The sequence below is a fragment of the Ranitomeya variabilis genome, chromosome 4 (genome assembly GCF_051348905.1).
Source record: "Ranitomeya variabilis isolate aRanVar5 chromosome 4, aRanVar5.hap1, whole genome shotgun sequence".
Taxonomy (NCBI): Eukaryota; Metazoa; Chordata; class Amphibia; order Anura; family Dendrobatidae; genus Ranitomeya; species Ranitomeya variabilis.
Genome location: NC_135235.1, coordinates 711,347,240 through 711,635,597, shown reverse-complemented (window position 1 = coordinate 711,635,597; position 288,358 = coordinate 711,347,240). Strand labels below are relative to the sequence as shown.

Sequence of the window (288,358 nt, the reverse complement as noted above, 5' to 3'; positions counted from 1 at the left end):
ATTTATGGGAATAATTTTTTTTTTATTATTATTATTTATTTAGGAATTTTTTTTATTTTTTTTTACACATGTGGAAATTTTTTTTTTTACTTTTTTACTTTGTCCCAGGGGGGGACATCACAGATCGCAGATCTGATAGTGTGCACAGCACTCTATCAGATCCGCGATCATACTTTCATCGGAGCAGGCTGCAGCTTTCATCTGCTGCCTGCTCCGACCCAGAAGTGCTCCCTGCAGGACCCGGATACAGCCCCTCGGCCATTTTGGATCCGGGGCCTGCAGGGAGAAGACGTTCGGTACGAGGTGAGTACATCACCTTGTACCGATCGTCTCAGGGAAGCCCGCAGGGAGGCCCCTCCCTGCGCGATGCTTCCCTGTACCGCCGGTACACCGCGATCATGTTTGATCGCGGTGTGCCGGGGGTTAATGTGCCGGGGGCGGTCCGTGACCGCTCCTGGCACATAGTGCCGGATGTCAGCTGCGATATGCAGCCGACACCCGGCCGCGATCGGCCGCGCTCCCCCCGTGAGCGCGGCCGATCGCGTATGACGTACTATCCCGTCGGCGGTCATGGGGGCCCACCCCACCTCGACGGGATAGTACGTCAAATGTCGGGAAGGGGTTAAATAAGATCACTGTTAAATTTCAGTATCCTTTGCCGCTGTTGTCTGACTTGTTTGCCCGGATTAAAGGTGCCAAGTGGTTCACCAAGATAGACCTTCGTGGTGCGTACAACCTTGTGCGCATTAAGCAAGGTGATGAATGGAAAACCGCATTCAATACGCCCGAAGGTCATTTTGAGTACTTGGTGATGCCTTTTGGGCTCTCCAATGCGCCTTCAGTTTTTCAGTCCTTTATGCATGACATTTTCCGGAAGTATCTGGATAAATTTTTGATTGTTTATCTGGATGATATTTTGTTTTTTTCTGATAATTGGGACTCGCATGTGGAGCAGGTCAGGTTGGTCTTTAAAATTCTGCGTGAAAATTCTTTGTTTGTCAAGGGCTCAAAGTGTCTCTTTGGTGTACAGAAGGTTCCCTTTTTGGGGTTCATTTTTTCCCCTTCTGCTGTGGAGATGGACCCAGTCAAGGTCCGAGCTATTCTTGATTGGACTCAGCCCTCGTCAGTTAAGAGTCTTCAGAAGTTCTTGGGTTTCGCTAACTTCTACCGTCGTTTTATCGCTAATTTTTCTAGCATTGTGAAACCTTTGACGGATATGACCAAGAAGGGCTCCGATGTAGCTAACTGGGCTCCTGCTGCCGTGGAGGCTTTCCAGGAGTTGAAACGCCGGTTTACTTCGGCGCCTGTTTTGTGCCAGCCCGATGTCTTACTTCCCTTTCAGGTTGAGGTGGATGCTTCAGAGATTGGAGCAGGGGCCGTTTTGTCGCAGAGAGGCCCTGGTTGCTCTGTTATGAAACCTTGTGCCTTTTTCTCTAGGAAGTTTTCGCCTGCCGAGCGAAATTATGATGTGGGCAATCGGGAGTTGTTGGCCATGAAATGGGCATTTGAGGAGTGGCGTCATTGGCTCGAGGGTGCTAAGCATCGTGTGGTGGTCTTGACTGATCACAAAAATCTGATGTATCTCGAGTCTGCTAAACGCCTTAATCCGAGACAGGCCCGCTGGTCATTGTTTTTCTCCCGCTTTGATTTTGTTGTCTCGTATTTACCAGGTTCAAAGAATGTGAAGGCCGATGCTCTTTCTAGGAGCTTTGTGCCTGATGCTCCTGGAGTCGCTGATCCTGTTGGTATTCTTAAGGATGGAGTTATCTTGTCAGCTATTTCTCCGGATCTGCGACGTGTGTTGCAGAGATTTCAGGCTGATAGGCCTGAGTCTTGTCCACCTGACAGACTGTTTGTCCCGGATAGGTGGACCAGCAGAGTCATTTCCGAGGTTCATTCCTCGGTGTTGGCAGGTCACCCGGGAATTTTTGGCACCAGAGATCTGGTGGCCAGGTCCTTTTGGTGGCCTTCCTTGTCAAGGGATGTGCGGTCATTTGTGCAGTCCTGTGGGACTTGTGCTCGAGCTAAGCCTTGCTGTTCTCGTGCCAGCGGTTTGCTCTTGCCCTTGCCTGTCCCGAAGAGACCTTGGACACATATCTCCATGGATTTCATTTCTGATCTTCCGCTATCTCAGGGCATGTCTGTTATCTGGGTGATATGTGATCGCTTCTCCAAGATGGTCCATTTGGTTCCTTTGCCTAAGCTGCCTTCCTCTTCCGATCTGGTTCCTGTGTTTTTCCAGAACGTGGTTCGTTTGCACGGCATCCCTGAGAATATTGTGTCAGACAGAGGATCCCAGTTCGTTTCCAGGTTCTGGCGATCCTTTTGTAGTAGGATGGGCATTGATTTGTCGTTTTCGTCTGCTTTCCATCCTCAGACTAATGGACAGACGGAGCGAACCAATCAGACTTTGGAGGCTTATTTGAGGTGTTTTGTCTCTGCTGATCAGGACGATTGGGTGACATTCTTGCCGTTGGCTGAGTTTGCCCTTAATAATCGGGCTAGTTCCGCCACCTTGGTTTCGCCTTTTTTCTGCAACTCTGGTTTCCATCCTCGCTTTTCTTCGGGTCATGTGGAGCCTTCTGACTGTCCTGGGGTGGATTCTGTGGTGGATAGGTTGCAGCGGATCTGGAATCATGTGGTGGACAACTTGAAGTTGTCACAGGAGAGGGCTCAGTGCTTTGCCAACCGCCGCCGCGGTGTGGGTCCCCGACTACGCGTTGGGGATTTGGTATGGCTTTCTTCCCGCTTTGTTCCTATGAAGGTCTCCTCTCCCAAATTTAAACCTCGTTTTATTGGTCCTTACAAGATATTGGAAATCCTTAATCCTGTATCTTTTCGTCTGGATCTTCCTGTGTCGTTTGCTATTCACAATGTATTTCATAGGTCCTTGTTGCGGCGGTACATTGTGCCTGTAGTTCCTTCTGCTGAGCCTCCTGCTCCGGTGTTGGTTGAGGGCGAGTTGGAGTACGTGGTGGAGAAGATCTTGGATTCTCGCCTCTCCAGGCGGAGGCTTCAGTACCTGGTCAAGTGGAAGGGCTATGGTCAGGAGGATAATTCCTGGGTGGTCGCCTCCGATGTTCATGCGGCCGATTTAGTTCGTGCCTTTCATGCCGCTCATCCTGATCGCCCTGGTGGTCGTGGTGAGGGTTCGGTGACCCCTCACTAAGGGGGGGGTACTGTTGTGAATTTGCTTTTTGCTCCCTCTAGTGGTTACTAGTTTTTTGACTCTGGTTTTTATGTCATTCCTTTTATCCGCACCTGGTCGTTAGTTAGGGGTGTTGCTATATAAGCTCCCTGGACCTTCAGTTCAATGCCTGGCAACGTAGTTATCAGAGCTAATCTGCTGTGCTCTTGTCTACTGATCCTGGTTCCGGTTATTTCAGCTAAGTCTGCTTTTTGCTTTTTGCTATTTGTTTTGGTTTTGTATTTTTTGTCCAGCTTGTTCCTAATCTGTATCCTGACCTTTGCTGGAAGCTCTAGGGGGCTGGTGTTCTCCCCCCGGACCGTTAGACGGTTCGGGGGTTCTTGAATTTCCAGTGTGGATTTTAATAGGGTTTTTTGTTGACCATATAAGTTACCTTTCTTTATTCTGCTATCAGTAAGCGGGCCTCTCTGTGCTAAACCTGGTTCATTTCTGTGTTTGTCATTTCCTCTTACCTCACAGTTATTATTTGTGGGGGGCTTCTATCCTGCTTTGGGGTCCCTTCTCTGGAGGCAAGAGAGGTCTTTGTTTTCCTCTACTAGGGGTAGTTAGATTCTCCGGCTGGCGCGTGTCATCTAGAATCAACGTAGGAATGATCCCCGGCTACTTCTAGTGTTGGCGTTAGGAGTAGATATATGGTCAACCCAGTTACCACTGCCCTATGAGCTGGATTTTTGTATTCTGCAGACTTCCACGTTCCTCTGAGACCCTCGCCATTGGGGTCATAACACAGACTGCTAACAGGCAAGACTCCCGTGTCCTCATCAACAGGACGACTGACGATGCTGTCCTCCTCCCTGTCCTCAGGTCATCCCCACTGAACAGAAGCTAATACAGATGTGTTTGTAGTACCATCTATAGCACATGAAAGTAGCTCCTGTTCTTCCTCCTCCTCCTGATTGCCTACCAATCCACGTTGAGAAGACATGAGGCTGGGCTGAGTGTAATCCCCCTGTATGTTTCCTTGCTCCATGTCCTCGTGCTCCGCCTGCAATGCATCCTCTTTGATTGTGAGCAGAGAGTTTTTCAGAATGCTGAGAAGCGGGATAGTGATGCTAATTATGGCATCATCGCCACTCGCCATCTTAGTGCAGTCCTCAAAGTTTTGGAGGATGTTACATATGTCTGACATCCATGTCCACTCCTGAGGTCTTATGTGTGGAGTCTGACCTGAAATTCGACGGCCTTGTTAATGTTGGTAGTCAACAACAGCCCTCTTCTGCTCACAAATCCTTTCCAAGATATGCAGCGTAGAGTTCCAGCGCGTGGGGATGGGGGACATCACACAATAGTCAGTGAGCTGGAATCTGAAAATGCTGCTGAAGCACGGCAAGGGCGGCTGAAGCTGTAGCTGACTTTCTAAAATGGTCAGACAGACGGCGTACTTTCACTAGCAGATCCGGCAGCTCCGGGTAGCTTTTCTGAAAACGTTGAACCAAGAGATTAAGCACATGGGCCAAGCAAGGTACGTGTGTGAGCTCACCTTGCCTCAGAGCCGCCACCAGGTTACGGCCATTGTCACACATGACCATGCCTGGCTGTAGGTTCAGCGGTGTCATCCAAACATCTGACTGCTCTTTTAGCGCTGTCCACAACTCTTCTGCATTGTGCGGTTTGTCACCTATGCAGATTATCTTCAGCACAGCCTGTTGCCGCTTGGCTGAGGCAGTGCTGCAGTGCTTCCAGCTTCTGACTGATGTGTTGATTTCAGAGATGGAGGATGAATAGGAGGAGGAGGAGGAGGAGGTGCAGGAGCTGTAGACTGAGGGGGCAACCCTGATTGACATAGGGCCAGCAATCCTCAGCGTGGGGAGGATGTGTTCCATCTCAAGGTCCAACTGGGTCCCGGCTTCCACTATGTTAACCCAGTGTGCCGTCATTGAGATGTACCGTCCCTGCCCACAAGCACTTGTCCACGTGTCCGTGGTTAGGTGGACTTTCCCGGTAACAGCATTGTTGAGGGCACGGGTAATGTTGTGGGGCACATGCTGGTGTAATGCCGGTACGGCACACCAGGAGAAATAGTGGCGACTGGGGACCGAGTACCTTGGGGTGACCGCCCCCATCAGGTTGCGGAATGCTTCCATCTCAACTAGCCTAAAAGGCAGCATTTCTAGCACAAGCAGAAGAGAAATATTAGAATTGAGGACTGTGGCCTGTGGGGTGTTGGCTGGGTATTTCTGCTTGTGTTCCAAAGACTGGGTTATAGACAACTGAATGCTGTGCTGGGTCAAGGACGTGGACGGGCTTGCTGATGGTGCTGCTTGACTGTGGGCCACAACAGGTGCAGGGCTAGAGGCATCTTCACATGCACGGTGTACTAGGGATTGGCTTCTATGCAAAACAGTGGAAGAAGCAGTGGTGTGACCAGCATGCAGTGGTCCTCGAGCCTGGGGTTCGGCCCACAAAGTCAGGTGCTTTGCTTGCATGTGCCTGATCATGCTGGTGGTCAGGCTGGTTGTTTTGCTACCCCTGCTGAAGCAGGCATGGCAGGTGCTGCAAATGGCCTGTTTAGGGTTATCGGCAGAGTCTTTAAAAAATAGCCAGACTCGGGAAGATCTCACAGGTGGAATGGCAACTTCACTCATGTTGGTGTTACAGGGAACGGATGCACGCCTTCTGTCTGTGGCCACCACACTGCTTCTTCCTGCCTGTTGGGGGATATGCCTCCTTCCCCATTTGTGCTGCTGTCCTCGCTACGCATGTCCTCCTGCCAGCTTGGGTCATTTACTATGACATCCACCACCTCGTCTTCCACATGTGCACCTTGCTCCTCCTCCTGACTTTCTATAAATTAGGTCTCATCATGGTCCACCTCTTGTGACACTTTCCCACCATTGCCTTCGTGTGACTGGGGCTGGTCAAAGCTTTGGGCAGCTCTACATGCGATCTCATCTTTCCCCACTTCAAGTTGACCTGCAGAGATTTCTGAATCTTGAAATGGAAAACTGAACAGCTCTTCAGAGTGTCCAAGTGTGGGATCAGTTGTCTCAGGGCACTCGGCATGGTGGGAGGAAGGAGGATCAGGGTGAGGAATATCCTGGCCTCACTCACGGCTACTCAGACTTGACCGTGTGGAAGACAAGGTGGTGGTGGTGGTGGCTAAGGGTACCGTCTCACTATACGATTTACCAACGATCACGACCTGCGATACGACCTGGCCGTGATCGTTGGTAAGTCATTGTGTGGTCGCTGGGGAGCTGTCACACAGACCGCTCTCCAGCGACCAACGATGCCGAGGTTCGCTGGTAACCAGGGTAAACATCGGGTAACTAAGCGCAGGGCCGCGCTTAGTAACCCGATGTTTACCGTGGTTACCAGCGTAAAAGTAAAAAAAAAACAAACAGTACATACTGACCATCTGATGTCCGTCAGGTCCCTTGCCGTCTGCTTCCTGCTCTGACTGAGTGCAGCCGTACAGTGAGAGCAGAGCGCAGCAGTGACATCACCGCTGTGATCTGCTCTCACTTTCCGGCCGGCAGACAGACAGAGCGGGAAGCAGACGGCAAGGGACCTGACGGACATCAGATGGTCAGTATGTACTGTTTTTTTTTTTTTACTTTTACGCTGGTAACCACGGTAAACATCGGGTTACTAAGCGCGGCCCTGCGCTTAGTAACCCGATGTTTACCCTGGTTACCAGCGAACGCATCGCTGGATCGCTGTCACACACAAAGATCCAGCGATGACAGCGGGAGATCCAGCGATGAAAGAAAGTTTCAAACGATGTGCTACGACGTACGATTCTCAGCAGGGTGTCTGATCGCAGTAGCGTGTCAGACACTGTGAGATCGGAACGATATCGCTAGAACGTCACGAATCGTGCCGTCGTAGCGATAAAAATGCCACTGTGTGACGGTACCCTAAGTGACTGGAAGCATTATCCGCTATCCAACCAACAACCATTACACACTGCTCTGGCTTCAATAGTTGTGTGCTGCGGTCCACTAGAAACTGGGACAGGAATGTCGAGCGAGAAGATGTGGGTCTTTGTTGTTGCCCACTTTCACCTTGCCCACGGCCTCATTCTCTGGATGCACCATCACGTCCACTTCCCCGTCCTTTGCCCCTTGCCTTAACCATTTTAAATGGACTACTGCACTATTTCAAATGCTCAACACAAATGTCTTTATTAGTAGCGAAATAATATGTGATCAGTATGCCTGCAAATCTATGATTTTTCAAACCCAAACACCAGGCAGGCCTCAGCCTGACCTAACAGACTGTATTCATTTTTTTTTTTAAGTTAATTTATGCAAAATAGTGCTGTATTGAATTGGAGTATCACACAGCCAAAAAATAAGTACACCAGCCTCCAATGCCCAAACTTGGAGCACAGAGATATATGACCGCTGTAACGGAAACACCACACTGGCAAATCTGTGGCCTTTGAATTTTTTTTATACGAAATAGTGCTGTATAGAATTTGACTATCACACAGTCAAAAAATAAGTACACCGGCCTCCAATGACCAAACATGGAGCACGCAGATATATGAGGCCTTTTTCAGTGAATTTAAAACACCAAAAAAAAGGGGCACAAGGGTCGCACAGACAACTATGCTACGTATGCCTGACAAACTATAACTTTTCAACAGGCCTCAGTATGACAGAACAGACTGTATTTTTTTTTTGGGGGGGGGGGGGAATTTTTGAAAAAAAAAGAAGGAAAAATAAATATATAGACAGTAAATAAGCTGCAGCTGCAGGCAGTTATGGAGCTTTGGGAGGGATGCAGTGGGAGCAATGGACGCACATACAGTGCCTGCAGGCCTTGCACTGATGTGGATATGCTGTGCCCTGCCTGCCTAGTGCTGCAATATCGGGACCCACAAATTAGCCCTAAAAAGGACTTTTGGTTTCTGAGGAGTTGTGGATGTAAGAGTTGCAGACCTACACTAACTCTAAAACCACGATTCTGACGCTATCTCGGCAGCAGCTCTCCCTATTCTCGCTGAAACAGGAACAGAATGCGGCGAGCAGGACGGCGCTAGGTCTCTTATACTCGGGATGATGCTGTATGGCCCAGCCAAACACTGCACGACACAACAAAGATGGCTGCCGCATTTCATGGCCTGGCAGACAATCCCTGCACCGTGATTGGGTCTCTAAAGTCCGCTAAAACTGCTGGGTGGAGACTGCAGTTACCGCCGAATAATACCAGAAATGCTCGCTGCTCGCCGAGTACCCCGATACTCGGGCGAGTAACGAGTAGTGGCGAGCACGTTCACTCATCACTATTTCTGAACTCTTCCTGAGTTAAAAAAATTAGTGCTGTTGTTTCTAAATGATTATGAACTTGTTTTCTTTGCATTATTTGAGGTCTGAAAGTGCTGTTTTTTTTTAATTTTGACCATTTTTCTTTGTTAGAAAAAAATACTAAATTTATTGCTTGAAAATTCTGAGACATGTCAGTAGTTTATAGAATAAAAGAACAATTTACATTTTACTCAAAAATATACCTATAAAGAGAAAAATCAGACAAACTGGACATTTTGCAGTGGTCTCTTACTTTTTGCCAGGGCTGTAAGTATAATTACCACTGTGATTTGTCAAAAATCACAGCCGACATCAAGCCCAGGGTTAGTAATAGAGAGGTGTCTATGAAACACCCCGTTTACTAACACTGTAAGTAAAAATAAAGAAACACAGATTAAAAACATGTAAATAAAATATAAAAACAGACACCCTCTTTCACCCATTTACCAAAACAAAAACACCTGCAGGTTCAATGAGATCCACAAGGTCCAGCGTAATCCACATCGAGGTCCCAAGATGATCCCCTGCTCCAATACATACAGAAGCCACAGTGACATCATAAAACGTGACCCTCCCCGTGTCCGCCGTACACACTAAGGCTGGCATGGAAGCCGCCACCTCTGAGGTCACTGGAGATTACAGTTTGCGGTTATCACAGTACCCTCCGAGCTGTCACTGGAGGTGAACCTAAGAAGCACAGTGACGGGCAATACGCATAACCTGGCGGAAACATTGTAGTAGGTTGGATTGCCGGACTGCCCCCAGCGTGACACAGCGGCACTACAGTACGGAAGTCCGACAGTGAACCAGTGGGATCATTACAGTGCATCAGATTGGTGAATCACTGTTGGACTGCGCTGCCCACTAGACTTCGTTATATACAGCAAGCTAAATCTAAGTGGGCAGAAGGACCTGGTGTTTTAGCTTACTAAGTCTGGTATTAAACCACTCCAAGGGACCTGGTCCTTTATCCCACTTGGATTTAGCTTTCTCCCAAAGAGCAGGCTAAATCCAAGTTGGCAGAAGGACCTGGTCCATTTGGCCAATAATTATAGTATTAACCCCTTCACAATGCATGATGCAGTTACATCATATATCATAAAAATATAAGAAAAAAAAATATTGCTTTTGCTCAATTAAAAAAATACACAAATTTGGAATTGACGTATTCAGAAAGGTCTGACCAATCAAAATGTAAAATAATCTGATCAGTAAACGGTATAACGAGAAAAAACTCGAAATGCCATAATGACTTTTTTTTTGTCGCTGCAACATTGCAATAAAATGAAATAAGAGGTGATCAAAACATGGTATCCGCGCCAAAATGGTATCAATAAGAACGTCCCGCCAAAATAAAAAAAATTCCCAACGGCGATGTGGATGGCAAAATAAATAAGTTATGGGAAGGAAAAAAAAAAAAAAAAAAAAAAAAAGGAAAATCGCCCGAGGGATAAAACACTCCTAGGTGCATGCATGGAAAAAAATCTGTGGTTGTGTGATCTACAAAAATGATCAGCAGTAAGTAAAACGGGAAGCGGATGAGATTGGCGCAGAATATTGTACACACTGGGATTAAGGGGAAAATTCATGTGTATAATTGTCACATAGAAATAAATGTGTAATCAGATGTCATATCTAGTCTGCGGCTCAATATTACTGTAAAAAATAACATGACAGGATTCATATATATCTGTATACAATAAGGGTCCTTCTGTCTACTGGGATTTAGCATTCTTATATAGAGCAGGCGAAATCCAAGTCGGCTAAAGGACCTGGTCCCTCTGCCGACTGGGAAATAGCTGACTGTGTGAGAAAGCTAAATCCCAGTGCACAGAAGGACCTGGGCCTACAGCCGACTGGGATTTAGCCACAACCCTGATTTATCACTTGGTTGTGAAGATAATATTACATTTGTTCTGAGGCGCAGCGAGGGGTTCAGCTCAGGGGGAAACATCTGAGTGGGCTCCTACCCAGGTGTCACGGTGGTACCTCACCTGCCCTCTCAGCGCCTCCCTACTCACTATGGTCACCACACAGCTTCTCAGCATGTTGCTTCCATTTGGCCTCAGGGGGGATTGGCCAGTCTCTACAGGAATATAACCCTGCTGTGTCCTTCAGAGATTAGGTTCCCCAGCCTATCCTGTGCAGGTCCTATATTAGGCAGCTCCACCCACCACTCTGCTGAATGTTGGTTCCTAGGCAGTTCATGCTGCTAGTGGTTGGGCTGTGTTGCCTGTTGTACCTCACACTTGTGTCTCTGACCCCCGATCAGCTGCTCCAGTCCTGGGGACTATCGGCTGTCCAGCCTGTCCTCTCCACCAGTAGCTCTAGCGAAGACCTGGTGGACACCTAGTAATATAGACGCAAACAGGGACCAAATAACAGCAAAAAAGGGAACTATAAAGGGATGAAAGACGTAGGCAAAATACCGGGTGAAAAGGGTTAAGGATGAGAAGGGGGAGGGAAATATGGTTTATTAAGGAAAATTGGGAAAATGAAAAAGATTGGCCTGTACAGGATAGGCAGGGGAAGGGGTTACTGTACATATATAAGATCTTCTATATAAAACATTTAAGAGGCCGTAGGGGAAGAAAAGGAACAGGAAAGGCAAGGAAGAACATCTGTAACAGGCGGAGGGACGACATATAGAGAAATACTGACTGTTACATAATGTGAGATACTGAGTGCTGGATCCTAATAGCGGCGCAGTTCTCATGGAATCTCATCCACTTTGCTTGGACAGTTAAATAGCAGAATTTTAATTAAAAAAATCAGCAGAAAATCTGCAGCATTTACTCTACATGTGAACATGATCTAAATTTCACAGCAGAGTGGTCTTGATTCCATGAAATCTCCACTCTCTGTGGCCTGAAGACGCTGCTGAACTCTGGGGTTTGATGCATTTTTTCTCTAAAAGCTTCTTCTGAAAAAAACGTAAGAAGAGAAAAAATGTATGAAGAGAAAAAAACGCCGTTACATTTTTAAGCCCAGAATCAAAGCTTTTCTGTACTATTAATAAAGTGTTAAATGCGGCTTCATATCTGCCCCAAAAACACATCAAATATGGGGGGAAAAAATCTGGTGCGGACACATGCCGAAAAAAGCAGAAGAAAGAACTCGGCATTTACGCTATGTGTGAACACGGCCTCAGCGTTACAGTTTTATTACAGTATTTTATGGGTTTAATAGAGAAAAATATCAATTATGCCTTTTTTCCCCCATAATTTACCGATTCCTGTAAATAATCTGATCGCTGTGTTGTGCGGGTCGTTACGGTTATATTGACACAAACATGTCCGGGTTATTTACTGATTTGTTATGCTTATTATCATAAAAAAAAGCATTATAAATGACATTATTCTTTCACTATCAAGTGTTTTTCATTATTTTTTTACTAATTTTATAGGATGAAAAAATCTCTTGTTCTCCTCTAGGACACAGAAACATCCATTGTACACAGCAGTGTATTTCTATCAGTATAATCTGCCTGTAGTCAGAGCCTGGAATATGGATCAAGTACACAGAATTCTGCCAGAGCCTTCACCAGAGCTTGTGGCTGAGCAGCTGAAACTACCTGTCAGTAATGTTGAGGCCGCGGGTTCAAGATCTGGGACCCTAAGGCCGGTTTCACACGTCAGTGGCTCCGGTCCGTGAGGTGACAGTTTCCTCACGTACCGGAGACACTGACACACGTAGACCCATTAAAATCAATGCATCTGTTCAGATGTCATTGATTTTTTGCGGACCGTGTCTCCGTGTGCCAAACACTGAGACATGTCAGTGTTCGTGGGAGCGTGGAGGGTCACGTGGAGCCGCCGTTTACACTCATGAATATATGGCTCCACCTCCAATAGGGGTGGAGCCGCCTATTCATGAGTGTAAATGAGCGGCCCCACGTGACCGCATACACTAGAAGCCGCGGCCAGACCAGGAAGCAGCGAGGGAGGCGGGTAAGTATTTTCTGACCAGCGGGGGGGCGCACAGGGGGTGGGAGGGCGGCGGACAGATAGATCTGTCTTTTAAACACTATTATTCATATCTTCTCTGCAGCAAACGCTGCTGGAGAGAAGATATGAATCGCAGCTTCAGCACCAGATGCTGGTACGTGTGGTACCCAGCACGGTGCGTGTGGTACCCAGTGGGCACACGGGCGGCACACGTGTGCCACACTGATATACACAAGAAACGTAGGGGCACACGGACACGGATAATTCCGGTACCGATTGTTTCCGGTACCGGAATTATCTGGACGTGTGGGACAGCCCTAAAGGAAAAAAAAGCATTTTTGTAATTGCTTATTATTTTTAATACTTTTATAGGAACAAAAAATGTATTTTTCTACACATCCATAGCAATACATTGTGTATACAGTTGTGCTCAAAAGTTTACACACCCTGGCAGAATTTTCTTGGCCTTTTTTCAGAGAATATGAATGATAACAAAACTTTTTCTCCACTCATGGTTAGTGGTTGGGTGAAGCCATTTATTGTCAAACTACTGTGTTTTCTCTTTTTAAATCATAATGATAACCCAATACATCCAAATGACCCTGATCAAAAGTTCACATACCCTGGTGATTTTGGCCTGATAACATGCACAGAGGTTGACACAAATGGGTTTGAATGGCTACTAAAGGTAACACCCTCACCTGTGACAAATGCCAGGAAAATTGTTCGGGATGCAAAGAAATACCCACAAATAACATCAGCTGAAATACAGGACTCTCTGAAAACAAGCGGTGTGGCTGTTTCAAGATGCACAATAAGGAGGCGCTTGAAGAAAAATGGGCTGCATGTCAAGTCACCAGAAGAAAGCCAAATGACCCTGATCAAAAGTTCACATACCCCATTTCTTAATACCGTGTATTGCCCCCTCTAACATCAATGACAGCTTGGCTTGCGATAGTTGTGGATGAGGTTCTTTATTTCCTCAGATGGTAAAGCTGCCCACTCTTCTTGGCAAAAAGCCTCCAGTTCCTGTAAATTCCTGGGCTGTCTATCATGAACTGGGTGCTTGAGCTCTCCCCAGAGTGACTCTATGAGGGCACCTTTCCACTTGCGAGAAACTCGTCCGTATCTCGCATGTGGAAACCAAGCTCTGGCGCCGACACTTTGGAGCAGAGCTGTGCAGCCACATAGGAACACATGGAGCTGCACAGCTCTGCTCCAAAGTGTCGGCGCCAGAGCTTGGTTTCCACATGCGAGATACGGACGAGTTTCTCGCAAGTGGAAAGGTGCCCTGATATTGAGGTGAGGAGACTGAGATGGCCACTCCAGAACCTTTACTTTGTTCTGCTGTAGCCAATGACAGGTCAGCTTGGCCTGGTGTTTTGGGTTGTTGCCATGTTAGAATTTCCAAGTAGGGTTGAGCGAAACGGATCGGACATTTTTAAAAATCGCTGACTTTCGGCAAAGTCGGGTTTCGTATGACGCTTTCAGCGCCATTTCTCAGCCAATGAAGGTGGACGCAGAGTGTGGGCAGCGTGATGGCATAGGTCTCGGTCCCCACCATCTTAGAGAAGGGCATGACAGTGATTGGCTTGCTTTCTGCGGCGTCACAGGGGCTATAAAGGGGCGTGCACGCCGACCGCCATCTTACTTCTGCCGATCTGAGCATAGGGAGAGGTTGCTGCAGCTTCGTCAGAAGCAGGGATATTGTTAGGGAGGAAATATTAACCCCCAAACCGCTTGTGCTGTAGCGATTTCCACTGTCCAACACCACCTTTTCTTTGCAGGGACAGTGGAGGCTAGATTTCTGTGCATCAGCTCTGTAGCTTATAAGGCTCCCTGATAGCGCCTTTGCTGTTTGTACGTCGCTGTGGAAACCAACTGCTTTTTTAAAAGCAAAAGTCCTGTTGCTCCTTTCTGCACAGTTCTATTGTTTATTTGTCCACACTTTTGTGTGCAGCAGTCCTTTTTATTGCTGGCTGCCACACTTGTCCTGAGATCATTGTAGGGAGATTGTTATTGTAGTACAGTCTATATACACTCACCGGCCACTTTATTAGGTACACCATGCTAGTAACGGGTTGGACCCCTTTTGCCTTCAGAACTGCCTCAATTCTTCGTGGCATAGATTCAACAAGGTGCTGGAAGCATTCCTCAGAGATTTTGGTCCATATTGACATGATGGCATCACACAGTTGCCGCAGATTTGTCGGCTGCACATCCCAAAGATGCTCCATACAAGGCAGGATGGATCCATGCTTTCATGTTGTTTACGCCAAATTCTGACCCTACCATCCGAATGTCGCAGCAGAAATCGAGACTCATCAGACCAAGCAACGTTTTTCCAATCTTCTACTGTCCAATTTCGATGAGCTTGTGCAAATTGTAGCCTCAGTTTCCTGTTCTTAGCTGAAAGGAGTGGTACCCGGTGTGGTCTTCTGCTGCTGTAGCCCATCTGCCTCAAAGTTCGACGCACTGTGCGTTCAGAGATGCTCTTAGGCCTACCTTGGTTGTAACGGGTGGCGATTTGAGTCACTGTTGCCTTTCTATCAGCTCGAACCAGTCTGCCCATTCTCCTCTGACCTCTGGCATCAACAAGGCATTTCCGCCCACAGAACTGCCGCTCACTGGATTTTTTTTCTTTTTCGGACCATTCTCTGTAAACCCTAGAGATGGTTGTGCGTGAAAATCCCAGTAGATCAGCAGTTTCTGAAATACTCAGACCAGCCCTTCTGGCACCAACAACCATGCCACGTTCAAAGGCACTCAAATCACCTTTCTTCCCCATACTGATGCTCGGTTTGAACTGCAGGAGATTGTCTTGACCATGTCTACATGCCTAAATGCACTGAGTTGCCGCCATGTGATTGGCTGATTAGAAATTAAGTGTTAACAAGAAGTTGGACAGGTGTACCTAATAAAGTGGCCAGTGAGTGTATATATATATATATATATATATATATATATATATATATATCTTCCAGCCACTTTCTGCCACTTATACTGTGTAGTGTAATACAGTGGGCCTGAACTTTGCAGCAGTGTCCCACATATAAAAAGGGAGATTTATATTGCCACTAAGTGCATCTGCGTCCCTTCTGTTTGGCGTATATCTGCCAGCCACTTTCTGCCACTTATACTGTGTAGTGTAATACAGTGGGCCTGATTTTTGCAGCATTCTCCCACACATATAGAAAGGGAGATTTAAATTCATAACAAGTTTACATACACCTTCTACCTTGTTTTGTAGCGCCCGCAGGGCCGAGGGGTACCCGGTACTGGGCCTCTGAGTCTCTGCTCTGGGGTTGTCACGGTGGCTAGACCCGGTCCGTGACCCTGCTGAGGGGCGTACAATGAAGGTGGAGGTAGGGGATGACGATGTTATGGTGCGGTGCAGTGCTGGTCACAGTAAATAATGAGGACACCAGGTTGCAGTCTCTTTACTGAAGGCTTCAGGGTCCTCAGTCCGGAATATGGTTAACCAGGCTGCGCAAGTCCTGCCGGTCCGATGTGGAAATCTGTGCCTACCTTCTAGCGCTTGTGTGTTGTGGTCCTTCCCTGCTTTGCTTACGGGATAGTCACCACAACTGTTGTGTCTGTTTCTCGTGTTCCCTCACAACTGGATTCTGATGTTCTTCCACGTCCCCCATTTCTTATGGTTAGGACGCACCCGTATGACGGGGAGGCTCGGAGCTCTTCCGGGACTCTAGCGTCGCCCCACTCCTGTTGTTACCCCCCTGTGTCTTCCTAGGTCAATTGGGTGAGACAGCCCGCCTATAACTGACTGTCCTGCCGTAGGTTTGAAGTTTGGCCTGGAGCTCTATACTTCCTCGGCGTTCCGGCCACCGGTTACGCACCTCAGTAGGATGTTGCCTCGTCTTACAGCACGACTCCTACTGGTATTCTGCTTGTTGCGTTGATCTCGTTTCTCACTCAGCACAATAAACCTCGCTTCTTGTCCTTTCTTGGGGTACCACCGCTATATCGTGCAGGCGCGGTCCCGTAACGTTCTCTCTGGTTGCTAGGCCTCTGTCAGGATCCCACCCCTGACAGGGACCCCTCTGAATCTTCCCCCACAACACCCTCTGCCACAAGGTGTTGCCTGGTTCCAACCCAGTCAGCTTTCTGATCTAACTTCCTATCCAACCCCCAGTTTTACCAGACTGTGAGGAGTGGCCTAATGCATAGTGCCCTTAGCTCCCCCTGGAGGCCAGACTGTGAAATGTATTGGTGTCTGTGATACCTGGTCAGATGAACTCCTTCAGTGCCATCAGACATACCATAGCCCCCCTTAGTGGCGGAGCAACAGTACTGCAACGACCAGGACTCTGGGGCGCTGCACTCCCCCCCCCCGGTTAAATCCAGTACCCCTGGGAAGAAAACAACAATACATGTCAGCAAAAAGACATACAATTTTTAAAAGGCAATAACAAGTAAACTTTGACAGAGCTTCCCTTTATGGGAGGTGAGAACACTTGAACGTTACAAACATGGTTAAATATTTAAGTAGCATACTATAAATAACTTCTTTTACCCAACCGGGTATTCTACTAAGTGCAAATTTTTGAACAATAATTTAACATTGCCTTTAAGGACGTACACACTGAATCCACTAAAGACCTTCTTATAAAACACTATAAGGCTAATCAACCTTTCTGCATTCTCCTTCTTTACATCTGCAGGACCGCCTGTCCTATCTGCTCCAGGCCTACTGCCTCTCCTTTCTGTTACAGGACAGCCCCTTTCCGCCCGGGCCTACTGCTTTTCTACTACTATACACGGTATAGAACTTATCATCCATCTTTCAGTTCAGGATTACTGAGCCATCTCTGTATGGCTCCTAGGAGGACTCACTGACTAACCCTGTACGGGTTCACTTTCTGTCCTCATTCTTCTATCAACATCATTAAACATTTCTCACAATCAACTAGCTAGCTACATTTAACTTCTTCTTTCAAGACATTATTGCCATTTAACCATCTTAAGGCAACACTGTTCATAAGTGCAATATGTGAACATCCCCTTTAAGAGGGGACCAAGTCTCTATGAGGTAGTGCAACTTCTCAAGCTGCAAGTCTGTTCGCAGTAAGGACTCCGGTGCTGGTTCCAAGACCAGTGTCTTCGCAAAGAGTCCTTTCCTTGTGTAAAACCAGTAGAGAGCACCTTTAAGAAGGTGCAAACTATATACAAAAAGTTTGTAATCATGCATTGTTCATGATTCAGCAGTTCTTTCAATGATGAATAAACAGGAAACAAAAACAAAAAGCAGAAGAAGGGATCCCGGGTAAACAAAGGGATCCCTTTAAGAGTTAACCCTGATCGGGTTGTGTTAAATATTAATTAATTGACTTATTCTTGGTCTTGATGCAGTATAGAGCATATTGTTTCATGCTGACGTTACAAAAGCTATGTATATAGGAGCTCAGAGCATAAGTCCACTCCATATACAGGCAACACGTGATCTGTAGAGAAGATATATAAGTGTCTCTTAGGAGGGTGTGGGGGTCTTTTGTCACGTGGGACTGTCACCTCCCATCTTCTTCATCATTCTCCATGGATGTCCAAGAAGGAAGGAACAACAGCTGTTAGCTGCCATGATGACCTTCAAATTCAGACACACAGACCGATGGTTTCCATTCAGGACTTGGGAAAGAGGGGTAACTAATGCTGTTCTCTACACATAGACAATCCGTTCGTAACTATTTTCATCTGTTTTATGTTTTTGCTGCAAAGTGATTTTTCTATGGACAATCAATAAACCACTATACTTTTTATGAGAATATGACATTATTCTTTTAAGAATAACGCACCTGGTTAAGTCTTGATTTAAATAAATGTGCAGAATAAGCATATTTAACATTGCCGAAGCCAGCCAGTTTTGATTTTTGTGCTATTTTTTTCCGTGAATTTCCTTCATTTTTGCACACGGGGGGAAGACAGAAGAGTTTGCAAGATTTTGTGCAAGTATTCAGAAATTTCACTTCAAAACTTCAAGTCACAAAGATCTCAAGAAGAACCTATGACTTTGTAAACGAACAGAGACTAACAGGTGTTAGTTGAATTGACAAGTAGTAGGAGTACTACAAGTGCCGGACGTGTTGAAAATAGACGTGCTAAAAATAGCCGTGGTCAAGTGAAGTTTGGAGCCCAGCAAAAGAACTACAAGCTGAGATTTCAAGGTAAGAACAATGGATTTGATTAATTCATTTGCTAAATCAAGTCAGATAGAATTTGTAAGTTTATACAGATCTAGTGTAGAAATATTTTGGTTATCTTTATATGCGGAATGCAGAATCGCAAATATGAAGTTAGATTCTAAACTAGTATCTAGGAAAAAAGAAAAAGAGCAACTGAAAAATATATTACATATGGTTAATGTATTTCATGAGTTTGTTACAGAAAAGTTCAAAAAAGATTGTGTAGAAAGAATTTCTAAGGAAAAGGAAATGAATGATGTCCCCAAGATTGACTGTAAAGTAAAGAGTGAGGAAGATGAAGAGGTGACGCACGTGTCTGTTATGACCACCCAAGGTGACCTTGACTTTGTGCCTCATGATGAAAAACAAGATGGAGGACACGTAGGAGACCTGACAACTGACAAAGATGATATACAAGGGCCACTAAAAATAGAAGACGGTTCAGAGGCCCAACTCCAAACTAAATCTAGGAAGACCTTGTTAAAATTATGTAAAATCATTCCTGCATATGATGACAAAATCGATGTGTGCAGAAATTCAGAGATATTTGAAAGTTTTGCCGATAAGTATGATCATTACCCAGAGACTCCAGTACAAAAGCCTAACCATGACATACAAAGCCATCCACACCCTGTCTCCTCCATACATCTGTGACCTCGTCTCCCGGTACTTTCCTGCACGCAACCTCCGATCCTCACAAGACCTCCTTCTCTACTCCCCTCTTATCTCCTCTTCACACAATCGCATACAAGATTTCTCTCGTGCATCCCCCCTACTCTGGAACTCTCTACCACAACATATCAGACTCTCGCCTACCATCGAAACCTTCAAAAAGAACCTGAAGACCCACCTCTTCCGACAAGCCTACAACCTGCAGTAACCACCAATCGACCAAACCGCTGCATGACCAGCTCTATCCTCACCTACTGTATCCTCACCCATCCCTTGTAGATTGTGAGCCCTCGCGGGCAGGGTCCTCTCTCCTCCTGTTCCAGTTGTGACTTGTATTGTTCAAGATTATTGTACTTGTTTTTATTATGTATACCCCTCCTCACATGTAAAGCGCCATGGAATAAATGGCGCTATAATAATAAATAATAATAATCTGACTAATCAGGAGAAAAATAAATTATTTAAAATTTGGCTACCAGTAAGTTTCTCCAGGAAATTCTCACTAAACATGCAGAATGAAGAATTCCATGAAGAAATGACTGATGTAGAGAGATTAAAAATTTTGATATTTTGTGGACTAAAAGAAAATTATCCAGATCTTGATATTCTTCTAAAATTGAGGATTGGCCGGAAAGAATGTACTTTTACATTCATGTCCATTTTTGAAAGGGTTTACAGGATGATCAGTACTAATTCCAGTAAAAAATCAATGATAAGTTGTTTTGTGAACAAATTTCGATTCCTAAATCCTGTATCTCGTGATATTGCTTCACAAAAAGGTTCATTATATGAATGTGCGCAGTCCATTGAATTTTTTAGAAAACATGAGAATCTTGAAAGGAAAACAAATCATACTAAGGTTTTTAAATCAGACAGAATTATATTTTATCAGAAGCCAAAATCAAAATCTCCAAAACTGACCCAAAATCAAATCTATGAAGAACGAAGAAAATTACATATTTGCTACAAACCCTATGAGTCTTCCACTGAAGCTGCACTGAAAGGGTTAAAAGCTGCAGGGTCGGATCTGTCTGTAAAAATGGCGGAAATTGACAGACAGAAACAAGTGGTGAGTATCCCCGGGCCTGCTCAACTGAACACTCCATTATCTCAGTTCATAAGTTTAAAGATGATTTTATTAAATGGTGTTTACCAACAGATTATTGACAGAGAGGTAAAATTTGGGTTAGGAATTGGCTGAAAACAATTATATGATGTATAACTGAGTTATACAATGTATTATTTATTAATATGTAATTATTTTATACAATATATTTCTGCAGTTATATATATGTTAATATAGTATACAGTAAGTACTGTAGCATATTTATAAAAGTAGAGATTATAGTAACTGTATTTATGTGTATATGTATATATATATGTAGGTATATATGTATAGTGAAATAATTAGAATTTATTCCAGTAATACTTAGAATTACATTAATTACATATATTAAATATATGCATATGTATAACAAATTTAAATTATTTTGTTTTCAAATAAATATGAAATTAACCTTTATCTTTTATTTTTCCTTAGAGCTTTCATTTCAAAAACAGGAATTGAACAAAAAAACCTTTTTACATGAATTTATGTTTTATTTACACAGGAAGCTATAATAACTGCATGATTGTATATATTTAACACTTAAAAAAAAATAATACATAACTAATAAACTAAAAACTTGTTTTTTTCCTTTGCATGGAAATAATGTAGTTTTTTTCCTCCACTGCATGGTGCATGATGTGAACAGCTGTGAGTTAAAATATCATATATCCTTGTTTTAGTGTAAGGAGAATTTGAAGCTCCTCAGCCTTTACATTCAAACTGATTCAGTTGCAGACCTGTACTAAATATAACTGTACAACAAATGCACACATTTCATATGGAAGAGTCCTATCTATAGGTTAGAACATAGTGTTAAGTTAGATAGTGTTAGAGAATTATATTTGGGGAATATTAAAAAAAATATTAGAATACTAAATTTAATAGTATACAATGCGCATTGATTGATAATTAGGACACAATATTTTGGGTTAATATATGTGTATTCTTTTTTGTATGTAAAATATGTAGTGTCAACTTATATGTGAGTCATAGTTTGAGTGACATATGACAGATGAGCAGCTGCTAAGTGCACTTAACGCAAGAATGAAGTGTAACGTAAGGAGCGTGGAGCGTGGTACGTGCAGTATGTAAGAGGCCTCATGATTTATGGTATGTGGAGAGAAAGAAAGAAAATAACAAAAAATTTGTGTGTATGAAAATAAGATTCAGTTAAATTGCAAATGTTAAGATATATATTGAAAAAATTATTTACTCAACATATATTTACATATATTTCTTTAATTATTATTTCTTGATTTAGTAATAGTGAATAAGTGCAATCACACATCAATATGGTTTATCAAGTCTACATTTAGAATAATTTTCCCAAATTATAATTTTTTCATATTCAATGTTTTTATTGATTACATAAATGGATACCCATTTTCAAACAAATATATGGCACAAGCTGATCTGACAGTTCTAAAATTAATTATTTTTAATTTTGGTTTTTACAAATTAATTTTTTCATAAAATAATATTTTTTGATATTAAGGGGGAAATGTGTTTTTGATACAGATTACATCATCACATTTCATCAATACCTCTTTTTCACACATTTTAATAAAAAAGAAATATTAATAAGGTATTATTGGGTACAATACAATAAGTATTATAAAAGTCATTTTTTTCTCTAATGAAGGTTATTATATGCAAAGTTGCATAATTTCAATATTTTGGTAATCCAAGGTTATGACAACATCTAGATAATGGAAATATTAAAGGGAATGTGTTATTGAGACATAACCTCTGCATTTATCATCAATATGTAAAGGCCTTATTTTTATTTTTATTTTATTCTCATTTTTCACTATTTCTTATTTTTATTTGTTTATCATTTTTATTTTTCATTTTTCATTTTATCTTCAATTTTTATTCTCAATTTTTATTTTTCATTTTTCACTTTTTCTTCAATTTTTATTCTCAATTTTCATTTTTTATCTTAAAAAAAAAGAAAAATCAATATTTAATAAAGTAATGTCTAATACAAGTATATTGCTTTATCAAATTTAATGATCATATGGTTTCATTATATAAGAAATGTTTTAATTCTGAGTTAAATACAACAATTCTTTCACTTATTCATATATATATATTCTTATTTTGGTTCATGGCTACACATTCTTATATATTATTGGTTATAGTTTATTAATAAAGTTTTAGTAATATCAGCACTTGTTACATAAAAGACACACTGACATCTATGGGTTCAAAAAAAGAAATTACACCCATGACATAAAAATGTCCTATCACATGAAGAAGATGGTTAATAATATATTATCATTTTTCATTATCATTATTATTATTATTTTATTTTTCCAAATATGAGTTCCATATTAATATTCTGATAATAATTATATGGATATTATTGATTGCTATGGTAAGCTATGATATTATAAGTTAGGAAAATTACCAGATTTGGTATAGAATAGGGAATGAAGACTTCAATCAAGATACTAAAGTTACGTTAATAAAGACTTTTCATATTTTTATATTCAATTAAAAGTTGCAAGAAGAAAAAACGTTATCCAGAGTTCCACAAGGTAACAATGCTATGATTTCTGAGTAATAATAGACTGTGTCGAATACAATTCATGTCACCATTCACAACTACAGCATCCATCACTGACAAGTATGAGTACAATATCCTACCTGCCAACCACGGAGAGGACGATGATCCTATGACGCTAAGATGAACTGTGTTATTATGTTCCAGTGGTTTCCTATCACCTATAAGACTTCCATGAAAGCTGGTGAACAGGCGATTGTCAGGACGCTACAACCCTGACATGTGCCCAGTGCACTAAAGACTGGTCATGGTGCTATATTTAGCAGGGAAGAGTCAATTTAACCCTTGCTGTGCTGACCAAAAACACCTATTCCAAGACCACTACGGATGATCTGGAGATTCCAGATGATTTCCAAGGCGAGCCAATGTAAGTCCAGGTTTTTAAAGGTGACACTACACAGATATTAAAGCTACATTTCATCTATGAACTTTGTTTTCTTATCAACATTTGAATTTATGGACTTTGATTGACACATGACAGACAGTCTCTACAATATCTACATGCTATCATCTATTTCATAAGAATTATGAAAAAGATTGTCTAAAAAGAACCAAGGAGAAGACATCAAAATGAAGACCAGATGACATCAGATGACATCAGACCTGAGATGCTTCAAGTAGATATAGGGAAGTATAATCATATATATTTTATATGAATATTGGTCACGGCTTACCATAACATGAATTTACATATCATTATATTATTGAATACGTAGAACAATATTATTATTATTATTATTGATATTATGAACACTAAATTATTTTGCTAAAGAAGAAGAAAAGAAGAAAGAAGATTTTATTAATTTGAGGGTTCCAATCAATGAATGTCTGTCACCCTCAAAAGGGGGAATTGTTAAATATTAATTCATTGACTTATTCTTGGTCTTGATGCAGTACAGAGCACATTGCTTCTTGCTGACGTTACAAAAGCTATTTATGTATATAGGAGCTCAGAGCATAAGTCCACTCCATATACAGGGAACACGTGATCTGTAGAGAAGATATATAAGCGTCTCTTAGGAGGGTGTGGGGGTCTTTTTGTCATGTGGGACTGTCACCTCCTGCCTCTACCATCATGGACGACAGACGAAGAAGGAACAACTGGTAGCAGCCATGATGACCTTCAAACTTCAGACACACAGACAGATGGCTTCCATTCAGAACTTGGGAAAGAGGGGTAACTAATGCTGATCTCTACACATGGACAATCCGTTCGTAACTATTTTCATCTGTTTTATGTTTTTGCTGCAAAGTGATTTTTCTATGGACAATCAATAAACCACTATACTTTTTATGAGAATATGACGACATTTTTCTTTTAAGAATAACGCACCTGGTTAAGTCTTGATTTAAATAAATGTGCAGAATAAGCATATTTAACAGGTTGTAGCAGCAAAAACATCAGAAGGACAAACAGTTAACTATTTACACTTTATAAAGCATTCTTGCTTACTCAATTTCTGGCAGCGCAGGGGGCGGTCTCCTTCCAGGCCTCACCCGGCCAACGGGGCCCGGACCTCCTGAGATTCCGCGGGGACGGGTTCCGCCACCTTCCCTGCAGGAGGCTCATCCTCAGACGTTCTGGCAGCAGCCTGGAGCGCGACACACTGCTGGACGCCCCGAGCCATCCAGCCGACCTCCCTCCACCGGGTATAGGTCACTGCGTCGCCAGGCTCCAGGTCGCAATCGTACCTTCCCCCGCAGGGCTCCACTTCTTCTCGGTCAACACGGACCTGTAGTGGCTCCCCGATCTCTTGAATAACTCCCCTTCCTTTCCGGGAGTTGAAGGACACCACAACACCCCAGTGTGACGGCGGGGTCTCTTCGACGCTCGTCAGATCGACCTGGGCTGCAGGCTGGGGTCTGTTCCGCCATGCTGTCATCAGGCACTGCAGGTGTTCTGCCTCTGGCAGGATCCTCAGGCCCTGTGCCTGCAGCTCACACTCTGCCGCTGCCGGGATGGAGGAAGCAGGGGACACCGGAGTTAGGCGGACCTCCGTAGGCTGACCCAGCCGAGCGATCACACGAGCGTCGGCCTCAAGGCGGCGTGCTATCTGCCGGGCCTCGGCTGTGGCCACACATTCCTCAGACGGCGGCCAGTTAGGTCTGCCCATCGGTAACTCCGTAAGGGCCAGTCCCTGCAACGATGGGGCATCTGGGGCTTTGTCGGGTGGTGCAGCCTCATGCTGGGTCGGGTCGTTCCCACGCGGTACTCCCGGCGTCACCATCTTTGCTCCTTCTCCAGTGTCTTCTTCCCGCGGTCTCTTTCGTGGGTGGCCCCGTCTCCATGGTCTCCACCCTCCAAAGAGGATGAGAAGGCGGACCTCGGCTGCTGACGGACACGGCCTCAGGATGCAAAAATGTTTAGACTGGGCGGCCATTGTCTTTCGCGCTCTTCAGCTGGTCCACGCCCACTCCACGCCCCTCTTCTTCTCCTGCCTTCTCCTCAGGGCGTTGTAATGGCAGATTTTGGTGGTAAATGGCAACACACAGTCCTTGCAATAAAATCAGTCCAAGCACAGTAAATCACAGTTCCAAGGCACACATGACCTGATTCTTCAGGCTTAAGTAGATCCTGTTCGTGACGCCAAGTTGTAGCGCCCCCAGTGCCGCAGGGCCGAGGGGTACCCGGTACCGGGCCTCTGAGTCTCTGCTCTGGGGTTGTCACGGTGGCTAGACCCGGTCCGTGACCCTGCTGAGGGGCGTACAATGAAGGTGGAGGTAGGGGATGACGATGTTATGGTGCGGTGCAGTGCTGGTCACAGTAAATAACGAGGACACCAGGTTGCAGTCTCTTTACCTCTTTACTGAAGGCTTCAGGGTCCTCAGTCCGGAATACGGTTAACCAGGCTGCGCAAGTCCTGCCGGTCCGATGGCACCTCCAGAGTTCCCTTTGCAGGTGGAAATCTGTGCCTACCTTCTAGCGCTTGTGTGTTGTGGTCCTTCCCTGCTGTGCTTACGGGATAGTCACCACAACTGTTGTGTCTGTTTCTCGTGTTCCCTCACAACTGGATTCTGATGTTCTTCCACGTCCCCCAGTTCTTATGGTTAGGACGCACCCATATGACGGGGAGGCTCGGAGCTCTTCCGGGACTCTAGCGTCGCCCCACTCCTGTTGTTACCCCCCTGTGTCTTCCTAGGTCAATTGGGTGAGACAGCCCGCCTATAACTGACTGTCCTGCCGTAGGTTTGAAGTTTGGCCTGGAGCTCTATACTTCCTCGGCGTTCCGGCCACCGGTTACGCGCCTCAGTAGGATGTTGCCTCGTCTTACAGCACGACTCCTACTGGTATTCTCCTTGTTGCGTTGATCTCGTTTCTCACTCAGCACAATAAACCTCGCTTTTTGTCCTTTCTTGGGGTACCGCCGCTTTATCGTGCAGGCGCGGTCCCGTAACGTTCTCTCTGGTTGCTAGGCCTCTGTCAGGATCCCACCCCTGACAGGGACCCCTCTGAATCTTCCCCCACAACACCCTCTGCCACAAGGTGTTGCCTGGTTCCAACTCAGTCAGCTTTCTGATCTAACTTCCTATCCAACCCCCAGTTTTACCAGACTGTGAGGAGTGGCCTAATGCATAGTGCCCTTAGCTCCCCCTGGAGGCCAGACTGTGAAATGTATTGGTGTCTGTGATACCTGGTCAGATGAACTCCTTCAGTGCCATCAGACGTACCATAGCCCCCCTTAGTGGCGGAGCAACAGTACTGCAACGACCAGGACTCTGGGGCGCTGCAGTTTTACAGTACCATATCACGGTTGTTAGTTTGGTTACATTTTGCCAAGAATGAGGAAGTCTGGTGGAAGAGGTCGAGGCCGTGGGCGGTCATTGCCAGCTGGTAATGATGGTGGTGGTGGTAGTGGAGCATCTGGTGGTAGTGGGAAAAGCAAAATAGCACCTAAGGCTCGAGTTGTTGAGCCAGCGTCATCGTCTGCCTACACAAGGCCTCGAACGCTCCCTTTCCTGGGAGTAGGAAAACCACTTTTAAACCTGGAGCAGCAGGAAAAAGTTTTGCCTTTCCTTGCTGACTCAGCCTCTAGCTCTTTCGCCTCCTCTTCAGAAAGTTCAAAATTTAAAAGCAGCGAGTCGTCAGTGGATGCTCCTGGTCAGGAACAAGTCCCTGCCTTGTGTCCTTCACAAAGAACAACAGTGAAGGATGCGTCAGGCGACACAACAGGTTACTCCATGGAGCTCTTTACACATACCGTGCCTGGGTTAGAAAGGGAAATAGTTAACAGCCCATTACAAGATGAATCGGACATGGAGTGCACAGATGCACAGCCACAGCTAGATTATTATGCTGTTCCATTGACTCAGATCACAACATTGCCCTCGCAGTGTACTGAGCCAGAACCTGACCCTGATGAGACTATGGTGCCCCATCCCGAACGCTATAGCACCTTACACGGTGACACAGAGGAAGGTGCACAGGACATTGAAGAGGAGGTGATAGATGACCCAGTTGTTGACCCCGATTGGCAGCCATTGGGGAAAAAGGGTGCCGCTGTCAGTTGCTCTGAAGTGGAGGAGTATGAGCCGCAGCAGGCATCAACATCGCAACAGCTTTCATCTGGCAGGCCCGTATCTGGCCAAAACTGTGTGTCAAAACCAAAAACAGTTTTAGGACAGCGTGGCCATCCCGTGAAAGTAGCACAGCATGCAATGCCTGAAAAAGTATTCGATAGTAGAAAGAGTGCAGTCTGGTAATTTTTTTACCAAGATCCGAATGATCAGTGCAAAGTTATCTATAAGAAATGCTCAAGGACCTTTAGCAGAGGGCAGAATGTCAAAAATGTAAATACAACTTGCATGCGTAGACATTTAACCAGCATGCACTTGCAAGCCTGGACTAACTACCAAACGTCCTGTAACGTAGGTGCACCCGCTCTGCATGAAGCTAGTCAGCAACGCTACATTGCTTCCCTCACTGTAAGCCCACCGTTTAGGACACCACCTGCAGCAAATGTGGAGGTATCGCCCCAAGGCCAAAGCAGTCAGGGAATCACCAGGTTGTTGGTAGGAAACACTGTATGTAGGCCAACAGCAAGAATACCCTCACCAACCCTCTCTCAATCTGCCATGTCCACAATCACCCCCGCTAGTTCCACCATATGCAGCTCTCCAGTCCAGCTCACCCTACAAGAGAGACTCTCGTTAGGAAAAGGAAGTACTCATCATCTCATCCGCATATACAGGGTTTGAACGCCCACATTGCTAGACTAATCTCGTTAGAGATGATGCCCTACCGGTTGGTTGAAAGCGAAGCTTTCAAAGCCCTGATGGCCTATGCAGTACCACGCTATGACCTACCCAGTCGACACTTCTTTGCGAGAAAAGCCATCCCAGCCCTCCACCAGCATGTCAAAGACCGCATTGTCCATGCACTCAGGCAATCAGTCAGTAGAAAGGTGCACCTCACAGCAGATGCATGGACCAGTAGGCATGGCCAGGGACGTTACGTGTCCATCACGGCACAATGGGTTTATGTGGTGGATGCAGGGTCCACAGGGGACAGCCATAGTGGGACAGTTCTGCCTAGCCCACGGTCTAGAAACAGTTGGCTGTAGGCATTCGCCACCCCTCCTCTTCCTCCTCCTCCAGCAGAAGCGAAAGCTCGTCCACAGAGCGCAGTCGCACGACCACTCCATCCGCAGCTGCCAGTGTTGCACACTAGGTGTCCCATTATGGAACAGCTAGTGGTAAGCGTCAGCAGGCTGCGTTGGAAATGAAGTGTTTGGGCGACAACAGACACACCGCGGAAGTTCTGGCCGAGTTCTTGCAGCAAGAAACTCATTCATGGCTGGGCAGTGTACATCTTGAGGCAGGCAAGGTAGTCAGTGATAACGGAAGGAATTTTATGGCTGCCATAGCCCTTTCAGAACTGAAACACATACCTTGCCTGGCTCACACCTTGAACCTGGAGGTGCAGTGCTTCCTGAAAAGTTATCCGGGGTTACCAGCCCTGCTCCTGAAGGTGCGAAGACTTTGCTCACACATCCGCCGGTCGCCCGTACACTTCAGCCATATGCAGAACCATCAGCGATCGTTGAAGCTTCCCCAGCACCGCCTAGTAATCGACGCTGCAAGAAGGTGGAACTCCACACTGCACATGCTTCAGAGGCTGTGCGAACAGAGGTGTGCTGTAATGTATTTGTGGGAGGATACACATACATACATACATACATACATACATACATACATACATACACGGGCAGGCAGTTGGATGGCAGACATGGAGGTCAGGTGTGCAGTGGTCGAAGCTACAAGACCTCTGTCAAGTCCTTCAGTGTTTTAAGGAATGCACACGGCTAGTAAGTGCACACAACGCCATCATAAGCATGAGCATCCCAGTAATGCGTCTGCTGATGCAAAGTTTGATGCACATTAAGGAGCAGGCGTCTGCAGTCGAGGAAGAGGGAAGCCTTCATGACAGTCAGCCATAGTCTGCTCAGGGAACTCTCCCGGACGAGGTGGTGGACGAAGAGGAGGAGGATGATGGGGATGAATATTTATGGGAGGAGGAAGCTTCTCAGGGGGCAATAGAAACTGGTGGCGTTGCAAGGTCAGGTACAGGGTTTTTGTGGGAGACAAGTGATATTGATTTGCCAGAAAGTGCTCCTCAACCCAGCACAAGCAGTGATTTGACACCTGGAACATTGGCCCACATGGCTGATTATGCCTTGCGTATCCCAAATAGGGACCCCCGCATTATCAAAATGATGATCGATGACGATTACTGGTTGGCCTGCCTCCTGGATCCACGCTATAAAGGGAAATTGCAAAATATCATGCCACATGAGAACCTTGAGCAAATATTGGCTACCAAACAAGCAACTCTTGTAGACCGTTTGGTTTGGAGGTGTTAGGCTAGTTTCACATTTGCATCTAAATCCGCAGTGTTTAAAACGCATCCGCAAGTGGTGGAAAAAACGCATGTAAACGCGTACAAACGCGGTGTTTTTTTGACGCATGCGTTGACGCATGCATTTAAAAAAACGCCACGTTTGTACGCGTTTACATGCGTTTTTTCCTGCGTTTGCGTTTCTGGTGCGCATGATGAGAAATTTCACAAGAGAAAAATAAAGATAACCAGACACCGCCAATGGGACTACAGAGGGCGTGTGTTATGGAATCTCTATATATAGACCCTAGGGCTACTGAAATTTTTACAGTTTGCTACTGTATCCTGTGTCATGATGGATATTCGCATGGAGAGCTTTTAGTTCAACCTGGATTTCAGCTTCAAGTTGTTTCTTGCCTGTGCTTTCGCTTGGGAGCCAGACAGAAATCGCCAAAGCTGGAGGAGACAACGTAGGCGTTTTTGGAGGCACCCCATTATCGAACTACGTGAGAGCCGTGGAGCCTACCACACGCTCTATGCTGAGCTTAATGCCAACCGGAGAAATTCCAGGAATACACATGAATGTCGCAAGACTCATTCCTGGATTTGTTGTCTCGTGTCCAAGGAGCCATACGGCGACAGGACACCCAGCTCCGTAAAGCTATTCCACCCGAGGAGCGTCTGCTGGTTACATTAAAGTACGTTCAAATTCTAAACCAATGACAGTCCAAATTTAGTGTTTTCTGACATGTATTTTTGGGGTATTTTCCTTTCTTTCTTGAGCATAATCACACCATAAAAAGAATAGATTGTAATGGTTTTTGTGTTTGTTTTTCTTACAGATTTCTGGCCACCGGAGAGAGTTTATCATCCCTCCACTTCCAATACCGGTTTGGTATATCCACCCTGTCTGGAATAGTTGCGGACACCTGCCGGGCTTTGTGGAATGTACTCCGGGAAGAATTTATACCCCTACCCACCTTGGACATGTGGCTAGAAATTGCAGAGAAATTCTGGAGTGTGTGTGATTTCCCCAACTGTTTAGGAGCGGTGGATGGAAAGCACATCCGCATTATCAAACCTGCCAGAACAGGATCGGAGTATTTCAACTACAAAAAATATTTTTCTGTTGTGCTCACGGCAATATCCGATGCGAACTGTCGCTTCATCGCCGTGGACATTGGAGCTTTTGGCCGTGGCAGACTTTCAAGAACTCGGATATGGGCCGCCGTGTGTATGGCAAAAATTTAAATTTTCCCCCACCACAACCTCTTCCCAACACTCAAGGACCACTGATGCCATTTGTTATGGTTGGGGATGAGGCCTTTCAGATGTGTGAAAACCTACTGAAGCCCTATTCCAGTCGGGACTTGAACCACACTAGAAGGATCTTTAACTACAGACTGACCAGGGCCCGAAGAACTGTAGAGTGTGCCTTTGGCATTCTGGTCGCTAAATCGCGCATTCTTGCATCAGCCATAAATCTAAATGTGGAAACAGTCGACGAGGTGGTCAAAGCCTGTGTGGTCCTGCATAATTATATAATGGTTAAGGAGCAACCCCACATTGAACTTGATGAACCAGTTGCACACCCACTGCCCGATTTCCAGCATCACCCGTTGCGGTCCACAGCAGCAGTTGGTCAAATGCGGGACCAATTTGCGGCCTTTTTTGATTCAGATATTGGACGTGTGTCATGGCAGGACAATGTAGTGTAAATGTCCTGTTGTAATTCGATCTGTACCAGTTATTTTCTACAATGATAATAATATATCTCATTAATAAACTTTATAATATTTCTCATTAATAAACTTTAGTTTTGGTTGAGTTGACCGTGTCTCCTATCTTTTTCCTCTCCAAACCCAGGGTGTCTTAAACTTCCAATATTTGATCTGTATTTAATATCAGTTTTTGTAATCCAAAACCAGGAGTGGGTGATAAAAGCAGAAGTGCTAGTTATGTTAATATCATAATTTAACTCTAATGGTTCCACTCCTTGTTTTGGCTTACAAATACTGATATACAACACTGGCCACATACTGCTAGTAGTGGCAGCCATGTTGCTTTATTGGTAAGCTTGTTGACGTCATTGCGTCATGATTCTCTTCTCCTGTATCCATTGGACACAAGATGAAGAGAATCACTGTCACACAATCTATACTCATCAAGTCAGGTGTCAGAAATAATGAATTCATGATAAACATATACAGGCTCATGAATTCACTATTTCTGACACCTGTGCAGGTGAGCATAGACCACCATTGTCCCTCAAGTTGTGTGTAATATAAGAAGAGAAAATGGTGGTTATACAAGGTATTTCTCTAACTAACAGGTCAGGTGTCAGAAATAAAGAGTTTTTGACACCTGACCTGTTTAGTAGAGGTCTGCACTGTATTTCCACCATTTTCTCTTCAGAGTGGCAAACTAAGCACAGACCAAAAGAGATTATGGAGATACATGTAATATTTTTTGGGCCACCTTATATCTGTATACTAAAGACACATAAAGCTGCTGTCTTTTTATTTTTAACTAGTGGAGATATGATGTGGCCCCAAAAAATAGTGTGTGGCGAAGTTTCATGGTGCACGGTGTGTGTTGCTGGCGGCAGAAGACACAATAAACCAAACATAATTGTGGCAAATCAAACTTTTTTTATTTTGTTAACTGAAAAAAAATTATTCTTTACTGCGCCGGCTTGGGGTAGTGTTGTGAACTCTGTTCTCGAACTCCCTCTTGTGGTCAGGAATGGTATTTCTGTGAGTTCTGTTGTGAACTCCGTTCTCGGACTCCCTCCTGTGGTCAGGAATGGTACTTCTGTGAGTTCTGTCCGTGGACTCCCTCTGGTGGCTGAAAGTGGAGCTGCTGGTCTGGAAGTAGCTTCCTCAGCTGTATCGTTTAGGACTGGGCTGGTTCCTCTATTTAACTCCGCTCAGATCATTACTTGATGCCGGCTGTCAATGTATCAGTACTGGTTCAGATCTCTCCTGGATCTTTCTGATGTCCTGTTCACTTCAATTGAAGCTAAGTCCCTGCTAAGCTCATTTGTTGTTCATTTATGTACTGAATATATTCCTTAGTACCTGTTAAGTTTCTGTCCAGCTGGTTATCATGATTTTGTTTTGCTAGCTGGAAGCTCTGGGTAGCAGAGGGGCACCACCGCACCGTGAGTCGGTGCGGGGTCTTTTTGCTCTCTCTGTGTGGCTTTTGTAGATTTTTGTGCTGACCGCAAAGTTCCCTTTATCTATACTCTGTCTATTTAGTAAGACAGGCCTCCTTTGCTGAAACCTGTTTTTCATCTCTGTGTTTGTACCTTCCTCTTAACTCACAGTTAATATATGTGGGGGCTGCCTTTTCCTTTGGGGAATTTCTCTGAGGCAAGTGAGGCTTTGTTTCTCTTTAGGGGTAGTTACCTCTCAGGCTGTGAAGAGTCGTCTAGGCAGAGTCAGGCACGATCCACGGCTAATTCTAGTGTGTGTGATAATAGGATCAGGGCTGCGGTCAGCAGAGCTCCCACTTCCCAGAGCTCGCTCTATTTTGCAGTTTTGACTATCAGGTCATTCCAGGTGCTCCTAACCACCAGATCCATAACAGGGTAGAGTGATGTAAACGGGGGGTGTGAAGTACTGAGGCCTGGGTAACCGTGGACGATGCAGAGGTGGCAGGAGAAGGGGCAATGAAACTAGACGGGTCTGGAAGTTCGGGGATGGGGCTTGACACATGAGAGACTTCAGACGCACTGGAAGGGTGAGACAAACCTGACATTACAGACACATTGGGAGGTGAAGGGTGAGGAATGCTAAGAGTCCTCAGTTTTTTAATTTTTGGTCCTTTTTTTTGGCTTGCCTGGTTGTGGGAGGTCTTGGTGGGCTCATATGGCATGGCGTGGTGGCGGGTGACCTGTCAGGGTCCGGCTGCACTGTGCCAGAGTCCATACCGCTCGTAGAGGGTGCAGCCATGCCAGAGTCCCTAGCGCTCGTAGAGGGTGCAGCCATGCCAGAGTCCATAGCGCTCGTAGAGGGGAAGGACATGCCAGGGTCCTGCTGCATCGTGGAGGAGGCGGTACGAAATGCCATGCCAGGGTCCTGCTGCATCGGGAAGGAGGCGGTACGGAATGCCATGCCAGGGTCCTGCTGCATCGTGGAGGAGGCGGTACGGAAGGCCATGCCCGGGTCCTGCTGCATCGTGGAGGAGGCGGTACGGAATGCCATGCCAGGGTCCTGCTGCATCGTGGAGGAGGCGGTACGGAAGGCCATGCCAGGGTCCTGCTGCATCGTGGAGGAGGCGGTATGGAAGGCCATGCCAGGGTCCTGCTGCATCGTGGAGGAGGCGGTACAGAATGCCATGGAAGGGTCCTGCTGCATCGTGGAGGACGCGGTACGGAATGCCATGCCAGGGTCCTGCTGCATCGTGGAGGAGGCAGTACGGAAGGCCATGCCAGGGTCCTGCTGCCTCATGGAGGAGGTCCAAGCAGGAGCAGCAGATGTCATGGTGGTGGCGGTGGGATGTCCAACTGCACTCGGCATGGTTGTGGTACTGTAGTGGTGTCCGGCTGTGGAAGGAATTGAGGTGGCCATGCAGTGGGATGCAGCAGAGGTGGACATCAAGCGTGACAGTGAAGGCACAGGTGGATATGCCCCCACTGTCTGCTGAAAATACCGACTCTGCTGCATAGCCTGCACGTAAGCAGCATTGCAGGCCTGCATGACACTCAGCTGGAGATCAGGAGTAAGCTGTTCCGACATGCCCTGCTCAATTTGATTAAAAAAATGATGTGCTGGCCTCTGGAGATCGGCTTTCACTTGGATCAAGGCTTTTGCTGACCTCCTGGATACGTGCATTTAAGAGGTTATGCAAAACATCCATTCGGTCACCCAAAGCCTTGATCGCATCGTGTAAGACCGAGCTCAAGTGCAAAAACTCGAGCATGAGTGACCTGTCCGAAGCCCTCTGCCGCTGCCGGGATGAGCCCAAAAAAAAGGGGGCAGTGGAAGAGGACTGCGAAAGGGGAAGACCTGATGGACCAGCTCCCTGGTCTCCAGTTAGTGTGGAAGGCCCACTTGCTGCTGCGCTGGCGGATGGCTGGGACAGGTCCATGGCTGTCGGATGAAGGACCGCTCCAGAACCTGGGCCGACAGTCGTCCTGTATGTGCTGTGAAAAAAGGAAAAAGATAATTAATATCAAAAAAATTACCAGACGCAATATTCTGTGGAATAAAAAAATACAGATTATGGCAATACAACACAACCTAATGCACGTGATAAATACTTACGTTCTCTGGGCAAGGACCGGTCTTAAAAATGCCAGAACTCGATGGTATTTGTATCTTCTGATCCTTGCTCCTGAACCACTGGGAACACGGCTCTCTTGACGCAGGTCCTTGTTGAAGCGGTCCTTCATTGAACGCCAACTTGTTTTGACTTTGGATACTGTAAAAAAAAAAATTGTGGTCAGAAAAAGGACTTTTGGTCGTACTCACACAACTGTGTGTGCTGAGAGAAACTCCTGAGAGTTTCTTTCATCACACACAGTCGAGTGAGCACGACCAAGGTCTCTGCTGCTTCACACTGCAGTCCAATACTTACCAAATGCAGCTCGGACCCGTGTCGGGGCGTTGTCCCAGCCATCCCACATCGCTTGGGCCACCTCATTCCATAACCGCCGGATCGTGATGTTGTTCGAGTGCAGTGGATCCCGGGTGTCCCACAACGGGACTCGCTCCTGGACCAGGGTGATAAGGAAGTCATTTTCGATTAGGTCATCCTCCCGTTGTGAAACCTAAAAATTAAAGAAAGTCATTAAAGTTTGCTCAATTTACATAAGCAAAAGAAAGAAAAAAGATGCTGAGAAATGGCATGAATAGGAAAGTCAACATACAAAAGGATTTCAGAAGAAAAAAGTAAAGAAATATGAGTGTAAAGAAAGGAAGATTCAAGAATAATACACGGAGGACAGTCAGCCTTGTATACGTACCCGCTGCCGCCTTTCCACCGGACCTTGACTCCGCTGCTCCTGCCCTGTCTCAGCCACAGTAGAAGAGCTCTAAAAAACAGAAAATATCAAATTGTCACATGTGTCGATGTGACAGTGAATACTTACCAATCTGACGAGGCAAGTACTCACCTCACTGAGGACATGCTCCACTTCCTACTGTCCTGGCCGAAACTCCTCACCAGATGAAGAATCCGAAGAAGATATTCTGATGCATGTAGAAAGAAAGAAATGGCAGAAATTAGGACATGTAGAGACAGAAAATAGAAAATGAAGGCATTGGATAGGATATACTCACATAGTTCAGTGTCTTTGTTTCCTCCAAGGATGTAGCCTGAGTCTCGTCTGCTTCAGTGTCTGGTGAGAAGTGACCTGCAACTGTCCACACCCTCCCTTTTATCACCTTGATGGTGGGGGGTGGCTTATCAGTGTCTAGACATGTTTTTCTCAATTGAAACGCATGCGTTCAAAAACGCAACCAAACGCATGTGCAAAAAAAATGCATGCGTTTACATAGACAGCAATGCGTTTTTTTGTCGCAATCGACTGCATGCGTTTCCTGGCGGCAAATAGATGCCTCTAGAAATTACTACATGTTGTATTTCCGCGCCAAGCCGCAAACGACGAGACGACGCATGCGTCGTCAAACGCGGCAAAACGCGAACAAAAAAAAGCATGCGTTTTTAATGTTAAATATAGGAAAACACGACGCATGCGTTTATATGCGGTACAAACGCTGCGGCAACAAACGCAAATGTGAAACCAGCCTTAGAGATGCACAAATCAGAAGTGGCGTTGGACAGAGGGGTTTTATGACCAGGTTGTGGATTGATTTCACAATGGCCGCAGACACGACAGGTACTGCTGCATCAATTCAAAGTGACAGGAGACATTTTTCCAGTATGGTTACGAACTATTTTTCCTCCCTTATCGATGTTCTCCCTCACACGTCATTCCCCTTTGATTACTGGGCATCTAAAATAGACACCTGGCCTGAATTGGCAGAATATGTATTACAGGAGCTCGCTTGCCCAGCTGCTAGTGTGCTATCAGAAAGAGTATTCAGTGCTGCTGGTTCAATACTGACCGAAAAAAGGACTCGTTTGGCTACCTAAAATGTTGATGATCTAACCTTCATTAAAATGAACCAATCATGGATTTCTAATTATTTTGCCCCACCTTCCCCTGCTGACACGTAGCTTTCCTGTAAAAAGGTCTTGCTTTTGGCCTCCTCTTACTGACTGCTCCAATTCCTCCATTTGCAGCTGCTGAATGTCCACCATAGGCCGTTTTTACACCTCCCTAAATGGGCTGACCTCCCCCACGGGGCCGTGGTCACCACTTGGCGCAAGCACCCGTGCGAGTGCCGTTTGTCTGGACAGGTGGGTGTGCCCACTTTTGGCCGACGGCACTGGCACAGGGTCCCTCATAGTACAATGAAGTGTTTCTGGCGGTGGTGGTGCACACCCAACATCAGACACACCGTCGTAATATGAGGGGCCCTGGGCCAGTACCGCCGCCCACAAGAGAGTGTTCCCCCCAGCTCAAACAGTGCTCCACCACTTGCAAAACTTACCTCTCACTGCTCCACCACTGTTTAGTCTGTGCTGTTAAATCCTTCAATGGCACTGCCAATACAAATTTGTTGAAATGATAGATGATCGTAAAAATATACAGGGGCCCTGCCCTCCATTTAGACCTGTGAATACTTTGTGCGAACTACCACTGTCTTCTACTCAGCAGAGGAACCCACCCCTGTGCCTAGCTTTGCCACCTGTTTATTTAGGAACATTTTTTTTGCAGACGTTTAGCTTACTTTACTATTTTGGCCAACTTACTGTGTCAGCCACTTCTTCCAGTTGTCCTCCACCGAACAAACCAATGCTGCCTGTGTACCCCTGTAACCCATTTTAAACTGCATTGAGCCTACTTTTCTATTTTAGGTCTAGTAAGTCTGCGCCACTCCTTGTAATCGTCCTGCGCTGACCAAACCAATGCTGCCTGTGTACCCCTGTAACCTATTTTAAACTGCATAGAGCCTACTTTTTCATTTTAGGCCTAGTAAGTGTAATAATTATAGGGGATAACTCAGCAGACTCTTTGCGTGGAATAAGACAACTACAGGACACAGTTTTATAAGTGGTAAAGTCTATATTATCACACGGTGATTCAAACAGGTGCAGAGAGAAACTCAAGTCCACAACACTTGGTGTAAATATTAAAAGCAGCTTAGCAGTCTATAGAAAACTTCAGAGGAAAATGCAATCAAGTAGAAAGTCTATGAAGCATAGTTATTCTTGAGGATACTTGACACGAATAAATCCTTGTCTTAGTCCAAACACAGATGGATAAGCTTATAAGGCAGTTCAAATCATATCTTAGCTCAACCAGGGAGGCCTGGTTAATAATCTCAGGTCTTTGCAGAGCAGAAACAGCTTACATGTCCAGCAAATGCAGATGGAAGTAAACACAAGCAGCAGATGAAGGAAGATTACTGGAAACTGGTGTTTGCAGCAGGAACTCAGAGCAGAGTAGCAGGATCACCACACATGTTCACAGGAGCAGGTATATAGCCAGGGAGTAATCAGAGGTCAGGAGCTGGGTGCAAGGCAGAATACTGTAGCACAGACTGAAGGCTGGGGTGGAGTTTTATAGCAGGAAGACACAGTGCACATGAGACCAAAGATGCCATCCTGGAAAAGGGCAGTAATGCACAAAAGGTAAAAAATGTTCAGAGTCCTGACAGTAAGTCTGCTCCACTCCTTGCAATCGTCCTCCTCTGACCTAACCAATGCTGCCTGTGTACCCTTGTAACTTATTTTAAACTGCATAGAGCCTACTTTTTTTACTTTAGGCCTAGTAAGTCTGCTCCACTCCTTGCAATCGTCCTCCGCTGACCTAACCAGTGCTGCCTGTGTACCCCTGTAACCTATTTTAAACTGCATTGAGCTTACTTTTTTATTTTTGGCCTACTACTTGTGTCTGTCTGCGCCACTCAATACAGCTGTCCTCCACTGAACAAAGCGGAGCTTCAATGTTCAGGCTTTCGGCCTATATTTTGAATATGAAACTGCATTTTGCCTACTAGTTTGGTTGGGCCTACTAACGGTGTCTGCCGCTCCTTGGTGTTCTCCTGTGCTTTTCTCCTGTGCTTCAATTTTCAGGCTTTCGGCCTATATTTACAATATGAAACTGCATTTGGCCTACTTGTTTGGTTGGGCCCTACTAACGGTGTCTGCCGCTCCTTGCTTTTCTCCTCCACTGAACAAAACTGAGCTTCAATCTTCAGGTTTTCGGCCTATATTTACAATATGAAACTGCATTTGGCCTACTTGTTTGGTTGGGCCTACTAACGGTGTCTGCCGCTCCTTGCTTTTCTCCTCCACTGAACAAAGCTGAGCTTCAATTTTCAGGCTTTCAGCCTATATCAGATATTTAACTGCATTTGGCCTACTTGCTTGGTTGGGCCTATTAACGGTGTCTGCCGCTGCTTGTTGTTCTCCTCCACTGAACAAAGCAGTGCCGGCTGTTTACTCCTGTTACCAATTTTGAACTGCATTTGGCCCACTTTATTATTTGGCCCTACTAACTGTGCCTGCCACTCATTACAGTTGTCTTCCACTGAACAAAGCAATGCCGCCTGTTTAGTCCTGTTACCATATTTGAACTGCATTTAGCTCACTTTATTATTTGGGCCTACTAACTTTGTTTCCTTCTCATCCTGCCCATTGCCCAGCCACTGCTAGAGGAGTCTGCTGGTACATTGACCCAGACCACTACATTCCCCTTGCACTCTACACAGCCTGAATCTGACACTGCTGAAACTCAGGTTCCCCTTCCCGCATACTATACCACCTTACACAGGGCCCTCATAGTACGCAAAAGTGTCTCTGCTGGTGGGAGGCACCCCCGCCGTCCAACACACCGCCGTACTTTGAGGGGCCCTGTGCCAGTGCCAATGTGAACGAGTGAGCCCCCCTGCTTATTCAGGATCACAGCACTTGCAAAGTTGAAATACTTACCTCTCCCTGCTCCACTGCCGTGACGTAGTCCGCATTTCCTGGGCCCATGGAAAACTTGAGCCAGCCCTACCCCCCCACAACTTTAGCCAAATGACCCCCAATTTTCAATGCCTAACTATTATTATAAGGCAAATTAAGATTGACAAGCTTAAGTAACAAGAATTGATGTTTTTGGCATTAAAATGGGCCCTGTAGGTGTTTTCCTGTCCTCCACTCACTGCCGACTTTGCTTCCCCATTGACTTGCATTGGGTTTCATGTTTCAGTCGGATCCCCGACTTTTCGCAATAATCGGCCGATTTCACCCGACCCGACTTTTGACAAAGTCGGGTTTCACGAAACCCGACTCGATCCTAAAAAAGTAAAAGTCGCTCAACTCTACTTCCAAGTACGTCTCCAGTATTTGCTGACGTGTTGCATTCATCTTTCCTTCAACTTTAGCCAAATTTCCTGTGTCTTTGTAGCTCACACATCCCCAAAATATCAGCGATCCACCTCTGTGCTTTACAGTAGGAATGGTGTTCCTTTCATCATAGGTCTTGTTGACCTCTCTCCAAATGTAACGTTTATGGTTGTGGCCAAAAAGTTCAATTTTGGTCTCATCCGAGTTACCTTGTTCCAGAAGTTTTCAGGCTTGTCTCTGGGCTGTTTTGCGTATTGTAGGTGAGATACTTCGTGGCATTTGCGCAGTAATGGCTTTCATCTGGCAACTCAGCCAGACCATACAGCCCATTTTTCTTCAAGTGACTCCTTATTGTTCATCTTGAAACAGCCACACCGCTAGTTTTCAGAGAGTCCAGTATTTCAGCTGATGATATTTGTGGGTTTTTCTTTGCATCCTGAACAATTTTCCTGGCATTTGTCACAGGTGAGGATGTTACCTTTAGTAGCCATTCAAACCCATTTGTGTCAACTTCTGTGCATGTTACCAGGCCAAAATCACCAGGGTATGTGAACTTTTTATCAGGGACATTTGGATGTTTTGGGTTGTCATTATGATTTAAAAAGAGAAAACACAGTAGTTTGACATTAAATGGCTTCACCCAACCACTAACCATGAGTGGAGAAAAGGTTTTTGTGTTATCATTCATATTCTCTGATAAAAGGCCAAGAAAGCAAAAATTCTCCTGGGATATGTAAACTTTTGAGCACAACTGTATACACAATGTATTGCTATGGATGTGTATACTCTGCTTCTGAGTGCATTGCCGGCAATATAGAGGTCAATATGACCAAATTTTTCCATCTCCAGCATTGTGAGCTTTGGCTCACTGGTAAAGCAACAGCCTGCAGATACTGAGATGGAAGTTCATAGTTCTGGAGAGACCAATCACTAGAGGGAGAGTGAATATTACATATAATGTATGCGCTCAGCAGAGAGAAGCAGCCCCACCCTCCAAGGAGGAGGACCTATGGAAGAAATGAAAATGTCAGAGAGGTGAGTATAGAAGTTGGGAGAACAGCTGAGATGTGACAGGATAGTCCAGCTGAATCCGGGACGATTGGGAGCTATGCGATTGAGATGTGTCATGAGCTTAAAAAGGCGGTTCATGCTCGGAAATTCAACAAAGATGAGTGGCCAAAATAACTCCAGAAACTCATTGCCAGTTATCGCAAACGCTTGTGAGTCTCCCACCAGGGCCGTGGGGTACCAGTTACGGTGTTCACAGGGGGATGTCACGGTGGTGACTCGGTCCGTGGCCTTGGGCGCCCATGTAAAAGGGAAATTGATTAAAGTTTGTATTCGTGAAGCCACCTGTGGTATTCGGTCAGTGGGGACTGATGCTGCTTTAAGAGGTCCTCTGGGGTGATGTTATGGCAGCTAGATGGTATAACTTCCCACAAGTGAAGTATTCCCCAGGGCTCCCGGTGTGAAGATGGAAGATGGTGAGTGGTGCAGTAAAGAACGAGGACACAGGTTTGCAGTTTCTTTACCTGGTATATTGAAGACTTCAGGCAGCCACAGTCCAGGTCACAGGGCAGGCAGGGTCCGGCTGGCTTGGAAGCGAATCCAGAGTCCCTTTTACTAGGTGGAGTTAAAAGCCTTCCTCATAGCGCGGTGGTCCCTTACTGCCTATGGCTTCTGATAAGGTCCTCACAGTTGTGTCTGTCCTCCATGAAGGTGGGACATAAACCCGTATGACAGGTGAATCGAGCCTTTTTACAGGATCTCTATCATGACCCGGGCTCTATGTGTCACTGTGCCTCCTGGGTATTAGGGTGAACAGGTGATATATAATCCATTTGTCCTGCCGGTTTCTGCTGTCAGTCTTAGAGTCCCTCACAACCTCGGTGTTCCGGCTACCGGTAATCTGCACGAGCCAGGGAGGTAGCTAATTCACTGCTCTGCTCCACTGGTATCACTCTCCTGTGCTTCGCTCTCCTGCACGATCACTGCAATCTGTTCTGCTTTTGGTATAATCTCTGTCCAGGAGCTGCAGCACTTTTTTGTGGCTGCACGGCCCCTCATATGTTCTTCCTGCCTCAGACTGCTCCAGTCTGCTGTCCGGCACTATCTGACTCACTTTCCCTGCAAACCACAATATATATACAGGGGAGTCACCTAGAAATAGGATCAAAAGCTCCCCCTTGTGGCCTGGAGTGTGAACATGTTGTGTGTATTGTGATTACCTGATAAAAGATATCCTTCATCGCTTCCAAGCGTGACATCTCTCCCCGTGAGGAAAGCAATGCCACTGTAACAACCAGGACCCTGTGGTGTTACATCCCCCCGTTAAATCCAGTGTTCCCGGACTAGGAAAAGAAGAACAACAATATAAATTAGCAAAAAGACATACAAATTTTTAAATGCTGTAAACAGATGAAACAAGTTAATTAATGTAAACTTTGGCTTCCCTTTATGGGAGGATTTGATGCTTGAACGTTACTAAACATATATAATAATAATAATAATAATTTTATTTATATAGCGCCAACATATTCCGCAGCGCTTTACAACTTATAGAGGGGACTTATACAGACAATAGACATTACAGCATAACAGAAATCACAGTTCAAAACAGATACCAGTAGGAATGAGGGCCCTGCTCGCAAGCTTACAATCTATGAGGAAAAGGGGAGACACGAGAGGTGGATGGTAACAATTGCTTTAGTTATTCGGACCAGCCATAGTGTAAGGATCGGGTGTTCATGTAAAGCTGCATGAACCAGTTAACTGCCTAAGTATGTAGCAGTACCGACACAGAGGCTATTAACTGCATAAAGTGTATGAGAACATGATGGAGGAACGTGATTATGTTGTTGTTTTTTTATTAATAGGCCACACAGGGATAATTAGGTTAATGCGTTGAGGCGGTAGGCCAATCTGAACAAATGAGTTTTTAGGGCACGCTTAAAACTGTGGGGATTGGGGATTAATTGTATTAACCTAGGTAGTGCATTCCAAAGAATCGGCGCCGCACGTGTAAAGTCTTGGAGACGGGAGTGGGAGGTTCTGATTATTGAGGATGCTAACCTGAGGTCATTAGCAGAGCGGAGGGCACGGGTAGGTTGGTAGACTGAGATATACATTGTATGCATACTTTCAAAAAGAACTTATCCTATAAATGGCAACTACCCTTATGGGTATACTATCTAGATTTCTCTTTACTCAAAGTGCAAAACTGAACATTAGCTTTATTTTCAATTTTTAAAACTTTTTGCTATAATATTTAACCCCTTCACCCCGAAGCCTGTTTTCAACTTCCTGACCAGGCCATTTTTTCAATTCTGACCACTGTCACTTTATGAGGTCATAACTCTGAAATGCTTAAACAGATCCTGGTGATTCTGAGACTGTTTTCTCGTGACATATTGTACTTTATGATAGTGGTAAAATTTCTTAGATTTGACTTGCGATTATTTGGGGAAAAAATGGAAACTTGGTGAAAATTTTGGCAATTTTGCAATTTTTAAACGTTGTTTTTATGCCCTTAAATTAGAGAGTCATATCATACAAAATAGTTAATAAATAACATTACCCACATGTCTGCTTTACATTACCACAATTTTGGAAACATAATTTTTTTTGTTAGGAAGTTATAAGGGTTAAAAATTGACCAGCGATTTCTCATTTTTACAACAAAATTTGCGAAACCATTTTTTTTGGGACCACCTCACACTTGAAGTGACTTTGAGGGGTCTATATGACAGAAAATGCCTAAAAAAAAGTGACACCATTCTAAAAACTGCACCCCTCAAGGTACTCAAAACCACATTCAAAAAGTTTATTAACCCATCAGGTGCTTAACAGGAATTTTTGGAATGTTTAAAAAAAATTGAACATTTAACTTTTTTTCACAACATTTTTGCTTCAGATCCAATTTGTTTTATTTTACCAAGGGTAACAGGAGAAATTGGACAACAAAAGTCATTGCACAATTTGTCCTGAGTACGCTGATACCCCATATGTTGGGGTAAACCATTGTTTGGGCACATGGCAGAGCTCGGAAGGGAAGGAGCGCCATTTGACTTTTCAATGCAAAATTTGCTGGAATTGAGATCGGACACCATGTCGTGTTTGCAGAGCCCCTGATGTGCCTAAACAGTGGAAACCCCCCACAAGTGACCTAATTTTGGAAAGAGGACCCCCTAAGGAACTTATCTAGATGTGTGGTGAGCACTTTTAACCCCCGATTGTTTCACTAAAGTTTATAATGTAGAGCTGTGAAAATTAAAAAATCATTTTTTCTTTCCACAAAATGATCTTTTAGCCAGCAATTTTTCCCCCAAGGGTAACAGTTGAAACTGGTCCACAAAAGTTGTTGTCCAATTTGTCCTGAGTACGCTGATACCCCATATGTGGGGGGAACCACTGTTTGGGCGCACGGCAGAGCTCGGAAGGGAAGGAGCGCTGTTTGGTATGCAGACTTAGATGGATTGGTCTGCAGGCATCACGTTGCATTTGCAAAGCCTCTGATGTACCTAAACAGTAGAAACCCCCCACAAGTGACCCCAGGTTGGAAACTAGACCCCCCCAAGGAACTTATCTAGATGTGTTGTGAGAACTTTGAACCTCCAAGTGTTTCACTACAGTTTATAACACAGAGCCGTGAAAATAAAAAATCTTTTTTTTTTTCCACAAAAATTATTTTTTAGCCTCCGGTTTTGTATTTTCCCAAGGGTAATAGGAAAAATTGGACCGCAAAATTTGTTGTCCAATTTGTCCTGAGTACGCTGATACTCCATATGTGGGGGTAAACCCCTGTTTGGGCACACAGGAGAGCTCGGAAGGGAAGGAGCACTGTTTTAGTTTTTCAACGCAGAATTGGCTGGAATTGAGATCGGATGCCATGTCGCGTTTGGAGAGCCCCTAAAGTGCCTTAACAGTGGAAACCCCCCATTTCTAACTGAAACCCTAACCCAAACACACCCCTAACCCTAATCCCAACCATAACCCTAACCACACCCCTAACCCTAATCCCAACCGTAAATGTAATCCAAACCCTAACTTGAGCCCCAACCCTAACTTTAGCCCCAACCCTAACACCAACCCTAGCCCTAACCCCAACCTTAGCCCCAACCCTAACCCTAATGGGAAAATGGAAATACATTTTTTAAAATTTTATTATTTTTCCCTAACTAAGGGGGTGATGATGGGGGGTTTGATTTACTTTTATAGCGTTTTTTGGCGGATTTTAATGATTGGCAGCTGTCACACACTAAAAGTCGCTTTTTATTGCAAAAAATAGTTTTTGCATCACCACATTTTGAGAGCTATAATTTATCCATATTTTGGCCCACAGAGTCATGTGAGGTCTTGTTTTTTGCGGGACGAGTTAACGTTTTTATTGGTACCATTTTTGGGCATATGACATTTTTTGATCGCTTTATATTCTGATTTTTGAGAGGCAGAATGAACAAAACCCAGCAATTCCTGAATTTCTTTTAGGGGGAGCGTTTATACCGTTCCACATGTGGTAAAATTGATAAAGCAGCTTTATTCTTCAGGTCAGTACGATTACAGCGATACCTCATTTACCGTATATCTTTATGTTTTGGTGCTTTTACATAATAAAAACTATTTTATATAAAAAAAATAATTGTTTTTGCATCGCTTTATTCTGAGAGCTATAACTTTTTTTATTTTTCTGCTGATGATGCTGTATGGTGGCTTTTTTTCTGTGGGACAAGATGACGTTTTCAGCGGTACCATGTTTATTTATATCCGTCTTTTTGATCGCGTGTTATTCCACTTTTTGTTCGCTGGTATGATAATAAAGCATTGTTTTTTGCCTCACTTTTTTTTTTTTTTTTTTGCGGTCTTCACTGAAGGGGTTATCTAGTGGGATAGTTTTATAGAGCGGGTTGTTACGGACGTGGCGATACCAAATATGTGTACTTTTAGTGTTTTTATTTTTTATTTACATAAATAAATGGATTTATTGGGAATTTTTTTTTTTTTTTTTTTTATTTGGGGATTTTTTTTTATTTTTTTATACATTCTATATATTTTTTTTTTACTTTCTAACATTGTCCCAGGGTGGGACATCATTATATTATATCAGATCGCTGATCTGACACTTTGCATAGCACTGTGTGAGCAGGCGCCGGCTAGCCACTTCACTTCAGGACCCGGAAGGAGCCATCTTGGATCCGGGGACTCCTTCCAGAACACCGGAACAACGCGATCTTCAGGTCTCTGTAAACAAATCAATATTCAAGGCAACATTTGAAACAGTTCTTTCAAAGCTTCTTTGTAAAACCAGTAGAAAGCACCTAAATAGGTGCCAACTATATACAATAAAGTTTGTGAATCATTCACTGTCCATGATACGAATGTCCTTTAAACAATTGAACTCTTTAGTGCAAAAACCTTGGCCAGGTAAAACGAACTTTCAAACAGTTAACTTATTCACAGTCATATTCAAGCTTATCTATTTTGGCTGCTTCCAAGACAACACTTGGCACTGGTTACTTCCTGGCCTGGGAAGATCATAAGTCAAGGTTACGCCTGGTGACAGGTAGACATCATGTGTCTTGTATTCGTGTACAGTCAGGTCATGTCCTGCAATAGGAGTTTGCATGGCCTGGGTACACGTGATCACTGGTACTGTAGCCACTGCTGTTTCAGTTGTGGTAATGGTACGCACTGTGGTCTTGGTGAAGGCTTTAGGGGTTGGTGTTGAAATTGGAGCAGTAGTGGTGACCACTTTGGCTCTAGGTGGCACTGCTGGTGTCTTAGGTTGGGTACCCTTTAAATTAGAAGCTGCGTCTTTGTTTCCTTACGCTTAAGGCATACCATCACTTGTCACCAAAATGCCGAGTGAAAGTTACAGTGTCCCCTGGATATAAGTCCCTGTCCGAGTGTCCTTCTCTGAGGTGAGATTCCACATCTCCCCGGTTGACAAACACCTCAGCATACAAGCCTGGCTCCTTGATGAACCCCCAACCTCTTTTTAGCTTAAAGGCCACAACAGTGCCCTGCCTCAGCGGGGGCCTGGTTAGTCTGTTTGTCCTTGCGGGCCTGAGCCTTAGCGCATAGATCTTTTATCAAATGCTTTGCGCCCACCTTGGTATGCCTTGTCCTTTACTTCCACTTATAGGCGAGCTGCTGCTGATACTCCTCCCAGCTATGGACCTCCATTATTTCTCCTTCTTGCCTTTCTGCCCCGGGGAACCCCATTAGACCTGTCCCAGGGTTCTCCCAGTGATACACTGTCTGTTCGGCGTATTATCTCACCTGGCATACTGGTGGGTGGGATCGGGGCTCTCATAAGGCTTTCCATCCCATTGGCCTGGTCCCATTCCCCCAGGATCTGAATCTGTAAGGATCCATAACATGGTGGTGCAGCTAGCGGGCCCACTAGGAGTTCCTCGGCTAATGGGTCACGGTCGGTCTCCTTACCTGCTGCTGTGGTGTCTCCGGTGCCGGTCTCCTCTGCTGACATCAGGGGCCGCCGGATAGGACGCTGCTCCTACAGTTTCAATCCCAGCGCCACCTTCCATTTGGTCTTGGCTCTCAGCTGCATCCGCAGGAGTTGGTCGCTCAGCTCCTTCACCTCCTCTTTCAGGAACTCTGGGACTTCTGGTGACAGCTCGCCGCGGCTTCCATCCTGGTGGCTGGGGGAGTCCTCACCTTCCAGCCCACGCTCCAGGTCCGGTCTGCTCGCCATGTCATCCTTCATGTTCCTTGCTGCATCCTCATCTGGTTCCCGCTCTCTCCTTTGGGGGCGGAGCTTCATCTTCCTCCTGCCATTCAGGATCAGGAGGCGGATCTGAGTTGCTGACGGGCATATCCTCATGGTGCAAAATTATTTGGAGTGGGCGGCCATTGCTTTCGTGCCCCACAGCTAGTCCCCGCCCATGATGGCTCACCTTTCTTCCCCAGCACTCCTCGTGGCGCTATAATGGTGGCAGTTTTGGCAGCAATTCACAATTAACAGTCTTTCAGCACAACACAGTCTCTTAGGCACACATGACCCGATTCTCAGGGTTGGTCCATCCTGTTTGTGATGCCAAAATGAGTCACCCTCCAGGGCCTTGGGGTACCTGGTACCAGGTCCGGTGTTCACAGAGGGATGTCACGGTGGCGATCCGGTTCGTGGCCCTGGGCGCCCATGTAAAAGGGAAATTGAAAGTTCATATTCGTGACACCACCTGTGGTATTCTGTCAGTGGGCACCAACGCTGCTTTAAGGGGTCCTCTGGGGTGATGTTAGGGAAGCTAGATGGTACAACTTCCCACAGGTGAAGTATATCCCCAGGGCTCCCGGTGTGTAGATGAAAGATGGTAAATGGTGCAGTAAAGAACGAGGACACGTTTGCAGTCTCTTTACCTGGTTTACTGAAGACTTCAGGCAGCCACAGTCCCTTACTGCCTATGACTTCTGATAAGGTCCTCACAGTTCTCTCTGTCCTCCATGAAGGTGGGACATAAACCCATATGGCAGGTGACTCGAGTCTTTTTACAGGATCTCTATCATGACCCGGGCTCTATTTGTCACTGTGCCTCCTGGGTATTAGAGCGAACAGGTGATATATAATCCAGGTGTCCTGCCGGTTTCTGCTGTCAGTCTTAGAGTCCCTCACAACCTCGGTGTTCCAGCTACCAGTAATCTGCGCCAGGCAGGGAGGTAGCTAATTCACTGCTCTGTCCACTGGTATCACTCTCCTGTGCTTCTCTCTCCTGCACGCTCACTGCAATCTGTTCTGCTTTCAGTATAATCTCATTTAATCCCGTAGAATGTAAAGGTACCTTCACACTAAACGATATCGCTAGCGATCCATGACGTTGCAGCGTCCTGGCTAGCGATATCGTTGAGTGTGACAGGCAGCAGCGATCAGGATCCTGCTGTGATATCGCTGGTCGTTGAAGAAAGTTCAGAACTTTATTTGGTCGTCAGACCGGCGTGTATCGTCGTGTTTGACACCAAAATCAATGATACCAGCGATTTTTTACACTGATAACCAGGGTAAACATTGGGTTGCTAAGCGCAGGGCCACGCTTAGTAACCCGATGTTTACCCTGGTTACCAGTGTAAAAAAAACAAACACTGCACACTCACCTTCGCGTCCCCCGGCGTCCGCTTCCCACACTGACTGACTGCCGGCCGTAAAGTGAAAGCACAGCACAGCGGTGACGTCACCGCTCTGCTGTTAGGGCCGGCGCTCAGTCAGTGCAGGGAAGCGGACATCGGGGGATGCGAATGTGAGTATGTACTGTTTGTTTTTTTACATTTTACACTGGTAACCAGGGTAAACATCGGGTTACTAAGCGCGGCCCTGCGCTTAGCAACCCGATGTTTACCCTGGTTACCCGGGGACCTCGGCATCGTTGGTCGCTAGAGAGCGGTCTGTGTGACAGCTCTCTAGCGACCAAACAGCGACGCTGCAGCGATCGGCATCGTTGTCGATATCGCTGCAGCGTCGCTTAATGTGACGGTACCTTAAGTCTGCAAGGACAGGGTCCTCTCCCCTCTGCACTAGTCTGTCATTGTAAATTTGTTTACTATAAACGTTATCTGGAACCCCTTTTCTCATGTACAGCACCATAAAATTAATGGCACTATATAAATAAACAATAATAATAACCTCTATCCAGGAGCTGCAGCACTTTCTCGTGGCTGCACGGCCCCTCATATGTTCTTCCTGCCTCAGACTGCTGTCCGGCACTATCTGACTCACTTTCCCTCCAAACCACAATATAATATATATACATACAAACATACATACATACATACATACAGGGGAGTCACCTAGAAATAGGATCAAAAGCTCCCCCTTGCGGCCTGGAGGGTGAACATGTGTGTATTGTGATTGCCTGATAAAAGATATCCTTCCTCGCTTCCAAGCGTAACATCACTCTCCCCGTGAGGAAAGCAATGCCACTGTAACAACCAGGACCCTGGGGTGTTACACTTGATTGCAGTTGTTGCTGCTAAGGGCTGCCCAACCAGTTATTAGGTTTAGGAGGCAATCACTTTTCACACACGGCCCTGTAGGTTTGGATTTTTTTCCTGTAATAATAAAGACCTTCATTTAAAAACTGTATTTTGTGTTATCTTTGTCTAATATTTACTTTTGTTTGGTGATCTGACACATGTAAGTGTGACAAACATGCAAAAGAATAGGAAATGTGTGTGCATATGTCTATGTATGTATATATGTATATATGTATATATATATATATATATATATATATATATATATATATATATAGAAAATGGAGAAGACGTGCTAAGTGCTAGCTCACAGGCCACTGCAACGCATGATGGAGCTTGTAGTATTAGAAAACAGTACGCCTGGGGACAAGAAGTGATTTAAAAACATCAGAGTTGCATCTGGCAGACACCAAGTGATGCTATCTGCATGATAAAGGTATATATCTATAATAGGAGTATGGATGCATTTACTGGCCAAATAATAGATTAATGAATAAAAAATGAAACGAATTAGGGTAGTAGATAACGTTTTAAATATTTGGTACAGAAACCTGTGTTTGAAATAACAGAGGTCAGACATTTCCTGTAGTTCTTGACCAAGTTTGCACACACTGCAGCAGGGATTTTGGCCCATTCCTCCATACAGATCTGCTCCAAATCTTTCAGATTTCAGGGCTGTTGCTGTGTAACATTGATATTCAGCTCTCTCCAAAGATTTTCTATTGGTTTCAGGTCTGGAGAACGGTTAAGCACACCAGGACCTTGAAATGCTACTTACAGAGCCATTCCTTAGTTGCTCTTGCTGTGTGTTTTGAGTCATTGTCATGCTGAAAGACCCAGCCACGACCCATCTTCAATGCACCTACTGAAAGAAGGCCAAAATCTTGCGATCCATGACCCATTCATCCTCACTTCAATATAGTGCAGTTGTCCTGTCTGCTTTGCAGAAAAGCACCCCAAAGTATGATGTTTTCCCCACCATGCTCCATGGTTGGAACAGTGTTCTTGGAGTTGCACTCATTCTGCTTCTTCCTCCAAATATCCAAATATCGCGAGAGGAGTTGATAGCAAAAAGTACTATTTTGTCTCATCTGACAACATGATCTTCTCCCTTGCCTCCTGTGGATCAATCAGATGGCCATTGGGGAACTTCTAACGGGCCTTGACATATGCTGGCGTGAGTATCAGGACCTTGCGTGCCCTGAAAGATTTTAATCCATGACGGCGTAGTGTGTTTGTAGTACTACTACTGGCACTCCTGCATGGTGTCCCCTTCCCCCTCCATGCAGGGACACCGGCTTACTCACTGCCCCAGACCCTCGGCAAATCATCTGCATTTTCCTGCTTCCTGGTTGTGTGAGTGCTGCAGCGGCGCACCTAGTACACACATGTGCACACTCCTTCATTCTTAAAGGGGCAGCACAAGCATATACTGAATACCCTCCAGCTTGTTTTTCAGAGCTATTTAGTATAATTACTACACCTGTAAGATGGCTTCCAGCCAATTGCTAGGAGTTATCCTGTTGAGACCTTAGCAATAATGTAAAACGTGTAGGACAGAGGAGAGACTGTTTGGGATAAGGGAATACTCTAATTTTACCCCATTATGGCAAAATCAGCGACTGGTGGACTTTGACAAATTTACTGGTTTCAGAGGTTGGGAATCAAGGGGAATTCAGACTTTAGATCAGTTAGTAGGAAATGGAACACTTAAAAGCTTTAACAAACTACAAAAAGAGTTTGCATTGCCTCACGGCCTCTTCTTTCGATACCTACAACTTAGATCTGCATGCATAACTCATTTTAGTGCTGTGGCACCGGATATACGAAATATTTACTAGAGACTCAATAGCAGCGGCAAAATACACCACCGGCTTAATTTCAAACATCTATCAGAAACTCTCTCAGTCTCACATGGGAGACCATCCCTTGACCGCTACATTAAAATAGGAAGCAGAGGTGATGCGGATTATGGAAGTTTTGAATCCCCAATGGCTGTAGATCTTTTGCGAACATTGTATCAAGCTTACAAACTTATTGCACAACATTGGCCAGATGGTCAACCACCGACAGTTAATGAGTTAATAAATAAGCAAAACCATATTATTTGGTTGGAAATTTGACAACATCTGGGGAACCTGGTTGAATGTTCCATGTCTACCATCTAGAGTACTCCAGAGAAATAACATATGGCAATTTCTGGCTTCATGAACACTTGTAGTATCATCAATCCAGGTTAAATGAGATAAGTAGGGCGAGTACACATGCAAACTAATTATGATAACTGAATGGCAGATATTCTAATGTATACACACCACAAAAAAAATAATATGAATACAGATTTCTCAGAAGTATTATCGGGGAGGGATGGTTGTATTAGTTTGAATGAAAAAAATAAATAAATAAATCGAATCCTTGGAAGATGACAACTTTATTATATTTTATGTAGAACAATAACATATAATGATACCATGTAACATTGAAAATATTTGTCCTACTGATGTCTCTTTGTAAAAACTATTGTGTAATTTTCTTAATAAAAATTATCTAATAAAAAAGTGTGTATTATAGACCATGAAATATAGTAATTTCCCTTTCTCATTCAATAATAAGTCTGTCTTTTATATGTTTTTGTACAATTTGTCAATAATGTATATAGTTTCTGAGTTATTTTTGATGGTCAACAAAATACTATTTTCCAGTAATTCATTTTTCACACTCTAGGTATGATAATGTCATTTCCTCTGTGTGGGATTTTGACTTCTCATTCCTCATGTTTGGTCCTGTTAAAATATAAACACTTCTGTAAACCTCCCATGCTGGCGCGGTTCCAGCAGTGTCAGCACTTGCAATTCGGGGGCTCAGGTTTTTATGTCATATGAGCCCTGCTTCCAATTAGCGCTGGCTTCACTGTTCTCACCTTCAAACAAATCGAACAATAAGAGGAAGTCAAAGAGAAGTCACAGCACTGGCTTCTAGGGTTGAGCGACTTTTACTTTTTTAGGATTAAGTCGGGTTTCGCGAAACCCGACTTTCTCAAAAGTAGAGTCGATTGAAATCGGCCGATTATCGCGAAAAGTCGGGGATCGACCGAAACACGAAACCCAATGTAAGTCAATGGGAAATCAAAGTCTCTCTCTCTCTCCCCTCCGTGCAAAGCATTGGTTGTGTTGGACTGTGGAAATCGCTACATTCCAAACGGTAATATGGCAGTTATACCCCCTGTGACGCCGCAGAAAACAAGCCGGAACCTGTCATCACGTTGCCCACACTCCTTCATTGGCTGAAAAAATGGCGGGGAAAGCGTCATACGAAACGCAACTTTGGCGTGAAGATCGCCGACCGCATGGCCAAACCCACAGTGGGATCGGGTCGGGTTTCATGAAACCCGACTTTGCTGAAAGTCGGCGATTTTTGAAAATGTCCGATCCGTTTCGCTCAACCCTACTGGCTTCATGTTCAATACATCGAGGGCGGGGACAGTGAAGCTGGGGCTGATTGGGCACAGGGCTTGTGTGATGCAACAACCTCATGAGCCCCAGGAATGTGAGTGACGATACCACTGGAACAGCACCGGTACGGAAGGTGAATATGATTTTTTTTTTTATTTTAACAAGGCAAAACATGATGACAACTCCTTTAAGAAAATACAATTTCCGTTTAAAACATTTCCCACATTAAGAACATGAAAAAGGCTTTTCCCCTGTGTGAATTCTCTGGTGCTTAAGCAAATCTGATTTCCGGATAACACATTTCCCACATTCTGAACAGGAAAAAGGCTTCTCCCCTGTGTGGGTTCTCTGGTGGTAATCAAGAACCGATTTCCAGATGAAACATTTCCCACATTCTGAACAGGAAAAAGGCTTCTCCCCTGTGTGAATTCTCTGGTGCTTAAGCAAAACTGATTTCTGGCTAAAACATTTCCCACATTCTGAACAGGAAAAAGGCTTCTCCCCTGTGTGAATTCTCTGGTGCTTAAGCAAATCTGATTTCTGGCTAAAACATTTCCCACATTCTGAACAAGAAAAAGGCTTCTCACCTGTGTGGGTTCTCTGGTGCTGATCAAGATGCACTTTCAGGTTAAAACACTTCCCACATTCTGAACAGGAAAAAGGCTTCTCACCTGTGTGGGTTCTCTGGTGGTGATCAAGAGACGATTTCTGGATAAAACATTTCCCACATTCTGAACAGGAAAAAGCCTTCTCCCCTGTGTGAATTCTCTGGTGCTGAAGCAGAGATGATTTCTGGCTAAAACAATTCCCACATTCTGAACAGGAAAAAGGCTTCTCCCCTGTGTGAATTATCTGGTGCTTAAGCAGATTTGATTTCTGGCTAAAACATTTCCCACATTCTGAACAGGAAAAAGGCTTCTCCCCTGTGTGAATTATCTGGTGCTTAAGCAGATTTGATTTCTGGCTAAAACATTTCCCACATTCTGAACAGGAAAAAGGCTTCTTTCCTGTGTGAATTATCTGGTGCTTAAGCAAATCTGATTTCTGGCTAAAACATTTCCCACATTCTGAACAGGAAAAAGGCTTCTCCCCTGTGTGAATTATCTGGTGCTTAAGCAAATCTGATTTCTGGCTAAAACATTTCCCACATTCTGAACAAGAAAAAGGCTTCGCACCTGTGTGGGTTCTCTGGTGCTGATCAAGATGCACTTTCAGGTTAAAACACTTCCCACATTCTGAACAGGAAAAAGGCTTCTCACCTGTGTGGGTTCTCTGGTGGTGATCAAGAGACGATTTCTGGATAAAACATTTCCCACATTCTGAACATGAAAAAGGCTTCTCCCCTGTGTGAATTCTCTGGTGCTTAAGCAAATCTGATTTCTGGCTAAAACATTTCCCACATTCTGAACAAGAAAAAGGCTTCTCACCTGTGTGGGTTCTCTGGTGCTGATCAAGATGCACTTTCAGGTTAAAACACTTCCCACATTCTGAACAGGAAAAAGGCTTCTCACCTGTGTGGGTTCTCTGGTGGTGATCAAGAGACGATTTCTGGATAAAACATTTCCCACATTCTGAACAGGAAAAAGCCTTCTCCCCTGTGTGAATTCTCTGGTGCTGAAGCAGAGATGATTTCTGGCTAAAACATTTCCCACATTCTGAACAGGAAAAAGGCTTCTCCCCTGTGTGACTTCTCTGGTGCGTACGCAAATCTGATTTTTGGTTAAAACATTTCCCACATTCTGAACATGAAAAAGGCTTCTCCCCTGTGTGAATTCTCTGGTGCTTACGCAAATCTGATTTCTGGCTAAAACATTTCCCACATTCTGAACAAGAAAAAGGCTTCTCACCTGTGTGGGTTCTCTGGTGCTGATCAAGATGCACTTTCAGGTTAAAACACTTCCCACATTCTGAACAGGAAAAAGGCTTCTCACCTGTGTGGGTTCTCTGGTGGTGATCAAGAGACGATTTCTGGATAAAACATTTCCCACATTCTGAACAGGAAAAAGCCTTCTCCCCTGTGTGAATTCTCTGGTGCTTAAGCAAACCTGATTTCTGGCTAAAACATTTCCCACATTCTGAACAGGAAAAAGGCTTCTCCCCTGTGTGAATTCTCTGGTGCTTAAGCAAATTTGATTTATGGTTAAAACATTTCCCACATTTTGAACAAGAACATCTGTTCTCTGCTGTGTGAATTGTTTGATGTTTAAGAAAATGCTTTTCAAGCGGAAAGCTATTTCCATATTCGGGAGGTGAAAACGGCTTCTTTGATTTAGGAGCAGTTTGTTTTTTAATGCTTATTTTATGACTTTGATTTTCCTTAGTAGTTGGTAAGGAATCAGAAGACAGGACCCATTTCAAAGGATCAGATGACAGATCTTTGCTGTGAAGGCATGATGGTATATCTGGCGTAATGACATTCACTTCAATTGTATCCCGTGTGATCTCAAGATCCTCTGATTTGAAAATTGAAGATGAAAGCTGCCCCTCTGATCTCCTGGTACAGTAATCTGCTAAGAATAAAACCAATTATTTTTCCACGAAATATCAACAATTTAATATTTTTTGAACATTTCTACTTAAACGGTCATTAAAAATGGCAACTTATGTAATATATTTGAATTATTCACCAACAAAATGACAGTTCACAGTCTAATAGAAAACATCATAGGATGAACCAGTGGAGCGTGGGGTTCAACAGTCAGTTTGTTCATGCTGCCTCCCAAATATGGAATAAAAAGCCACCAAACAATGTTATGTAGACAAAATAATACCAATGAAAAGTTCTACTCATCTTACAAAAAACAAGTCCCCTCTCAGGTCCATCATCTGTCAATGGAAAAAAACAGAGGTTTCTACATTATTAGTGGCTTGAAAAGCAACATCACTTCCATAAACCAATCTAGCAATATCCACTCTCCAAAGTTAAATCTCCCCCTCGCTTACTAGCCTTGCAGTGTGCTCAAACCACATTTAGCATCCATGTATTTGGCATTACTATAGCGAGAAGAACCCACTTAATTTATGGTGCGTGTGTCTTCTGGAGCACAATCTTGGCACTATGTGTTGGGTAATAAAACGGTAAATTTTCCATTTTTACTCTCCAACATCCACTGTGCGCTAATTAACGGAAAGTGGCTGTGGAGTCAAAATTGTCACTACTCCTAAAGATTAATTCACAGAGGGTTATACTGTCCAAAATGGAGTCACTTTATAGGGATTTCTACTGCTCTGGTTTTCTGACATTTTGTCATATTAGGGCTTTTACAAATGCTCTGTCCCAGCTTCTCTGGGATCTGCTCTTATGCCGTCTGCTTATTCATTCTATAGGCGGCGCTGGTAATGGAGGAGACATAAGAACCAGAAGCTCTGGGGGGCGCAGACTGTCGAGCCACCAAGTTTAAGTTGCCTGCAACCTGTGATACCATCCATTCTGGCAGGGGTACCATCCATGGGTTTGGGTGTGCACGCTGTCCAGCTAGAGTAATCTGCTCCTTACTTCAGCCAACTGGAAAGCACCACACCCCACTAAAGCTTGAAGCATATTGCTGGAAGCTGCGAGATACAGGCTGGTTCTCCTCTGGTTCAGTCCTCTGTACTCAGCTCCCAGCTTGGGTATTTGTTTCCTGTTGTGACTCCGGCCTGTTTACTGACTACTCTTGTGTCTTTTGATTTTGTATTTTCTCTTCCCTCACGGTTGTAGCCAGACTACCTGACTATTCTTCTTGTCATCTCATACTACTGAAATGCAAATATCAATGTGGTCCAAGCCTAGGGGTCTGTGTGTAAATCCAGATGTAAAGGGGTTAAAGAAGTTAAAGGATGATGGGCAAAACTGCAACTATATAACACACCTACTGAAATAATCAAGCTGAACAGTCTTTTTAAGTATAAAAAGAAACAATGAGTAACTAACGGCAAAACCTCGTCGGGGTAATTAGAGTATGGAACTCAGTGGCTCTTAGAAAATATTGGCCTTTACGATAGCAATATAAACTATCACATTAATTTCAACAAGAAATATACTTTTAAATAAAACTATATATAAGGCTGTGTGCGCACATTGCGTATTTGCTACACGGTTTCTGCATCTCTTGGCAGAAAAACGCAGCTGACAATACACGTGGTTTTATGCGTTTTTGCATATCCAAAGAGCTAAATAAAGATATATTTAAAAAAAAAAAATTATAATTGTGATGTAATTTCCTTGTTCAACAAGATATCCTCATTAATATTAAATAAAGACACACCAGCCTATGTAGGAGCATTAACATAATTAACCTACATATGCTGTAACAAAAAAGCAATTGTCAGAAATCTGCATGAAATGCAATATCTGTTTTATTATTCAAAATATTTTTTAAAAAATTGCCCGGGCTCCCGCATAGTTTTCATAACCAGCAGAGGGAAAGCCGACAGCTGATGTAAATATTCTGGGAAGGAGCCAAAAGCCAAAGATTTGCAGGCTACGAGTATAAATATCAGCTCACAGCTATTTGCTTAGCCTTTACTGGCTAGTTTACAGGGAAACCCCAGAAAAAAAATTGACATGGGTTCCTCCTATAAGCTCGAACCAGCTAAGGCTTGACAGACAGCTGCAGGGTGTTATTAATAGCCTGGGAAGGGACCATGGATATTGGCATCCCCCAGGTTAGAAACTTCAGCTCTCAGCCACCCCAGAAATGGCACATCTTATAGATGCGCCAGTTCTGGCACTTAGCCTCGCTCTTCCCACTTGCCCTGTAGCGTTGGCAAGTGAGGTTCATATCTGTGGGGTTGATGTCGCCTTTGTATTATCAGGTGACATCAAGCCCACAGGTTAGTAATGGAGAGACTTCTATAAGACACCTATCCATTACTAGCCCTAATGATATTGTATAAAACACAGACACCCAGAATAAAGTCCTTTATTTGAAATAATCACAGACTCCTTTATTGAATCAAAATGTACCATATTTACTGAATGCCTAATCTCCAACTCCCTTGTCTCCCGCAAACAATCAAAACAATAATAAACGAACATATACTATCCTGTCCGCCGTAGTCCATTTAATATCAAGTGTCCCACGGCGATCTCACGTGTAGAGCAGTCACATCAGGAGATGTGACTGCTATACCTGGCCTCCAGTGATACATTGACAGGAGGTAATTATTCCCGCAGTGTAACACTGCGCTGCTGTGAGAGTTCACTGGAGTTCATCAGCTGATCAGCTGCGATTCTCTCACTTAGGGCACTACCGCTGTGTGAGAACTTTCCCATACAGCGATGCCGTAAGTGAGAGCACCGGAGCTGATCAGCTAATCAACTCCAGTGAACTTTCACGGGGGCTCAGTGGTACACTGCAGTAGCGACTACCTCCTGTCAAAAGATGTAGCCAGATGGGAGTAGTAGTCCCATCAGACGACGCCTGGGTATACATGTCCGTCGCTTGAGTACAGACACACATTCTCCGCCCACACACAGAGACACACACGCACGTATTCTCCGCTCACACACAGAGACACATGCATATTCTCCGCCCACACACAGACATACATATTCTCCGCCTACACACTCTTCCTCCTTTTGACAGTATTTCCCTTTGACAATTTGCAGCGTTTTTGACAGCAAATCTGAAGCTAGTCCGCAAACCTTTTTACATCTGTGTTTTAGCTGCAGATTTGACTGACTCAGTTGAAGTCAAAGAGTCAAAAACGCAGCAGAAACGCAAAAAGAATTGGCATGCTGCAGAAAATAAAACAATACAAATACGGACAGAAATTTACTGATAATGTGCAGTACACTTCAGGATTGTCTTTGATTTCCCTTGCTTTAGTATTCCATTGCATTTTTGGAGCATTTACAGACGTAAAAAAAAATGCCACGAAAATGGATTGTGTGCATATAGCCCAATAGTGTAGAGCAGACGTTTGATAAATTTAGATCTCAAGCATTTGGAAAAGGGAATGGAGACCTTTTTAACCCCTTAACGACCAGAGGTATTTTTGGTTTTGCATTTTCATTTTTTGCTCCACTTCTTCCCAGAGCCATAACTTTTTTTTATTTTTTGTTAAATATTGTAATGTGAGGGCTTGTTTTTTGTGGGTTGAGTTGTATTTTTGAACGAGAGTTTAGTTTTAACATATTGTTTACTGGAAAACGGGAAAAAAAATTCCAAGTGCAGTGAAATTGGAAAAAAAAGGGCAATCCCACAGTTTTTTGTCTTGCTTTTTTACTATATTCACTAAATACTAAAACTGACCAGCCAGTATGGTTCTCCAGATTACCACAAATTCATAGACACCAAACATATCTACGTTCTTTTTTATCTAAGTGGTGAAAAAAGAAATCCAAACTGTGTTAACCCCTTCATGACCCAGCCTATTTTGACCTTAATGACCTGGCCGTTTTTTGCAATTCTGACCAGTGTCCCTTTATGAGGTAATAACTCCGGAACGCTTCAACGGATCCTAGCGGTTCTGAGAATGTTTTTTCGTGACATATTGGGCTTCATGTTAGTGGTAAATTTAGGTCGATAATTTCTGCGTTTAACCAACAAAGAATTATCACACTGGCGCTCGTGACAAACTGGGAAAAAAGCTGCTGATACCAGACAGGTGCCCTGCCTCCCCTGTCACACCCACAGGTGAACCAAAATATTCTAAAGAAATGAGGTATCGCGCTAAAACTACTATAGACAACTTGTGCTACAAGTTGTGTGATAAACCTATTTTACCCACAGTAGATTAGACTGTCAAAATTGGTGACAGGCACATGTGAAAATGAAAAATAAACATAGGCACTTACTGCGTCATGGAGGATAGTGCCGCTAGGTGTACTGATCTGCGGATGTTGATACTGAAGGTTTCAGACCACAGGACGACAGGAGACTTGCTCTTTTGTGTGAAAAGCCCGCAGAGCCAGAAGCACCCCGGCCGGTGGTGATCCTGGATGCGCGGCTGAAAAAATGGCCGACGCTGCTGAACTATGCAGCGTGTGATGTCACAAAGGCTACGGAGCTAGAAAGGGGCCAAAACTAACCAACGCGTTAGTTGGTTGACGAAGAGGGACGCAGTCCCTAGAAACGCGTTGGTTAGTTTTGGCCCCTTTCTAGCTCCGTAGCCTTTGTGACGTCACACGCTGCATAGTTCAGCAGCGTCGGCCATTTTTTCAGCCGCGCATCCAGGATCACCACCGGCCGGGGCAGCTTCTGGCTCTGCGGGCTTTTCACACAAAAGAGCAAGTCTCCTGTCGTCCTGTGGTCTGAAACCTTCAGTATCAACATCCGCAGATCAGTACACCTAGCGGCACTATCCTCCATGACGCAGTAAGTGCCTATGTTTATTTTTCATTTTCACATGTGCCTGTCACCAATTTTGACAGTCTAATCTACTGTGGGTAAAATAGGTTTATCACACAACTTGTAGCACAAGTTGTCTATAGTGGTTTTAGCGCGATACCTCATTTCTTTAGAATTTCTGCGTTTATTTGTGAAAAAAATGGAAATTTGGCGAAAATTTTGCAATTTTCACATTTTGAATTTTTATTCTGTTAAACCAGAGAGTTATGTAACACAAAATAGTTAATAAATAACATTTCCTACATGTCTACTTTACATCAGCACAATTTTGGAAACAAATTTTTTTTTTTGCTAGGAAGTTATAAGAGTTAAAATTTGACCAGTGATTTCTCATTTTTACAACAAAATTTACAAAACCATTTTTTTTTAGGGACCACCTCACATTTGAAGTCAGTTTGAGGGTTCTATATGGCTGAAAATACCCAAAAGTGACACCATTCTAAAAACTGCACCCCTCAAGGTGCTCAAAACCACATTCAAGAAGTTTATTAACCCTTCAGGTGTTTCACAGCAGCAGAAGCAACATGGAAGTAAAAAATGAACATTTAACTTTTTAGTCACAAAAATGATCTTTTAGCAACAATTTTTTTATTTTCCCAAGGGTAACAGGAGAAATTTGACCCCAAAAGTTGTTGTCCAGTTTCTCCTGAGTACGCCGATACCCCATATGTGGGGGTAAACCACTGTTTGGGCGCACGTCAGGGCTCGGAAGGGAAGTAGTGACATTTTGAAATGCAGACTTTGATGGAATGCTCTGCGGGCGTCACGTTGCGTTTGCAGAGCCCCTGATGTGCCTAAACAGTAGAAACTCCCCACAAGTGACCCCATTTTGGAAACCAGACTCCCAAAGGAACTAATCTAGATGTGTGGTGAGCACTTTGAACCCCCAAGTGCTTCACAGAAGTTTATAACGCAGAGCCGTGAAAATAAAAAATCATTTTTCTTTCCTCAAAAATAATTTTTTAGCCTGCAATTTTTTATTTTCCCAAGGGTTACAGGAGAAATTGGACCCCAAAAGTTGTTGTCCAGTTTCTCCTGAGTACACTGGTACCCCATATGTGGGGGTAAACCACTGTTTGGGCACACGTCGGGGCTCGGAAGGGAGAGAGCACCATTTGACTTTTTCAACGCAAGATTGGCTGGAATCAATGGTGGCGCCATGTCGCGTTTGGAGACCCCCTGATGTGCCTAAACAGTGGAAACCCCTCAATTCTAACTCCAACACTAACCCCAACACACTCCTAATCCTAATCCCAACCCTAACCCCAACACACCCCTAACCCTAGTCTTAACCCTAATTCCAACCCTAACTCTAAGGCTATGTGCCCACGTTGCGGATTTGTGTGCGGATTTTTCCGCAGTTTTTGAAAAATCTGCAGGTAAAACGCACTGCGCTTTACCTGCTGATTTACCGCGGATTTCCAGTGTGTTTTTGTGTGGATTTCACCTGCGGATTCCTATTATGGAGCAGGTGTAAAACGCTGCGAAATCCGCACAAAGAATTGACATGCTGCGGAAAGTACAACGCAGTGTTTCCCCGCTGTATTTTCCGCACCATGGGCACAGCGGATTTGGTTTTCCATAGGTTTATGTGGTACTGTAAACATGATGGAAAACTGCTACGAATCCGCAGCGACCAATCCGCTGCGGATCCGCAGCCAAATCTGCACCATGTGCACATAGCCTAATTCTAACCCTAATTCCAACCCTAGCCCTAATTCTAACCCGATCCCTAAGTGCAGCCCTATCCCTAAGTGCAGCCCTATCCCTAAGTGCAGCCCTATCCCTAAGTGCAGCCCTATCCCTAAGTGCAGCCCTATCCCTAAGTGCAGCCCTATCCCTAAGTGCAGCCCTATCCCTAAGTGCAGCCCTATCCCTAAGTGCAGCCCTATCCCTAAGTGCAGCCCTATCCCTAAGTGCAGCCCTATCCCTAAGTGCAGCCCTATCCCTAAGTGCAGCCCTATCCCTAAGTGCAGCCCTATCCCTAAGTGCAGCCCTATCCCTAAGTGCAGCCCTATCCCTAAGTGCAGCCCTATCCCTAAGTGCAGCCCTATCCCTAAGTGCAGCCCTATCCCTAAGTGCAGCCCTATCCCTAAGTGCAGCCCTATCCCTAAGTGCAGCCCTATCCCTAAGTGCAGCCCTATCCCTAAGTGCAGCCCTATCCCTAAGTGCAGCCCTATCCCTAAGTGCAGCCCTATCCCTAAGTGCAGCCCTATCCCTAAGTGCAGCCCTATCCCTAAGTGCAGCCCTATCCCTAAGTGCAGCCCTATCCCTAAGTGCAGCCCTATCCCTAAGTGCAGCCCTATCCCTAAGTGCAGCCCTATCCCTAAGTGCAGCCCTATCCCTAAGTGCAGCCCTATCCCTAAGTGCAGCCCTATCCCTAAGTGCAGCCCTATCCCTAAGTGCAGCCCTATCCCTAAGTGCAGCCCTATCCCTAAGTGCAGCCCTATCCCTAAGTGCAGCCCTATCCCTAAGTGCAGCCCTATCCCTAAGTGCAGCCCTATCCCTAAGTGCAGCCCTATCCCTAAGTGCAGCCCTATCCCTAAGTGCAGCCCTATCCCTAAGTGCAGCCCTATCCCTAAGTGCAGCCCTATCCCTAAGTGCAGCCCTATCCCTAAGTGCAGCCCTATCCCTAAGTGCAGCCCTATCCCTAAGTGCAGCCCTATCCCTAAGTGCAGCCCTATCCCTAAGTGCAGCCCTATCCCTAAGTGCAGCCCTATCCCTAAGTGCAGCCCTATCCCTAAGTGCAGCCCTATCCCTAAGTGCAGCCCTATCCCTAAGTGCAGCCCTATCCCTAAGTGCAGCCCTATCCCTAAGTGCAGCCCTATCCCTAAGTGCAGCCCTATCCCTAAGTGCAGCCCTATCCCTAAGTGCAGCCCTATCCCTAAGTGCAGCCCTATCCCTAAGTGCAACCCTATCCCTAAGTGCAACCCTATCCCTAAGTGCAACCCTATCCCTAAGTGCAACCCTATCCCTAAGTGCAACCCTATCCCTAAGTGCAACCCTATCCCTAAGTGCAACCCTATCCCTAAGTGCAACCCCATCCCTAAGTGCAACCCCATCCCTAAGTGCAACCCTAAGTGCAACCCTATCCCTAAGTGCAACCCTAAGTGCAACTCTTTCCCTAAGTGCAACCCTAAGTGCATCCCTAAGTGCAACACTATCCCTAAGTGCAACCCTAAGTGCAACCCTAAGTGCATCCCTAAGTGCATCCCTAAGTGCATCCCTAAGTGCATCCCTAAGTGCAACCCTAAGTGCAACCCTAAGTGCAACCCTAAGTGCAACCCTACCCCTAACCCTACCCCTAATCCTAACAGAAAAACAAAAATAAATATATTTTCAGTATTTTATTATTGGCCCTACCTATGGGGGTGATAAAGGGGGGGGGGGTTATTTACTATTTTTTTATTTTGATCGCTGTGATAGAACCTATTGCAGCGATCAAAATGTGCAAAGAACGAATCGGCCGGCGCACTGCGCATGCCATTTTCCAAGATGGTGGCGCCCATGCGAGAAGACCGAGGACACCGGGACTAGGTAAGTATGGGGGGGGGGGTTGCGATCGGACAACAGGGGGGGGCAGAGGGGAGGGTGGGGAGTGTCGGATGGGAGAGGAAGGCGCTTAGGACAGGACGGAGGGGTACGGAACACTGACGGCGGCTGCAGTTCGCCGCCATCAGTCGGTGGGGTGGGCAGTTCGGGGTCTCCAGCCATGGCTGATGCTATTGCAGCATCGGCCATGGTTGGATTGTAATATTTCACCATTTTCATAGGTGAAATATTACAAATTGCTCTGATTGGCTGTTGCACTTTCAACAGCCAATCAGAGCGATCGTAGCCACGGGGGGGGGGGGGGGGCGAAGGCTAAAGTACCACTCCCCCTGTCCCTGCATGTCGGGTGAAACTGGAGTTAACCCTTTCACCCGGCCTGCAGGGACGCGATCATTCTGTGACACAGCATATGCGTCACAGGTCGGATTGGCACAGACTTTCATGACGCCTACGCTGTGTCACAGGTCGGGAAGGGGTTAAAAAATAAATAAATAAATAGCACCATTTTCCGATACCCGTAGCTTCTCCATTTTTCGTGATCTTGGGTTGGGTGAGGGCTGATTTTTTGCGCACTGAGCTGACATTTTTAATTATACCATTCTGGTGCATATATGATGTTTTGATCGTCAGTTATTGCATTTTAATGCAATGTCATGGAGACCAAAAAAAAAGAAAGTAATTCTGGCACTGACTTTTTTTGTCGCTACGCCATTTAGCAATCAGGTTAATTCTTTTTTAATATTGATATATTGGGTGATTCTGAACTCGGCGATATCAAATAGGTTTATGTTTGATTTTTTTATTGTTTTAAATAGGGCAAAAGGGGGTGATTTGAACTTTTATATTTTTTTATATTTTTATAAAAAAAAAATTCTACTTTTGGCATGCTTCAATAGTCTCCATGGACACTTCTATTTTGGACTAGAAGCTGCCATAACCCAATCGGCTCAGCTACATATAAGCGATGATCAGATCACCTGGATGTAGCAGGATTACTCACTTGTATGTGCTCCCACCACGTGCAAGCCAGCAGTGACAACCATAGAGGTCTCCAGGAGACCTCTGGTGGTCATGCCAACCCATCGGTGACCCGATATCGGAAAGGGGTTAAGGACTACCACGGAGTTACAGATTCAGATAACTGAGGCAGGGTGATCCCACCACAATCAAAATATCATACAGATGAACAGGTAAAAAATAGACTTTTTATTCTATGATACATCCCCAACAACAACGTATGTATGAGGGGAGAGCTCAAACACTAAACCAGAGCACCCATTTATGGTGAACCACTGGAGAAATTATGAGAGTCCTGTCTAGAAGAGTGGAGAAAGTATTAGTGCCCCCCATTTCAGGAGAGATTGTACATTAATCAGAATTATTGAGGATTGAAAGCCTAATGTACCGCATATACTCGAGTATAAGCCGACCCGATTGTAAGCCGACCCCCCTAATTTTGCCACAAAAAAAACTGGGAAAACTTAATGACTCGAGTATAAGCCTAGGGAGGGAAATACAGCAGCTACCGGTAAATGTCAAAAGTAAAAATAGATACCAATAAAAGTAGAATTAATTGAGACATCAGTAGGTTAAGTGTTTTTGAATATCCTTATTGAATCAGGAGCCCCATAAAGTTTATGATGGCCCCATAAGATGCTCCATATTAAAATATGCCCCATACAATTCTGCATAAAGGTTAATAATGGCCCCATAAGATGCTCCATACAGACATTTGCCCCATATAATGCTGCACAAACTTTGATTATGGCCCCTTAAGATGCTCCATAAAGATATTTGCCCCATACAATGCTGCACAAACGTTACGGCCCCATAAGATGATCCATACAGACACTTGCCCCATATAGTGCTGCACAAATGTTATGGCCCCATAAGATGCTCCATACAGACACTTGCCCCATTTGCTGTTGCTGCGATTTAAAAAACAAACAAACAAACAAAAAACAACATACCTCTCCGTCGCTCAGGCCCCCGGCACTTTCAATATTCACCTGACTTCGATCCGGCGCCACTCCATGTCATCGCGCCCTCTGACCTGAGCGTCACTGCAGAAGACGCTGAAGACGGAGCGGCGCCCGGAACGGGGAGGTGAGTATCGCGCAACGCTGCGCTCCCCGTTATACTCACCTGCTCCTGTCCCTGTTTCCCCGGCGCCGCAGCTTCTTCCTGTACTGAACGGTCACCGTTACCGCTCATTACAGTAATGAATATGCGGCTCCACCCCTATGGGAGGTAGAGCAGCATATTCATTACTGTAATGAGCGGTACCATGTGACCGCTCAGTACAGGAAGAAGCTGGGGCGCCAGGGACCTGCAGGGACCGCACCAGGAGCAGGTGAGTATAATTAGACGCCACCGCTCCCCCTCCCCTGCCGACCCCTGGGTATGACTCGAGTATAAGCCGAGAGGGGGACTTTCAGCCCCCAAAAATGGGCTGAAAATCTCAGCTTATATTCAAGTATATACGGTAATTTATGATGTGGAGTGAATCCATGAAACCAGGGCTCGAGCCATGCCAACACATCTCCTGCAGGGGTGAATAAATGTACAGTACAGACCCAAAGTTTTGACACACCTTCTCATTTAAAGATTTTTCTGTATTTTCATGACTATGAAAATTGTACATTCACACTGAAGGCATCAAAACTATAAATAAACACATGTGGAATTATATACTTAACAAAAAAGTGTGAAACTACTGAAAATATGTCTTATATTCTAGGTTTTTCAAAGTAGCCACCTTTTGCTGTGATGACTGCTTTGCACACTCTTGGCATTCGCTTGATGAGCTTCAAGAGGTAGTCACCGGGAATGGTCTTCCAGCAATCTTGAAGGAGTTCCCAGAGACGCTTAGCACTTGTTGGCAGTTTTGCCTTCACTCTGCGATCCAGCTCACCCCGAACCATCAATTGGGTTCAGGTCTGGTGACTGTGGAGGCCAGGTCATCTGGCGTAGCACCCCATCACTCTCCTGCTTGGTCAATTAGCCCTTACACAGCCTGGAGGTGTGTTTGGGGTCATTGTCTTGTTGAAAAATAAACGATGGTCCAACTAAACGTAAACTGGATGGAATAGCATGCCGCTGCAAGATGCTGTGGTAGCCATGCTGGTTCAGTATGCCTTCAATTTTGAATAAATCCCCAATAGTGTCACCAGCAAAGCACTCCCACACCATCACACCCCCTCCTCCATGCTTCACGGTGGGAACCAGGCATGTAGAGTCCATCCGTTCACCTTTTCTGCATCGCACAAAGACACGGTGGATGGAACCAAAGATCTCAAATTTGGACTCATCAGACCAAAGCACAGATTTCCACTGGTCTAATGTCCATTCCTTGTGTTCTTTAGCCCAAACAAGTCTCTTCTGCTTGTTGCCTGTCCTTAGCAGTGGTTTCCTAGCAGCTATTTTACCATGAAGGCCTGCTGCACAAAGTCTCCTCTTAACAGTTGTTGTAGAGATGTGTCTGCTGCTGGAACTCTGTGTGGCATTGACCTGGTCTCTAATCTGAGCTGCTGTTAACCTGCGATTTCTGAGGCTGGTGACTTGGATAAACTTATCCTCAGAAGCAGAGGTGACTCTTGGTCTTCCTTTCCTGGGGCAGTCTTTATGTGAGCCAGTTTTTTTGTAGCGCTTGATGGTTTTTCCCACTGCACTTGGGGACACTTTCAAAGTTTTCCCAATTTTTCTGACTAACTGACCTTCATTTCTTAAAGTAATGATGGCCACTCGTTTTTCTTTACTTAGCTGCTTTTTTCTGGCCATAATACAAATTCGAACAGTCTATTCAGTAGGACTATCAGCTGTGTATCCACCAGACTTCTGCACAACACAACTGATGGCCCCCACCAAGGCAAGAAATCCCACTTATTAAACCTGACAGGGCACACCTGTGAAGTGAAAACCATTTCCGGTGACTACCTCTTGAAGCTCATCAAGAGAATGCCAAGAGTGTGCAAAGCAGTCATCAAAGCAAAAGGTGGCTACTTTGAAAAACCTAGAATATAAGACATAACAAAAAAGTGTGAAACAACTGAAATTAAGTATATAATGCCACGTGTTAATTCATAGTTTTGATGCCTTTAGTGTGAATGTACAAATTTCATAGTCATGAAAATACAGAAAAATCTTTAAATGAGAAGGTGTGTCCAAACTTTTAGTCTGTACTGTATATTACAGCCATCAGCGCCACACAGCTTAGAGATATATCATGGCACAGGTGTAATGTTTTTTATGTAGTTTATCACAATTCTCCTTGAAGTTATTTGGTTTTAAAAGAAAAGCCGGATTACTTACCGGTAATGCCCTTTTAATGAACCACGAAAGCACCCACTTGAGAGAGGGACCCGCCCATAGGAACAGGAAACCTACAGAGATAAAAAGGGTCCCCCTCTCCTCCTCAGTTGTTTTTCAGAGTACGAGAGGAACCGCCGTTGTTAAATTAATATATGTCCGTAAACTTTTGTACGTTTTATCTTATTTATATTCACCCATGAACAAAATATACCGTATATGTAACCATACATAGCAACTAGGGTGGGAAGTGACAGGGTGCTGTCGTGGCTCATTAAAAGGGCATTAACTGTAAGTAATCCGGCTTTTTACCCTTCGCCACGACAGCACCCAATTGAGAGATTTACAGAGAACCTTCACCTGGGTGGGATCACCGTGCTGAGGACAGCTCTCCCGAATGCCAAGTCAGATGTAGAAGATAGATCAAGTCTATAATGCTTATAAAAGGTCAAGGGTGACGACCAGGTTGCGGCCTTACATATGAGCTCGATGGAGATGTCTTTATTCTCTGCCAACAAGGATGATACAGCCTGGGCCGAATGTGCTTTCACTCCTTCTGGAGGATTTTTGCTTTTTGATAAGTAGGCCAGACAGATGGCATCTCTGATCCAGCGGGACAAGGTAGCCTTCGTAACCTCGTGGCCTTTTCTGTGACCCTGAAAACATACAAACAGAGCCCTACTCTGTCTGCAGGACTGGGTTCTCTATTTGTAATTTAAGACTGCTCTTTTCACATCCAATATACAGTGGGGCAAAAAAGTATTTAGTCAGTCAGCAATAGTGCAAGTTCCACCACTTAAAAAGATGAGAGGCGTCTGTAATTTACATCATAGGTAGACCTCAACTATGGGAGACAAACTGAGAAAAAAAAATCCAGAAAATCACATTGTCTGTTTTTTTATCATTTTATTTGCATATTATGGTGGAAAATAAGTATTTGGTCAGAAACAAACAATCAAGATTTCTGGCTCTCACAGACCTGTAACTTCTTCTTTAAGAGTCTCCTCTTTCCTCCACTCATTACCTGTAGTAATGGTACCTGTTTAAACTTGTTATCAGTATAAAAAGACACCTGTGCACACCCTCAAACAGTCTGACTCCAAACTGCACTATGGTGAAGACCAAAGAGCTGTCAAAGGACACCAGAAACAAAAATGTAGCCCTGCACCAGGCTGGGAAGACTGAATCTGCAATAGCCAACCAGCTTGGAGTGAAGAAATCAACAGTGGGAGCAATAATTAGAAAATGGAAGACATTCAAGACCACTGATAATCTCCCTCGATCTGGGGCTCCACGCAAAATCCCACCCCGTGGGGTCAGAATGATCACAAGAACGGTGAGCAAAAATCCCAGAACCACGCGGGGGGACCTAGTGAATGAACTGCAGAGAGCTGGGACCAATGTAACAAGGCCTACCATAAGTAACACACTACGCCACCATGGACTCAGATCCTGCAGTGCCAGACGTGTCCCACTGCTTAAGCCAGTACATGTCCGGGCCCGTCTGAAGTTTGCTAGAGAGCATTTGGATGATCCAGAGGAGTTTTGGGAGAATGTCCTATGGTCTGATGAAACCAAACTGGAACTGTTTGGTAGAAACACAACTTGTCGTGTTTGGAGGAAAAAGAATACTGAGTTGCATCCATCAAACACTATACCTACTGTAAAGCATGGTGGTGGAAACATCATGCTTTGGGGCTGTTTCTCTGCAACGGGGCCAGGACGACTGATCCGGGTACATGAAAGAATGAATGGGGCCATGTATCGTGAGATTTTGAGTGCAAACCTCCTTCCATCAGCAAGGGCATTGAAGATGAAACGTGGCTGGGTCTTTCAACATGACAATAATCCAAAGCACACCGCCAGGGCAACGAAGGAGTGGCTTCGTAAGAAGCATTTCAAGGTCCTGGAGTGGCCTAGCCAGTCTCCAGATCTCAACCCTATAGAAAACCTTTGGAGGGAGTTGAAAGTCCGTGTTGCCAAGCGAAAAGCCAAAAACATCACTGCTCTAGAGGAGATCTGCATGGAGGAATGGGCCAACATACCAACAACAGTGTGTGGCAACCTTGTGAAGACTTACAGAAAACGTTTGACCTCTGTCATTGCCAACAAAGGATATATTACAAAGTATTGAGATGAAATTTTGTTTCTGACCAAATACTTATTTTCCACCAGAATATGCAAATAAAATGATAAAAAAACAGACAATGTGATTTTCTGGGTTTTTTTTCTCAGTTTGTCTCCCATAGTTGAGGTCTACCTATGATGTAAATTACAGACGCCTCTCATCTTTTTAAGTGGTGGAACTTGCACTATTGCTGACTGACTAAATACTTTTTTGCCCCACTGTATGTAGCTTCTCTTCCCTCTGGATTTGATGGATTGTCATAAAAGGAAGGCAACACGATCTCTTGAGATCTATGGTAATAGGATGCTACTTTGGGAAGATATGATGGATCAGGCTTGAGAACCACCCTGTCCTGGTATATCATTAAGAAAGAAGGGTCTATGGAGAGAGCTTGGATGTCCCCTACTCTTCTGGCCGAGGTCAAGGCTATCAATAAGGCTACCTTATACGTGAGATTTTTTAGAGGAATAGAATGTAAGGGCTCAAAAGGGGGTTCACTTAAAGCATCAAGAACTAGATTCAAGTCCCAGGGAGGTAAACGTGGGATATGTACTAGGGTACATCTTTTGCATGCTCTAATGAATCTTGCTATCCACCTGTCCCCCGCTATGTTAGCACTATAGAGGGCTCCTAAAGCGGACACCTGAACCCTTAACGTATTGACTGACAAACCCAATGCATGGCTTTTTTGTAGGAACTCTAGGATGGCTTTAATAGGAACCTTGCTAGAGAAGGGTTTTGTATAGAAAGTCAGGAACTTTTTCCATACTCTACTGTATATTAAAGTTGTAGATTTCTTCCTGCTTAACATTAAGGTGTTAATTAGTTCTTGAGAAAACCCTCTTAATGTCAGTATTTGCCTCTCAAGTTCCACGCAGTTAGGTGAAGACCTTTCACTTGTGGATGGTAAAATGGACCCTGAGACAGTAGGTCTGGGATCACTGGCAGAATCCAGGGATTGCAAACTGACATCGCTCGAAGACAAGAGAACCAAAGCCTTTTTGGCCAGAATGGTGCTATCAGAATGATCCTGGCCTTTTCTTCCCTTATCTTCTTGATGACCAACGGAATCAGCATCATTGGAGGAAAGGCATAGGCTAGGTCATAGTTCCACGGGTACTGGAGCGAGTCTATTATGTCTGGATGATCTACTACATTTAAGGAGGCGAACATCTGCACTTGTCTGTTTTTTTCTGGTGGCGAACAGGTCTATTTGTGGAAGACCCCATATCTTCACTATGCTCCTGAATATTTGAGGATTGAGAGTCCATTCTCCTTGGCGGAGTGCATGGCGGCTTAGGAAGTCGGCATTTGAATTTTCTACTCCTCTAATATGGAGAGCCGTGAGTGACAGAAAATTGGGTTCTGCTAGGTTGAAAATGTTTGCCGCTGAAGACAGACTTCCTGATCGTGTTCCGCCTTGACGATTTAAATATGCGACGGATGTTGTGTTGTCTGATAGGATTCTCATATGGGATCCTTGGAGCTGAGGAAGGAAAGCATTTAAGGCATAATTAACCGCTTTTAGTTCCTTCCAGTTGGAGGACTGCTGAATCTCTACCGTATTCCAGCAACCTTGAGCTATATTTTTACTGAAATGGGCTCCCCACACCTCTGGGCCTGCGTCAGTGGTGACTATTTTAGAGGGGATTATTGTCCATGAGACACCTCTGGAGAAATGATTTTTATCTAACCACCAATGCAGTGAATTAATCATGTCTTTTGATAGGGTAATTTTTGTATTTAAAGGACCCTGACAGTGTGATTGTGCATACAGAATCTCATGTTGCAAGGCCCTAGTATGATATTGGGCCCATTGAACCGCAGGGATGCAGGAGGAGAGTAAGCCTAAAAGAGACATGGCAGCTCTTAGGGACATTTGAGGATTAGACCTTGCCATAGTAACTTTTGAAATTATGGTTAATTTTTTGGATTCTGGTAAGAAACATTTTTGACTTAGAGAGTCCAAGATTAGTCCTAGGAAGGACTGAAGTGTTTCTGGTTGAAGCCTGGATTTTTTGAAGTTCACAATTCAACCTAAAGCCTGCAAAGATGAAATGGTATTAGCCAAACGTTCTTTACATTGCGAGGCTGAATTTGCAATTATTAAAAAGTCATCTAGGTAAGGTACGATTAACGTATCCTGATGACACAGATAAGCCATCACCACGAGCATGACTTTTGTGAAAACCCGAGGAGCCATGGAAAGGCCGAATGGCATAGCCGTAAATTGGAAGTGACGGATCCGGCCCTGTAGGTTGACCGCCACTCTGAGGTATTGTTGATGTTCTGCATAGATGGGAAGATGGTAGTACGCATCCTTCAAATCTAGACCAGTCATGAAACATCTAGGAAACAAAAGTTTAACAGTGGACCTTATTGACTCCATCTTGAAGGTGTGGTCATGCAAAAAGGAATTTAATCTTTTTAGGTTAATTATAGTACGAAAAGAACCATCCGGTTTAGGAACCAGAAACAAAGAGGAATAAAATCCTCTCCCTTCCTGATGCTTTGGTACTTCTATAAGAACATTCTTAGCCAAAAGACTCAGAATTTCTGACTGAAGCGCTTCTTGCTGTTCCGGCGCTCTCAGTGATGTTACAATAAAATTATCCCTTGGTAGTTGGGAAAATTCTAATTTTAGTCCGGATTTTACTAGACGAAGGATCCACTGGTTTGAAGTTATGCATTCCCATTTGTGGTGAAAATATTTCAGTCTTCCACCCACTGGGATTTCATTACTGATGGTATCTACCACGTCTGGATGTTTCGGGATTACTAAATAAGGCACCTTTCTGTTTTGTTTCCTTTGTTTCCCAGCGATCCCTTTGTGGCTCATACGGCCTTTTCCTGTTAAATGGCCGTCTTCTAAGCGCTCTCCTATAAATAAACATCACAAAAACGCAGTTAAATGCTCCCATAAAATGTATAAGTTTATTTAGAAACCAATAAAACATATCAAAACAGAGGACAGATTAATGGACAACAATGAGGGGAAATGAAGCACTATGTGGTGGTACAAGTTGCCCAAGGACTACAAGGCCCCATCCCTGCACAACCATACCAATGATTATAATTACCTTATATACTCGAGTATAAGCCGACCCAAGTATAAGCCTACCCCCCTAATTTTGCCACAAAAAACTGGGAAAACTTAATGACTCGAGTATAAGCCTAGGGTAAATGTCAAAAGTAAAAATAGATACCAATATAAGTAAAATTAATTGAGACATCAGTAGGTTGTGTTTTTGAATATTCATATTGAATCAGGAGCCCCATATATTGCTCCATGCAGTTTATGATGGCCCCATAAGATGTTCCATATTAAAATATGCCCCATATAATCCTGCATAAAGGTTAATAAAGGCCCCATAAGATCCTCCATAGACACATTTGCCCAATATAATGCTGCACAAATGCTGATTATGGCCCCATAAGATGCTCTATAAAGATATTTGCCCCATATACTGTAGTGCCCTACAAACGTTAATTATGGCCCCATACAGACACTTGCCTCATATAGTGCTGCACAAACGTTATGGCCCCCATATAGTGCTGCACAAATGTTATGGCCCCCATATAGTGCTGCACAAACGTTATGGCCCCATATAGTGCTGCACAAACGTTATGGCCCCATATAGTGCTGCACAAACGTTATGGCCCCATATAGTGCTGCACAAACGTTATGGCCCCATATAGTGCTGCACAAACGTTATGGCCCCATATAGTGCTGCACAAACATTATGGCCCCATATAGTGCTGCACAAACATTATGGCCCCATAGATGCCCATACAGATATTTGCCCCATTTGCTGCGATAAAAAAAAAAAAAAAAAATCACATGCTCACCTCTCTCCGTCGCTCAGGACCCCGGCACTTTCAATAGTCACCCGCACCTCGTTCCGGCGCCACTCCATGTTCAGCACCGACGTTCAGCAGAGGGCGCACACTAACTACATCACCGCGACCTCGGACCTGAGAGTCACTGCTGAAGACAGAGCGGCGCCCGGAACGAGGAAAGGTGACTATCGCACAGCGCTGCGCTCCCCTCCCCGTATACTCACCTGGTCCTGGCGCTGTGCAGTCCCTGCTTCCCCGGCGCTGCAGCTTCTAACTGTACTGAGCGGTCACCGTTACCGCCCATTACAGTCATGAATATGCGGCTCCACCCCCATGGGAGGTGGAGCCGCATATTCATTTACTGTAATGAGCGGTACCATGTGACAGCTCAGTACAGGAAGAAGCTGAAGCTGCTGCTGCCAGCGCCGGGGAAGCCAGGGACCGCGCCTGGACTAGGTGAGTATTTTTAGACAGCCCTCGCTCCCCCTCCCCTGCCGACCTCTGGGTATGACTCGAGTATAAGCCGAGAGGGGGACTTTCAGCCCAAAAAAGTGGGCTGAAAATCTCAGCTTATACTCCAGTATATACGGTAATAAATAAACGACCCATGGCCATATCAAGTAGAAAGGATCAATATCCCTATGTATGGAAGCATAATAGCAATACACAAATCATGGCCACATGCATCTAAATATGCAACAATAATAATACCTGGTATGTGTTACAGCGGGAAGCCTAGAGTCCACCCCGGACCCCGGTGTATTGCTATTATGCTTCCATACATAGGGATATTGATCCTTTCTACTTGATATGGCCATGGGTCGTTTATTTATTAATTATAATCATTGGTATGGTTGTGCAGTGATGGAGCCTTGTAGTCCTTGGGCAACTTGTACCGCCACATAGCGCTTCACTTCCCCTCATTGTTATCGATTAATCTGTCCTCTGTTTTGATATATGTTTTATTGGTTTCTAAATAAACTTATACATTTTATGGGAGCATTTAACTGCGTTTTTTGTGATGTTTATATATGGAGTTTTGGCACTTTTCCTGATTATAGTCCTGACATGCATGCAGGTGACATTCACAGTAAATTTTCTTCTGATAGAATATTGATTATATATTCGTACATGTAAAATGTTTGTGACTACTCTATTAACGCTCTCCTATAAGAAGGAAGAAACTGTTTAGGAAATCCCTTCCTTCTTTCTCCTGCTTTATTGAGTAGGTCGTCAAGAACCTTTGCAAACAGGAACTCACCCAGGCACGTGATTGTACATAGTCTGGATTTTGACTGTGCATCCCCCTTCCATCCTTTCAGCCAGAGGGCTCGACGAACCGCATTGACCAGGCCTGCTGATCTCGCTGCCAGACGGAGAGAATCCGCTGAAGCGTCCGCTAAAAATGCCGCAGCACTTCTGATCAGTGGAACTGTCTGGAGAATTTTTTCTCTTGTGATCTTGCCTTTTACCTGTTGCTCCAGCTGGTCTATCCAACTAATAGTGACCTAGCTGTGCATGTGCCTGATATGGCCGGTTTAAAGGCTCCCGTGTTCGTCTCCCAAGATCTTTTAACCCCTTCCCGACCCATGACGCCACGTAGGCGTCATGAAAACCCGTGCCAATCCGACCCATGACGCCTATGTGGCGTCATGGAATGATCACGTCCCTGCAGATCGGGTGAAGGGGTTAACTCCTATTTTACCCGATCTGCAGAGACAGGGGGAGTGGTACTTCAGCCCAGGGGGGGTGGCTTCACCCCCTCGTGGCTACGATCGCTCTGATTGGCTGTTGAAAGTGAAACTGCCAATCAGAGCGATTTGTAATATTTCACCTAAAAAAATGGTGAAATATTACAATCCAGCCATGGCCGATGCTGCAATATCATCGGCCATGGCTGGAAATACTGAAGTACCCCCCCCCACGCCCACCGATCGCCCCCCCCGTCCTCTGTTATGGGGTCCGGTCCCCTCCGTCCGCCTGCCGGCTCCCCCGTCCTCCTGTCCGCTCCCTCCTTGCCCAGACCCACCCCCCCTGTGCTCCGTTCCCCCCCCCCCCCGTGCTCCGATCCACCCCCCCACCACCCCTTCATACTTACCGATCCTCCCGGTGTCCGTCCGTCTCCTCGCTGGGCGCCGCCATGCTGGAAAATGGCGGGCGCATGCTCAGTGCGCCCGCCGAATCTGCCAGTCGGCAGATTCCTTACAGGTACATTTTGATCGCTGTGGTAGGTTCTATCACAGCGATCAAAATAAAAAAAATAATAAATAACCCCCCCCCCTTTATCACCCCCATAGGGACAATAATAAAATAAAGAATTTTTTTTTTTTTTTTTTTTTTTCCTCTAGGGTTAGGATTAGAACTAGGGTTAGAACTAGGGTTAGGGTTAGGGTTAGGGGTAGGGTTAGGGTTACGGGTAGGGTTAGGGTTATGGCATGTGCACACAGAGCGGATCGGCCGTGGATCCGCAGCGGATCGGCAGCGGATCGGCAGCGGATCCGCAGCGGATCGGCAGCGGATCCGCAGCGGATCGGCCGCGGATCCGCAGCGGATCCGCAGCGAATGGGCCGCGGATCGGCAGCGGATCCGCAGCAGATTGGCAGCGGATCCGCAGCGGATTGGCAGCGGATCCGCAGCGGATTGGCCGCGGATCCGCAGCGGATTGGCCGCGGATCCGCAGCGGATTGGCCGCGGATCCGCAGCGGATTGGCCGCGGATCCGCAGCGGATTGGCCGCTGCGAATTCGAAGCAGTTTTCCATCAGGTTTACAGTACCATGTACACCTAAGGAAAACCAAATCCGCTGTGCCCATGGTGCGGAAAATTCCGTGCAGAAACGCTGCGTTGTATTTTCCGCAGCATGTCAATTCTTTGTGCGGATTCCGCAACGTTTTACACCTGTTCCTCAATAGGAATCCGCAGGTGAAATCCGCACAAAAAAACACTGGAAATCTGCTGTAAATCCGCAGGTAAAACGCAGTGCCTTTTACCTGCAGATTTTTCAAAAATCGTGCGGAAAAATCTCACACGAATTCGCAACGTGGGCACATAGCCTTAGAGTTAGGGTTGGAATTAGAGTTAGGGTTGGAATTAGGGCTAGGGTTTGAAATAGGGTTAAGATTAGGCTTGTGGTTAGGGTTACGGATAGGGTTAGGGGTGTGTTGGGGTTACAGTTGTGGTTAGGGTTGGGATTAGGGCTACGGTTGGGATTAGGGTTAGGATTAGGGTTGGAATTAGGGTTACGGGTGTGTTGCGGTTAGGGTTGTGGTTAGGGGTGTGTTGGGGTTAGGATTGTGATTAGGGTTATGGCTACAGTTGGGATTAGGATTAGCGGTGTGTTGGGGTTAGTGTTGAAGTTAGAATTGAGGGGTTTCCACTGTTTAGTCACATCAGGGGTCTCCAAACGCAACATGGCGCCACCATTGATTCCAGCCAATCTTGCATTCAAAAAGTCAAATGGTGCTCCCTCCCTTCCAAGCCCCGACGTGCGCCCAAACAGTGGTTTACCCCCACATTTGGGGTACCAGCGTACTCAGGACAAACTGGGCAACAACTGTTGGGGTCCAATTTCTCCTGTTACCCTTGCAAAAATAAAAAATTACTTGCTAAAACATAATTTTTGAGGAAAGAACAATTATTTTTTATTTTCACGGCTCTGCGTTATAAACTTCTGTGAAGCACTTGGGGGTTGAAAGTGCTCACCACACATCTAGATAAGTTCCCTTGGGGGTCTAGTTTCCAAAATGGAGTCACTTGTGGGGAGTTCCTACTGTTTAGGCACATCAGGGGCTCTGCAAACGCAACCTGATGCCGGCAGAGCATTCCATCAAAGTCTGCATTTCAAAACGTCACTACTTCCCTTCCGAACCCCGACGTGTGCCAAAACAGTGGTTTACCCCCACATATGGGGTATCAGCGTACTCAGGAGAAACTGGTCAACAAAATTTGGGGTCCAATTTCTCCTATTACCCTTGGGAAAATAAAAAATTCTGGGCTAAAATTCATTTTTGAGGAAAGAAAAATTATTTTTTTATTTTCACGGCTCTGCGTTATAAACTTCTGTGAAGCACCTGGGGGTTATAAGTGCTCACTATGCATCTAGATAAGTTCCTTGGGGGGTCTAGTTTCCAAAATGGGGTCACTTGTAGGGGAGCTCCAATGTTTAGGCACACAGGGGCTCTCCAAACGCGACATGGTGTCCGCTAACGATTGGAGCTAATTTTCCATTCAAAAAGTCAAATGGGACGCCTCCCCTTCCGAGCCTTGCCATGCACCCAAACAGTGGTTTACCCCCACATATGAGGTATCGGCATACTCAGGAGAAATTGCCCAACAAATTTTAGGATCCATTTTATCCTGTTGCCCATGTGAAAATGAAAAAATTGAGGCTAAAATAATTTTTTTGTGAAAAAAAAGTACTTTTTCATTTTTACGGATCAATTTGTGAAGCACCTGGGGGTTTAAAGTGCTCACTATGCTTCTAGATAAGTTCCTTGGGGGGTCTAGTTTCCAAAATGGGGTCACTTGTGGGGGAGCTCCAATGTTTAGGCACACGGGGGCTCTCCAAACGTGACATGGTGTCCGCTAAAGATTGGAGCCAATTTTTCATTCAAAAAGTCAAATGGCGCTCCTTCCCTTCCGAGCCCTGCCGTGCGCCCAAACAGTGGTTTACCCCCACATATGAGGTATCAGCGTACTCAGGACAAATTGGACAACAACGTCCGTGGTCCAGTTTCTCCTTTTACCGCTGGGAAAATAAAAAAATTGTTGCTAAAAGATCATTTTTGTGACTAAAAAGTTAAATGTTCATTTTTTACTTCCATGTTGCTTCTGCTGCTGTGAAACACCTGAAGGGTTAATAAACTTCTTGAATGTGGTTTTGAGCACCTTGAGGGGTGCAGTTTTTAGAATGGTGTCACTTTTGGGTATTTTCAGCCATATAGAACCCTCAAAATGACTTCAAATGTGAGGTGGTCCCTAAAAGAAATGGTTTTGTAAATTTTGTTGTAAAAATGAGAAATCACTGGTCAAATTTTAACCCTTATAACTTCCTAGCAAAAAAAAAAATTGTTTCCAAAATTGTGCTGATGTAAAGTAGACATGTGGGAAACGTTATTTATTAACTATTTTGTGTCACATAACTCTCTGGTTTAACAGAATAAAAATTCAAAATGTGAAAATTGCGAAATTTTCAAATTTTTTGCCAAATTTCCGTTTTTTCACAAATAAACTCAGAAATTATCGACCTAAATTTACCACTAACATGAAGCCCAATATGTCACGAAAAAACAATCTCAGAATTGCTAGGATCCGTTGAAGCGTTCCTGAGTTATTACCTCATAAAGGGACACTGGTCAGAATTTCAAAAAACGGCAAGGTCATTAAGGCCAAAATAGGCTGGGTCATGAAGGGGTTAAGGAGAGCTGCAGTCTTACGATCTAGTGGATCTAGTAAGATTCCTGCATCTTCTACCGGAAGGGAAGATTGCTTTGAGGTGGATGCTACCGCTGCATCTACCTTAGGGACTTTAGACAACACTGCTAATTCCTCATCACTAAAAGGGTAACGCCTTCTGGAAGATGATGGGAGAAACCCTTTGCCCTGTTTGTACCATTCTTTTTTGACAAGGTCAAATGCGGAAATGACTGGAAAGGCACGCAGTTTTTTCTGACCTAGTCCTGCAAACATGATGTCCTGAACCGACCTGACCTCCTTAGTATCTGGACACCCCATAGTGTTCCTAACGGATTTTATAAGGTTGTCTATACTGTCGACTGGAAAACATGCTCCGCCTTCATCCTCAGAAGAGCTGGGAGATGATCCTGAGGTATTGAAGGATCAGATTAAGCCCTCTTCAGACTCTGAACTGGAAACGGGAGAAAGGCGCTTACTTCCATGTTTCTTTAGGGATTTTGATCCCAGATACTGGATCACCTGCCTTTTTATGGCTCTGATATTTGTGGTCGTAACAGCCGCCTCATCCTGTAAGGTCTGATCTATACAGCTTTGACACAACCTTTTAAGATACGTGTCGGGCACGGGTTGCATACACAGGGCACACTCCTTATACTTAGATTTATTGGTCTTCTTAGCCTAAGGGGAGAGGCAGAGAAGGAAGGGATCAGCTTATAGGTAGAGGATCATAAACACTCACCCAGTGAAGCTATCATCTTCATCATCATCATACCGGTTCTGGAGGTGGACACACTGTGTGGGGTCTGAGTAGATCTGCATCTCTACTCCTCGTTTTACTTCTCATGCGAGTGTCAGATCCTTCCATGGAACGACAACTCCTTTTTGCCGATGATTTTGAGCCCTTAGTGCTGATTTTGACAGCGCTATCTTGCTCCACCACTGGTGGATGCTCATCATGCGCCGGGGACAGCCATTTGAATTGCGCGGTCATCTGCAGCGCGCCGCCCGCCGCGAACCGGAAGTGCTCCGACCACTTCCGGTTCAATGAAGCAGCATGGACTTACCCGTACGATGCAGCCTCCGCCGCCTTCTAGCACTGCACTCCACCGCTGGTAACTGGAAGATCGGCCCCACACACATGCCTCCTCCATAGGCCGGGCTTTGTTGTCCGGAACCTGCCGAATGGTGAACAGACGAGGGGGGAGGCTGCATGCAGTGGCTCCCCCGCCGCTACTACTGATGCCGCAGCCCCTGCTGTCATCGAGAGGACCACACAGGCAGGTGCACAGGCTCAGGTAATCTGGAGGTGCTCCAACCACCTCCATCTGTAGGAATCCAGGGATTTCTGATAGGAACAGGAAACCAACTGAGGAGGAGAGGGGGACAGCCCTTTTTATCTCTGTGGGTTTCCTGTTCCTATGGGCGGGTCCCTCTCTCAAGTGGGTGCTGTCGTGGCGAGAGGTAAAATTGAAAATTCAGTATAAAAGGGAAACTGTTAAGGTAAGTGTCCACGTTCAGGATTGCATCAGGATTTGGTCAGGATTTTCCATCAGTATTTGTAAGCCAAAACCAGGAGTGGGTGATAAATGCAGAAGTGGTGCATATGTTTCTGTTATACTTTTCCTCTAAGTGTTCCACTCCTGGTTTTGGCTTACAAATACTGATGTAAAATCCTGACCAAATCCTGATGCAATCCTGAACGTGGACACATACCCTTACAGTACAGAAATTCACACTAGGCCCTCACTGCACATTTAATGTTGTCGATCATAAAAGCAAAGTTTGTCCAGAAAGACTGGACCTGGTCTTGTGGGGACCATATGAGCACATTCAGCAGCACAGAAGGGGAAGAAGGTAAATTCATCCAATAAAATAACAGGTTATAGGAAGCCAACAGCATCATTACCCTCCAATTTCTCTTACAGGCCCATCATAGTATTTTTCTTCAAGTGATTTTCTAACTTGTCAGCACATTCTACGTACACTGTCATTTGAGTTTACAGATCTGGGCAGGTTATGACCATCGTCTCCTAATTTCAGGGTGTAGGTTGGCCCTCCAGGCTATATATTCTATAGAAAAGGGCTTTTAAAGTCCAAAGTCATTTGAACAGTTTTGGGTGGAGGAGAATGTTGTGGTCTCGAGGCAAAATGGTGATCACACGATTGTGATCCAGCCAGACTACACCACCGATAAAGCAGCCACAGACAGTGGCTGAGAAGAATCTGTGACTTCTCTGCATTTAGTGGTTGCTACTCACCTGGGTAGTCATATGTAGGAATCTCCTCTTTACACCACTCGTCATCACCCCTCACATACGTCTCTGTAGTATTAATACGGGTCAGATCTTCACACTGAAACAAATATTGTAAAAGTCACAGACAGATGGAGAAGTCACATCTATGATCAGCTCTAATCCTGCCATCTCCACCGTTCTTATTACAAACTGGATAAACCGGATTACTTACCAGTAATTGTATTTTATGGAGTCCACGATAGCACCCACTGAGAGAGGGGATCCACTCCCAGGAACAAGAAGCCTACAGATAAAAAGGGGTGGTCCCCCTCCCCTCCTCAGTTGGATTACAGAGTACAAGAGGAACCGCCAAGAAAACATTAGAACATCTTCATAAAAACTACTCAATATGTATAAACATATACTTCAATGTATACTACCATCACCCGGAGTGAAATACATACACATCTCTATTATGTGCTACTAAGGGAGGGAAGTGGGTTCTGTCGTGGACTCCATAAAATACAATTACCGGTAAATAATCTTTTTATTCTCGCCATGACAGCACCCACTGAGAGACTTACAGAGAACCATCATCTGGGAGGGACCACTGTATTGAGGACAGGTCTCCCGAAAACAAAGTCAGATGACAAATTGAGTCTATAGTGGCTGTAAAAGATAGATGGTGAAGACCATGTTGCAGCATTACATATCAGATCAATCGAGATGTCCGCCTTCTTAGCCCAGGAGAATGCCATAGCCCGTGCCGAATGTGCCCTTATTCCATCCGGAGGACCTTCACCCTTTGCTGAGTAAGCCAGACAGATTGTATCTGTGATCCAACGTGATAAAGTGCTCCTTGTGACTCCAAACCCTTTCCTGTGGCTCTGAAAAGACACAAACAGAGCCGTACTCTGCCTTCAGGGATATTTAATATGTACTTTAATGATATGTACTTTCATGCGACAAGACAGAAGACGGACCTATCAGGGCATCAAGGACCAGATTCAGGTCCTAGGGAGGCAAGCGAGCAATGTGTACAGAGTCGCTACGCTCACACGCTGAAATAAACCGTGCAACCCATCTATCTCCTGCAATATTACGACTAGATAGGGCTCCCAAAAGCTGATATCTGATCCTATAATGTGTTAACTGAAAAACCCAGCTCCCAACCCTCGAAAATTGCAGCAACTGGAACCTCACTAGAGAAAGGCCCAGTATGAAAATTAAGGAACTTCCTCCACACTCTACTGTATATCTTGGTCGTGGATTCTTTCCTACTCTGCAGACTGGTACTAATCAGGTTGTCAGAAAACCCCCTTAATTTCAACAACTGCCTCAAGTTCCACGCCGTCAAGTGGAGACCTCTCACCCAAGGATGACAGAATGGACTGCAAGAGAGCAGGCCCGGATCTGATGGGAAGATCCAGGGGTCAGATATGGACATGGCTCTGAGCCATGAAAACCAAGGTCTCTTGGGCCAGAAAGGAGCGAAGAGAATTACCCTTTCTCTCTCGTCCCTGATCTGCCTGATGACTTGTGGAAGCACCATCATTGGAGGAAACACATAGGCCAGACTGAAGCGACAAGGGAACTGGAGGGAGTCGACCAACTCCGGCTGATCTGCTCTGTCCAGGGAGGCAAATCTTTGGACCTTTCTGTTGTCCCTGGTAGCAAACAAGTCTATTTTCGGAAGTCCCCACAAGTCCACTAAATTCCTGAATACTTGGTGACTGAGACCCCATTCTCTCTGATATAACGTATGACGACTGAGGAAGCCGCTTTAAGATTTTCCACTCCCCTGATGTGAAGGGCTGAGAGGGACAAGAGATGGGCTTCGGCCAGATCGAGAACATCCACCACAGTAGACATCAGCAATTTTGATCAAGTTCCGCCTTGCCAATTTACGTATGCAACTGACATGGTATTGTCCGACAAAACTCTCACATGCGTCCCCCGCAGCTGTGGGAGAAAGCGATGTAAAGCATGACTGACTGCCTTTAATTCCTTTAGATTTGAGGAGTCAAGAGCCTCCTCTATGGACCTCTGCCCCTGGGCCAGGTTATCGTCCATATGAGCTCCCCATCCATCAGGGCTAGCATTCGTAGTAACTATCCTGGACGTGCCGGGGATCTAAGAGAGGTGATGACAAAGGAATCTGAGGGGATTCGACAAAACTCTAGTTTCAACCCCGATGTTACTAAGCTCAGGGTCCAGGGATTAGAAGTGATCTCCCGCCATCTGTGGCAAAACATTTTTAACCTGCCGCCCACAGGAGGTCAGGGTCAATGGAATTTATTACTCTTCCTGGGAGAGGATCCGCTAAAATGGGCACCTTTTTGTTTGGTCTCCTTTGTCTCCCAGCGTTTTCATAAGGCCACCTTCTACCGAATCGTCACTTTCTGAAGGCCCTCCTGTAGGACGGAACAGACTGTTTAGGGAACCCCTTCTTTCTCTTTCCCGCCTTGGTGAGGATCTAATCGAGCACACTGCCAAACAGGAACTCACCTTGGCATGGAATTGTGCACAATTTAGACTTTGTACAATTTTATCCAGAACATGTACAATTTTTGTACATGTTCTGGATATAGCCGGTCTAAAGGCTCTGGTGCAGGACTCCCATGATCTTTTAAGTAATGTCTCTGCTTTGCAGTCTAGAGCAATGTTTCTCAACTCCAGTCCTCAAGACCCACCAACAGGTCATGTTTTCAGGATTTACTTAGTATTGCGCAGGTGATAATTTCATTACCTGCTCAAGCATTAATTCCATCAACTGGGCAATACTAAGGAAATCCTGAAAACATGACCTGTTGGTGGGTCTTGAGGATTGGAGTTGAGAAACACTTGTCTAGAGGGTCAGATAGGACCATAAAATCTTCTACAGGCAGGACAAAATGTCTAGAAGTCGAGGCCACTGCGGAGTCCACCTTGGACCAAGCTGTCCGGTCATCTTCCTCAAAGGGACAAAGGGATACCTCCTCCTGGAAGATGAAGGGAGGAACCCTCGCGCTGTCCCTGCTTGCTCCATTCCATCCTGACCAAATCCTTCACCACACCAATAACCGGGAAAGCTCGTCTTTTTCTGCGAGAGACCTGCAAACATAATTTCCTTTGTAGATCTAACCTCTTTCACCTCTAAAAGCCCCATGGTATTTCTAACTATTTCTAACTGATTTCACCAGGTTATCCATACTCTCTATGGGAAAAAAAAAGATAGCCCTTCTTCACCAGATGACAATGAATCAGAAGCACCAGAGAATCCAGCCTGGTAACTACTGGAAGCAGAACTGGAGACAGGGGTAACACTCCTTGCTTTAGACTTATGTTTCTTATGCCTGTTTAAACATCCTAAGGACTGAAGTTCCTCTCTTATTAATCATATATCAGCGGATCTAACTGAGGACTCCTCCTCTAAAGTCTGGCTGATACAACTCTGACACAGTCTTTTAAGATAGAGGTCAGGAAGGGGTTGTGAGCACAAGGCACATTCTTTGTGCTTGGCTTTTTTAGTTTTCTTAGCCTGATAGGGAGGTACACAGAAAGAAGGTGAGTCAGCTTAGTAGGCAGAGTCATGTAACACTCACCCAGTGAAGCTGTCATGTGGTACCGGTTCTGGAAGCGGAGGCACAGCACGAGTTCTAGATGGTACAGCTTACTCCGTACACTCTTGTTAGTGGAGTTGCCCTCTTGGGAGCGCCCACTGCTGTTATTGGGATTGCTGTCCGGCTGCACTTCCACCACCTGTGGGTGCACCTCAGATTCTCCTGGAGAGGACATCTTTGGGACACATTGGCAGCAGGAGGCCGCCGGATCTTATACTTACAGCCCGTCCATCTCCGGAACAAGCCTCCCCGGAGACCCCTGGAAGTGAACCCAAGCAATTTCAGTTCAGTAATGTTGAATGGGCAGTGCGCATGCATGGGCCTTAACCCGAAAGCACTGCCCGATGGAAGAGAAGGGCAGCCGATGCACGCATCCCGCTCCACAAGATGAGTGCCGGTCTGGTCCTACTGCACCGCGTGAGCCAGGACAGCCTCTTCCGGATCCTGGCCTCACATCATCCACCATCAGACGAGGGTGAAGACTGACAGGCAGGGATCTCCAGACACTGCTTCTGGTGCCGCAGCCCCTGCCGTTCCCCAGACACCTCACAGGTGGCAGGCACAGGCCCAGGTAACCTTTCCTGTGCAGGTTCCCGCAGGAACAAGAAACCAACTGAGGAGGTGAGCCCCTTTTCATCTGTAGGTTTCCTGTTACTGGGGACGGATCCCTTCTCTCAGTGGGTGCGATCAGCGATAATGAAAAAAAAAAAACAAAATAATGGTGGATAAAACAAAACTGAGCACAAACCATTCACAGTTGTCTACACATCATAGGGGAGATCTAATGACACCTCTCTATCTACCTGATGATCCCGAGGAACATTGGGATCTTCTTGTTTACAGTCCTGTGGAAGAAGAGGATGGGGACATCTCTCTGGTGTTGTCTTCCTACTGGATAGATCTGGAAGAAACACATACAGGGACTGAATTTATTCTTTACATACAGATAATTATAGGCCGTCTGTATTTAGTCCAGTCCATTACCTGGTGATTTTAGGGGCTGGGGAACCTCAATCATGATGTCCTTGTACAGATCTTTGTGTCCTTCTAAATACTCCCACTCCTCCATTGAGAAATAGACGGAGACATCCTGACACCTTATAGGAACCTGACACATACAATGATACCGTCATCCCCCCGATCCCTTCATAGCGTTACTGTATAATGTCCCAGCATTCCCAGCAGTATCACCTCTCCAGTCAGCAGCTCAATCATCTTGTAGGTGAGTTCTAGGATCTTCTGGTCATTGATGTTCTCATGTATCAGGGGGTGAGGTTGAGGTCCCGTGATTGGGCTTAGGGGTCTTCCCCGTCCCTCAGACACAGGGTCCTGACAGCGCTCACTAGAGGTCTTCTTCACTACTGTGTAATCCTGGTTATGGAGAGACACATTAATAAATCTCACTACAGACATTTCCAGAGTCCTCCCCTCTCCTGTTCTGTCCATCTGTTATTCCCATAGATAAGAATGATGTAATGTGACGTCATCAGAACCTCTTACCTCTCCAGTAAGCCGGAAGAGGATCTCTAGGGTGAAGTGTAATATCCTCTCTGCCATCTTGTCTCTGTCCATATCCATCTTTGATGGGTAAATCAGGAAAATTCTCTTCTATAGTAGATCTTCACAGAGGATCGGATATTGTAGAGACCTGAATGAAAAAAAGATGAGCCGATGTAACATCATAAAAATCCTGGCGATAATAAGGGGAAACACATAAAAAGATAAAACTTGTAGATGTTGTATTCTCTAGTCTTGTATGGACTGGAACGTAAGTTGAATTGCTGACTAAGACATCTCCTCCATGCTCCCAATCACTGCCTAGGTTACTCACTGCTTTGGTGACTGATTGGCTGTAAGAATCATAACTTCGTTAGGACTGAGCAGAAAATACAGAGACTGGCGGGGACCCAAGCAGCAATGGTATATTTGCTATTTTACAGTGTTTAGTTTTCTTCTTTCCATCTACTAATAAACCCTATATATTTAGGCCACAGACAACAAGCAGTTTCTCCCTCGGAGTCGGCAGCTGAAAACGATTCTCATAGACTCATCTTCCATATCGCTAATTCTCGTCTCATTTACCGACCCTGGAATCGGCATTAGCAATACTGCAGGAGATATTCATTACACGTGACAGGAGAAATAACGACTTCATGGTGAGGACGACATCTTCATCTTCTACTACGGCTCTAGAAACAGATTTGTCCAGAGTTCATCACTGACTCCATCCCCACCGGCCTCTATATGAAGGTTTCCCGACAATACTGTGTGGAGGCCCCGTACTATGAGAGTAATACATGTTTCCTTGGTTCCTGTCTTTCATATTTTGGTCGTTTGTATCTATCAGAGAAAAGGAACAAAACCACTGTGATTCTTATAAGGAGACAACACAAAACACCCTAAATATAACATTTTACAACAACCCCACAATCTGACTCTTCAGGGTAAATCGCTCTCTCACCATTGGATTAGAGCTGATACTATGGAGCTAAAGTGACTAAACAGACTTTGTCACCTCCATAAAGGGGCACTTTTCCGTGTTTGTCAGAACTGTCCGAGGATTATTAGAGATGATAGCTTCCCCTCCAATTAGAAGGGACACATGTGGATATTGGGGTCTTTACCTGCTACAGTTCTGGTGTGGACCCTCCACCCACAGAGCCGCACTCCACATATAGAATAATAAAGCCTCCAGCACCGACCTCCACCCGCAGAGCCACACACCACACAAAGAATAATGGGGCCTCCAGCACTGACCTCCACCCGCAGAGCCGCACTCCACATAGAGAATAATGGAGCCTCCAGCACCGACCTCCACCCGCACTCCACATAGAGAATAATATAATTGGTAACATAAAAGGTTGCCTCGACCAATCAGCGACGGGCACAGTCTGCCGCGAATTCTGGAATCATCATTGTCCATATGCTACGGGGACATGCATATTCTAGAATACCCGATGCTTTAGAATCGGGCCACAGTCTAGTAGAGAATAATGGAGCCTCCAGCACCGACCTCCACATAGAGAATAATGGTAAATGCTAGAGTGTATGGGCTCCTTCCAGGTGTGACGTCATTTCCAGGGGCGTGTCCTATCGTGAGGGGGCGTGTTCTGAGTTCACATCATGGGCGTATTCTCTTTTTACCAAGGCGGCAAATGAAGGCAGCATGATAGCTTGTGGACGCCATGGAGGTTAGTGGTTTCAGGGTGAAAAAATGCTACTTGCTGATCGCTATTGGGGGGAGGCCCTGTGGTGGTCGACCTACTTGTCTGTGTGGGGAGCGACCTGCGGTGGGATTTTGGGGGGCTCCGCTGCTGCTGGCTATTGTGGGAGACCCCTGCGGTGGGATTTTGGGGGGCTCCGCTGCTGCTGGCTATTGTGGGGGACCCCTGCAGTGGGATTTGAGGGCGGCCTGTTTGTGGGGTGCGACCTGCTTGTCGTGGAATGTGGGGAGGCGACCTGCTGCTGGCTATTGGGGGGGATCCCGTGGTGGGATTTGGGGACGACCTGCTGATTACGGATAGAACCCTTTTATTAGGGGGTGACCTGCTGCTTACTGGGGGATACCTTTTATTGGGGGGCAACCTGCTTATGGGTTGGCTTTGGGGGGCTGAAGAGGGTTTAAGCCTGGTGGGAAGTGGACATCCGAAGGGGGTGTGTGCTGGGTGGGAGGTCTGCATCTGGGGGTTTGTGCTGGGTGGGGGGTCTGCATCTGGGGGTTTGTGCTGGGTGAGGGGTCCACGTCTGATGGGGGTTTGTGGGGGTTGGACATCCGATGGGGGTTGGACGTCAGATGGTGGTTTGTGGGGGTTGGACATCTGATGGGGTTTGTGGGGGTTGGACATCCGATGGTGGTTTGTGGGGGTTGGACGTGGGATGGGTTTGTGGGGGTTGGATGTCCTCCGATGAGAGTTTAAGCTGGGGTGGCGTTCGATTGGGGGGGGGGGGGGGGTGTCTGATGGGATTTATGGTTGGGTCAGGGGGCATCATATTTGGATTTACGCTTGGGGGAGGGAATGTCTGGTGGGCTTTGGATTTATCCTGTGGGGTCCGCTGGTTAATGTGAGGTGGAGGTTTCTGACTGGGGGAGCGAGGTTATGCTGTGTGGCCATCTGGTTGATGTGGGGGGGGGGGCTAATGCTTCATTGGGGTACACCAAAAAAAATATGAGTGTATGCTGCTTATGCTATGCAAAAAAAAAAAATTTAGGTATTTCCCTGTAGAGTAGGCTACACCACCAACTGGCACGAAGCTAATCCTTTTTAGCTTAATGTCAGTAGGAGGCAGACATGGGTCTGGACCGCCCAGCCCAGTTTCTGACTTAGGATTTGGGGTTTTTTTTTTATTAACGATTTTCCTTTTTCTTTTAATTTTTTTTTTTTTTTCCAGATACGGCTTTTGAGGGCGATAGTGGAATTGTCACTCTAATCTCCCACCTAGAATTGTCACTACCGTATCATCTGTGGTCTACGAGGCAAGGCCCTAACACATCAAGAGTGTTTGTGGTTCCCCAGAGGACGGTCCATGCCACGAATCCCCCTACCCTCTCGCCCCCCCAGAGCCAGATAGAGTAGGGAGGGAAGACGAATCCGTTATGTGCCAGCCGCCGAAAGGTCTGCGTCCAGGTTATTCCATGCCCATCTTCATCATCGGTCTGCAAAGAATGATGTGTGATCTTCAGGACAGGTATATCCTACCAGGCAGTGAGGGGGCTACTTTAAAAAAAAAAAAAAAGAAAAAAAATGGAAAGGACAGGAAAAATATGTCCTAGTTTGCCCCTGAGCAATATGGACGTCTCCTGAGGAAACCTTCCTATTCATGCAGCCTCCATGTTTTCCAGAGGCTCCTGTGACCCTGCTCTTAAAATATCCAGGCTTCGGTCTAGGCCTTCTCTGGTGGCCGGTCCACACCACCAGTGCCCTGAACAATCATGCACGCCAACTTTCTAGTGCATCCTACTCTGCACCTATCAGTTTAAGAGTACTTTGCTTCTGCAACAGAGGACTAAAGTCTGCCTCCCAAGAGATCTGCTGTTCAATTTTGGTTGTTTTGGAAATGTTCTGTCCAAAAAACCGACGGGACAACTCTCCGACCCACCAGGAAAAGACGAGACCTTCCTTTAGGCCAGCCCCCTTCTGGCATCCATGAACCCACCAGCACTGGTCTGCTAGGCCTGGATCTAGCAGACTCTTCGACATGATGGGGCTTTCCCACCTTGGATGTTTCTCAGGGTCGGCTGCCGTGTCCTTCACAATTCAAGGCCGGTATTATGATCTCTGGTCTGGGACACCGAAACCTCAGACACCGGAGGAAGGCCTGGGGGGGCAGAGCCACATACCAAACCAACAGTCCAGCCCGCATGCACCAACAGCATATTACAGTTTTACAATACTTTAGAAATGCATAAAATGAAACAAGCAAAGGCATAAAGTTATTCAATGCAAAATAAATGCAGTTTTATAAAATTAGAAATGTTTCTATATCTTATGGTAAAATGATATTTATCCAGTATTTCTATAAGTAAAAGTCTGAGATTTCTGTGGGAAATGGTCATTTGTTCCTCTTAAACCAGTTCTGAATGTAAATAAAACATTGCTCTGATGAAGTCTCCACATTGTATTTTAGCCTGTCATTTCAGGCGTAGGGCAGGACAAGCCCCTGATGTATCTGTGTAAGGATTCACTCGCTCAGGTGCGTTGGAGGAAACAGGAGACACATTCTCTAGCGTTCATGTAGGTTTATTCACTCCATAAACCACATAGCAACATGAACAACGGGTAAACAGTCCGTACATCAGGCCAACATAACATAAAAGTCCATAGAAGATCTCTGCTCTTCTCAGGCCTGTGGGCACACAGGCTGTGCAATGTCCAGCACTCAGGCTCTATCTGAAGCCTTAAACACACTGTGGAGGCTCTCTCCTCCACACACACAGACTCCTGTCTGTAGTGTCCCACCTGGACACAGGGATCTCTGTCCACCAGGACAGAATCCCTAAGGCTATGTGCACACTTTGCGGTGTGCTCTGCGGGTTCTCCCGCAGCGGAATTGAGAAATCTGCAGGGCAAACCCGCTGTGGTTATCCCTGCAGATTTATCGCGGTTTGTTCCGCGGTTTCCGCTGCGGGATTACTCCTATACTATTGATGCTGCATATGCAGCAATATGCAGCATCAATAGTAATGTAAAAAATAATAAAAATTGGCTATACTCACCCTCTGACGTTGCGATCTCCTCGGCGCTGCAAGCGGCTGTGCCGACAAGGACCTTCGTGACGTCACGGTCATGTAACCGCGGCGTCATCACGGTCATGTGACCGCGACGTCACCACAGGTCCTGTTCGCACAGCAACTGAGACCGGACGCCGCGGGCAGCGCTGAGAGGTGAGTATAGCATGATTTTTTATTTTAATTCTTTTTTTTTTTTACACCCAAATATGCTTCCCAGGGCCTGGAGGAGAGTCTCCTCTCCTCCACCCCGGGTACCACCCGCACATTAACCGCTTACTTCCCGCAACGTGGGCACAGCCCCATGCGGGAAGTAAGCGGTTCAATGCATTCCTATGGGTGCAGAATCGCAGCGATTCTGCACAAAGAAGTGACATGCTGCGGGTTGTAAACCGCTGCATTTCTGCGCGTTTTTTCCCGCAGCATGTGCACTGCGGTTTGCGGTTTCCATAGGGTTTACATGTTAATGTAAACGCTATGGAAACTGCTGCGGACCCGCAGCATCAAAATCGCGGCGGTTCCGCGGTAAAAACCGCAAAGTGTGAACATGGCCCAACACTCACTCTGGAGGCTAGCATTAGGCTTTCTTTAATAGGTCTAACCACACCCAGAACCCATCACATGATCAGACATGTGGTTGTGACCCCACCACAGGTCCTGACACACATACTGACAGCTATGGTTACATCACAGCGGTAAGCCATCTATGTGACACATATCTCCCGTCGATTAGACACCCTTTAGCCATGCTACACTGTGTAACACATGTAAGGTGCTATAATAACAGCCTTAGGCTGGTTTCACACCAGCATTCGGCAGGGATGCGGATGGCAGCCTTCTTCCTCCGTTAAGGCTACTTTCACATTAGCGTCGTGTGAGGCATGTCTCATTGCGTCGTTTTGGAGAAAAAACGCATCCTGCAAAGTTGCCTGCATGATGCGTTTTTTCTCCATAGACTTTCATTAGCGACACACTGGGACGGATTGCCACACGTCGCATCCGTCGTGTTTTGGCGGACCGTCGGCACAAAAAAAAGTTCCATGTAACGTTTTTTTTGTGCGTCGAGTCCGCCATTTTCGACGCTGAAACGCCGCCCCCTCCTCCCCGGAACTCACAATGGGCCAAGGATGCGTTGTAAAACTGCCTCCGCTGCCCACGTTGTGCTACATAAAACACACTGTCCGTCGGGCCGACGGACTTGTGGGAAAGTAGCCTAAGCCCCGCTCACTGCCACAACTCTTCATTCAGTTCCGCCTATGTCTGCATGCGTCCTGCATACCCCATCTTTAACATTGGGTACGCAGGCCAAGCGGATGCCTCCGCATGTGTTTTAACGCTGCGCCGACCGCAATAAAATGCAACATGTTGTGTTCGACGCAATTCAGCGCATCGTCAAAATGAGGCATGCCTGCGTACCCAATGTTAAAGATAGGGGACGCATGCAGACTTAGGCGGAGCTGAAGGAAGAGGTGCAGCAGTGGGGGGGGCTTAACGGAGGAAGAAGGCTGCCGAACGCTGGTGTGAAACCTGCCTAAGACAGGTAAACCACTTTTGAAACAATGTTCACTTGTACAAGCACTTAGCCCCTTAGTGACGGGGCCAATTTTTTTAAAATCTGACCAGTGTCACTTTATATAGTAATAACTCTGGAATGCTTCAACATCCCATTGCTTTTGAGATTTTTTTTTTTTTCGTGACATATTAGACTTTATGATAATGGTAAACTTGGGTTGATTTGTTTTGCTTTATTTTGTAAAAAAATCAGAAATTTTACAGATTGTAAAAAATAGGAATTTTGAATGATTCTCCCTTGAAGGCCAGAGTCAAACTAGAGAGGAATACGGACGAGTGCTATGCGAGAAAAAAAATCGCATAGCACTCAGACCAATGTTAATCTCCCATCACTTTTTTTTTTTTTCACGGCCGTAATATATGTGCGAGTGAAATTGCAGTATGCTGTGATTTGCACCATATATCAGCCGAGACTCGCCAATGAAAGTCTATTTGTGCAAGAAAAACTCACACCACATGGGCCATCAGTGTGACTTGCGATAAATACGCAACGGTGTCCTATGAAAGGCCAACAATTCAGGTGAAGTGTACAGTAAAATCACACTGACAGGTTACAATAGAATAGATATATATACACACAGTATAGGTGTATATAAAATCTAAAGAGATACACTACAGACCAAAAGTTGGACACACCTCATTTAAAGATTTTTCTGTATTTTCATGACTATGAAAATTGTACATTCACACTGAAGGCATCAAAACTATGAATTAACACATGTGGAATTATATACTTAACAAAAAAAGAGTGAAACAACTGAAAATGTCTTATATTCTAGGTTCTTCAAAGAAGCCACCTTTTGCTTTGATGACTGCTTTTGACACTCTTGGCATTCTCTTGATGAGCTGCAAGAGGTTGTCACCGTAAATGGTTTTCACTTCACAGGTGTGCCCTGTCAGGGTTAATAAGTGGGATTTCTTGCCTTATAAATGGGGTTGGGACCATCAGTTGTGTTGTGCAGAAGTCTGGTGGATACACAGCTGATAGTCCTACTGAATAGACTGTTCGAATTTGTATTATGGCAAGAAAAAAAGCAGCTAAGTAAAGAAAAACGAGTGGCCATCATTACTTTAAGAAATGAAGGTCAGTCGGTCCAAAAAATTGGGAAAACTTTGAAAGTGTCCCCAAGTGCAGTGGCAAAAACCACCAAGCGCTACAAAGAAACTGGCTCACATGAGGACCGCCCCAGGAAAGGAAGACCAAGAGTCACCTCTGCTTCTGAGGATAAGTTTATCCGAGTCACCAGCCTCAGAAATCGCAGGTTAACAGCAGCTCAGATTAGAGACCAGGTCAATGCCACACAAAATTCTAGCAGCAGATGCATCTCTACAACAACTGTTAGGGCTTGTTTCCATTTGCGAGAAAAATATCCGTATATCGCATGTGGAAACCAAGCTGTGGCGCCGGCACTTTGGAGCGGAGCGTGCAGCTCCATGTGTTCGTATGCAGCCGCACGCTCCGCTCTGGAGTGCCGGCGCCACAGCTTGGTTTCCACATTCGAGATACGGACGTGTTTCTCGCAAATAGAAACAAGCCCTTAAGAGGAGACTTTGTGCAGCAGGCCTTCATGGTAATATAGCTGCTAGGAAACCACTGCTAAGGACAGGGAACAAGCAGAAGAGACTTGTTTGGGCTAAATAACACAAGGAATGGACATTAGACCAGTGGAAATCTGTGCTTTGGTCAGATGAGTCCAAATTTGAGATCTTTGGTTCCAACCACCGTGTCTTTGTGCAACACAGAAAAGGTGAACGGATGGACTCTACATGCCTGGTTCCCACCGTGAAGCATGGAGGAGGAGATGTAATGGTTTGGGGGTGCTTTGCTGGTGACACTGTTGGGGATTTATTCAAAATTGAAGGCATACTGAACCAGCATGGCTACCACAGCTTCTTGCAGCGGCATGCTATTCCATCCTATTTGCGTTTAGTTGGACCATCATTTATTTTTCAACAGGACAATGACCCCAAACACACCTCCAGGCTGTGTAAGGGCTATTTGACCAAGAAGATGAGTGATGGGGTGCTACGCCAGATGACCTGGTCTCCACAGTCACCAGACCTGAACCCAATCGAGATGGTTTGGGGTGAGCTGGACCGCAGAGTGAAGGCAAAAAGGGCCAACAAGTGCTAAGCATCTCTGGGAACTCCTTCAAGATTGTTGGAAGACCATTCCCGGTGACTACCTCTTGAAGCTCATCAAGAAAATGCCAAGAGTGTGCAAAGCAGCCATCAAAGCAAAAGGTGGCTACTTTGAAAAACCTAGAATATGAGACATTTTCAGTTGTCTTACACTTTTATTAAGTATATAATTCCACATAGTTTTGATGCCTTCAGTGTGAATGTACAATTTTCATAGTAAAGAAAATACAGAAAAATCTTTAAATGAGGTGTGTCTAAACATTTGGTGTGTGTGTGTGTGTGTGTGTGTGTGTGTGTGTGTGTGTGTGTGTGTGTGTGTGTGTGTGTGTGTGTGTGTGTGTGTGTGTGTGTGTGTGTGTGTGTGTGTATATACATATAATCTATCACACGGACAGCAGAATAGCCGATAGTTAATTTGTTGGCTTCTGTCAAATCATTGCAGAGGCTGACAGGATAGGAGACATGGTTTACATACAGCAAACCATTGCAGAACAGTTAGACTTATATAGGTCAGTGACTAATACGGTTAGTAGTGTGTGTGTGTGTGTGTGTGTGTGTGTCTGTGTCTGTAAAATTTGGGGCCTGTGTGTATTTAATAAAAATGCTTCACTGAAAAAACTGGCGTGGGCTCCCGCACAATTTTCTGTGCCACAGAGGGAAAGCCAGTGACTGAGGACAGATATTATAGCCTAGAGAGGGACCATGGTTATTACCACCCCAGAAAAGGTGCATCTGTATGATGCGCCAAATCTGGCACTCAGCCTCTGTCTTCTCACTGCCCTGTAGCGGTGGCATATGGGGTAATAAGGGGTTAATGTCACCTTTGTATTGTAAGGTGACATTAGGCCAGCGTAGTAATGGAGAGATGTCTGATAGATGCCTCTCCATTACTAACCTGTGGGCTTGATGTTACTTGACAATAAAAAGGTGATATCAACCGCACAAATATGAACCTCACTGCTACAGGGCAAGAAGGAAGAGCGAGGCTAAATGCCAAAATTGGCACATCTATAATATGCGCCATTTCTGAGACGGCTGAGAGCTGATGGTTTTTAGCCTGTGGGGCTGCCAATATCCATGGCCTCTTCACAGGCTATTAATATCAGCCTACAGCTGTCTGCCTAACCTTTGCTGGTTGGATTTGATAGAGGGACCCCATGTCAATATTTTGTGTCTCCCTGTAAAATAGCCAGTAAAGGCTAAGCAAACAGCTGTGAGCTGATATTAATAGCCTGGGAGCCTTTATGGTTATTGGCTCCTTTCCAGAATAGTAACATCAGCTGTCAGCTTTCCCTCTGCTGGTTATGAAAATTATGCGGGAGCCCATGCAGGTTTTATTTTAATTTTTTGAAAAATAAACATTGCATTTCACGCAGGTTTCTTAGTTGTTTTTTTACAGCATATGTAGGTTAATTATGTTAATGCTCCTACAAGAGAGTGAGAGTGTGTGTGTGTGTGTGTGTGTGTGTGTGTGTGTGTGTGTGTGTGTGTGTGTGTGTGTGTGTGTGTGTGTGTGTGTGTGTGTGTCTTTAGTTAATATTAATGAGGGTATCTCATGAAGAGTTTGAATAAATACAGGAATTGTGATGCATTTTCCTTATTTTTTTTTTTTTTTAATATATATTTAGCGCTCATGATTTATAGAAACGCATCAAATCCGCATAAAAAAGTACAGAATTTCCACTGCGTTTTCTGCTAAGAGACGCAGTAACCATGCAGAAATTTCCTCAAGCAAATCTGCAACGTGCGCACATAGCCTTAACCATTTAGGTGCTTAAGTCACTTGACAGCAGCATTTAAGGGGTTTAAACAGCCAAGGTCAGTGCCAACACTGATTGTGGCTGATGCAGCATTTTGTCAGCTATATTGTACAGCAGGGGTGTCAAACTGCATTCCTCGAGGGTCGCAAACAGGTCATGTTTTCAGGATTTCCTTGTATTGCACGGGTGACAATTTAACCACCTGCACAGATAATGATTCCAGCACTTTGTGCAATGCTAAGGAAATCTTGAAAACATGCATGGTTTGAGGCCCTCGAGGAATGCAGTCTGACACCCCTGTTGTACAGCCAACAGCTGCAGGGTTGCCACCTGTCTGGGGATGGTATTCTCTTAGATCTTACATTTTAGATCAGTAAAAAAGGTGTATTGGTCATTAAGGAGTTAAAGGGAATCTGTGACCAGGTGTTTGCATGCAGCGTGTAAGTACACATTCACACTGGCCTCTTGTCACGATTCACACCGTGACCGTCACCCCTACTGTTGTGAATTCCGTTCTTGGGCCCCCTCCTGTGGTTGTGAATGGGACTTTTGTGAGTTCTGCCCTTGGGCTCCCTCTGGTGGTTTCGAGTGGAACTGCTGCTCCTTGAGTTTAGCTTAGCAGCTGCTTTCACTCATTGTCTCTCCTGGCTTTGCTATTTAACCTGGCTCTGGTCTTCAGTTCTTGCCAGCTGTCAATGTTTTCTGGGTTGGATTCAGATCTCTCCTTGGATTTCTCTTATGGCCTGTCCATTTCAGCAAAAGATAAGTTTTTGCTAGTTCTCTTGTTGTCCATTTGCTGTGGACTTATTGCTCTGCTCATGTTATGTTTCTTTTTGTCCAGCTTGTCATTATGATATATTCAGGCTAGCTGGAAGCTCTGGGGAAGCAGCTTTGCCCTCCACACCGTGAGTCGGTGTGGAGATCATTTTTGTAAACTCTGCGTGGATTTTTAGTTTTTAATACTGACCGCACAGTATCCTTTCCTATTCTGTCTATTTAGATTAGTATTGGCCTCCTTTGCTAAAATCTGTTTTCATTTCTGTGTATGTCATTTCCCTCTCCACTCACAGTCAATATTTGTGGGGGGCTCTTTCCTTTGGGGGTTTTCTCTGAGGCAAGATAGTTTTCAGTTTCCATCTTTAGGGGTAGTTAGTTCTCAGGCTGTGACGAGGTGTCTAGGGAGTGACAGGAACATCCCACGGCTACTGCTAGTGTTGGTGTTAGGATTAGGAACTGCGGTCAGTACAGCTACCAGAGCTCGTCCCATGTTGTTCTTTAACCACCAGGTCATATCAGTGTTGCTCCTTAACCACCAGGTCATAACACCCTACGTCACGGATCAGGGTGACTTTAGGCCAATAGACGGCTATCACATGCACAGGGGGGCTTATCCTAGTTATCCCTCCACTGCTACAATGTGATGAAAAAACACACACAAGGCTATTGACCTCTTCGTTTACAGCAGGGGCTTATTTTAGTTATCCCCCTGCTCTTCAATATACCACGAACTGCAGGGATTTATGTATATCCTGCTTTACAGTTACGCTTGAACTTGCAGCTCTCTGGCGCCCCCCTTAACCTCAGGTCAGGTTAGGTACTGCACCTAGGGTAATTAGTCGCCAGAAAGGCTGCCTGCTTTGTACTGGCTATTGGGCAAGCTGCAGCGAGGCGATATAACTACTCCCACTCAGGCAGGAACAATAATTATCAACGCTGCCATCGCTAAGGTGACTCCCAAAGGCACAGAACAAAGGTATGCTGCCACCAGCTTCGATTAAACAGGTCCGAAGCTAACCCAAAACAGTAGCGTAACTCCCTTCAGAAGACTTAGGGTACGTTTTAGAACAGGAGAACGAAACTAGTATTTAGATATTTTACTCCGTAAAAAATTAATGCAGTGTTTACAAAAAGGCATATAAAGATGTTACAATATGAGACAATTGAAAATATGTACAAGGTAATTATAAAAATAACAGGGGATAAATGAGACATTAACACTTACATGTATTCAGGGCATTGCAGGCAACCAGGCTAGTGGGCGGAGTTCCCATATGTCCCAGTTCATCAGGGCTAGCAGTCAGGGCTCCTCAGGTAAAACCAACTGCTGGGGGCCTGCCAGAGACTTATAGACTGCAGCCCGTGACATCACCAAAAGGGCTGGCTTTCCCAGTCCGTCCTCTCCCTTCAAACTTACCAAATTTAACTCTAATTCTTATAAGTCTCGTATTTTCATTCCCAAACATGTCAGAATCATAACACACCCAGCATTCTTCTTATTCTAAAATTGGCTTTCTAATGATACTAAATTCGGGCTCGTTTTGACACCCGGTTCCGGAGAAATCTGTACTCTGTCCCTGTTTGAACTAGAGGCTCATGCTTACAGTGTTTGACAGATCCGCCGATGGACCTTAGCAATATGTACTTATTATTTTCCTAGGCCAAATTGTTGGCCCAATATCTTACAGTATTGGAACAAAGGACTTCATGGATTTTGGGAAATTCTATACCAGTTCTAGCTGATTATAGATGGGAGGAGGGATGAGTAAGTTGCCCAGAGCCTGGAATTTACAGCTAGCAATAAAAACTTTTATACACGTCCACATCTCAGCAAACACAAACACAGAGAGAAGGGGGGGTTTTAGCATGCAGCATGGGTCTGACAGGCAAAGCTACAAAATCATATTACATCATATTACATGTCATACAATATCGTGACACCTCTGAACAGATAAAAAAACAGACTGAAACATGATTGAATACCCTGCAGTAAATAAATAGCATAGTGCATGAAAATAATATAGGGTATTTAGTTAAAAAAAAGTGTTATGTAACAAAAAAAAAAAAAAAAGCCGAAGCCATCCCACCACTCCACGGTGACCGTAATTTGGACAGTCCTAAGTCTAAAATTAAAAACACTATTTTGTCATGTGACATGCATGTGGATAAGGGATGAGAAGGATTGGGCCCACCTACTGGACACAGCAATGGAAAACCACATCAATATACACTGCTCAAAAAACTAAAGGGAACACTTAAACAACAGAATATAACTCCAAGTACATTAAACGTCTGTGAAATCAAACTGTCCACTTGGGAAGCAACACTGTTTGAAAATCAATTTCACATGCTTTTGTGCAAATGGAAAATACAACAGATGGAATTGATTGCCAATTATCAAGACACTCAATAAAAGGAGTGGTTCTGCAGGTGGGGACCACATATCGGTAACAATGCTTTCTGGCTGATGTTTTGGTCACTTTTGAATGCTGGTTGAGCTTTCACATTCGTGGTAGCATGAGACGGACTCTACAACCCACACAAGTGGCTCAGGTAGTGCAGCTCATCAAGGATGGCACATCAATGCGAGCTGTGGCAAGAAGGTTTGCTGTGTCTGTCAGCGTAGTGTCCAGATGCTGGAGGCGCTACCAGGAGACAGGCCAGTACACCAGGAGACATGGAGGGGGCCGTAGGAAGGCAACAACCCAGCAGCAGGACTACTACCTCAGCCTTTGTGCAAGGAGGAACAGGAGGAGCACTGCCAGAACCCCGCAAAATGACCTCCAGCAGGCCACAAATGTGCATGTGTCTGCACAAACGGTTAGAAACTGACTCCATGAGGATGGTCTGAGTGCCCGACGACCACAGATGGGAGTTGTGCTCACAGCCCAACACCGTGCAGGACGCTTCGCATTTGCCACAGAGCACCAGGATTGGCAAATTCACTACAGGCGCCCTGTGCTCTTCACAGATGAAAGCAGGTTCACACTGAGCACATGTGACAGACGTAACAGAGTCTGAAGACACCATGGAGAGAGATCTGCCTGCAACATCCTTCAGCATGACCGGTTTGGCAGTGGGTCAGTAATGGTGTGGGGTGGCATTTCTTTGGAGGGCCACACAGCCCTCCATGTGCTCGCCATAGGTAGCCTGACTGCCATTAAGTACCGAGAGGAGATCCTCAGACCCCTTCTGAGACCATATGCTGGTGCATTGGGCCCTGGGTTCCTTCTGATGCATGACAATGCCAGACCTCATGTGGCTGGAGTGTGTCAGCAGTTCCTGCAAGATGAAGGCATTGATGCTAAGGACTGGCCTGCCCGTCCACTAGCCCTTAATCCTATCGCGCACATCTTTGACATCTTGTCTTGCTCCATCCACCAATGTCACGTTGCACCACAGACTGGCCAGGAGTTGGCGGATGCTTTATTCTAGGTCTGAGAGGACATCCCTCAGGATAACATCCACCGCCTCATAAGGAGAATGCCCAGGCATTGTAGGGAGATCATGCACGCACGTGGAGGCAACACACATTACTGAGCATCATTTCCTTGTCTTGAGACATTTCCGCTGAAGTTGGATCAGCCATAACTTAATTTTCCACTTTGATTTTGAGCATCATTCCAACTCCAGACCTCTGTGCTATATTAGTTGTGATTTACGTTGTTCTTTTTTTAGCTTTTATTGTTCTCAACACATTCCACTATGTAATGAATAAAGATTTACAACTGGAATATTTCATTCAGTGATATCTAGGATGTGGGATTTTAGTGTTCCGTTTTTATATTTTTGAGCAGTGTATATTAAGGTTTTTAATATTAGTTAGGACTGTCCCAATTAGGTTCACCATGAAGTGGTGGGATTGCTTTTGCAATTTTTTTTTAATCAAACAAACGTGTTAACTAAGTACCCTATATTTTCTTGCACCATAGCCGTTTACTTAGTACAAGTTATTCAATCATTGTTTCTGTCCCCCCCCCATATAAAGTACAGCCACCATCTATATGCACGTATATACAGCATTCTAAAATGCTGTGTATATATAGTAGGCCAACTGCCTGTATACCCTTATATACAGCATTTTATAAAGCACAACCACTATCTGTATGCCCTTAAGATAGTGGCATATTAGACTTGCCTAGCCCCATCCAATGGGCTTCGCTAGTCTTAATCCGGTGCCTTCTCTTCTATCACCATCCTTCTTTCTTTGAGTCGATGACGTGTCCTATGTCATCCACATCGTATCTTCCATCGCGCTCCTTTGCAAGTGCACTTCTTTCTGCCCTTTGCAGTACTTTGCTTTGTGCTCAGCAGAGAAATGTTCCTGCACAGAAGCGTGATGAGGGAGGGAGTGTGGATGATGTAGAACACATCATCCATGGGAAGGACTGCACCGGATGAAGACCAGCACCAAACATAACACCGAACCGCCCCGTAGGTGAGTATAAGAAGTTATTTACATTATGCACATTGGCTTACAGACATACAGTATATACTCGAGTATAAGCCGGTCCGAGTATAAGCCGACCCCTCTAATTTTGCCACAAAAAACTGGGAAAACTTATTGACTCGAGTATAAGCCTAGGGTGGAAAATGCAGCAGAAACCGGTAAATTTCAAAAATAAAAATAGATACCAATAAAAGTAAAATTAATTGAGACAGCAGTAGGTTAAGTGTTTTTGAATATCCATATTGAATCAGGAGCCCCATATACACTCACCGGCCACTTTATTAGGTACACCTGTCCAACTTCTTGTTAACACTTAATTTCTAATCAGCCAATCCCATGGCGGCAACTCAGTGCATTTAGGCATGTAGACATGGTCAAGACAATCTCCTGCAGTTCAAACCGAGCATCAGTATGGGGAAGAAAGGTGATTTGAGTGCCTTTGAACGTGGCATGGTTGTTGGTGCCAGAAGGGCTGGTCTGAGTATTTCAGAAACTGCTGATCTACTGGGATTTTCACGCACAACCATCTCTAGGGTTTACAGAGAATGGTCCGAAAAAGAAAAAAAATCCAGTGAGCGGCAGTTCTGTGGGCGGAAATGCCTTGTTGATGCCAGAGGTCAGAGGAGAATGGGCAGACTGGTTCGAGCTGATAGAAAGGCAACAGTGACTCAAATCGCCACCCGTTACAACCAAGGTAGGCCTAAGAGCATCTCTGAACGCACAGTGCGTCGAACTTTGAGGCAGATGGGCTACAGCAGCAGAAGACCACACCGGGTACCACTCCTTTCAGCTAAGAACAGGAAACGGAGGCTACAATTTGTACAAGCTCATCGAAATTGGACAGTAGAAGATTGGAAAAACGTTGCTTGGTCTGATGAGTCTCGATTTCTGCTGCGACATTCGGATGGTAGGGTCAGAATTTGGCGTAAACAACATGAAAGCATGGATCCATCCTGCCTTGTATGGAGCATCTTTGGGATGTGCAGCCGACAAATCTGCGGCAACTGTGTGATGCCATCATGTCAATATGGACCAAAATCTCTGAGGAATGCTTCCAGCACCTTGTTGAATCTATGCCACGAAGAATTGAGGCAGTTCTGAAGGCAAAAGGGGGTCCAACCCGTTACTAGCATGGTGTACCTAATAAAGTGGCCGGTGAGTGTAATGCTCAGTACAGTTCATGATGGCCCCATAAGATGCTCCATATTAAAATATGCCCCATATAATGCTGCACAAATGTTAATGGCCCCATGAGATGCTCCATAGAAACTTTTGCCCCATACAATGCTGCATGAAGGTTGATGGCCCCATAAGATGCTCCATAGATTATGCCCCATGAGCTGCTCCACTGATTATGCCCCATACGATGCTCCACACATTATGCCCCATAAGATGCTCCATAGATTATGCCCCATACGATGCTCCACACATTATTCCCTATATGCTGCTGCTGCAATTAAAATAAAAAAAAATCACATACTCACCTCTCTTCGCTCAGGCCCCCGGCACTTGCGATAGTCACCTTCCACATTCCACCGCTGTGCGCTGCTCTGTCTTCCATCCTCTGCACTGACTGTTCAGGCAGAGGGCGTCGCGCACACTAACTACGTCATTGTGCCGTCTGACCTGAACAGCCATAGCCAGAGGACGGAAGACAGCAGCGCCCTGCGTTGGAACGGGGAGAGGTGAATATCGCACAATGCTCACCTCCCCCCGTCATACTCACCTGCTCCCGGCGCGGTCCCTGGCAGCTTCTCACTGTCAGATGGTCTCTGGGAGCCAGCAGCGTCTTCCTATGTTCAGCAGTCATGTTCCGCTCATTAAAGTAATGAATATGCGTCCATATTCATTACTTTAATGAGCGGTACCACGTGACCGCTGAACACAGGAAGAGCTGCCCAGAGACCATAGGACATGCAGGGACCGCGCCAGAAGGTGAGTATGTGACAGCCGCCGCTCCCCCGCCGACAATGACTTGAGTATAAGCCGAGAGGGTCACTTTCTGCCCAAAAAAGTGGGCTGAAAATTTTGGCTTATACTCGAGTATATACGGTACAGCACTCTAGAAGGGTCTGTATAAGGGCATATAGGTGCTGGTGGTACTATATATGGGGAAAACCTGGTGACAGGTTCCCTTTAAGAAACCTATTGAACTAGGTTTTGGATGGTGAAAAACTTGTAATTTAAATATTGATGGTGGCTGAACTGCAGGTGGTCTGTGTCGCTTCATAAGTTTAAGGCTGGGGTCACACTAGCGTAGAATACGGACGAGTGCTATGTGAGAAAACATCGCATGGCACTCGGACCAGTGTTAATCTATGGGGCAGATCACATCTGTGATTATTTTTACATGCCGAATCAGCATACGAGAACAATCGCAGCATATATACCTGACAGGGGCCCATACATTCTGATATTATCAGTAATATATACCTGACAGGGGCCCATACATTCTGATATCATCACTACTGTAATATATACCTCACAGAGGCCCATACATTCTGATATAATCCGTAATATATACCTGATAGGAGCCCATACATTCTGATATCATCAGTAATATACACCTGACAGGAGCCCGTACAATCTACAGTATATCTACAATAATGTATGCCTGACAGGAGCCCGTACAGTCTATATCTAAAATAATATATACCTGACAGGAGCCCGTACAGTCTATATCTACAATAATATATACCTGACAGGAGCCCGTACAGTCTATATCTAAAATAATATATACCTGACAGGAGCCCGTACAGTCTATATCTACAATAATATATACCTGACAGGAGCCCGTACAGTCTGTATCTACAATAATATATACCTGACAGGAGCCCGTACAGTCTGTATCTACAATAATATATACCTGACAGGAGCCCGTACAGTCTGTATCTACAGTAATATATACCTGACAGGAGCCCGTACAGTCTGTATCTACAATAATATATACCTGACAGGAGTCCGTACAGTCTATATCTACAATAATATATACCTGACAGGAGCCCGTACAGTCTGTATCTACAATAATATATACCTGACAGGAGCCCGTACAGTCTGTATCTACAGTAATATATACCTGACAGGAGCCCGTACAGTCTGTATCTACAATAATATATGCCGGACAGGAGTCCGTACAGTCTGTATATACAATAATATATACCTGACAGGAGCCCGTACAGTCTGTATCTACAATAATATATACCTGACAGGAGCCCGTACAGTCTATATCTACAATAATATATACCTGACAGGAGCCCGTACAGTCTATATCTACAATAATATATACCTGACAGGAGCCCGTACAGTCTGTATCTACAATAATATATACCTGACAGGAGCCCGTACAGTCTATATCTACAATAATATATACCTGACAGGAGCCCGTACAGTCTATATCTACAATAATATATACCTGACAGGAGCCCGTACAGTCTGTATCTACAATAATATATACCTGACAGGAGCCCGTACAGTCTGTATCTACAATAATATATACCTGACAGGAGCCCGTACAGTCTATATCTACAATAATATATACCTGACAGGAGCCCGTACAGTCTATATCTACAATAATATATACCTGACAGGAGTCTGTACAGTCTATATCTACAATAATATATACCTGACAGGAGCCCGTACAGTCTATCTACAATAATATATACCTGACAGGAGCCCGTACAGTCTATATCTACAATAATATATACCTGACAGGAGTCTGTACAGTCTATATCTACAATAATATATACCTGACAGGAGCCCGTACAGTCTATGTCTACAATAATATATACCTGACAGGAGCCCGTACAGTCTGTATATACAATAATATATACCTGACAGGAGTCCGTACAGTCTAGTGTCTTCACTAGTGAGCCGGCTAGACTGTATGGGCTGCAGTCAGGACCTGGCAGGAGCCCATATATTCTGCTGGCATTAATAATTTATACCTTGAAGGAGCACATACATTCTAGTGTCATGTATAGGCAGCAGTCAGGGCCAGGCAGCAACCTATAAAGTCTGCTATCTTCAAGAATATATACCTGGAAGGAGCCCATACAGTCTAGGCTCAACCAGAGAATAATGGAGCCTCCAGCACCGACCTCCACCCGCAGAGCCGCACTCCACATAGAGAATAATGGAGCCTCCAGCACCGACCTCCACCCGCAGAGCCACACTCCACATAGAGAATATTGGAGCCTCCAGCACCGACCTCCACCCACAGAGCCGCACGCCACATAGAGAATAATGGAGCCTCCAGCACCGACCTCCACCCGCAGAGCCGCACTCCACATAGAGAATAATAGAGCATCCAGCACCAACCTCCACCCGCAGAGCCGCACTCCACATAGAGAATAATAGAGCATCCAGCACCAACCTCCACCCGCAGAGCCGCACTCCACATAGAGAATAATGGAGCCTCCAGCACCGACCTCCACCCGCAGAGCCGCACTCCACATAGAGAATAATGGGGCCTCCAGCACCGACCTCCACCCGCAGAGCCGCACTCCACATAGAGAATAATGGAGCATCCAGCACCAACCTCCACCCGCAAAGCCGCACTCCACATAGAGAATAATGGGGCCTCCAGCACCGACCTCCACCCGCAGAGCCGCCCTCCACATAGAGAATAATGGAGCCTCCAGCACCGACCTCCACTCGCAGAGCCGCACTCCACATAGAGAATAATGGAGCCTCCAGCACCGACCTCCACCCGCAGAGCCGCACTCCACATAGAGAATAATGGAGCCTCCAGCACCGACCTCCACCCTCAGATCCGCAGTCCACATAGAGAATAATGGAGCCTCCAGCACCGACCTCCACCCGCAGAACCACACTCCACATAGAGAATAATGGAGCCTCCAGCACCGACCTCCACCCACAGAGCCGCACTCCACATAGAGAATAATGGAGCCTCCAGCACCGACCTCCACCCACAGAGCCGCACTCCACATAGAGAATAATGGAGCCTCCAGCACCGACCTCCACCCGTAGAGCCGCACTCCACATAGAGAATAATGGAGCCTCCAGCACCGACCTCCACCCGCACTCCATATAGAGAATAATGGAGCCTCCAGCACCGACCTCCTCCGCAGAGCCGCACTCCACATAGAGAATAATGGAGCCTCCAGCACCGACCTCCACCCACAGAGCCGCACTCCACATAGAGAATAATGGAGCCTCCAGCACCGACCTCCTCCGCAGAGCCGCACTCCACATAGAGAATAATGGAGCCTCCAGCACTGACCTCCACTCGCAGAGCCGCACTCCACATAGAGAATAATGGAGCCTCCAGCACCGACCTCCACTCGCAGAGCCGCACTCCACATAGAGAATAATGGAGCCTCCAGCACCGACCTCCTCCGCAGAGCCGCACTCCACATAGAGAATAATGGAGCCTCCAGCACTGACCTCCACTCGCAGAGCCGCACTCCACATAGAGAATAATGGAGCCTCCAGCACCGACCTCCTCCGCAGAGCCGCACTCCACATAGAGAATAATGGAGCCTCCAGCACCGACCTCCACCCTCAGAGCCGCACTCCACATAGAATAATGGAGCCTCCAGCACCGACCTCCACCCGCAGAGCCGCACACCACATAGAGAATAATGGAGCCTCCAGCACCGACCTCCACCCTCAGAGCCGCACTCCACATAGAATAATGGAGCCTCCAGCACCGACCTCCACCCTCAGAGCCGCACTCCACATAGAATAATGGAGCCTCCAGCACCGACCTCCACCCTCAGAGCCGCACTCCACATAGAATAATGGAGCCTCCAGCACCGACCTCCACCCGCAGAGCCGCACTCCACATAGAGAATAATGGGGCCTCCAGCACCTACCTCCACCCGCAGAGCCGCACTCCACATAGAGAATAATGGAGCCTCCAGCACCGACCTCCACCCGCAGAGCCGCACTCCACATAGAGAATAATGGGGCCTCCAGCACCGAACTCCACCCGCAGAGCCGCACACCACATAGAGAATAATGGAGCCTCCAGCACCGACCTCCACCCTCAGAGCCGCACTCCACATAGAATAATGGAGCCTCCAGCACCGACCTCCACCCTCAGAGCCGCACTCCACATAGAATAATGGAGCCTCCAGCACCGACCTCCACCCGCAGAGCCGCACTCCACATAGAGAATAATGGAGCCTCCAGCACCGACCTCCACCCGCAGAGCCGCACTCCACATAGAGAATAATGGGGCCTCCAGCACCGACCTCCACCCGCAGAGCCGCACTCCACATAGAGAATAATGGAGCCTCCAGCACCGACCTCCACTCGCAGAGCCGCACTCCACATAGAGAATAATGGAGCCTCCAGCACTGACCTCCACTCGCAGAGCCGCACTCCACATAGAGAATAATGGAGCCTCCAGCACCGACCTCCACTCGCAGAGCCGCACTCCACATAGAGAATAATGGAGCCTCCAGCACTGACCTACACCCGCAGAGCCGCACTCACATAGAGAATAATGGAGCCTCCAGCACCGACCTCCACCCGCAGAGCCGCACTCCACATAGAGAATAATGGAGCCTCCAGCACCGACCTCCACCCTCAGAGCCGCACTCCACATAGAGAATAATGGAGCCTCCAGCACCGACCTCCACTCGCAGAGCCGCACTCCACATAGAGAATAATGGAGCCTCCAGCACTGACCTCCACTCGCAGAGCCGCACTCCACATAGAGAATAATGGAGCCTCCAGCACCGACCTCCACCCTCAGAGCCGCACTCCACATAGAGAATAATGGAGCCTCCAGCACCGACCTCCACCCGCAGAGCCGCACTCCACATAGAGAATAATGGAGCCTCCAGCACCGACCTCCACCCGCAGAGCCGCACTCCACCTATATGGTAAAGGTAAATGCTAGAGTGTATGGGCTCCTTCCAGGTGTGACGTCATTTCCGGGGGCGTGTCCTATCGGGAGAGGGGCGTGTTCTCCAAGGCGGCAAAGGAAAGCAGCATGACAGCTTGTGGACGCCATGGAGGTCAGTGGTTTCAGGGTGAAAAATGCGGGACATACTAAAAAGAATGAAGAAAAGGAATAAATAAAAAGAATGAACATAATAACTTTTAGGTCCAAAGAGATGGAGAGGTGTTATAGATTTCTTATGCATCTTGGATATGAAATGAACACGAAATATATGTAGAATATTAGGAAATCAACATATCCCATAAAAACAGATGTATATTATATTCCCTGTGCCTGATAGGTGGGGAATGAACATGAAATATATGTAGAGAATAGGAGAATGAACGCATATCCCATATAAACAGGTGTATATTATATTCCCTGAGCCTGATAGGTGGGGAATGAACAGGAAATATATGTAGATAATAGCAGAATGAACGCATATCCCATATAAACAGGTGTATATTATATTCCCTGTGCCTGATAGGTGGGGAATGAACATGAAATATATGTAGATAATAGCAGAATGAACGCATATCCCATATAAACAGGTGTATATTATATTCCCTGTGCCTGATAGGTGGGGAATGAACATGAAATATATGTAGAGAATAGGGGAATGAACACATATCCCATATATACAGGTGCATATTATATTCCCTGTGCCTGATAGGTGGGAATGAACATGAAATATATGTAGATAATAGAGGAATGAACACATATCCCATATAAACAGGTGCATATTATATTCCCTGAGCCTGATAGGTGGGGAATGAACATGAAATATATGTAGAGAATAGGGGAATGAACGCATATCCCATATAAACAGGTGTATATTATATTCCCTGAGCCTGATAGGTGGAGAATGAACATGAAATATATGTAGATAATAGAGGAATGAACACATATCCCATATAAACAGGTGTATATTATATTCCCTGTGCCTGATAGGTGGGGAATGAACATAAAATATATGTAGAGAATAGGAGAATGAACACATATCCCATATAAACAGGTGTATATTATATTCCCTGAGCCAGATAGGTGGGGAATGAAGATGAAATATATGTAGAGAATAGGAGAATGAACAAAAATCCCATATAAACAGGTGCATATTATATTCCCTGAGCCTGATAGGTGGAGAATGAACATGAAATATATGTAGATAATAGAGGAATGAACACATATCACATATAAACAGGTGTATATTATATTCCCTGTGCCTGATAGGTGGGGAATGAACATGGAATATATGTAGAGAATAGGAGAGTGAACACATATCCCATATAAAAAGGTGTATATTATATTCCCTGAGCCAGATAGGTGGGGAATGAAGATGAAATATATGTAGAGAATAGGAGAATGAACAAAAATCCCATATAAACAGGTGCATATTATATTCCCTGAGCCTGATAGGTGGGGAATGAAGATGAAATATATGTAGATAATAGAGGAATGAACACATATCCCATATAAACAGGTGTATATTATATTCCCTGAGCCTGATAGGTGGAGAATGAACATGAAATATATGTAGAGATTAGGGGAATGAACACATATCCCATATAAACAGGTGTATATTATATTCCCTGAGCCTGATAGGTGGGGAATGAAGATGAAATATATGTAGATAATAGAGGAATGAACACATATCCCATATAAACAGGTGTATATTATATTCCCTGAGCCTGATAGGTGGAGAATGAACATGAAATATATGTAGAGATTAGGGGAATGAACACATATCCCATATAAACAGGTGTATATTATATTCCCTGAGCCTGATAGGTGGAGAATGAACATGAAATATATGTAGATAATAGAGGAATGAACACATATCCCATATAAACAGGTGTATATTATATTCCCTGTGCCTGATAGGTGGGGAATGAACATAAAATATATGTAGAGAATAGGAGAGTGAACACATATCCCATATAAAAAGGTGTATATTATATTCCCTGAGCCAGATAGGTGGGGAATGAAGATGAAATATATGTAGAGAATAGGAGAATGAACAAAAATCCCATATAAACAGGTGCATATTATATTCCCTGAGCCTGATAGGTGGGGAATGAAGATGAAATATATGTAGATAATAGAGGAATGAACACATATCCCATATAAACAGGTGTATATTATATTCCCTGAGCCTGATAGGTGGAGAATGAACATGAAATATATGTAGAGATTAGGGGAATGAACACATATCCCATATAAACAGGTGTATATTATATTCCCTGAGCCTGATAGGTGGGGAATGAAGATGAAATATATGTAGATAATAGAGGAATGAACACATATCCCATACAAACAGGTGCATATTATATTCCCTGAGCCTGATAGGTGGTGAATGAAAGAAATATATGTAGAGAATAGGGGAATGAACACATATCCCATATAAACAGGTGCATTTTATATTCCCTGTGCCTGATAGGTGGGGAATGAACATGAAATACATGTAGAGAATAGGAGAATGAACACATATCCCATATAAACAGGTGTATATTATATTCCCTGAGCCTGATAGGTGGAGAATGAACATGAAATATATGTAGATAATAGAGGAATGAACACATATCCCATATAAACAGGTGTATATTATATTCCCTGTGCCTGATAGGTGGGGAATGAACATGAAATACATGTAGAGAATAGGAGAATGAACACATATCCCATATAAACAGGTGCATATTATATTCCCTGAGCCTGATAGGTGGGGAATGAACATGAAATATATGTAGAGAATAGGGGAATGAACACATATCCCATATAAACAGGTGTATATTATATTCCCTGAGCCTGATAGGTGGGGAATGAACATGAAATATATGTAGAGATTAGGAGAATGAACACATATCCCATATATACAGGTGTATATTATATTCCCTGAGCCTGATAGGTGGGGAATGAACATGAAATATATGTAGAGAATAGAGGAATGAACACATATCCCATATAAACAGGTGTATATTATATTCCCTGTGCCAGATAGGTGGGGAATGAACATGAAATATATGTAGATAATAGGAGAATGAACACATATCCCATATAAACAGGTGTATATTATATTCCCTGAGCCTGATAGGTGGGGAATGAAGATGAAATATATGTAAATAATAGAGGAATGAACACTTATCCCAAATAAACAGGTGTATATTATATTCCCTGAGCCTGATAGGTGGGGAATGAACATGAAATATATGTAGAGAATAGGGGAATGAACACATATCCCATATAAATGGGTGCATATTATATTCCCTGAGCGTGATAGGTGGGGAATGAACATAAAATATATGTAGAGAATAGGAGAGTGAACTGTGACGGGGTGTACGGCAGAGCAAGAAGGGACAACAGGCCAAGGGATGATTCAACAGATTTATTATCAAGAACGCTGGAACAACACATGCAGGTAGATCTACAGAGTCCACAATTAGTCCAACGGAACCGGTTCGGGGGCACCTACCGATAATCCTTGTGCCAGCTAACAAAACAATAGTCCACACGAGTCCAAGGGATCTCAAAACAATCCCACGAACGACGAGATATGTCCTCAACTCAATTCTCGCCCCGTTCGTTTCCACAGTCCCAGATGGACATGAGGTCTTGCCTCAGCTAAGAATCCCCACTCCTTCTCTTCCAGTCTCCAACACACATCTGATCTCAAAATAAGAATGGACTGTCTGAGCTCCTGGGATCCGCCCCTGAAGGGGGTAGGGGTCACACCTTCTATTCAATGGCTGAGTCCACCAGAAGATTCTATTCTGGTCGGCTCCACTTAGTCTAGGTCTTAGGTACATTTGACTAGCCCCCTGCTGAGAGGAAGAATGGCTATTCCTTCACTAGTGTTGACAAAGCTTAATTACATTATAGCTTAGGGCTGCAAGTATTGGGGGAAGGAGACATATTGTTACAGGTGAACTCCCAGCACAAGAAAATACATAAATTACAGCTAATAGAAACCAGAGAACAGTTACATACATCAAATGGCATATTATTCAAATACAGGACAGGGCAAAAGTACATATCATGACAATATTCCCTGAGCCTGATAGGTGGGGAATGAACATGAAATATATGTAGATAATAGGAGAATGAACACATATCCCATATAAACAGGTGCATATTATATTACCTAAGCTTGATATCTCTTCAAATGTAACATGTTTGGCAAGAAAAAACACAATACGACATGCCAAATTATCCCCTGTGTATAATGGCCAAAGTAATGGCACCTAGCCCTTTTAAGATACAACACTAACAATTCCCTAATCCAGTGTTTTTCCAGTTCTAGTTGCCTCTTGGGATTAGTCACCTTGTTGTGCAGAGGTTCTCACATCCTTCTCTGCTTAGCCCCATTTTATATTCTTATGAAAGTGTGGAATAAGGTTACTGAAATTGTGATTTTGAATTGTTTGTAATATTGTATATAAGTGAGGCCCCTTGCAGAGAGGATTAAAGACACACATAAGGTATCTTCACACGAAGCGACGCTGCAGCGATAGCGACAACGATGCCAATCACTGCAGCGTCGCTGTTTGATCGCTGGAGAGCTGTCACACAGACCGCTCTCCAGCGACCAACGATGCCGAGGTCCCCGGGTAACCAGGGTGAACATCGGGTTGCTAAGCGCAGGGCCGTGCTTAGTAACCCGATGTTTACCCTGGTTACCAGCATAAAAGTAAAAAAAACAAACAGTACATACTCACCTGCGCGTCCCCCAGCGTCTGCTTCCTGACACTGACTGAGCTCCGGCCCTAACAGCACAGCGGTTACGTCACCGCTTTGCTTTCACTTTCACTTTAGGGCCGGCGCTCAGTAAGTGTCAGGAAGCAGACGCTGGGGGACGCGCAGGTGAGCATGTACTGTTTGTTTTTTTTACTTTTACGCTGGCAACCAGGGTAAACATCGGGTTACTAAGCGCGGCCCTGCGCTTAGTAACCCGATGTTTACCCTGGTTACCCGGGGACTTCGGCATCGCTCCAGCGCCGTGATTAACGACGCTGGAGCGATAATCATACGACGCTGCGACGTCACGGATCGTGCCGTCGTAGCGTCCAAAGTGTCACTGTGTGACAGTACCCTTACAGTAGTGTTCAAAATTATAGATGAGCGAATATTTCAATGTTCGGTTCAGATAGCGCTTGCAAAATTTGCAATATACGCCGATAAATTCTTTGAATATTCGCTGAACATAGCCAAATGCCATTCGCGTCCAGTGGCAGGCAAAAACAAACTCATGCACAACACCTTAGAACGGCCCCAAGGACAGACACCAGGAAAGTGGCCTCAATTCACCCACAGTACAAATTGCAGCATGGAACTGCAGCAATCTGCCAGACATGAGGTATAAGATCTGGGATAACATTTAAAGCTTTCCAATGAAAGTAACAGTAAGACGAGGTGGGTGAGGGATTGGTGTAGGGCCCCTTTTCTTGGAGACCTGACACCACATTCATCACCTCAACCTGCTTTCATGCTAAGCCACACTCATGTGGACCAAATATCAGTTTTCTAGACTAACATTGTCAGAAAAATGTAAGGATAGTAACAAGGGTAGTTAAGTCCAAGGAAGTGGGGGCCTGACGGTCTTGGAGGCCTACTGCTACAGGCAACACGCATGAAGGAGACCCAACAATGGGTGTTCACATTTTCAAAAATTATTACCAGACACCACCAAAGTGGCATCAATTTCACCACAGTAGAAATAGTAGAATAGGAACCAACAGGTTTTTCTCTACACCCAATCCAGCAGATGGACGCTCAACCATGAGTGTTCACTAGTGATGAGCGAATATACTCAATGCTTGGGTTTTTCCATCGGGTGATCTCCATTTATTTGTTAGTGTTCGGAGATTAAGTTTTCATCGCGACAGCTGAATGATTTACAGCTACTAGCCTGCTTGATTACATGTGGGGATTCCCTAGCAACCAGGCAACCTCCACAAGTACTCATCCTGGCTAATAGCTGTAAATCATTCAGCTGAGGTGATGAAAACTTAATCTCCAAACACTAAAAAATACTCTGAGATCACCCGAGCGTGCTCGGGAAAACCCGAGCAATGAGTATATTCGCTCATCAGTAGTGTTCACATTTCCAAAAATTATTGTCAGACACCACTCAGCTGTGTGCCTCTATGTTCACACCAACTGGGATTTAACACATCATCATCATCCCCTGGGTTATCACATTCCTTGCGATTGAAGTCACACTCCTCCTCTTCTTGCCCTGACAGCAGAGCACAGTCCGCGTGAGCCTCAGATATCTGAGTCTCATAAGGATCACACGCCCCCCAAGGGGTTAACGTCTGATGAGGAGGGTCAGGAGTCTGTTCGGACCGGACTTCTTCCTGCCCCGTATCCAAGCTAAAAAAAAATTAGGCATCGGTGCAGATTTCCTCCTCTTGACTCTGCAAAGCTTTTGTGTACACTTCTGATGAACATGGCATAGAATATGTGAACAGCTCTTCAGACTCACCCATCTGTGGCTCCGTACAGTCAGTTGAACGTTTGGATATTTGGGACGCAGGGGGAAGCAAGGGGAATTTGGGTGCCACATCTGTAGACTGTACTGGGTGTGATGTTGAGGTGGAGGAAGAGGAGGAGAGGCCACTTGAAGCTGCATTTGCCATCTATTCGAGTACATGCTCTTTTGGGGCATCATCGACATGGTGTACCGCTGTGTGCTGGCCAAAGAAAGGTAGTGGTGTAACCTGTCCAGTAACATAAGTTGTCAGTTTTCTTTGCATAGATGTTGCTTCTCTGGTGCTTTCACAAACATTACCATCTACCCCACGTTCAGCAAGCATAATTCCCCTTCCACCACGACCTTGCTTTTTCCCAGCCTTGTTGCTCAGATAGTTTGGTAGGAGCACAGTATTAACAACCAAAAATTATATTTTAACCCCTTCATGACTCAGCCTATTTTGACCTTAATGACCTGGCCATTTTTTGCTATTCTGACCAGTGTCCCTTTATGAGGTAATAACTCAGGACCGCTTCAACGGATCCTAGCGGTTCTTTTTTTCGTGAAATATCGGGCTTCATGTTAGTGGTAAATTTAGGTAGATAATTTTTGCATTTATTTGTGAAAAGAATGGAAATTTGGCAAAAATTTTGAAAATTTCACAATTTTCAAATTTTGAATTTTTATTCTGTTAAACGAGAGTTATGTGACACAAAATAGTTAATAAATAACACTTCCCACATGTTAACTTTACATCAGCACAATTTTGGAAACAAAATTTATTTTTGCTAGGAAGTTATAAGGGTTAAAATTTGACCTGCGATTTCTCATTTTTACAACAATATTTACAAAACCATTTTTTTAGGGACCACCTCACATTTGAAGTCAGTTTGAGGGGTCTATATGGCTGAAAATGCCAAAAAGTGACACCATTCTAAAAACTTCACCCCTCAAGCTGCTCAAAACCACATTCAAGAAGTTTATTAACCCTTCAGGTGCTTCACAGCAGAAGAAGCAACATGGAAGGAAAAAATAAACATATAACTTTTTAGTCACAAAAATGATCTTTTAGCAACAATTTTTTTATTTTTCCAAGGATAAAAGGAGAAACTGGATGGCAAAAGTTGTTGTACAATTTGTCTTGAGTACACCGATACCCCATTTGTGGGGGGGAACCACTGTTTAGTCGCACGACAGGGTTCGGAAGGGAAGGAGCGCCATTTGAATTTTTCAATGAAAAATTGGCTCCAATCTTTAGCGGACACCATGTCGCGTTTGGAGAGCCCCTGTGTGCCTAAACATTGGCGCTCCCCCACAAGTGACCCCTTTTTTGAAACTAGATATCCCCTGGAACTAATCTAGATGTGTGGTGAGCACTTTGAACACCCAAGTGCTTCACAGAAGTTTATAACGCAGAGCCGTGCAAATAAAAAATCATTTTTCCTTCCTCAAAAATTATTTGTTAACAAGCAATTTTTTATTTTCACAAGAGTAACAGGAGAAATTGAACCCAAATTATTGTCCAGTTTGTCCTGAGTACGCTGATACCCCGTATGTGGGGGGAAACCACTGTTTGGGCGCATGGCAGAGCTCTGAAGGGAAGTAGTGACGTTTTGGAATGCAGACTTTGATAGAATGGTCTGCGGCATCATGTTACGTTTGCAGAGCCCCTGATGTGCCTAACCAGTAGAAACCCCCCACAAGTGACCCCATTATAGAAACTAGACCACCCAAGGAACTTATCTAGATGTGTGGTGAGCACTTTGATCCCCCAAGTGCTTCACAGAAATTTATAACTCAGAGCCGTGAAAATAATAAAAAAAAATTTCTGCAACAATAAGTTTTTAGCCCCCCATTTTTTTTCCAAAGGGTAACAGGAGAAATTAGACCCCCAAAGTTGTTGTGCAATTTTTCATGAGTACGGCGATAACCCATATGTTTGGGTAAACCACTGTTTGGGCGCACGTTGGGGCTCAGAAGGGAGGGAGCACCATTTGACTTTTTGAACGCAAGATTGGTTGAAAATTAATGTTGGCCCCATGTCGCGTTTAGAGACCCCTGATGTGCCTAAACAGTGGAAACCCCTAAATTCTAACTCCAACACTAGCCCCAACACACCCCTAACCCTAACCTGTCATGGTTCCCAATGGCAGGGACATAGGCAAAAACAGGACTAGCTCTAGGAAGATGGAATCTAAGCTGACCGCAATGCTGAACCTCACGCACAACTACCAGTAGCCGGGGAACGTGCCTGCGTTTTATCCCTAGACGTCTCGCACCAGCCGGAGATCTAGCTACCCCTAGTAGAGGAAACACAGACCTGGCTTGCCTCCAGAGAAAACCCCCAAGTGATAGTAGCCCCCAACATATAATGACGGTTAGTTAAGAAGAAAACACATACGTAGTATGAATACAGGTTCAGCAAAGAGAGGCCCACTAACTAGATAGCAGAAAATACAAAAGTGGACTTCGCGGTCAACTCAAAACCCTACAAAATACCATCCTGAAATGACTTTAAACTCCGGTATCAACTCATGACACCGGAGTGGTCATTTCAGTTCGCTAGAGCTTCCAGCAGCAAGATTCATATAAATGCACGCTGGACAAAAGGTACAAATGATCCAAATGAACGCTGGACAAAACTTTCACAAAAAGTACAGATGATCCAACTTATCTGAATCAGCAGACTTGGAGCAGGTAGCAAGTAACAGAGGAGCTCTGGTAACATTGATAGCCGGCAAGTAAATGACTGAGAAGCCAGACTATATAGGAAACTCCCATTTCCTGATGGGAACAGGTGCACTGGAGATAAAAGACAGAAGTCAACCAGTACCACCAGTAGCCACCAGAGGGAGCCCACAAACAGAATTCACAACACTAACCATAACCCTAACCACAAGCCTAACCCTAACACCAACACACCCTGAACCCTAATTTTAACTACAGATGAGCGGTGTTCGAGTCGAACTGTTCACCAATTTCAAATTCGAACTGTTTTGGGCGGTGTTTGAGTCGTTCGACGAACCCGAACAATTTGCTTAAAATTCTGCTGTTCAAGTTTCTGTTCGATAACTGTTCGTTCACCAAAAGCCTAGCTTGATTTGCACATTAAAACGGTTTATCATTGTTAATGGACTGTTTCAGTGTATAGTGGGCGGGGGATAGATCTGTGCTGAAATAACGCCAATCTCCATTTTATTTTCTTTCCCGCATTTACAGAGGGGCGGTGCAGTCTCCCAGCCTATCAGCAGTGCGCACACACACAGCAATGTGCATGGGATGCAGACAAGCAAGGGCATGTGTCATTGGCTGTGTATGTCACATGTCACTCCTTGCCCAATGAGAACCAGCCATTTGCCCCGTCGCCACTAGTGTTGAGCATTCCGATACCACAAGTATCGGGTATCGGCCGATACTTGCGGTATCGGAATTCCGATACCGAGTTCAGAGACTTTTGTGGTATCGGGAATCGGTATGGGAACCATATTAATGTGTAAAATAAAGAATTAAAATAAAAAATAGGGATATACTCACCCTCTGACGCGCCCTGGTTGTAACCGGCAGCCTCCGTTCCTAAGAATGAGCGCTTGAAAGACCTTAGATGACGTCGCGGCTTGTGATTGGTCGCGTGGCGGTCACGTGAGTAGCCCGCCTGTGAAGCTAGCTACACCGCCTGTGTATCTCAATTTTTACGGCATCTAACCCAGTAAATCGTTTTGGGCTTAGTAGCAGTGTCTGTACGTCAGCAGAGTAGCCCGCGCCTGTGAAACAAGCTATACCGCCTGTGTATCTCTATTTTCACTGCATCTAATCCAGTTGATAGTTTTGGGCCTAGTAGCATTGTCTGCACGTCAGCAGAGTAGCCCGCCTGTGAAGCTAGCTACACCGCCTGTGTATCTCAATTTTTACGGCATCTAACCCAGTAAATCGTTTTGGGCTTAGTAGCAGTGTCTGTACGTCAGCAGAGTAGCCCGCCTGTGAAACAAGCTATACCGCCTGTGTATCTCTATTTTCACTGCATCTAATCCAGTTGATAGTTTTGGGCCTAGTAGCATTGTCTGCACGTCAGCAGAGTAGCCCGCCTGTGAAGCTAGCTACACTGCCTGTGTATCTTAATTTTTACTGCATCTAACCCAGTAAATCGTTTTGGGGTTTTGGGCTTAGTAGCAGTGTCTGCACGTCAGCAGAGTAGCCCGCCTGTGAAACAAACTATACCGCCTGTGTATCTCTATTTTCACTGCATCTAATCCAGGTGATAGTTTTGGGCCTAGTACCACAGTTTGGCCACTCAGTTGTGCTCGGTTTTCATCCATCGGTTGTTGTGCCAACAACTTCAGATACAGAGTTGCCAATTAATCACTAAAATGAGTGGCAAAAGGCCTGCTGCTGGTGGAAAGAGGAATAGGCGTGTTGGAAAGGGAAAAAAATGTTGTGTCCGTGGGGTAGGTGGTAAAGCAACAGTAAATTCTGCAGAAGAAAGACCATCTTCCAGCCAAAGTAAGATGTCTACTTCTTTTCGTGGACAATCTGATATGATCCCTTTCTTACGACCATCGCTACAAGCATCGCCAAAAATTCCAGATGAGGCACATAAACAGCAGGTGCTGTGATATCAAGTGCTCGGTCAAGTGGGCTCTCCTCCATGTCAACTTCAACATCACAACTACGCCAGTCCTCAGAGTTGTCACCCCAATCGCACTTGCTTCCTCACAGCTCCCAAGTCTCCAGCTGCCCGTCTGAGCATGGGGTAGCACACATGGTTGAGTCTGTAGAGCTGTTTACGCATACTATAGCCTGGGAATCAGAGGTCTGCTCCAGAGCTTCTGTGAATCCAGACGAGGAAATGATCTGCACTGATGCCCAGAATCTTTGTGAGTCTGATCCAGGCCCAGATGAAGAAGGTTCTGAGTATAATGTAGACCCTCGTTCCCAAACTGTAACTCCTGTTGGTGGAGACAATGAGGAAGATGATGATGAGACTGAGATACCTGATTGGAACGAAAACTTGACTTTTCGGTCGGGGCAGAAAGAGGTTGGCTCAGAGGACGACGGGTGTGAGAACACACAGGATGATGATGACGAGGTTGTAGACCCCACTTACTGTCAACCCCCAGTCTGCCAGTCCATGAGGTCAGCAGAGGAGGTGGAGGAGGATGCTAGTGACGAGTCTAACTACGAGGTAATGGTGCGCCTTCCTGGACAGAGACGGAGTACTGGAAGCACGTCAACAACGGCATCCTCAACCCCAGTTGTGCCTCAGACCAGAAGTCGTGGTGGCTCTTCAGGTCGCACGGGCTCAAAGCCTTGCATAGCCTGGGCATTTTTTGACATCGCAAAGGATGACCCAACTCATGTTGTCTGTAAGATTTGTCAACAAAATCTCAGTAGAGGCCAAAAAAACAGTATCTTGAGTACTTCATGCATGAACCGTCACATGGATATGAGGCATAACTTGCAGTGGGAAGCTCACTGTGCTACAATGTGGCCTAGTGGGCCGGGTCAACCACCGTCTGCCCCATCAAGTGCATCCGTGTCCTCTTCATCCTCTGTGACTGTGGGGACAGCAGTCGCACATGGTTTTGGAAGCAGACCTTCCACCTCTTTACCCGCAACAGCCAGTGTGATTGGCAGGTCGTCAGGACATTTGCAAATGGAAACACCTGCTGGTGTTGAGCGCTCTCCGACATCGACACCACATTTTGATCAATGCAACAAAACATATCCGCCTGCACCTTCCTCACAGACCAGCAGTTTGCCAGGGACACCCTACTCAACTCCGTCTAAGCACGGCAGCCAGCCCTCAGATGTGGACAAGTAAAAGACCATTTCATCCTATCCATGACAAAGCTAAGAGATTGAATTTCTCCATCTGCAAGCTGTTGGCTACAGAAAAGCTGCCTTTCCACCTGGTGGACACAGAGGATTTTTGAGACCTTATGTCCGTCGCAGTGCCCCAGTACCAGATGCCCAGTTGCCACTACTTCTCAAAGAAAGCTGTGCCTGCGCTACACCAGCATGTCGCACACAACATCACCGCTTCCTTGAGAAACTCTGTGTGTGACAGGGTGCATTTCACCACAGACACTTGGACAAGTAGACATGGACATGGGCGTTACATGTCGGTGACTGGGCACTGGGTAACTACGGCGACATCAGGAGAAGGGGCTGCTGTCCAAGTCTTGCCGTCCCCACGAGTTGCTCGTTGCTCATCGATCCTCTGTATCTAGAAGTTCCTCCACTGCTTCTGCCTCCTCAACCTCCTCTGCCACCCGCGTTGTAACTGCGCAGAAGGAATCCTGCACACCTCCTCACTATGCTGTCACCAGGGCTCAACGGCATCAGGCAGTGTTTACATTGAAATGTCTGGGAAATGTGAGTCACACAGCTGAGGAGTTGTGGACAGCTCTGGAGACCGAGTTCCATCAATGGTTGTCTCCACTCAACCTGCAGCCAGGGAAGGCCGTGTGAGACAATGCTGCAAACCTGGGTGCGGCCCTTCACCAGGGCAATGTCACACATGTGCCTTGTATGGCTCACGTTCTGAATCTGGTTGTCCAGCAATTTTTATCCCACTATCCCGGACTAGATGGGCTTCTGCAGAGGGCACGGTCGCTGTGTGCTCACTTCCGCCGTTCTCATCCCGCAGCTCGACGACTTGCAACTCTACAGAAGTCGTTGGGCCTGCCAGTTCACCAGCTGAAATGTGATGTACCCACACGGTGGAATTCGACTGTGCACATGTTGCCGCGACTGTGGCAGCACCTACGAGCCCTGGTGCTATACGTTATGACGTATAGCCTGGGCCAACGAGATCAAGAGGTGGTGCAAATCACACTGCAGGAGTGGTCTCAGATCAGGGACCTATGCACCCTTCTGCACAGTTTTGAAATAGCAACGAAGATGTTTAGTCGTGACGATGCCATTATCAGCATCACCATTCCGGTGATTTACATGCTGGAGCACACCTTAGGCTGGTTTCACATTTGCATTTGTGGCTGCAGCGTTTGTACCGCATATAAACGCATGTGTCGTGTATTCCTATATTTAACATTAAAAACGCATGCGTTTTTTTTTTCGAGTTTTGCCGCGTTTGACGACGCATGCGTCGTCTCGTCGTTTGCGGCTTGGTGCGGAAATGCAACATGTAGTAATTTCTAGAGGCGTCTATTTGCCAGCAGGAAACGCATGCGTTCGATTGCGCAAGGATTGTGACAAAAAACGCATTGCTGTCAATGTAAACGCATGCGTTTTTAAGCACATGCGTTTTGTTGCGTTTTTGAACGCATGGGTTTCAATTGAGAAAAACATGTCTAGACACTGATAAGCCACCCCCCACCATCAAGGTGATAAAGGGAGGGTGTGGACAGTTGCAGGTCACTTCTCACCAGACTGAAGCAGACAAGACACAGGCTACATCTTGGAGGAAAACAAGACCCTGAACAATGTGAGTATATCCTAGCCAATGCCTTCATTTTCTATTTTCTGTCTCTACATGTCCTAATTTCTGCCATTTCTTTCTTTCTACATGCATCAGAATGTCTTCGGATTCTTCACCTGGTGAGGAGTTTCAGCCAGGACAGTCGGAAGTGGAGCATGTCAGTGAGGTGAGTATTTGCCTCGTCTGATTGGAAAGTATTAACTGTCACATCGACACATGTGACAATTTGATTTTTTCTTTTTTTTAGAGCCCTTCTACTGCGGCAGAGACAGGGCAGGAGCAGCGGAGTCAAGGTCCGGTGGAAAGACGGCAGCGGGTACGTATACAAGGCTGACTGTCCTCAATGTAATATTCTTGAATCTTCCTTTCTTTCCACTCGTATTTCTTTACTTTATTCTTATGGAATCATTTTGTATGTTGACGTTCCTATTCATGCCATTTCTCGGCATCTTTTTTCTTTGTTTTCCTTATGTTAATTGAGCAAACTTTAATGACTTTCTTTAATTTTTATGTTTCACAACGGGAGGATGATCTGATAGAGAATGACCTCCTTATCACCCTGGTTCAGGAGCGAGTCCCGTTGTGGGACACCCGGGATCCACTGCACTCGAACAACATCACGATCCGGCGGTTATGGAATGAGGTGGCCCAAGTGATGTGGGATGGCTGGGACAACGCCCCGACACGGGTCCGAACTGCATTTGATAAGTATTGCACTGCAGTGTGAAGTAGCAGAGACCTTGGCCGTGCTCACTCGACTGTGTGATCAAAGAAACTCTCTGGAGTTTCTGTCATCACACACAGTTGTGTGAGCACGGCCAAAAGTACTTTTTATGACGAAAATTTTTTTTAAACAGTATCCAAAGTCAAAACACGTTGGCGTTCGATGAAGGACCGCTTCATCAAGGACCTGAGTCAAGAGAGCCGTGTTCCCAGTGGTTCAGGAGCAAGGATCAGACGCTACAAATACCATTGCGTTCTGTCATTTTTAAGACTGGTTCTTGCCCAGAGAACGTAAGTATTTATCACGTGCATTAGGTTGCATTGTATTGTCATAATCTGTATTTTTACATTCCACAGGATTTTGCGTCTGGTAAATTTTTAATAGTAATTTTCTTTTTCCTTTTTTCACAGCACATACAGCACTACTGTTGGCCCAGGTTCTGGAGCGGTCCTTCATCCGACAGCCACGGACCTTCCACACTAACTGGAGACCAGGGAGCTGGTCCATCAGGTCTTCCCCTTTCGCAGTCCACTTCCACTGCCCTTTTTTTTTGGGCTCATCCCAGCAGCGGCAGAGGGTTTCAGACAGGTCACTCGTGCCCGAGTTTTTGCACTTGAACTCGGTTTTACAAGACGCAATCAAGGCTTTGGGTGACCGGATGGATGTTTCACATAACCTCTTAAATGCACGTATCCATGAGGTCAGCAAAAGCCTTGATCAAGTGAAAGCCGACCTCCAGAGTCCAGCAAATCAATTTTTTAATCAAATTGACCAGGGCATGTTGGAACACCTTACTCCTGATCTCCAGCTGAGTGTCATGCAGGCCTGCAATGCTGCTTACGTGCAGGCTATGCAGCAGAGTCGGTATTTCCAGCAGACAGTGGGGGCATATCCACTTGTGCCTTCACTGTCACGATTGACCTCAATGTCGACCTCTGCTGCATCCCACTGCACGGCCACCTCAATTCCTTCCACAGCCGGACACCACTACAGCACCACCACCATGCCGACTGCAGTTGGACATCCCACCGCCACCACCATGACATCCATTGCTCCTGCTTGGACCTCCTCCACTGACACCACGATGCAGCAGGACCCTGGCATGGCCTTCCGTACCGCCACCACCACGATGCAGCAGGACCCTGGCATGGCCTTCCGTACCGCCACCACCACGATGCAGCAGGACCCTGGCATGGCCTTCCGTACCGCCACCTCCACGATGTAGCAGGACCCTGGCATGGCCTTCCGTACCGCCACCTCCACGATGCAGGAGGACCCTGGCATGGCCTTCCGCTATACAAGCGCTATGGACTCTGGCATGGCTGCACGCTCTACGAGCGCTATGGACTCTGGCATGGCTGCATGCTCTACGAGCACTATGTACTCTGGCATGGTTGCATGCTCTACCACTGCTATGGACTCTGGCATAGCTGCATGCTCTACGAGCACAATGGACTCTGGCATGGCTGCACGCTCTATGAGCACTATGGACTCTGGCACAGTGCAGCCGGACCCTGACAGGTCACCCGCCACAACGCCATATGAGCCCACCAAGACCTCCCACAACCAGGCAAACCAAAAAGAAGTTAAAAAAAAAAAAACAGAGGACTCTTAGCATTCCTCCCCCTTCACCTCCCAATGTGTCTGTAATGTCAGGTTTGTCTCATCCTTCCAGTGCGTCTCAAGCCTCTCATGTGTCAAGCCCCATCCCCGAACTTCCAGACCCTTCTAGTTTCATTGCCCCTTCTCCGGCCACCTCTGCGTCGTCCACGGTTAGCCAGGCCTCAGTGCTTCACACACCCCGTTTACATCACTCTACCCCAAGCCGGTGCAGTAAATAATATTTTGGGTTGTTACAAAATAAAAAAAGTTTGATTTGCCACAATTATGTTTGGTTTATTGTGTCTTCCGCCGCCGGCAACATACACCGTGCGCCAAGAAACTTCGCCACACACTTAATTTTTGGGCCACATCATATCTCCAGTAGTTAAAAATAAAAAGACTGCAGCTTTGTGTGTCTTTAGTATACAGATATGAGGTGGGCCAAAAAATATTACATGTATCTCCATAATCTCTTTTTGTCTGTGCCTAGTGTGGCAGTCTGAAGAGAAAATGGTGGAAATACAGTGCAGACCTCTACTGAACAGGTCAGGTGTAAAAAAACTCATTAGTTATGACACCTGACCTGTTGAGTAACACCTGACCTGTTGAGTAGAGAACTGCCTTGTATAACCACCATTTTCTCTTCTTCATACATAATCTAAACACACAACTGGAGGTACAATGGTGGTCACACACTACATATCTATGCTCACCTGCACAGGTGACAGAAATAGTGAATTCATGAACCTGTATATGTTTATCATGAATTCATTATTTCTGACACCTGACTTGATGAGTATAGATAGTGTGACAGTGATTGTCTCTTCAGTTTGTGTCCAATGGATACAGGAGAAGAGAATCATGACGCAATGACGTCAACAAGCTTACCAATAAAGCAACATGGCTGCCATTACTAGCAGTATGTGGCCAGTGTTTTATATCAGTATTTGTAAGCCAAAACAAGGAGTGGAACAATTAGAGGTAAATTATGATATTAACATAATAAGTAGCACCTCTACTTTTATCACCCACTCCTGGTTTTGGATTACAAAAACTGATATTAAATACAGATCAAATACTGCCAGTTTTAGGACAGCCTTGGTTTGGAGAGGAAAAAGATAGGAGACACGGTCAACACAACCAAAACTAAAGTTTATTAATGAGAAATATTATAAAGTTTTTTAATGAAAAATATTATTATCATTGTAGAAAATTACTGGTACAGATCGAATTACAACAGGACATTTACACAACATTGTCCTGCCATGACACACGTCCAACATCTGAATAGAAAAAGGCAGCAAATTGGTCCCGCATGTGACCAACAGCTGCAGTTGACCGCAGCGAGTGATGCTGGAAATCGGGCAGTGGGTGTGCAACATGTTCATCCAGTTCAATGTTGGGTTGCTCCTTAACCATTATATAATTGTGCAGAACCACACAGGCTTTAACCACCTCGTCGACTGTTTCCACTTTTAGATTATGGCTGATGCAAGAATGCGCCATTTAGCGACCAGAATGCCAAAGGTACACTCTACAGTTCTTCGGGCCCTGGTCAGTCTGTAGTTAAAGATCCTTCTAGTGTGGCTCAAGTCCCGACTGGAATAGGGCTTCAGTAGGTTTTCACACATCTGAAAGGCCTCATCCCAAACCATAACAAATGGCATTGGTGGACCTTGAGTGTTGGGGAGAGGTTGTGGAGGGGGAAAATTGAAATTTTTGCCATACACACGGCGGTCTATATCAGAGTTCTTGAAAGTTTGGGAATCGTTGCCACGGGCAAAAGCTCCAATGTCCACGGCGATGAAGCGACAGTCCGCATCTGCTATTGCCACGAGCACAACAGAAAAATATTTTTTGTAATTGAAGTACTCCGATCCTGTTCTGGCTGGTTTGATAATGCGAATGTGCTTTCCATCCACCGCTCCTAAACAGTTGCGGAAATCACACACACTCCAGAGTTTTTCCGCAATTTCAAGCCACATGTCCAAGGTGGGCAGGGGTATAAACTCATCCCGGAGTACATTCCACAAAGCCCGGCAGGTGTCCACAACTATTCCTCACAGGGTGGATATTCCAAGCCGGTATTGGAAGTGGAGGGATGATAAACTCTCTCCAGTTGCCATAAATCTGTATGATGTGGTTACGCTAACGAAAGAAAGGAAAATACCCCCCCAAAAATGTCAGAAAATACTAAATTTGGACTGTCATTGGTTTAGATTTTGAACGTACCTTAATGTAACCAGCAGACGTTCCTCCGGTGGAATTGCTCTACGGAGCTGGGTGTCCTGTCGCCGTATGGCTTCTTGGACACGAGAAAGCAAATCCCGGAACGAGTCTTGCAACATCCTAGTGTATTCCTGGAATGTCTCTGGGTTGGCATTAAGCTCGGCATACAGCATATGATAGGCTCCACGGCTCTCACGTAGTTCAATTATGGGGTGCCTACAAAAACGCCTACGTTGTCTCCTTCTCCATCTTTCACGATTTCTGTCTTGCTCCCAAGCAAAAGCACAGTCAAGAAACAGCTTGAAGCTGAAATCCAGGTTGAAATAAAAGCTCTCCATGCGAAGATCCATCATGACACAGGATACAGTAGCAAACTGTTAAAATTTCAGTAGCCCTAGGGTCTATATATAGAAATCCCATAATACACGCCCTCTGTAGTCCCATTGGCGGTGTCTGGTTATCTTGATTTTTCTCTTGTGAAATTTCTCATGATGCGTACCAAAAACGCAAATGCAGGAAAAAACTCATATAAACGTGTACAAACGCGGCGTTTTTTTTAACCGCATGTGACAACGCATGTGTCTATAAAACGCCGCGTTTGTACGCGTTTATATGCGTTATTTCCACCACTTGCGGATGCGTTTTAAACGCTGCGGATTTAAACGCTAATGTGAAACTAGCCCCACACAGTGTTCGGAGTCAGGTGGTGCAACAAGAGGAGGAGGAGGAGGAACAGGAGGAGTCGTATGCGGAAGGGATCATATCTCCAAGGTCAAGAAGGTTGGCAGCACCAATGCGGCTGGCATTGGAGGTGTCATGTCGGACGCCGTTCAGACCAGGTCGTCTGACAGACAGCGGTAGTTCCGCTTTTGACCACTACGTGCTCATTGGCGTTGGCTAGATTTTGTCTAGCTGTTCGGGGGTTAATTTACCTGATCCTCGGATTGGTAGCTGGGCCTTGCCCATTGCCTTTAAATATTTCTCCTGGTCATTGGGTGTCGCCGATTATAGCTTCTGTCTTGCGCATTTGTTATCTCGCTTTGGAGTGGAGAGCTGGTTGTTGGAGATTCGTTGCTGGTGGTGTATTTTCCTTTGTCTTATTTACTCCTTCCTATATTTGTGTTTATTTTGCCCTGCACATTTATAGTGTATTCATGAGTGACTGCAGCGTGGTGTATATTTTCCTTTATCCTTGTCTGTGCTAACTGTGGGTATTGGTGTATTGCATTCACTGGGTGGAGGGGGGAGGTTTCCAGCTCAGGGTTGAGTCAGCAGGCAGGGTGAGGTTCGAGGCCTGAACATGCACACCATCAGTGTAAACTTCAGGTAGAGGGTCAGTCAGTATTCCCCTAGTCTGAGGGAAATTGCAGGGGCCCGGGTTATTAGCTCTTGCTCACCTAGTCCCCCGTTACAGGAGGCTGGGGGAGAGGGATTACCGAGGGCGCATGGTAGCAAGCCAAACTGTTGAGGAAGGTGCAGGAGGCGAGGAAGAAGTGGAGGACGAACTGGCGCTGGGCATGGAAGACTCATCAGATGAGGGAGACCTTGATCAAATTTACCCTGGTTACCAGTGTAAATGTAAAAAAACCCAAACAGTACATACTTACATTCCGGTGTCTGTTTCCCGGCCTCAGCTTCCCTGCAGTGTCTCAGCGCCGGCCCTAACAGCAGAGCGGTGACGTCATCCCCGGTGCTTTACGGCCGGCCAGCGCTCACAGTCAGTGCGGGAAGCTGACGGCGAGGGGACAGACACCGGAATGTGAGTATGTACTGTTTTTTTTTTTTTACATTTACAATGGTAACCAGGGTAAACATCGGGTTACTAAGCACGGCCCTGCGCTTAGTAACCCGATGTTTACCCTGGTTGCCAGTGAAGACATCGCTGAATCCGTGTCACACACACCGATTCAGCGATGTCTGCAGGAGATCCAGCGACGAAATAAGGTGCTGGCCTTGTAGCTCCGACCAACAATTTCACAGCAGGATCCAGATCGCTGCTGCGTGTCAAACACAACGATATCGCTATCCAGGAAGCTGCAACGTCACGGATCGCTAGTGATATCGTTGTTAAGTCGCTCAGTGTGAAGGTACCTTAAGGAAAGGGTTCTGAATGGACCCGCTGCCATTCTACCTAAAGATATATATATTTTTTTTTTTTCAAGACGTCTGGGTGTTTAGATTTTTACTCCAGCCTTTCTTAACTTTAGAAGGGCATGACATGCCTATATCTGTGTCTCCTCTTCCTTTCACTCCTCCACCTCTTTTCTTTTCGCATGACTATGTGTAGTTGTGACTTTTCCATGTGTTTGTTGTGTCTTCTGAGCAGTTTGTCAGCTTTTAGACACCTTTTAAGGTGTTTTCTATGTGTTTTCCATGTGTTTGTATGTGTTTGTGTTTGCCTGCCATTGGTTTCAATGGGGTTCGATGGTGTTCGTCGAACAGTTCGACGAACAGTTCGGCGAACATCTCCCTGTTTGACGAACCGAACCCGAACACTAGGGAGGTGGCTCATCTCTAATCTTAACCCTATTTCTAACCCTAACCCTAATTGCAACCCTAATCCTAAGGCTATGTGCCCACGTGTAATAATTATAGTGGATAACTTAGGAGACTCTTTGCGTGGAACAAGAAAACTACAGGACACAGTTTTATAAGTGGTAAAGTCTATATTATAACATGGTGATTCAAACAGGTGCAGAGAGAAACTCAAGTCCACAACACTTGGAGCAAATATCAAATGCAGCTCAGCAGTATATAGGAAACTTCAGAGGAAAATGCAATCAAGCAGAAAGTCTATGAAGCACAATTATTCTTGAGGATACTTGACACAAATAAGTCCTTGCTTAGTCCAAAACACAGATAGATATGCTTATAAGGCAGTTCAAATAATATCTTAGCTCAACCAGGGAGGTCTGGGTAATAGTCTCAGGTTCTTGAAGAGCAGCAACAGCTTACATGTCCAGCAAATGCAGATGGAGGTGAACACGAGTAGCAGATGAAGGAGGATTACTGGAACTGGTGTATGCAGCAGGAACTCAGAGCAGAGTAGCAGGATAACCACACAGGTTCACAGGAGCAGGTATATAGCCAGGGAGTCACCAGAGGTCAGGAGCTGGATGCAAGGCAGAATACTCTACCACAGACTGAAGGCTGGGGTGGAGTTTTATAGCAGGAATACACAGTGCACATGAGACCAAAGACGCCATCTTGGAAAAGGGCAGTAATGCACAAAAAGGTACTAAAAATGTTCAGAGTCCTGACACCACATTGCGGATTCATGTGAGGATTTTTCCGCACAGTTTTTAAAAAATCCACAGGTAAACTGCACTGCTTTTTACCTGTGGATATACCATGGATTTCCATAGTGTTTTGTGCGGATTTCACTGGTGGATTCCTATTGAGGAACAGGTGTAAAACGCTGCGGAATCCGCACAAAGAATTGAGTGCAGAAAATACAACGCAGCATTGCCGCGTGGTATTTTCCGCACCATGGGCACTGCGGATTTGGTTTTCCATAGGTTTACATGTTCCTGTAAACGTGATGGAAAAATGGAAAACTGCTACGAATCCGCAGAGGCCAATCCGCACAGTGTGCACATAGCCTAATTCTAACCGTAATTCTAACCCTAGCCCTAACCTTAGCCCTAGCGCTAACCCTAGTCCTAGCCCTAACCCTAACACTAACCCTTACTCTAACCATAACCATAGTTCTAACCCTAACCCAAGTTCTAACCCTAACCCTAGTGGAAAAATAAAAGTAAATATTTTTTCTTTATTTTATTATTGCCCCTACCTATGGGGGTGATAAAGGAGGGGGTTATTTATTATTTTTTTATTTTGAACGCTGTGATAGAACCTACCACAGCGATCAAAATGTACCTGGAACGAATCTGCCGGCTGGCAGATTCGGCGGGCGCACTGCGCATGCGCCCGCCATTTTGGAAGATGGCGGCGCCCATGGAGCAGATGCACGGACACCGGAAGGGATACCGGAGGTCGTTAAGTATGAGGGGGGGATCTTACAGTGGGGGGGAAATCAGACTGCAGGGGGAGCGGACAGGAGGACGGGGGAGCGGAGGATGGCAGATGACTGGATGTAGAACGGTGGGGAGACCGATGGCGGGGGGCAAGTCGTGATCTCCAGCCATGGCTGATGCTATTGCAGCATCGGCCATGTCTGGATTGTAATATTTCACCAATTTTCATTGTTGAAATATTACTATCGCTCTGATTGAAAGTGAAAATGAAATGTCACTTTCAACAGCCAATCAGAGCAATCGTAGCCACGGGGGGGGGGGGGGGGGGGGCGAAGCCACCCCCTCTAGGCTCAAGTATTACTCCCCATGTCCCTGCAGGTCTGGTGAAATTACAGTTAACCCTTTCATCCGGCCTGCAGGAGCGCAATCCGACCATGACACATATGCTGCGTCACAGGTTGGATTGGCACAGGTTTTTATGATGCATATGCTGCGTCAAAGGTCGGGAAGGGGTTAAAGTCTTTACCACCTCTGCAAACAGCTGATTTTCAGAGACAACAAAAATCCAAAGTAAATTCAAAGTAGAAATATGGCGTGCTGTATCATGTTAGTCACAGAAAATATATTTTATTTTTGGACGAAGGATCAGGCCTCTATAACACACTAGATGCTACAAACTATTTTTAAAACTCATGTCCCTTACTGTAGGATGTTACTAACAGAAGAATTTGTTTTTGGCCTATGTATCAGGCCTCTATAACACACTAGATGCTACAAACTATTTTTAAAACTCATGTCCCTTACTGTAGGATGTTACTAACAGAAGAATTTGTTTTTGGCCTATGTATCAGGCCTCTATAACACACTAGATGCTACAAACTATTTTTAAAACTCATGTCCCTTACTGTAGGATGTTACTAACAGAAGAATTTGTTTTTGGCCTATGTATCAGGCCTCTATAACACACTAGATGCTACAAACTATTTTTCAAGTCAGGACCCTTACTGTATGACATAAATAACAGAAGAAATTGTTTGTGGCCTATGTATCAGGCCTCTATAACACACTAGATGCTACAAAAAATGTTTCAACTCAGGTCCCTTACTGTATGACGCTAATAACAGAATAATTTGTTTTTGCCTCCTGAATCAGGCATCTACAGCTTAATCTCAACACAAACAAATGGGAAATTGTGTGATACAGCGGGTTGTCTAATTTTTTGCAACTGAAAAAAATTTTTTTTTCAATGTGCCTTAGGTTTGCAGACAGTTTCATATCACCGCCACAAAATGGCTACGTAGGATACAGCAGGCTGTTTCAAATTTCGCAACCGAAAAAATTATAACTTTTTTTTTTATGTGCCTTAGGTCTGCAGACAGCACCACAGCACTAAATTACAAGGGGGGATACAGCCGGTTATTTTTTCACTAGCATCATAGAACTAGAATGCTATATTCATGCATGGATCACAATAGAAACAGTGCACAACACGTGCCCTGCTGTATTTGTCTGGCAACCTCAGTATGACCCCCCCCCCCAAAAAAAAAAAAAAAGGTTGAAAAGTAAATTTAACAGCCACACTGGACAATAGGTACCAACGGTGTCTGACTGATATGCAATTACCCATCTAACTAGCTAAAATGTGGGATACAGCAGGCTTTTCTACATTTAGCTACTAAAATAATATACCATATATACTCGAGTGTAAGCCAACCCGAGTATAAGCCGAAACCCCTAATTTTTCCACAAAAAAATGGGAAAACTTATTTATTCAAGTATAAGCCTAGGGTGGGAAATGCAGCAGCTACTGGAAAATTTAAAAAATAAAAATAGATACCAATAAAAATAAAATGAATTGAGACATCAGTAGGTTAAGTGTTTTTGAATATCCATATTGAATCAGGAGCCCCATATAATGCTCCATACAGTTCATGATGGGCCCCATAAGATGCTCCATATTAAAATATACCCCATATAATGCTGCATAAAAGGATAATGATTAGTGATGAGTGAGTGTACTCGTTGCTCGGGTTTTCCCAAGCACGCTCGGGTGACCTCCAAATATTTATGACTGCTCGGAGATTTATTTTTCATCGCAGCAGCTGAATGATTTACAGCTACTAGCCAGGCTGAGTACATGTGGGGGTTGCCTGGTTGCTAGGGAATCCCCACATGTACTCAGCCTGGCTGTACATAATTCAGCTGCCGCTATGAAAACTAAATCTCCGAGGAGTCATAAATACTCGGAGGTCACCCGAGCCTGCTCGGGAAATCCCGAGCAACGAGTACACTCGCCCATCACTAATAACGATGGCCCCATAAGATGCTCCATAGAATATTATGCCCCATATAATGCTGCACAAAGGTTGATGGCCCATAAGATGCTCCATAGAGTAATATGCCCTGTATGCTGCTGCTGCGATAAAAAAAAATTACATACTCACCTCTCGTCGCTGAGGCCAGGTCCCCAGCACTTGCAATATTTACCGGTACCCATTCCACCGCGGCGCGCCACTGTCTTCTGTTATGATCTGGTGGCCTAGGAGCAGCATGAGACGTACTCTGGAGAAGGTGGTACCTGTACTGACCGCGGACCCTGAACCTAACACCGCAACTAGAAGTAGCCGTGGGATGTTCCTGTCACTCCCCAGACACCTCGTCACAGCCGAAGGACTAAATACCCCCAGAGAGAGAAACGGAAAAACTATCTTGCCTCAGAGAAAATCCCCAAAGGACAGACAGCCCTTCACAAATATTGACTGTGAGAAGAGAGGGAATTAACATACACAGACTGAAATCAGGATTTAGCAAAGGACGCCATTCTAGCTAGATAGAAAGGATAGGACAGAGTGCTATGCGGTCAGTATTAAAATACTATAAAATATCCACCACAGAAAATACAAATCTCCACATCTAACTAAAGGTATGGAGGGTATATCTGCATCTCCAGAGATTCCAGCTTGGCTGAGCAAGTCCTTATACAGACCAAGCTGGACAAGACAAAACATAGAAATGCACTGAACTATAAGGCCCACAGCATGTGGACTGCAAAAACAAAGCCAGAACTTATCTTTGTTGCAATGAACAGCAAAGCAGGAGAGACCAGACAGAGATGTGAATCCTCCAGGAACAATGGACAACTGGCACTGACTAAAGGGTGAGGCAAAACTAAATAGCCCAGTGGATTGCATTAAGTGGACACACCTGATGAAATGCTGCGATTGAAGACAGCAGTGCTACCACTTATAACCACCGGAGGAAGCCCAAGAGCAGAATTCACAACAGTCTTCCAGGTCTCTGCAGTGATTGTTCAGGCAGAGGGCGCGCACTCAGACCTGAACGTCACAGCCAGAGGACACAGAAGGGAGAGCCCGGCGGTGGAAGGGGGACTGGTGAATATCGCATGGCTCACCCTCCCCCGTTATACTCACCCTCCTGGTGCACGCCGGCAGCTTGTTCCTGTGTTCATAAGTCTCATGGTACCGCTCATTAAAGTAATGAATATGTGCTCCACGCCTATGGGAGTGTAGTGGCATCCATATTAATTACTTTAATGAGTGGAACCATGTGACCGCTGAACAAAGGAAGAGCTGCGGGCGCTGGAGACCATTGGAGAAGCAGGGAAGTGCAGAGACTGTTTTGGGAGCAGGTGAGAATGATGTGACAGCTGCCGCTCCCCCTCCCCCGCTGACCCCCTGGGACATTGACTCGAGTAGAAGACAAGAGGGGCACTTTTAGGCCAAAAAATGGGCTTAATATCTCAGCTTATACTCGAGTATATACAGTAATTTACAATGCTATACCCGTGCATGTAGAACTATAGAATCAGCGCACAACAAACTTGTAGGACATGTGCCCTGCTGACTTTGTCTGTTGACCTCAGTAATGGCCAAAAAAAGCGCTGGAAGGTAAATTTTGCAGCCACCCTGGACACAAGCTACACTATCTGACTGATATACACCGCCGAACTAAATAGCTGAAATCTTGTTAGTAACAGTGGCAGTGTCAGGAGCAGCCTCTCTGTGCTGTGTCAGTGTCAAAATGGCGCTAAAACAAGATTTCCGCTATGTATATGGAGAGGAACATGTGATTTCACCAGCCAATTACATAAGCCGTAGTGTCAGTACATTATGAGTGTTTCCTGCACCCTGATTGGCTAACCGCAATGTGCACACATAGTCAGGGGGAAAAAAAATTAATGCTGTGCTGTGCTTCAAAGAACGCCGCACCTCTGAGCTCTGCATACCCCCTCCCCTCATCAAACACATGCCAAACTCTGAAAAAACACCACCATTATCGTTGCTAAAGTGCTGAAAATATGTTTGTGGCAATGCAAATATTTTCCCGCTCTTTTACCAAATGTTAAAGATTTTTACAAAATTTTGCTCGGGTTTCCGATCACGAATCCGAATGTGCCATATTCGTGCAGAATTATGTTTGGCGATCATTATCCAAACAAATTCACTCATCTCTATTCAAAATACTAGAAGTCCAATATTACTAACCAGATTAATCACTTGTTTTTGGTATAAATTATATTACTTGAATAATTAATTGAAAGGAGGTGAGTTCAAAATAATAGCAATGTGGAGTTCAATTGATGAGGTCAATCATTCTGTGAAGAAACAGGTGTGAATCAGGTGCCCTTATTTAAGGCTAAAGCCAGGGCATGTTGTACATGCATTTCACCTTGAAAGCCTGAGAAATATGGGGCGTTCAAGACATTGTTCAGAAGAACAGCGTACTTTGATTAAAAAGTTGGAGAGTTGATTAAAAGTTGATTAAAAGTTGATTGGAGAGGGTAAAACTTATAAAGAAGTGCAGACAATGATAGGCTGTTCAGTTAATATGATCTCCAATGTTTAATAATGTAAAGCCAAACCAGAGAGACGAGGAAGAAAATGGAAGACCACCATTCAAATGGATGGAAAAATAACCAACATGGCAAAGGATCAGCCACTGATAGGCTCCAGGATGATCCCAGACAGTCTCAAGTTACCTGTGAGGACTACGACAGTTAGAAGACGCCTGTGTGAAGCTAATCTCTTAGCAAGAAGTCCCCGCAAAGTCCCACTGTTAAAAGAAAGACGTGTGGATACAATGTGCCAAATAACACCTCAACTGGCCTAAATAAAAATGGAGAAACATTTTGTGAACTGAAGAAAGTAAAATTGTTCTTTTTGGGTAAAATAGCCACAGACAGTTCGTCAGATGACCCCTAAATTCTGCATTCAGGCCACAGTACACTCTGAAGACAGAGAAGCATGGTGGTGCCAGCATTATGATATGGGCAGGTTTCTCTTACTATGGTGCTGGACCTTTTTACTGCATACCAGAGATCATGGACCAGTTTGCATATATTAAAATACTTGAAGAGGTCATGTTGCCTTATGTTGAAGAGGACATGGCCTTGAAATCGGCGTTTCAACAAGACAACGACCCTAAACATACCAGTACACGAGCAAAATCTTGGTTACAGTCCAACAAAATTGATGTTTTGTAGTGGCCTGCCCAATTCCCGGACCTTAATCCGATAGAATACTTGTAGGATGAAATCAAAGATGCCGCTTCTGAGGCAAAGCCAACTAATACCAAAAAATTGTGGGATGTAGCCCAAGCATCCTGGGCTTGAATAACAAGTGACCGGGGCCAGAAGTTGGTTGACTCTGCATAGATAAGAAGATGTGATAGATGTGAAGCAGTCATAAAAAAAATGTGTTTATACAACTAAATATTAGTTAGTGATTCTCAGGAATGCTAAATCCAAGCAGACACTGCTATTTATTTAAACTGCCTAATGTAATTTTTTAGTTATTTTCTGTAAATTAGTTAAAAGTTATATACATTTGTCGTAATATTTTGAATTACAAAACAATGTGCAATCTTCCCAATGCATGGAAATAAAACTAGTATAAAGATTTTGTGATTACCTAAGACACTGCTATTATTTTGAACACTACTGTATATGCAGCCCGAGAACCACTGTCAGTACAAGAATACAGCACAAGAACCACCGTCAGTTCATGAATGCAGCATCATAACCACCATCCGTACATTTAATAAATCACCAAGTTTGGTACACCAATCAAATGCAATGTCGTGTCAGCCCCTTGTACAATTGTTTCACAAATCCATGTATGTCTTTAACAATGTTGAGGAGATATTGGGAGTTGGTAACAGTCATCATCAGACAGTGGACCATATAAGAAACACAGCACCGAGGAGACGTAGCCAGGATCACAAATAAACGTTTACTTACATGTGCCTTATATTTGACATTTCTTTGATTGAATTTTTCCCTATCCTTTTTTGTCTACTTGTAGCACAGATGCCATGATGACATTTCACGCCGAGAGCTCATCTCTGCAGCCTTCCCTCTTCTCCAGTCTTTTGTAGCACTTCCCATCATGGTGCCCTTAAAATAGAAATATTGTTAAACTGCCCCATGACATGAATTATAAATAACTCCCATGCTGTGCCCCTGAATAAATAATTGTCCCTCACTGTGCTTCATGCACAAAATTTCCCCTCACACTGCCCTACTCAAAATATCCTCTGCACACTGCATGTCTGTAAAATATCGCATGCACTGTCCCTTCCTAAAATATTCTCCCACCATCCTTCTCCCAAATATCCCCCACACACAAACATACTGCCTCTCTGAATAAAGTAACCCCCATCACCACTGCCTCTCGCAAAACTGTGCCCCCTTTCACAATTGTCACCCCATTATGTGCTCTCACAGCAACATTAATCCCCTCCCCCTTATCCACAACGATAACTCATTTAATCTTCAGATCCTTCATGGACCGCTTAGTGTTGCCCTTGATGTCTCTACTTCTCTGCAGCCCGTCGGTGCCGGCAACAGTGTGATAAAGTCAGCAGCGTGCTGACCTCATCATGCCTCTGCAAGTTGGGGCCAGATCAGACTTACGCTCCTTTGCTCCAGTTCCCGCACCACAGTGTTAAAATGTATTCACGTCCAAAACATGTGAATAGTGAATACATTTGAAGAGAGGAAAAAGGGACCAGGGCATCCAGAACAGCTCCGCAGGCAGCACGGCATCCTTTGCAGGTCACATGTAGACTGCAGGCCATATGTTGTACATGCCTGCTTTAGAACTTCATTCCAGTGATTATGACATTGTGCTCCCCCTACCCCAGAATCCTTGGTGGAAAGCTTGGCTGCCCCGATCAATGCCATTATGGCTTGTAAGTTTGAAAGCCTGAGGTTCAAAGTGGTCCAATAGTGTTGACACTGGGGTACTTTAATGTACTGGCCTTGGAAACACAAGAACTAAGGCACATTTCCACAAGCCTTTACTTAATACTTGTTTTGCACATACCCTTAATCCGGACCTCCTGGCAAGGTTCAGGGAATGTTTAAATTCCCATTTGCAAGGTACAGCCAAAATTACCATACTTTGGAAAATTCGTTATTTTTTTCACTATTTTGCATGTTTCACTTTTCCCTTGTGTCCGTTACTAGTATTTTTCATATGCAGTCCCCTTATGGATTCCCTCTGATGGTCTAGGGGTGTACTGTGTGGCTATCAGGTTCTGTTCCCCCCATGACCCCTAACTCTTCTATCTCAGTGGTGGAGTCGACAGTCGATGGCTCCTAGTTTTCACTCAGGTGGCAGCTCAAGCAGATGCTCGGATTAAGATTGGGTTTCCCTTGGTTTTGGCTAGGGGAAGCTACTTGGCTCTGACACTCACTGTGGCCTTCTGGCTTGGAGAGTCAGGGAATGATTTTTGGAGCCCTTTTCCTGTTGGAGAGGGTTTCAAGTGACTGCATATTAGTGCACTTTTTTAGTGGCACCATTAGTCTCCTTTTCAGAACACTCGGGTGAAGAGCATGATCTTGGTCTTTAAAAAAAAAAAAATGGGGATCATTGGCCACGTGATGTTATATGGTCTTGCCCACCCTGCTGGATTTGGATTACCAGATGGTACCCCTGGACTTGTGAATGGCACAGGGAATATAATATACACCTGTTTATATGGGATATGTGTTCATTCTCCTATTCTCTACATATATTTCATGTTCATTCCCCACCTATCAGGCTCAGGGAATATAATGTACACCTGTTTATATGGGATATGTGTTCATTCCTCTATTATCTACATGTATTTCATGTTCATTCCCCACCTATCAGGCACAGGGAATATAATATACACCTGTATATATGGGATATGTGTTCACTCTCCTATTCTCTACATATATTTTATGTTCATTCCCCACCTATCAGGCTCAGGGAATATAATATACACCTGTTTATATGGGATATGTGTTCATTCTCCTATTCTCTACATATATTCCATGTTCATTCCCCACCTATCAGGCACAGGGAATATAATATACACCTGTTTATATGGGATATGTGTTCATTCTCCTATTATCTACATATATTTCATGTTCATTCCCCACCTATCAGGCACAGGAAATATAATATACACCTGTTTATATGGGATATGTGATCATTCCCCTATTATCTACATATATTTCATGTTCATTCCCCACCTATCAGGCACAGGGAATATAATATACGCTTGTTTATATGGGATATGTGTTCATTTCTCTATTATCTACAAGTATTCCATCTTCATTCCCCACCCATATAGCACAGAAAATATAGTATACACCTGTTTATATGGGATATGTGTTCATTACTCTATTATCTACATATATTTCATGTTCATTCCCAACCTATCAGGCTCAGGGAATATAATATACACCTGTTTATATGGGATATGTGTTCATTCTCCTATTCTCTACATATATTTCATGTTCATTCCCCACCTATCAGGCACAGGGAATATAATATACACCTGTTTATATGGGGTAAGTGTTCATTCTCCTATTCTCTACATATATTTCATGTTCATTCCCCACCTATCAGGCACAGGGAATATAATATACACCTGTTTATATGGGATATGTGTTCATTCCCCTATTCTCTACATATATTTCATGTTCATTCCCCACCTATCATGCATAGGGAATATAATATACACCTGTTTATATGGGATATGTGTTCATTCCCCTATTCTCTACATATATTTCATGTTCATTCCCCACCTATCGGGCACAGGGAATATAATATACACCTGTTTATATGGGATATGTGTTCATTCTCCTATTCTCTACATGTATTTCATGTTCATTCCCCACCTATCAGGCACAGGGAATATAATATACACCTGTTTATATGGGATATGTGTTCATTCCTCTATTATTTACATATATTTCATCTTCATTCCCCACCTATCAGGCTCAGGGAATATAGTATACACCTGTTTATATGGGATATGTGTTCATTTCTCTATTATCTACAAGTATTCCATCTTCATTCCCCACCTATCAGGCTCAGGGAATATAATATACACCTGTATATATGGGATATGTGTTCATTCTCCTATTATCTACATATATTTCATGTTCATTCCCCACCTATCAGGCACAGGGAATATAATATACACCTGTTTATATGGGATATGTGTTCATTCCTCTATTATTTACATATATTTCATCTTCATTCCCCACCTATCAGGCTCAGGGAATATAATATACACCTGTTTATATGGGATATGTGTTCATTCTCCTATTATTTACATATATTTCATCTTCATTCCCCACGTATCAGGCTCAGGGAATATAATATACACCTGTATATATGGGATATGTGTTCATTCTCCTATTCTCTACATATATTTCATGTTCATTCCCCACCTATCAGGCTCAGGGAATATAATATACACCTGTTTATATGGGATATGTGTTCATTCCTCTATTATTTACATATATTTCATCTTCATTCCCCATCTATCAGGCTCAGGGAATATAATATACACCTGTTTATATGGGATATGTGTTAATTCCTCTATTATCTACATATATTTCATGTTCATTCCCCACCTATCAGGCTCAGGGAATATAATATACACCTGTATATATGGGATATGTGTTCATGTCATGATATGTACTTTTGCCCTTTCCTGCATTTGAATAATATGCCATTTGATATATGTAACTGTTCTATGGTTTCTATTAACTGTAACTTATGTATTTAATTGTGCTAGGAGTTTACCTGTAATAATGTCTCCTTCCCCAATACTTGCAGCCCTAAGCTTTAATGTAATTAAGCTTTGTCAACACTAGTGAAGGAATAGCCATTCTTCCTCTCAGCAGGGGGCTAGTCAAATGTACCTAAAGGCCCCGTCTCACTAAGCGATTTACCAACGATCACGACCAGCGATACGACCTGGCCGTGATCGTTGGTAAGTCGCTGTGTGGTCGCTGGGGAGCTGTCACACAGACAGCTCTCTCCAGTGACCAACGATCAGGGGAACGACTTCGGCATCGTTGAAACTGTCTTCAACGATGCCGAAGTCCCCTTGCAGCACCCGGGTAACCAGGGTAAACATCGGGTTACTAAGCGCAGGGCCGCGCTTAGTAACCCGATGTTTACCCTGGTTACCAAAAAAAACAAACAGCACATACTCGCCTTTCGGTGTCCAGGTCCCTTGCCGTCTGCTTCCTGCTCTGACTGAGATCCGGCCGTACAGTGAGAGCAGAGCGCAGCGGTGACGTCACCGCTGTGCTCTCACTTCTCACTGTACGGCGGCAGTCAGTGAGAGCAGGAAGCAGGCGGCAAGGGACCTGACGGACACCGAAAGGCGAGTATGTACTGTTTGTTTTTTTTTACATTTACGCTGGTAACCAGGGTAAACATCGGGTTACTAAGCGCGGCCCTGCGCTTAGTAACCCGATGTTTACCCTGGTTACCAGTGAAGACATCGCTGGATCGGTGTCACACACACCGATTCAGCGATGTCAGCGGGGCCTCAACGACCAAAAAAAGGTCCAGGCCATTCCGACACGACCAGCGATCTCGCAGCAGGGGCCTGATCGCTGGTACGTGTCACACATAGCGAGATCGCTATGGAGGTCGCTGTTGCATCACAAAACTTGTGACTCAGCAGCGATCTCGCTAGCGATCTCGCTAGCGATCTCGCTATGTGAGACGGGGCCTTAAGACCTAGACTAAGTGGAGCCGACCAGAATAGAATCTTCTGGTGGACTCAGCCATTGAATAGAAGGTGTGACCCCTACCCCCTTCAGGGGCGGATCCCAGGAGCTCAGACAGTCCATTCTTATTTTGAGATCAGATGTGTGTTGGAGACTGGAAGAGAAGGAGTGGGGATTCTTAGCTGAGGCAAGACCCCATGTCCATCTGGGACTGTGGAAACGAACGGGGCGAGAATTGAGTTGAGGACATATCTCGTCGTTCGTGGGATTGTTTTGAGATCCCTTGGACTCGTGTGGACTATTGTTTTGTTAGCTGGCACAAGGATTATCGGTAGGTGCCCCCAAACCGGTTCCGTTGGACTAATTGTGGACTCTGTAGATCTACCTGCATGTGTTGTTCCAGCGTTCTTGATAATAAATCTGTTGAATCATCCCTTGGCCTTTTGTCCCTTCTTGCTCTGCCGTACACCCCGTCACAGTTCACTCTCCTATTCTCTACATATATTTTATGTTCATTCCCCACCTATCACGCTCAGGGAATATAATATGCACCCGTTTATATGGGATATGTGTTCATTCCTCTATTCTCTACATATATTTCATGTTCATTCCCCACCTATCAGGCTCAGGGAATATAATATACACCTGTATATATGGGATATGTGTTCATTCCTTTCTTCTCTACATATATTTCATGTTCATTCCCCACCTATCAGGCACAGGGAATATAGTATACACCTGTTTATATGGGATTTGTGTTCATTCCTCTATTCTCTACATATATTTCATGTTCATTCCCCACCTATCAGGCACAGGGAATATAATATGCACCTGTTTATATGGGATATGTGTTCATTCCTCTATTATCTACATATATTTCATGTTCATTCCCCACCTATCAGGCACAGGGAATATAATATGCACCTGTTTATATGGGATATGTGTTCATTCCTCTATTATCTACATATATTTCATGTTCATTCCCCACCTATCAGGCACAGGGAATATAATATGCACCTGTTTATATGGGATATGTGTTCATTCCCCTATTCTCTACATATATTTCATGTTCATTCCCCACCTATCAGGCTCAGGGAATATAATATACACCTGTTTATATGGGATATGTGTTCATTCCTCTATTCTCTACATATATTTCATGTTCATTCCCCACCTATCAGGCTCAGGGAATATAATATACACCTGTTTATATGGGATATGTGTTCATTCCTCTATTATTTACATATATTTCATGTTCATTCCCCACCTATCAGGCTCAGGGAATATAATATACACCTGTTTATATGAGATATGTGTTCATTCATCTATTATCTACATATATTCCATGTTCATTCCCCACCTATCAGGCACAGGGAATATAATATACACCTGTTTATATGGGATATGTGTTCATTCTCCTATTCTCTACATATATTTCATCTTCATTCCCCACCTATCACGCTCAGGGAATATAATATACACCTGTTTATATGGGATATGTGTTCATTCTCCTATTATCTACATATATTTCATGTTCATTCCCCACCTATCAGGCACAGGGAATATAATATGCACCTGTTTATATGGGATATGTGTTCATTCTCCTATTATTTACATATATTTCATCTTCATTCCCCACCTATCAGGCTCAGGGAATATAATATACACCTGTATATATGGGATATGTGTTCATTCTCCTATTCTCTACATATATTTCATGTTCATTCCCCACCTATCAGGCTCAGGGAATATAATGTACACCTGTTTATATGGGATATGTGTTCATTCCTCTATTATCTACATGTTTTTCATGTTCATTCCCCACCTATCAGGCTCAGGGAATATAATATACACCTGTTTATATGGGATACGTGTTCATTCTCCTATTATCTACATATATTTCATGTTCATTCCCCACCTATCAGGCACAGGGAATATAATATACACCTGTTTATATGGGATTTGTGTTCATTCCCCTATTCTCTACATATATTTCATGTTCATTCCCCACCTATCAGGCTCAGGGAATATAATATACACCTGTTTATATGGGATATGTGTTCATTCTCCTATTCTCTACATATATTTCATGTTTATTCCCCACCTATCAGGCACAGGGAATATAATATACACCTGTTTATATGGGATATGTGTTCATTCCCCTATTCTCTACATATATTTCATGTTCATTCCCCACCTATCAGGCACAGGGAATATAATATACACCTGTTTATATGGGATATGTGTTCATTCTCCTATTCTCTACATATATTTCATGTTCATTCCCCACCTATCAGGCACAGGGAATATAATATACACCTGTTTATATGGGATATGTGTTCATTCCCCTATTCTCTACATATATTTCATGTTCATTCCCAACCTATCAGGCTCAGGGAATATAATATACACCTGTTTATATGGGATATGTGTTCATTCTCCTATTCTCTACATATATTCCATGTTCATTCCCCACCTATCAGGCACAGGGAATATAATATACACCTGTTTATATGGGATATGTGTTCATTCCCCTATTCTCTAGATATATTTCCTGTTCATTCCCCACCTATCAGGCTCAGGGAATATAATATACACCTGTTTATATGGGATATGTGTTCATTCTCCTATTATCTACATATATTTCATGTTCATTCCCCACCTATCAGGCACAGGGAATATAATATACACCTGTTTATATGGGATATGTGTTCATTCCCCTATTCTCTACATATATTTCATGTTCATTCCCCACCTATCAGGCACAGGGAATATAATATACACCTGTTTATATGGGATATGTGTTCATTCTCCTATTCTCTACATATATTTCATGTTCATTCCCCACCTATCAGGCACAGGGAATATAATATACACCTGTTTATATGGGATATGTGTTCATTCCCCTATTCTCTAGATATATTTCATGTTCATTCCCCACCTATCAGGCTCAGGGAATATAATATACACCTGTTTATATGGGATATGTGTTCATTCTCCTATTATCTACATATATTTCATGTTCATTTCCCACCTATCAGGCACAGGGAATATAATATACACCTGTTTATATGGGATATGTGTTCATTCCCCTATTCTCTACATATATTTCATGTTCATTCCCCACCTATCAGGCACAGGGAATATAATATACACCTGTTTATATGGGATATGTGTTCATTCTCCTATTCTCTACATATATTCCATGTTCATTCCCCACCTATCAGGCACAGGGAATATAATATACACCTGTTTATATGGGATATGTGTTCATTCTCCTATTCTCTACATATATTTCATGTTCATTCCCCACCTATCAGGCACAGGGAATATAATATACACCTGTTTATATGTGATATGTGTTCATTCTCCTAATCTCTACATATATTTCATGTTCATTCCCCACCTATAAAGCACAGGGAATATAGTATACACCTGTTTATATGGGATATGTGTTCATTCCCCTATTCTCTACATATATTTCCTGTTCATTCCCCACCTATCAGGCTCAGGGAATATAATATACACCTGTTTATGTGGGATATGTGTTCATTCCTCTATTATCTACATATATTCCATGTTCATTCCCCACCTATCTGGCACAGGGAATATAATATACACCTGTTTATATGGGATATGTGTTCATTCCTCTATAATCTACATATATTTCATCTTCATTCCCCACCTATCAGGCACAGGGAATATAATATACACCTGTTTATATGGGATATGTGTTCATTCCCCTATTATCTACATATATTTCATGTTCATTCCCCACCTATTAGGCACAGGGAATATAATATACACCTGTATATATGGGATATGTGTTCATTCCTCTATTCTCTACATATATTTCATCTTCATTCCCCACCTATCAGGCTCAGGGAATATAATATACACCTGTTTATATGGGATATGTGTTCATTCCTCTATTATCTACATATATTTCATCTTCATTCCCCACCTATCAGGCACAGGGAATATAATATGCACCTGTTTATATGGGATATGTGTTCATTCCCCTATTCTCTACATATATTTCATGTTCATTCCCCACCTATCAGGCTCAGGGAATATAATATACACCTGTTTATATGGGATATGTGTTCATTCCTCTATTCTCTACATATATTTCATGTTCATTCCCCACCTATCAGGCTCAGGGAATATAATATACACCTGTTTATATGGGATATGTGTTCATTCCTCTATTATTTACATATATTTCATGTTCATTCCCCACCTATCAGGCTCAGGGAATATAATATACACCTGTTTATATGAGATATGTGTTCATTCATCTATTATCTACATATATTCCATGTTCATTCCCCACCTATCAGGCACAGGGAATATAATATACACCTGTTTATATGGGATATGTGTTCATTCTCCTATTCTCTACATATATTTCATCTTCATTCCCCACCTATCACGCTCAGGGAATATAATATACACCTGTTTATATGGGATATGTGTTCATTCTCCTATTATCTACATATATTTCATGTTCATTCCCCACCTATCAGGCACAGGGAATATAATATGCACCTGTTTATATGGGATATGTGTTCATTCTCCTATTATTTACATATATTTCATCTTCATTCCCCACCTATCAGGCTCAGGGAATATAATATACACCTGTATATATGGGATATGTGTTCATTCTCCTATTCTCTACATATATTTCATGTTCATTCCCCACCTATCAGGCTCAGGGAATATAATGTACACCTGTTTATATGGGATATGTGTTCATTCCTCTATTATCTACATGTTTTTCATGTTCATTCCCCACCTATCAGGCTCAGGGAATATAATATACACCTGTTTATATGGGATACGTGTTCATTCTCCTATTATCTACATATATTTCATCTTCATTCCCCACCTATCACGCTCAGGGAATATAATATGCACCTGTTTATATGGGATATGTGTTCATTCTCCTATTATCTACATATATTTCATGTTCATTCCCCACCTATCAGGCACAGGGAATATAATATACACCTGTTTATATGGGATTTGTGTTCATTCCCCTATTCTCTACATATATTTCATGTTCATTCCCCACCTATCAGGCTCAGGGAATATAATATACACCTGTTTATATGGGATATGTGTTCATTCTCCTATTCTCTACATATATTTCATGTTTATTCCCCACCTATCAGGCACAGGGAATATAATATACACCTGTTTATATGGGATATGTGTTCATTCCCCTATTCTCTACATATATTTCATGTTCATTCCCCACCTATCAGGCACAGGGAATATAATATACACCTGTTTATATGGGATATGTGTTCATTCTCCTATTATCTACATATATTTCATGTTCATTCCCCACCTATCAGGCACAGGGAATATAATATACACCTGTTTATATGGGATATGTGTTCATTCCCCTATTCTCTACATATATTTCATGTTCATTCCCCACCTATCAGGCACAGGGAATATAATATACACCTGTTTATATGGGATATGTGTTCATTCTCCTATTCTCTACATATATTTCATGTTCATTCCCCACCTATCAGGCACAGGGAATATAATATACACCTGTTTATATGGGATATGTGTTCATTCCCCTATTCTCTAGATATATTTCATGTTCATTCCCCACCTATCAGGCTCAGGGAATATAATATACACCTGTTTATATGGGATATGTGTTCATTCTCCTATTATCTACATATATTTCATGTTCATTTCCCACCTATCAGGCACAGGGAATATAATATACACCTGTTTATATGGGATATGTGTTCATTCCCCTATTCTCTACATATATTTCATGTTCATTCCCCACCTATCAGGCACAGGGAATATAATATACACCTGTTTATATGGGATATGTGTTCATTCTCCTATTCTCTACATATATTCCATGTTCATTCCCCACCTATCAGGCACAGGGAATATAATATACACCTGTTTATATGGGATATGTGTTCATTCCCCTATTCTCTAGATATATTTCATGTTCATTCCCCACCTATCAGGCTCAGGGAATATAATATACACCTGTTTATATGGGATATGTGTTCATTCTCCTATTGTCTACATATATTTCATGTTCATTCCCCACCTATCAGGCACAGGGAATATAATATACACCTGTTTATATGGGATATGTGTTCATTCCCCTATTCTCTACATATATTTCATGTTCATTCCCCACCTATCAGGCACAGGGAATATAATATACACCTGTTTATATGGGATATGTGTTCATTCTCCTATTCTCTACATATATTTCATGTTCATTCCCCACCTATCAGGCACAGGGAATATAATATACACCTGTTTATATGTGATATGTGTTCATTCTCCTAATCTCTACATATATTTCATGTTCATTCCCCACCTATAAAGCACAGGGAATATAGTATACACCTGTTTATATGGGATATGTGTTCATTCCCCTATTCTCTACATATATTTCCTGTTCATTCCCCACCTATCAGGCTCAGGGAATATAATATACACCTGTTTATGTGGGATATGTGTTCATTCCTCTATTATCTACATATATTCCATGTTCATTCCCCACCTATCTGGCACAGGGAATATAATATACACCTGTTTATATGGGATATGTGTTCATTCCTCTATAATCTACATATATTTCATCTTCATTCCCCACCTATCAGGCACAGGGAATATAATATACACCTGTTTATATGGGATATGTGTTCATTCCCCTATTATCTACATATATTTCATGTTCATTCCCCACCTATTAGGCACAGGGAATATAATATACACCTGTATATATGGGATATGTGTTCATTCCTCTATTCTCTACATATATTTCATCTTCATTCCCCACCTATCAGGCTCAGGGAATATAATATACACCTGTTTATATGGGATATGTGTTCATTCCTCTATTATCTACATATATTTCATCTTCATTCCCCACCTATCAGGCACAGGGAATATAATATACACCTGTTTATATGGGATATGTGTTCATTCTCCTATTCTTTACATATATTTTATGTTCATTCCCCACCTATCAGGCTCAGGGAATATAAAAAACACCTGTTTATATGGGATTTGTGTTCATTCTCCTATTATCTACATATATTTCATGTTCATTCCCCACCTATCAGGCTCAGGGAATATAATATACACCTGTATATATGGGATATGTGTTCATTCTCCTAATCTCTACATATATTTCATGTTCATTCCCCACCTATCAGGCTCAGGGAATATAATATACACCTGTTTATATGGGATATGTGTTCATTCCTCTATTATTTACATATATTTCATCTTCATTCCCCACCTATCAGGCTCAGGGAATATAATATACACCTGTTTATATGGGATATGTGTTCACTCTCCTATTCTCTACATATATTTCATGTTCATTCCCCACCTATCACGCTCAGGGAATATAATATACACCTGTATATATGGGATATGTGTTCATTCCTCTATTCTCTACATATATTTCATGTTCATTCCCCACCTATCAGGCTCAGGGAATATAATATACACCTGTTTATATGGGATATGTGTTCACTCTCCTATTCTCTACATATATTTCATGTTCATTCCCCACCTATCAGGCTCAGGGAATATAATATACACCTGTATATATGGGATATGTGTTCATTCCTCTATTCTCTACATATATTTCATCTTCATTCCCCACCTATCAGGCTCAGGGAATATAATATACACCTGTTTATATGGGATATGTGTTCATTTCTCTATTATCTACAAGTATTCCATCTTCATTCCCCACCCATATAGCACAGAAAATATAGTATACACCTGTTTATATGGAATCTATGTTGATTTCCTAATTGTCTACATATAATTCAAGTTCATTTCATCTACAAGATGCATAAGAAATCTGTAACACCTATCCATGTCTTTGGAGCTATAAGTTATTATGTTCATTCTTTTTATTTATTCCTTTTCTTCATTCTTTTTAGTATGTCCCGAAAAATGCTACTTGCCGATCGCTATTCGCTATTGGGGAGTGACCCGTGGTGGGATTTTGGGGGGCTCCGCTGTTGCTGGCTATTGTGGGGGGATCCCTGCGGTGGGATTTTGGGGGGCTCTGCTGCTGCTGGCTATTGTGGGGGACCGCTGCGGTGTGGTTTTGGGGGGCTCCGCTGCTGCTGGCTATTGTGGGGGACCGCTGCGGTTTTGGGGGGCTCCGCTGCTGCTGGCTATTGTGGGGGACCCCTGTGGTGGGATTTTGGGGGGCTCCGCTGCTGCTGGCTATTGTGGGGGATCCCTGCGGTGGGATTTTGGGGGCTCCGCTGCTGCTGGCTATTGTGGGGGATCCCTGCGGTGGGATTTTGGGGGGCTCCGCTTCTGCTGGCTATTGTGGGGGACCCCTGCGGTGGGATTTTGGGGGGCTCTGCTGCTGCTGGCTATTGTGGGGGACCCCTGCGGTGGGATTTTGGGGGGACCTGCTGCTGTTGGCTATTGTGGGATTTTCTGGGGGGGGACTGCTGCTGGCTGTTGTGGTGGACTTCTGTGGTAGGCGACCTGCTTGTGTGAGGGGGGCTGCAGGCTATTGGGGGACCCCTGACCTGCTTGTGGGGGGGCGACCTGCTGCATGCTATTGGGGGTGACCCATTTTAGTGGGGGGGTGACCTGCTTGTGGGGGGGGGACCTGCTGCTGGGGGGGGGACCTGCTGCTGGCAATTGGGGGGACCCCTATGGTGGGACCCCTGTGGTGTGATTTGGGGGCGACCTGCGTGCGGGGGACCCCTTTTAGTGAGGGTGACCTGCTTATGGTTGGGTTTGGGGAGGCGACCTGCTTGTTGCGGGACCCCTTTAGTGGAGGCGACCTGCTTGTGGAGGGGTGACCTGCTGATGGCTATTGATGGGCCCCTGTGGTGGGGTTTGGGGGTGACCTGCTGGCTATTGAGGGGGACCCCTGTGGTGGGGTTTGGAGGTGACGTGCTGCTTACGGGGTGGACCCCTTTTAGTGGGGGCGACCTGCTGCTGGCTATTGGGGAGACCCTGGTGGTGGGGTTTGAGGGCAACATGCTTGTGGTCGGGTTTTGGGAGGGCATGACCTGCTGTCTATTGTGGGAGACCCTTGTGGTGGATGTGGGGGGAGACCTGCTGCAAGCTATTGGGGGACCCCTGTGGTGGGATGTGGGGGTGACCTGCTTGTGGTGGGATGTGGGGAGGCGACCTGCATGTGAGGGGTGACCTGCTGCAGGCTATTTGGGGGACCCCTGTGGTCAGATTTGAGGGCGACCTGCTTGTGGGGAGGCGACATGCTTGTCGTTGAATGTGGGGAGGCGACCTGCTTGTCGTTGAATGTGGGGAGGCAACCTGCTTGTTGTTGAATGTGGGGAGGCGACCTGCTTGTCGTTGAATGTGGGGAGGCGACCTGCTTGTCGTGGAATGTGGGGAGGCGACCTGCTTGTCGTGGAATGTGGGGAGGCGACCTGCTTGTCGTGGAATGTGGGGAGGCGACCTGCTTGTCGTGGAATGTGGGGAGGCGACCTGCTTGTCGTGGAATGTGGGGAGGCGACCTGCTTGTCGTGGAATGTGGGGAGGCGACCTGCTTGTCGTGGAATGTGGGGAGGCGACCTGCTTGTCGTTGAATGTGGGGAGGCGACCTGCTTGTCGTTGAATGTGGGGAGGCGACCTGCTTGTCGTGGAATGTGGGGAGGCGACCTGCTTGTCGTGGAATGTGGGGAGGCGACCTGCTTGTCGTGGAATGTGGGGAGGCGACCTGCTGCTGGCTATTGGGGGGATCCCGTGGTGGGATTTGGGGACGACCTGCTGCTTACAGATGGAACCCTTTTATTGGGGGGTGACCTGCTGCTTACTGGGGGATCCCTTTTATTGGGGGGCGACCTGCTTATGGGTTGGGTTTGGGGGGGGGCTGAAGAGGGTTTAAGCTGGATGGGGGGTGGACATCGAAGGGGGTGTGTGCTGGGTGGGGGGGTCCACGTCCGATGGGTGTTGGACGTCCGATGGGGGTTTGTGGGGGTTGGACGTCCGAAGGGGGTGTGTGCTGGGTGGGGGGGTCCTTAACCATTATGCGTCCATATTCATTAATGAGCAGAACCAGGTGACCGCTGAACACAGGAAGAGCTGCCCGGAGACCATTGGACATGCAGGGACCGCGCCAGGAGCAGGTGAGTATGTGACAGCCGCCGCTTCCCCGCTGACAATGACTCGAGTATAAGCCGAGAGGGTCTCTTTCTGCCCAAAAAAATTTTGGCTTATACGCGAGTATATACGGTACAGCACTCTAGAAGGGTGTGTATAAGGGCATATAGGTGCTGGTGGAACTATATATGGGGAAAACCTGGTGACAGGTTCCCTTTAAGAAACCTATGGAACTAGGTTAAAATTAGCATTTTTTTGGATGGTGAAAAACTTGTAATTTAAATATTGATGGTGGCTGAACTGCAGGTGGTCTGTGTCGCTTCATAAGTTTAAGGCCGGGGTCACACTAGCGTAGAATACGGACGAGCGCTATGTGAGAAAGCATCGCATGGCACTCGGACCAGTGTTAATCTATGGGGCAGATCACATCTGTGAATATTTTTTCATGCCAAATCAGCCTACGAGAACAATCGCAGCATGTATACCTGACAGGGGCCCATACATTCTGATATCATCACTAAAATATACCTGACAGGGGTCCATACAGTCTGATATCATCACTAATATATATACCTGACGGGCCCATACATTCTGATACCATCACTAATATACACCTGACAGGGGCCCATACATTCTGATATCATAACTAATATATACCTGACAGGGGCCCATACATTCTGATACCATCACTAATATATACCTGACAGGGGCCCATACATTCTGATATCATCACTAATATATACCTGACAGGGGCCCATACATTCTGATATCACCACTAATATATACCTGACAGGGGCCCATACATTCTGATATCACCACTAATATATACCTGACAGGAGCCCATACATTCTGATATCATCACTAATATATACCTGACAGGAGCCCACACATTCTGATATCATCACTACTGTAATATATACCTGACAGAGGCCCATACATTCTGATATTATCACTAATATACACCTGACAGGAGCCCACACATTCTGATACCGTCAATGATATATATACCTGATAGGAGCCCATACATTCTGATATCATCACTTATATATACCTGACAGGAGCCCGTACAGTCTACAGTATATCTACAGTAATATATACCTGACAGGAGCCCGTACAGTCTGTATCTACAATAATATATATCTGACAGGGGCCCGTACAGTCTGTATCTACAATAATATATACCTGACAGGAGCCCGTACAGTCTGTATCTACAATAATATATACCTGATAGGAGCCCATACATTCTGATATCATCACTTATATATACCTGACAGGAGCCCGTACAGTCTACAGTATATCTACAGTAATATATACCTGACAGGAGCCCGTACAGTCTGTATCTACAATAATATATATCTGACAGGGGTCCGTACAGTCTGTATCTACAATAATATATACCTGACAGGAGTCCGTACAGTCTGTATCTACAATAATATATACCTGACAGGAGCCTGTACAGTCTATATCTACAATAATATATACCTGACAGGAGCCCGTACAGTCTGTATCTACAATAATATATACCTGACAGGAGCCCGTACAGTCTGTATCTACAATAATATATACCTGACAGGAGCCCGTACAGTCTGTATCTACAATAATATATATCTGACAGGAGCCCGTACAGTCTATATCTACAATAATATATACCTGACAGGGGCATGTACAGTCTGTATCTACAATAATATATACCTGACAGGAGCCCGTACAGTCTGTATCTACAATAATATATACCTGACAGGAGCCTGTACAGTCTATATCTACAATAATATATACCTGACAGGGGCATGTACAGTCTATATCTATAATAATATATACCTGACAGGAGCCCGTACAGTCTGTATCTACAATAATATATACCTGACAGGAGCCCGTACAGTCTATATCTACAATAATATATACCTGACAGGAGCCCGTACAGTCTATATCTACAATAATATATACCTGACAGGAGTCCGTACAGTCTGTATCTACAATAATATATACCTGACAGGAGCCCGTACAGTCTGTATCTACAATAATATATACCTGACAGGAGCACGTACAGTCTGTATCTACAATAATATATACCTGACAGGAGCCCGTACAGTCTGTATCTACAATAATATATACCTGACAGGAGCCCGTACAGTCTGTATCTACAATAATATATGCCTGACAGGAGCCCGTACAGTCTGTATCTACAAGAATATATACCTGACAGGAGTCCGTACAGTCTATATCTACAATAATATATACCTGACAGGAGCCTGTACCGTCTGTATCTACAATAATATATACCTGATAGGAGCCCATACATTCTGATATCATCACTTATATATACCTGACAGGAGCCCGTACAGTCTACAGTATATCTACAGTAATATATACCTGACAGGAGCCCGTACAGTCTGTATCTACAATAATATATATCTGACAGGGGTCCGTACAGTCTGTATCTACAATAATATATACCTGACAGGAGTCCGTACAGTCTGTATCTACAATAATATATACCTGACAGGAGCCTGTACAGTCTATATCTACAATAATATATACCTGACAGGAGCCCGTACAGTCTGTATCTACAATAATATATACCTGACAGGAGCCCGTACAGTCTGTATCTACAATAATATATACCTGACAGGAGCCCGTACAGTCTGTATCTACAATAATATATATCTGACAGGAGCCCGTACAGTCTATATCTACAATAATATATACCTGACAGGGGCATGTACAGTCTGTATCTACAATAATATATACCTGACAGGAGCCCGTACAGTCTGTATCTACAATAATATATACCTGACAGGAGCCTGTACAGTCTATATCTACAATAATATATACCTGACAGGGGCATGTACAGTCTATATCTATAATAATATATACCTGACAGGAGCCCGTACAGTCTGTATCTACAATAATATATACCTGACAGGAGCCCGTACAGTCTATATCTACAATAATATATACCTGACAGGAGCCCGTACAGTCTATATCTACAATAATATATACCTGACAGGAGTCCGTACAGTCTGTATCTACAATAATATATACCTGACAGGAGCCCGTACAGTCTGTATCTACAATAATATATACCTGACAGGAGCACGTACAGTCTGTATCTACAATAATATATACCTGACAGGAGCCCGTACAGTCTGTATCTACAATAATATATACCTGACAGGAGCCCGTACAGTCTGTATCTACAATAATATATGCCTGACAGGAGCCCGTACAGTCTATATCTACAATAATATATACCTGACAGGAGTCCGTACAGTCTATATCTACAATAATATATACCTGACAGGAGTCCGTACAGTCTATATCTACAATAATATATACCTGACAGGAGCCCGTACAGTCTGTATCTACAATAATATATACCTGACAGGAGCACGTACAGTCTGTATCTACAATAATATATACCTGACAGGAGCCCGTACAGTCTATATCTACAATAATATATACCTGACAGGAGCCCCTACAGTCTATATCTACAATAATATATACCTGACAGGAGCCCGTACAGTCTATATCTACAATAATATATACCTGACAGGAGCCCGTACAGTCTGTATCTACAATAATATATACCTGACAGGAGCCCCTACAGTCTATATCTACAATAATATATGCCTGACAGGAGCCCGTACAGTCTATATCTACAATAATATATGCCTGACAGGAGCCCGTACAGTCTGTATCTACAATAATATATACCTGACAGGAGCACGTACAGTCTGTATCTACAATAATATATACCTGACAGGAGCCTGTACAGTCTATATCTACAATAATATATACCTGACAGGAGTCTGTACAGTCTATATCTACAAGAATATATACCAGGAAGGAGCCCATACACTCTAGCATCTTCAGTAGTGAGCCGGCTAGAGTGTATGGGCTGCAGTCAGGACCTGGAAGGAGCCCGTACACTCTAGGCTCAACCCTCAGTGTATGCAGGACTCTGCTGTGCTGGTTGTCATGGTGCTGGATGAGGGGAAGTTTATGTGTGGGGTCAGGAGGAGTTTACAGTGTGGATATAGCAGAGCCTTGTGTGTACGGGGTGTACGGAGCGGAGCCGTGTGTGTTCAAGGTGTACGGAGCGGAGCCGTGTGTGTTTGAGGTGTAAGGAGCGGAGCCATGATTATAATTGTGGTTGTTTAATGGAAATTGGTGTTTTTTTATTATCTGGTTGTGATGTATTTCTGGCGTTATGATGGCGTTTCATTGTCTCCGACCTTGTTGGTTTTATTGTACAGTATGGTGGTTTATCCAGGATTGACTTTTCTTTTCCCTTTTTTTTTTTTTTTTTTGGGGGGGGGGGGTTCGCTTTTTGGGTTGTTCTGTAATTGCATGCGGTGGTTCCACTGTGGTTTTTCTTTATATGATTTTTTTTTTATTCCGTTTCTGGGGTTTATGGTTTCTGGGGTTTTAATTCTGGTTTCTATTTCTGGGGTTATATGTAACCGTATGGCTTTTTCTTGGCTCCTGTCTTGTTGTTTTTTATTGTAAAGTATGGCGGTTTATAATGGATTGCCTTTTCTTGGCCCTTTCTGAAAAAAAATGTATTTTTTTAAAAAAAGGTATATGCGTCTTTTTTTGATTTGTACATAGGGGGCAGTTGCTTATTATTTGTTTTGTTATCTTTTCTGGGACTGTTGTATTCTGCTTTTGCTATACTCTGGCATTGTGTCGTCTCTGCCATTGATTTTTATTTCAATGTATGGCGGTGTGGTTTGCTCAGCGCTTGTTCAGTTGGCATTGTCCTATGGGTGCACTGTTCGTTGTGGTCGTAATGTTATGTATGGTATTTTTGATATTTTCTTCTATGTGGCTGTATATTGGGCATTCTGTTAATGTAATAATTTTTTCAATTTCTCCTTGCAGAATTTATCGTGGTAATGGCCACAGACTCAAGCCACACAACGCCGCAGGGGAGTTCGGAGAGTACATGATCTACTGTCGCTTACTATTCGTTGTATTTGTACACGTGTCACTAATTTTTAAAAAAATATTTTCCAGGCTTCTTCAAGTGAGGAGGAAGAGACCCAGCAGGAGCAGCGACCTCGGGGCCAAGCTGTGGTGGCAAGACGGCGAGTAAGTATATTTTTTTCAAACAACATTAGGATTGGTTTGTTTTTTTTTATTTCATTTTTTTTTTTTTGGGGGGGGGGAGGGGTAGCTATTTTTATGTAGCTTGAAACCATTAATGTTTTTCAATTATTCTAGGTTTAACAACGGGACCAAGATGAGGGGATTGACGTTGATCTCATGGTCACCTGTATCCAAGAGCGAGGCCCGTTGTGGGACAGCCATGACCCCACGTGGACCAGGTCGTGTTGAGGAGTATGTGGGCTGAGGTGGCCAAATCGCTGTGGGATGGCTTTGACAGTGCTTCATCCACGGACAAAGCTAACTTTGGTAAGTATTGCTGAAACGCCGTTCTGACCCATCAGGCCAGGATAACACAACCATGTGTGATGTGATCAATTCCTGCAAGTTTGTTGCATCGCACACGGTTGTGTTATCATTTGAAAATGTTCAATCTGTAACCTTTTTTATTTTTTTGCCTTTTTCACAGTCAAAAAATTGAAGACAAGATGGTGTTTGTTGTGACCTCTATTTTTGGGCTCCCTCTAGTGGTCACAAGTGGTACTGTGTAGTGTTGTCTTTCTGCAGGTTGGCAGCATCAGCTGGTTCGTTATCCTTGGTTGGTTTCCTATTTAGCTCACCTGGATACTCAGTTCCTTGCCTGCTATCAATGTATTCAGTGCTCTTCAGATTCCTTGTGTCTACCTTGCTCCCAGTCTCTCCAAGTCAAGCTAAGTTTTTGTTTGATCATTTTTTGATTATCAGCGTTCATTATGTTTTTAGTCCAGCCCGCTAAAATGTGATTTCCTCGCTTGCTGGTTGCTCTAGGGGACTGAGTTTCTCTCCCCACACCGTTAGTTGGTGTGGGGGTTCTTGAAATCTCAGAGTGGATATTTTGTAAGGGTTTTTTTACTGACCGCATAGATTCCCTTTTCTATTTTCTGCTATCTAGTATTAGTGGGCCTCATTTGCTGAATCTGCTTTCACCCCTGTGTATGTGCCTTCCTCTTACCTCACCGTTATTATTTGTTGGGGGCTTCTATATCTTTGGGGATTATTTCTCTGGAGGCAAGAGAGGTCTTTCTTTCTCTCTAGGGGTAGTTAGTTCCTCAGGCTGGCTCGAGACGTCTAGGATTTTTAGGCACGTTCACCGGCTACTTCTAGTGTGTTTGGATAGGTTCAGATTTGCGGTCAGTCCAGTTTGCCACCTCCCTAGAGCTTGTCCTATGTTTGTTACTTAGCTGGAGAAATTTGTGATCCTCAACCACTAAGGATCATAACAGGTGTTACATGAACAACCGTTTCAATCAGGGCCTGCGGAAGGAGGAGGAACAGGCTCGAAGTGGTGCTGCTGCGGCAAGGACATCAACGTATAAGTACACACGACTTCTACAGTTCCTGAGACCAATCCTTGGCCGCCGAGAGTAAGTATTTAGTACCTATTCCAACACATCGGGTATTGTACAACATGCATGTTCACGTAGTATATTGGCCAGCCACGTACAATATTTCATAGTGGCGTAGTATAATGCCCATCCAGGTTTGTCACAGTTTAAAAAAAAAAATAAAATTCCTCGAGAGACCTTCTAGTTCACGGCAGTTTCCGTTCCCAGGGTTTGTCTGATCGCAGGACCTGTGATGACGTCTCGGTCACATGACCGTGACATCATGGCCGGTCCGGCGATAAGCGTAAACGATGGCGGCCATCGCAAACGGCTACGGAGGGTGAGTATAGCATGGTATTTTTTAAAATCAAATTTGTTAAATTTTTTAATATTGATGCGGCATAGGCAGCGTCAATAGTAAAATGTTGGTGACACCAAGGTTTAACGGTGGCAACGGATTGCTTAACCCGCGGCATAACGCGGTGCGTTACCGCCGGCCTGTGTTTAGCGATGACAGAGGGGAGTATGCGGGCGACAGGCATTGACTGCAGGGAGTAAGGAGCGGCCATTTTATTCAGGACTGTGCCCGTCGCTGATTGGTCACGTCAGCCATGACAGGCAGCTGGCGAGAACAATCAGCGAATGAATAACCGTGAGAGAATGACAGACAGACTGACAGACGAAAGTGACCCTTTACAATTATGTTAAATTATTTTATAGTGTTGTGTGATGTAATGTTAACTTTATATTACACAGGAGATGTGAAATGTTATATTTTGTATACTAATGTTTTCCTTATGTTTTCACAGAACACACAGCAGCATCCTCGAACCTGTTCGGCCATCTGGAGCGGTCCTTCATGAATCGCCATCTGAGCAGTCACAGCCATCCCACAGCGAGAGCAGGCATGCACCACCATCTGGAGAACCGGCAGCCGGTCCATCTGGTGTTCCCCTGGCCGAGGCCTCAGGCGCTCCTTCTTTCGGGTATTCCCGACAGCGTCAGCGGGCCTCAGACAGGCCGCTAATGCCCGAATATTTTCATTTGGGCACGGTTTCCAAAATTGTTTCAAGGTGCTGGGAGATAGAATGGACACTGCTCTGTCCAATTTCGACCGGCGCCTTGAATCAATGGAATCCGAGCTCATGAAGCCGGCGAAACATTTTTTTAGTGCCATTGCTAAGGGTATGGTGGAACACCTTACACCGGAACTCCAGATTTCGGTGATGCAGGCCTGCAACAACGCCTATGTGAGTGCTCTGTAGCAGGCTAGGATCATGCAGTCAGCGACTACAATGCCAGTTGTACCAACGCTGGCAAGCATGACTCCTAGTTCTGCTGCACAGCAACTCTACCATGGTCCGGGTGCTGAGGGATGCTGCCACCGACACCATCGCACCGAGCCGCCGAGTCCTGCTCCTGCCAGGCCATCAAGTTCCAGAAGACGGCATGCAGAGGAACACCCAGAGGGAGAGAGGAAAAAACGAAAAACCTGGACAGCTACGGCGGCTCTGGCTGCTCCAATACCCACACCGAACTCTCAGCCGGGGTCAAGCCGGAGCAGGAGTAGCCAGAGCCAGTCAACAGTCACTCGTCGACTGGTCGTGCCTCCTCCCTCCCCTCCTGCATTGGCAATCTCACCACCGTCGGCCACAGGGTGGTCTGAGATACCGTCCAGCATTCTTGAGTACGGTTCCTCTTCCTCCTCCTCCTCCTACTCTTCCCACTCCCAAACCGGTGGATATCAGTCGTCCTTAATTGCCGACGTAGATACCCCTTAAGAATTTTTCCCCCTTTTTTTTTTTGTTTCCCCCAATAAAAATGTTATGTTGCAAACTCAATTTCTTTTTATTGTTCTAAAATTAGTTGCCGTGTACACAAATCTTTTGTTTTTCACACCTCATATCTGCAATGTCAGACACTATTTTATCCATTTTTTAATCTCCTTTTTTTTCATGTCTCTCATTGTACTATGAGGTGTTACAAACACAAAGAGGATTAAAAAAAAATATTACAATTTTTAAACATACTTTAAGGTAATGGGTTAGGTGAGGTGGTAGCAATGGTCACGTCGCCAAGTGTTGCCACTATTTGACACAGGATGTTTTCCAGCATCCTGAGTTCAATAGTGTTAACTCACTAGAGTTGAGCGAACATGATCGGCTCCCTCCTTGGCAAGCTATAACACTTACCGACTACTAGCATATGGAACCCGGCTTCCTGGAGTGCGGATTATGATCTGCATTTTTCCTCCACCGCAACCGCATGTTCCGAGGCTGTGTGACAGGCAGAACACATGCACAACCCAGGCCTATTTGTTGGCCTCACCATGCATGTGTAGAGCCTGTCACACAGCCGCGGCACATGCAGCTGCCGTGGCTGAAAACTGCTTCAGCCAGCGCACTATGTGAACATAAGTGGGGTGGTTTGGCAGAGTCTATTTGGGAACTGGTGATCACCTGAGTACATTTTTTGTGGTACACACAGTTGGTACTAAAATGGACATTGGAATAGTTTTAAATTTTTTTTATTGACAACAAAATTTTTTTAAAAATGAGCAGTTTTTATAAAGGAAAGGCACAATAAAGTACGTTTATTCAAAACACAACACAGTACAAAATCTAGGAACATTACAAAATTGAAAGAACATTACATTAGGCACCTAGTTACATTTAAAGGACACAATAGTGTTAAAATCTTTAAATGTCAGTATTTTCTTTGATTTTAAGCACAATAAATTTATGGTAAGTTAAAAGCAGGATAAAGTATAACTGTTAAACATAAACACTACACCATTTGATCTTGCCATGACACACGGCCAACATCAGAAACAAAATAGGAAGCAAATCGATCCCTCATCTGCCCAATTTCAACAGTTGTCCTCAGAGGATGATCTTGGTAATCGGGCAATGGGTTTGATATGGGTTCATCTAGTTCCACGTTCAGTCTCTCTTTAGCAATAATATAATTGTGGAGAACCACACAAGCCTTCACCACCTCATCCACTGTCTCAATTTTCAGATTAATGGCGGATCCTAAAATACGCCATTTGGAGACCAGGATCCCAAAGGCGCACTCCACAGTTCTTCTGGCCCTGGACAGTCTATAATTAAAAACACTTTTGGTGTGGTCCAAGCCCCGACTGGAGTAGGGTTTCAGTAGGTTGGCACACATTTGAAATGCCTCATCCCCAACCACAACAAATGGCATTGCTGGGCCTTCGGTGTTGGAAAGAGGTCGTGGCTGGGGCAAATTAAAATTGTTCCCATATAACCTTCGGCCCATATCTGACTCTTTAAATGTCCACGAGTCATTTGTCCGGCCAAACGCTCAAATGTCCACGGCGATAAACCTGCAGTCCGCACCTGCAATTGCCATGAGCACTGTGGAGAAGTATTTTTTGTAATTAAAGAACTGAGATCCAGTTCTTGCAGGCTTTGTAATCCTAATGTGCTTCCCATCCACAGCTCCAATGCAGTTTGGGAAAGAACAAACTTGTTCAAATTTTTTGGCGTTGGACTCCCATAATTCAGTAGTAGGGAGGGGTAAAAATTCATCACGGAGATTGTCCCACAAAGCGCGGCATGTGTCGGCAACAATTCCGGAAAGTGTGGAGACTCCAAACCTAAATTGGAAATGCAGGGATCTTAAGGTCTCTCCGGTAGCCAGGAAACTGCCAAAAAGATAAATAAAAAAATTTAATTAAGTACATTGAAAAAAACAAACAAATAAATAATAAAAAAGAAAATTACATTGCTGAACATATGCCAGGCGTTCACATTGCAAGATAACGTACCGTAGAGTCACCAGCAGCCGTTCCTCTGCAGAAATTGATCTCCGTAGCTGTGTGTCCTGCCTGGTAATGGATCCTTCCACAAGACGCAGCAGATAGCGGAAGCTGTCTTGTGACATCCTGGTATATTCAAAATATTTTTCCAGATTGTCATTCAGCTCACCAAATAAGCAATGGTAGGCTCCACGGCTCTCACGGACTTCAAGTATTGGGTGTAGCCAAAAGCGCCGATGACTCCTCCGTTTTTCTCTTTTCCTTTGTTCATGAAAGGCAATAGCATAAGCATTAGCCAAGGCAAAATCCAACTTCATATTCATGTAGATACTCTCCATGGGACGCTGCATCTTGATGCTGTAACCACAAGCAAAATGGGAGGAATTCATCTCTGCCAGGGTATATATACACAAATTCCATTACACCCAACCTCTTCTATCCATTGGTGGTCTTTATCTAGTGTCTAGACAGTAAGTGGGTCTTTTTTACCTGCAATTGGCAGCGTTTTTTTTTTTTTACAAAAAACGCAAAGTAAATTGAAAAAAGCGCAGCGTTCTTCGACACATGCGTTCAACGCGTGCATCAAAATATGCTGCGTTTTGCGTGCGTTTTCAGTGCATCATGCATTGCGTCGACGACGCTGCGCCCAAAGACAAATGTGAGCCTAGCCTAACAAAAAACACCTGCAAAAGGCTTCCTAAGCGTTTAAAAAGATCCCATAGTCTGTTTCAGTAGGCTCCACAATCATGGGGAAGACTGCTGACTTGACAGATGTCCAGAAGGCAGTCACTGACACACTCCACAAGGAGGGTAAGCCATAAAAGGCCATTGCTAAAGAAGTTGACTGACAGAGTGCTGTATCCAAGCATATTAATGGGAAGTTGAGTGGAAGAAAAAAGTGTAGTAAAAAAAGGTGCACAAGCAATGGGGATAACCACAGCTTTGAAAGGATTGCTATGAAAAGGCCACTCAAAAAATTGGGGAAATTCACAAGGAGTGGACTGCTGCTGGAGTCATTGCTTCAAGAGCCAACACACACAGACATATCCAGGACATGGGCTACAAGTGTCGCATTCCTTGTTTCAAGCCACTATTGACCAATAGACAACGCCAGAAGAGTCTTACCTGAGCCAAGGAGAAAAAGAGCTGGACTGTTGTCAGTGGTCCAAGGTGTTGTTTTCAGATGAAAGTAAATTTTGCATTTCATTTGGAAATCGAGGTCACAGAGTCTGTAGGAAGATTGAAGAGGCCACAATCCAAGCTGCTTGAGGTTTGGTGGGAAGTTCCACAATTAGTGATGGTTTGGGGAGTCATGTCATCTGCTGGTGTAGGTCCACTGTGTTTTATCAAGACCAAAGTCAGTCCAGCCGTCTACCAGGAAACTTTAGAGCATTTCATGCTTCCCTTGCTTTTTGGAGATTAAAATTTAATTCTCCAGCAGGACTTGGCACCAGTCCACACTGCAAAAAGTACCAATACCTGGTCTACAAACAACAGTATCACTGTGCTTGATTGGCCAGCAAACTCGCCTGACCTTAGCCCCATAGAGCTGAGCTGTGGAGTCGATAGTTTTGACTTGAGATGTGTATACTGTATATAGATTTTTAAACAAGTCTTTCCCTCTTGCGGGCAGCATGTGCAGATGGCTGTGTGTATCCTTTGTAGACACCCATATATTTTGCGATTAATATCTTATGATGTGTGTATGCATCTATATATTCATCTTTTGAAGTGCAGGCAGTATTTGCATATCGATAATTTGCATATTTTACTTACATTTTCTGCTGCATTAAAGGGACACAAAAGCCTCTCAGTATAGCTTGTTACCAGTCCCCTTTGTTACAGCTGCGAACGCAGATGCATCCACGTCGCCAGACCACAATGACGTGGGGTGAGTGTCCCAGGTGGGAATGGAATGTGGACCCACTGGACCACAGAAGGGAACCTGGACCTACCCAGACTAGGGAAGGGCAGCGAGCAGGGTCTGTGGCAGCTGAGCTTGTGGACAAGATGGTGACATGCAGAACTAGATAACACCGCACAATTTCAGGTAAGAAGAAAGATAAAGTTTACTCTAACAAAATCACAGTACATAAACAGAACATAACTATGCCAGGCTCCCGATTACTCATGTCAAGAAAGGGTACATGTCTCAGGGAAACAGACGAAGGCAGGAGGACATCACGGATTGATGCAGTGCAGGGTTATCTGGCACGGGCATACTAGGATGGCCTCTCTCTCAGGCTTCAGCCATAGCACAGGATCAGTGGGAGAACATCAGACACCGACCTCGGACAGACATCAGACAATAGCATGGGTCATCACAGGCTGATGTAGTCCAGGGTCATCTGGCACGGCATACTAGGATGGCCTCTCTATCAGGCCTTAGGCATAGCACAGGCTCAGTAGGATAACATCAGACACCGACCCAGGACAGACATCACAGTGTGGACCCCGGGGTACCGGCGGGACATCGTAACACAGGCAGAACATCTGGACACAGGCTGGACATCTGGACATCTGAACATCAGGGCACAGGCTGGACATCAGGACATTGGACACAGGCAGGACATTGGAGCACCAGCATGACATTGGGACACCGGTGTGCTGGCCTAGGTCATCGGCTGGGACACGGATGGCACAGAACCAGTCAGCGGTGGTTGGTCTCCGGGAACCAGACAGCAGTCGCCAGTCTCTGGACATCGGACACCATCTCCAGGCAGTGGCTGTCAGGTTTCTAACTATGGCCGTCAGGCTCCGGGAATCGGACCTAGGAAGGTACTCAAGCTGGATGGTGCCAGCACCGCCGAGTTGGACTGGGGCCAGACTGAGCTAGTACTGCATAGCAGGCTGAGCACAGCATAGTAAACGCTCAGCAAAAACACCGGATTCCATCTTTAAAGGACGAACCCAGGTTAGTTCACAGTCACTGGGTACAGGGTTTCAGACACTGAGGGACTTCAGGAACATAACACAGAGGACACAGTTCAGACAGGGTCAGGTAGAGGAATGGAAACAGGATCAAGGGTTCGGACCTGAGAATGCAGCCCTCAAGGAGGCAGGAAACAAAACACAACAGAAACGGGCCTGGATTTGCAGCCTCCAGGAAAGGCGGATCTGGGTACTCAGCCCCCAGAGCAGGCAGAAAAACAAGACACAAACAGAAACGGATCTGGGGACTCAGCCCCCAGAGCAGGCGGAAGAACAGGGGTCAGCTTTCCCAGAACTGAATGCAGGCAGAACAGGAGCTGAACACCGCACACACATGGCAAGACTCAGACTTATTGTAAAGCTCTGGCAACGCCCAACAGGAAAGATGGAGTTTATATAGGAGCTGCCCCTCAGCAATAGGCTGGGGAAGGCAACTCAGGTGCACACACTAACCCTAATAAAAGCAGGGAAGGTGTGACCACGCCCACCCTAAGCACAAACAGAAACCATTACAGAACAGTTAAAACAGGAACTGAGGCTTAGGGCACCTGACAGCGGCTGCAAGCCTGGACACGTGGAAAGTCATGCACCAGCTGCAGAGGACCTTGCAACCCGTGGATAGCTTCCACAGTGGCAGCTAGGAACCGCACATGCGGATGGTCATGCAGCAGAGCAAAGCCATCACAACACATGTACAGCTACACAGAGGAGCTGGGAACTGAGCTGCATCCATACAGGTAACAGACAACAGTATCCCTGCTAGTTAGGCGGAGAGGAGCAAAGGGTTAAAGCAGAGACATGCAGAGTAACACCGGAGAAACAAGGTACAAACCCACCGGTATTATGTCCTCTAAAGAAGGAAATCGAGTTTTCCAAAACGTGTAAGGACTAGGACTGGTGTATCGCATCGGCTTTCTTGCTCCGTTGACTATGTGACATCACATGCTGCTGTACCTGTGCCCGCATTGCCTTGGTTTTTGTGTTCAGACACGTCACCGTCCAGGCCCGCCTGTTCGCTACATTGCAGCTCTACTTGCTTCTTTATTTTGCCAAGGACCTCTGTACAGCACCGAGTGTGGCTCTTATTTCAAGTGGATGCAACTAAGAACTTTGCTGGACTGCATAGCGGGGAATGGGGTAATTACATACTTCATTACTGTATAGTGTTTCCTCTGTTTGTTGAGGTTTTTAATGTGTAGCTGAATGCATATTGGCACATACGCTACGATGGCAGGGCGGGCAGATTAGGCTGATCTCCATACTTTAAATCACCTGTTTGCAGCCTGGTTTGTCACTACCCCAAAGTGTGCTATTCGGTGTACAGTGCACACAAACTACCTCATATTGTATTTTTATTGGTTTTCATTTACATATATTCCTATTGTGCTGTTGATGTACTGTATACATAAAGTTTTTTTACAATTTAGCATACTCTCTGTGAGTCCTACGTGTTCCTGGGACCAGGGCCGGACTGGCCATCGGACACTTCTGGCAAATGCCAGAAGGGCCGGTGCCAGTAGTGGGCTGCTTGATCCGCCTCCCCCCGCCAGCGCAGACTCACCCCCCCGCCATCACATTCAACTATACCAGCATCTATGACGCCGGTACAGTTGAATGCAATGATGGATGAGACAGCGTCTACAGACGCTCCCCCTCCCATCATTCCCCGCTCTGCCTCTGACACTGCGGGTGCGCGATGACATCATATCATCGCGCACCTGCTGTGTCCCGGGCAGACTGCAGCCGCCAAGACAGGAGCAGGGAGCAGCGCAGGCAAGAGGAGAGATGAGGAGTGTGTTGTTGTTTTTTTGCTGGACTGTGGGGCCATTCTCGGGGGGGAGGAGGAGAAGAGATGCGGGCTGTGCTGTATATACTACTGTGTAGGCTGTGCTGTATATACTGTACTTCTGTGTGGGCTGTGTTATATATACTACTACACGGGCTGTGCTGCATATACTACTGTGTGGGCTGTGCTGCATACTACTACGCGGGCTGTGCTGTATATACTACTGTGTGGGCTGTGCTGTACATACTACTGTGTGGGCTGTGCTGTATATACTACTACGCGGGCTGTGCTGTATATACTACTGTGGGCTGTGCTGTATATACTACTGTGTGGGCTGTGCTGTACATACTACTGTGTGGGCTGTGCTGTATATACTACTGTGTGGGCTGTGCTGTATATACTACTGTGTGGGCTGTGCTGTATATACTACTGTGGGCTGTGCTGTATATACTACTGTGTGGGCTGTGCTGTACATACTACTGTGTGGGCTGTGCTGTATATACTACTGTGTGGGCTGTGCTGTATATACTGTACTACTGTGTGGGCTGTGTTGTATATACTACTAATAAATAAAGAAAATTGGCGTGCACTCAGGATAATAAGGGAGCGAGGTGCAGGTGTAGTGGGCTGTAAAAAGCCCCACGTACATAGAAAATATAATACACCGCACACTCTTGTATATGTTTTGCAACGGTGAAGATTTATTAACAAGACAACTATATGATGTGAAAGCGACCAGAGGTAATTATGACGTTTCGGCCCTCCCAGGGCCTTAATCATATAATCGCTAGGGAAAAAAAACATAAATAAAATACATAAGTATACAGTATGTATAATAAACAGTACTCAATAAAATAAAACAGAAATTAACAGATTCCAACGTGGATGGAAAAAGCAAAGAAAAATAAAAAAAAGTCATACGTAGTAACTGTGAAAACATGCAATGCATAATAAAGAGAACACCGCGCACAACTGCAGAACAGGGGGTATAAGCATTATCACAATCACTGGGGAAGAAAAGGCTAGGGTACCAGGTCACATGACTGTCTGCATATAAGTAAAAGACATTTTTTACCTTTATTGTGCAGAGAAGAGAGGATAGAGATCCTTGAAGGAAGAGGCATATACTGTAGGAAAAACGGTGGAAGCATATAAGTATAAGGAGGTACATAGAGGACATAATAGGCATGGTGGAGTAGTGTGTAATGTACCTTAGGTGCCAGATTGCTGCGGACATAAAGTCACTTAGACTGCCCTGTTGTGGGGGTCTGTAGATAAATCAGAGCGTGGGGAGGTAATGAGTATATAGTAATAAAATACACAATGGCGCCCATGCATGTAGGTGGTGGTGGCCGGGTATATGGGGTGAGGGAGCCAGATTACCTTATGGAATAAGCTGTTTAAGCGGGGCTCCCGCGCCCTGCTGCCAGAATGTAGCGTGACCGGCGGTACTGTGTCTTAACAGCGCGTACCGGAAGTGGGGCCATGCGAGACCGGAAGTGATGTCGGCAGTGTGGAAATGTTACTGCGCATGCGCGGCCGGCGCTCCTGTATATGCCTGGTTGCTAGGGAACCCAGGCGCTGCACTAAGAGAGCGGTGCGGGGTATCATTACTGTAAACGTGGTGGGACAGTGTGCGCCTTGTTGCTAGGAAGTGCAAAACGCTGCAATGCACAGCACCTAGGTCAATTAGAGTATTGCTCAGCCTGTATACCTGTATGTATGGGAATAATACTAATAGCCAGCGCTATCTAGGTCCTAGTGCTATAATGAATGGGAAGCCTGTAATGAAATGTGTAAATTAATAAACAGACCACGTATAAGTAAATAGGTATGGTAATTAAAAATGACTACGTCTGCAATATGGCAACAGGTCCAGGTTTATATAATACCAATATGTTAGTGGCCAGTATAGGGACTATGTGGGGTTATGTCAGATAATTGATGTTTTTAAAGGGACGGTAGTTAATGAAGTATAACTATATACAGTGGGGCAAAAAAGTATTTAGTCAGTCAGCAATAGTGCAAGTTCCACCACTTAAAAAGATGAGAGGCGTCTGTAATTTCCATCATAGGTAGACCTCAACTATGGGAGACAAACTGAGAAAAAAAAATCCAGAAAATCACATTGTCTGTTTTTTTATCATTTTATTTGCATATTCTGGTGGAAAATAAGTATTTGGTCAGAAACAAACAATCAAGATTTCTGGCTCTCACAGACCTGTAACTTCTTCTTTAAGAGTCTCCTCTTTCCTCCACTCATTACCTGTAGTAATGGCACCTGTTTAAACTTGTTATCAGTATAAAAAGACACCTGTGCACACCCTCAAACAGTCTGACTCCAAACTCCACTATGGTGAAGACCAAAGAGCTGTCAAAGGACACCAGAAACAAAATTGTAGCCCTGCACCAGGCTGGGAAGACTGAATCTGCAATAGCCAACCAGCTTGGAGTGAAGAAATCAACAGTGGGATCATAATTAGAAAATGGAAGACATTCAAGACCACTGATAATCTCCCTCGATCTGGGGCTCCACGCAAAATCCCACCCCGTGGGGTCAGAATGATCACAAGAACGGTGAGCAAAAATCCCAGAACCACGCGGGGGGACCTAGTGAATGAACTGCACAGAGCTGGGACCAATGTGACAAGGCCTACCATAAGTAACACACTACGCCACCATGGACTCAGATCCTGCAGTGCCAGACGTGTCCCACTGCTTAAGCCAGTACATGTCCGAGCCCATCTGAAGTTTGCTAGAGAGCATTTGGATTATCCAGAGGAGTTTTGGGAGAATGTCCTATGGTCTGATGAAACCAAACTGGAACTGTTTGGTAGAAACACAACTTGTCGTGTTTGGAGGAAAAAGAATACTGAGTTGCATCCATCAAACACCATACCTACTGTAAAGCATGGTGGTGGAAACATCATGCTTTGGGGCTGTTTCTCTGCAAAGGGGCCAGGACGACTGATCCGGGTACATGAAAGAATGAATGGGGCCATGTATCGTGAGATTTTGAGTGCAAACCTCCTTCCATCAGCAAGGGAATTGAAGATGAAACGTGGCTGGGTCTTTCAACATGACAATGATCCAAAGCACACCGCCAGGGGAGTGGCTTCGTAAGAAGCATTTCAAGGTCCTGGAGTGGCCTAGCCAGTCTCCAGATCTCAACCCTATAGAAAACCTTTGGAGGGAGTTGAAAGTCCGTGTTGCCAAGCGAAAAGCCAAAAACATCACTGCTCTAGAGGAGATCTGCATGGAGGAATGGGCCAACATACCAACAACAGTGTGTGGCAACCTTGTGAAGACTTACAGAAAACGTTTGACCTCTGTCATTGCCAACAAAGGATATATTACAAAGTATTGAGATGAAATTTTGTTTCTGACCAAATACTTATTTTCCACCAGAATATGCAAATAAAATGATAAAAAAAACAGACAATGTGATTTTCTGGATTTTTTTTTCTCAGTTTGTCTCCCATAGTTGAGGTCTACATATGATGTAAATTACAGACGCCTCTTATCTTTTTAAGTGGTGGAACTTGCACTATTGCTGACTGACTAAATACTTTTTTGCCCCACTGTATCTACAATGAACTCACCAATGGGTTCAACGGATCTGTAAGGGAAAAGGAGAGAATTAGTAAAAGATTGATTAAAGTAGCCAGTCAATTTCCCTGTTGAGGCCCCTGGGTGCGAGGGTATCTAATGTGTAAATCCAATACGTTTCCCTGGCCCTCGATTGTTTAACGTGGTTGCCACCCCGTCTGGGGCGTGGAACTTGTTCTAATATTTGGAATTTTAATTGAGCCACCGAGTGTCTAGCCCTGGAGAAATGGTCAGGAAGGGGAAGCCAGGTTTTGTTGCACCTGATCGTGGATTTGTGGCTGGCGATCCTGTCTCGTACGTGCTGGGTGGTCTCACCGACGTAGAGCAAGCCGCAGGGGCATTTAATGACATAAACCACAAAATTCGTATCACAAGTGTAGAATCCACGGATGGTGTACGATTTCCCAGTCCTTGGGTGAGTCACATTGTCCGACTTGATCACGTTTGAGCAGGAGGCACAGTTCAGACAAGGGAACATACCGTTACGGCGTGAACTTAGAAATTGTTGAGTCGGTACTCGATGTGTGCTACCCATATCTGCCCTGACTACTTGGTCACGGATGTTAGGGGGTCTCCTGGTGCTCATGAGTGCAGGTACCCTGAAGGATGCAATCTCTGGGTGGGCTCTACCAAGAAGGGGCCAGTGCTTTTTAATGACGGAATACACCTTCGTCATGAAAGGATGGTGGGTGTGCACAAATGGGATCTTCTCTTGGGGTTGGCGTGGTATTGGGCTCACAGGAGGACCGGAGAACCTATTGAGTTCTTGTGCCAAGAGGGTGGAGGGGTAGTCCCTGTCACTGAACTTCTGTGCCATAGTGGCTAGCCTGATTTTACATGTTTCAGGATCCGTGACAATGACGTAGTCATTTTTAATTACCATACCTATTTACTTATACGTGGTCTGTTTATTAATTTACACATTTCATTACAGGCTTCCCATTCATTATAGCACTAGGACCTAGATAGCGCTGGCTATTAGTATTATTCCCATACATACAGGTATACAGGCTGAGCAATACTCTAATTGACCTAGGTGCTGTGCATTGCAGCGTTTTGCACTTCCTAGCAACAAGGCGCACACTGTCCCACCACGTTTACAGTAATGATACCCCGCACCGCTGTCTTAGTGCAGTGCCTGGGTTCCCTAGCAACCAGGCATATACAGGAGCGCCGGCCGCGCATGTGCAGTAACATTTCCACACTGCCGACATCAATTCCGGTCTCGCATGGCCCCACTTCCGGTACGCGCTGTTAAGACACAGTACCGCCGGTCACACTACATTCTGGCAGCAGGGCGCGGGAGCCCCGCTTAAACAGCTTATTCCATAAGGTAATCTGGCTCCCTCACCCCATATACCCGGCCACCACCACCTACATGCATGGGCGCCATTGTGTATTTTATTACTATATACTCATTACCTCCCCACGCTCTGATTTATCTACAGACCCCCACAACAGGGCAGTCTAAGTGACTTTATGTCCGCAGCAATCTGGCACCTAAGGTACATTACACACTACTCCACCATGCCTATTATGTCCTCTATGTACCTCCTCATACTTATATGCTTCCACCGTTTTTCCTACAGTATATGCATCTTCCTTCAAGGATCTCTATCCTCTCTTCTCTGCACAATAAAGGTAAAAAATGTCTTTTACTTATATGCAGACAGTCATGTGACCTGGTACCCTAGCCTTTTCTTCCCCAGTGATTGTGATGCTTATACCCCCTGTTCTGCAGTTGTGCGCGGTGTTCTCTTTATTATGCATTGCATGTTTTCACAGTTACTACGTATGACTTTTTTTATTCTTTTTTTATTTTTCTTTGCTTTTTCCATCCAGGTTGAGATCTGTTAATTTCTGTTTTATTTTGAGTACTGTTTATTATACATACTGTATACTTATGTATTTTCTTTTTGTTTTTTTTCCCTAGCGATTATATGATTAAGGCCCTGGGAGGGCCGAAACGTCATAATTACCTCTGGTCGCTTTCACATCATATAGTTGTCTTGTTAATATATCTTCACCATTGCAAAACATATACAAGAGTGTGCGGTGTATTATATTTTCTTTGTATATACTACTACACGGGCTGTGCTGCATATACTACTGTGTGGGCTGTGCTGTATACTACTACGCGGGCTGTGCTGTATATACTACTGTGGACTGTGCTGTATATACTACTACGCGGGCTGTGCTGTATATACGACTGTGTGGGCTGTGCTGTATATACTACTACGCGGGCTGTGCTGTATATACTACTACGCGGGCTGTGCTGTATATACTACTGTGTGGGCTGTGCTGTATATACTACTACACGGGCTGTGCTGTATATACTACTACACGGACTGTGCTGTATATACTACTGTGTGGGCTGTGCTGTATATACTACTACGCGGGCTGTGCTGTATATACTACTGTGTGGGCTGTGCTGTATATACTACTACACAGACTGTGCTGTATATACTACTGTGTGGGCTGTGCTGTATATACTACTACGTGGGCTGTGCTGTATATACTACTACGTGGGCTGTGCTGTATATACTACTGTGCGGGCTGTGCTGTATATACTACTACGTGGGCTGTGCTGTATATACTACTATGTGGGCTGTGCTGTATAAACTACCGTGTGGGCTGTGCTGTATATGCTACTGTGTGGGCTCTGCTGTATATACTACTGTGTGGGCTGTGCTATATATACTACTACGCGGGCTCTGCTGTATATACTACTGTGTGGGCTGTGCTGTATACACTACTATGCGGGCTGTGCAGTATATACTACTGTGTGGGCTGTGCTGTATATACTACTGTGTGGGCTGTGCTGTATACTACTACCGGGCTGTGCTGTATACTACTACGTGGGCTGTGCTGTATACTACTGTGTGGCCTGTGTTATCTACGCGGGCTGTGCTATATTATGCAGGCTGCGCTATATACTATGCGGGTTGTGCTTTATACAGTACAATGCGGGCTTTGCTATATACTATGGGGAGTATATTATATTCTATGGGGGAGGCCGTGTTATGTACTATGTGGCTGTGTTATATACTATAGTACGGTATATTATATTCTATGGGGGAGGCTGTGTTATATACTATGGGGGGCTGCATTATATTCTATGGGGGGATACATTATATATTATGGGGAGGTGGGTTGTATTATATTCTATGGGGGGTTACATTATACTCTGGGGTGGCTGTATTATACTCTGTGGGGTGGCTGCATTATACTCTGTAGGGTGGTGGCTGCATTATACTATATGTGGGCTACATTATACTGTATCGAGGACTATGGGGAATACATTATACTATATGAAGAACTATGGGGTGCATTATACTATGGGAAGTGGATTGTGCTACATGGATGACTATGGCGGTGCATTATACTATATGGAGCAATATGAGGAGTGTATTATACTATGTGGAGGACTGAGCAGTGTATTTTAATATATGGAGGACTATAGGGAGTGTATTATACTATATGGAGGACTGTGGAGCATATTATAATATATGGAGGACTATGGGGTATATCGCCAGTGTAAACTGTAGATGTGCTGCTGATAACATGATACTGTATGGTGATCTGTTAGTTATCTATTAGTGATCTTCTGTCCCATCATTATTCCTCAGCTGGTGGAAAGAGGCCGGGAAACAAGTGTTGAACAACTTCAGTATTGTTGATCAAACTCATTTAGCGGCCTGAACTCACCGCATGTAAATACAACCGAAATGCTTTTGTGATGTGCAATATGTTAGCATTTGGGTCCCCATTTTAAAGTTTGCCTAGGGCCCCACTTTGCCTAAAACCGGCCCTGCCTACAAGTGTACAAAGATATTATACAGTCACCAAGTGACAAGTGGGCCTGTGTAACTTCAAATGCCAGGGCTGAATTTTAGTCCCAGTCCAGCCCTGCCTGGGACCAACATAATAGCGCGAAAGGTATATACCTATTTATGGTTTCTTGAGTGTATCTTATGTAAATTTGTAGACATTTGACTGGGTGTGCAATATACCTGTTTGCAGCTTTTGTTTTCTCCCATAGGCTGTCCTTCTCTGAAGGCTTTTAGCACAGGTGTTTCTCATTTTGTGTCTAAGGCTGCTTTCACACTAGTGTCGTCTTGCGGCCGTCGAAATGCGTCGTTGCGACGCATCGACGGATGCGTCGTAAAGACAGGAAAACGGATACAACGCTTACATTATTTCGACGGATCCGTCGTCGATTCGCTAGACGGTTCCGTCGAAAAACTGGATCCATTGCATCCGTTGTTTCCATCCATTTTTATGACGGATCCGTTTTCCACGTAATAAAAGTGGGAGTCTCCTTATGTGATTGGCTACTGGAAAATAGGGAAAACTATATACAGACTGTTTTTACAGCCCATCTTCGAAAGGGTTTAGAGAAAGTGGCAGAGATGGAAGGAGTGCTTGTGAACATTGCAAACGTGGTTACCGATGTGATTTTTGAGACCAATCGCCTGGATATCATGGTTCAGGAGCAGGAGGCGGCAGCACAAAGACGATGGATGCGTCACCCTCGATGTCGCAGACTGTGGATTCATCCCATTAACGCACTGCGGATGACCCGGGGCGTCTATTCTACACTGTACATGGAGTTACGGCAGAACCCGGAGAAATTTTATAATTATCTTCGGATGAGGCAGGAGCACTTTGATGTGTTGCTGGAACAAGTTGGGGATGTCATCCAAAGGCAGGACACTGTTGTGAATTAGACTTTTTTGGCTCCCTCTTGTGGTCACTAGTGATTTGACTCTGGGATTGTCTTTCCTCAGTTTGGCACCCACCTGGGTCGTTAGTCCAGGGGTGTTGCTATATAAACTTCCTGGTTTCTCAGTCCAGTGCCTGGCATCGTTGTAATCAGTTCCTTTCTGTTTGCTCCTGTCTGCTGGTCTTGGATCTTGCAAAATTAAGCTAAGTCCTGCTTCCTTGTTTTTTGGTTATTTGCTTAGCTCTTATTTTTTGTCCAGCTTGTACTAAATGTGATTCCTGATTTTGCTGGAAGCTCTAGGGGGCTGGTGTTCTCCCCCCGGGCCGTTAGACGGTTCGGGGGTTCTTGAATATCCAGCGTGGAAATTTTGATAGGGTTTTTGCTGACCGTATAAGTCATCTTACTATATTCTGCTATTAGTCAGTGGGCCGCTCTTTGCTAAATATCTAGTTCATTCTTACGTTTGTCTTTTCTCCTTACCTCACCGTTATTATTTGTTGGGGGCTTGTATCCAACTTTTGGGGTCTTTTCTCTGGAGGCAAGAAAGGTCTATCTTTTCCCTTCTAGGGTCAGTTAGTTCTCCGGCTGGCGCGAGACGTCTAGAACCAACGTAGGCACGTTCCCCGGCTGTTGCTATTTGTGGTGCTAGGATTAGATATATGGTCAGCCCAGTTACCACTGCCCTATGAGCTGTTTTTTTGTGTTTGCAGACTTGGTATGTACTTTTGAGACCCTCTGCCATTGGGGTCATAACAGTATGCCAGGCCAAGGTTGAATGTTTAATGCATTGCAGAAGTGGGATTACAAGAAAGGAAAGTCTGATTTTTTTTTTGTTTTGTTTTTTTTTTTCCTTTCCTCTCTTTTTTTTCCCTCCCCTTTACCTCTGAGTGGCTTGTGCTTGCTGCAGACATGAATGTCCAGACTTTGATTACAAGTGTGGATCAGCTTGCTGCTCGTGTGCAGGGCATACAAGATTTTGTTACCAGTAGTCCAATGTCTGAACCTAAAATACCTATTCCTGAACTGTTCTCTGGAGACCGATTTAAGTTTAGGAATTTCAGGAATAATTGTAAATTGTTTCTATCTCTGAGACCCCGTTCATCTGGAGACTCAGCTCAGCAAGTAAAAATTGTTATCTCTTTCTTACGGGGCGACCCTCAGGATTGGGCCTTCTCGCTAGCGCCAGGAGATCCGGCATTGGCAAATATTGATGCGTTTTTTCTGGCGCTCGGATTGCTTTACGAGGAACCCAATCTTGAAATTCAGGCAGAAAAAGCCTTGCTGGCTATTTCTCAGGGTCAGGATGAAGCTGAAGTGTATTGCCAAAAATTTCGGAAATGGTCCGTGCTTACTCAGTGGAATGAGTGTGCTCTGGCCGCAAATTTCAGAAATGGCCTTTCTGAAGCCATTAAGAATGTGATGGTGGGTTTCTCCATTCCTACAGGTCTGAATGATTCCATGGCGCTGGCTATTCAAATTGACCGGCGTTTGCGGGAGCGCAAAGCCGCGAATCCTCTGGTGGTGTTGTCTGAACAAACACCTGATTTAATGCAATGTGGTAGAATTCAGACTAGAAATGAACGGAAAAATCATAGACGTCAGAATGGGTTGTGTTTTTACTGTGGTGATTCTACACATGTTATATCAGCATGCTCTAAACGCCTAACTAGGGTTGTTAGTCCTGTCGCCATTGGTAATTTGCAACCTAAATTTATTTTGTCTGTGACTTTAATTTGCTCATTGTCCTCCTACCCTGTTATGGCGTTTGTGGATTCGGGTGCTGCCCTGAGTCTTATGGATCTGTCGTTTGCCAAGCGCTGTGGTTTTGTTCTTGAGCCGTTGGTAAATCCTATCCCTCTTAGAGGTATTGATGCTACGCCATTGGCGGAAAATAAACCGCAGTTTTGGACACAGGTAACCATGTGCATGACTCCTGAACATCGGGAGGTGATTCGTTTTCTTGTTCTGCATAAAATGCATGATTTGGTCGTTTTGGGTCTGCCATGGTTACAGACCCATAATCCAGTCTTGGATTGGAAGGCAATGTCTGTGTCAAGTTGGGGCTGTCAGGGAATTCATGGTGATTCCCCGCCGGTGTCTATTGCTTCCTCTACTCCTTCGGAAGTTCCTGAGTATTTGTCTGATTACCAGGATGTATTCAGCGAGTCCAGGTCCAGTGCTCTTCCTCCTCATAGGGACTGTGACTGCGCTATAGATTTGATTCCAGGTAGTAAATTTCCTAAGGGAAGATTATTCAATCTGTCTGTACCTGAGCATACCGCAATGCGTTCGTATATCAAGGAATCTCTGGAGAAGGGGCATATCCGTCCATCCTCTTCCCCTCTTGGTGCGGGATTCTTTTTTGTGGCCAAGAAGGACGGATCTTTGAGACCTTGTATTGACTATCGGCTTCTGAATAAAATCACTGTTAAATTTCAGTATCCTTTGCCTCTGTTGTCGGACTTGTTTGCCTGGATTAAAGGTGCCAAGTGGTTCACCAAGATAGATCTTCGTGGTGCGTACAACCTTGTGCGCATTAAGCAAGGTGATGAATGGAAAACTGCATTTAATACGCCCGAAGGTCATTTTGAGTACTTGGTGATGCCTTTCGGGCTCTCTAATGCTCCTTCAGTGTTTCAGTCCTTTATGCATGATATTTTCCGGAAGTATCTGGATAAATTTATGATTGTTTATCTGGATGATATTCTGTTTTTTTCTGATGATTGGGACTCGCATGTAGAGCAGGTCAGGATGGTGTTTCAGGTTTTGCGTGAGAATGCTTTGTTTGTTAAGGGCTCAAAGTGTCTCTTTGGAGTACAGAAGGTTCCCTTTTTGGGTTTTATTTTTTCCCCTTCTGCGGTGGAGATGGACCCAGTCAAGGTCCGAGCTATTCATGATTGGACTCAACCCACGTCAGTTAAGAGTCTTCAGAAGTTCTTGGATATTGCTAACTTCTACCGTCGTTTTTCGCTAATTTTTCTAGCGTTGTTAAACCTTTGACGGATATGACCAAGAAAGGTTCTGATGTTGCTAACTGGGCTCCTGCAGCCGTGGAAGCCTTTCAAGAGTTGAAGCGTCGGTTTACTTCGGCGCCTGTTTTGTGCCAGCCTGATGTCTCACTTCCCTTTCAGGTTGAAGTGGATGCTTCTGAGATTGGGGCAGGGGCCGTTTTGTCGCAGAGAGGCCCTGGTTGCTCTGTGATGAGACCTTGTGCCTTTTTCTCTAGGAAGTTTTTGCCTGCTGAGCGGAATTATGATGTTGGAAATCGGGAGTTGTTAGCCATGAAGTGGGCATTTGAGGAGTGGCGTCATTGGCTCGAGGGTGCTAAGCATCGTGTGGTGGTCTTGACTGATCACAAAAATCTGATGTATCTCGAGTCTGCTAAACGCCTGAATCCTAGACAGGCCCGTTGGTCATTGTTTTTCTCCCGTTTTGACTTTGTGGTCTCGTATTTACCAGGTTCAAAGAATGTGAAGGCTGATGCTCTTTCAAGGAGCTTTGTGCCTGACTCTCCTGGAGTCGCAGAACCAGTTGGTATTCTCAAAGAGGGAGTTATCCTGTCAGCCATTTCTCCGGATTTGCGACGTGTGTTGCAGAGATTTCAGGCTGGTAGACCTGACTCTTGTGCACCTGACAGACTGTTTGTTCTTGATAAGTGGACCAGCAGAGTCATTTCCGAGGTTCATTCCTCGGTGTTGGCAGGGCATCCGGGAATTTTTGGCACCAGAGATCTGGTGGCTAGGTCCTTTTGGTGGCCTTCCTTGTCACGGGATGTGCGGTCATTTGTGCAGTCCTGTGGGACTTGTGCTCGAGCTAAGCCTTGCTGTTCTCGTGCCAGCGGGTTGCTCTTGCCCTTGCCTGTCCCGAAGAGGCCTTGGACACACATTTCCATGGATTTCATTTCAGATCTTCCGGTGTCTCAGGGCATGTCTGTCATCTGGGTGGTATGTGATCGCTTTTCCAAGATGGTCCATTTGGTATCTTTGCCTAAGCTGCCTTCCTCTTCCGATCTGGTTCCTTTGTTCTTTCAGAATGTGGTTCGTTTACACGGCATTCCTGAGAATATTGTGTCTGACAGAGGATCCCAGTTTGTTTCCAGGTTCTGGCGATCCTTTTGTGCCAAGATGGGCATTGATTTGTCGTTTTCGTCTGCCTTTCATCCTCAGACTAATGGACAAACGGAGCGAACTAATCAGACTCTGGAGGCTTATTTGAGGTGTTTTGTTTCTGCAGATCAGGATGATTGGGTGACCTTCTTGCCGTTGGCTGAGTTTGCCCTTAATAATCGGGCTAGTTCCGCTACTTTGGTTTCGCTTTTTTTTTGCAACTCTGGTTTCCATCCTCGTTTTTCCTCGGGACATGTGGAGCCTTCTGACTGTCCTGGGGTAGATTCCATGGTGGATAGGTTGCAGCGGATCTGGAATCATGTGGTGGACAACTTGAAGTTGTCACAGGAGAAGGCTCAGCGTTTTGCCAACCGCCGCCGCGGTGTGGGTCCCCGACTTCGTGTTGGGGATTTGGTATGGCTGTCTTCTCGATTTTATTCCTATGAAGGTCTCCTCTCCTAAATTTAAGCCTCGCTTCATCGGTCCTTACAAGATGTTGGAAATCCTTAATCCTGTGTCCTTTCGCTTGGATCTTCCGGTGTCGTTTGCCATTCACAACGTGTTCCATAGGTCTTTGTTGCGGCGGTATGTTGTACCTGTGGTTCCTTCTGTTGAGCCTCCTGCTCCGGTGTTGGTTGAGGGCGAGTTGGAGTACGTGGTGGAGAAGATCTTGGATTCTCGTCTCTCCAGGCGGAGGCTTCAGTATCTGGTCAAGTGGAAGGGCTATGGTCAGGAGGATAATTCCTGGGTGGTTGCCTCTGATGTGCATGCGGCCGATTTAGTTCGTGCCTTTCACGCTGCTCATCCTGATCGCCCTGGTGGTCTTGGTGAGGGTTCGGTGACCCCTCCTTAAAGGGGGGGTACTGTTGTGAATTAGACTTTTTTGGCTCCCTCTTGTGGTCACTAGTGATATGACTCTGGGATTGTCTTTCCTCAGTTTGGCACCCACCTGGGTCGTTAGTCCAGGGGTGTTGCTATATAAACTTCCTGGTTTCTCAGTCCAGTGCCTGGCATCGTTGTAATCAGTTCCTTTCTGTTTGCTCCTGTCTGCTGGTCTTGGATCTTGCAAAATTAAGCTAAGTCCTGCTTCCTTGTTTTTTGGTTATTTGCTTAGCTCTTATTTTTTGTCCAGCTTGTACTAAATGTGATTCCTGATTTTGCTGGAAGCTCTAGGGGGCTGGTGTTCTCCCCCCGGGCCGTTAGACGGTTCGGGGGTTCTTGACTATCCAGCGTGGAAATTTTGATAGGGTTTTTGCTGACCGTATAAGTCATCTTACTATATTCTGCTATTAGTCAGTGGGCCTCTCTTTGCTAAATATCTAGTTCATTCTTACGTTTGTCTTTTCTCCTTACCTCACCGTTATTATTTGTTGGGGGCTTGTATCCAACTTTTGGGGTCTTTTCTCTGGAGGCAAGAAGGGTCTATCTTTTCCCTTCTAGGGTCAGTTAGTTCTCCGGCTGGCGCGAGACGTCTAGAACCAACGTAGGCACGTTCCCCGGCTGCTGCTATTTGTGGTGCTAGGATTAGATATATGGTCAGCCCAGTTACCAATGCCCTATGAGCTTTTTTTTTGTGTTTGCAGACTTGGTATGTACTTTTGAGACCCTCTGCCATTGGGGTCATAACAGGACACACACATGAGTTCTTCCATTACACCGGCGGAGCGGCTGATGGTGACCCTGCGGTAATTAAATTTTTTTTTTATCTCACTGTTCATATTTAATGCCATGCCATCATATTTTAACGTATGGAAAACAACATCAGCAGTGAACATGGTCCCCAAAATAGTGAGCTGTAACACAGCGTTGCATGTTCTGGACCATGTTAATATTTTCCATGTATGGGCCCATGTATGCACAGATGTAAAAATGCTGTTGTTAATGTGCACTGCAACAGCCAAAACAAAAAAAAGCTGTGGCATTTTTAAAATGGAAAATAAATAAATAAATAAATGTATGTAAATTGCTTACAAATGTCATTTATTTAGCTGTCTTTACAATCTTTTATAACTTTTGTTTTGCTTTTTCACAGATTCTTGGCTACAGGAGAATCCCTAACGTCACTACACTACCAGTTTCGCCTTGGAATATCAACCATTTCCGGAATTGTGAAAGTGACCTGCCTGGCGATATGGGATACCTTGCACACGGAGTACATTCCACAACCAACAAGGGACATCAGGCTGCAGAGTGCAGAACAGTTTGAGAAAGTGTGCCATTTCCCAAATTGCTTGGGGGCAGTCGATGGGAAACACATCCGTATAGCAAAACCGGCAGGAACAGGCTCGGAGTACTACAACTATAAGAAGTACTTTTCTATCGTACTCATGGCCATAGCAGATGCCAACTCCAAATTTCTGGCTGTGGACATTGGAGCCTATGGCCGGTCCAACGACTCCCAAGTCTTCAAAACTTCACCGATGGGCCATTGTTTGTATGGCGATACATATGACTTTCCACCAGCCAGACTACTCCCGGGAACAACTGGACCACCTATGCCATATGTCTGTGTGGGTGATGAGGCCTTTCAGTTGTCCCCACATCTCCTCAAACCGTACTCAAGCTGAGACTTGACCAGAACCAAAAAAGTGTTCAATTACCTGCTTAACAAGAGCAAGAAGAGTGGTGGAGTGCGCATTCGGCATTCTCACTGCAAAGTGGCGCGTACTGCTCACCGCCATAACTCTGCACATACGAACTGTGGATGAGGTTGTGAAGGCCTGCGTGGTTCTACATAACTATGTACTTTCAAAGGAGCCTGTTTCCGTGGATGATGAGGATTTGGAGACCACCCTGTGGGATTACCACAGCAGCTCTGTACGTTCTGCCGGTTCTGTTTCCAGAATGAGGGACAACTTTGCTGAGTATTTTGTTTCACCTGTGGGCCGGGTGCCATGGCAAGAGAACATTGTGTGAACTTTTATTTCAGGTCTTGGTGATAAATGTTTGTGTATAAAGTTTTTTTTATTGCCACCAACTTCATAATTAGTTGAATACACTTTGGTATATGTGGTGTAATAAACCAAATGTTATACCTTCAAACGTGTGGTGTGTATTTAATTTCCAATTATTAACATATAAAATGAAGCCACTTCACAACCAAATTTTTTCAAACCAAAACAAAATGTATTTAAAAGTTATTACAAACAAACATTGTAAATGTTTCAAAAACAATTTGTTGAAACACCAAATTTGTGTCCACCATTTATTTTTTCTTGTTTAACTTTTTTTTGGTAACTTTTTTTTAGAGTTGTTTAAACTTCATTTTTTCATTTTTTTTTTATTGGCAACAATTTTATTTTTTATCCTTTTATTTTTTGTTACCCTTTTTTTATTTTTATTTTTTTAAATTACACAACATAAAAGAACAATTTTTCAACAAATATTTTACAAATCCATAAAGTGTGGGGTGGAGATACTAGCGGAGGGGCTGGAAGGTTGGACCACGTCAATTTGTGGGGAAAGCCTACTGGGTTGTGGTGTAGTGGAATGGGATGAAAAAGCAGGAGGCTGAGCAGGGGAGGGTGTTGTAGGGGTAGGTGGAACAGTAAACGGGGAAGGAAAGCTTGACGAGGAAAACATTGGGGAAGACACTGTGATTTGTGGCCAGGATGGGAATTGGGACTGGGTTTGGTTTTGGGACTGGGGTTGGTATTGGGACTGGGTTTGATGCCGAGACTGGGGTTGGTATTGGGACTGGGGTTGGTATTGGGACTGGGGTTGGTATTGGGACTGGGGTTGGTATTGGGACTGGGGTTGGTATTGGGACTGGGGTTGGTATTGGGCTGGGGTTGGTATTGGGACTGTGGTGGGAAATTTGTAGTGGCTGTGTTGGGAGGTGTGGGAGTTTGGCTCATGACCCGCAGTAGAGCAGCATGGCAGTCGTGCATTACCTGCATCTGCTGGTCAAGAGAAAGCTTTTCCATGCTCCTGAGCATTGATTGAAAAAAAAAAAGGTTGGCCGGAGATTGACTTACATCTGAATGCAGCCTATCCAAGCGACTGCTGGTTTCAGTGCTGGTTTCACTGATACGTGATTGCAGCATGCTGAAACCAGCAGTCACTTGCTCTCCCAAAATTTTGAAAGAGCTTTGGAAGGATGCATTCAGATGCAAGAACTCAGGAGCATAGCTCCTTTCCAGACCCCTCTGTCACTGCTGCCACGAACCTAACGGTGGTCTAGAGGTGGCAGGATCAGAGGGGTGTGGTAAAGGGAATGCTACGTCTTGACCAGCAGATTCCAGTAACGAGGGCTGCGATGCTGCTCCACTGCTGCTGGCGGTAGAAGTGGATGGAACAGAGGTAACGGAAGGGCCAGATGAGGGGTCAGAGGGATGTGGCCTACCGACGTGGCCCTCGGTGACGGACTCCTGAGAGATCGCTCCAGAGGGGTCCGAAGTCGATGCAGGCGCCCGATGGTTGAAGAAGGTGCTGTGAAATAGAGAACAAATAACAATTAATATATTGACAGGGGAAAAGCCCTGACTGAAACCAAACAAGTTAGGTACAATTGGTCATTCAATGGCCTGTTGAATACTTACACTCTTTGCAGCATACTCTCCCGGAGGAAGGACAGGGCCCGGCCATATTTATATGGAGTCCTTCATCTTTGTGCTGAGCCACTCAGGGCCTGCATCTCCTCGTTAAACTCCCTCTTGTAGCGATCTCTGAGTGACCGCCACTGCTTCCAAACCCTTTCACCTGTGAAGACAAGAAGAGAATTAAGTGTTAATTATAACGCATTCCATTCAGTTAAAAACATAACTGAAAATTTTATATTTACATTCTTGAGTCTGCTGCCTTGGATCAAGGTCATCCCACCTCGGCAAAACGTTACGGCATACTTCCTCCCAGAGCCGACGGGTGACAAATAAATCAGTTGTTCCACATCGATCCCGAATAGGTCATCAGCGTCTGAGTCGCGAGCACGCTGTTGATATTTATAAAAAAAATAAAAAGAACATTACTACACAGAAACAAATAATCATCAATAGAGGCAAAAAAAATAAATAAAATAAACTCACCTCTCGGCGACCGCGGCCACGACTACGTCGGCTGGGAGGATCTTGCTGTGCAGCAGACTGGAAAACATTAAAAAGAATTACGTTAAAGTTATGCATATGTTGTATGTGTACTGTTATGTATGATGTTGTGGTTTGAATGTGTTGGGTGCTCAGTGATGCGTGAAGCTGTTTCGACACAACTTACACTCCTCGTCTTTCTCCACCCCTCTCGTCTCCTTCTGAGAGTCATCGGCTGCTTCAGCTTCCTGTGAACAAATAATTAAGGCATATAGTGATTAAAAAACATTTTACGTGTAGCTACATCACATGTAAACATTAATAATTACCGCAACACGCTGTCGCTGTGGAGAAGGGCTCTCAGAAGAAGACATCGTACTGTTTTGTAGTCCCTGGCTTTCCGCTGTGTTCACTGGTGTTTCTGCAAGTATAAAAACCCTTGTAATCTACTATACACATTGAAATTGAATCTGTAGGGTCTTTAATACTTACATCAGCAAAGCGGATGTGGTCCCTGGGTCCTTTACTTGGTCCAGGTGGCTGTGGTCCCTGGTGGGAGGTGTTCCTGGGCCTTCAGGTAGTCCGCTGTGTTCCCTGGTGGCTCTGCAAGTATAAAAACCCTTGTAATCTACTATACACATTGAAATTGAAGCTGTAGGGTCTTTAATACTTACATCAGCAAAGCGGATGTGGTCCCTGGGTCCTTTACTTGGTCCGGGCGGCTGTGGTCCCTAGTGGGAGGTGTTCCTGGGCCTTCAGGTAGTCTGCTGTGGTCCCTGGTGGCTCTGCAAGTATGACAAGTTTATATTGTTAGAAACAACCCCCCAAACTCACGAATGTAAAAGATGTAATAACCACCCTGCTGAAATTATCAGAGCAATGTTCATGCAGGCCAACTGCGAAAGTTCAGAGATAAACCACCCAAAAAATTACCCAAGGCACACCAGTCTGAGCTGGATTCCCTACTGCAATTGTATGTGCTAGCTGTAAAAGCATTTACCCCTACCCCCCCACCCATAAAAAAAAACTTTTAGAAACTTGAAAGGCCTACACACCAGTTCAAAATGTATTGATCATATATGTGATTTGAAAAGATCCATTTTAAATAAACTGTACCACATTTTATTTCCCTTCTAAAAAAAAAAATAGATTACCTTTTATCTTTAATAAATAAACCCTGCACCAACACAGTTTTGCATGTGTGGACATTTGTACATACATCAGTTAAAAATTTACCTTTGTGAAATGATACTACGGAGATTTTTCATAAACTTTTTATTAATTTATTTATTTTTTTTACATCACAATAGGAGCGAAAATGCTCTTTATTTTAAATACAAGTACATCAAATGGAAATTTATTCAGCAATAAAACACCAAAAATATATGTTGAGAAACAAAGAACACACACACAAGACACATGCTGACACACGCTCACACACTAAACCACAGGCAACACAAATCGCACAACTTGGTAAATACATCACAGTAAAAAAAAAAATGCACGTGCACGGACGCATGCACTCGCAATCACACAGACACATGCACGAAAGCACACAGGTGCAGGCATAAAAGCACAAACACACAAAAGCACACAGCCGTACACACACACATGCACACACACAAAATAACCCAGCCCTCCAAAAGCACAAGACACACACAGACACGCACACACACACACACACACACGCACACACACACGCACCCACATACGAATGCATAAATGGCAGGAATCAGGCTGGAGCTCAAAGCTGACTGGCTTCACAAGAGCAGTCCTCATGCTGTAGCTGGACTCTGACAGGACGCTGGCTGGTGCAGTATGATGTCAGGCCTATGTCTGTATTCAGGTTTAGCTCTGGTTCAGGCTTAGCTCTGGTTCAGGTTTAGCTCCGACTGTATTCAGTACGTCATACAGACACAAACACATGCACACGCACACACACACATGCACACAGACGCACACAAAAATGGCAGTATATATACTCACACTGGCTGGAATGCTGCAGCTTTAGGTTCTGAAGCTGGCAGGCCTCTGGACACTGGCTGGCTTGGCAGATGCTGGCAGGCTTGGCAGATGTTGGCAGGCTGGGCACAGGCTGGGCAGATGCTGAGCAGATGTTGGGTAGATGCTGGCAGGCTGTCTTCTGGCTTCTTTCTGGCATATCTGGGGTTGAAGGCTCAGGCCTGGTTTATATAGATTTGGGGTTGTCTGGTGAAATTGGCAACAAAATCCTGCTTCTGAGCATGCTCAGTGTAAAAAAACGGATTGCAGCGCTGCATTCCGTCAAAAAACGTGTCCCGACGCATCCTGCGCTCATAGGCTGCTATTGTAGTCAACGACGCATTAATAAGGAAGCGTCGCAACACGTTTTTCCGGCGCAGACAAAAAACGTTACAATCAACGTTTTTTCCAGGCGACGTGTCGGAACATTCCGACGCATCCGTCGCAAAACGTACACAACGCATGACAATCCGTCTCGATGCGTCGCTAATGCAAGTCTATGGGAAAAAAACGCATCCTGCGGGAGATTTTGCAGGATGCGTTTTTCCACCAAAACGACGCTTTTCAACGTCCGCAGAAAAACGCTAGTGTGAAAGTAGCCTAATTGAAATCCCCCCAAAAAATATTTGGTGCGGTCACAGAAGAGCATATCTCACAACTTTGCATCCCTTACAAATTAATTTTCCTCCTATTGACGCACATTGATTGTCTTTTGATTGCACCTATAAAGAATGAGGCCGACAAAAACTGCCCACCCAAGCATGGTATGATACCCTCACATTGAATTCCACCAAATATGCAGTATAATGACCCTCCTGTACCCCCACCTCAACTCACCTGGAAAACTGTGGTGACCCCAACACTATATGATACCCCAACTGTCCAAATATGCCCCCCACATAGCCCTACATACATTATAATGGCCCACAGACAGTATAATGGCCCCAACACAACCATCCACACTGTGTAATGGCCCCCGCTAGCCCTTAAAACAATATAATCCACTCTACACAGCCTTCCAAACAGCATAAAAGCTCCTACCAAGTCCTCCACACATTACGATGGACCCCACACAAACCTTCACAATTTAATTACTCGCATTCATTATAATAGCCTTTCAAACAGTATAATGGGCTCTACTTAGCCCTGAAACACAGTATAATGGCCCCCACAAAGTACTGAAAAAAGTACAATGGCCCTCACATAACCCTTCAAATAGTATAATGTTACCACATAGTCCACCATATAGAATAATGGCCACCACATTGCCTTCCATTTAGTATAATAGTCCACACATACAATATAATGGGCCACAATGTACTCACTGATTTAACCCCTTCATGACCCAGCCTATTTTGGCCTTAATGACCTTGCCATTTTTTGCAATTCTGACCAGTGTCCCTTTATGAGGTAATAACTCAGGAACGCTTCAACGGATCCTTGCGGTTCTGAGATTGTTTTTTCGTGACATATTGGGCTTTATGTTAGTGGTAAATTTAGGTTGATAATTTCTGAGTTTATTTGTGAAAAAAACGGAAATTTGGCAAAAATTTTGAAAATTTCGCAATTTTCACATTTTGAATTTTTATTCTGTTAAACCAGAGAGTTATGTGACACAAAATAGTTAATAAATAACATTTCCCACATGTCTACTTTACATCAGCACAATTTTGGAAAGAAATTTTTTTTTTGCTAGGAAGTTATAAGGGTTAAAATTTGACCAGTGATTTCTCATTTTTACAACAAAATTTACAAAACCATTTTTTTTAGGGACCACCTCACATTTGAAGTCAGTTTGAGGGTTCTATATGGCTGAAAATACCCAAAAGTGACACCATTCTAAAAACTGCACCCCTCAAGGTGCTCAAAACCACATTCAAGAAGTTTATTAACCCTTCAGGTGTTTCACAACAGCAGAAGCAACATGGAAGGAAAAAGTGAACATTTAACTTTTTAGTCACAAAAATGATCTTTTAGCAACAATTTTTTTATTTTCCCAAGGGTAAAAGGAGAAACTGGACCACAAAAGTTGTTGTCCAATTTGTCCTGAGTACGTTGATACCTCATATGTGGGGGTAAACCACTGTTTGTGGGCACGGCAGGGCTCGGACGCGAAGGAGCGCCATTTGACTTTTTCAATGAAAAATTGGCTCCAATCTTTAGCGGACACCATGTCGCGTTTGGAGAGCCCCCGTGTGCCTAAACATTGGAGCTCCCCCACAAGTGACCCCATTTTGGAAACTAGACGCCCCAAGGAACTTATCTAGATGCATAGTGAGCACTTTAATCCCCCAGGTGCTTCACAAATTGATCCGTAAAAATGAAAAAGTACTTTTTTTTTCACAAAAAATTTCTTTTAGCCTCAATTTGTTCATTTCCACATGGGCAGCAGGATAAAATGGATCCTAAAATGTATTGGGCAATTTCTCCTGAGTACACTGATACCTCACATGTGGGGGTAAACCACTGTTTGGGTGCACGGCAAGGCTCGGAAGGGAAGGCGCGCCATTTGACTTTTTGAATGAAAAATTATCTCCATCGTTAGCGGACACCATGTCGCGTTTGGAGAGACCCTGTGTGCCTAAACATTGAAGCTCCCCCACATGTGACCCCATTTTGGAAACTAGACCCCCCAAGGAACTTATCTAGATGCATAGTGAGCACTTTAAACTCTCAGGTGCTTCACAAATTGATCCGTAAAAAATGAAAAAGTACTTTTTTTTCACAAAAAAATTTTTTTAGCCTCAATTTTTTCATTTTCACATGGGCAACAGGATAAAATGGATCCTAAAATTTGTTGGGCAATTTCTCTTGAGTACGCCGATACCTCATATGTGGGGGTAAACCACTGTTTGGGTGCACGGCAAGGCTTGGAAGGGAAGGCGCGCCATTTGACTTTTTCAATGGAAAATTAGCTCCAATCGTTAGTGGACACCATGTTGCGTTCGGAGAGCCCCTGTGTGCCTAAACATTAGAGCTCCCCTACAAGTGACCCCATTTTGGAAACTAGACCCCCCAAGGAACTAATCTAGATGTATAGTGAGCACTTAAAACCCCCAGGTGCTTCACAGAAGTTTATAACGCAGAGCCATGAAAATAAAAAAATATTTTTCTTTCCTCAAAAATGATTTTTAGCCCGGAGTTTTTTATTTTCCCAAGGATAATAAGAGAAATTGGACCCCAAATGTTGTTGTCCAGTTTGTCCTGAGTACGATGATACCCCATATGTGGGGGTAAACCACTGTTTGGGCGCACGGCAGGGCTCGGAAGGGAAGGCACGCCATTTGGCTTTTTGAATGGAAAATTAGCTCCAATCATTAGCGGACACCATGTCGCGTTTGGAGAGCCCCTGTGTGCCTAAACATTGGAGCTCCCACACAAGTGACCCCATTTTGGAAACTAGACCTCCCAAGGAACTAATCTAGATGTGTGGTGAGCACTTTGAACCCTCAAGTGCTTCACAGAAGTTTATAACGCAGAGCCATGAAAATATAAAATTATTTTTCTTTCCTCAAAAGTGATTTTTTAACCCACAATTTTTTATTTTCCCAAGGGTAACAGGAGAAATTGGACCCCAAAAGTTGTTGTGCAGTTTCTCCTGAGTACGCTGATACCCCATATGTGGGGGTAAACCACTGTTTTGGCACACATCGGGGAGCGGAAGGGAAGTAGTGACGTTTTGAAATGCAGACTTTAATGGAATGCTCTGCGGGCGTCACGTTGCGTTTGCAGAGCCCCTGATGTGCCTAAACAGTAGGAACTCCCCACAATTGACCCCACTTTGGAAACTAGACCCCCAAGGGAATTTATCTAGATGTGTGGTGAGCACTTTGAACCCCCAAGTGCTTCACAGAAGTTTATAACGCAGAGACGTGAAAATAAAAAATGTGTTTTCTTTCCTCAAAAATATTTTTTTAGCCCAGAATTTTTTAATTTTCCCAAGGGTAACAGGAAAAATTTGACCCCAAAAGTTGTTGTCCAGTTTCTCCTGAGTACGCTGATACCCCATATGTGGGGGTAAACCACTGTTTGGGCACATGGCGGGGCTCGGAAGGGAAGTAGTGACGGTTTGGAATGCAGACTTTGATGGAATGGTCTGCGGGAATCATGTTATGTTTGCAGAGCCCCTGATGTGCCTAAACAGTAGAAACCCCCCACAAGTGACCCCATTTTGGAAACTAGACCCCCCAAGGAACTTATCTAGATGTGTGGTGAGCACGTTCAACCCCCAAGTGCTTCACAGAAGTTTACAACGCAGAGCCGTGAAAATAAAAAATCATTTTTCTTTCCTCAAAAAAGATGTTTTAGCAAGCAATTGTTTATTTTCACAAGGGTAACAGGAGAAATTGGACCCCAATATTTGTTGCCCAGTTTGTTGTGAGTACGCTGGTACCCCATATGTGGGGGTAAACCACTGTTTGGGCGCACGTCAGGGCTCAGAAGGGAAGTAGTGACATTTGAAATGCAGACTTTGATGGAATGGTCTGCGGGCGTCACGTTGCATTTGCAGAGCCCCTGATGTGCCTAAACAGTAGAAACACCCCACAAGTGACCCCATTTTGGAAACTAGACCCCAAAAGGATCTTATCTAGATGTGTGGTGAGCACTTTCAACCCCCAAGTGTTTCACATAAGTTTATAACGTAGAGCCGTGAAAATAAAAAATAATTGTTCTTTCCTCAAAATTATGTTTTAGCAAGTATTTTTTTATTTTTGCAAGGGTAACAGGAGAAATTGGACCCCAATAGTTGTTGCCCAGTTTGTCCTGAGTACGCTGGTATCCCATATGTGGGGGTAAACCACTGTTTGGGCGCACGTCGGGGCTTGGAAGGGAGGGCGCACCATTTGACTTTTTGAACGCAAGATTGGCTGGAATCATTGGTGGCGCCATGTTGCGTTTGGAGACCCCTGATGTGCCTAAACAGTGGAAACCCCTCAATTCTAACTTCAACACTAACCCCAACACACCCCTAACCCTAATCCCAACTGTAGCCATAACCCTAATCACAACCCTAACCCCAACACACCCCTAACCACAACCCTAACCCCAACACACCCGTAACCCTAAATCCAACCCTAATCCTAACCCTAATCCCAACCCTACCCACAACTGTAACCCCAACACAACCCTAACCCTATCCTTAACCCTAACCACAAGCCTAATCTTAACCCTATTTCCAACCCTAGCCCTAATTCCAACCCTAAGGGTACCGTCTCACATAACGACTTACCAACGATCACGACCAGCGATACGACCTGGCCGTGATCGTTGGAAAGTCATTGTGTGGTCGCTGGGGAGCTGTCACACAGACCGCTCTCCAGCGACCAACGATGCCAAGGTCCCGGGTAACCAGGGTAAACATCGGGTTACTAAGCGCAGGGCCGCGCTTAGTAACCCGATGTTTACCGTGGTTACCAGCGTAAAAGTAAAAAAAAAAACGTACATACTCACATTTTGGTGTCCTTCAGGTCCCTTGCCGTCTGCTTCCCACTCTGACTGAGTGCCGCCGTACAGTGAGAGCAGAGCGCAGCGGTGACGTCACTGCTGTGCTGTGCTCTCACTTTCCGGCCGGCAGACAGTCAGAGCGGGAAGCAGACGGCAAGGGACCTGAAGGACACCGAAATGTGAGTATGTACGTTTTTTTTTTTTTTTTTTTACTTTTACGCTGGTAACCACGGTAAACATCGAGTTACTAAGCGCGGCCCTGCGCTTAGTAACCCGATGTTTACCCTGGTTACAAGTGAACGCATCGCTGGATAGCTGTCACACACAACGATCCAGCGATGACAGCGGGAGATCCAGCGACGAAAGAAAGTTCCAAACGATCTGCTACGACGTACGATTCTCAGCAGGGTCCCTGATCGCTGCTGCGTGTCAGACACAGCGATATCGTATGGATATCCCTGGAACGTCACAGATCGTACCGTCGTAGCGATCAAAGTGCCACTATGAGACGGTACCCTAACTCTAATTCCAACCCTAACCCTAAGGCTATGTGCCCACTTTGCGGATTCGTGTGAGATTTTTCCGCACCATTTTTGAAAAATCCGCAGGTAAAAGGCACTGCGTTTTACCTACGGATTTACAGCGGCTTTCCAGTGTTTTTTTGTGCGGATTTCATCTGCGGATTCCTATTGAGGAACAGGTGTAAAACGCTGCGGAATCCGCACAAAATTGACATGCTGCGGAAAATACACAGCGTTTCCGCACGGTATTTTCCGCACCATGGGCACAGCAGATTTGGTTTTCCATAGGTGTACATGGTACTGTAAACCTGATGGAAAACTGCTACGAATTCTCAGCGGCCAATCCGCTGCGGATCCGCGGCCAATCCGCTGCGGATCCGCGGCCGATCCGCTGCAGATCCGCGGCGGATCCGCTGCGGATCCGCGGCCGATCCGCTGCGGATCTGCGGCCGATCCGCTGCGGATCCGCGGCAATCCGCTGCGGATTCGCAGCCAAATCCGCACTGTGTGCACATGCCCTAACCCTACCCCTACCCCTAACCCTACCCCTAATTCTAACCCTAATTCTAACCCTAGTTCTAACCCTAACCCTAGCAGAAAAAAAAAAAAAATATTTTATTTATTTTTATTATTGTCCCTATGGGGGTGATAAATGGGGGTCATTTACTTTTTTTTCATTTTGATCACTGCGATAGGCTATATCGCAGTGATCAAAATACTTGTGAAATGAATCTGCCAGCCGGCAGACTCTGCGGGCGCAGTGCGCAGGCGCCCGCCATATTGGAAAATGGCGGCGCCCATGGAGAAGCCGGACGGACATCGGGAGGCCCGGTAAGTATGAAGGGGGGGTGATCGGATCACGGGGGGGGGGACCGGAGCACAGGGGGGGGGGACCGGAGCACAGGGAGGGGGCACCGGAGCACGGGGGGAGCGTACAGGAGGACGGAGGAGCGGACAGAACTTATTAGGGGGGCGGACCGCGCACCGGAGCACTGGGGGGGCGATCGGTGGGGTGGGGTGGGGGCAGATTAGGTTTTCCAGCCATGGCCGATGATATTGCAGCATCGGCCATGGCTGGATTGTAATATTTCACCGTTTTTTTGGGTGAAATATTACAAATCGCTCTGATTGGCTGTTGAAAGTGAAACTGCCAATCAGAGCGATCGTAGCCACGGGGGGGTGAAGCCACCCCCCCTGGGCTGAAGCACCACTCCCCCTGTCTCTGCAGATCGGGTGAAATCAGAGTTAACCCCTTCACCCGATCTGCAGGGACGCGATCATTCTGTGACACAGCATATGCGTCACAGGTCGGGAAGGCACCGACTTTCATGACGCATACGCTGTGTCACAGGTCGGGAAGGGGTTAAAATAATAAAATACTCAACTCTCCTGGTTTCCCTGCTTCTCCAGTCTCCATAGTCTGTGCTCTGAAACTCTTCACTTCTCAGCACAGCGACACAATTAAATGACGCACCTACAAAGGGAGAATGATGGTGATGGTTTCCCTATTTCATCATTGCTTGCAACTGTATTGGCATCCAGGATGCCGATACAATTCAACCTACGATGTTGGGTGGGACCCTCTGCCTCACAGACCCCATAGCAGCTGCAAGGTTTGTGCCATTGGCAGTGCGGCACTGCTTCCAACAACATTCTAGTCACCTCAGTACTCATCTGTCCAGATGTCCAATCTAGCGACAAAGAAGGAGAAAATGGTCAGCTCAGCCACATATGGAAGATCCATGAAGAGGAAACTTGTGGTGCCACAGGAAAAGGTAGGTACAGAAATTCCAGCATCCAAATCTTTATAAAACACTATTGAAAAAAATATTTATAAAGGTCACAAGTCCGGTAACCGTCTGTTACACGCAAACACGTTTCCGACTGCTGTCTTTATTCATTGCACATACAATTGTGAATTGGTCACAAACATGATCAAACATGACCAATCACAAGGAAAGAAGGTCACAGCAGGTAACAAAGAACTTCAGTAAAAAAGAGATTTGAAAACATGATAATCAGGGGTGCACAAGAAATGATGGGGCCGAGAAGAGCAGATCTCACTTTACAGCACTTACAGAGTCATTTTCCTCCTATTGAAGCCCTAGATTCCCCTTTAATTGCTCCTATAAAGTGTGATGCCAACTAAATTGCCCCCAAACACAGTAAGATACCCCCAACGTTAATTCCAACAGAGTACTCTCCGCATGCACAGTATGATGAATTGATCCTACTGTACATGGGGCTGGAACAAGGCAATTTGTTGCCCTAGGCAGTTGAAGCCGATGCCCCCACCCACATGAACCCTCATCCCCATGTAAAGAAATAGTTCGGAGACTAATTTAACCCCTTAGTGACAGAGCCAATTTGTTACTTAACCCCTTTACCCCCCAAGGGTGGTTTGCACGTTAATGACCGGGCCAATTTTTACAATTCTGACCACTGTCCCTTTATGACGTTATAACTCTGGAACACTTCAACGGATCATGGTGATTCTGACACTGTTTTCTCGTGACATATTGTACCTCATGACAGTGGTAAAATTTCTTTGATATTACCTGCGTTTATTTGTGAAAAAAACGGAAATTTGGCGAAAATTTTGAAAATTTTGCAATTTTCCAACTTTGAATTTTTATGCAATTAAATCACAGAGATATGTCACAAAATACTTAATAAGTAACATTTCCTACATGTCTAATTTACATCAGCACAATTTTGGAACCAAATTTTTTTTTGTTAGGGAGTTATAATGGTTAATATTTGACCAGCAATTTCTCATTTTTACAACACCATTTTTTTAGGGACCACATCACATTTGAAGTCATTTTTAGGGGTCTATATGATAGAAAATAACCAAGTGTGACACCAGTCTAAAAACTGCACCCCTCAAGGTGCTCAAAACCACATACAAGAAGTTTATAAACCCTTCAGGTGTTTCACAGGAATTTTTGGAATGTTTAAATAAAAATGAACATTTAACTTTTTTTCACAAAAAAACAAATTGGAACTGAAATAATTTTATTTTACCAAGGGTAACAGGAGAAAATGGACCCCAAAAGTTTTTGTACAATTTGTCCTGAGTACGCTGATACCCCATATGTGGGGGTAAACCACTGCTTGGGTGCAAGGGAGAGCTCGGAAGGGAAGGAGCGCCGTTTGACTTTTCAATGCAAAATTGACAGGAATTGAGATGGGATGACATGTTCCCTTTGGAGAGCCACTGATGTGCCTAAACATTGAAACCCCCCACAAGTGACACAATTTTTGAAAGTAGACCCCCTAAGGAACTTATCTAGATGTGTGCTGAGCACTTTGACCCATTAAGTGATTCACAGAAGTTTATAATGCAGAGCCGTAAAAATAAAAATCATATTTTTTCACAAAAATTATATTTTAGCCCCCAGTTTTGTATTTTCACAAGGGTAACAGGAGAAATTGGACCCCAAAAGTTGTTGTATAATTTGTCCTGAGTACGCTGATACCCCATATGTGGGGGGAACCACCGTTTGGGCGCATGGCAGAGCTCGGAAGGGAAGGAGCGCCATTTGGAATGCAGACTTAGATGGATTGGTCTGCAGGCGTCACGTTGCATTTGCAGAGCCCCTGATGTAACTAAACACTAGAAACCCCCCACAAGTGACCCCATATTGGAAACTAGACCCCCCAATGAACTTATCTAGATGTCTTGTGACAACTTTGAACCCCCAAATGTTTCACTACAGTTTATAACGCAGAGCCGTGAAAATAAAAAATCTTTTTTTTTCCATAAAAATTATATTTTAGTTCCCAGTTTTGTATTTTCCCAAGGGTAACAGGAGAAATTGGACACCAAAAGTTGTTGTCCAATGTGTCCTGAGTATGCTGATACCCCATATGTTGGGGTAAAACCTTGTTTGGGCGTACGGGAGAGCTCGGAAGGGAAGGAGCACTGTTTTACTTTTTCAACGCAGAATTGGCTGGAATTGAGATCGGATGCCATGTCACGTTTGGAGAGCCCCTGATGTGCCTAAACAGTGGAAACCCCCCAATTATAACTGAAACCCTAATCCAAACACACCCCTAACCCTAATCTCAACGGTAACCCTAACCACACCCCTAACCCTGACACACCCCTAACCCTAACCCAACCCTATTCCCAACCGTAAATGTAATCCAAACCCTAACTCTAACTTTAGCCCCAACCCTAATCCTAACTTTAGCCCCAACCTTAACTGCAGCCCCAACCCTAACACTAGCCCTAACCCTAACCATAGCCCTAACCCTAGCGCTAGCCCTAACCCTAGCCCTAACCCTAATGGGAAAATAGAAATAAATACATTTTTTATTTTTTCCCTAAATAAGAAGGTGATGAAGGGGGGTTTCATTTACTATTTATAGCAGGTTTTTTATCTGATTTTTATGACTGGTAGCTGTCACACACTAAAAGACGCTTTTTATTCCAAAAAATATTTTTTGGGTTACCACATTTTGAGAGCTATAATTTTTCCATATTTTGGTCCACAGAGTCATGTGAGGTCTTATTTTTTGCGGGACGAGTTGCCGTTTTTATTGGTAACATTTTCCGGCATGAGACATTTTTTGATTGCTTTTTATTCTGACTTTTATGAGGTAGAATGACCAAAAACCAGCTATTCATGAATTTCTTTTGGGGGGTCGTTTACACCGTTCCGCGTTTGGTAAAATAGATAAAGCAGTTTTATTCTTCAGTCAGTACAATTACAGCGATACCTCATTTATATCATTTTTTTATGTTTTGGTGCTTTTATACGATAAAAACTATTTTATAGAAAAAATAGTTATTTTTGCATCGCTTTATTCTCAGGACTACAACTTTTTTATTTTTTGCTGATGATGCTTTATGGTGGCTCTTTTTTTGCGGGACAAGATGATGTTTTCAGCAGTACCATGGTTATTTATATCCATCTTTTTGATCGCGTGTTATTCCACTTTTTGTTCGGCAGTATGATAATAAAACGTTTTTTGCCTTTTTTTTTTTACGGTGTTCACTGAAGGGGTTAACTAGTGGGACAGTTTTATAGGTCGGGTCGTTACGGATGCGGCGATACGAAATATGTGTACTTTTATTGTTTTGTTTTTATTTCGATAAAGGAATGTATTTATTGGAACAATATATATTTTTTATTATTATTTATTTAGGATTTTTTTTTTTTTCACATATGTAAAACATTTTTTTTTTTTACTTTGCCCCAGGTGGGCATCACATTTTATTGACAGATCGCTGATCTGACACTTTGCTGTGCACTGTGTCAGATCAGCGATCACACAGGCACAGCAGGGACACGTACCAGTGCTTGCTCTGAGCAGGCGCTGTTAAGCCACCTCCCTGAAGGACCCGGATGCATCGCGTTGCTCCGAGGGTCTCAAGGAAGCACACCAGGAGCCCCCTCCCTGCGCGATGCTTCCTTATATTGCCAGAACATGTTTGATCGCAGTATGCCGGGGGTTAATGTGCCGGGGGCGGTCCGTGCCTCGATCGGCCGTGCTCCCCCCGTGAGCGTGGTTGATCGCACTGGATTTACTATTCCGTCCTTGGGAAGTAGGGCCCACCCCACATGGATGGAATAGTACATCCAATGGTAGAAAGGGGTTATTGACCAAACCAATTTTTACATTTCTGACCACTGTCATTTTATGAGGTTAGAACTCTGGAACGCTTTAATGGATACCGCTGATTCTGAGACTGTTTTTTCATGACATATTGTTCATCATGTTAGTGGTAACATTTCTTCGATATTACTTGAGATTATTTATGAAAAGAACGGAAATATGTGGAAAATTTTTAAACTTTTGTAATTTTCAAACTTTGAATTTTTATGCCCTTAAATCAGAGAGATATGTCACAGAATAGTTAATAAAGAACATTTCCCACATGACTACTTTACATCAGCACAATTTTGCAAACAACTTTTTTTTTTTTAGGAAGTTATAAGGGTTAAAAGTTGACCAGCGATTTCTCATTTTTACAACACCGTTTTTTTTTAGGGACGACATCACATTTGAAGCCACTTTGAGGGGTCTATATTATAGAAAATACCCAAAAGTGACACCATTCTAAAAACTGCACCCCTCAAGGTGCTCAAAACCACATTCAAGAAGCATATTATCCCTTGAGGTGCTTCACAGGAATTTTTGGAATGTTTAAAAAAAAATTAACATTTAACTTTTTCACAAAAAATGCATTTCAGAACCAATTTGTTTTATTTTACCAAGGGTAATGGGAGAAATTGGACGCCAAAAGTTGTTGTACAATTTGTCCTGAGTACGCTGATACCCCATACATGCAGGTAAACCACTGTTTGGACGCATGGCAGAGCTTGGAAGGGCCTGCAAAATTGGCTGAAACTGAGATCAGACGCCATGTCGTGTTTGGAGAGCCCCTGATGTGCCTGAACAGTGGAAACCTCTCAATTCTAACTCCAACCCTAACCCCAACACACCCCTAATTTTTACAACAAAATTTACAAAACCATTTTTTTAGGGACCATCTCTCATTTAAAGTCACATCGAGGGGTGTACATGACAGAAAATACCCAAACTTGACACCATTCAAAAAACTACACCTCTCAATGTGCTCAAAACCACATTCAAGAAGTTTATTAACCCTTTACGTGTTTCATAGGAACTGAAACAATGTGGAAGGAAAAAATGAATATTTAACTTTTTTTTGCAAACATTTTATTCAGAACCAATTTTTTTTATTTTCACAAGTGTAAAAAGAGAAAACTGAACCAGAAAATTTGTTGTGCAATTTCTCCTGAATACCAATACCCCATATGTGGGGGTAAACCACCGTTTGGGTGCACGGCAGGGCTTGGAAGGGAAGGAGCACTGTTTGACTTTTTCAATGCAGAATTGGGTGGAATGGAGATCGGACACCATGTCGTGTTTGGAGAGCCCCTGATGTGCCTAAACAGTGGAAACCCCCCACAAGTGACACCATTTTGGAAACTAGACCCCTTAAGGAACTTATCTAGATGTGTGGTGAGCACTTTGAATCCCCAAGTGCTTCACAGAAGTTTATAACGTAGAGACGTGAAAATAAAAAATCACATTTTGTTTACACAAAAATGATCTTTTCACCCACAAATTCTTATTTTCACAAGGGTAACAGGAGAAATTAGACTATGAAAGTTGTTCTGCAATTTCTCCTGAGTATGTCGATACCCCATATGTGGGGGTAAACCGCTGTTTGGGCGCATGGCAGAGCTTGGAAGAGGAGTTCCGTTTTACTTTTTTAATGCAAAATTGGCTGGAATTGAGATCGGATCCATGTCGCGTTTGGAGAGCCCCTGATGTGCCTAAACAGTAGAAACACCCAAGTGACACCATTTTAGAAACTAGACCATTTAAGGAACCTGTCTAGATATGCGGTGAGCACTTTAAACCCCCAGGTGTATCACAGAAGTTTATAATGTAGAGCTGTGAAAATAAAAAAATCGCATTTTTTCTAAAAAAATGATATTTTCGCCCCAACATTTTTATTTTCACAAGGGTAACCGGAGAAATTAGATGATGAAAGTTGTTGTGCAATTTGTCCTGACTACGCCAATACCCCATATTTGGGGGGAAACAACAGTTTGGGCGCATGGCAGAGCTTGGAAGAGAAGGAGTTCCGTTTGTCTTTTTCAATGCAGAATTGGCTGGAATTGATATCGGACACCATGTCGCGTTTGAAGAGCCCCTGATGTGCCTAAACATATAAACTAAAGAAGAAAGATGGGTCTTATAAATGGGAGTCACCACTCTATCAATAATGCAGTAAAAAATGTACAGCTTTATTAAACATGTATGCAGGAGACAGACAACACTAAAAACATTTAAAACACCAGAGGGATATACAATATCCCCATACTAGCAGAGGGCCCGTAATAGGGCACACAAACCGCACCCCCCTAACAGAGTATAATACACACGCCTACTTGGCTAACAAGAGCTTAAATGATACAAAATATATACAGCCTGGCCAGTCCCATACAGTGATCCTTGCAAGCACCCTATGGAAAAAGTTCCGCAATTAACACAGATGGTATAATAGTGTACAGAGCATAATACAACCCATACACTGCCACTGGTTATTGAACATTGTGATAATTCCAAGTGGCTTCTCCACAATTTTAGCCTGACTTTGTAAGAGATCCCCCCTATTGCTGTGATTGGCTGCAGAAAATGCACGAGAAATAACCCGTTTGGGGTAGCCTCTTTCTCGAAAGCGTGCCGTGAGATCGCGGGAATGTGTCGTGAAGTCCTGATGGTCACTGCAGTTTCTCCTAATTCTGTAAAATTGGCCCTTTGGAATACCTGTTTTAAGATGCAACGGATGGAAGCTAGCAAAATGTAACAGGCTATTTGTAGCCGTAGGTTTCCGATACAGAGTTGTGGAGACTTTAGGTCCCTTCACTTGCAATCTCAAGTCCAAAAATTCAATGTCCGTCTGGGAATAATGTGAGGTCAGACGTATGTTCCAGGGATTATCATTCAGTATGCCCACGAATTCTTTACAATGATCAAGGGTGCCTGTCCAGATAAACACAACATCATCAATATAGCGAAACCACTTAATGACATGTTTAGAGAAGTAGTCCAGACAAAACACCCCTGTGACCCGGCATTTGCAGACGCCATCACACACACTCCATGCAGCGCTCCCAATAGCTGCACAGCTGCTGCCGGTAAGGTATCTAATATTTGGTATTTAAGCAGGAGGCAGGACGAGCTGGCACTACCCCTGACGAAGCCACCTCTGTGTGGCGACACGCGTTGGGTGCCTGCTGTCCGCACCTCCTTCCCTTTCAGGGTACACATGCCTCTTTGACTTAGGTTTACCCAGCCTGACCCTGCCGTATATCGGCACCTATGGGACATGGTAGCCATTCCTTCTCATTGGTGTTTGACTGACTTTAGATGGTTGGCCTCATTTTAGGTGGACTTTGGTCAGCATACTTATCTCTTTATTTGCTCTTTATTTGCACTGCATTATTATTATTATATTTTTCACCATCTGTATGGGTTGTATTATGCTCTGTACACTATTATACCATCTGTGTTAATTGCGGAACTTTTTCCATGGGGTGCTTGCAAGGATCACTGTATGGGACTGGCCAGGCTGTATATATTTTGTATCATTTAGGCTCTGTTAGCCAAGTAGGCGTGTGTATTATACTCTGTTAGGGGGGTGCGGTTTGTGTGCCCTATTACGAGCCCTCTGCTAGTATGGGGATATTGTATATCCCTCTGGTGTTTTAAATGTTTTTAGTGTTGTCTGTCTCCTGCATACATGTTTAATAAAGCTGTACATTTTTTACTGCATTATTGATAGAGTGGTGACTCCCATTTATAAGGCCCATCTTTCTTCTTTAGTTTATATGTGGCATTTTTTCAGGCCTTGGTTTGAGTCCCATTGACTGTGGTGCCCCCATTTTTCTTAGTTTGATGTGCCTAAACAGTGGAAACCCTCCACAAGTGACACCATTTTGGAAACTAGACCCATTAAGGAACTTATCTAGATGTGTGGTGAGCGCTTTGAACACCCAAGTGCTTCACAGAAATTTATAACGTAGAGCCATGAAAATAAAAAATCCTTTTTTTTCCTCAAAAATGATTTTTTAGCCCACAAACTTTTATTTTCTCAAGTGTAACAGGAGAAATTGGACCAAAAAATTTGTTGCAAAAAAGTAATGTAGTCAACTTACCGGTCTTAGAAGAAATCCCCAGACCTGCCAACGCCCAGCACGGTTCGGGGTGAGTGCCCACAGCAAATGAAGAAAAAAAGAAATGATCCAGCTGGAGATAAATAAAGTCTCACAAAGTCGCAACTGCCTCTAACAACTAAAACGATAAATCATTGTTCAGAAAAATCTTTGCATAGCAAACACCTGGCACACCAGTGAGGAGGATCAACGCGTTTCAACTATGAAGTCTTACTCATGATCTACCTAATAGTGCAATGAGAACATATATATAGTGTGCACAAAACATTGATTGGACAGACAATTAAAAATGCAAAAAAGCACATATAAATGTAGAAAGAAGAAATCACCGGTTAAGAATATCATAGAAATAGCTTAAATTGACATAATAAATACCCTTAAGGGACATTGCTTGAACATTACTTGGACATTAATTAGTTTTGCTTTATTAAATCATGTTTGGCATTAAGGCCATATGGAATGCGTGTGTCAAGCATAAATATCCAGTACGTTTCTCGATTAAGAAGTTTCTGCTGTAAATTATCTCCTCTCGGAGGTTTATAAACCTTTTCTATTCCGCAGAATCTAAGACTAGTTAAATTACCTTTGTGCACTTTGTAAAAGTGTCTGGACACAGCTGAAGCAGAGAGGACTTTAGAATTTACGGCGTCTGATAGATGCTCTCTCACTCGTGCTTTCAGCGGATATGTAGTGCAGCCTATGTATTGAACTTTACATGTAATACATTCTATTAAATACACTACATTTTCGGTGTTGCAATTAACCCCTTCACCCCCAAGGGTGGTTTGCATGTTAATGACCAGGCCAATTTTTACAATTCTGACCACTGTCCCTTTATGAGGTTATAACTTTGGAACGCTTCAACGGATCTTGGCGATTCTGACATTGTTTTCTCGTGACATATTGTACTTCATGTTAGTGGTAAAATTTATTCGATATAACTTGCGTTTATTTGAGAAAAAAAAAACAGAAATTTAGCGAAAATTTTGAAAATTTCGCAATTTTCCAACTTTGAATTTTTATGCCCTTAAATCACAGAAATATGTCACGCAAAATACTTAATAAGTAACATTTCCCACATGTCTACTTTACATCAGCACAATTTTGGAACCAACATTTTTTTTTGTTAGGGAGTTATAAGGGTTAAAATTTGACCAGAAATTTCTCATTTTTACAACACCATTTTTTTTTAGGGACCACATCTCATTTGAAGTCATTTTGAGGGGTCTATATGACAGAAAATAACCAAGTGTGACACCATTCTAAAAACTGCACCCCTCAAGGTGCTCAAAACCACATTCAAGAAGTTTATTAACCCTTCAGGTGTTTCACAGGAATGTTTGGAATGTTTAAATAAAAATGAACATTTAACTTTTTTTCACACAAAATTTATTTCAGCTCCAATTTGTTTTATTTTACCAAGGGTAACAGGAGAAAATGGACCCCCAAAGTTGTTGTACAATTTGTCCTGAGTACGCCGATACCCCACATGTGGGGGTGAACCACTGTTTGGGCGCATGGCAGAGCTCAGAAGGAAAGGAGCGCCATTTGAATTTTCAATGCAAAATTGACTGGAATTGAGATGGGACGCCATGTTGCGTTTGGAGAGCCCCTGATGTGCCTAAACATTGAAACCCAAAAACGTGACACCATTTTGGAAAGTAAACCCCTTACGGAACTTATCTAGATGTGTGATGAGCACTTTGACCCACCAAGTGCTTCACAGAAGTTTATAGTGCAGAGCCGTAAAAATAAAAAATCATATTTTTTCACAAAAATTATCTTTTCGCCCCCAATTTTTTATTTTCCCAAGGGTAAGAGAAGAAATTAGACCACAAAAGTTGTTGTGCAATTTGTCCTGAGTACGCTGATACCCCATATGTGGGTGTAAACCATTGTTTGGGCGCATGGCAGAGCTCGGAAGGGAAGGATCGCCATTTGACTTTTCAATGCAAAATTGACTGGAATTGAGATGGGACGCCATGTTGCGTTTGGAGAGCCCCTGATGTGCCTAAACATTGAAACCCAAAAAACGTGACACCATTTTGGAAAGTAAACCCCTTAAGGAACTTATCTAGATGTGTGGTGAGCACTTTGACCCAACAAGTGCTTCACAGAAGTTTATAGTGCAGAGCCGTAAAAATAAAAAATAATTTTTTCACAAAAATGATCTTTTCACCCCCAATTTTTTATTTTCCCAGGGGTAAGAGAAGAAATTAGACCATAAAAGTTGTTGTGCAATTTGTCCTGAGTACGACGATACCCCATATGTGGGTGTAAACCACTGTTTCTGTGCATAGCAGAGCTCGGAAGTGAAGGAGCGCCATTTTACTTTTCAATGCAAAATTGACTGGAATTAAGATGGGACGTCATGTTGCGTTTGGAGAGCTCCTGATGTGCCTAAACATTAAACTCCCCCACAAGTGACACCATTTTGGAAAGTAGACCCCCTAAGGAACTTATCTAGATGTGTTTTGAGAGCTTTGAACCCCCAAGTGTTTCACTACAGTTTACAACGCAGAGCCGTGAAAATAAAAATTCTTTTTTTTTTCACAAAAATGATTTTTTAGCCCCCAGTTTTGTAATTTCACAAGGGTAACAGGATAAATTGGACCCCAAAAGTTGTTGTCCAATTTGTCCTGAGTAGGCTGATGCCCCATATGTGGGGGGAACCACTGTTTGGGCGCATGGCAGAGCTTGGAAGGGAAAGAGCGCCATTTGGAAAGCAGACTTAGATGGATTGGTCTGCAGGCGTCACATTGCATTTGCAGAGCCCCTGATGTACCCAAACAGTAGAAACCCCCCACAAGTGACCCCATATTGGAAACTAGACCTCCCAAGGAACTTATCTAGATGTATTGTGAGAACTTTGAACCCCCAAGTGTTTCACTACAGGTTACAACGCAGAGCCGTAAAAATAAAAAAATATTATTTTTCCCACAAAAATGATTTTTAGCCCCCCAAATTTTTATTTTCCCAAGGATAAAAAGAAAACTTGGACCCCAAAGGTTGTTGTCCAATTTGTCCCGAGTACGCTGATACCCCATATGTTGGGCTAAACCCCTGTTTGGGCGCACGGGAGAGCTCGGAAGGGAAGGATCACTGTTTTACTTTTTCAACGCAGAATTGGCTGGAATTGAGATCGGGCGCCATGTCACGTTTGGAGAGCCCCTGATGTGACTGAACAGTGGAAACTCCCCAATTCTACCTGAAACGCTAATTCAACAACACCCCTAACCCTAATCCCAACAGTAACCCTAACCACACCCCTAACCCTGACACACCCCTAATTCTAATCCCAACCCTAATCCCAACCGTAAATGTAATCCAAACCCTAACCCTAACTTTAGCCCCAACCCTAACCCTAACTTTAGCCCCAACCCTAACCCTAACTTGAGCCCCAACCTTAACTTTAGCCACAACCCTAACCCTAACTTTAGCCCCAACCCTAACTTTAGCTCCAACCCTAGCCCCAACCCTAACTCTAGCCCCAACCCTAACTCTAGCCCCAACACTAACCCTAGCTCTAACCCAAGCCTGAACCCTAGCCCTAACCCTAGCCCCAACCCTAACCCTAACGGGAAAATGGAAATAAATACATTTTTTTAATTTTATTATTTTTCCCCAGCTAAGGGGGTGATGAAGGGGGGTTGATTTACTTTTATAGCGTTTTTTATATCGGATTTTTATGATTGGCAGCTGTCACACACTAAAAGACGCTTTTTTATAGCAAAAAAGTTTGTGCGTCTCCACATTTTGAGACCTATAATTTTTCCACATTTTGGTCCACAGAGTTATGTGAGGTCTTGTTTTTTGCGGGACGAGTTGACGTTTTTATTGGTAACATTTTCGGACATGTGACAGTTTTTGATCACTTTTTATTCCGATTTTTTTGAGGCAGAATGACCAAAAACCAGCTATTCATGAATTTCTTTTGGGGGAGGCGTTTATACCGTTCCGCGTTTGGTAAAATTGATAAAGCAGTTTTATTCGTCGGGTCAGTACGATTACAGCGATACCTCATTTATATCATTTTTTATGTTTTGGCTATTTTATAGAAAAAATAATTATTTTGGCATCGCTTTATTCTGAGGACTATAACTTTTTATTTTTTTGCTTATGATGCTGTGTGGTGGCTCGTTTTTTGCGGGACAAGATGACGTTTTCAGCGGTACCATGGTTATTTATATCCGTCTTTTTGATCGTGTGTTATTCCACTTTTTGTTTGTCGGCATGATAATAAAGCGTTGTTTTTTGGCTCTTTTTTTTTTTCTTTCTTACGGTGTTCACTGAAGGGGTTAACTAGTGGGACAGTTTTATAGGTTGGGTCGTTACGGATGCGGCGATACTAAATATGTGTACTTTTATTGTTTTTTTGGTTTTTTTTAGATAAAGAAATGTATTTATGGAAATAATTTTTTTTTTCTTTATTTAGGAATTTTTTTTTTATTTTTTTTTTTTACTTTTTTACTTTGTCCCAGGGGGGGACATCACAGATTGCTGATCTCACAGTTTGCACAGCACTCTGTGAGATAAGCGATCTCACTCATCGCTGCAGGCTTACAGAGCTGCAGCTGCAGCCTGCTCCTGACCCGGAAGTTCTCCATGCAGGACCCGGATGCAGCCCTGCGGCCATTTTGGATCCGGGGACTGCAGGGAGAAGACGCTCGGTACAAGGTGAGTACATTCCCTTGTACCGATCGTCTCAGGGAAGCACGCAGGGAGCCCCCTCCCTGCGCGATGCTTCCCTGTACCGCCGGCACACTGCGATCATGTTTGATGGCGCTGTGTGCCGGGGGTCAATGTGCTGGGGGCGGTCCATGACCGCTCCTGGCATATAGTGCCGGATGTCAGCTGCGATAGGCAGCTGACACCCGGCCGCGATCGGCCGCGCTCCCCCCGTGAGCGCGGCCGATCGCGCTGGATGTACTATCCCGTCGGTGGTCATACGGGCCCACCCCAACTGGATAGTACGTCCAATGTCAGAAAGGGGTTAATGTAATCATGTATATCAAATTGTTTATGATTGTGAAAAGATGAAAATTTGTTAGTTTTATGCATATAGTTACATGTTTTGCAACGAGTGGCTCTGCATCTAAAAAACCCTGTTCTGTTAGTGTCCCGTAGAGAGCTGGAGAATAGACTTGGAGATAGGATCGAGCCCAAAGTGGGAGCTCTTTTAGCAACAAATTTGATATCATTCTGTGCTAGAATTCGTTTTAATTTGTCATCATGTTTAAGCATGGGTAAATGGTTTTTGGCAATATCCACCATCTGCCTGTATTTTGAGCTATATGGGGTACTGAATACTACATTATTGTTGTTTTTCTGTGGATTATTATAAGTGGATTTATAATTTTTCGTCGCTAATACATTTTTGCGATCTACTTTGGAGATTTTTTTACGTGCTTTGTCCAGATTCCATTTAGGATATCCTCTATTGGAAAGACGCTCACAAATTTTCTCTGTATTTAATAGAATACGACGTGTGGCATTGCGTCGCACTGCGTCGCTAATACAGGTCTACAATGCAATTTTGCAGGATGCGTTTTTTCTCCAGAACGACGCATAGCGACGTGCAGTGCACGACGCTAATTTGAAAGTAGCCTAAGACTTCATAGTTGAAACGCGTTGATCCTACTGACTGGTGTGCCAGGTGTTTGCTATGCAAAGATTTTTCTGAACGATTTATCGTTTTAGTTGTTAAAGTCTCACAAAGTCACAACTGCCTCCATCTCCAGCTAGATCATTTCTTTTTTCCCCAAAATTTGTTGACCAGTTTATCCTGAGTACCCTGATACCCCATATGTGGAGGGGACCACTGTTTGTGCACACATCGAGGCTCGGAAGGGAAGTAGTGATGTTTTAAAATGCAGACTTTGATGGAATGGTAAGTGGGCTTCATGTTGCATTTGCAGAGCTCCTGATGTACCTAAACAGTAGAAACCCACCACAAGTGACCATATTTTGGAAACTAGACCCCCCAAAGAGCTTATCTAGATGTGTGGTGAGCACTATGAACCTCCAACTGCTTCACATAAGTTTATAACATAGAGCCATGAAAATAAAAAATCATATTTTTTCCACAAAAATGATCTTTTCACCCCAAAATTTTTACTTTTACAAGGGTAACAGGAGAAATTGGATCCCAAAATTTATTGTGCAATTTATCTTGAGTACGCTGATACCCAATATGTGGAGGGGAACCACTGTTTGGGCGCATGGCAGAGCTCGGAAGGGAAGGAGCGCCGTTTTGGAATGCAGATTTTGATAGAATGGTCTGCGGGTGTTATGTTGCGTTTGCAGAGCCCCTGATGTACCTAAACAGTAGAAAACTCCCACAAAGTGACCCCATTTTGGAAACTTGACCCCCCCCCATGGAACTTATCTAGATGTGGGATGAGCAATTTGAATGCCCAATGGGTCACAGAAGTTTATAATGCAGAGTCGTGAAAATAAAATGTTTTTTCCACAAAAATGATTTTTTTAGCCCCAATTTTTTTTTCCCCCAAGGGTAACAGGAGAAATTGGACCCCAAAATTTGTTGTCCAATTTTTCCTAAGTACGATGATACCCCATAAGTTTGGGGACCATTGTTTGGTCACACATCAGGGCTCAGAAGGAAAGTAGTGACGTTTTAAAATGCAGAGTTTGATGGAATAGTCTGTGTGGAGAAACGGGGTCAGTGGGTGCTCTCGTCTGCTGGCCCGGCTGTCTTTAGCAAGACTGCATGGACCAGGGCTCATTGTCATGATTCCCAATGGCAGGGAAACATCAGAACACAAAAATAACGGACGAGCTCTGGGTGATGGAATCTCGAGCTGACCGTGAGCTAAATCTACCACACAACTAATAGTAGCCAGGGAGCATACATACGACTTCCTAGATGCCACGCGCCAGCCGGAGGACTAACTACGCCTGGTAGAGGAAGGAACAGACCTGGCTTACCTCTAGGGTAATACCCCAAAAGATGATAGCAGCCCCCCACATGTAATAACGGTGAGTTAAGAGGAAAAGACATACACAGTATGAAAGTAGATTTAGCAAAGAGAGGTCCACTTACTAGATAGCAGAAGGATACAAAAGAGGACTTCACGGTCAACTGAAAACCCTTTCAAAAAACCATCCTGAAATTACTTTAAGACTCCTGTGTCAACTCATGACACAGGAGTGGCAATTTCAGCCCGCAAGAGCTTCCAGCTACAGAGAATAACAAAAACTGCAAACTGGACAAAAGATACAAAACAAAAGGACAAAGTCCACTTAGCTGATCAGCAGACTAGTAGCAGTAACATGCAACCGAAGGCTCTGGTTACAATGATGACCGGCAAGGAAATGACTGGAGAGCAAGGCTAAATAGGAAACTCCCAAACACTGATGGGAGCAGGTGAACTGAGACAGCAAAGCACAAACAAGTCACCAGTACCACCAGCAACCACCAGGGGAGCCCAAAAAGCGGATTCACAACAGTACCCCCCCTTAAGGAGGGGGCACCGAACCCTCACGAGAACCGCCAGGGCGATCTGGATGAGCCCTATGAAAGGCACGAACCAAATCCGAGGCATGAACATCAGAGGCAGTTACCCAAGAATTATCTTCCTGACCATAGCCCTTCCATTTAACCAGATATTGAAGTCTCCGTCTGGAAATACGGGAATCCAAGATCTTCTCTACAACGTACTCCAATTCACCCTCCACCAGCACAGGAGCAGGAGGTTCAGTAGAAGGAACCACCGGTACCTCATATCTCCGCAACAACGACCGATGGAATACATTATGGATAGCGAAAGATGCCGGGAGGTCCAAACGAAAGGACACAGGGTTAAGTATCTCCAAAATCCTATAAGGACCGATGAACCGAGGCTTAAACTTAGGAGAAGAAACCCTCATAGGGACAAAACGGGAAGACAACCACACCAAGTCCCCAACACGAAGGCGAGGACCAACACGACGACGGCGGTTAGCAAACTGCTGAGTCCTCTCCTGGGACAACTTCAAATTGTCCACCACTTGTCCCCAAATCTGATGCAACCGATCCACCACCGCATCCACTCCAGGACAATCCGAAGATTCCACCTGACCAGATGAAAAACGAGGATGAAACCCTGAATTGCAAAAGAAAGGAGAAACCAAAGTGGCAGAACTAGCCCGATTATTAAGAGTAAATTCTGCCAACGGCAAAAAGGCAACCCAATCATCCTGATCCGCAGACACAAAACACCTCAAATAAGTCTCCAAAGTTTGATTAGTTCGCTCCGTCTGGCCATTGGTCTGAGGATGGAATGCAGACGAAAAAGACAAATCAATGCCCAACCTGGCACAGAATGCCCGCCAAAATCTAGACACGAACTGGGTTCCCCTGTCAGAAACGATGTTTTCCGGAATACCATGCAAGCGAACCACATTTTGAAAAAATAGAGGGACCAACTCAGATGAGGAAGGCAACTTAGGCAATGGTACCAAATGAACCATTTTAGAAAAACGGTCACACACCACCCAGATGACAGACATCTTCTGAGAAACAGGGAGATCAGAAATAAAGTCCATAGAGATGTGCGTCCAAGGCCTCTTCGGAACAGGCAAGGGCAACAATAACCCACTAGCCCTAGAACAACAAGGCTTGGCCCGAGCACACACATCACAAGACTGCACAAAAACACGCACATCCCGAGACAGGGAAGGCCACCAGAAGGATCTAGCCACCAAATCTCTGGTACCAAAAATTCCAGGATGACCTGCCAGCGAAGAAGAATGAACTTCCGAGATGACTCTACTGGTCCAATCATCAGGAACAAACAGTCTACCAGGCGGACAACGATCAGGTCTATCCGCCTGAAATTCTTGCAAAGCACGTCGCAGATCTGGGGAGACAGCAGACAAAACCACCCCATCCTTAAGGACACCAGCAGGTTCAGAATCCCAGGAGAGTCAGGCTCAAAACTCCTAGAAAGAGCATCTGTCTTAACATTTTTAGAACCCGGTAAGTATGAAACCACAAAATTAAACCGAGAAAAAAAACAACGACCATCGTGCCTGTCAAGGATTCAGGTGCCTGGCAGACTCTAGATAAATCAGATTCTTGTGATCAGTCAAAACTACCACCTGATGTCTGGCACCCTCAAGCCAATGACGCCACTCCTCAAATGCCCACTTCATGGCCAAAAGCTCCCGATTACCAACATCATAGTTTCGCTCGGCGGCCGAAAATTTTCGAGAAAAGAACGCACAAGGTCTCATCACTGAGCAGTCGGAACTTTTCTGCGACAAAACCGCCCCCGCTCCGATCTCGGAAGCATCAACCTCAACCTGAAAGGGAAGAGAAACATCAGGCTGGCGCAACACAGGGGCAGACAAAAAGCGGCGCTTAAGCTCCCGAAAGGCCTCCACAGCAGCAGGGGACCAATTGGCAACATCAGCACCCTTTTTGGTCAAATCCGTCAGAGGTTTAGCAACGCCAGAAAAACCAGTTATAAAATCGACGATAAAAATTAGCAAAGCCCAAGAATTTCTGAAGACTCTTAAGAGAAGTAGGCTGCGTCCAGTCACAAATAGCCCGAACCTTGACAGGGTCCATCTCAATAGAAGGGGAAAAAATGTACCCCAAAAAGGAAATCTTTTGAACCCCAAAAACACACTTAGAACCCTTTACACACAAAGAATTCTCCCGCAAAACCTGAAAAACCCTCCTGACCTGTTGAACATGAGACTCCCAGTCATCAGAAAAAATCAAAATATCATCCAAATACACAATCATAAATTTATCCAAATATTCACGGAAAATATCATGCATTAAGGACTGAAAGACTGAAGGTGCATTAGAAAGGCCGAAAGGCATTACTAAATACTCAAAATGGCCCTCAGGCGTATTAAATGCGGTTTTCCACTCATCCCCCTGCTTAATTCGCACCAAATTATACGCCCCACGAAGATCAATCTTAGAGAACCACTTAGCCCCCCTTATGCGAGCAAACAAATCAGTCAGCAAAGGCAACGGATACTGATATTTGACTGTAATTTTATTCAGGAGTCGATAATCAATACAAGGCCTCAGAGAGCCATCCTTTTTAGATACAAAGAAAAAACCAGCTCCTAAAGGAGATGAAGAAGGACGAATGTGTCCCTTTTCCAGGGACTCCTTAATATACTCTCGCATAGCAGCATGTTCAGGTACAGATAAGTTAAACAAACGACCCTTTGGAAATTTACTGCCAGGAATCAGATCTATGGCGCAATCACAATCTCTGTGGGGAGGGAGTGAACCAATTTTTGGCTCCTCAAAAATATCACGATAATCAGACAAAAATGCCGGAATCTCAGAGGGAATAGATGACGAAATGGAAACCAAAGGTATGTCCCCATGAGCCCCCCGACATCCCCAGCTTAACACAGACATTGTTTTCCAGTCAAGGACTGGGTTATGAGATTGTAACCATGGTAATCCAAGCACCAAAACATCATGCAAATTGTACAACACAAGGAAGCGAATCACCTCCTGATGGTCTGGAGTCATACGCATAGTCACTTGCGTCCAGAATTGTGGTTTATTACAAGCCAAAGGCGTAGAATCAATACCCTTCAGAGGTATAGGGACTTCCAGAGGCTCTAAATCAAACCCACAGCGCCTGGCAAAGGACCAATCCATAAGACTCAGAGCGGCGCCAGAGTCCACATAGGCATCCACGGTAATAACTGATAATGAACAAATCAAGGTTACAGACAGAATAAATTTACACTGTAAAGTGCCAATTGAAATAGACTTGTCAACCTTCCTTGTACGTTTTGAGCATGCTGATATAACATGAGCAGAATCACCACAATAGAAGCATAACCCATTTTTACGCCTATAATTCTGCCGCTCGCTTCTGGACAGAATTCTGTCACATTGCATTTTCTCTGGCGTCTCTTCAGAAGATACCGCCAAATGGTGCACGGGTTTGCGCTCCCGCAAACGCCGATCAATCTGAATAGCCATTGTCATGGACTCATTCAGACCTGTGGGCGCAGGGAACCCGACCATAACATCTTTAATGGCATCAGAAAGGCCCTCTCTGAAATTTGCCGCTAGGGCGCACTCATTCCACTGAGTAAGCACAGACCATCTACGAAATTTTTGGCAGTATATCTCAGCTTCATCTTGCCCTTGAGATAGGGCTATCAAAGCTTTTTCAGCTTGAATCTCCAAATTAGGTTCCTCATAAAGCAACCCTAAAGCCAGAAAAAACGCATCCACATTGAGCAACGCAGGATCCCCTGGTGTCAATGAAAATGCCCAATTTTGAGGGTCACCTCGCAGCAAAGAGATTACAATCTTAACCTGCTGGACAGGATCTCCAGAGGAGTGAGGTCTGAGAGAAAGGAACAATTTACAATTATATTTGAAATTCAGGAACCGAGATCTATCTCCGGAAAACACCTCTGGTGTAGGAATTTTAGGTTCAGACATTGGAGTATGTATAACAAAATCTTGTAAATTTTGAACCTTGGTAGCAAGATTATTTAAACCTACAGCCAAACTCTGAGGGTCCATCTTTAAACAGGTGAGATCAGAGCCATTCAAGGATTAGAAGGAGAGAAAGGCAAAGGCTGTAATTAGAGCTGAAATACAACTGATCCAACTATGGAGCAAGCATAGGGGAAAAAAAAAAAAAATCTACAGACTTCTTTTTTCTCTCCTTTCTTCTGCCAATAACTTTAACATTGGCCGGTCATACTGTCATGATTCCCAATGGCAGGGAAACATCAGAACACAAAAATAACGGACGAGCTCTGGGTGATGGAATCTCGAGCTGACCGTGAGCTAAATCTACCACACAACTAATAGTAGCCAGGGAGCATACCTACGACTTCCTAGATGCCACGCGCCAGCCGGAGGACTAACTACGCCTGGTAGAGGAAGGAACAGACCTGGCTTACCTCTAGGGAAATACCCCAAAAGATGATAGCAGCCCCCCACTGTTGTGAATTTGGATTCTGGGCTCCCCCGGTGGCTACTAGTGGAATTGAACTGGTGTCTTCATCTTCTCTGTTCACCTGTTCCCATCAAGATGTGGGAGTCGCTATATAACCTTGCTGCTCTGTTAGTTGCTTGCCGGTCAACAATGTTATCAGAAGCCTCTCTGTGCTTGTTCCTGCTCCTAGACAACTACTAGATAAGTTGGACTCTTGTCCATGTTTGTTTTTGCATTTTTGTTCCAGTTCACAGCTGTAGTTTCGTTACTGTGTCTGGAAAGCTCTTGTGAACAAGGAATTGCCACTCTGGTGTTATGAGTTAATGCCAGAGTCTTAAAGTAATTTCTGGATGGTATTTTGATAGGGTTTTCAGCTGACCATGAAAGTGTCCTTTCTGTCTTCTGCTATGTAGTAAGTGGACCTCAAATTTGCTAAACCTATTTTCATACTACGTTTGTTATTTCATCTTAATTCACCGCCAATACATGTGGGGGGCTTCTGTCTCCTTTCGGGGTATTTCTCTAGAGGTGAGCTAGGACTAATATTTTCCTCTGCTAGCATTATTTAGTCCTCCGGCTGGGCTGGGCATCTAGAATCAACGTAGGCATGCTACCCGGCCACTGCTAGTTGCGTGTTAGGTTTAGTTCATGGTCAGCTCAGTTCCCATCTTCCAAGAGCTAGTTCTTATATATGCTTAGGCTATGATCTCTTGCCATTGAGATCATGACAGTTTGACCGGCCCACTAAAGGGTTAAAATCCTTGGCTGAGAAAGGAGAGATATAAGAAGTCTGCTGAGTTTTTTTTTTTTTTTTTTTTTTTTTTTTTCCTCTCCTTCTTTGAATGGCTCTGTGTCCACCTGTTTGTAATGGATCTTCAGAGTGTAACTGCAGGTTTGAATAATCTCGCCACGAAGGTACAAAATTTGCAAGACTTTGTTTTTCATGCACCTGTATCTGAGCCGAGAATTCCTTTGCCGGAATTTTTCTCGGGGAATAGATCTGGGTTTCAGAATTTTCGAAATAATTGCAAATTATTTTTGTCCCTGAAATTTCGCTCTGCCGGAGACCCTGCACAGCAGGTCAGGATTGTGATTTCCTTGCTCCGGGGCGACCCTCAAGATTGGGCTTTTTCATTGACACCAGGGGATCCTGCGTTGCTCAATGTGGATGCGTTTTTTCTGGCCTTGGGGTTGTTGTATGACGAACCTCATTTGGAGCTTCAGGCAGAAAAAACTTTGATGTCCCTATCTCAGGGGCAGGATGAAGCGGAAATTTACTGCCAAAGATTCCGTAAATGGTCTGTGCTTACCCAGTGGAATGAGTGCGCCCTGGCGGCGACTTTCAGAGAGGGTCTCTCTGATGCCATTAAGGATGTTATGGTGGGGTTCCCTGTGCCTGCGGGTCTGAATGAGTCCATGACAATGGCTATTCAGATCGATAGGCGTTTGCGGGAGCGCAAACCAGTGCACCATCTGGCGGTGTCCACTGAGAAGTCGCCAGAGAGTATGCAGTGTGATAGAATTCTGTCCCGAAGCGAGCGGCAGAATTTTAGATGGAAAAATGGGTTGTGTTTCTATTGTGGTGATTCTACTCATGTTATATCAGCATGCTCTAAGCGCACTAAAAAGCTTGATAAATCTGTTTCCATTTGCACCTTACCGTCTAAGTTTATTCTATCTGTGACCCTGATTTGCTCTTTGTCATCTATTACCACGGACGCCTATGTCGACTCTGGCGCCGCTTTGAGTCTTATGGATTGGTCCTTTGCCAAACGCTGTGGGTATGATTTAGAGCCTTTGGAGACTCCTATTCCTCTGAAGGGGATTGACTCCACCCCATTGGCTAATAATAAACCACAATACTGGACACATGTAACTATGCGTATTAATCCGGATCACCAGGAGATTATTCGCTTTCTGGTGCTGTATAATCTACATGATGATTTGGTGCTAGGATTGCCTTGGCTGCAATCTCACAACCCAGTCCTCGACTGGAGAGCTATGTCTGTGTTGAGCTGGGGATGTAAGGGGGCTCATGGGGATGTACCTGTGGTTTCCATTTCATCATCTATTCCCTCTGAAATTCCTGAGTTCCTGTCTGATTATCGTGACGTCTTTGAAGAATCCAAGCTTGGTTCGTTACCTCTGCACCGAGAGTGCGATTGTGCCATAGATTTAATCCCGGGTAGTAAATACCCAAAGGGTCGTTTATTTAATCTGTCTGTGCCTGAACATGCTGCTATGCGAGAATATATAAAGGAGTCCTTGGAAAAGGGACATATTCGTCCATCGTCATCTCCCTTAGGAGCCAGTTTTTTCTTTGTGTCAAAAAAAGACGGCTCTTTGAGACCATGTATCGATTATCGGCTTTTGAATAAAATCACTGTTAAATATCAATACCCATTGCCGTTGCTGACTGATTTGTTTGCTCGCATAAAGGGGGCCAAGTGGTTCTCTAAGATTGACCTTCGTGGGGCGTATAATTTGGTGCGAATCAGGCAGGGGGATGAGTGGAAAACCGCATTTAATACGCCCGAGGGCCACTTTGAGTATTTAGTGATGCCTTTTGGTCTTTCAAATGCTCCGTCAGTTTTCCAGTCCTTTATGCATGATATTTTTCGCGATTATTTGGATAAATTTATGATTGTGTATCTGGATGATATTCTGATTTTTTCAGATGACTGGGACTCTCATGTCCAGCAAGTCAGGAGGGTTTTCCAGGTTTTGCGGTCTAATTCTTTGTGTGTGAAGGGTTCTAAGTGTGTTTTTGGGGTACAGAGGATTTCCTTTTTGGGATATATTTTTTCTCCCTCTTCCATTGAGATGGATCCTGTCAAGGTTCAAGCTATTTGTGATTGGACGCAGCCCTCTTCTCTTAAGAGTCTTCAGAAATTTTTGGGCTTTGCTAACTTTTATCGTCGATTTATTGCTGGTTTTTCGGATATTGCTAAGCCATTGACCGATTTGACTAAGAAGGGTGCTGATGTTGCTGATTGGTCCCCTGATGCTGTGGAGGCCTTTCGGGAGCTTAAGCGCCGTTTTTCCTCTGCCCCTGTGTTGCGTCAGCCTGATGTTGCTCTACCTTTTCAGGTTGAGGTCGACGCTTCTGAGATCGGAGCTGGGGCAGTGTTGTCGCAGAAAAGTTCTGACTGCTCCGTGATGAGGCCTTGTGCCTTCTTTTCCCGTAAATTTTCGCCCGCTGAGCGGAATTATGATGTTGGGAATCGGGAGCTTTTGGCCATGAAGTGGGCTTTTGAGGAGTGGCGCCATTGGCTTGAGGGGGCCAGACATCAGGTGGTGGTATTGACTGACCACAAAAATTTGATTTATCTTGAGACCGCCAGGCGCCTGAATCCTAGACAGGCGCGCTGGTCATTATTTTTCTCTCGGTTTAATTTTGTGGTGTCATACCTACCGGGTTCTAAGAATGTTAAGGCGGATGCCCTTTCTAGGAGTTTTGAACCTGACTCGCCTGGTAACTCTGAGCCCACAGGTATCCTTAAGGATGGAGTGGTATTGTCAGCCGTTTCTCCAGACCTGCGGCGGGCCTTGCAGGAGTTTCAGGCGGATAGACCAGATCGTTGTCCACCTGATAAACTGTTTGTTCCTGATGATTGGACCAGTAGAGTCATCTCTGAGGTTCATTCTTCTGCGTTGGCAGGTCATCCTGGCATTTTTGGTACCAGAGATTTGGTGGCAAGGTCCTTCTGGTGGCCTTCCCTGTCACGAGATGTGCGAGGCTTTGTGCAGTCTTGTGACGTTTGTGCTCGGGCCAAGCCTTGTTGTTCTCGGGCTAGTGGATTGTTGTTGCCCTTGCCTATTCCTAAGAGGCCTTGGACGCACATCTCGATGGATTTTATTTCGGATCTGCCTGTTTCTCAGAAGATGTCTGTCATCTGGGTGGTGTGTGACCGTTTCTCTAAGATGGTCCATTTGGTTCCTCTGCCCAAGTTGCCTTCTTCTTCCGAGTTGGTTCCTCTGTTTTTTCAAAATGTTGTTCGTTTGCATGGTATTCCTGAGAATATCATTTCTGACAGAGGGACCCAATTCGTGTCTAGATTTTGGCGGGCATTCTGTGCTAGGATGGGCATAGATTTATCTTTTTCGTCCGCTTTCCATCCTCAGACGAATGGCCAGACCGAGCGGACTAATCAGACCCTGGAGACATATCTGAGGTGTTTTGTGTCTGCTGACCAGGATGATTGGGTTGCTTTTTTGCCATTGGCGGAGTTCGCTCTCAATAATCGGGCCAGCTCTGCCACTTTGGTGTCCCCGTTTTTCTGTAATTCGGGGTTTCATCCTCGATTTTCCTCTGGTCAGGTGGAATCTTCGGATTGTCCTGGAGTGGATGCTGTGGTGGAGAGATTGCATCAGATCTGGGGGCAGGTGGTGGACAATTTGAGGTTGTCCCAGGAGAAGACTCAGCTTTTTGCCAACCGCCACCGTCGTGTTGGTCCTCGGCTTTGTGTTGGGGATTTGGTGTGGTTGTCTTCTCGTTTTGTCCCTATGAGGGTCTCTTCTCCTAAGTTTAAGCCTCGGTTCATCGGCCCGTATAAGATATTGGAGATTCTTAACCCTGTTTCCTTCCGTTTGGACCTCCCTGCATCCTTTTCCATTCATAACGTTTTTCATCGGTCATTGTTGCGCAGGTATGAGGTACCGGTTGTGCCTTCCGTTGAGCCTCCTGCTCCGGTGTTGGTTGAGGGTGAGTTGGAGTACGTTGTGGAGAAAATCTTGGACTCTCGTGTTTCCAGACGGAGACTCCAGTATCTGGTCAAGTGGAAGGGATACGGCCAGGAGGATAATTCTTGGGTGAATGCATCTGATGTTCATGCCTCTGATCTGGTTCGTGCCTTTCATAGGGCCCATCCTGATCGCCCTGGTGGTTCTGGTGAGGGTTCGGTGCCCCCTCCTTGAGGGGGGGGTACTGTTGTGAATTTGGATTCTGGGCTCCCCCGGTGGCTACTAGTGGAATTGAACTGGTGTCTTCATCTTCTCTGTTCACCTGTTCCCATCAAGATGTGGGAGTCGCTATATAACCTTGCTGCTCTGTTAGTTGCTTGCCGGTCAACAATGTTATCAGAAGCCTCTCTGTGCTTGTTCCTGCTCCTAGACAACTACTAGATAAGTTGGACTCTTGTCCATGTTTGTTTTTGCATTTTTGTTCCAGTTCACAGCTGTAGTTTCGTTACTGTGTCTGGAAAGCTCTTGTGAACAAGGAATTGCCACTCTGGTGTTATGAGTTAATGCCAGAGTCTTAAAGTAATTTCTGGATGGTATTTTGATAGGGTTTTCAGCTGACCATGAAAGTGTCCTTTCTGTCTTCTGCTATGTAGTAAGTGGACCTCAAATTTGCTAAACCTATTTTCATACTACGTTTGTTATTTCATCTTAATTCACCGCCAATACATGTGGGGGGCTTCTGTCTCCTTTCGGGGTATTTCTCTAGAGGTGAGCTAGGACTAATATTTTCCTCTGCTAGCATTATTTAGTCCTCCAGCTGGGCTGGGCATCTAGAATCAACGTAGGCATGCTACCCGGCCACTGCTAGTTGCGTGTTAGGTTTAGTTCATGGTCAGCTCAGTTCCCATCTTCCAAGAGCTAGTTCTTATATATGCTTAGGCTATGATCTCTTGCCATTGAGATCATGACACCCCACATGTAATAACGGTGAGTTAAGAGGAAAAGACATGCACAGTATGAAAGTAGATTTAGCAAAGAGAGGTCGACTTACTAGATAGCAGAAGGATACAAAAGAGGACTTCACGGTCAACTGAAAACCCTTTCAAAAAACCATCCTGAAATTACTTTAAGACTCCTGTGTCAACTCATGACACAGGAGTGGCAATTTCAGCCCGCAAGAGCTTCCAGCTACAGAGAATAACAAAAACTGCAAACTGGACAAAAGATACAAAACAAAAGGACAAAGTCCACTTAGCTGATCAGCAGACTAGTAGCAGTAACATGCAACCGAAGGCTCTGGTTACAATGATGACCGGCAAGGAAATGACTGGAGAGCAAGGCTAAATAGGAAACTCCCAAACACTGATGGGAGCAGGTGAACTGAGACAGCAAAGCACAAACAAGTCACCAGTACCACCAGCAACCACCAGGGGAGCCCAAAAAGCGGATTCACAACAGCTCATATCACGGAACGCCCGCTCTATCTCCCTGTGGGCAATACACTACACAGACAACACAGGGTTAAGGTAAAACAGTGTGGCAATACTTTATTGAACCACAACACACAATAGCATACAGAACAATCTCAGCAATTACCCCAACATAGTGCACATGACAGGGTCTTACTCTTCCGTTGTCTTGCCGGGATAATGGTAGATGTTATATCAGAGCTCCCAGGGTCGCTATTCCACCTGTGATACACACACGGAGAAGAGGTAACGACAAGCGTAGGGAGATGACCAAGAACTGTCCATAGAGTCCATACAAGGTCCAAAGCCAGTTGACACGAGAGACACCACCTCGTTTATCTGACCATCTCCATGGAACCAGGTGACCAGCGGGTCCCAAACCTGGCTTTCTCTAAACATATCCATGGTTCAGAGATGGTCACTGGATCAGACCTGTGTCCTTCCAACCAGAGCTGAAAACCCCTAGGTTGTTTCCTATAGAATCATAGATCAGTGTCCCTCGTGATGATGCCATGATGAATTGGCTGCAGTCCTTTCTCTTGTCTGTTGGGTGGTTTGCAGAATGTCTGGCTGGTAGCTCTGTCTTACTTCAGTCTCCCATGATGTGATCTCTGAGTCTTTTTATACCCAAGGCATGTAAGCTATTTTTAGAATTACCAAAAAAAATCAATATATGCGGAAATAGCATATATATCTATTCGCGCTGATTCTAGCCCTTATGGGGAAAAAGACAATGTGCAATAAATGTAATTAAATACGCACTCTGACATAGATCCAGAACGTTTTTCCTGAATAGAATGAACAGCACAAGTAAAAACAAGAGGACTCCTGCTATATGAATAAAGTTCTTACCCTACCCGGAAGTCCATGCAGGTGCAGACAGTCTCATTGAACAAATGTCGATGAAATCCAATGTCCAAATGTCAATCGATAGCTGCCCCGGCTGGTGGCAGCATATCGCTCCTCTAAACACAACTTGCGGCGGCGTGCCGGCCAGCAGGCGTCCCGCCCAGTGTATGAGTAATCAGAGCGGCGCTCGCGAAGGACCTACATGCCGGAGTGAGCAGTGTGACCGCGCATATGACTAGAGGCAAAGGTACGGATGGCGATAGGGACCAGAATTACCGACGCGTTTCGGAGACGTCTGTCTCCTTCTTCAGGGATGGCCCCTACTCCCTAGCGGCAGTCCTTATATCCGCCATCTGCAAATTGGATTATTGGAAGCCAAACAATTCAATTCCACTGTTCAATCCCTTAGGAGTAACAGTGTCCAGTACGAAAATCCACTTAAGGTACCTTCACACTGAGCGACTTAACAACGATATCGCTAGCGATCCGTGACATTGCAGCGTCCTGGATAGCGATATCGTTGTGTTTGACACGCAGCAGCGATCTGGATCCTGCTGTGAAATCGTTGGTCGGAGCTAGAAGGCCAGCACCTTATTTCGTCGCTGGATCTCCCGCAGACATCGCTGAATCGGTGTGTGACATGGATTCTGCGATGTCTTCACTGGTAACCCCGTAAAGCACAGCGGTGACGTCACCGCTCTGCTGTTAGGGCCGGCGCTGAGACAGTGCAGGGAAGCTGACGGCGAGGGGACAGACACCGGAATGTATGTACTGTTTGTTTTTTTTTACATTTACAATGGTAACCAGGGTAAATATCGGGTTACTAAGCGCGGCCCTGCGCTTAGTAATCCGATGTTTACCCTGGTTACCAGGGGACTTCGGCATCGTTGGTCGCTGGAGAGCTGTCTGTGTGACAGCTCTCCAGTGACCACACAGCGACGAAACAGCGATGCTGCAGCGATCGGCATCGTTGTCTATATCGCTGCAGCATTGCTTAATGTGACGGTACCTTTAGTCTCTGCCCTCGACACAGATTTATTATAATTGCCTCCTCTCCAATGTGGGTGTATTTTTTCAATGCCTGCAATTTCCATCTGTTGAATCTTTCCATTATGATATTCAATAAAATGTTTTGAAAGGGGGTGACCCAGAAACTTTTTCTTGATGTTTTGAATGTGCTCACCGATTCTCATTCGTAGGGGTCTGAAACATTAACTAAAAAATTTTTGGCAAGGCCCCAAGATCGAGATAGAGAGGCTGAAACATTAACTAAAGAATTTTTGGCAAGGCCCCAAGATCGAGATAGAGAGGCTGAAACATTAACTAAAAAATTTTTGGAAAAGGGGTATGATGAAGAAACATTGGGGGGAGCTAGGAGAGCTGCCTTTTCTAAACCCCGCCCAATCCGATAATTAAATCAAAGGACAATTTAGATTTCACTCCAATTATTACACAATTTAATGCCAATGCAAATATTCTGCGTAGAATAGTAAAAAAATACTGGCATATACTCAAGGATGATAAGGTCCTGGGGGAGAAAATGCCTGAATATCCCCGCTTTGTGTATAGAAGATGCCGGAATCAGGGCAATTTAATCGCCCCTACCGTACAAAACAAATCCCGTTTTACACAAATCACTCTCTCGCAGGACACTTTGAAAGGTTTTTTTCCGTGCCAGAAATGCAATATGTGCAAACAAGTTCAAACGTGCAAACAAACAAAGATCATGAAAGATGACACCGAGTTTTTGATTAAAGAATTCATTACTTGTTCTACTACAGGGGTCATCTACACTATAACATGCCCGTGTAAAAAGGTGTACGTGAGGCACACTAAGAGACCCCTACGAATGAGAATCGGTGAGCACATTCGAAACATCAAGAAAATGTTTCTGGGTCACCCCCTTTCAAAACATTTTATTGATTATCATAATGGAAAGATTCAACAGATGGAAATTGCAGGCATTGAAAAAATACACCCACATTGGAGAGTAGGCAATTATATTAAATCTATGTCGAGGGCATAGACTAAGTGGATTTTCGTACTAGACACTGTTATTCCTAAGGGATTGAACAGTGGAATTGAATTGTTTGGCTTCCAATAATCCAATTTGCGGATGGCGGATATAAGGACTGCCACTAGGGGGTAGGGGCCATCCCTGAAGGAGACAGACGTCTCCGAAACGCGTCGGTAATTCTGGTCCCTATCGTCATCTGTACCTTTGCCTCTAAGTCACGTGTGCGGTCACGCTGCTCACTCCGGCACGTAGGTCCTTCACGAGCGCCGCTCTGATTACCCATACACTGGGCGGGACGCCTGTTGGCCGGCACGCCGCCGCGAGTTGTGCTTAGAGGAGTGATATGCTGCCACCGGCCGGGGCAGCTATCGATTGACATTTGGACATTGGATTTCATCGATATTTGTTCAATGAGACTGTCTGCACCTGCATGGACTTCCGGATAGGGTAAGAACTTTATTCATATAGCAGGAGTCCTCTTGTTTTTACTTGTGCTGTTCTTTCTATTCAGGAAAAACGTTCCGGATCTATGTCAGAGTGTGTATTTATTTAATTACATTTATTGCCCGTTGTCTTTTTTCCCATAAGGGCTAGAATCAGCACGAATACATATATATGCTATTTCCGCATATATTAATTTTTTTTGGCATTTCTTAACAATACAATCTGAGGTGGTGATTGTTGTAGTCGCAGCAGTTTCAATTAGCCCTGCAGTATTCGGCGACACTCTTATTTTCATTTTTTATATTTTTAGAATTACCCAGGGTCCTTCAGTCCAACATCAAGATAAGGTAAACAATGGTGATGGGATCAAGTAGCACTATTAGCATATCAGCACACATCAATAAACAAAGCTTAACACACCCTGTGTACAGTCACTATTATAGACTTAAGGTACCGTCACACTAAACGATATAGCTAGCGATCCGTGACGTTGCAGCGTCCTGGCTAGCGACATCGTTAAGTTTGACACGCAGCAACGATCAGGATCCTGCTGTGATATCGCTGGTCGTTGAACAAAGTTCAGAACTTTATTTGGTCGTCAGACCGGCGTATATCGTCGTGTTTGACACCAAAAGCAACGATACCAGCGATGTTTTACACTGGTAACCAGGGTAAACATCGGGTTACTAAGCGCAGGGCCTCGCTTAGTAACCCGATGTATACCCTGGTTACCAGTGTAAAATGTAAAAAAAAAAAAACAGTACATACTCACCTTCACGTCCCCTGCTGTCCGCTTCCTGCACTGACTGAGCGCCGTAAAGTGAAAGTGAAAGTACAGCACAGCGGTGACGTCACCGCTCTGCTGTTGGGGCCGGCGCTCAGTCAGTCCAGGAAGCGGACGGCAGGGGACGTGAATGTGAGTATGTGCTGTTTGTTTTTTTTACATTTTACGCTGGTAACCAGGGTAAACATCGGGTTACTAAGCGCGGCCCTGCGCTTAGCAACCCGATGTTTACCCTGGTTACCCGGGGACCTCGGCATCGTTGGTCGCTGGAGAGCGGTCTGAGTGACAGCTCTCCAGCGACCACACAGCGACGCTGCAGCGATTGGCATCGTTGTCGCTATCGCTGCAGCGTCGCTAAATGTGAAGGTACCTTTACACAGTATGTTAGATAGTATATCAGTTGGCAAGTCTTCTTGACCCACCCGACATAAACACTTAAATTTACAAGCCAATATACAGATAAAAAGCCAATTCCTTTGGTTTGCAAAAACATGGTTGTCTGGGAAATTAAGATACAATTCCTCACAATCTGCGGGTGTCATGTTGCATTTTAAGAGCCCCTGATGTACCTAAACAGTAGAAACCCCCCACAAGTGACCCTATTTTGGAAACTAGACACCCAAGGAACTTATCTAGATATGTGGTGAGCATTTTGAACACCCAAGTGCTTCACAGAAGTTTGATGCAGAGCCGTGAAAATAAAAAATCATTTTTATTCCACAAAATAATTTTTTAGCGCCCATTTTTAATTTATTTTCGCAAGGGTAACAGGAGAAACTGGACTTCAAACGTTGTTGTCCAATTACTCCTGAGTACGCTGATGCCCCATATGTGGGGTAAACCACTGTTTGGGCACACGGCAGAGCTCAGAAGGAAGGGAGCACCATTTGACGTTTTGAGCGCAAAATTGGCTGTTGTGTTTGGAGACTCCCGATGTACCTAAACAGTTGAAACCCCCCAACCCTAACCCCAACACACCTCTAACCCTAATCCCAACCCGATACAAAATCCTAATCATAACCCCATCCATAACCCTAATCACAACCCTAACCCCAAAACACCCCTAGCCCTAATCCCAACCGTAACCCTAATCAAAACCCTAAGCCCAACACACCCCTAATCATAATCTCAACCCTAACCTCAAACCTAACCCTAATCCCAACCCTAATCCCAATACACCCCTGTTGTGAACTCTGTTTTCGGGCTCCCTCTTGTGGTCACAGGTGGTACTGTGTGTTTTCTTTTTGGGCTCCCCCTGGTGGCTCTGTTTGTTATCCTGCGGGTCTGTGGCTGGGATCAGCTCTCGTTATCCACTAGGGAGGTTTCCTATTTAGCTCTGCTACACCTTCACTTGTTGCCTGCTGTCGATGTATTCAGTGCTATTCTGATTGCTCCTGACTATCTTCGTTTTCAGTCTCTTCTGTTGTGAACTCTATTTTTGGGCTCCCTCTAGTGGTCACAAGCGGTACTGTGTAGTGTTGTCTTTCTGCAGGTTGGCTGCATCAGCTGGTTCGTTATCCTTGGTTGGTTTCCTATTTAGCTCACCTGGATACTCAGTTCCTTGCCTGCTATCAATGTATTCAGTGCTCTTCAGATTCCTTGTGACTACCTTGCTCCCAGTCTCTCCAAGACAAGCTAATTCCTTGTTTGTTTACTTTCTGATTATCAGCATTCATCATGTTTTTTTGTCCAGCTTGCTAAAATGTGATTTCCTTGCTTGCTGGTTGCTCTAGGGGACTGAGGTTCTCCCCCCACACCGTTAGTTGGTGCGGGGGTTCTTGAAATCTCAGTGTGGATATTTTGTAAGGGTTTTTTACTGACCGCATAGATCACTTTTCTATTTTCTGCTATCTAGTATTAGTGGGCCTCATTTGCTGAATCTGCTTTCACCCCTATGTATGTGCCTTCCTCTTACCTCACCGTTATTATCTGTTGGGGGCTTCTATATCTTTGGGGATTATTTCTCTGGAGGCAAGAGAGGTCTTTCTTTCTCTCTAGGGGTAGTTAGTTCCTCAGACGTCTAGGATTTCGAGACGTCTAGGATTTCAGGCACGTTCACCGGCTACCTCTAGTGTGTTTGGATAGGTTCAGATTTGCGGTCAGTCCAGTTTTCCACCTCCCTAGAGCTTGTCCTATGTTTAGTCACCTTGCTGAGTAACTTGTGATCCTCTACCACTAAGGATCATAACAGTATAGCAGGCCAAAAAGTGTTTTATGCATCGCAGAAGTGGGATAAAAAGAAGACCTGAGTACATTTTTTTTTTTTTCCTTTCCTCCCGCTTTCCCTTTGCTGCAGTCTGTTTAGCTTCTTTCATCCCCTTGAACTCTGGGTGGTTTTGAGCTCAGCTGCAGACATGAATATTCAGACTCTGACTTCTGGTGTGGATCATCTTACTGCACGGGTGCAAAGTATTCAGGATTTTGTTATTCATAGCCCTATGTCAGAACCTAAGATACCCATTCCTGAGTTGTTTTCTGGAGATAGATCTAGGTTTCTAAATTTTAAGAATAATTGTAAGTTATTTCTATCTCTGAGACCTCGTTCCTCTAGTGATTCCGCTCAGCAAGTTAAAATTGTTATCTCCTTGTTGCGTGGCGACCCTCAGGATTGGGCTTTCTCTCTGGTGCCAGGAGAACCTGCATTGCTTAATGTAGATGCATTTTTTCTGGCTCTTGGACTGCTGTATGAGGAGCCTAATCTTGAGAATCAGGCAGAAAAAGCGTTGTTGGCCCTCTCTCAAGGTCAGGATGAAGCAGAGGTGTATTGTCAAAAATTTCGGAAATGGTCAGTGCTTACTCAATGGAATGAGTGTGCCCTGGCTGCAAATTTCAGAGAAGGTCTTTCTGAAGCCATTAAGAATGTTATGGTGGGGTTTCCCACCCCTACAAGTCTGAGTGATTCTATGGCTTTAGCCATTCAGGTTGATCGGCGTTTGCGGGAGCGCAAATCTGCTCATCCTTTGGCGGTATTTTCTGAACAGAGACCTGAGTCTATGCAATGTGACCAAACTCTGACCAGAATTGAGCGACAAAGTCATAGACGTCAAAATGGGTTGTGCTTTTACTGTGGTGATTCTACTCATGTTATCTCAGCATGCTCTAAACGCTTAAAAAAGATCGCTAAACCTGTCACCATTGGTACTATACAGCCTAAATTTATTTTGTCTGTTACTTTGATTTGTTCTTTGTCGTCCTACTCGGTTATGGCTTTTGTGGATTCAGGTGCTGCCCTGAATCTGATGGATTTGTCGTTTGCCAGGCGCTGTGGTTTTGTCCTGGAGCCTTTGGAATTTCCTATTCCTCTGAGGGGAATTGATGCTACGCCATTGGCTGAGAATAAGCCTCAGTATTGGACGCAAATGACCATGTGCATGACTCCCGTACATCAGGAGGAGATTCGCTTTCTTGTTCTGCATAATTTGCATGATGTCGTTTTGGGTCTGCCATGGCTGCAGGCTCATAATCCAGTTTTAGATTGGAAAGCTATGTCTGTGTCAAGTTGGGGTTGTCAGGGAATTCATGGCGATACTCCGTTGGTGTCTATTGCTTCTTCCACTCCTTCTGAGGTCCCTGAGTTTTTGTCTGACTACCAGGATGTATTTGATGAGCCCAGGTCCAGTGCCCTGCCCCCTCATAGGGATTGTGACTGTGCTATAAATTTAATTCCTGGTAGTAAATTCCCTAAGGGACGACTTTTTAATTTGTCTATACCAGAGCATGCCGCAATGCGGAGTTATATAAAGGAGTCTTTGGAGAAGGGACATATTCGCCCATCCTCTTCCCCTCTTGGTGCAGGATTCTTTTTTGTGGTCAAGAAGGATCTTGAATTAGATCAATAGGGATCTTGACTTCTTCTAGCTTTTGGTATAGATCTTGCCATCTTTTATTGGTCGGTTAATGTTCTTCCATCCTTCTCTGCTGCTCAGGCTGCCCAACACCAGCACAGGAGTATGGCCAGTGCCCGGCACCCTCTGGACTCATAAAGTAGTCAGTGAAGGATTCTCTCACATGCACACCCGAGTTGGAGGGCCTTCCCAGACCCACGTTGACCACTGGATAAAATACTGGCTGCTGGTACTCCACATCTACGTCAGTGTTGTACTCACGAGCATAGTTGTGGAGTACACAGCATGCCTTAATCACAGTGTCAATGGTGTCAGTATCCAGCTGGATGGGTGTGTGAAAGATCCTCCACTGACTAGTCATGATCCCAAAGGTGCATTCCACATATCTGCGTGCACGACTCAGCCGATAATTAAAAATCCTTCGCCGGGCATTCAGTCCCCTTCGTGGGTATGGGCGCAGCAGGGTTGTCGTTAAGGTAAACGCCTCATCCGATACCATCACAAAGGGCACTGGATGTGTGGAACCCAGCAAAGGTCTTGGGGCTGGGAGCATTCCGCCATCTTGAAGAATTTGCATCCCAATCTGTGACGTTCACAACACCCGAGAATCCCCGGTACTACCATAGGCACCAACGTCAATGGGCAAATTTGTAATGGGCATCAGCCACCACCATCAGGACCACTGAAAAATACTTCTTATAATTAAAGAAGAGTGATCCTGATCGTGGTGGCTGCTGAACCCTTACATGTTTACCATAGACGGCACCTATGCAGTTTGAAAAATTGGCCACAGACTGAAAGCCTGCTGCAACCTGGCATCACCATGGGCTGCAACTTCTGCCAGATGACGGTACATGTGCACCTCACAATTTTAGAGATGGTGGATTTACCAACCCTAAATTGGAGGTGCAGGGATGTATAGCTCTCTCCTGTGGCCAAAAATCTGCAAAAAAACAAAAATGAATATTAGAAATATCACACAAAAATACAATGAAACATGTCAGCAGTTATGGGCGCTATAATATGCGTCCAGCAACTTTCATGTTTTATCTAAAGCATTCTATAATGCTGCCCATAGCAACCCGGCACTACACAAAGGGTATCAATAAATAAACCTCCAGTCACATCAGATGGGACTTGCAGGTCTGTGTCAAGCCACTCCAATGTTTAGCCAACGACGCCGCCCTCCTGCTGGCTTCAACGCACTAATCTGGCCTGTTGAGGGCAGAAGTAAGTCCTGCAGTGAGTGAAGACAAGGAAAGGTGAGAGGCCCAGCGCATGCTCATCTGCGCACTTAGCTCTATCCTCATCAGGACAATAAAGTACGTCTGCGCAGAAGAGTGGAATCGCAAGAAGGGAGGCGCAGGACCTGGGCACAGCAAGATGGGATAACATTACACGATAGCACCCCACACACGGGTATGATCTATCTCCACTGACCCAGGGCCTTAATTATAGAATGCTGTAGATAAGGCGTAAAATACAGTGAGCACATCTGCTAGCAAGCAAAAATGGTTACAATTTACTGGTGTGTTTTAAACATGATATATCCGGTACCGTAAAACACAGTACCAGAGATATCCATGTCCATGTGTGTGTGCGGCCCATGTGCTGAATCCTTCCCACACGGATGGCTAGCAGGGATCAAAGCAATACAGTAAGCGCAGTTAGTGGCGGCAGGTGATGAAGACAAATCCCATTCTTCCCGGATGGCGCTGAAATCATGCAGAGCAGGGAAGAATGCTGACAGCATCTTCATCACCTGCCGCCAGGGAACAGCGCTTCCTATAGCACTTCTTCACCAGTGCAATGCGTGTCACACAGAGGACATTTAGGTGTGTTCTCCGTGTGCACGTGTGCGGGACACTTTGTTGAACATGCAAATGTAAAAAAAAGAGCATGTCCGCATGTTTTGCCCGCAGTCATACGGCAGACGAAAACGCACTGACTTGTGCATAGATGACTGTGTCTAAGTTTGTCAGTGTCTCCGGGACATGTGAAAACTTTCATCACACATACCGGACACACTGACATGTGAAAGAGCCCTAATGACATCCAACCCAAAAATTAGTTACTTACCGCAAGGTGATGAGCAGCCTTTCCTCAGCAGAGATGGCCTTCCTCATCACTGTGTCATGCAGTGTGAGATGGGGGGAAAGTATTGCCAGAAGTCGGTCAAACGCTGGGATGGAGAGACGGCAGAATGATATGAACTTTTCAGGGTATCTGAAAATGAAAAAAGACAAATGCTTAATTAAAATATCATAACATTTGTGGACAAAAATTATTTGTCTTTTCATGTATTTCAACTTACTTCCTCAAATCATTGTAATTAAGGACATAAAAGTGGATCTTTTTTGGACGTTCGGCGACAAGCGGGTGCACCCAGAGTCTTTTCCGGTGACGTCTTCTCTCCTGCTGCTGCTGCCGCCTCTAAAATAAAAACAAATATATATATTTTTTAGAACAGAACACTGTGAAAAAAACTGAACAAAAAAAAAAAAACCCGTTATAGCTTACCTGCTGTCTATGATTATTCAATATTTGCAGCAGCAACCCCAGCATAAGTATACAGTGTGGCCTGCGGAGCTGTATCTGCTCCATGCTGTGGTTGCTTCCACTCATTATGATGTTTTCACAACATGGAGGATGAAAGAAGAAGGGGTTGGACAAGGAAATTACATCAGTTCTTTTTTTTTTTGTTACTTTAGTTTGTCAAGTTTCAAAAGCTTTATTTATGTCAAAAACGCAGACAATCTGCTTAAAAAAACGCACTGAAAACCGCACCAAAAACGCACCTGTGTTTTCTGCCAAGAGATGCGGATTTAGTGCAGAAAAATCCGCAGGGAAATCTGCAAAGTGTGCACATAGCCTTAGAGTCCCTCACAACCTCGGTGTTCCGGCTACCAGTAATCTGCGCCAGCCAGGGAGGTAGCTAATTCACTGCTCTGCTCCACTGGTATCACTCTCCTGTGCTTTGCTCTCCTGCACAATCACTGCAATCTGTTCTGCCTTCGGTATAATCTCTGTCCAGGAGCTGCAGCACTTTCTCATGGCTCCCCCTTGTGGCCTTTATTTTCAATTTTTAAACTTTTTGCTATAATATTTAACCCCTTCACCCCGAAGCCTGTTTTCAACTTCCTGACCAGGCCATATTTTTCAATTCTGACCACTGTCACTTTATGAGGTCATAACTCTGAAATGCTTCAACAGATCCTGGTGATTCTGAGACTGTTTTTTCGTGACATATTGTACTTTATGATAGTGGTAAAATTTCTTCGATTTGACTTGCGTTTATTTGTGAAAAAAATTGAAATTTGGCGAAAATTTAGCAATTTTTTAATTTTTAGTTTTTATGCCCTTAGAGAGTCATATCATACAAAATATTTAATAAATAACATTACCCACATGTCTGCTTTACATTACCACAATTTTGGAAACATATTTTTTTTTTTGTTAGGAAGTTATAAGGGTTAAAATTTGACCATCGATTTCTCATTTTTACAACAAAATTTGCAAAACCATTTTTTTTAGGGACCACCTCACACTTGAAGTGACTTTGAGGGGTCTATATGCCCAAAAGTGACACCATTCTAAAAACTGCACCCCTAAAGGTACTCAAAACCCCATTCAAAAAGTTTAACAACACTTCAGGTGCTTCACAGGAATTTTTGGAATGTTTAAAAAAAATTGAACATTTAACTTTTTTTCACAAAATTTTTGCTTCAGATCCAATTTGTTTTATTTTACCAATTGTAACAGGAGAAATTGGACCACAAAAATCATTGCACAATTTGTCCTGAGTACGCCGATACCCCATATGTTGGGGTAAACTATTGTTTGGGCACATGGCAGAGCTCGGAAGGGAAGGAGCGCCATTTGACTTTTCAATGCAAAATTTGCTGGAATGGAGATCGGATACCATGTCGCGTTTGGAGAGCCCCTGATGTGCCTAAACAGTGGAAGCCCCCCACAAGTGACACCATTTTGGAAAGTAGAACCCCTAAGGAACTAATTTAGATGTGTGGTGAGCACTTTGAACCTCCAAGTGCTTCATAGAAGTTTATAATGTAGAGCCGTAAAAAAAAAAAATCATATTTTTGTTCACAAAAAATGATCTTTTCGACCCAAATTTTTTATTTTCCATAGGGTAAGAGGACAAATTGGACCCCAAAAGTTGTTCAATTTGTCCTGAGTACGCTGATACCCCATATGGGGGGGGTAAACCACTGTTTGGGCGCATGGCAGAGCTCGGAAGGGAAGGAGCACCGTTTGACTATTCAATGCAAAATTGGCTGGAATTGAGATCGGAACCCATGTCGCGTTTGGAGAGCCCCTGATGTGCCTAAACAGTGGAATCCCCCCACAAGTGACCTCATTTTGGAAAGAAGATCCCCTAAAGAACTTATCTAGATGTGTGGTGAGCACTTTTAACCCCCAATTGTTTCACTAAAGTTTAGAATGTAGAGCCGTGAAAATTAAAAAATCATTTTTTCTTTCCACAAAATGATCTTTTAGCCAGCAATTTTTTTCCCCCAAGGGTAACAGGAGAAATTAGACAACAAAAGTTGTTGTCCAATTTGTCCTGAGTATGCGGATACCCCATATGTGGGGGGGGAACCACTGTTTGGGCGCACGGCAGAGCTCGGAAGGGAAGGAGCGCCATTTGGTCTGCAGGCATCACGTTTCATTTTCAGAGCCCCTGATGTACCTAAACAGTAGAAACCCCCCACAAGTGACCCCATATTGGAAACTAGACCCCCCAAGGAACTTATCTAGATGTGTGGTGAGAACTTTGAACCTCCAAATGTTTTACTACAGTTTATAACACAGAGCCGTGAAAATAATTTTTTTTATTTTTCCACAAAAATTATTTTTTAACCCCCCGTTTTTGTATTTTCCCAAGGGTAACAGGAGAAATTGGACCCCAAAATTTGTTGTCCAATTTGTCCTGAGTACGCTGATACTCCATATGTGGGGGTAAACCCCTGTTTGGGCACAGGGGAGAGCTCGGAAGGGAAGGAGCACTGTTTTAGTTTTTCAACGCAGAATTGTCTGGAATTGAGATTGGATGCCATGTCGCGTTTGGAGAGCCCCTGATGTGCCTAAACAGTGGAAACCCCCCAATTCTAACTGAAACCCTAACCCAAACACACCCCTAACCTTAATCCCAACCATAACCCTAACCACACTTCTAACCCTAATCCCAACCCTTAATCCCAACCGTAAATGTAATCCAAATCCTAACTTTAGCCGAAACCCTAGCCCCAACCCTAACTTTAGCCCCAACCTTAACCCCAACCCTAACTTGAGCCCCAACTGTTGTGAACTGTGTTTCTGGGCTCCCTCTGGTGGTCACTAACGGTATTGTGTTAGGCATGTCTTGTTACAGGCCTGAGCTCCAGCTGTGTCGTTAAGCAGCGGGTGTTCCCTATTTAAGTCTCCTCTGGATTCAGTCTCTTGCCTGGCATCGTTGTATCCAGACCTATATGGTCTCCTCCGGATTCCTTTCAGTCTGCCTCATGCAAGAAAAGCTAAGTCTGTTTTGTACAATTTGGATCGTTTGCATTATTCAGTGTTTTTGTTCAGCTTGCTTATATTTGATTTTCTGACTCGCTGGAAGCTCTAGGGGGCTGATATTCTCCCTCCACACCGTCAGTCGGTGTGGGGGTTCTTGAATGTTCAGCGTGGATGTTTTTGTAGGGTTTTCTGCTAACCGCATAGTCCACTATCTATTTTCTACTATTTAGACTATTGGGCCTCACTTTGCTGAATCTAGTTCATCTCTACGTTTGTGCCTTCCTCTTGCCTCACCGTTATTTGTTGGGGGCTTTCTATATCTTTGGGGTTCAATTTCTCTAGAGGCAAGTGAGGTCTTATTTTTCCTCTTTAGGGGTAGTCAGTTCTCCGGCTGGCTCGAGACGTCTAGAACCAACGTAGGCACGTTCACCGGCTACTTCTAGTTGTTTGTGTTAGGATCAGGTATGCGGTTAGCCCAGTTTCCACCTCCCTAGAGCAGTATTTATATTTTTGCTTTCTTGCCGGAATATCAGAGATCCTGAGCCATTGGGATCATAACAGAATGCCAGGCCAGAGACTGAGTCCAGAGGAGACTTAAATAGGGAACACCCGCTTCTTAACGACACAGCTGGAGCTCAGGCCTGCAACAAGACATGCCTAACACAATACCGTTAGTGACCACCAGAGGGAGCCCAGAAACACAGTTCACAACAATACTGTGGAGATGGCCATTCAAATTGATCGACGTTTGCGGGAGCGCAAATCTGTTAATCCTTTGGCGGTGCTGTCTGAACGGTCATCTGATTCTATGCAATGTGACAGAATTTTGACCAGAGCCGAGCGACAAAATCATAGACGTCAAAATGGGTTGTGTTTCTACTGTGGTGATTCAACACATGTTATCTCAGCATGCTCTAAACGTTTAAAGAAAAAAGTTAATCCTGTCGCCATTGGTACTTTTCAGCCTAAGTTTATTTTGTCGGTGACTTTAATTTGTTCATTATCTTCTTACTCAGTTATGGCTTTTGTGGATTCTGGTGCTGCTTTAAGTCTTATGGATTTGTCGTTTGCCAAGCGCTGCGGTTTTGTCCTGGAGCCTTTGGAAAATCCTATTCCTCTTAGAGGAATTGATTCTATGCCATTGGCAGAGAATAAACCTCAGTATTGGACGCAAGTGACCATGTGCATGACTCCTGTACATCAGGAGGTGATTCGTTTTCTGGTACTGCATAAAATGCATGATGTTGTAGTTTTGGATCTGCCATGGTTGCAGGCCCATAATCCAGTTTTAGATTGGAAAGCTATGACTGTGTCTAGTTGGGGGTGTCAGGGGATTCATGGCGATTCTCCATTGGTGTCTATTGCTTCTTCTACTCCTTCTGAGATCCCTGAGTTTTTGTCAGACTTTCAGGATGTATTTAATGAGGCCAGGTCCAGTGCCCTTCCTCCTCATAGGGACTGTGATTGTGCTATAGATTTGATTCCTGGTAGTAAGTTTCCTAAGGGACGACTCTTTAATTTATCTGTGCCAGAGCATGCCGCGATGCGGAGTTATATAAAGGAGTCTTTGGAGAAGGGACATATTCGCCCATCCTCGTCCCCTCTTGGTGCAGGATTCTTTTTTGTGGGCAAGAAAGACGGGTCTCTGAGACCTTGTATTGATTATCGTCTTCTGAATAAGATCACTGTTAAATTTCAGTATCCTTTGCCATTGTTGTCTGATCTGTTTGCTCGGATTAAGGGATCCAGTTGGTTCACCAAGATAGATCTTCGTGGTGCGTATTACCTTGTGCGCATAAAGCAGGGACATGAATGGAAAACGGCATTTAATACGCCCGAGGGTCATTTTCAGTACCTGGTGATGCCTTTCGGATTATCTAATGCTCCTTCTGTGTTTCAGTCCTTCATGCATGACATCTTCCGGAAATATCTGGATAAATTTATGATTATTTATCTGGATGATATTTTTTTTTTTTCTGATGATTGGGAGTCCCATGTGAACCAGGTCAGGATGGTGTTTCAGGTTCTGCGGGAGAATGCTCTATTTGTGAAGGGCTCAAAATGTATCTTTGGGGTACAGAAGGTTTCTTTTTTGGGTTTTATTTTTTCCCCTTCTACTGTGGAGATGGACCCAGTCAAGGTCCGTGCCATTCATGACTGGACTCAGCCCACGTCTGTTAAGAGCCTGCAGAAGTTCTTGGGCTTTGCTAATTTTTACCGTCGTTTTATCGCTAATTTCTCCAGCGTGGTTAAACCTTTGATGGATATGACTAAGAAGGGTTCTGATGTTGCGAACTGGTCTCCTGCGGCCGTGGAGGCCTTTCGGGAGCTGAAGCGTCGGTTTACGTCAGCGCCAGTCTTGTGCCAGCTGGATGTCTCTCTTCCCTTCCAGGTTGAAGTTGATGCTTCTGAGATTGGTGCAGGGGCTGTTTTGTCGCAAAAAAGTTCTGATAGCTCCGTGATGAAGCCATGCGCCTTCTTTTCAAGGAAATTTTCGCCTGCTGAGCGGAACTACGATGTTGGTAATCGGGAGTTGTTGGCTATGAAGTGGGCATTTGAGGAGGGGCGACATTGGCTCGAGGGAGCTAGACATCGTGTGGTGGTCTTGACTGATCAAAAAAATCTGATTTACCTCGAGTCTGCCAAGCGCCTGAATCCTAGACAGGCTCGTTGGTCGTTGTTTTTCTCCCGTTTTGACTTTGTGGTCTCGTACCTGCCTGGTTCGAAGAACGTGAAGGCTGATGCACTTTCTAGGAGTTTTGTGCCTGACTCTCCGGGAGACTCTGAGCCGACTGGTATTCTCAGAGAGGGAGTGATTTTGTCTGCCATTTCCCCAGATTTGCGACGAGGGCTGCAAAAATTTCAGGCTGATAGGCCTGATCGTTGTTCACCGGAGAGATTGTTTGTCCCTGATGGATGGACCAGCAGTTATTTCTGAGGTTCATTCTTCGGTGTTGGCAGGACATCCTGGGATTTTCGGTACCAGAGATTTGGTGGCTAGGTCCTTTTGGTGGCCTTCCTTGTCGCGGGATGTGCGTTCTTTTGTGCAGTCTTGTGGGATTTGTGCTCGGGCTAAGCCTTGTTGTTCTCGTGCCAGCGGGTTGCTTTTACCCTTGCCTATCCCAAAGAGGCCTTGGACGCACATTTCCATGGATTTCATTTCGGATCTTCCGGTATCTCGGAAGATGTCTGTCATCTGGGTGGTGTGCGATCGTTTTTCTAAAATGGTCCATTTGGTGCCCTTGCCTAAGTTGCCTTCCTCCTCTGATTTGGTCCCTTTGTTCTTTCAGAATGTGGTTCGTTTGCATGGCATCCCTGAGAATATTGTATCTGACAGAGGATCCCAGTTTGTGTCCAGATTCTGGCGATCCTTTTGTGCTAAGATGGGTATTGATTTGTCTTTTTCGTCGGCTTTTCATCCTCAGACTAATGGCCAGACCGAGCGAACTAATCAGACGTTGGAGACTTATTTGAGATGTTTTGTTTCTGCTGATCAGGACGACTGGGTTACCTTTTTGCCACTGGCCGAGTTTGCCCTTAATAATCGGGCTAGTTCTGCCACCTTGGTTTCACCCTTTTTCTGCAACTCTGGTTTCACCCTTTTTCTGCAACTCTGGTTTTCATCCTCGTTTCTCCTCAGGTCAGGTTGAGCCTTCTGACTGTCCTGGGGTTGATTCTGTGGTGGATAGGTTGCAGCGGATTTGGAACCATGTGGTGGACAATTTGAAATTGTCACAGGACAGGGCCCAGCGTTTTGCCAAACGCCGCCGCGGTGTGGGTCCCCGACTTCGTGTTGGGGATTTGGTTTGGTTGTCTTCTCGGCATGTTCCTTTGAAAGTCTCCTCTCCTAAGTTCAAGCCTCGCTTTATCGGTCCTTATAAGATTTTGGAAATCCTTAACCCGGTGTCTTTTCGCTTGGACCTTCCAGCGTAATTTGCTATTCATAATGTGTTCCATAGGTCCTTGTTGCGGCGGTACGTGGTGCCTATGGTTCCTGCTGTTGAGCCTCCTGCCCTGGTTTTGGTTGAGGGCGAGTTGGAGTACGTGGTGGAGAAGATTCTGGATTCTCGTATCTCTATACGGAAATTCCAGTATTTAGTTAAATGGAAAGGCTATGGTCAGGAGGATAACTCCTGGGTTGTCGCCTCTGATGTTCATGCGGCTGATTTGGTTCATGCCTTTCACGCTGCTCATCCTGATCGCCCTGGGGGTCTTGGTGAGGGTTCGGTGACCCCTCCTCAAGGGGGGGGGGGGTACTGTTGTGAACTTTGTTTCTGGGCTCCCTCTGGTGGTCACTAACGGTATTCTGTTAGGCATGTCTTGTTGCAGGCCTGAGCTCCAGCTGTGTCGTTAAGCAGCGGGTGTTCCCTATTTAAGTCTCCTCTGGACTCAGTCTCTTGCCTGGCATCGTTGTATCCAGACCTATATGGTCTCCTCCGGATTCCTTTCAGTCTGCCTCATGCAAGAAAAGCTAAGTCTGTTTTGTACAATTTGGATCGTTTGCATTATTCAGTGTTTTTGTCTAGCTTGCTTATATTTGATTTTCTGACTCGCTGGAAGCCATAGGGGCTGATATTCTCCCTCCACACCGTCAGTCGGTGTGGGGGTTCTTGAATGTTCAGCGTGGATGTTTTTGTAGGGTTTTCTGCTAACCGCATAGTCCACTATCTATTTTCTACTATTTAGACTATTGGGCCTCACTTTGCTGAATCTAGTTCATCTCTACGTTTGTGCCTTCCTCTTGCCTCACCGTTATTATTTGTTGGGGGCTTTCTATATCTTTGGGGTTCAATTTCTCTAGAGGCAAGTGAGGTCTTATTTTTCCTCTCTAGGGGTAGTCAGTTCTCCGGCTGGCTCGAGACGTCTAGAACCAACGTAGGCACGTTCACCGGCTACTTCTAGTTGTTTGTGTTAGGATCAGGTATGCGGTTAGCCCAGTTTCCACCTCCCTAGAGCAGTATTTATATTTTTGCTTTCTTGCCGGAACATCAGAGATCCTCAGCCATTGGGATCATAACACCCAACCCTACCCTAACTTTAGCCCCAACCCTGACCCTAATGGGAAAATGGAAATAAATACATTTTTTAAAATTTTATTATTTGTCCCTAACTAAGAGGGTGATGAAGGGAGGTTTGATCTACTTTTATAGTGTTTTTTGGCGGATTTTAATGATTGGCAGCTGTCACACACTAAAAGACGCTTTTTATTGCAAAAAATAGTTTTTGCATCACCACATTTTGAGAGCTATAATTTATCCATATTTTGGCCCACAGAGTCATGTGAGGTCTTGTTTTTTGCGGGATGAGTTGACGTTTTTATGGTTACCATTTTCGGGCATATGACATTTTTTGATCGCTTTTTATTCCGATTTTTGGGAGGCAGAATAAACAAAAACCAGCAAATACTGAAATTCTTTTTTTTTTTGGGGGGGGGGGGGGGGGTTAAACCGTTTCACGTGTGGTAAAATTGATAAAGCAGCTCTATTCTTCAGGTCAGTACAATTACAGCAATACCTCATTTATATCTTTTTTTATGTTTTGGCGCTTTTACACAAAAACTATTTTATGTAAAAAAAATAATTGTTTTTGCATCGTTTTATTCTGGCTTTTTTTTCTGCGGGATAAGATGACGTTTTCAGTGGTACCATGTTTATATCCGTCTTTTTGATCGTGTGTTATTCCACTTTTTGTTCGCCGGTATGATAATAAAGCGTTGGTTTTTGCCTCGCTTTTTATTTATTTTTTTTGCGGTGTTCACTGAAGGCGTTATCTAGTGGGAAAGTTTTATAGAGCGGATTGTTACGGCGCGATACCAAATATGTGTACTTTTATTGTTTGTTTGTTTTATTTACATAAATAAATGGATTTATTGGTAATTTTTTTTTTTACTATTTGGGGATTTTTTTTTTTACTTTCTAACATTGTCCCAGGGTGGGACATCACTATATTAGATCAGATCGGTGATCTGACACTTTGCATAGCACTGTGTGAGCAAGCGCCGGCTAGCCATTTCACTTCAGGACCCGGAAGGAGCCCCGCGGCCATCTTGGATCCGGGGACTCCTTCCAGAATACCGGAACAACGCGATCTTCAGGTCTCTGTAAACAAATCAATATTCAAGGCAACATTTGAAACAGTTCTTTTCAAGCTTCTTTGTAAAACCAGTAGAAAGCACCTAAATAGGTGCCAACTATGTACAATAAAGTTTGTGAATCATTCACTGTCCATGATACGAATGTCCTTTGAACAATTGAACTCTTTAGTGCAAAAACCTTGGCCAGGTAAAACGAACTTTCAAACAGTTAACTTATTCACAGTCATATTCAAGCTTATCTATTTTGGCTGCTTCCAAGGCAACACTTGGTACTGGTTACTTCCTGGCCTGGGAAGATCATAAGTCAAGGTTACGCCTGGTGACATCATGTGTCTTGTATTCGTGTACAGTCAGGTCATGTCCTGTAATAGGAGTTTGCATAGCCTGGGTACGCTTGATCACTGGTACTGTAGCCACTGCCGTTTCAGTAGTGGTAATGGTACACAGTGATCTTGGTGAAGGCTTTAGGGGTTGGTGTAGAAATTGGAGCAGTAGTGGTGACCACTTTGGCTCTAGGTGGCGCTGCTGGTGTCTTAGGTCGGGTACCCTTTAAATTAGAAGCTGCATCTTTCCTTACGTTTAAGGCACCAAAATGCCCAGTGAAAGTTACAGTGTCCCCTGGATATAAGTCCCTGTCTGGGTGTCCTTCTCCGAGGTGAGATTCCACATCTCCCAGGTTGACAAACACCTCAGCATACAAGCCTGGCTCCTTGATGAACCCCCAACCACTTTTTAGCTTAAAGGCCACTACAGTGCCCTGCCTCAGCGGGGGCCTGGTTAGTCTGTTTGTCCTTGCAGGCCTGAGCCTTAGCGCATAGATCTTTCATCAAATGCTTTGCGCCCACCCTGGTAGGCCTTGTCGTTTTCCTTCCACTTATAGGCGAGCTGTTGCTGATACTCCTCTCAGCTAAGGACCTCCATTATTTTTCCTTCTTGCTAGTCTGCCCTGGGGAACCCCATTAGACCTGTCCCAGGGTTCTCCCAGTGATACACTGTCTGTTTGGCGTATTATCTTGACTGGCATACTGGTGGGTGGGATCGGGGCTGTCATAAGGCTATCCATCCCATTGGCCTGGTCCCATTACCCCAGGATCTGAATCCGTCACGATCCATAACATGGTGGTGCAGCTAGCGGGCCTACTAGGAGTTCCTCGGCCAATGGGGCACGGGCGGTCTCCTTACCTATTGCTGTGGTGTCTCCGGTGCCGGTCTCCTCTGCTGTCATCAGGGGCCGCCGGATAGGACGCTGCTCCTACAGTTTCAATCCCAGCGCCGCCTTCCATTTGGTCTTGGCGCTCAGCTGCATCTGCAGGAGTTGGTCGCTAAGCTCCTTCACCTCCTCTTTCAGGAACTCTGGGACTTCTGGTGACAGCTCGCCGCAGCTTCCATCCTGGTCACTGGGGGAGTCCTCACCTTCCACCCCACGCTCCGGGTCCGGTCTGCCAGCTATGTCGTCCTTCACTGCGTCCTTATCTGGTTCCCGCTCTCTCCTTTGGGGGCGGAGCTTCATCTTCCTCCTGCCATTCAGGATCAGGAGGCGGATCTCAGTTGCTGACGGGCATGTCCTCATGGTGCAAAAGTATTTGGAGTGGGCGGCCATTGCTTTCGCGCCCCACAGCTAGTCCCCGCCCATGATGGCGCACCTTTCTTATCCAGCGCTCCTCGTGGCGCTATATTGGTGGCAGTTTTGGCAGCAATTCACAATTAACAGTCTTTCAGCACAACACAAGTCTCTAAAGCACACATGACCCGATTCTCAGGCTTGGTCCATCCTGTTCGTGATGCCAAAATGAGTCACCCTCCAGGGCCTTGGGGTACCCGGTACCGGGTCCAGTGCTCACAGGGGGATGTCACGGTGGCGACCCGGGCCCTGGGAGCCCATGTAAAAGGCAAATTGATTAAAGTTAATATTCGTGACGCCACCTGTGGTATTCTGTCAGTGGGCACCAACGCTGCTTTAAGGGGTCCTCTGGGGTGATGTTAGGGCAGCTAGATGGTACAACTTCCCACAGGTGAAGTATATCCCCAGGGCTCCCGGTGCGTAGATGGAAGATGGTGAATGGTGCAGTAAAAAACAAGGACACATGTTTGCAATCTCTTTACCTGGTTTACTTAAGACTTCAGGCAGCCACAGTCCAGGGCACCAGATCACAGGACAGGCAGGGTCCCGCTGGCTTGGAAGCGAACAGAGTCCCCTTTACCAGGTGGAGTTAAAAGCCTTCCTCATAGCGCAGTGGTGTTGTAGTCCCTTACTGCCTATGACTTCTGATAAGGTCCTCACAGTTCTCTGTCCTCCATGAAGGTGGGACATAAACCCATATGGCAGGTGACTCGAGTCTTTTTACAGGATCTCTATCATGACCTGGGCTCTATGTGTCACTGTGCCTCCTGGGTATTAGAGCGAACAGGTGATATATAATCCAGCTGTCCTGACGGTTTCTGCTCTCTTAGAGTCCCTCACAACCTCGGTGTTCCGGCTACCGGTAATCTGCGCCAGCCAGGGAGGTAGCTGTTGTGAATTTGCTTTTTGGCTCCCTCTAGTGGTTACTAGTTTTTTGACTCTGGTTTTTCTGTCATTCCTTTTTTCCGCACCTGGGTCGTTAGTTAGGGGTGTTGCTATTTAAGCTCCCTGGACCTTCAGTTCAATGCCTGGCAACGTAGTTATCAGAGCTAATCTGCTGTGCTCTTGTCTACTGATCCTGTTCCGGTTATATCAGCTAAGTCTGCTATTTTGCTTTTTGCTATTTGTTTTGTTTTGTATTTTTGTCCAGCTTGTTCCATATCTGTATCCTGATCTTTGCTGGAAGCTCTAGGGGGCTGGTGTTCTCCCCCCGGACCGTTAGACGGTTCGGGGGTTCTTGAATTTCCAGTGTGGATTTTGATAGGGTTTTTGTTGACCATATAAGTTACCTTTCTTTATTCTGCTATTAGTAAGCGGGCCTCTCTGTGCTAAACCTGGTTCATTTCTGTGTTTGTCATTTCCTCTTACCTCACCGTTATTATTTGTGGGGGGCTTCTATCCTGCTTTGGGGTCCCTTTCTCTGGAGGCAAGAGAGGTCTTTGTTTTCTTCTACTAGGGGTAGTTAGATTCTCCGGCTGGCGCGTGTCATCTAGAATCAACGTAGGAATGATCCCTGGCTACTTCTAGTGTTGGCGTTAGGAATAGATATATGGTCAACCCAGTTACCACTGCCCTATGAGCTGGATTTTTGTATCTTGCAGACTTCCACGTTCCTCTGAGACCCTCGCCATTGGGGTCATAACAGGTAGCTAATCACTGCTCTTCTCCACTGGTATCACTCTCCTGTGCTTCACTCTCCTGCTCGCTCACTGCAATCTGTTCTGCTTTCAGTATAATCTCGTTTAATCCCGTAGAATGTAAGTCCGCAAGGACAGGGTCCTCTCCCCTCTGCACCAGTCTGTCATTTTAAATTTGTTTACTGTAAACGTTAACTGGAACCCCTTTTCTCATGTACAGCACCATGGAATTAATGGCACTATATAAATAAATAATAATAATCTCTGTCCAGGAGCTGCAGCACTTTCTCGTGGCTGCACGGCCCCTCATATGTTCTTCCTGCCTCAGACTGCTCCAGCCTGCTGTCCAGCACTATCTGACTCACTTTCCCTGCAAACCACAATATATATATATATACAGGGGAGTCACCTAGAAATAGGATCAAAAGCTCCCCCTTGTGGCCTGGAGGGTGAACATGTTGTGTGTATTGTGATTACCTGATAAAAGATATCCTTCATCGCTTCCAAGCGTAACATCACTCTCCCCGTGAGGAAAGCAATGCCACTGTAACAATCAGGACCCTGGGGTGTTACACTTGATTGCAGTTGTTGCTGCTAAGGGCTGCCCAACCAGTTATTAGGTTTAGGGGGCAATCACTTTTCACACACGGCCCTGTAGGTTTGGATTTTTTTCCTGTAATAATAAAGACCTTCATTTAAAAACTGTATTTTGTGTTATCTGTGTCTAATATTTACTTTTGTTTGGTGATCTGACACATATAAGTGTGACAAACATGCAAAAGAATAGGAAATGTGTGTGCATATGTCTTTGTATATATATATGTGTGGAAAATGGAGAAGACGTGCTAAGTGCTAGCTCACAGGCCACTGCAACGCATGATGGAGCTTGTAGTATTAGAAAACAGTACGCCTGGGGACAAGGAGTGATTTAAAAACATCAGAGTTGCATCTGGCAGACACCAAGAGATGCTATCTGCATGATAAAGGTATATATCTATAATAGGAGTATGGATGCATTTACTGGCCAAATAATAGATTAATGAATAAAAAATGAAACGAATTAGGTTAGTGGATAACGTTTTAAATATTTGGTACAGAAACCTGTGTTTGAAATTACAGAGGTCAGACATTTCCTGTACTTCTTGACCAAGTTTACACACACTGCATCAGGGATTTTGGCCCATTCCTCCATACAGATCTGCTCCAAATCTTTCAGTTTTCAGGGCTGTTGCTGTGTAACACTGATATTCAGCTCTCTCCAAAGATTTTCTATTGGTTTCAGGTCTGGAGACCGGCTAAGCACACCAGGACCTTGAAATGCTTCTTACGGAGCCATTCCTTAGTTGCTCTTGCTGTGTGTTTTGAGTCATTGTCATGCTGAAAGACCCAGCCACGACCCATCTTCAATGCACCTACTGAAAGAAGGCCAAAATCTTGCGATCCATGACCCATTCATCCTCCCTTCAAAATAGTGCAGTTGTCCTGTCTGCTTTGCAGAAAAGCACCCCAAAGTATGATGTTTTCCCCACCATGCTCCATGGTTGGAACAGTGTTCTTGGAGTTGCACTCATTCTGCTTCTTCCTCCAAATATCGCGAGAGGAGTTTTGTCTCATCTGACCACATGATCTTCTCCCTTGCCTCCTCTGGATCAATCAGATGGCCATTGGCGAACTTCTAACGGGCCTTGACATATGCTGGCGTGAGTATCAGGACCTTGCGTGCCCTAAAAGATTTTAATCCATGACGGCGTAGTGTGTTTGTAGTACTACTACTGGCATCCCTGCATGGTGTCGCCTTCGCCCTGGTAACGCCGGCTTACTCACTGCCCCAGACCCTCGGCACAATCATCTGCATTTTCCTGCTTCCTGGCTGTGTGAGTGCTGCAGCGGCACACCTAGTACACACATGTGCACACTCCTTCATTCTTAAAGGGGCAGCACAAGCATATACTGAATACCCTCCAGCTTCTTTTTCAGAGCTATTTAGTATAATTACTACACCTGTAAGATGGCTTCCAGCCAATTGCTAGGAGTTATCCTGTTGAGACCTTAGCAATAATGTACAACGTGTGGGACAGAGGAGAGACTGTTGGGGATAAGGGAATACTCTAATTTTACCCCATTATGGCAAAATCAGCGACTGGTGGACTTTGACAAATTTACTGGTTTCAGAGGTTGGGAATCAAGGGGAATTCAGACTTTAGATCAGTTAGTAGGAAATGGAACACTTAAAAGGTTTAACAAACTACAAAAAGAGTTTGCATTGCCTCACGGCCTCTTCTTTCGATACCTACAACTTAGATCTGCATGCATAACTCATTTTAGTGCTGTGGCACCGGATATACGAAATAAATATTTACTAGACTCAATAGCAGCGACAAAATACACGACCGGCTTAATTTCAAACATCTATCAGAAACTCTCTCACAGTCTCGCATGGGAGACCATCCCGACAGCTACATTAAAATAGGAAGCAGATGTGATGCGGATTATGGAAGTTTTGAATCCCCAATGGCTGTAGATCTTTTGCGAACATTGTATCAAGCTTACAAACTTATTGCACAACATTGGCCAGATGCTCAACCACCGACAGTTAATGAGTTAATAAACAAGCAAAACCATATTATTTGGTTGGAAATTTGACAACATCTGGGGAACCTGGTTGAATGTTCCATGTCTACCATCTGGAGTACTCCAGAGAAATAACATATGGCAATTTCTGGCTTCATGAACACTTGTAGTATCATCAATCCAGGTTAAATGAGATAAGTAGGGCGAGTACACATGCAAACTAATTATGATAACTGAATGGCAGATATTCTAATGTATACACACCACAAAAAAATAATATGAATACAGATTTCTCTGGAGTATTATCGGGGGGGGGGGGGGGGGGGGGGGGGGGGATGGTTGCATTAGTTTGAATGAAAAAAAAAAATAAATCGAATCCTTGGAAGATGACAACTTTATTATATTTTATGTAGAACAATAACATATAATGATACCATGTAACATTGAAAATATTTGTCCTACTGAGGTCTCTTTGTAAAACTATTGTGTAATTTTCTTAATAAAAATTATCTAATAAAAAAGTGTATTATAGACCATGAAATATAGTAATTTCTAAAGTAATTTCCCTTTCTCATTCAATAATAAGTCTGTCTTTTATATGTTTTTGTACAATTTGTCAATAATGTATATAGTTTGAGTTATTTTTGATGGTCAACAAAATACTATTTTCCAGTAATTCATTTTTCACACTCTAGGTATGATAATGTCATTTCCTCTGTGTGGGATTTTGACTTCTCATTCCTCATGTTTGGTCCTGTTAAAATATAAACACTTCTATAAACCTCCCATGCTGGCGCGGTTCCAGCAGTGTCAGCACTTGCATTTCGGGGGCTCAGGTTTTTATGTCATATGAGCCCTGCTTCCAATTAGCACTGGCTTCACTGTTCTCATCTTCAAACAAATCGAACAATAAGAGGAAGTCAAAGAGAAGTCACAGCACTGGCTTCTAGGGTTGAGCGACTTTTACTTTTTTAGGATCGAGTCGGGTTTCGCGAAACCCGACTTTCTCAAAAGTTGAGTCGATTGAAATCGGCCGATTATCGCGAAAAGTCGGGGATCGACCGAAACATGAAACCCAATGTAAGTCAATGGGAAATCAAAGTCTCTCTCTCTCTCCCCTCCGTGCAAAGCATTGGTTGTGTTGGACTGTGGAAATCGCTACATCCCAAACGGTAATATGGCAGTTATACCCCCTGTGACCCGCAGAAAGCAAGCCGGAACCTATGTCATCACGTTGCCCACACTCCTTCATTGGCTGAAAAAATGGCGGGGAAAGCGTCATACAAAACGCGACTTTGGCGCAAAGATCGCCGACCGCATGGCCGAACCCACAGTGGAATCGGGTCGGGTTTCATGAAACCCGACTTTGCTGAAAGTCGGCGATTTTTGAAAATGTCCGATCCGTTTCGCTCAACCCTACCGGCTTCATGTTCAATACATCGAGGGCGGGGACAGAGCCTGGGGCTGATTGGGCACAGGGCTTGTGTGATGCAACAACTTCATGAGCCCCAGGAATGTGAGTGACGATACCACTGGAACAGCACCGGTACGGAAGGTGAATATGTTTTTTTTTTTTAAATTTTAACAAGGCAAAACATGATGACAACTCCTTTAAGAAAATACAATTTCCGTTTAAAACATTTCCCACATTAAGAACAGGAAAAAGGCTTCTCCCCTGTGTGGGTTCTCTGGTGGTAATCAAGAGCCGATTTCCGGATAAAACATTTCCCACATTCTGAACATGAAAAAGGCTTCTCCCCTGTGTGAATTCTCTGGTGCTTAAGCAGATCTGATTTCTGGATAAAACATTTCCCACATTCTGAACATGAAAAAGGCTTCTCCCCTGTGTGAATTCTCTGGTGCTTAAGCAGATCTGATTTCTGGATAAAACATTTCCCACATTCTGAACAAGAAAAAGGCTTCTCACCTGTGTGGGTTCTCTGGTGCTGATCAAGATGCACTTTCAGGTTAAAACACTTCCCACATTCTGAACAGGAAAAAGGCTTCTCACCTGTGTGGGTTCTCTGGTGCGGAATAAGATGCACTTTCTGGCTAAAACATTTCCCACATTCTGAACATGAAAAAGGCTTCTCCCCTGTGTGAATTCTCTGGTGCTTAAGCAAATATGATTTATCGTTAAAACATTTCCCACATTCTGAACAAGAAAAAGGCTTCTCCCCTGTGTGACTTCTCTGGTGCGTACGCAAATCTGATTTAAGGTTAAAACATTTCCCACAATCTGAACAGGAGAAAGGTTTCTCCCCTGTGTGAATTCTCTGGTGCTGAAGCAGAGCTGATTTCTGGCTAAAACATTTCCCACATTCTGAACAGGAAAAAGGCTTCTCCCCTGTGTGAATTCTCTGGTGGTAATCAAGAACTGATTTTCGGTTAAAACATTTCCCACATTCTGAACAAGAAAAAGGCTTCTCCCCTGTGTGAATTCTCTGGTGCTTAAGCAAATTTGATTTCTGGCTAAAACATTTCCCACATTCTGAACAGGAAAAAGGCTTCTCCCCTGTGTGAATTCTCTGGTGCCTAAGCAAATGTGATTTCTGGCAAAAACATTTCCCACATTGTGAACATGAAAAAGGCTTCTCCCCTGTGTGAATTCTCTGGTGCTTAAGCAAATTTGATTTATGGTTAAAACATTTCCCACATTTTGAACAAGAACATCTGTTCTCTAGTGTGTGAACTGTTTGATGTTTAAGAAAATGCTTTTCAAGCGGAAAGCTATTTCCATATTCGGAAGGTGAAAACGGCTTCTTTGATTTAGGAGCAGTTCGTTTTTTAATGCTTATTTTGTGACTTTGATTTTCCTTAGTAGTTGGTAAGGAATCAGAAGACAGGACCCATTTCAAAGGATCAGATGACAGATCTTTGCTGTGAAGGCATGATGGTATATCTGGCGTAATGACATTCACTTCAATTGTATCCCGTGTGATCTCAAGATCCTCTGATTTAAAAATTGAAGATGAAAGCTGCCCCTCTGATCTCCTGGTACAGTAATCTGCTAAGAATAAAACCAATTATTTTTCCACGAAATATCAACAATTTAATATTTTTTGAACATTTCAACTTAAACGGTCATTAAAAATGGCAACTTATGTAATATATTTGAATTATTCACCAACAAAATGACAGTTCAGTCTAATAGAAAACATCATAGGATGAACCAGTGGAGCGTGGGGTTCAACAGTCAGTTTGTTCATGCTGCCTCCCAAATATGGAATAAAAAGCCACCAAACAATGTTATGTAGACAAAATAATACCAATGAAAAGTTCTACTCATCTTACAAAAAACAAGTCCCCTCTCAGGTCCATCATCTGTCAATGGAAAAACAGAGGTTTCTAGATTATTAGTGGCTTGAAAAGCAACATCACTTCCATAAACCAATCTAGCAAAATCCACTCTTCCAAAGTTAAATCTCCCCCTCGCTTACTAGCCTTGCAGTGTGCTCAAACCACATTTAGCATCCATGTATTTGGCATTACTATAGCAAGAAGAACCCACTTAATTTATGGTGCGTGTGTCTTCTGGAGCACAATCAGGGCACTATGTGTTGGGTAATAAAACGGTAAATTTTCCATTTTTACTCTCCAACATCCACTGTGCGCTAATTAACGGAAAGTGGCTGTGGAGTCAAAATTGTCACTACTCCTAAAGATTAATTCACAGAGGGTTATACTGTCCAAAATGGAGTCACTTTATAGGGATTTCTACTGCTCTGGTTTTCTGACATTTTGTCATATTAGGGCTTTTACAAATGCTGTGTCCCAGCTTCTCTGGGATCTGCTCTTATGCCGTCTGCTTATTCATTCTATAGGCGGCGCTGGTAATGGAGGAGACATAAGAACCGGAAGCTCTGGGGGGCGCAGACTGTCGAGCCACCAAGTTTAAGTTGCCTGCAACCTGTGACACCATCCATTTTGGCAGGGGTACCATCCATGGGTTTGGGTGTGCACGCTGTCCAGCTAGAGTAATCTGCTCCTTACTTCAGCCAACTGGAAAGCACCGCACCCCACTAAAGCTTGAAGCATATTGCTGGAAGCTGCGAGATACTGGCTGGTTCTCCTCTGGTTCAGTCCTCTGTACTCAGCTCCCAGCTTGGGTATTTGTTACCTGTAGTGACTCCGGCCTGTTTACTGGTTACTCTTGTGTCTTTTGATTTTGTATTTTCTCTTCCCTCACGGTTGTAGCCAGACTACCTGACTATTCTTCTTGTCATCTCATACTACTGAAATGCAAATATCAATGTGGTCCAAGCCTAGGGGTCTGTGTGTAAATCCAGATGTAAAGGGGCTAAAGAAGTTAAAGGATGATGGGCAAAACTGCAACTATATAACACACCTACTGAAATAATCAAGCTGAACAGTCTTTTTAAGTATAAAAAGAAAAAATGAGTAACTAACAGCAAAACCTCGTCGGGGTAATTAGAGTATAGAACTCAGTGGCTCTTAGAAAATATTGGACTTTACGATAGCAATATAAACGATCACATTAATTTCAACAAGAAATATACTTTTAAATAAAACTATATATAAGGCTGTGTGCGCACATTGCGTATTTGCTACACGGTTTCTGCATCTCTTGGCAGAAAAACGCAGCTGACAATACACGTGATTTTTTATGCGTTTTTGCATATCCAAAGAGCTAAATAAAGATATATTTAAAAAAAAAAATTATAATTGTGATGTAATTTCCTTGTTCAACCTCTTCAGCCAGATATCCTCATTAATATTAAATAAAGACACACACCAGCCTATGTAGGAGCATTAACATAATTAACCTACATATGCTGTAACAAAAAAGCAATTGTCAGAAATCTGCATGAAATGCAATATCTGTTTTACATTTCAAAATATTTTTTTAAAAATTGCCCGGGCTCCCGCATAATTTTCATAACCAGCAGAGGGAAAGCCAACAGCTGATGTAAATATTCTGGGAAGGAGCCAAAAGCCAAAGATTTGCAGGCTACGAGTATAAATATCAGCTCACAGCTATTTGCTTAGCCTTTACTGGCTAGTTTACAGGGAAACCCCAGAAAAAAAATTGACATGGGTTCCTCCTATAAGCTCAAACCAGCTAAGGCTTGACAGACAGCTGCGGGGTGTTATTAATAGCCTGGGAAGGGACCATGGATATTGGCATCCCCCAGGTTAGAAACGTTAGCTCTCAGCCACCCCAGAAATGGCGCATCTTATAGATGCGCCAGTTCTGGCACTTAGCCTCGCTCTTCCTACTTGCCCTGTAGCGTTGGCAAGTGAGGTTCATATTTGTGGGGTTGATGTCGCCTTTGTATTATCAGGTGACATCAAGCCCACAGGTTAGTAATGGAGAGACTTCTATAAGACACCTATCCATTACTAGCCCTAATGATATTGTATAAAACACAGACACCCAGAATAAAGTCCTTTATTTGAAATAATCACAGACTCCTTTATTGAATCAAAATGTACCATATTTACTGAATGCCTAATCTCCAACTCCCTTGTCTCCCGCAAACAATCAAAACAATAATAAACCAACATATACTATCCTGTCCGCCGTAGTCCATTTAATATCAAGTGTCCCACGGCGATCTCACGTGTAGAGCAGTCACATTAGGAGATGTGACTGCTATACCCGGCCTCCAGTGATACATTGACAGGAGGTAATTATTCCCGCAGTGTATCACTGCGCTGCTGTGAGAGTTCACTGGAGTTCATCAGCTGATCAGCTGCGATTCTCTCACTTAGGGCACTACCGTTGTGTGAGAACTTTCCCATACAGCGATGCCGTAAGTGAGAGCACCGGAGCTGATCAGCTAATCAACTCCAGTGAACTTTCACGGTGGCTCAGTGGTACACTGCGGTAGCGACTACCTCCTGTCAAAAGATGTAGCCAGATGGGAGTAGTAGTCCCATCAGACAACGCCTGGGTATACATGTCCGTCGCTTGAGTACAGACACACATATTCCGCCCACACAGAGACACAGGCATATTCTCCGCCCACACACAGACACATACATATTCTCCGCCCACACACAGACACATACATATTCTCCGCCTACACACTCTTCCTCCTTTTGACAGTATTTCCCTTTGACAATTTGCAGCGTTTTTGACAGCAAATCTGAAGCTAGTCCGCAAACCTTTTTACACCTGTGATTTAGCTGCAGATTTGACTGACTCAGTTGAAGTCAATGAGTCAAAAATGCAGCAGAAACGCAAAAAGAATTGGCATGCTGCAGAAAATAAAACAATACAAATACGGACAGAAATTTACTGATAATGTGCAGTACACTTCAGGATTGTCTTTGATTTCCCTTGCTTTAGTATTCCATTGCATTTTTGGAGCATTTACAGACGTAAAAAAAAATGCCACGAAAATGGATTGTGTGCATATAGCCCAATAGTGTAGAGCAGACGTTTGATAAATTTAGATCTCAAGCATTTGGAAAAGGGAATGGAGACCTTTAACCCCTTAACGACCAGAGGTATTTTTGGTTTTGCATTTTCATTTTTTGCTCCCCTTCTTCCCAGAGCCAAAACTTTTTTTATTAAATATTGTAATGTGAGGGCTTGTTTTTTGTGGGTTGAGTTGTATTTTTGAACGAGAGTTTAGTTTTAACATATTTTTGTCTTGCTTTTTTACTATATTCACTAAATACTAAAACTGACCTGCCAGTATGATTCTCCAGATTACCACAAATTCATAGACACCAAACATGTCTACGTTCTTTTTTATCCAAGTGGTGAAAAAACAAATCCAAACTTTATTAAAAAATAAATAAATAAATAGCACCATTTTCCGATACCCGTAGCTTCTCCATTTTTCGTGATCTTGGGTTGGGTGAGGGCTGATTTTTTGCGCACTGAGCTGACATTTTTAATTATACCATTCTGGTGCATATACGATGTTTTGATCGTCAGTTATTGCATTTTAATGCAATGTCATGGAGACCAAAAAAAAGAAAGTAATTCTGGCACTTTGACTTTTTTTGTCGCTACGCCATTTAGCAATCAGGTTAATTCTTTTTTAATATTGATATGTTGGGTGATTCTGAACCCGGCGATTTCAAATAGGTTTATGTTTGATTTTTTTATTGTTTTAAATAGGGCAAAAGGGGGCGATTTGAACTTTTATATTTTTAAAAACATTTTTTTTTCTACTTTTGGCATGCTTCAATAGTCTCCATGGACACTTCTATTTTGGACTAGAAGCTGCCATAACCCGATCGGCTCAGCTATATACAAGCGATGATCAGATCACCTGGATGTAGCAGGATTACTCACTTGTATGTGCTCCCACCACGTGCAAGCCAGCAGTGACAACCATAGAGGTCTCAAGGAGACCTCTGGTTGTCATGCCAACCCATCGGTGACCCGATGTCGGAAAGGGGTTAAGGACTACCACGGAGTTACAGACTCAGATAACTGAGGCAGGGTGATCCCACCACAATCAAAATATCATACAGATGAACAGGTAAAAAAAACAGTTTTTTTATTCTATGATACATCCACAACAACAACGTATGTATGAGGGGAGAGCTCAAACACTAAACCAGAGCACCCATTTATGGTGAACCACTGGAGAAATTATGAGAGTCCTGTCTAGAAGAGTAGAGAAAGTATTAGTGCCCCCCATTTCAGGAGAGATTGTACATTAATCAGAATTATTGAGGATTGAAAGCCTAATGTACCACATATACTCGAGTATAAGCCGACCCGATTATAAGCCGACCCCCCTAATTTTGCCACAAAATAACTGGGAAAACTTAATGACTCGAGTATAAGCCAAGGGTGGGAAATGCAGCAGCTACCGGTAAACGTCAAAAGTACAAATAGATACCAATAAAAGTAGAATTAATTGAGACATCAGTAGGTTAAGTGTTTTTGAATATCCTTATTGAATCAGGAGCCCCATAAAGTTTATGATGGCCCCATAAGATGCTCCATATTAAAATATGCCCCATACAATCCTGCATAAAGGTTAATAATGGCCCCATAAGATGCTCCATACAGACACTTGCCCCATATAGTGCTGCACAAACGTTATGGCCCCATAAGATGCTCCATACAGACACTTGCCCCATTTGCTGTTGCTGCGATTTAAAAAACAAACAAAAAAAACACAAAACACAACATACCTCTCCGTCGCTCAGGCCCCCGGCACTTTCAATATTCACCTGACTTCGATCCGGCGCCACTCCATCTTAAGCGTCTTCTGCATTGACATTCAGGCAGAGGGCGCGCACTAACCATGTCATCGCGCCCTCTGACCTGAGCGTCACTGCAGAAGACGCTGAAGATGGAGCGGCGCCCGGAACGGGGAGGTGACTATCGCGCAACGCTGCGCTCCCAGTTATACTCACCTGCTCCTGGCGCTGTGAAGTCCCTGTTTCCCCGGCGCCGCAGCTTCTTCCTGTACTGAATGGTCACCGTTACCGCTCATTACAGTAATGAATATGCGGCTCCACCCCTATGGGAGGTAGAGCAGCATATTCATTACTGTAATGAGCGGTACCATGTGACCGCTCAGTACAGGAAGAAGCTGGAGCGCCAGGGAGACAGGGACCTGCAGGGACTGCACCAGGAGCAGGTGAGTATAATTAGACGCCACCGCTCCCCCTCCCCTGCCGACCCCTGGGTATGAATCGAGTATAAGCCGAGAGGGGGGACTTTCAGCCCCCAAAAATAAGCTGAAAATCTCGGCTTATATTCAAGTATATACAGTAATTTATGATGTGGAGTGAATCCATGAAACCAGGGCTCGAGCCATGCCAACACATCTCCTGCAGGGGTGAATAAATGTACAGTACAGACCCAAAGTTTTGACACACCTTCTCATTTAAAGATTTTTCTGTATTTTCATGACTATGAAAATTGTACATTCACACTGAAGGCATCAAAACTATAAATAAACACATGTGGAATTATATACTTAACAAAAAAGTGTGAAACTACTGAAAATATGTCTTATATTCTAGGTTTTTCAAAGTAGCCACCTTTTGCTGTGATGACTGCTTTGCACACTCTTGGCATTCTCTTGATGAGCTTCAAGAGGTAGTCACACCAGCAGCAGCAATGACACAGCTTTCTATGGTACATCTATGGGGCAATAATGAACGGTGCAGAGCACTGCATGGCACAGCTATGGGGCAATTATGAACGGTGCAGAGCACTATATGGCACAGCTATGGGGCAATTATGAACGGTGCAGAGCACTATATGGCACAGCTATGGGGCAATAATGGTGCAGAGCACTATATGGCACAGCTATGGGGCAATAATGGTGCAGAGCACTATATGGCACAGCTATGGGGCAATAATGAACGGTGTAGAGCACTATATGGCACAGCTATGGGGCCAGAATGAACGGTATGGAGCATCTATTTTTATTTTTGAAATTCACCGGTAGCTGCTGCATTTTCCACCCTAGGCTTATACTCGAGTCAATAAGTATTCCCAGTTTTTTGTGGCAAAATTAGGGGGGGGTCGGCTTATACTCGAGTATATACGGTATGTTTTATTGGTTTCTAAATAAACTTATACATTTTATGGGAGCATTTAACTGCGTTTTTTGTGATGTTTATATATATGGAGTTTTGGCACTTTTCCTGATTATAGTCCTGACATGCATGCAGGTGACATTCACAGTAAATTTTCTTCTGATAGAATATTGATTATATATTCGTACATGTAAAATGTTTGTGACTACTCTATTAACGCTCTCCTATAAGAAGGAAGAAACTGTTTAGGAAATCCCTTCCTTCTTTCTCCTGCTTTATTGAGTAGGTCGTCAAGAACCTTTGCAAACAGGAACTCACCCTGGCACGGGATTGTACATAGTCTGGATTTTGACTGTGCATCCCCCTTCCATCCTTTCAGCCAGAGGGCTCGACGAGCCACGTTGACCAGGCCTGCTGATCTCGCTGCCAGACGGAGAGAATCCGCTGAAGCGTCCGCTAAAAATGCCGCAGCACTTCTGATCAGTGGAACTGTCTGGAGAATTTTTTCTCTTGTGATCTTGCCTTTTACCTGTTGCTCCAGCTGGTCTATCCAACTAATAGTGACCTAGCTGTGCATGTGCCTGATATGGCCGGTTTAAAGGCTCCCGTGTTTGTCTCCCAAGAACTTTTAAGGAGAGCTGCAGTCTTACGATCTAGTGGATCTAGTAAGATTCCTGCATCTTCTACCAGAAGGGAAGATTGCTTTGAGGTGGATGCTACCGCTGCATCTACCTTAGGGACTTTAGACCACACTGCTAATTCCTCATCACTAAAAGGGTAATGCCTTTTGGAAGATGATGGGAGAAACCCTTTGCCCTGTTTGTCCCATTCTTTTTTTACAAGGTCTTTAATAGCGGAAATGACTGGAAAGGCACGCCGTTTTTTCTGGCTTAGTCCTGCAAACATGATGTCCTGAACCGACCTGACCTCCTTAGTATCTGGACACCCCATAGTGTTCCTAACGGATTTTATAAGGTTGTCTATACTGTCGACTGGAAAACTTGCTCCGCCTTCATCCTCAGAAGAGCTGGGAGATGATCCTGAGGTATTGAAGGATCAGATTAAGCCCTCTTCAGACTCTGAACTGGAAACGGGAGAAAGGCGCTTACTTCCATGTTTCTTTAGGGATTTTGATCCCAGAGACTGGATCTCCTGCCTTATTATGGCTCTGATATTTGTGGTCGTAACAGCCGCCTCATCCTGTAAGGTCTGATCTATACAGCTTTGACACAACCTTTTAAGATACGTGTCGGGCAGAGGTTGCATACACAGGGCACACTCCTTATACTTAGATTTATTGGTCTTCTTAGCCTAAGGGGAGAGGCAGAGAAGGAAGGGATCAGCTTATAGGTAGAGGATCATAAACACTCACCCAGTGAAGCTATCATCTTCATCATCATCATACCGGTTTTGGAGGTGTTGACACTGTGTGGGGTCTGAGTAGATCTGCATCTCTACTCCTCGTTTTACTTCTCATGTGAGTGTCAGATCCTTCCATGGAACGACCACTCCTTTTTGCCGATGATATTGAGCCCTTAGCGCTGATTTTGACAGCTCTATCTTGCTCCACTGCTGGTGGATGCTCATCATGCGCCGGGGACAGCATACTCAGCGAATAGCTCTGTGCCCCGGCCTGCCATTTGAATTGCGCAGTCATCTGCAGCGCGCCGCCCGCCGCGAACCGGAAGTGCTCCGACCACTTCCGGTTCAATGAAGCAGCATGGACTTACCCGCACGACGCAGCCTCCGCCGCCTTCTAGCACTGCACTCCACCGCTGGTAACTGGAAGATCAGCCCCACACACATGCCTCCTCCATAGGCCGGGCTTTGTTGTCCGGAACCTGCCGAATGGTGAACAGACGAGGGGGGAGGCTGCATGCAGTGGCTCCCCCTCCGCTACTACTGATGCCGCAGCCCCTGCTGTCATCGAGAGGACCACACAGGCGGGTGCACAGGCTCAGGTAATCTGGAGGTGCTCCAACCACCTCCATCTGTAGGAATCCAGGGATTTCCGATAGGAACAGGAAACCAACTGAGGAGGAGAGGGGGACAGCCCTTTTTATCTCTGTAGGTTTCCTTTTCCTATGGGCGGGTCCCTCTCTCAAGTGGGTGCTGTCGTGGGGAGGGGTAAAATTGAAAATTCAGTATAAAAGGGAAACTGTTAGGGTATGTGTCCACGTTCAGGATTGCATCAGGATTTGGTCAGGATTTTACATCAGTATTTGTAAGCCAAAACCAGGAGTGGAACAGATAGAGGAAAAGTATAATAGAAACATATGCACCACTTCTGCATTTATCACCCACTCCTGGTTTTGGCTTACAAATACTGATGCAATCCTGACCAAATCCTGATGCAATCCTGACCAAATCCTGATGCAATCCTGAACGTGGACACATACCCTTACAGTACAGAAATTCACACTTGGCCCTCACTGCACATTTAATGTTGTCGATCATAAAAGCAAAGTTTGTCCAGAAAGACTGGACCTGGTCTTGTAGGGACCATATGAGCACATTCAGCAGCACAGAAGGGGAAGAAGGTAGATTCATCCAATAAGATAACAGGTTATAGGAAGCCAACAGCATCATTACCCTCCAATTTCTCTTACAGGCCCATCATAGTATTTTTCTTCAAGTGATTTTCTAACTTGTCAGCACATTCTACGTACACTGTCATTTGAGTTTACAGATCTGGGCAGGTTATGACCATCGTCTCCTATTTTCAGGGTGTAGGTTGGCCCTCCAGGCTATATATTCTATAGAAAAGGGCTTTTAAAGTCCAAAGTCATTTGAACAGTTTTGGGTGGAGGAGAATGTTGTGGTCTAGAGGCAAAATGGTGATCACACGATTGTGATCCAGCCGACTACACCACCGATAAAGCAGCCACAGACAGTGGCTGAGAAGAATCTGTGACTTCTCTGCATTTAGTGGTTACTACTCACCTGGGTAGTCATATGTAGGAATCTCCTCTTTACACCACTCGTCATCACCCCTCACATACGTCTCTGTAGTATTAATACGGGTCAGATCTTCACACTGAAACAAATATTGTAAAAGTCACAGACAGATGGAGAAGTCACATCTATGATCAGCTCTAATCCTGCCATCTCCACCGTTCTTATTACAAACTGGATAAACCGGATTACTTACCAGTAATTGTATTTTATGGAGTCCACGATAGCACCCACTGAGAGAAGGGATCCACCCCCAGGAACAAGAAGCCTACAGAAAAAAAGGGGTGGTCCCCCTCCCCTCCTCAGTTGGATTACAGAGTACAAGAGGAACCGCCAAGAAAACATTAGAACATCTTCATAAAAACTACTCAATATGTATAAACATATACTTCAATGTATACTACCATCACCCGGAGTGAAATACATACACATCTCTATTATGTGCTACTAAGGGAGGGAAGTGGGTTCTGTCGTGGACTCCATAAAATACAATTACCGGTAAGTAATCCTTTTTTTATTCTCGCCATGACAGCACCCACTGAGAGACTTACAGAGAACCATCATCTGGGAGGGACCACCGTATTGAGGACAGGTCTCCCGAAAACCAAGTCAGAAGATGATGACAAATTGAGTCTATAGTGGCTGTAAAAGATAGATGGTGAAGACCATGTTGGAGCATTACATATCAGATCAATCGAGATGTCCGCCTTCTTAGCCCAGGAGAATGCCATAGCCCATGCCGAATGTGCCCTTATTCCATCCGGAGGACCTTCACCCTTTGCTGAGTAAGCCAGACAGATTGTATCTGTGATCCAACGTGATAAAGTGCTCCTTGTGACTCCAAACCCTTTCCTGTGGCTCTGAAAAGACACAAACAGAGCCGTACTCTGCCTTCAGGGATATTTAATATGTACTTTAATGATATGTACTTTCATGCGACAAGACAGAAGACGGATCTATCAGGTGCATCAAGGACCAGATTCAGGTCCTAGGGAGGCAAGCGAGCAATGTGTACAGAGTCGCTACGCTCACACGCTGAAATAAACCGTGCAACCCATCTATCTCCTGCAATATTACGACTAGATAGGGCTCCCAAAAGCTGATATCTGATCCTATAATGTGTTAACTGAAAAACCCAGCTCCCAACCCTCGAAAATTGCAGCAACTGGAACCTCACTAGAGAAAGGTCCAGTATGAAAATTAAGGAACTTCCTCCACACTCTACTGTATATCTTGGTCGTGGATTCTTTCCTACTCTGCAGACTGGTACTAATCAGGTTGTCAGAAAACCCCCTTAATTTCAACAACTGCCTCAAGTTCCACGCCGTCAAGTGGAGACCTCTCACCCAAGGATGACAGAATAGACTGCAAGAGAGCAGGCCCGGATCTGGTGGGAAGATCCAGGGGTCAGATATGGACATGGCTCTGAGCCATGAAAACCAAGGTCTCTTGGGCCAGAAAGGAGCGAAGAGAATTACCCTTTCTCTCTCGTCCCTGATCTTCCTGATGACTTGTGGAAGCACCATCATTGGAGGAAACACATAGGCCAGACTGAAGCGACAAGGGAACTGGAGGGAGTCGACCAACTCCGGCTGATCTGCTCTGTCCAGGGAGGCAAATCTTTGGACCTTTCTGTTGTCCCTGGTAGCAAACAAGTCTATTTCCGGAAGTCCCCACAAGTCCACTAAATTCCTGAATACTTGGTGACTGAGACCCCATTCTCTCTGATATAACGTATGGCGACTGAGGAAGCCGCTTTACGATTTTCCACTCCCCTGATGTGAAGGGCTGAGAGGGACAAGAGATGGGCTTCGGCCAGATCGAGAACATCCACCACAGTAGACATCAGCAATTTTGATCAAGTTCTGCCTTGCCAATTTACGTATGCAACTGACATGGTATTGTCCGACAAAACTCTCACATGCGTCCCCCGCAGCTGTGGGAGAAAGCGATGTAAAGCATGACTGACTGCCTTTAATTCCTTTAGATTTGGGGAGTCAACAGCCTCCTCTATGGAACCTCTGCCCCTGGGAAAGGTTATCGTCCATATGAGCTCCCCATCCATCAGGGCTAGCATTCGTAGTAACTATCCTGGACGGTTTCACTACCCATGGAATCCCCTTCCCTCCTGGTCTCCCGGGACCTCCACCAGGACATGCTTAGATAATAGACATAAAACCTCCAACTCAAGAGCCTCCTGTTGTGCCGGGGATCTAAGAGAGGTGATGACAAAGGAATCTGAGGGGATTCGACAAAACTCTAGTTTCAACCCCGATGTTACTAAGCCCAGGGATTAGAAGTGATCTCCCGCCATCTGTGGCAAAAAAATTTTTTACCTGCCGCCCACAGGAGGTCAGGGTCAATGGAATTTATTACTCTTCCTGGGAGAGGATCCGCTAAAATGGGCACCTTTTTGTTTGGTCTCCTTTGTCTCCCAGCGATCTCGGTTTTCAAAAGGCCACCTTCTACCGAATGGTCACTTTCTGAAGGCCCTCCTGTAGGACGGAACAGACTGTTTAGGGAACCCCTTCTTTCTCTTTCCCACCTTGGTGAGGATCTAATCGAGCACACTGCCAAACAGGAACTCACCTTGGCATGGAATTGTGCACAATTTAGACTTTGTACAATTTTATCCAGAACATGTACAATTTTTGTACATGTTCTGGATATAGCCGGTCTAAAGGCTCTGGTGCAGGACTCCCATGATCTTTTAAGTAATGTCTCTGCTTTGCAGTCTAGAGCAATGTTTCTCAACTCCAGTCCTCAAGACCCACAACAGGTCATGTTTTCAGGATTTACTTAGTATTGCACAGGTGATAATTTCATTACCTGCTCAAGCATTAATTCCATCAACTGGGCAATACTAAGGAAATCCTGAAAACATGACCTGTTGGTGGGTCTTGAGGATTGGAGTTGAGAAACACTTGTCTAGAGGGTCAGATAGGACCACAGAATCTTCTACAGGCAGGACAAAATGTCTAGAAGTCGAGGCCACTGCGGAGTCAACCTTGGACCAAGCTGTCCGGACATCTTCCTCAAAGGGACAAAGGGATACCTCCTCCTGGAAGATGAAGGGAGGAACCCTCGCGCTGTCCCTGCTTGCTCCATTCCATCCTGACCAAATCCTTCACCACACCAATAACCGGGAAAGCTCGTCTCTTTTTCTGCGAGAGACCTGCAAACATAATTTCCTTTGTATATCTAACCTCTTTCACCTCTAAAAGCCCCATGGTATTTCTAACTATTTCTAACTGATTTCACCAGGTTATCCATACTCTCTATGGGAAAAAAAAAAAAAAGATAGCCCTTCTTCACCAGATGACAATGAATCAGAAGCACCAGAGAATCCAGCCTGGTCACTACTGGAAGCAGAACTGGAGACAGGGGTAACACTCCTTGCTTTAGACTTATGTTTCTTATGCCTGTTTGAACATCCTAAGGACTGAAGTTCCTCTCTTATCATTAATCATATATCAGCGGATCTAACTGAGGACTCCTCCTCTAAAGTCTGGCTGATACAACTCTGAGGGTATGTGCACACGTCCGGATTTCTTGCAGAAATTTCCTGAAGAAAAACGGAAATTTTCTGCAAGAAATCCGCATTTTTTTTTGCGGTTTTTTTTTTGCGTTTTTTTCGCGGTTTTTTAGCATTCTGCAAGCGTAATTAGCTTGCAGAATGCTAAAGTTTTCCAAGCGATCTGTAGCATCGCTTGGAAAACTGACTGACAGGTTGGTCACACTTTTCAAACATAGCGTTTGACAAGTGTGACCATCTTTTTACTATAGATGCTGCCTATGCAGCATCTATAGTAAAAGATAGAATGTTGAAAAATAATAAAAAAAATAAAAAAAATGGTTATACTCACCTGCAGGCGTCCGTTCCTATAGATGCCGGTGTGCTTCAGGACCTTCCATGACGTCCCGGTCACATGACCGGTCTCGACCAATCACAAGACAGTGACGTCACCGCAGGTCCTTCACCGCACAGCAGCTATAGGAGCCGAAGCGGCAGCATGCAGCGGTGAGGCGGGAACACTGCGGGGGACATCGAAGGTGAATATAGGACTATTTTTTATTTTAATTCTTTTTTTTTTACCAATTATATGGTGCCCAGTCCGTGGAGGAGAGTCTCCTCTCCTCCACCCTGGGTACCAACCGCACATAATCTGCTTACTTCCCCCGCATGGTGTGCACAGCCCCGTGCGGGAAGTAAGCAGATTAATGCACTCCTAGGTGTGCGGAATCCCCTGCAATTCCGCATTTTAATGAACATGTTGCTTTTTTTTCCGCGATGCGATTTTTTCGTGGAAAAAAAGGCTACATTTGCACATAAAATGCGGAATCCACTGAAAATAATGGGAGGCTTAGGTTAGCGTTTTTTTTGCGTTTTTATAGCGAAAAAAACTCGAAAAATACTGAACGTGTGCACATGGCCTGACAGTCTTTTAAGATAGAGGTCAGGAAGGGGTTGTGAGCACAAGGCACATTCTTTGTGCTTGGCTTTTTTAGTTTCCTTAGCCTGATAGGGAGGTACACAGAAAGAAGGTGAGTCAGCTTAGTAGGCAGAGTCATGTAACACTCACTCAGTGAAGCTGTGATGTGGTACCGGTTCTGGAAGCGGAGGCACAGCACGAGTTCTAGATGGTACAGCTTACTCCGTACACTCTTGTTAGTGGAGTTGCCCTCTTGGGAGCGCCCACTGCTGTTATTGGGATTGCTGTCCGGCTGCACTTCCACCACCTGTGGGTGCACCTCAGATTCTCCTGGAGAGGACATCTTTGGGACACATTGGCAGCAGGAGGCCGCCGGATCTTATACTTACAGCCCGTCCATCTCCGGAACAAGCCTCCCCGGACCCCTGGAAGTGAACCCAAGCAATTTCAGTTCAGTAATGTTGAATGGGCAGTGCGCATGCATGGGCCTAAACCCGGAAGCACTGCCCGATGGAAGAGAAGGGCAGCTGATGCACGCATCCCGCTCCACAAGATGAGTGCCGGTCTGGTCCTACTGCACCACGTGAGCCAGGACAGCCTCTTCCGGATCCTGGCCTCACATCATCCACCATCAGACGAGGGTGAAGACTGACAGGCAGGGATCTCCAGATGCTGCTTCTGGTGCCGCAGCCCCAGCCGTTCCCCAGACACCGCACAGGTGGCAGGAACAGGCCAAGGTAATCTTATCTGTGCAGGTTCCCGCAGGAACAAGAAACCAACTGAGGAGGTGAGCCCCTTTTCATCTGTAGGTTTCCTGTTACTGGGGACGGATCCATTCTCTCAGTGGGTGCGGTCAGCAATAATAAAAAAACAAACAAAAACAAAACATAATAATGGTGGATAAAACAAAACTGAGCACAAAACCTTCACAGTTGTCTACACATCATAGGGGAGATCTCATGACACCTCTCTATCTACCTGATGATCCTGAGGAACATTGGGATCTCCTTGTTTACAGTCCTGTGGAAGAAGAGGATGGGGACATCTCTCTGGTGTTGTCCTCCTACTGGATAGATCTGGAAGAAACACATACAAGGACTGAATTTATTCTTTATATACAGATAATTATAGGCCGTCTGTATTTAGTCCAGTCCATTACCTGGTGATTTTAGGGGCTGGGGAACCTCCATCATGATGTCCTTGTACAGATCTTTGTGTCCTTCTAAATACTCCCACTCCGCCATTGAGAAATAGACGGAGACATCCTGACACCTTATAGGAACCTGACACATACAATGACACCATCATCCCCCCGATCCCTTCATAGCGTTACTGTATAATGTCCCAGCATTCCCAGCAGTGTCACCTCTCCAGTCAGCAGCTCAATCATCTTGTAGGTGAGTTCTAGGATCTTCTGGTCATTGATGTCCTCATGTATCAGGAGGTGAGGTGGAGGCCCCGTGATTGGGTTCAGGGGTCTTCTGCATCCCTCAGACACAGGGTCCTGACAGCGCTCACTAGAGGTCTTCTTCACTACTGTGTAATCCTGGTTATGGAGAGACATTAATAAATCTCACTACAGACATTTCCAGAGTCCTCCCCTCTCCTGTTCTGTCCATCTGTTATTTCCATAGATAAGAATGATGTAATGTGACGTCATCAGAACCTCTTACCTCTCCAGTAAGCCGGAAGAGGATCTCTAGGGTGAGGTGTAATATCCTCTCCGCCATCTTGTCTCTGTCCATATCCATCTTTGATGGGTAAATCAGGAAAATTCTCTTCTATAGTAGATCTTCACAGAGGATCGGATATTGTAGAGACCTGAATGAGAAAAAGATGAGCCGATGTAACATCATAAAAATCCTGGCGATAATAAGGGGAAACACATAAAAAGATAAAACTTGTAGATGTTGTACTCTCTAGTCTTGTATGGACTGGAACGTAAGTTGAATTGCTGACTAAGACATCTCCTCCATGCTCCCAATCACTGCCTATGTTGCTCACTGCTTTACAAGAAGTCATTTCCTGGGCTGCATTTGTAAAATGTGCTGCCATCTAGTGGTCGAGTCTAGTATTGCAGCCCATCATCCCATCATCCCAATATGCAGTTTAGTCCGTCCCTTGGCTGTAAGAATCATAACTTCGTTAGGACTGAGCAGAAAATCCAGAGACTGGCGGGGACCCAAGCAGCAATGGTATATTTGCTATTTTACAGTAGTTTTCTTCTTTCCATCTACTAATAAAACCTATATATTTAGGCCACAGACAACGGAGTCGGCAGCTGAATACGTTCCTCATAGACTCATCTTCCATAACGCTAATTCTCGTCTCATTTACCGACACTGGAATCGGCATTAGTAATACTGCATGAGATATTCATTACACGTGACAGGAGAAATAACGACTTCATGATGAGGACGACATCTTCATCTTCTACTGCGGCTCTAGGAACATATTTGTCCAGAGTCCGTCACTGACTCCATCCCCACCGGCCTCTATATGAAGGTTTCCCGACAATACTGTGTGGAGGCCCCGTACTATGAGAGTAATACAGGTTTCCTTGGTTCCCGTCTTTCATAGTTGGGTCGTTTGTATCTATCAGTGAAAAGGAACAAAACCATTGTGATTCTTATAAGGAGACAACACAAACCCCCTAAATATAACATTCTATAACAACCCCACAATCTGTGACCCTTCAGGGTAAATCGCTCTCTCACCATTGGATTAGAGCTGATACTATGGAGCTAAAGGGACTAAACAGACTTTCTGTCACCTCCATAAAGGGGCACTTTTCCATGTTTGTCAGAACTGTCCGAGGATTATTAGAGGTGATAGCTTCCCCCCAATTAGAAGGGACACCTGTGGATATTGGGGTCTTTACCTGCTACAGTTCTGGTGTGGAACCTCCACCTGCAGAGCCACACTCCACATAGAGAATAATGGAGCCTCCAGCACCGACCTCCACCCGCAGAGCCGCCCTCCACATAGAGAATAATGGAGCCTCCAGCACCGACCTCCACCCGCAGAGCCGCACTCCACATAGAGAATAATGGAGCCTCCAGCACCGACCTCCACCCGCAGAGCCGCACTCCACATAGAGAATAATGGAGCCTCCAGCACCGACCTCCACCCGCAGAGCCGCACTCCACATAGAGAATAATGGAGCCTCCAGCACCGACCTCCACCCGCAGAGCCGCACTCCACATAGAGAATAATGGAGCCTCCAGCACCGACCTCCACCCGCAGAGCCGCACTCCACATAGAGAATAATGGAGCCTCCAGCACCGACCTCCACCCACAGAGCCGCACTCCACATAGAGAATAATGGAGCCTCCAGCACCGACCTCCACCCGCAGAGCCGCACTCCACATAGAGAATAATGGAGCCTCCAGCACCGACCTCCACCCGCAGAGCCGCACTCCACATAGAGAATAATGGAGCCTCCAGCACCGGCCTCCACCCGCAGAGCCGCACTCCACATAGAGAATAATGGAGCCTCCAGCACCGACCTCCACCCGCAGAGCCGCACTCCACATAGAGAATAATGGAGCCTCCAGCACCGACCTCCACCCGCAGAGCCGCACTCCACATAGAGAATAATGGAGCCTCCAGCACCGACCTCCACCCACAGAGCCGCACTCCACATAGAGAATAATGGAGCCTCCAGCACCGACCTCCACCCGCAGAGCCGCACTCCACATAGAGAATAATGGGGCCTCCAGCACCGACCTCCACCCGCAGAGCCGCACTCCACATAGAGAATAATGGTAAATGCTAGAGTGTATGGGCTCCTTCCAGGTGTGACGTCGTTTCCGGGGGCGTGTCCTATCGTGAGGGGGCGTGTTCTGAGTTCACATCGTAGGCCGGAGACACACTGGTGCGAGATACGGCCGAGTCTCGCTGGTTAAAAGCAAGCTGTGGCACCTGCACTCCGGAGCGGAGCGTGCAGCTGCATAGCAATACATGGAGCTGCACGCTCGGCTCCGGAGTGCCGGTGCCACAGCTTGCTTTTAACCAGCGAGACTCGGCCGTATCTCGCACCAGTGTGTCTCCAGCCATAGGCATAGTCTCTTTTTACCAAGGCGGCAAATGAAAGCAGCATAACAGCTTGTGGACGCCATGGAGGTTAGTGGTTTCAGGGTGAAAAAATGCTACTTGCTGATCGCTATTGGGGGGAGGCCCTGTGGTGGTCGACCTACTTGTCTGTGTGGGGAGTGACCTGCGGTGGGATTTTGGGGGGCTCCGCTGCTGCAGGCTATTGGTGGAACCCGTGTGGTAAGATTTGAGGGCGACCTGCTTGTGGGGTGCGACCTGCTTGTCGTGGAATGTGGGGAGGCGACCTGCTCGTCGGGGAATGTGGGGTGCGACCTGCTTGTCGTGGAATGTGGGGAGGCGACCTGCTCGTCGGGGAATGTGGGGTGCGACCTGCTCGTCGGGGAATGTGGGGAGGCGACCTGCTTGTCGTGGAATGTGGGGAGGCGACCTGCTTGTCGGGGAATGTGGGGAGGCGACCTGCTTTTCGGGGAATGTGGGGAGGCGACCTGCTCGTCGGGGAATGTGGGGAGGCGACCTGCTCGTCGGGGAATGTGGGGAGGCGACCTGCTTGTCGTGGAATGTGGGGAGGCGACCTGCTGCTGGCTATTGGGGGGGATCCCGTGGTGGGATTTGGGGTCGACCTGCTGCTTACAGATGGAACCCTTTTATTAGGGGGTGACCTGCTTACTGGGGGATCCCTTTTATTGGGGGGGGCGACCTGCTTATGGGTTGGGTTTGGGGGGGCTGAAGAGGGTTTAAGCTGGGTGGGGGGTGGACATCCGAAGGGGGTGTGTGCTGGGTGGGGGGTTGGACGTTCGATGGGGGTTGGACGTCCGATGGGGGTGTGTGCTGGGTAGGGGGGTCTACATCTGATGGGGGTTTGTGCTGAGCGGGGGGTCCACATCTGATAGGGGTTTGTGCTGGGTGGGAGGTCTGCATCTGGGGGTTTGTGCTGGGTGGGGGGTCCGCCTCTGGGGGTTTGTGCTGGGTGTGGGGGTCCGCGTCCGATGTGGGTTTGTGGGGGTTGGACATCCGATGGGGGTTGGACGTCAGATGGTGATTTGTGGGGGTTGGACGTCCGATGAGAGTTTAAGCTGGGGTGGCGTTCGATTGGGTGGGTGTCTGATGGGATTTATGGTTGGGGCAGGGGGAGTCATATTTGGATTTACGCTTGAGGGGAGGGAATGTCTGGTGGGCTTTGGATTTATCCTGTGGGGTCCGCTGGTTAAGGTGAGATGGAGGTTTCTGACTGGGGGAGTGAGGTTAAGCTCTGTGGCCCGCTAGTTAATGTGAGGTGGAGGTTTCTGACTGGGGGAGCGAGGTTATGCTGTGTGGCCATCTGGTTGATGTGGGGGGGGGGGTGCTAATGCTTCATTGGGGTACACAAAAAAAAACATGAGTGTATGCTGCTTATGCTATGCAAAAAAAAAAAATTAGGTATTTCCCTGTATAGTAGGCTACACCACCAACTGGCACAAAGCTAATCCTTTTTAGCTTAATGTCAGTAGGAGGCAGACATGGGTCTGGACCGCCTAGCCCAGTTTCTGACTTAGGTTTTGGGTTTTTTTTAATTAATGATTTTACTTTTTCTTTTTAATTTTTTTTTTTTTCAGATACGGCTTTTGAGGGCGACAGTGGAATTGTCACTCTAATCTCCCACCTAGAATTGTCACTACCTTATCATCTGTGGTCTACGAGGCAAGGCCCTAACACATCAAGAGTGTTTGTGGTTCCCCAGAGGACGGTCAATTTCCCTACCCTCTCGCCCCCCCAGAGCCAGACAGAGTAGGGAGGGAAGACGAATCCGTTATGTGCCAGCCGCCGAAAGGTCTGCGTCCAGGTTATTCCATGCCCATCTTCATCATCGGTCTGCGAAGAATGATGTGTGATCTTCAGGACAGGTATATCCTACCAGGCAGTGAGGGGGCTACTTTAAAAAAAAAAGAAAAAAAAATGGAAAGGACAGGACAAATATGTCCTAGTTTGCCCCTGAGCAATATGGACGTCTCCTGAGGAAACCTTCCTATTCATGCAGCCTCCATGTTTTCCAGAGGCTCCTGTGACCCTGCTCTTAAAATATCCAGGCTTCGGTCTAGGCCTTCTCTGGTGGCCGGTCCACACCGCCAGTGCCCTGAACAATCATGCACGCCAACTTTCTAGTGCATCCTACTCTGCGCCTATCAGTTTAAGAGTACTTCGCTTCTGCAACAGAAGACTAAAGTCTGCCTCCCAAGAGATCTGCTGTTCAATTTTGGTTGTTTTGGAAATGGTTTTGGTATTATGATCTCTGGTCCGGGACACAGAAACCTCAGACACCAGAGGCAGGCCTGGGGGATGGGGGGGGGGGGCAGAGCCACATACCAACCCGACAGTCCAGCCCGCAGGCACAAACAGCATATTACAGTTGTACAATACTTTAGAAATGCATAAAATGAAACAAGCAAAGGCATAAAGTTATTTAATGCAAAAAAATGCAGTTTTATAAAATTAGAAATGTTTCTATATCGAATGTTAAAATGATATTTATCCAGTATTTCTATAAGTAAAAGTCTGAGATTTCTGTGGGAAATGGTAATTTGTTCCTCTTAAACCAGTTCTGAATGTAAATAAAACATTGCTCTGATTTAGGGTACCGTCACACAGTGGCATTTTTATCGCTACGACGGCACGATTCGTGACGTTGTAGCGATATCGTTACGATCTCGCAGTGTCTGACACGCTACTGCGATCAGGCACCCTGCTGAGAATCGTACGTCGTAGCACATCGTTTCAAACTCTCTTTCGTCGCTGGATCTCCCGCTGTCATCGCTGGATCGTTGTGTGTGACAGCGATCCAGCGAAGCGTTCGCTGGTAACCAGGGTAAACATCGGGTAACTGAGCGCAGGGCCGCGCTTAGTAACCCGATGTTTACCGTGGTTACCAGCGTAAAAGTTAAAAAAAACAAACCGTACATACTCCCCATCTGATGCCCGTCAGGTCCCTTGCCGTCTGCTTCCTGCTCTGACTGAGATCCGGCCGTACAGTGAGAGCAGAGCGCAGCGGCGACGTCACCGCTGTGATCTGCTCTCACTTTCCGGCCGGCAGACAGTCAGAGCGGAAAGCAGACTGCAAGGGACTTGACGGGCATCAGATGGTGAGTATGTACGGTTTTTTTTTTTTTACTTTTACGCTGGTAACCATGGTAAACATCGGGTTACTAAGCGCGGCCCTGCGCTTAGTTACCCGATGTTTACCCTGGTTACCCGGGGACTTCGGCATCGCTCCAGCGCCGTGATTGCAACGTGTGACTGCAGTCTACGACGCTGGAGCGATAATCATACGACGCTGCGACGTCACGAATCGTGCCGTCGTAGCGATGTAAATGGTACTGTGTGACGGTACCCTAAGTCTCCACATTGTATTTTAGCCTTTCATTTCATGAATAGGGCAGGACAAGCCCCTGATGTGTCTGTGTAACACATGTAAGGTGCTATAATAACAGCCTTAGGGTATGGCTCCACGGTCTGGAGGGGCGGCGGTATCGCCGCTCGGCGCTAAGCCCCGCCCCCTTTCTGGGACGCGATGGTGCCGGATGTGTACAGTACACATCCGGGATCATCGCACCCCTCTCCATAGGGCCCTGTGATATGCCTTGCGGGGACGCTGCGTCCCCGCAAGGTGTACGGACATGCTGCGATCTGAAAAGACGCGCAGCATGTCCGGAGTCGCAGGGCCGCCGCGTGCGGGTTTCCACGCATAGTGGAGACGGGATTTCATTAAATCCCCTCCACTATGCTGGAACATCTGGACGCTGCTTGTTTGACTCTGCAGCGTCAAACAAGCAGCGTTTACTTACCGTGGAAACATACCCTTAGGCTGGTTTCACACCAGCGTTCGGCAGGGCTGCGGATGGCAGCCTTCTTCCTCCGTTAAGGCTACTTTCACATTAGCATCGTGTGACGCACGTCTCAATGCGTTGTTTTGGAGAAAAAACGCATCATGCAACTTTGCCTGCATGATGCGTTTTTTTCTCCATAGACTTTCATTAACGACGCATTGGGACGGATTGCCACACGTCGCATCCGTCGTGTTTTGGCGGACCGTCGGCACAAAAAAAAAAGTTCCATGTAACCTTTTTTTGTGCATCGAGTCTGCCATTTTCGACCGCGCATGCATGGCCGAAACTCCGCCCCCTCCTCCCCAGAACTCACAATGGGCCACGGATGCGTTGTAAAACTGCCTCCGCTGCCCACGTTGTGCTACATAAAACACACTGTCCGTCGGGCCGACGGACTTGTGGGAAAGTAGCCTAAGCCCCGCTCACTGCCACACCTCTTCCTTCAGTTCCGCCTATGTCTGCATGCGTCCTGCATACCCTGTCTTTAACATTGGGTACGTAGACCAAGCGGATGCCTCCGCATGCGTTGTTTAACGCTGCGCCGACCGCAATACAATGCAACATGTTGCGTTCTACGCAGTTCTCCGCATCGTCAAAATGAGGCATGCCTGCGTACCCAATGTTAAAGATAGGGGACGCATGCAGACTTAGGCGGAGCTGAAGGAAGAGGCGCAGCAGTGGGCGGGGCTTAACGGAGGAAGAAGGCTGCCGAACGCTGGTGTGAAACCTGCCTGAGACAGGTAAACCACTTTTGAAACAATGTTCACTTGTACAAGCTCTTAGCCCCTTAGTGACGGGGCCAATTTTTTAAAAATCTGACCAGTGTCACTTTATATAGTAATAACTCTGGAATGCTTCAACATCCCATTGCTTTTGAGATTAATTTTTTTTTTTTCGTGACATATTAGACTTTATGATAATGGTAAACTTGGGTTGATAGGTTTTGCTTTATTTTGTAAGAAATTAGAAAATTTTACAAATTGTAAAAAATAGAAATTTTGAATGATTTTCCCTTGAAGGCCGGAGTCACACTAGAAAGGAATACGGACGAGTGCTATGCGAGAAAAAAAAAAAAAATAAATAAAAAAAATCGCATAGCACTCAGACCAATGTTAATCTCCCATCACTTTTTTTTTTTTCACGGCCGTATTATATGTGCGAGTGAAATTGCAGTATGCTGTGATTTGCACCGTATATCAGCCGAGACTCGCCAATGAAAGTCTATTTGTGCAAGAAAAACTCACACCACATGGGCCATCAGTGTGACTTGCGAGAAATACGCAACGGTGTCCTTTGAAAGGCCGACAATTCAGGTGCAGTGTACAGTAAAATCACACTGACAGGTTACAATAGAATAGATAGATATACACACAGTATAGGTGTATATAAAATCTAAAGAGATACACTACAGACCAAAAGTTGGACACACCTTATTTAAAGATTTTTCTGTATTTTCATGACTATGAAAATTGTACATTCACACTGAAGGCATCAAAACTATGAATTAACACATGTGGAATTATATACTTAACAAAAAAGAGTGAAACAACTGAAAATGTCTTATATTCTAGGTTCTTCAAAGTAGCCACCTTTTGCTTTGATGACTGCTTTCGACACTCTTGGCATTCTCTTCATGAGCTGCAAGAGGTTGTCACCGTAAATGGTTTTCACTTCACAGGTGTGCCCTGTCAGGTTTAATAAGTGGGATTTCTTGCCTTATAAATGGGGTTGGGACCATCAGTTGTGTTGTGCAGAAGTCTGGTGGATACACAGCTGATAGTCCTACTGAATAGACTGTTCGAATTTGTATTATGGCAAGAAAAAAAGCAGCTAAGTAAAGAAAAACGAGTGGCCATCATTACTTTAAGAAATGAAGGTCAGTCGGTCCGAAAAATTGGGAAAACTTTGAAAGTGTCCCCAAGTGCAGTGGCAAAAACCACCAAGCGCTACAAAGAAACTGGCTCACATAAGGACCGCCCCAGGAAAGGAAGACCAAGAGTCACCTCTGCTTCTGAGGATAAGTTTATCTGAGTCACCAGCCTCAGAAATCGCAGGTTAACAGCAGCTCAGATTAGAGACCAGGTCAATGCCACACAGAGTTCTAGCAGCAGATGCATCTCTACAACAACTGTTAGGGCTTGTTTCCATTTGCAAGAAAAACATCCGTATCTCGCATGTGGAAACCAAGCTGTGGCGCAGGCACTTTGGAGCGGAGCGTGCAGCTCCATGTGTTCGTATGCAGCCGCACGCTCCGCTTTGGAGTGCCGGCGCCACAGCTTGGTTTCCACATGCGAGATACGGACGTGTTTCTCGCAAACGGAAACAAGCCCTTAAGAGGAGACTTTGTGCAGCAGGCCTTCATGGTAATATAGCTGCTAGGAAACCACTGCTAAGGACAGGGAACAAGCAGAAGAGACTTGTTTGGGCTAAATAACACAAGGAATGGACATTAGATCAGTGGAAATCTGTGCTTTGGTCAGATGAGTCCAAATTTGAGATCTTTGGTTCCAACCACCGTGTCTTTGTGCAACACAGAAAAGGTGAACGGATGGACTCTACATGCCTGGTTCCTACCGTGAAGCATGGAGGAGGAGATGTAATGGTTTGGGGGTGCTTTGCTGGTGACACTGTTGGGCATTTATTCAAAATTGAAGGCATACTGACCCTGCATGGCTACCACAGCTTCTTGCAGCGGCATGCTATTCCATCCTATTTGCGTTTAGTTGGACCAACATTTATTTTTCAACAGGACAATGACCCCAAACACACCTCCAGGCTGTGTAAGGGCTATTTGACCAAGAAGATGAGTGATGGGGTGCTACGCCAGATGACCTGGTCTCCACAGTCACCAGACCTGAACCCAATCGAGATGGTTTGGGGTGAGCTGGACCGCAGAGTGAAGGCAAAAAGGGCCAACAAGTGCTAAGCATCTCTGGGAACTCCTTCAAGATTGTTGGAAGACCATTCCCGGTGACTACCTCTTGAAGCTCATCAAGAAAATGCCAAGAGTGTGCAAAGCAGCCATCAAAGCAAAAGGTGGCTACTTTGAAAAACCTAGAATATAAGACATATTTTCAGTTGTCTTACACTTTTATTAAGTATATAATTCCACATAATATTGATGCCTTCAGTGTGAATGTACAATTTTCATAGTCAAGAAAATACAGAAAAATCTTTAAATGAGGTGTGTCTAAACATTTGGTCTGTGGCGTGTGTGTGCGTGTGTGTGCGTGTGCGTGTGTGTGCGCGTGTGTGTGTGTGTGTGTGTGTGTGTGTGTGTGTGTGTGTGTGTGTGTAAAATTTGGGGCCTGTATGTATTTAATAAAAATGCTTCACTGAAAAAACTGGCGTGGGCTCCCGCACAATTTTCTGTGCCACAGAGGGAAAGCCAGTGACTGAGGACAGATATTATAGCCTAGAGAGGGACCATGGTTATTACCACCCCAGAAAAGGTGCATCTGTATGATGCGCCAATTCTGGCACTCAGCCTCTGTCTTCTCACTGCCCTGTAGCGGTGGCATATGGGGCAATAAGGGGTTAATGTCACCTTTGTATTGTAAGGTGACATTAGGCCAGCGTAGTAATGGAGAGATGTCTGATAGATGCCTCTCCATTACTAACCTGTGGGCTTGATGTTACTTGACAATAAAAAGGTGACATCAACCGCACAAATATGAACCCCACTGCTACAGGGCAAGTAGGAAGAGCGAGGCTAAATGCCAAAATTGGCACATCTATAATATGCGCCATTTCTGGGACGGCTGAGAGCTGATGGTTTTTAGCCTGTGGGGCTGCCAATATCCATGGCCTCTTCACAGGCTATTAATATCAGCCTACAGCTGTCTGCCTAACCTTTGCTGGTTGGATTTGATAGAGGGACCCCATGTCAATATTTTGTGTCTCCCTGTAAAATAGCCAGTAAAGGATAAGCAAACAGCTGTGAGCTGATATTAATAGCCTGGGAACCTTTATGGTTATTAGCTCCTTTCCAGAATATTAACATCAGCTGTCGCTTTCCCTCTGCTAGTTATGAAAATTATGCGGGAGCCCATGCAGGTTTTATTTTTATTTTTTGAAAAATAAACATTGCATTTCACGCAGGTTTCTTGGTTGTTTTTTTTACAGCATATGTAGGTTAATTATGTTAATGCTCCTACAAGTGTGTGTGTCTGTGTCTTTAGTTAATATTAATGAGGGTATCTCGTGAAGAGTTTGAATAAATAAAGGAATTGTGATGCATTTTCCTTATTTTTATTTTTTTTTATATATATTTAGCGCTCTCGATTTATAGAAACGCATCAAATCCGCATAAAAAAGTACAGAATTTCCACTGCGTTTTCTGCTAAGAGACGCAGTAACCACGCAGAAATTTCCTCAAGCAAATCTGCAACGTGCGCACATAGCCTTAACCATTTAGGTGCTTAAGTCACTTGACAGCAGCATTTAAGGGGTTTAAACAGCCAAGGTCAGTGCCAACACTGATTGTGGCTGATGCAGCATTTTGTCAGCTATATTGTACAGCAGGGGTGTCAAACTGCATTCCTCGAGGGCCGCAAACAGGTCATGTTTTCAGGATTTCCTTGTATTGCACAGGTGATAATTTAACCACCTACACAGATAATGATTCCAGCACTTTGTGCAATGCTAAGGAAATCTTGAAAACATGCATGGTTTGAGGCCCTCGAGGAATGCAGTTTGACACCCCTGTTGTACAGCCAACAGCTGCAGGGTTGCCACCTGTCTGGGGATGGTATTCTCTTAGATCTTACATCTTAGATCAGTAAAAAGGTGTATTGGTCATTAAGGAGTTAAAGGGAATCTGTGACCAGGTGTTTGCATGCAGCGTGTAAGTACACATTCACACTGGCCTCTTGTCACGATTCACACCGTGACCGTCACCCCTACGTCACGGATCGGGGTGACTTTAGGCCAATAGATGGCTATCACATGCGCAGGGGGGCTTATCCTAGTTATCCCTCCACTGCTACAATGTGATGAAAAAACACACACAAGGCTATTGACCTCTTAGTTTACAGCAGGGGCTTATTTTAGTTATCCCCCTGCTCTTCAATATACCACGAACTGCAGGGATTTATGTATATCCTGCTTTACAGTTACGCTTGAACTTGCAGCTCTCTGGCGCCCCCCTTACCCTCAGGTCAGGTACGTTACTGCACCTAGGGTAATTAGTCGCCAGAAAGGCTGCCTGCTTTGTACTGGCTATTGGGCAAGCTGCAGCGAGGCGATATAACTACTCCCACTCAGGCAGGAACATTAATTATCAACGCTGCCGTCGCTACAGTGACTCCCAAAGGCACAGAACAAAGGTATGCTGCCACCAGCTTCGATTAAACGGGTCCGAAGCAAACCCAAAACAGTAGCGTAACTCCCTTCAGAAGACTTAGGGTACGTTTTAGAACAGGAGAACGAAACTAGTATTTAGATATTTTACTCCGTAAAAAATTAATGCAGTGTTTACAAAAAGGCATATAAAGTTGTTACAATATGAGACAATTGAAAATATGTACAAGGTAATTATAAAAATAACAGGGGTTAAATGAGACATTAACACTTACATGTGTTCAGGGCATTGCAGGCAACCAGGCTAGTGGGCGGAGTTCCCATATGTCCCAGTTCATCAGGGCTAGCAGTCAGGGCTCCTCAGGTAAAACCAACTGCTGGGGGCCTGCCAGAGACTTATAGACTGCAGCCCGTGACATCAACAAAAGGGCTGGCTTTCCCAGTCCGTCCTCTCCCTTCAAACTTACCAAATTTAACTCTAATTCTTATAAGTCTCGTATTTTCATTCCCAAACATGTCAGAATCATAACACACCCAGCATTCTTCTTATTCTACAATTGGCTTTCTAATGATACTAAATTCGGGCTCATTGTGACACCCGGTTCCGGAGAAATCTGTACTCTGTCCCTGTTTGAACTAGAGGCTCATGCTTACAGTGTTTGACAGATCCGCCGATGGACCTTAGCAATATGTACTTATTATTTTCCTAGGCCAAATTGTTGGCCCAATATCTTACAGTATTGGAACAAAGGACTTAATGGATTTTGGGAAATTCTATACCAGTTCTAGCTGATTATAGATGGGAGGAGGGATGAGTAAGTTGCCCAGAGCCTGGAATTTACAGCTAGCAATAAAAACTTTTATACACGTCCACATCTCAGCAAACACAAACACAGAGAGAAAGGGGGTTTTAGCCTGCAGCATGGGTCTGACAGGCAAAGCTACAAAATCATATTACATGTCATACAATATCGTGACACCTCTGAACAGAAAAAAAGACAGACTGAAACATGATTGAATACCCTGCAGTAAATAAATAGCATAGTGCATGAAAATAATATAGGGTATTTAGTTAAAAAAAAGTGTTATGTAACAAAAAAAAAAAAAAAAGCCGAAGCCATTCCACCACTTCACGGTGACCGTAATTTGGACAGCCCTAAGTCTAAAATTAAAAACACTATTTTGTCATGTGACATGCATGTGGATAAGGGATGAGAAGGATTGGGCCCACCTTCTGGACACAGCAATGGAAAACCACATCAATATACACTGCTCAAAAAACTAAAGGGAACACTTAAACAACAGAATATAACTCCAAGTACATTAAACGTCTGTGAAATCAAACTGTCCACTTAGGAAGCAACACTGTTTGACAATCAATTTCACATGCTTTTGTGCAAATGGAAAATACAACAGATGGAATTGATTGCCAATTATCAAGACACTCAATAAAGGAGTGGTTCTGCAGGTGGGGACCACAGACCACATCTCCGTAACAATGCTTTCTGGCTGATGTTTTGGTCACTTTTGAATGCTGGTTGTGCTTTCACATTCGTGGTAGCATGAGACGGACTCTACAACCCATACAAGTGGCTCAGGTAGTGCAGCTCATCAAGGATGGCACATCAATGCGAGCTGTGGCAAGAAGGTTTGCTGTGTCTGTCAGCGTAGTGTCCAGATGCTGGAGGCGCTACCAGGAGACAGGCCAGTACACCAGGAGACGTGGAGGGGGCCGTAGGAAGGCAACAACCCAGCAGCAGGACTACTACCTCAGCCTTTGTGCAAGGAGGAACAGGAGGAGCACTGCCAGAACCCCGCAAAATGACCTCCAGCAGGCCACAAATGTGCATGTGTCTGCACAAACAATTAGAAACCGACTCCATGAGGATGGTCTGAGTGCCCGACGACCACAGATGGGAGTTGTGCTCACAGCCCAACACCGTGCAGGATGCTTCGCATTTGCCACAGAGCACCAGGATTGGCAAATTCACTACAGGTGCCCTGTGCTCTTCACAGATGAAAGCAGGTTCACACCGAGCACATGTGACAGACGTAACAGAGTCTGAAGACACCATGGAGAGAGATCTGCCTGCAACATCCTTCAGCATGACCGGTTTGGCAGTGGGTCAGTAATGGTGTGGGGTGGCATTTCTTTGGAGGGCCACACAGCCCTCCATGTGCTCGCCATAGGTAGCCTGACTGCCATTAAGTACCGAGATGAGATCCTCAGACCCCTTCTGAGAACATATGCTGGTGCATTGGGCCCTGGGTTCCTTCTGATGCATGACAATGCCAGACCTCATGTGGCTGGAGTGTGTCAGCAGTTCCTGCAAGATGAAGGCATTGATGCTAAGGACTGGCCTGCCCGTCCATTAGCCCTTAATCCTATCGCGCACATCTTTGACATCTTGTCTTGCTCCATCCACCAATGTCACGTTGCACCACAGACTGGCCAGGAGTTGGCGGATGCTTTATTCCAGGTCTGAGAGGACATCCCTCAAGATAACATCCACCGCCTCATTAGGAGAATGCCCAGGCATTGTAGGGAGATCATGCACGCACGTGGAGGCAACACACATTACTGAGCATCATTTCCTTTACTTGAGACATTTCCGCTGAAGTTGGATCAGCCATAACTTCATTTTCCACTTTGATTTTGAGCATCATTCCAACTCCAGACCTCCTTGCTATATTAGTTGTGATTTACGTTGTTCTTTTTTAGCTTTTATTGTTCTCAACACATTCCACTATGTAATGAATAAAGATTTACAACTGGAATATTTCATTCACTGATATCTAGGATGTGGGATTTTAGTGTTCCGTTTTTATATTTTTGAGCAGTGTATATTAAGGTTTTTAATTTTAGTTAGGACTGTCCCAATTAGGTTCACCAAGAAGTGGTGGGATTGCTTTTGCAATTTTTTTTTAATCAAACAAACGTGTTAACTAAGTACCCTATATTTTCTTGCACCATAGCCGTTTACTTAGTACAAGTTATTCAATCATTGTTTCTGTCCCCCCACCCCATATAAAGTACAGCCACCATCTATATGCACGTATATACAGCATTCTAAAATGCTGTGTATATATAGTAGGCCAACTGCCTGTATACCCTTATATACAGCATTTTATAATGCACAACCACTATCTGTATGCCCTTAAGATAGTGGCATATTAGACTTGCCTAGCCCCATCCAATGGGCTTCGCTAGTCTTAATCCAGTGCCTTCTCTTCTATCACCATCCTTCTTTCTTTGAGTCGATGACGTGTCCTATGTCATCCACATCGTATCTTCCATCGCGCTCCTTTGCAAGTGCACTTCTTTCTGCCCTTTGCAGTACTTTGCTTTGTGCTTGGCAGAGAAATGTTCCTGCACAGAAGCGTGATGAGGGAGGGAGTGTGGATGATGTAGAACACATCATCCACGGGAAAGACTGCGCCGGTAGAAGACCAGCGCCAAACATAACACCGAACCGCCCCGTAGGTGAGTATAAGAAGTTATTTACATGATGCACATTGGCTTACAGACATACAGTATATACTCGAGTATAAGCCGATCCGAGTATAAGCCGACCCCCCTAATTTTGCCACAAAAAACTGGGAAAACTTATTTACTCGAGTATAAGCCTAGGGTGGAAAATGCAGCAGAAACCCGTAAATTTCAAAAATAAAAATAGATACCAATAAAAGTAAAATTAATTGAGACAGCAGTAGGTTAAGTGTTTTTGAATATCCATATTGAATCAGGAGCCCCATATAATGCTCAGTACAGTTCATGATGGCCCCATAAGATGCTCCATATTAAAATATGCCCCATATAATGCTGCACAAATGTTAATGGCACCATCAGATGCTCCATAGAAACTTTTGCCCCATACAATGCTGCATAAAGGTTGATGGCCCCATAAGATGCTCCACACATTATGCCCCATACGATGCTCCACACATTATGCTGCTGCTGCGATTAAAATAAAAAAATCACATACTCATCTCTCTTCGCTCAGGCCCCCGGCACTTGCGACAGTCACCTTCCACATTCCACCGCTGCACGCTGCTCTGTCTTCCATCCTCTGCACTGACTGTTCAGGCAGAGGGCGTCGCGCACACTAACTACGTCATTGTGCCGTCTGACCTGAACAGCCATAGCCAGAGGACGGAAGACAGAGCGGCGCCCTGCGTTGGAACGGGGAGAGGTGAATATCGCGCAATGCTCACCTTTCCCCGTCATACTCACCTGCTCCCGGCGCGGTCCCTGGCCGCTTCTCACTGTCAGATGGTCTCCGGGAGCCAGCAGCGTCTTCCTATGTTCAGCAGTCATGTTCCGCTCATTAAAGTAATGAATATGCGTCCATATTCATTACTTCAATGAGCAGTACCACGTGACCGCTGAACACAGGAAGAGCTGCCCGGAGACCATCGGACATGCAGGGACCGCGCCACGAGAAGGTGAGTATGTGACAGCCGCTGCTCCCCCGCCGACAATGACTCGAGTATAAGCCGAGAGGGTCACTTTCTGCCCAAAAAAGTGGGCTGAAAATTTTGGCTTATACTCGAGTATATACGGTACAGCACTCTAGAAGGGTGTGTATAAGGGCATATAGGTGCTGGTGGTACTATATATGGGGAAAACCTGGTGACAGGTTCCCTTTAAGAAACCTATTGAACTAGGTTTTGGATGGTGAAAAACTTGTAATTTAAATATTGATGGTGGCTGAACTGCAGGTGGTCTGTGTCACTTCATAAGTTTAAGGCCGGGGTCACACTAGCATAGAATACGGACGAGCGCTATGTGAGAAAACATCGCATGGCACTCGGACCAGTGTTAATCTATGGGGCAGATGACATCTGTGATTATTTTTACATGCCAAATCAGCATACGAGAACAATCGCAGAATATATACCTGACAGGGGCCCATACATTCTGATATCATCAGTAATATATACCTGAAAGGAGCCTGTACCGTCTGTATCTACAATAATATATACCTGACAGGATCCCGTACAGTCTATATCTAAAATAATATATACCTGACAGGAGCCCATACAGTCTATATCTACAATAATATATACCTGACAGGAGCCAATACAGTCTGTATCTACAATAATATATACCTGACAGGAGCCCGTACAGTCTGTATCTACAATAATATATACCTGACAGGAGCCCGTACAGTCTATATCTACAATAATATATACCTGACAGGAGCCCATACAGTCTGTATCTACAATAATATATACCTGACAGGAGCCCATACAGTCTATATCTACAATAATATATACCTGACAGGAGCCCGTACAGTCTGTATCTACAGTAATATATACCTGACAGGAGCCCGTACAGTCTATATCTACAATAATATATACCTGACAGGAGCCCGTACAGTCTATATCTACAATAATATACACCTGACAGGAGCCCGTACAGTCTGTATCTACAATAATATACGCCTGACAGGAGCCTGTACAGTCTGTATCTACAATAATATATACCTGACAGGAGCCCGTACAGTCTGTATCTACAATAATATATGCCTGACAGGAGCCCGTACAGTCTGTATCTACAATAATATATACCTGACAGGAGCCCGTACAGTCTGTATCTACAATAATATATACCTGACAGGAGCCCGTACAGTCTGTATCTACAATAATATATACCTGACAGGAGCCCGTACAGTCTGTATCTACAATAATATATACCTGACAGGAGCCCGTACAGTCTGTATCTACAATAATATATACCTGACAGGAGCCCGTACAGTCTGTATCTACAATAATATATACCTGACAGGAGCCCGTACAGTCTATATCTACAATAATATATACCTGACAGGAGCCCGTACAGTCTATATCTACAATAATATATACCTGACAGGAGCCTGTACAGTCTATATCTACAATAATATATACCTGACAGGAGCCCGTACAGTCTGTATCTACAATAATATATACCTGACAGGAGCCCGTACAGTCTGTATCTACAATAATATATACCTGACAGGAGCCCGTACAGTCTATATCTACAATAATATATACCTGACAGGAGCCCGTACAGTCTATATCTACAATAATATATACCTGACAGGAGCCTGTACAGTCTATATCTACAATAATATATACCTGACAGGAGCCCGTACAGTCTATATCTACAATAATATATACCTGACAGGAGCCCGTACAGTCTATATCTACAATAATATATACCTGACAGGAGCCGTACAGTCTAGTGTCTTCACCAGTGAGCCGGCTAGACTGTATGGGCTGCAGTCAGGACCTGGCAGGAGCCCATATATTCTGCTGGCATTAATAATTTATACCTTGAAGGAACACATACATTCTAGTGTCATGTATAGGCAGCAGTCAGGGCCAGGCAGCAACCCATAAAGTCTGCTATCTTCAAGAATATATACCTGGAAGGAGAACATACAGTCTAGGCTCAACCAGAGAATAATAGAGCCTCCAGCACCGACCTCCACCCGCAGAGCCGCACTCCACCTGTATGGCTGCTCTGTGCACAGGACCTGTGATGAGGTCACAGGAGGGGAGGAGTCAGGGGTCACATGATCAGGGGCCTCAGTGTATGCAGGACTCTGCTGTGCTGGTTGTCATGGTGCTGGATGAGGGGAAGTTTATGTGTGGGGTCAGGAGGGGTTTACAGTGTGGATGTAGCAGAGCCGTGTGTGTACGGGGTGTACGGAGCGGAGCCGTGTGTGTACGAGGTGTACGGAGCGGAGCCGTGTGTACGAGGTGTACGGAGCGGAGCCGTGTGTGTACGAGGTGTACGGAGCAGAGCCGTGTGTGTATGAGGTGTACGGAGCGGAGCCGTGTGTACGGAGCGGAGCCGTGTGTACGAGGTGTACGGAGCGGAGCCGTGTGTGTACGAGGTGTACGGAGCGGAGCCGTGTGTGTACGAGGTGTACGGAGCGGAGCCGTGTGTACGGAGCGGAGCCGTGTGTACGAGGTGTACGGAGCGGAGCCGTGTGTGTACGAGGTGTACGGAGCAGAGCCGTGTGTGTACGAGGTGTACGGAGCGGAGCCGTGTGTGTACGAGGTGTACGGAGCGGAGCCGTGTGTACGGAGCGGAGCCGTGTGTACGGAGCAGAGCCGTGTGTGTACGAGGTGTACGGAGCAGAGCCGTGTGTTTGAGGTGTACGGAGTAGAGCCGTGTGTGTTTGAGGTGTACGGAGTAGAGCCGTGTGTGTACGAGGTGTACGGATCGGAGCCGTGTGTGTACGACGTGTACGGAGCGGAGCCGTGTGTGTACGAGGTGTACGGAGCGGAGCCGTGTGTGTACGAGGTGTACGGAGCGGAGCCGTGTGTGTACGAGGTGTACGGAGCGGAGCCGTGTGTGTACGAGGTGTATGGAGCAGAGCCGTGTGTGTATGGAGCAGAGCCGTGTGTGTACGAGGTGTATGGAGCAGAGCCGTGTGTGTACGAGGTGTACGGAGCGGAGCCGTGTGTGTACGAGGTGTAAGGAGCGGAGCCGTGTGTGTACGAGGTGTACGGAGCGGAGCCGTGTGTGTACGAGGTGTATGGAGCGGAGCCGTGTGTGTATGAGGTGTACGGAGCAGAGCCGTGTGTGTACGAGGTGTAAGGAGCGGAGCCGTGTGTGTACGAGGTGTACGGAGCGGAGCCGTGTGTGTACGAGGTGTACGGAGCGGAGCCGCATGTGTACGAGGTGTACGGAGCGGAGCCGTGTGTGTACGAGGTGTAAGGAGCGGAGCCGCATGTGTACGAGGTGTATGGAGCGGAGCCGCATGTGTACGAGGTGTATGGAGCGGAGCCATGATTATAATCAGCCTTTGGGGGTTTTCTATGCATCAAGAAGGTTGATGTGTGGTGATGGGAGAGCGGGCTCAGTACTTGATCGAGTATCCGGGTATTTGGGTGTTATACTCACGTGTTTAGCGGCTATTAGACAGGATTGCCCGCCATAAACATGTTGGCTACTGGCATTACTCTGCCCGCCGTATAGTACCATCAAGTCTGTATAAGACCTGGTGACGCCATGTTTGGAGCATTGCACACGGACATAGTGTAGGGAGAGTTGCTGCTGGTGTTACATTAAACCAACAGCCCTTTTCAGGACTAACTCAAATACAAGTGCTTCTCACAAAATTAGAATATCATCAAAAAGTTTATTTCTGTGCTTCAATACAAAAAGTGAAACTCATATAGTACCTAGAGTCATTACAAACGGAGTGATCTATTTTAAGTATTTATTTATGTTAATGTTCATGATTATGGCTTACAGCCAATGAAAACCCATAAGTCATTATCTCAGTAAATTAGAATAAGGCTACGTTCACATTTGCACCTTTGGGCGCAGCATTGTCGACGCATGCGTCATGCGCCCCTATCTTTAACATTGGGGGCGCATGGACATGCGTTGTTATGCGTTTTCATGCATTTTCCGACGCATGCGTCGTTTGGGCGCACCTGGCAGGGCGCGGCCGACGCTACATGTTGCAGTTTTGTAGTGCCAAATTTAAAAAAAAACGCGTCGCCAATGCGTTAAAAACCCCATTTAAGTCAATTGAGAACGCAGAGGGCGCAAGTGCGTGCGTCGCAGAGCGTTGTGTGACGCATGCGTCGTTTAATAAAATAACAAGATAAGCGTCTAGACAGTGACAAAACAACCCATATATATATAGATAAAGTTTTTTTCTTGGTTTGTCAATTGCCTGCAGCATAGGACACACACAAGACAAGCTCTCTCTCAGATCTGCTTTCAAGAGATCTAAGTATAGAATGTATCTGCGCATTTTCTTTTTTATGTGTTTTATCTTTTAAAATTTTTTTATTGCAATTTGTGGATGTTTAATTTAATGTTTGTTCTGCACTTTAATCCGGCTATACTGTGGTTGTTTAATGGAAATTGGTGTTTTTTTATTATCTGGTTGTGATGTATTTCTGGCGTTATGATGGCGTTTCATTGTCTCCGGCCTTGTTGGTTTTATTGTAAAGTATGGCGGTTTATCCAGGATTGACTTTTCTTTTCCCTTTTTTTTTGGGGGGGGGGTTCGCTTTTTGGGTTGTTCTGTAATTGCATGCGGTGGTTCCACTGTGGTTTTTTTTATGTTTTTTTTTTTATTCTGTTTCCGGGGTTATGTGGTTTATGGTTTCTGGGGTTGTAATTCTGGTTTCTATTTCTGGGTTATATGTAACCGTATGGCTTTTTCTTGGCTCCTGTCTTGTTGTTTTTTATTGTAAAGTATGGCGGTTTATAATGGATTGCCTTTTCTTGGCCCTTTCTGAAAAAAAATTATTTATTTTTTAAAAAAAGGTATATGCGTCTTTTTTTTATTTGTACATAGGGGGCAGTTGCTTATTATTTGTTTTGTTATCTTTTCTGGGACTGTTGTATTCTGCTTTTGCTATACTCTGGCATTGTGTCGTCTCTGCCATTGATTTTTATTTTAATATATGGCGGTGTGGTTTGCTCAGCACTTGTTCAGTTGGCATTGTCCTATGGGTGCACTGTCCGTTGTGGTCGTAATGTTATGTATGGTATTTTTGATATTTTCTTCTATGTGGCTGTGTATTGGGCATTCTGTCAATGTAATAATTTTTTTAATTTTTCCTTGCAGAATTTATCGTGGTAATGGCCACAGACTCAAGCCACACAACGCCGCAGGGGAGTTCGGTGAGTACATGATCTACTGTCGCTTACTATTCGTTGTATTTGTACACGTGTCACTAATTTTTAAAAAAATATTTTCCAGGCTTCTTCAAGTGAGGAGGAAGCGACCCAGCAGGAGCAGTGACCTCGGGGCCAAGCTGTGGTGGCAAGACGGCGAGTAAGTATATTTTTTCAAACAACATTAGGAATGTTTTTTTTTTTTTTATTTCATTTTTTTTTTGGGGGGGGAGGGGGGGTAGCTATTTTTATGTAGCTTGAAAACATTAATGTTTTTCAATTATTCTAGGTTTCACAACGGGACCAAGATGAGGGGATTGACGTTGATCTCATGGTCACCTGTATCCAAGAGCGAGGCCCGTTGTGGGACAGCCATGACCCCCGACACGCGGACTAGGTCGTGTTGAGGCGTATGTGGGCTGAGGTGGCCAAATCGCTGTGGGATGGCTTTGACAGTGCTTCATCCACGGACAAAGCTAACTTTGGTAAGTATTGCTGAAACGCCGCTCTGACCTATCAGGCCAGGATAACACAACCATGTGTGATGTGATCAACTCCTGCAAGTTTGTTGCATCGCACACGGTTGTGTTATCATTTTAAAATGTTCAGTCTGTAACCTTTTTTTTTTTTTTTCTGGCTTTTTCACAGTCAAAAAATTGAAGACAAGATGGCGTTCCATGAAGGACCGTTTCAATCGGGGCCTGCGGAAGGAGGAGGAACAGGCTCGAAGTGGTGCTGCTGCGGCAAGGACATCAACGTATAAGTACACACGACTTCTACAGTTCCTGAGACCGATCCTTGGCCACGAGAGTAAGTATTTAGTACCTATTCCAACACATCGGGTATTGTACAACATGCATGTTCACGTAGTATATTGGCCAGCCACGTAGTATATTGCCCAGCCATTTAGTATAGTCCAGTGACGTAGTATACAGCACAGAGCCACATAGTATATTGCCCAGCCACGTACAATATTTCATAGTGGCGTAGTATAATGCCCATCCAGGTTTGTCACAGTTAAAAAAAAAAAAAAAAAATTCCACGGGAGACCTTCTAGTTCACGGCAGTTTCCGTTCCCAGAGTTTGTCTGATCACAGGACCTGTGATGACGTCTCGGTCACATGACCGTGACGTCATGGCCAGTCCGGCGATAAGCCTAAACGATGGTGGCCATCGCAAACGGCTACGGAGGGTGAGTATAGCATGGTATTTTCTAAAATCAAAATTGTTAAATTTTTTTTAATATTGATGCGGCATAGGCAGCGTCAATAGTAAAAAGTTGGTGACACCAAGGTTTAACGGCGGCAACGGATTGCTTAACCCGCAGCATAACGCGGTGCGTTACCGCCGGCCTGTGTTTAGCGATGACAGAGGGGAGTATGCGGGCAACAGGCATTGACTGCAGGGAGTAAGGAGCGGCCATTTTATTCAGGACTGTGCCCGTCGCTGATTGGTCGCGTCAGCCATGACAGGCAGCTGGCGAGAACAATCAGCGAATGAATAACCGTGAGTGAATGACAGACAGA

The 288,358-nt window shown here is 44.8% G+C and overlaps 3 protein-coding genes and 3 long non-coding RNA genes across 10 annotated transcripts in view; 4 read left to right on the top strand and 2 right to left on the bottom strand.

The window, feature by feature from the left end:
* Positions 1–52,596: 52,596 nt before the first annotated feature.
* On the bottom strand, positions 52,597–107,132 carry LOC143766493 (uncharacterized). Of its 3 annotated transcripts, XM_077254216.1 has the most exons (8): positions 107,014–107,132; positions 87,550–87,697; positions 87,241–87,420; positions 87,034–87,157; positions 86,853–86,950; positions 82,472–82,565; positions 54,306–56,144; positions 52,597–53,969 (listed from the first exon to the last, which is right to left on the bottom strand). In XM_077254216.1, the coding sequence occupies exons 2-8, from the start codon at positions 87,625–87,627 to the stop codon at positions 53,860–53,862; spliced, it is 2,523 nt and encodes an 840-aa protein (XP_077110331.1). In that variant the 5' UTR covers positions 87,628–87,697; positions 107,014–107,132; the 3' UTR covers positions 52,597–53,859. The 3 variants fall into 3 exon arrangements, with proteins under 3 accessions (XP_077110331.1, XP_077110329.1, XP_077110330.1); XM_077254214.1 differs by having other exon boundaries at positions 52,597–56,144; XM_077254215.1 differs by having other exon boundaries at positions 52,597–56,141.
* Positions 89,129–91,661, top strand: LOC143769317 (uncharacterized). Of its 2 annotated transcripts, none has more exons than XR_013214343.1 (2): positions 89,129–89,240; positions 90,439–91,661. It is a non-coding gene; the product is annotated as an uncharacterized LOC143769317 (long non-coding RNA). The 2 variants fall into 2 exon arrangements; XR_013214344.1 differs by having other exon boundaries at positions 89,129–89,255.
* A 2,754-nt stretch (positions 107,133–109,886) lies between the features above and the next one.
* Positions 109,887–270,636, top strand: LOC143766542 (uncharacterized). 2 transcript variants are annotated; one of them, XR_013213582.1, is made up of 2 exons: positions 109,887–109,965; positions 269,627–270,636. It is a non-coding gene; the product is annotated as an uncharacterized LOC143766542 (long non-coding RNA). The 2 variants fall into 2 exon arrangements; XR_013213581.1 differs by lacking the exon at positions 109,887–109,965 and adding an exon at positions 267,916–268,103.
* Positions 157,911–162,003, top strand: LOC143769316 (uncharacterized). The gene is made up of 3 exons (XR_013214342.1): positions 157,911–158,576; positions 158,709–158,900; positions 159,061–162,003. It is a non-coding gene; the product is annotated as an uncharacterized LOC143769316 (long non-coding RNA).
* Positions 247,571–283,698, bottom strand: LOC143766519 (uncharacterized). The gene is made up of 7 exons (XM_077254270.1): positions 283,603–283,698; positions 265,652–265,799; positions 265,345–265,524; positions 265,138–265,261; positions 264,957–265,054; positions 259,534–259,627; positions 247,571–250,105 (listed from the first exon to the last, which is right to left on the bottom strand). Exons 2-7 carry the CDS (start codon positions 265,727–265,729, stop codon positions 248,748–248,750), a joined length of 1,932 nt encoding a protein of 643 aa, XP_077110385.1. The 5' UTR covers positions 265,730–265,799; positions 283,603–283,698; the 3' UTR covers positions 247,571–248,747.
* Positions 283,699–286,702: 3,004 nt separating this feature from the next.
* Positions 286,703–288,358, top strand: part of LOC143766541 (uncharacterized) — a 2,945-nt gene continuing 1,289 nt past the window's right edge. Inside the window, exons 1-4 of the mRNA XM_077254308.1 lie at positions 286,703–286,838; positions 286,918–286,992; positions 287,122–287,317; positions 287,481–287,642. Coding sequence (XP_077110423.1) covers positions 287,245–287,317; positions 287,481–287,642 — 235 coding nt within the window. The 5' untranslated portion in view covers positions 286,703–286,838; positions 286,918–286,992; positions 287,122–287,244. The remainder of the gene's footprint in view (positions 286,839–286,917; positions 286,993–287,121; positions 287,318–287,480; positions 287,643–288,358) is intronic.

Coding starts and splice junctions, on each gene's coding strand:
- LOC143766519 (XM_077254270.1), bottom strand. CDS start 265,729: ATGGATATGGACAGAGACAAGATGGCGGAGAGGATATTACACCTCACC. Junction 265,262..265,344: donor TTGAGCTGCTGACTGGAGAG/GTGACACTGCTG, acceptor TGTATGTGTCAG/GTTCCTATAAGGTGTCAGGA. Junction 265,055..265,137: donor CCAGCCCCTAAAATCACCAG/GTAATGGACTGG, acceptor TGTTTCTTCCAG/ATCTATCCAGTAGGAGGACA.
- LOC143766493 (XM_077254214.1), bottom strand. CDS start 87,627: ATGGATATGGACAGAGACAAGATGGCAGAGAGGATATTACACTTCACC. Junction 87,421..87,549: donor TCTTCCGGCTTACTGGAGAG/GTAAGAGGTTCT, acceptor CTCCATAACCAG/GATTACACAGTAGTGAAGAA. Junction 82,566..86,852: donor ATGTTCCTCGGGATCATCAG/GTAGATAGAGAG, acceptor TATTTGTTTCAG/TGTGAAGATCTGACCCGTAT.